At 39.1% G+C, this 288,358-nt stretch overlaps 3 protein-coding genes across 3 annotated transcripts; 1 reads left to right on the forward strand and 2 right to left on the reverse strand.

The window, feature by feature from the left end:
- Positions 1-2,010: 2,010 nt before the first annotated feature.
- ECHS1 (enoyl-CoA hydratase, short chain 1) lies at positions 2,011-3,822 on the reverse strand. Its single transcript, XM_081316729.1, has one exon. It carries the CDS (start codon positions 3,779-3,781, stop codon positions 2,906-2,908), a length of 876 nt encoding a protein of 291 aa, XP_081172855.1. The 5' UTR covers positions 3,782-3,822; the 3' UTR covers positions 2,011-2,905.
- An 889-nt stretch (positions 3,823-4,711) lies between these two features.
- FBXO38 (F-box protein 38) lies at positions 4,712-43,667 on the forward strand. The gene is made up of 22 exons (XM_081318596.1): positions 4,712-4,758; positions 6,527-6,705; positions 7,749-7,882; positions 9,113-9,276; positions 10,078-10,243; positions 10,722-10,859; positions 14,682-14,819; positions 15,527-15,620; positions 16,257-16,387; positions 17,833-18,003; positions 19,423-19,565; positions 21,619-21,838; positions 23,535-23,654; positions 25,170-25,343; positions 27,691-28,389; positions 31,720-31,820; positions 32,137-32,239; positions 32,858-33,024; positions 34,774-34,919; positions 36,086-36,189; positions 36,779-36,892; positions 38,127-43,667. The coding sequence occupies exons 2-22, from the start codon at positions 6,578-6,580 to the stop codon at positions 38,303-38,305; spliced, it is 3,534 nt and encodes a 1,177-aa protein (XP_081174722.1). The 5' UTR covers positions 4,712-4,758; positions 6,527-6,577; the 3' UTR covers positions 38,306-43,667.
- A 21,927-nt stretch (positions 43,668-65,594) lies between these two features.
- HTR4 (5-hydroxytryptamine receptor 4) lies at positions 65,595-206,281 on the reverse strand (the record flags this gene model as incomplete). Its single annotated transcript, XM_081319024.1, has 6 exons — positions 65,595-65,682; positions 176,558-177,126; positions 180,915-181,068; positions 200,962-201,162; positions 205,387-205,512; positions 206,259-206,281. 6 exons carry the CDS (start codon positions 206,279-206,281, stop codon positions 65,595-65,597), a joined length of 1,161 nt encoding a protein of 386 aa, XP_081175150.1.
- Between the last annotated feature and the right edge of the window lie 82,077 nt (positions 206,282-288,358).

Consider the following 288,358-nt stretch of genomic DNA (forward strand, 5'->3'; position numbering starts at 1 on the left):
AAACACATGGGTCTGGAGACCTATCATTCAAATTGCCCCAGCGTCACATATTGGTAGCTCACAAATTGTTTCTTCTTGGCAGTTGGCCTTGTGTCAAATATGTATTATACAGAGAGCCTTAACAATACTATTTTTCATTTGTAACCTTCTCAGGTTTTCCTAGATAATCCACGCACATAAGCAAGGACTAGAAGGGAATAGACCGAAGAAAAAAAATGATAGGCTTTTAAAACTTCATGCTTAGATGCTTATCAAGGATTCAGAGTTCTCCCATGCCACTGTCTGGGGATGTTGATATATATTATTAGGAGCAAATTGGAACACGTTGCCTTTTTTTTTTTTTACCAAACCTATGTCAGTGAATTTCAGGCTTTCTTTATACAAACACACACACATTTTTTTTTTAAAAGTGGTTCTATGGTTCTAATTTAAACCAATTTAAAAAGGGCAAAAATGTCAAAAGAAAATCATTTTTCCTCATATCAAAAACTAACATTGGAGTCAGACAGACTTCAGGTTGTAATGTTTTATAGTATGGAAGCAAAATGGCCTATTTAAGCTTAGACAACAGTCTGACTTCAGACTATGCATATGAATAATGGAAAGGTGTTATCAGTGGAGAACGTAACGATATTCTTATTATCTGTATAGATTCACATGAAAATAAACCGTCTATTATACTTGGTCCCAAGTTGATCAGGGCTTTCAGTGAAAGTTCATTATCTTGAGATAAATATACTATATTTTACTAATAACTCTGATTTCTGGGCACCTAACCAGTTTTCCTAACTTCCATTACAGCTCATCAACCATAGCTGAATAGTTTCACAAGTACAGGTAGTCCTCAACTTACAACAGTTCATTTAGTGATTGTTCGAAGTGACAATGGCAGTGAAAAAAGTGACTTATGACCATTTCTCACATTTACGACCATTGCAGAATTCCTATGGTCACGTGACCCAAATTTGGACACTTGGCAACTGACTCAGTCAGGATCCCAGGTTTATGTGATTGCTTTTTGTGACCTTCTGGCAAGCAGTCAATGGGGAAGCCAGATTCACTTAGCAACCGTGTTAGTGATTCACTTAACAACTCTGACAAGAAAGGTCATAAAATGGAGCAAATTTCACTTATCTCACTTAGAAACAGAAATTTTGGGCTCAATTATAAGTCAAGGACTACCTGTACATACAACAATGGGGTGAAACACTTAATAGAGCATTAAAGAACACCAAAAACAGTCAACCAGCTATCAATATCCCTTCTACAAGGGAATTCATACCATTGCTTCAGGAAATCCTGAGAAAAAGCCAGGTCTTCATGGCCTTCCAAATATTTGCAGGGTTGCATTTGGTCTAATTTCCAGGATTAAGTTGTTCAGAAAAAGTGCAGCAATACCCTGAGAAAGGAATTACACCAGAACAAGCCTTCCCTTCCAGCTCTCCCGGGACACTCCCCTTGAAATAATTGCTGCCAGATATCCAGATGTTGTCAGACTCAGGTTGAGATATATTAGGTTTTAAAGGTGACAACTGGCACCTTGAATTGTACCCAAAAGCTTACTAATAAATAATGCAGCTCTTGCAGTGGAGGTGTCATTTATACAAATCAGGTTGTACTACTGAGCTTGGTCTCTTTGTACCTGTTGTAGCTTTCAAGTGGTCTTCAGCGACAAGCCCATATAAAATGCATTGCAGTGAGTCCAACTGAGAGGTCACTGAGGCATAACTAACCATAACTGAGCAGGGCCGCCCAATCCAGAACCAGATTGCCTCATGGCTTTGTGAATTAAAATACATTACTCCATGTTGTAAGTTAGCAGATCATTCCTAAAATTATAGGGCAAAGAAGCAATGGCTGATGCTCTAGTCTATTGTTCTATTAGCTGTCTTGGGCAAAAGAGCAGCAGTAAAGTATAATGCTCACTATTGGAGTAAGCAATTCCCCTTTTACCTCAGTTACTTCTAAATGTATCTGAATAAAACTATTTGTTTAAAAAATCTGATGAAAGGCAGAGCGGGCAAGGGATACAATCTATTTTTAAATAATTTTATTAAGTGTTTATTGCAATTAAGAAAGCAATGGAATACATGAAATACTTTTTTGCATTTTTCATTAGCTTATAAGATAACCTTTACTGTCATTGTTTTCTGTGAATGCACTGGCACACATTAAAAATGAAATTCTGATGCCCACTCTCAAAATAAGCCAAAATGTTGAAAATCCACTCAAACTAACAGCACTATCCAGGACAGAATGCTTTAACCAAGTTTCCATTGCAATGATGACACAGCAGTTTCTTACTTGCTGGTTTGTTATTAACTCTAGCTTATGAAACTTATGAAGTGCTTCCATTGACCTGTGTTTGTTGCACCAGCATATTCTTGATTAGAACTGTGCTTATGGACTTTTTAACCACATGTAATCACACCAGATGTACCTTACTCTATAGCTTATACGGGACAGCAGTAGCTAAAAGCTCAGATTTATCACCAAGATAACAAAATTCAGCAGGCATACCAGTTTACAATTCTGGATAGATAAATCCATTTTCTAGTGCAACGACTATTCCTTTCACCTTGTATTTTTGCCCATTTACTGTGGACACAAAAGCTTCCATTTTTATGCAATCCAAGGCATTCTACAAAGCCCACTTTATTAAGGGAAATTGGGATAAATTTTATTTTCAATCACTACCTTTCCAAAGAAATTGATTTTTGCACACCATGGTGCCAATAATTAGAGCTGTGACCACTTTCTGGCAAGGGGATGGCTGTCATTTTAAGGTCCAGGGATTGCAAATCAAGGCCTCTTTTGGCAAAATGCACCTGTATATTGTCTTCTATAAATGTAACCACGTTCCTAGCCCACCACCGTCATTATGCCCCCCTCCCCAAAGGAGGAATTAAAGGTCTTTAAATTTGGCTTCTCTCTTCTCCACAAAGGCATCCATCCCTTCTTTCCGGTCCTCCGTGGCAAAAGTGCAGTGGAACAGCCTCTTTTCCAGCCGGTTGCCCTCGGCTAAGGTGAGCTCGAAGGAGGCGTTGACCGCTTCCTTGGCCATCGCGGCCACCAGCTTGGAGTGGCGGGCGATCTTCTCCCCGCAGCTGATGGCTTCGTCCAGCAGCTTTTCCACCGGGCAGACTTTACTAACCAGGCCGGCCAGCTTGGCTTCGTGGGCCGAGATCCGCTCTCCGGTCAGGATCATCTCCATGGCCAGCGACTTGCCCACCGCCCGGGTCAGCCGCTGCGTCCCGCCGGCGCCGGGGATGGTGCCCAGCAGGATCTCCGGCTGCCCGAACTGCGCCTTCTCGCCCGCGTAGATGATGTCGCACATCATGGCCAGCTCGCAGCCGCCGCCCAGCGCGTAGCCGTTGACGGCGGCGATGACCGGCTTTCGGATGCTGGCCAGGCGGTTCCAGTGGGCGAGGAAGTTGGAGCCGTAGCACTCCTGGAAAGTCCGGTGTTGCATCTCCTTGATGTCGGCGCCAGCGGCGAAGGCTTTCTCGTTGCCCGTCAGCACGATGGCGCGCACGGACGGGTCCTGCTCCAGAGCGTCCAGCGCTTGGCTCAGCTCCACCATCAGCTCATCGCAAAGCGCGTTCAGGGCCTTCGGGCGGTTCAACTGGATCACCGCCACTTTCTGACCGGCTCCCTTCTTCTCCACCAGCAGGTGCTGGAAGTGCGCTGCTGCCGACGCGCCCAGAAAGCGACGGGGCGGCCGAGCGGCCACAGTGGCCGCGGCCAAAGGCAGGCGGCGTAGGAAAAGCGCGGTGGCCATGCTGGCGAGAGCGGCAGGACGCGGGGGGTTCCAGTCCAAGAGGCCCGCGGAAGTACTTCCGGCTCCCGAGCGATGCCGTCCTCCATATGAGGGGGGGAGGTTCACAGGGCACTTGCCCCGCTTGCTCTTGATTGGATGTTCTTATGAAAACATCTTTGTTATTGGATGAAAGACGTTACACTGAACCACCGTTCATCTTAATAAAAAGGCAAAGCCAGCAAGACGCACAAACCTCTAGGTCCAATTCCCTCGGCAGGATTTTTTTTTAAAAAAATGTTCTGACAATTGTTTCCAAGCATTTAAGCCAAAGCCCCCTACCGAGGTCTAAAGGCTCAAGAGCTAAACGCTGTGTTAACTTCTTCTGATGCACTGCTAACAGTTTCAAGTAAAAGCAAAAACGATTTAAGATGCAAAGAGCTGCAATATCTAATGAGGGGGGAAAAACTGGAATTCTCCTTTAAGACTAGGACAGGAGTAGGCAACCTCGGCTCTTTTATGACTCATGGGACTTCAACTCCCAGAATTCCTGAGCCAGCCAAGCTGGCTCAGGAATTCTGGGAGTTGAAGTCCATGAGTCATAAAAGAGCCGAGGTTGCCTACCCCTGGACTAGGAGAACCAACAAACATGTGAAAGCTGGATTTGTCTTCGCTACAATGTTGTGTGTGGCCAGGTTGAAACTAGCGTAAATGAGAGAAGCCAGTTTAAAGAGCAAAGGCAGAAAAGGCGATGAAAACCTCCCAGCGGACGACTTTTATAAATCTCCTTTCCCTCCGGGCCTAAATCTGGTATAGCGTGCCGGAAGTGAGGGTTGTCGAGCCACTCGTCTCTCTCTCTCTCTCTCTCTCTGGTCTCTTTTGGGGAGGAGGGACAAAGTTTACGGAAGTTGTGAGGGACGGACAGGAAGCGGAAGTGTTGTGAGGCAATGGGGAGGCAGCGTCTCCTGAGCTGCTCGGATTAAGAGTCTCAATGAGGAAAGGTAGGCGGCCGGGGGAAGCAGGTTGGGAGTTGCTCGGCGCCGGTACTCTGAGGGAGGCCAGTTGACGGTTCGGCAGGCAAGGCTGTTTCTGCCGTTGCTTTCGAAGTGCTCTTACGGGAGACCTGTTTTAGGGGTCAGCGCTGATTTCCGACCTTCCCCCTTTCCGGGCAGGATGGTGATACACCCCAGAGATGGCAATCGACGGGAGCAGCCCCTCCGAGGATGGATAACGCTCTTAAATGACCAGCCAGGCCCTTTTACCCGTGTCTTGTTGGCCTGAGCACCTGCGGCCTACTTGTTATCGGCCTTGAGCAGCTGCCCTCCTAATTTGTTTAGGCTTACACAGCTGTGGCTGAAGGTGGGACTTCGTCTTGCTGCTGACTTCCCAGACTTGACAAGCAACTCTTTGGTGTTTCCCCCCCCCCCCCCACTCCTGTTGTCTTATTCTTGAGAAGAGAGATGAGAGGCGGGGTCGGGTCAGCTTTATTATGGTTTCCCTTGTTGCCTCCGGAACAGCAAATGACACGCTATTATTTTTTTTATTTCTTCCAATTAAGCTTCACAGAATATTGGAGCTTTCCAAAGGCTTGGGATGACCCACAATACTGGGGCACCCACGGTAGAGGAATTATACTTAGTACATGGATGATACCAGTTTTATAGAATTAGTGATAATGATTTCTCCCCCCCCCCCCTTGAATACAGTCAAAGATTGTCACAAAACAAGTATTCCTAATTACATGTGACCAAAATACTGGCTTCACAGTTACTGGCTTCACATAATAAGCTGGAATCCATCTGAGCATTATCTGCTTCGTTGTGTGAATTCAGCCAAAATGAAGGGGAAACTAATTAATTTCTTGAATTATGAATTTTAAAAAATATACCTGTGGTATATTCTGTAGTATAATTGTTGATTCCTTTGAATAATGCATTACTTTACTACGTTGAGTCTTTGTTAGACTGTGCGGTTCAAACACATGCAAAGTCTTGCATACGAACTTGATATGTGCTATTTAATTTTTAAATTATAGGCTACTTCATGAAAGGCATAGCATGTTATCTGAATTACATAGTGTACAGTTGTGGGAAGATTGTAAATAGAGAGACTTGCGGGAAATTATATATAGAAAGTCTAATTGGTGACAATTGTTACATAAAGTAGCCACTCACATTTCTAAAACAATTTTATGGATGTTCACTTAATTATCCTTTGCTAAATTCAGTGAGATTTATTTCTAAGACAGCAGAAGAGTTGGTATATAACTTTCTTATAAGAACAAATATATTTTGAAATTTGCTATTCAGTTTTAATCCTTTATTACTTAAGTTAGCAATTCCCTCTGAACTTGAGATAAGCCCCACTGGAATAAATTGTGATTATGACTGAATATGAATGCATGATATTATTTGTTAAGAACTCAAAGGGAGTCATGTAGGACTAAGCTAATAAAAAAAACTTTTCCTTTGTTTTTTTATAAATAGAACACTAATTGTAATTCTTCACTAACTAAAGATTTTTCACAAGAGATGTGACTTGGGTTTCATTTACAAGCTGGTTTATCCTAATCAGAAAGTGTCTTCCATTCTTATATCCAAATGGAAGATACTGTGCATAATGGAGAGTATAACACATCTTTCCAGAAGGTTGCTTTTATTTTTTGCATTGTGTTTAAGGTTTGTGCAGATATAAGTCTTACATGGACTTTATATATGTTAATCTGAGTTGCCATTCAGATTGTTCACTTATTTTAATTTTCTCCTTCAGTTTTACTGTTCTTAGAAGTGCAGTACCCTGTAATCTGCAAGTACAATCAAAATGGGGCCTAGACGGAAAAATGTGAAAGTGTATTCCACAAACCGGGAAAGCCCTGTATGCATTAAAGCTGCTGAGCTGAAAGACTACATGAACCAGCTTTCACATGAAGTGCTTTGCCATATCTTTAGGTAAGAAAATAGATTTTGTTTTGGTTTCAATATCTCCTATCATTCATTTTAATGGTCAGTGATAACAAGCATCTGCCTAATGTTGACATTTAACTGCTTCCATTTAGAGCAGGCATGTCCAACTCGCGACGTCATGTGATATCGCGTGACGTATTGCAACTTTTTCCACATTGCCGGCAATGGGGTGGGCGCGGTTTCAGCGTGACGCATCCAGCCCGTGGGCCGGCAGTTTGACATGTCTGATTTAGAGGTTTGGGTAACATGCACGCCAATACATCAATTATTAATTTGTGGAACACTTTGTGTTACAGAAAAAAAGTATAATCATCCACACATTGCCTAGTGCCACTTGTTTAGGAGGAAGTAACCATACTTGCCATATCCAAAGGCCCTCTGAAAAAGCCAGGTTTTAACCGCTTTCCAAAAGTAGAGCCTGCCCTTATCTTTGGGGTTGTGCTGTTCCAGACAAGGGGGGCTTTTGAATTGTATTAAAGGTTTCATTTTTTTAAAAAAAGACTCAGATTAACTCTTGGTGTAGTAATGATTTATCATTGCTGAATATCGTTGGCCTATATGAAATAAAAAAATTTGCACTACAGAGAGAAGGGTTGTTTTCTCTTTACTTTGGATGACTGTAAGATACAGGACTCATTTATCAAGTGTCCTCTATGGTAACTTACATTACTGTTTTTTTTCATTCCTGACAAATATGTGCCTTAGTTCCCAGCTATTCTAAAAATTCAGTCTGGAAATTTTGAAGTCCTGGTGCCATGATTGAATGGCAATTGTTATACGTGTGATGCTTTGTCTTTTTAAAATTTTAGCATGTGATTCTCCCAAAGGAACAATTGTTACTAGATGATTGGAAAAGAATTAAGTAAATCATGGCCTGTTTTATTACAGTTCCGTTTTCATTTACACTCGAATTTATTTCTTGCTCTAGTTGTTAATAGATGTTCTTTAGTATACAAATTGCTCTTTAGTATAATAGTAGAGGAAAGAAAGCATCCAACAATTAATCCCATTTTATTCCCATCTTGAAGGTATCTTCCCCTGCAGGATATCATGTGCATGGAATGCCTCTCCCGGAAGTTAAAGGAAGCTGTCATCTTGTACCTAAGAGTAGTTAAAGTTGTGGATCTCTGCGCAGGTCGCTGGTGGGAGTACATGCCCACCGGTAAGTGGCTGCTGTGAATCATGACAACTTTGACTACATTTTCTGCTTAGCTGTAGCATTTAAAATAACAGAGGACTTCCACAAATGTTATTTGTATATAGGAAAGCTTCCCAGAATAATAAAGAGATGGCAGGAGCTCTTTGTAACAAGCACATGTTTTAAGAGAAAGTAACTTTTGATTAGGCAGTCAGCTAGGCAGAAGTAATGGAATAGGGATCTTCTGAGTCAATTTAATCTTTCTCCTAAATCACTGGGGATTTATTCTAGAATGCTATGGAAAGTGTCTGAAATCGCCTAATATTTTGCAGGCATTCTAAATGGTCAGCAAAACTTGGGAGAAGTTACAGATTCAGAAAGAGCTTTTCTTCCTTTTGAAGGAAAATTTAAAATTGGGAGTACATGAATAACAACCTAATGTATTCAAGTTCAAATTAAACCTCATCTCACAAACACAAAAAATCCAAGATCTGAGATTAAAAAACTAGTCAAACTAGTCATGATCAATTATAACATAGATCTATGACACCACTTAACAAATTATACTTTGGGGAATTAAATATTTATTTGATTAAATATATATAACACCGTCCGCTAGTAACTATTATTTCAAATATGTTTTATCTTTTTTTTTTTAATCCCACTTATATCCCGCCCTTCTCCGAAGACTCAGGGCGGCTTACAATCTAAAGCACAAATCAATGTGCTTAGCAATAGCCTTCATTCTATGTATATGTCTGCTTATTAGGGCTTTCGCCCCCCCCCCCAAGTGGCATTATTACAAAGTCAGCTTATTGCCCCCAACAATCTGGGTCCTCATTTTACCTACCTCGGAAGGATGGAAGGCTGAGTCAACCTTGAGCCTGGTGGGACTCGAACCTGCACTAATTGCAGGCAGCTGGTGTTACATAAGGAGGCATTAGCCCACTGCTCCACCAAGGCTCTTCTTGCATATAGTTCGGTTTTTCCTCAGTAGTAGTAGTACCATCTTTCTGCAGTGTTGTCTTTGAATTCTAAAATTACAAAAGAAGATGCCAAAATAGAAATGGTGGTATATATATATATATATATATATATATATATATATATATATATATATATATATATATATATATATATATATATATATATATATATATATATATATATGATAAAATAAAGACGCGTTACTTGCCTTTGTGCATCTAGATAACCAATTTTTAATAAAAAGTACAATATGGATTGTTTGTGCAGGATTCACAGATTCCAGCTTCCTAACCTTGCTGAAGAAAATGCCAGATATTGAGCAGCTATATGGCCTTCATCCCAGGCACCTTGACAGACGTAGGGTTCGGGGTTATGAAGCCTTCAGCATTCCTGGGGTGCTAGAAGCTTTGCAGGCTTGCCCAAATCTCTTGGTATGTGTTCAAAACATAAATTTGCAATTTCTTTGGCAGCTGTCATGCTGGATAAGAATTAAAGGGACAAATTTAGAAAATGTTGGAGACAGTTTGGGAGGACAGATGGATTTGTATTTTATGGATCAAATTCAATTCCGTGCCCTTGAATCTGGGTTTCATTATCACATCTGAAACAACTGTAATTAAAAAAAAACAAACTCACATGGAGTTTTCTGTTTTAATTAAATCTGGAAGTTTGCCCTTAAAGCCCAATCTGTTACTATAAGAAGTGAACAGTCTATGAATGAAACATAGCATAGAAAGAACAGTGTATTACATAAAATCACATGATATACATACACTAATCACGTTTGCTTTGTATATAGTTTATTTGCAGAGTGAGGAAGAATAATTTGGGAGTTGCAAAAATTGGCAAGCTTAGTGTTGTAACTAGCTACAATGTATCAACATATGGTTTATCAAAATAGTCCTGAGGATACAGTTTTATATAACAGTCTGAAGAGTTGTTTTATGGATACTTAAATGTTGATAATTTTATTGGTTTCTTCGCTATGGGTTTTTAGAAAGGCAAGGTATAAATCTTAGCAAGGAGATTTAGATCTGCTATTTTTAATGCATATATGATATGCAACTAATGTACAATTAATAATTGTCAGTGAAGTTGGCTTAATATTAATACAGAATTGTATGTAAGTTGGCAACAATGTTCAGGTAATATTAATATAAATAAGATAAATATTGTTTTTGCTATGATGATGCTTGACTCTTTATTCTGGATTTTTTCCCCACACTACTTAGGGTGTTGAGACTTCCCATTTGGAACTAGTAGAAGCCATTTGGACATACATGCCCCAAGTTCACATCCTAGGGAAGTTTCGTAATCGTAATGGTGCCTTCCCAATTCCACCTGAAAATAAATTGAAAATACCAATAGGAGCTAAAATTCAAACTTTGCACTTAGTAGGTAAGAATTATGTATTTATGATATTAAAGCAGTTAAGCATTTTGAAAAGCTATGAAATCAGAACATATTGTGAATAGATTTGCTATTTTTGCAATAGTAGAATAGTTCCTATTTATATTAGTAGATGAAACAAATAGATTTTTTCAACATTGTAAAATTCATGCTATCAACACTGTATTACTGGATTAATACTACAGGTAGTCCACATCTTACAATAGTTCATTTAACAACAGTTTAAAATCTCTGATGACCTCAGAAAAAGTCACCTAATGACCATGGTAAAAATGGTCATAAAATTGGATCTGGTGAAATGATGACTCACTTAATGACTGCACCATTTAATGACTGAAGTTCCATTCCCAGTTGTCTTAAGTTGAGAACTACCTGTAGTCTGACAAATCAAACCATTTATATTTGCAGTGTTTCTCTGTGAAATGCCTGGTTTTGACTACAGCTTGCTGCTCTGTGTATTTTTTAGGAGTTAATGTCCCAGACATTCCTTGTATTCCAATGCTGAGGCATCTGTACCTGAAGTGGGTGAGACTCACCAAACCACAACCTTTTAAGGATTTCCTTTGCATCAGCTTACGCACTTTTGTCATGAGAAATTGTGCAGGTAAAAGAGCAGTCTTGCTGCTTCAAACATTATCTAGGTTAAAATGTGTTACAATACAATTTCCTAGACATTTCAAGCATTTGGAAAGAAGTGGTTTATTATCCAGATAGTAGTAATGTAATGTAATGTCAATGTCTGTTTGTGCTCCAAATCTGATTAATACTGATTCAGTTGTTAAAATTGCTGTTCCTTGTTCACAGTTTGAAAATTGAACTTTTTTTCTTTTTTTTCTTTTTTATTAAAGAGTTTTACAAAAAAAAAGATTTTACAATACATATCCCCAAAACCCACCCACCTCAAACCACCCCCCTTCCCCCCCACTTCCCAGAGCTAAATAAATACAGGGTTATAGATATAATAATCATATTCTAACTAAAAATTATCCATAATATAAAATTAACCAAATTCATAATGTGCTGTAACTCCCCTTTAACATAGATACATACACTAAAATACTAACAGTAAAATTAATAACAATATCCCTCTAAAATCTACTCATAAGCTAAATGGAACTTTTTAGTCCCATATTTATTCTGAATATAATCTATCCATCTCCTCCAAACTGAAATATATCTTTCTTGTGAATGATCCTTCAAATAAGCAGAAATCTTAGACATTTCTGCAAGATTCGATACTTTAAACACCCATTCTTCTATAGTAGGCAAACTATCCTTCTTCCAGTATTGTCCCACCAGTAACCGTGCTGCTGTTATCAAATTCAACATCAAATTGGTTTCTTTAACATCACAATCTACAACAATGCCCAATAAAAACAATTGCGGAGAGAACTTTATCTTTCTCTTAAAAATCTTTTGAATGTTCCACCAAATTTTAACCCAAAAAGCTTTTATATTTCTGCAAGTCCACCACAGATGAAAATAGGTGGCTTCTAAACTACCACATCTCCAGCATTTAGACTGTAAGTTAGGATACATGTTAGACAACTTTTTGGGATCGAGATGCCATCTATAAAACATTAAATAAAAATTTTCTCTTAAATTTTGAGCCTGAGTAAATTTAACATTTCTAACCCAAATTACCTCCCAAGTATCCAACGGAATTGGTTCCTGGATATTTTGTGCCAACTTTATCATACAATCTTTAACTAATTCCGTTTCCGAATCCAATTCAATTAAAACATATATCCTCTTTATATGTGCACAATTTAAATCTCTAATTTGTTTTACTAAATTTTCATCTGTAATTGTGATGCCAACCTTCTGATCCAACTTCCACCTAGCTTTCAATTGGGTATATTGAAACCAAGAGTAACTTATGTTTTCTTGTCTTAACTCATCTAATGATTTAAGTTGCCAATCGTTCCCTTCCAATCTAAGTAATTCCTTATAGGAAAACCTATCCAAACTCACTCCCATAGATACACCTTCTATCCCGTGTCCAGGAATTCCCCAAATCGGTATTTTATAATTTAACTTATAATAGTACTTTTTCCAGACACGCAACAAGGCACTTCTAAGAATATGAGATTTAAAAGCCCTGTCCACCTTTTTATCATAAAGCAAATATGCAGGCCATCCATATACCAAATCCCAACCCTCAAGGTGAAGTATTCTCTTATTAGTTAAATTAAGCCAATCGCTAACCCATGTCAAGACCACCGCATCATAATACAGTTTCAAATTCGGTGCCTTGAGTCCCCCTCTTTCCCTAGCATCTTGTAAAATCTTAAATTTAACTCTTGGTTTTTCCCCCGCCCAGATAAATTTATTAATACCCTTCTGCCATTCATCAAGGTTGGCATCCTTTTTCAATATAGGTATCATTTGAAACAAAAAGAGAAACTTCGGCAGAACATTCATTTTAACAGCTGCGATTCTTCCCAGTAAAGATAATTGTAATTTTTTTCAATTATTTAAATCCCTTTGTATCTTCAACCTTAATGTTTCATAGTTATTCTTATATGATTTTACATTTGAAGCTGCAATATACACTCCCAAATACTTAACCTTTTTTACTATTTCAAAACCTGTTAATTTAATTAACATTTCCCTTTCACTTATAGATATATTCTTAGATAATATCTTAGTCTTATTACTATTCACCTTAAACCCAGAAACCTTACCATACTGAGTTATAATTTCCATCAAATCTATAACCGATTGTATCGGTTGAGATACTGTCACAACCAAGTCATCAGCAAAAGCTCTCAATCTATAATTATTCTGTTTTATTTTAATTCCCTTTATAATAGAGGACTCTCGAATTTTAATTAATAAAATCATTAAAACAAACAATAATGGTGATAGGGGGCATCCCTGTCTTGTACCTTTTTCAATTTTAAAAGTCTCTGTTAATCCCCCATTAACTATAATTTGTGCATTTTGTTGTTGATATATAGCTTTAATAGCATGTAGAAAACCTTCTCCAAAATTCATCTCCTCAACGACTCTTAATAAAAATTGCCAATTCAATTGGTCAAAGGCTTTCTCTGCATCCAAAAATATCAATGCTGCGGAGACTTGGTTGTTCTTATCCAAATATTCAAGCAAATTTACAATTTGTCTTACATTATATTTCATATACCTTCCAGATATAAATCCCGATTGATCACTATGAATCATTTGTTTTAAAACTTGCATTAATCTATTAGCCAATACTTTAGCAAAAATCTTATAATCTGTATTCAAAAGCGATATAGGTCTATAATTTTTAGGTTGAGTAAGGTCTTGATCCTCCTTTGGAATCATTGATACAAAAGCTGTCCTCCAAGATGGAGGAACTGCTCCTCCAGTCTGAATTTCATTAAACAAGATCTTTAAAGGTTCAATCATTTCAACCAACAACATTTTATAATAAATTGCTGTTAATCCATCTGTTAATCCATCCTTGCCCACTTTCAACTGTTTAATAGCTAAAGAGATTTCCTCTGATGTTATTAAGCGATTCATCTCAAGTTGTTCTTTTGAAAGTCTCGGAAAATGAGCTTCCTGTAAATACTTATCTATATCTAAAGCTTGTATGTTTTCTCTAGAATATAATTTCGAATAGAAATCTAAAAAACTCCTCTTAATCAGCTTTTGATGATAGACTTCTTTTCCTTTATATTCTATTTTATCTATAGTACGTAATTTCTGTTTCTTCCTTAATTGGTAAGCCAACCACCTACCAGGCTTATTAGCGTTACAAAAAGTATTATGTCTAGCATAGCGCAAATTAGTTGCTACTTGGTCAGCCAATAGCATACTAAATTGTTCTTTCAATAAATGTATCGAGGTCCTTAAATTATTATCCAATGGATTCAAAATAAAGTCTTTCTCCTTAGATTTAATCTCTTCCTCAAGATCTATACGTTTTTGCATTTACTTACGCCTATAAGCATTATTCATATAAATCAAGACCCCTCTCATATAAGCTTTATTGGCGTCCCAAACCATTCCCATCGATGTACCTTTATGCATATTTATAACAAAAAATTCTTTCACATGTTCTCTACATTTCTGCAAGAACACCTCATTTGTAAATAAATTTTCATTCAGTCTCCAGGATCTGAACTACTTTTTTTCTGATAAGTTATTTTAGCTGCCTTCAACTGCAGGACACAAAATTTAATTATGTCATGTGGAGGTAAACAGGGAAATTGTATCCCATGTATCAGGAATAATCTGCCATGACTTTGCAGAATTACAGGAATGTAGAGATGTAGACAAAATATCTTTAAATCTATGCATTTTCTGCATAGAAAGTAACAGTTTTGTTATGTGAATGAAAATGTTTGAAATGTTATTAAAACAAAGTACATGCTAACATTTCTATGCTTTTATTTAGCTGACTGAATGTGAATTTCTTTTTTTTTTCCTGTAGGACCCACAAACTCATTGAAGTATGTTCCCCTGGTCACTGGTTTAGCTTCTGCTCGAAACTTAGAACATCTAGAATTGGTTCGAGTTCCTTTTCTTGGAGGTCTTATTCAGCATGTTGTAGAAGACAGTTGGAGATCTGGTATGGAAATTCTCTGGAATTAAGAACAATTCTTACTTTTCCATTATTTCTTCATCTTCTCCTTTATAGAAATGAATATTGCTAATATATTCAGAGATAAGAGTTGCTTTTAATATAAAAAAAGATACTGGGTGCATCTGAATATAAAGAATTCTTATATTTGAAATTTAAGAAGTGAGTGCTTCCCCTTGGGATGCTTAAGGGATAACATATTCTCTTGGTGAACATATATTTGCGTGGAGTTCAAATTTGGCTTCCGTTCCTGAACTTGCTAATTGATGAAATAGAGAAAGTTCGCTAACAATAAAGCAACATGTTTATGTTGTTGAATAGTGTAGCTGTGGCGACTGAGGTTAAGGGAGATCATAAAAAGGTTTTCTAAGTGTGCGTATTCTTTATTCTCCTTAGTCTAAGGGTATGATTTCACTTTGGACTAACCCCATGATCCTGGAGTATGAATCAAAATGTTAAATTTGGTTAATAGAAAAGAAGTTTCAAACTGGTATGCAGAGATTGCAGTGAAGGATGTGTGCTGTGATTGACATATGGGGGATTCTTATCTGTTAAGTAATAGTAGTCATACACTATGCTGAAATAGAAATAAAAAAAGGTTGGGTTTTCAATTTTGCTTCCAACGTTCCTTCTATGATTACTGTTCCTAAAACACAGTGGAAATTACTTTTTTGTTTTATTTTTTGGATTTTCAGGGGGCTTCAGAAATTTGCACACTATAGTTCTAGGAGCTTGTAAGAATGCTTTGGAAGTTGATCTTGGCTACCTCATCATAACTGCTGCACGAAGGTAATTGTCTGTCAGCGGTCTTTTGAATTAATCTGTCAGTAAATTTCCATTATCCGATCCGGGTTGGTCACTGGGACCAGAGGTTTATTAATCTTCTGAGCTTCTGGAACTCTTACTGGAGTTTATCCTCACTCAACCTCTCTACCAGGATGTGTGATTTGGGCTATTCTACCCATAGTATTTAAGAGGTGCCTAGTTGTGTGTGGCTTTATGGTTGTTGATTGGGATGTTGATGGTTGGCTATGAAGTCATGGGCTGTTGTTTCCTTGTGCTGCCAGGTCCTGGCTCTTAAGTATCTGATAGGCTGTAGTAAATCAGCACTCCTGTGGATTGACAAGAGGTTGTTTCCCAGGCTTCAATCATTACCATAATTACCATTCTGTTTACCATTACCATTTACTAATTACCATTCATGCAGTTTTGTTTATTCTTTCTTAAATGCTGTGTGTTGCTTTTTTTGCCATGGCTTGCTTTCTATTTACTTCATTCATGTAATAAATGTCATAATAGATGTTATCAAGAAATAATGTTGATGTAATAAAAATGTTCTGCTGTTGCTTTGCTTTGAACAAGGGTTCTAATATCAGTGGCCTCAGGTTAACATTTACTCCTACTTTGGTTTTCATTTTTTTTCAGATTGCATGAAGTACGAATTCAGCCTTCCTTAACCAAAGATGGAGTATTCTCTGCACTAAAAATGGCAGAATTGGAATTTCCCCAGTTTGAAACACTACATCTTGGATATGTTGATGAGTTTTTGTTACAGTGTACGAAATCCTTCAATCTTTCTGTTGGTTAACTATCAGCAGCTAGGGTAGATCTGGATTTTATTATTTGCCTAAAAGGAGTACACAGATGTTAAGATACCTTCTTGTGTAATCTAGAGGCAACCCTAAAGTCTTGGTTGCTCATCAAATGTGCTTGGGACTTAGAGAAGGAATCTTGATTATAATAGTATGCATACGTGGCCTGGACTGCATTTCATTTTTTGAGATGAGCTATGAAACTCTACATCAGGGGTGTCAAACTCGCAAGGGCGCGTGATGTGTTGCAACATTGCTAAGCACATTGGTTTGTGCTTAAATTGTAAGCCGCCCTGAGTCTTCGGAGAAGGGCGGGATATAAATGGGATTAAAATAAATAAAATAAACATATTGTGACTTTTTTTCCCATTGCTGGCAATGGGGTGGACGTGGTTTTGCCATGACATATCCGGCCCACGGGCCGGCAGTTTGACACCCCTGCTCTACATCATTGGGAATTTCTCTGGGGGAATTAAACCTTGGTCTGATGAGACCATAGAATGAGATAATGTGCATAGGTCTTGTTACAAAAAAAAATATATTGGAAGTTCTCATTTCCTGAAGAAGGATTAATCAAGCACGTGCAGAGGAAATAACCAAAGTGGGTCTTTTTAGTGATAACATATGGTAAAGCAGGCCTGCACAGTTTGCAAAGGACCAAGAACCAGACTGATACCTTAAAAATAATCATGGGTCACGAAGGAATAGCTAGCAGGCCAGTTAGCTCTTTGGCAGCTAACAGCATATTGGCAGCAGCAAAGCTGACAGTGCCTATGAAACCTAGAGGCGTTAATGTGCCTTTTGAGATGGACATGGATGTGAAAACTAGCTGGCAGCTGAAGATCTTTCCTACAGGCAGTAACATTTGGTGGCAGTCAGCTGGTTATTTTTCAAAAATGTGTGGCCTTGTGTGGCATGCAGGCTATACATTGTGCAGCCCCGTGGTAGAGTTTTACACCTAGCTTTATTCCTGAGTGTATGCCAGGAGAGTAAGGAAATAACAAATTTGCTAAAGATTTTTTTCACATAAACTTCATATCTGTAGCTGTAATGGGATATTGGTGTTTCATCTTAACTATATATCTCAACTTTGCAGCCCATTGTTCTGTCATATTCCTTAACCCTAATAGAATACTTATGCCAAACTGGATTGTTGTTGAGTTTCTTTTAAAAGAGAAAAAAAAAGCAGGGGCTAGGTAGAATTTAACCTTAGCACAGTTTGCTAAGTTAGCTCTTACAGATCAGTCCCTAAGTTTGTGACTATTAGAAAACATGTTTTTCCTTTGTTTTGCTATTCTTGCTTTCCAAGACCAAGAGGTGAATATTTAATATAACTGTGGCCAGTATTCAGACTGCATAGCAAAGTCGTGGGGAAAAAAAGGTGTTTTTTTTCTTCCCTCTGTGTCTAGGCAAAATGATCAATGCAGATCTGGTGAAGTATGGATTAGCTGATGTGGTTGAAAATCCAGGCATTATCACAGACATAGGAATGAAAGCAGTAAATGAAGTCTTCTCTTCAATTAAATATCTTGTCATATACAATTGTCCTCATTTACATAATCCAAGTAGCTGGATCACAGGTATTGTACTCACATCTGGTAAAGTCCCTCAATAAATTGCATATCCTCTCCTTAAATAAATGGATTATTTTGGGGAATTGTTTTTGTTGTACATATGACAATTTATGTCTATATGTTTTCATCATATCATCCTATATGACTGATCTAAGAATGCCATTTCATTTCAATTATCTACTTCTGAAAAGAAGTATTACTGTCTGTTTTTTACTGAGTGATGAATACTACTGGAACTTTAACATTATTATTCTATATTTCTTGTTCTTTTTTAGTAACACCTTTTACAATACAAACAACAAAAATGGAACAATGCAATATGATAAATTAAAAATTTAAACCATAAAATTACAACTATTAATTTAAGAGCAAATTGACCATATTTTTTCAGTGGAACCTTGGTCCCTAATGGTTGTAATGAATACTCACATGATTATTTTTATGAGGACTAGGGCATTGCCACTTTATATTGGATATATATTGTAGTCAGAGTAGTTCCACACAAGTCCTCATAATGGTTCCCTCTTCTAAACTAAATTATCTTGAGCTGAGTGTAGTCCTATTGTAATCATAAGAAAGGGATCTTCCATAGAACGTAAAGACTAAGTAAGTCTAGGTGTAAGTATTGAAAGAGGCAGCTCTTCAAATAACTTGGTTTTGATTTTTTAGGGGATTATAAACTAATAGTATATTGAATATAGCTTAACTGGTATTCAATGCATATGTAAACCATGAGGAGCGTTATTGAATGCTTTATTCCTAAATACTAGTTGTAGTTTCCAAAGCACTCAAGAATAGCCTCATATAAAATGTTTTAATAAATACGTCAGATCATTTTATGAAAGTCTATATAAACTTACCTGCACCATGAACCGCTGATTACAAAGTTAAGAGGGTGTTAAATGCATTCCTTGAACATTAAATGGATACCCACTCATGATTCAGTGAGTAATATCTACTCTATTCATGAACAGAGAAAACTTCTATTCATGAAATGAAAGCTGTGCTAATGAAAGAAATTATTTCATTGAAACCTATAGATTTTAAACTCGTCAGTCAAATAAAGAATCTTAATTTTTCAATGCTCCAACTTTAGGCTTCTGAAATATTAATTCCCAAGGTGCTTGTTTGTTATTTTTCTGTGTTTCACTTGTACTGTAACAAAAGCAATGTATTTTAAGTTTGAGAGGGGTGGGAATTTTTTTAGTCTTAATAGTACCGGTATTTGTTATTCTGTTTAACTAGCTACCTGTGAAAATAGAGGCTTTCAGCAAAATATTCATTAGAATAACTGTGAATCCACTTTTGGAATGGTAGAAATGAAGAAGGAAACCCAAATTGATATGGTGAAATAAGAGTAATTTTCAAACTTGGAAAGTGCATTTAGGAAAATATATTGTGATAAACCCATTGTTTTTTCTGTAGATCATTCAAGATGGACTCGGCTTTTTGATCTCACCCTGGTGAGATGCCATGCAATAAAACTAGACTCTTTTAGTCAGTTTATTGAATTACTACCAAGCCTGGAGTTTATCTCTCTGGACCAGATGTTTCGGGAACCACCCAAGGTGAGCATAAAAAATAACAATTGAGTCTGTGCACCAAATATTAAGCTTCTACTGAGTGCTTTTAAATAAATAAAATTTTATTTGGTTAATGTATGGAATTAAAATCCTATGCAGGCAGTCACCTGCTCACACAAAGAGTAAGTCTGAGTTGAAAGCATGAGCATTCCATAAACTTCATCATAATTTTCCTGTGTTTTGCTGTGTCCTGTTTTTTGATAGTTTTTCATGCAATTGTTGTTGTTGTTAGCTGCGAAGTCGTGTCCGACCCATCGCGACCCTATGGACAACATTCCTCCAGGCCTTCCTGTCCTCTACCATCTTCTGGAGTCCATTTAAGCTCACGCCTACTGCTTCAGTGACTCCATCCAGCCACCTCATTCTCTGTCGTCCCCTTCTTCTATTGCCCTCGATCTTTCCCAGCATTAGGCTCTTCTCCAGTGAGTCCTTCCTTCTCATTAGGTGGCCAAAGTACTTGAGTTTTAGCTTCAGGATCTGGCCTTCTAAAGAGCAGTCAGGGTTGATCTCCTCTAGGACTGACCGGTTTGATCGCCTTGCGGTCCAAGGGACTCGCAGGAGTCTTCTCCAGCACCACAGTTCAAAGGCCTCAATTCTTTGGCGCTCAGCCTTTCTTATGGTCCAACTTTCACTGCCATACGTTGCAACTGGGAAGACCATAGCCTTGACTATACGCACTTTCATGCAATAGAAGTGTGTAATTTGAAAGAAAATGTTCAAAGCAGCAAGGATGGTCAGAATCTGGGAAAAGGACTTGTGTGCACTCCATATCTCAAGTCAGATTAATTCTGCATAATGATAAGACATAAGTGTTGAAAACTAGTTCAGTATTGCAAGTTACAATAGAAGTATCAAGCAAGAGGCTTATAAAAATACAGGTTATCCTTGAGGTACGACAGATCATTTAATGACCGCTCAAAGTGACATCAAAACCCCCAAAAGCTATATATAACCCTATTTCAAAGTTAAGAATTCTACAGAATTAAGAATGACCAGGTGATTTCTGTAGAATACTTAACTTTGCAGAGACGTTGCACTGTACCCCCATTTATCTATTTTCCCTCCCACACTCAAACATCCCTGCCCTGCCAGGTCCCCAAAGGCATTTGGCCCATCAGATTCCAAACAGTCCTCTTCAAGGGTCCTCAGAATCCCTCCCCTTACCTTCTGAAGATCTGCAGAACTCAGGAGGCTGGGAACGAGCAGGCCACATGTTGTGTAACCTGAGCCAATACTGGACAAAGTAGCTTCACTGTCAGAGCCAGGTCAAGTTACAATACTCAGACTTTTCTGTCCAGCATGAGGAGGAAACGGTGCTTTGTGGAGTAACTCAGCAAAGAAGCTTCAAAGAAGCTGCTTTGGCACTTTTCCTAATGCTAAAAAGTATTAAGGGAAAGGTAAAGGTTCCCCCGCACATGCGTGCTAGTCGTTTCCAAATCTAGGGGCCGGTGCTCATCTCCATTTCAAAGCCGAAGAGCCAGAGCTTGTCCAAGGACGTCTCCGTGGTTATGTGGCCTGCATGACTAGACGCCAAAGGCGCACAGAACACTGTTACCTTCCCACCAGAGTGGTCCCATTTTTTCTCCTTGCATTTTTACGTGCTTTCGAACTGCTAGGTTGGCAGAAGCTGGGACGAGTAACAGGCGCTCACTCTGCTACGCGGCACTCAGGATTCGACCCGCCAAACTGCCGACCTTCAGATCGACAAGCTCAGCGTCCTAACCCACTGAGCCACCGCGTCCCTTTTTAAAAAAAGTATTACTTTCTGTCATATTTTAAGCCAATAATACAAAGATAAAAGAGCAGTGTTTATAAAGCTAAAAGCAGCAGTGTTTATACAGCCTATCGTGGGGTTTACTGCCATTTCAGAAGTCATTGGTCTTCTCTGGAAAAGAGCATTGAAGTGTCTATGTGGGGTCGGAAACGATCCCTTGGTGTTCAGATGTCACAGTTTCCTGTCATCTTATGATCTTTGATTAATACTGTCCTGGAAACTCTTTGTGAGTTGCCAGTCGGTAATTCCTTTAATGTATTTTAGGGCTGTGCTCGTGTAGGTCTGAGTGCAGGTACAGGAATTGGAGTTTCCTCTGCTTTGGTGAGCAACCAGAATTCCAACAATGACAATGACAACAATAATAACCACCAGAACAATAATGCCAATATTCACCATAATCACCATCAGCAACCAAATGATCAAAATGAAGAGAACGAATTGCGACAGGAGGAACAGATGGAGGAACAGCAGAATGCAGCAGATGGTAAGTTTTATTAATAGTTTTTAATAATGTGATTGTCTATATATAGTATATAGGCCACCAACAAGGAGAAAAGTATCATCCTCCCCTTCCAGACATGTTTCACATCTTACTTTTTTTTCACTTTTAACTTAATTCCTATCTTTATGCTCTAATTCTTTATGCTCTGCTTTTTTTTTTCTCCAGTCATGCCCAATTTTCAGAGATCGCCTAAAGTTTTCTTGGCAAGGTTTTGCCTCCTTCCTAGGTCAAGAGAAAGACTAGCCCAAGATTAGCCGGCTGGTTTTATTCTTAAGCAGGACTAGAACTCACGTCTCCCATTTTCTAGCCTGATGCCTTAACCACTGCATCAAGCTGGCTTTCATGCGTTACTTAACCTGTACAATATATCTGCGTTCATCCTTATGTGTGTTGTGTATGTAAAACCGAAAGCGTCCTAAAAACAATTTATAATTTGTTATACAAGTGTGCTTATTGAGCACCATTTGAGCCACCATTTACACAATATACATTTAGTTGGCATCTGTTGCTATCTGTTACTGTCAGTTGCCATTCTGAACTGGAACTGAAATGTTTGCAATTTTTTTCCAATATTTTCACTCCTTCAAGGCAGTGTTAACCTGCCATGTTTTCTTGGCAAGACTTTCAGAAGTGAATTGCCATTACCTTTTTCTTAGGAGAAAGTAACTGGCCCGAGATCACCCATGATCACGGTTTCCTAATTTATAGTGCTTTAACCATTGTACTAAACTGATGGTCCTTTTCTTATTCTAACATTTATAAAGTGATTGAAGAGAAAAATAACCGGGGGGGGGGGGGGGGAAGCATTTTCCAAACTTGAAGGAGTTCCTGCTTTCAACTAGTATGCTAAAAGATGCCAGTGAACAGATAGAAACCAATTCAAAGAAACCAGAACAAAGATGGAAAGAGTAAATTGCAATTCTGTACATTAGAGTTATCGGTATCCAGGATACCTTAGATTAGAATATTTTCCATACTCACAGGAATCTTTAATATTAGATGGTTAGAGCAGCACTCTAGTTATCACCAGGTTGATAATAGGCATGGATTTAGTTACAACAACAAGTTCAATGTTGGAATATTTGAAAGGGCAGACTGGGGACACATCATCCTGGAAGAGGTCTATTTGGGTGATTACTGAAGTTTGACACTGACTTGATGTCACATCATCAATCACACAGAATAATAACTATTAACATTCTCTATTGCATCTCTTAAATAGTGAAGAACATATCAGTTTGATCTATCACCCATAATGTTCTAAAATTATCCCTTTTGTGTTGCATCACTGTTTGTTCTTATTTTTGACAAGTATGATTTTTACCATTGAAATAACTCTCAATACAGACTTTATTTTTGCTTAGTAGGGGTAATATAACTTAATATTGCCTTTAGTTTACTGTAGAATTTGTAGAATTATAGAATTTTTTTAATCGTAAGCATTCTTATCTTTTAGTTTGAAAGCTATATTTTTTCTCTCAGTACAACATGGAAAGCCTCCATCAAAATTTAAAATTTAAAAGTGAACTATTAGTTATTTTTCCAGGCTAAGAGTGTTGCTATTCCCCTTGGAAGATTTCCTACAATCATAGTTCGGCTATACAAGGAACAGAATCTATCAACTCATGAAAAGAGGTGTTCTTGTTTTTATCTGGATCATTCTTACTTGTTTTTATAGCACTTAATGAGATAGAGGAGGTGGCACAAGAAGATGGAATGGCCTTGGTGGAGAGCCACAGTGAAGCAATTGCAACTAATCAAGCACTTCTTCCCATGGAAATTGATGAAGAACAAGCAGGTAAATTTCACGTCCACATACTTCCCTTATTGTTTCACTGTTGTTGTTGTTGTTAGTTGCGAAGTCGTGTCCGACCCATCGCGACCCTATGGACAATGTTCCTCCAGGCCTTCCTGTCCTCTATGGACAATGTTCCTCCAGGCCTTCCTGTCCTTCCTTGTTTCACTAGTTGCATGCAAATAAGTTTATTGCTGCTAAGGTTCACCAAGATAGTATTACTATCAGAATAAATTGTACAGTTTAAAGTGCCATAGTTTGAACTTAAACACTTGATATTGACATTAGTTGCTTTCAAATATTAAATCATTTTTTGTACAGAAATTTGATTTTTGTACAAAAAAATTATTTACAGTAATTTTTAGATTACTTTGGAAATAGATCGTTGAGTGAACTGATTGAGTAAGTGCCATCAAGTAATTTTCGACTCCTGATGATTACATAGATTTTCCTATATTGCTGATGTGAAGGTTGAGATACATTGCTAAAACATAAGTTTATTTATATTAAATTGCGTTATACATATATACTAAGTTAATAGTTCTAGCAAGATACAAACTTTGGATTTCAAGTTTGCACTGCTGCCTGGTATACCACATTAATCTTGTTCTGACTGCCAAAACACTTACTAGTTTACTATTCAGTTGAGATACAATTATGCATCTCTTTTTCTTTTCTTTTTTTTTTGGATTAGGGTTGTGCAGAGATCCTTTACAAATGTATTTCCTGGCCAAGAAAACATTGCTTACAACCAACAAGAAGGCTTTTAGTAACCTCTAGTTGTCATTGTGATATCTTATAGCTTTCATTTTACCCTCTTTTTTGGTATATTTATGTGACAGAATACATTTTCATCATTTTACAAATAGATAGCTGGATTAATCTAATTGCATTGTATGGTACTAATTGATTGTGGCAGGAAGGAACTAACAGAAGACTTGAACATCAAAAAACAAAACCTAATTTGCCTAATCATGTGAAGGACTCAGACTAGGTAGAGATTAGAGTCATATGTGCAATGCGATCTCTCTCTAGCCTCCACTTGGGTGGTCTGAAGGGTTACTACCCTTGTATGTGCCCTCTGAATATCAACAGGGCCTGAAGAAAGCAAGAAAGTAAATCACAACAATAGTTTTGTTTGCATTCATGTAAATATGTGCATAGTTCTCTTCAGACCTCCCACCTGAATGTTTGGAAGCAGTGGTGAATCTGCTTTTTTTTAAAGACCTCAATATGTCCAGATGAATGTCTAAAGGAGAGTTGGGAAGCATTCCAACTTGATACAAAACAGAGTACACACTGTGTTTTGTGTTTATTCCTCTCTATGATGTTTGAGGGGAACTTGAAGAAGAGAAAAACACACATATGAACTGCAGAAACTCCTTTGGGTAGGTATTCCAAACCACAATACAAATCCCAGCTAGTTTAGATAGTATACTAGAATTACAAGTTCAATCTTGGTGAGTCATGACTTAAGAAACCAGAATAATCGATTATTTATGTTTGCGTCTTTTTCAGGACCTAGTGGTCTGCAGCCTAGTGTAAACCTAGCACCTATTACAGTGCACGATTCAGACAGTGAAGATGAAGATGAAAACATCGCAAGATCCTGTATCACAAACAGCATTGCACAAAGTTACTCAGATGGAGAGGAAAGAGTTAGGGATCCAGTGGAAAACCAGGAACCCTTAGGTGCGAGTTTTAATTTTCTTGTGTATGTAGAATATGTTGTATTCTGTATTACAAAATGGATCTGTGTAGTGCTTCAAATTCTGTTGAGAAATTTTGCAATACCAAAGCATTTGGAAAACTAAATGCACCAGTATAGAATAGGTAGCACTTGGCTCAACAATAACTGTGAGAAGGAATTAGGAATCCTAGTGGACAATCACTTAGCTATGAAATAGCAGTGTGCTGCAGCTCCCAAAGAAAGCCAGTGCAGTCCTAGGCTGCATCAACAGAAGGATAGTACAAAGATCATGTGAAGTGTTAATACTGCTTTGTACTGCAATGGTAAGACCAGGCTTGGAATATTGCATCCAGTTTTGGTCACCACGATACAGAAAAGATGTTGAGATTCTAGAAAGAGTGCAAAGAAGAACAACAAAGATGTTTAGGGAACTGGAGACTAAAACATACAATGAACAGTTGTGAGAACTGGGTATGTCTAGTCTGATGAAGAGCAGGACTAGAGGTGACATGATAGCAGTCTTCCAATATCTGAGGTTTTGTGGTTTTTATCTATTTGTGTATTGTCCAAGTCACTTGGTGAGAAGGGCAGTTACTTATATTTGATTAATAATAAATATGATTGCTTTTCAAGTTCTATTTTAATAGATGTTCATACTTTTTGAAGAAGCAGGGTTTGAATACAGCTTTGATCACCTAGCATTGTTCAATAAAGATTCCTTTCAGAATTAATATCGGAGTAAAAATCTATGCACTAGTGAAACTCTTCTGTTCGATAGTTCTAACCATTATTTGGGCAAATCGTGCATTACAGGGCACCAATTTTTTGAATCAATGTTCCTCAAATGGGCTGATTTAAAAAAAAACAAACAAACCAGGGCCCATGTTTCAGTGTTGCTGTGCAGCCATACTACCATGGTCACATGATTATCTTTTCAACACTCCCTGCCAGTTTGTACAAGGAAAACCAATGGGGAAGCCAACGGGAAGTGGGGAATTGGTTTGGTTCCCACTGCTCTTTTGCCTGCCTGAGGTCATTCTGTTTCTCTGTTTAGGTGAGGAAATGTCTCTGAAACGATGACCCAGCAGATTATAGGTTGTCTATTTTGTTTTAAAAGGAGTTTAGAATTCAATCCAGTCAATGAATTGTATTTTGAGTTTAACCAGAGCTTGCAATTTTAATTAAATTAGGTAGGATATTAAGCCGAAGTTTGAGAGATCAAAGTTTGTACATAGGAAGACCCTGTCTTTTCAAGTGGCTGTTTTCTCCCTCCTCTTGGGTTTTAACGAGGTGACAGTGCGTGTTTCAGAAATTATACAGATTCATTTGCAATAATCTGAAGTAAGCTTTTACTGCAATTTGTAAAATGCTTGATATGTTCATATTTGTTTCAGAATGATAATCTGACAGATATACGATGCCTTGCAGAATTCTAATTATATTAATACCAAGTATATTTGTTCTCTTCACTTGTTTTGAAGTAACATATACGGCGCACTTAGCATTTTTGTTATATAAACTATAATAGTTATAGAAAAGGATGATGAAATAGGTAATCTTAGGTGTTTCTAGGCATTTCAAACCCTCACTATGTTTAGTAAATTTACAAATGGCTTAACATTTAAACTTTAGGTGTGTTTATGGGGGCGGGAGAGACTATTAATACTTCACTAATTTCAGGAAGTTTTTAAAACGAGTGGATGGATTTCCAGGGGCCCATGAGTTTGGATGGGGAAAAATATTACAGTGAGAGGTCCTTGGTGCTCTCAGAGCTTGGTTGTTTTCTTGCAGACTTTTCATTGCCCAAACTAGGGTAATAAAAACATCACTAGTGCTGATGATGATGTTATCCAGTTTGGATAATGAAATATCTGTAAGGCTCAAGGTATCAAAGCCTCCTCATTTCAACCCTGAGCCACAAAAATGACAACTTTACTTTTCTTACCTCTAACTGAAATGTAGCGTTTCCAACAGAATAATTTATGGCCTTTAAATTCCAAAAGCCATTTGTTAATTTCAATAAACCTCACTATCTATTAAAAAATTATTTGATTTTTTTTTATTTTTTTTTTATAACTATGGCAATCCCAGTTGCAATAGTTACACAGGACCCTTCTCCTGCCCTGACAAATTGCCTGCACTTCAGCTATCCCCATCTCTGCCCTTTTGACCACCCTCACTCTACCGCCTACCTCTGCTGTCCTCTGCCATCTACTTCCTGTCCCTACAATGCTTTTTATCCTGGGTTTTCTACTCTAGTGAGCTTAAGACCTACCTTTCTGTGTCCTGGTAATTGTGTGTGTTGCAGGCTTTGCCTTACTTTACTCTTCTGCTTTTCCGATATTGCAGCTGTGAGTGGTAAAGGCAAAGCTCCACTGCGGAAAAGATGCAGTGCCAGTCGGGTGAAGCTTTTTCTTTCTGAGGAGAGCAGCTGTGAAAAGGGCTGTCAAGTCACGAGTGAGCAGATTAAAGCAGATATGAAAGCAGCCAGTGATGTGACCACAGAAAAAAATAAAAACAAAGATTGTAACCCAAGCTGTGGTGGGGACACTGGAACTCCAGGAAGCTCGTCCGCTGCTGCTTCTCAAAGCCTGGAAGATGTCAGGAAAGCAGATAGCTCTAATGAGTCCCTTTCTCTAGCTGCAGAGGATTCTGGGAAATGTCTCTGTAGGAATGAAGATTCCGTTGAGCGGGATGATGAAGATAATTCTTTATGCTCCAGGTGTTCCTGCTATGTGCCTCAGAGCCAGCAAAAGAGAACTAACGGAGCTTTTGATGATGAATCTCCATCTACCAGTGGAGCCCGTGGTACAAATGGGCCATCTGTGGGAGGAGCAGAACTTTCTCTGAGAACTTTAGCAAACTGTGATTCCTCAGGGGAAGCCAGCAATGAGAGGACTAATGAGTGTGTCTGTGAGATTGCTAATGAGGAGGGCAGTACTTTACAGCAAGCAAGGTTTGAAATGGAATACAATGAAGATTATCCTCGTAGGCCTTTAACAAGAGCCAGAAGTAGACTTTCCCATGTGCCTTTGGTGTCTCAGCCAGGTAAGATTACATTATGTAGATGTCTTGTATGAATTGTCTTGCTTTGTCACCCTAGCTCCAAGGGAGAGTAGAATACAAAAGCAATATATTAGCAGAAATGCCTTCTTAAAATTATTAGCCCAATTCTTGTATTAACAGATCTGCATATGAATAGAAATGTAAGAATGATAGCTGCTTTGGGATGACATTTTTGAGTTGATTTCATATAGGAGTCCTATTATGGTATTGCATTGTATTTCTGTACTTGTTTTCATCGGTATACTTCTTTCAATGATATTCTCTAACCACTTTAATATGACTCCCACAGAACCTATACTGTATGTTTCCTAAGCATTTTAACAATGTTGAATACATTCCCAGTAAGGTGAACCACCCCTTTATGGATTACTGCCTTGTCGTGACGAAGGGGCTTGCATAACTCAATGAAGCTATGAGCTATGCCGTGCAGGGCCACCCAAGACGGAAAGGTCGTAGCAGAGAGTTCTCACAAAATGTGATACACTGGAGAAGGAATTGGCAACCCACTCCAGTATCTTTACCATGAAAACCCTATGGACAGTACCAAAAGGCAAAATGATATGACGCTGGAAGATGAGCCCCTCAGGTCGGAAGGCGTCCAATATGCTACTAGGGAAGAGCAGAGGGCTAGTACTAGTAGCGCCAGAAAGAATGAAGCGACTGGGCCAAAGCCGAAAGGACGCTCAGCTGTGGATGCATCTTTTGGTGAAAGGAAAGTCCGATGCTGTAAAGATTTTTTTCTCCATAGGAACCTGGAATGTAAGATCCATGAATCAAAGAAAGCTGGACGTGGTCAAACGAGATGACAAGACTGAACATCGACATCTTAGGAATCAGCAAACTAAAATGGACAGGAATGGGTGAATTTAATTCAGATGACCATCAGGTATACTACTGCGGGCAAGAATCCCTCAGTAGAAATGGAGTAGCCTTCATAGTCAATAAAAAAGTAGGAAAAGCAATACTGGGATACAACTCCCAAAATGACAGAATGATCTCGGTGCGAATCCAAGGCAAACCATTCAATATCACAGTAGTCCAAGTCTGTTCCCCAACTACCAGTGCTGAAGAGGATGAAATTGACCGGTTCTACAGCACCTTATAGAACTAACACCAAAAAATGATGTCCTTATCATCATGGGGGATTGGAATGCTAAAGTAGGAAGCCAAAAGATAACCAGAATTACAGGCAAGTTTGGCCTTGGAGTACAAAATGAAGCGGGCACAGGCTGATAGAATTTTGTCAAGAGAATACGATGGTTATAGCAAACACTCTGTTCCAACAACCCAAGAGACGGCTCTACACATGGACATCACCAGACGGCCAACACAGAAATCAGATTGACACTGCTCTGCAGCCAAAGATGGAGAAGCTCTATATAGTCAGTAAAAACAAGACCAGGAGCTGACTGTGGCTCAGATCATGAGCTTCTTGTGGCAAAATTTAGGCTTAAACTGAAAAAAGTAGGGGAAAGCACTAGGCCCCTCAGATATGAACTAAATCATATCCCTGATGAATACACAGTAGAGGTGACAAATAGATTTAAGGAATTAAGAGCCTTGATGGAGCAGTGGGCTAATGCCTCCTTAAGTAACACCAGCTGCCTGCAATTAGTGCAGGTTCGAGTCCCACCAGGCTCAAGGTTGACTCAGCCTTCCATCTTTCTGAGGTAGGTAAAATGAGGACCCAGATTGTTGGGGGCAATAAGCTGACTTTGTAATAATGCCGCTTGGGGGGGGGGGAAGCCCTAATAAGCAGGCATATACATAGAATGAAGGCTATTGCTAAGCACATTGATTTGTGCTTTAGATTGTAAGTCGCCCTGAGTCTTCGGAGAAGGGTGGGATATAAGTGGGATTTTAAAAAAAATATCTGATAGACATAGTGCCTGAAGAATTATGGACGGAGGTTTGCAACATTGTACAAGAGGTAACAACTAAAACGATCCCAAAGAAGAAGAAATGCAAGAAAGCAAAATGGCTGTTTGAGGAAGCTTTGCAAATAGCTGAGGAAAGAAGGGAAGCGAAAGGCAAGGGAAAAAGAGAAAGATACACCCAATTGAATGCAGAATTCCAGAGAATAACTAGAAGAGATAAGAATGCCTTCTTAAATGAACAATGCAAAGAAATAGAAGAAAACAATAGAATAGGGAGGACCAGAGATCTCTTCAAGAAAATTGGAGATATGAAGGGAACGTTTCATGCAAAAATGGGCATGATAAAGGACCAAAATGGCAGGGACCTAACAGAGGTAAAAGAGATTAAGAAGAGGTGGCAAAACTACACAGAAGAACTATATAAGAATGAGCTTAATGTGGTCACTGACCCCAAGCCAGACATCCTAGAATGTGAAGTGAAGTGGGCCTTAGGAAAGCTGAGCAACAACAAAGCTAGTGGAGGTGACAGTATTCCAGCTGAGCTATTCAAAATCTTAAAAGATGATGCAGTAAAAGTGCTACACTCAATTTGCCAGCAAATTTGGAAAACTCAACAGTGGCCACAGGATTGGAAAAGAGAGTTTACATTCCAATTCCAAAGAAAGGCAATGCCAAAGAATGTTCAAACTATTGCACCATTGCTCTCATTTCACATGCTAGTAAAGTTATGCTTAAAATCCTACAAGCTAGACTCCAGCAGTATGTGGATTGAGAACTACCAGAAGTACAGGTAGGATTTCGAAGAGGCAGAAGAACTAGAGATCAAATTGCCAACATACACTGGATCATGGAGAAAGCTAGGGAGTTCCAGAAAAACATCTACTTCTGCTTCATTGACTATGCTAAAGCCTTTGATTGTGTGGATCACAACAAATTGTGGCAAGTTCTTAAAGAATGGGAGTACCAGAACATCTTATTTGTCTCTTGAGAAACCTATATGCGGGCCAAGAAGCAACAGTGAGAACTGGACACGGAACCACTGATTGGTTCAAAATTGGGAAATGAGTCTGGCAAGGCTGTACACTGTCACCCTACCTATTTAACTTATATGCAGAGCAGATCATGAGAAAGGCAGGGCTAGATGAATCAAAAGTTGGAATTAAGATTGCCGGGAGAAATATCAAGTTAGGCTTATTTTCGGGGTAAGTCTTAATTTCGGGTAAACACGGTAGTTCTTAATATTTTTGTCACATTGGCCACTGCCCACCATTCTGAAATTGATTTTGGAATCTTAATTCTGTCTAGCAATTTTTAAGAAAAACTTCAAGATACATCAATATTGTAAGTATTTTAAAAGTGTCACAACTATATTTTATTTTATTTTATTTTATTTATTATTTTATTTTATTTTATTTTATTTATTTTGCCTTATTAGAAGCAGCCAAACCAAAGTCTCGACATTCAGTGAAGAGAAAACGGACAGCTGACAAGTCCACAAGCACCAGTGATCCTGTGATTGAGGATGACCACATCCAGGTGAGTATTTTGAATCAGAATTATGGACAATCAGTCACATTCAAGATAATTGAAACTTGTCTTTTGTAAAGATATTTTCTTGCTAAGTTGTTTGCATACAATTTACATTTCAGTATCAGCCAGAATAGCCAGTGTTTTCCAGTTAAGAACATTGCAGATGCCAGGAGAGAAGGAAAAATATTTTCTAAGAAAAGAGAATTTCAGTGCTGCCCACATTTTCTCACCCAAATTAGGTGTCCTGACAATAATTTTGACTAGTTAATTGGTTTGGCATGATCCATGTAGTAATTTTTAACTCTCTAAATAAATTCTCTAGGTTTTGACACTAAAATCAAAAAACCTTGTTGGAATCACATTGACTAACTGTGGCATAACAGACCTGGTGCTGAAAGACTGCCCTAAAATGATGTTCATTCATGGTATGTACGTTTTGTTTGTTGAAGCTTGAGAAATGTTGATGAAAATCTGGTTGAACTAATGGAATACTCTTCTTAACAAGCTGAACCATTAATCTCTTTTAAATAAATAAACTAAATATGGTTTCTCACTTCTACAAACGTGATCTATTGGAGGAAATAAAATCAGTAATAAAATATAGAATCATAACGTTAAAAGTGGTAGTTTAGGTCATCAAATTCACTCTCCTTGGTACAGGAGCCCAGGTTAATCCAGCTGCTTGAGTAAATCCCACAAAAGGGTTTTTGCTGCTTCTCTGGTTATTTGGCTCCACCATTATGGACTAAATGCAGTTAAAATGTCACTCATTACCTCTATTCCTAGTTAAATAAATAAAGAGGCTCATGGCATGTAAAGATTTAAAACATTCACACATTTGTCTTGTCCTCAATGACTTCTAGGTCGATGACTCCAAATTTTGCCTTTTCAAAACTGTTAACATCAGGCAAATTAAGCTAAACTTTCATAAAGATGACATTGACAACCTGAGATTAGTTTCTTCATTATGCCTCCCACAGCTGTAATATTAAATGACAAACTTTTTATGTATAATTATTTACTTGGTTGTTTTTCCCTTTTAGCCACCAGGTGTCGTGTCCTTAAGCACTTAAAAGTAGAGAACGCACCCATTGTCAATAGATTTGATTATGCTCAATGCAAGAAATTAAATATGGACCAGGTCCTAGATCAGATACTTCGGATGCCTCCAGAGAGAAACCGGATTATTTACCTTCGTCCAATGCAACAGGTATGTAGCTAGCTTTCACTTAAGCAAAAGAGTTTGTGTATTTTTCTGTACTCTGCTATTTTTATTTGTATTTTAGCATGAAGACTACTAGCACAAACTGACTTTAATGGCATATTTTAATTGGATTTTTATTCACTTTGAACTTCGTTGCACCCTTATCTCAGTACTTCCCAAACCTGGGTAAATTACCCAATTGGGTACAAGTGAGTTTTTTGCGGGTAATGACACACAAATCTATTGCTTATCACAACAGGGACATTTAAATTATGCCCTGTTTACTAAAATAGGGCATACTATAGACAGCGTCCTCTCGTATGGTATTGTGGTTTGGTATGCTGGTCTGACAGCCATGGACAGGAAAGTATTACAGAGGGTGGTGAGCACAGCACAAGACATTGTGGGCTGTTCCCTGACACCACTGGATGACATCGCCAGGGTTCACTGCCTTGGAAGAGTGAGGAAAATTCTCAGGGACGACTCACACCCTGGACGGTATCTCTTCACCCTCCTACCATCGGGTAGGAGATATAGGAATATAGCCAGCCGCACCAACAGGCTGAAAAATAGCTTTTATCCGTGGGCTGTTAGGCTTTTAAATGGGATATAATCTCTGTGAACTTATGCAGAATTGACTTGGGAGGCCAGTGTGTGGTGTAGTTGGTTCACATGGTGTGGTAGGATGGAGGGTTTGTTGTCACTGTGTGTTGGGGGGAGAGAGCACGGGGGGAGGCTCAGCTAATCTCAATGTACACATGTTGTACTTTGACAATAAAGGTTTATTATTATTATTTATTATTATAGATTTTTAAAAAATCTTCAAAAGCATTCTTATAATGGTAAAAATTATCTCTGGTAATTTATTGAAATAACATGGGGATGATTCAATGATATTTTTATAATACATGCAGTCCCCATGTTGCAGTCATTAATTCAGTGACTGTTCGAATTTACAACTGCTGAAGGAAGGATCTTCCGGCCAGTTCCTTGAAGTTCAGTAAGACTTTTTGATAAATGGTCTTGGAGAATGAAGGAAAAAAGGTTGGAAAGCACTATGGTGCATTCTTCATGTTCTTGGAATAAAACTGAGCATAAACATTTTATAAGCTCAGGAAAGTTTTCGGTAGTCTTATGTTCAAATAATAATAAATGAAGTGCAAAATAACAGTGTTGTTTGCACATAGAAATTATTTCCCATCCTAATGCAATATAAATGCAATATAAAATACACACAAGCTTCCTCCAGGTTTTCCTAGGAGGGCATTACAGTGAGATTAATTTCTTTATGATTTTTTTATTCTCCGGAAATTACTTCCTGTCAGTGTTGATGGAATAGTAAACTAGTTAGCAAAGTACTAAATGTGTTTTCTGGCTTTCAGTCAATGTGAAATTGACATGGCAACTCACAAAGTAGAAACCTACCCCTATGAAAGTTTACTACAAGTTCTAAAAATGTTATTAGTTACGTTACTGATACAAGATATGAATCAGTAGTGAAAAAAGACATGCAAAAATCAACTAAAACAGAATATTGGAATACAGTGAATGTATTTAATTTACCAAATAACTGAAAGAATGAAAGGGAAAAAAACTATAACTCTTTTTCTTTTAAAGCAATGACAAGTGATGTTAGAGTTTTGTTTAAAAATGGCAGATTCATAGTCTTAAATTCTCTAGGCCTGATGAGACTGTCTGCAGAAATGTATTTTGCTATTTTCTGTTGTTTCAAGCATGTTGTCCTCATTTTTACAGGTTGACACACTAACTCTTGAGCAAAAAATATTTAGTGGTCCTTACCCATATCATATCTGTGTCATTCATGAATTCAGTAACCCTCCAAATGTTCGCAATAAAGTCCGGATTCGCAGCTGGATGGACACAATAGCAAATATCAATCAGTAAGTCAGCTAGCCATGTGTTCTCTTATTGCCAAATGTTTGTGTTTCTGTTTGTATGTGTACACGCATATGCACTTCTGTCCCACTCAATTGTGATTCAGTTGAATGGGCCAGAAGACTTCCAGCTTTAAGATAATAGCATTAATTTTTCAATAAAACAGTTGGCCTAATTTGGCTTAGGAAGAAGAAGCCTGAAATATTAATATTAACTAATATTAAACAACTTTTGAAAGATTCTGATGTTTCGGAGTTTTAAGAAGAATAGTACTGGTAGTAGTAATTATTATTTAAACTTGTACAATGCTGCCCAACTTGCAGTGGCTTTGAGCACCTTACAACAATCAAAGAAATTATAATCAAATCAATAAAATATAAAAGTTAAATATGAAACATGGCATGCATGATGAAATGAAGGATCTCTTCCTGGCCAAAGGCCTGGGTGAAGAGTCAGTACATTCATTCATTCATACAGACATGTATAGTTTGTGTCTATTTGTGGATGAGTAGATATCTATATTAATAATTAGGCATCCTTCAACATTTATAATGATTTGTGTTTTCTTTCTTAGTGGCATGCTATAATTCTCTCAGACAGCAGACAGAATAGCCAATAGTCAGATTATGGGAAGTGTCCAGAATATATGGCAATATTGGTTGAACATGTCTAGGATATACAGTAGTGCTGAGGCCATTTCATAGCTTCCTTTGGATGAATCTTATTTTAATGATGTACCATTGTCTTCAGGTGTAAGGTACATTACAATTAAATTCCACCTTTAAAATTGGATTTAAATATCCTTTTTCCTAATTCTTTCAGCTTATATTTTACACATTGGAGTAAGGTTAAATGACATTCTAGCACAGCTATACTTCTTACTTTATTGCCTGTAACAGTAGTCCATAAATTGATTCCCTTTTATGTTCTGAAATTACCTTGAATATTTACTTAAGTAATAAGATTGGATCTAAATTGAAAAAGTAGATAGAATATATGGAACTTGAAGGCCAACAACTGCCAACCAATATGGGAGGCTGGGAATCATAAGAGTTAGATACAGCTACAGAGTGTCAGTTTGCCAACGATCTGTTTATAATTTCAATCTCTTAGGTTGCTTTTGATAAATATCCCATTTATTTTCATGTGTTTTCTTCATTTGGTCCTTCAGAGAGCTTATTAAATATGAATTCTTTCCTGAAGCCACACGAACGGAAGACGATCTAAAAAAATATACAAGATATCCCTGGGGGAGAGACATTTACACTCTAGAAGGTAAGTATTATAAAGACCTTGAAAGCAGCTATATAAATTTCTTAAGAAAAGAATCTCAAATTATAACCTGTATGTTAGACAACAAAAATTAGCTCATTCTGACTTTAGAATTATTTTTTAAAAAAGTATGAATTACATTTAAAATCTAAATTATATTTATATTTACATATAAATTATATTTAAAAAATAATTTATTTTTCATGATGAAAATGTGAACATATCTGCCAGAAGAAAAAAATCAGTTGACATATGGATAATACGCATATGATATTGGAAATGTTTTGATTTCCTTTGTTCACTACAGTTCAGCAAGGCAAAATCACAGCACAGGAGAGGAGCAATTTGCTCCCAATACCAGACTTCTCTGAGTTAAAAGTGACATGTGTACCACAACAACATATAATGTAAAGGACATATAAAATATATGTAGGCCATGTTTCACCTACAAATGTGTGGTGCAACTAGTGTATCTCCTCATCTTTCTGTGTATGTCTTGCAAATAACTAAATATCTGTATTATTTTATGAATGCTGCTTCATCAAAGATCTAAGACAATTCAGAGACTATTTTCTGGCTGTTCTAATTGTAGGTATTGTGGATGGAGCTCCCTATTCAATGATAACTGATTTTCCATGGTTGAGGTCCCTAAGGACAGCTGATCCTAATGGCTATGCAAGATATGATTTTGAAGATGATGAAAAGAGTAAGCAAACATTTAGTGCCCTGTGTTTACCAGGGAACCTGAAGCATTGTACAGTAAAGTAGTTTCATCTTAAACAAACATGTAATATATTTACAGTGTTACGGGGAATGTCTTTACCTGTGTATTTCTTACTGATGTATTTATGTAATTGTTTTAAATACTTCCATACTAGTAACACAGAGTTTGAAATGATCACTTAGGCTATTGAGTCCCTCTGTTTCAATATCTAGATCAAAGCATCCATATCCCCAGTAGATAATTGTCTAAACTTGGCTTGATCACAGCCAGTGAAAGTTTCTCATCACTTATCTGGTCAATGGCTTCATGGTGAATTGCACTTAGGGTGTTTCGCCTGTAATTTATATCCCATTATTCTACAACCTGACTTCTGGAATATTAGAGGATATTTGCCCTTCATTATCAATCAAGGCATGCTCATTTGTGAAGCAACTGACAGGAGATGTGTCCATGTTGTAGAGTGCCATACTTGCTTAGCTGTTCACTAGCTGACTTTAAAGCATCAGTTAAAGTAAATTTTGGAATAGCATTTCCAGTCTGCTGATAATAGTTATGTGCCTTGCCCTGCTTGGCTGTGGGGGTATCAGTTGACCTTCCTAAAGAAGTCATATCTGGCTGCAGCAAACTATGGCTTTAGATGGATTTGAGCAATTAGCTGGTGCAATGTGAAATCCAGAATATGAAGATTGTTAGTTTTAGATAAAGAACATAGCTTAGATTTGGTTTTGAATTCCACATAATACCCTAGTTCTTCTTCTTGTTGTTTTTTTAACATTCTTTACCAGTTATGGTAGTTTTAAGTTTTTTAATCTGTAGCAATATGTCAATTGTGGATTTTTCCCCCCATGGTTAATTGAGAAAGGTACTTAGAACACTAAAGTGTAGGAAGGCATTCTAGATGGTGTTTGTATCTTTTCAAATTTTATAGAGGTTTATATGGCATATTGGATTCAAATGCCATTGAAGTTCAAGCAAGAAAGGAAGATCTAATCAAGCTGGGCTTTAAAAGAACATTTATATAATCTCATAATTGCACCAGCTGGTTCAAATCATGATGTTATTAATTTTTCAGTGGCGTAGCCATTTTTCTTACGGTAGATTGCTAAATATGAATGTTTATGTCCGAGATAGCATTTATTCTGGATTTGTTTTAAATTGTCATTCCAGTGACAATTGCATTTGTTTCCATTCTCTTTTTCTTTGCCTCTAAAATTAGCTACTATTTATGCTCCCCGGAGAAAAGGACAACTGTCAGCAGATATCTGCATGGAAACCATAGGTGAAGAGATCTCTGAACTCCGTCAGATGAAGAAAGGGGTATTCCAGAGGGTGGTTGCTATCTTCATCCATTACTGTGATGTTAATGGGGAGCCAGTAGAAGACGATTACATCTGAATGCATCCAGCTGGAAGCTCTCTCAGGCCTTCCTGTGTTTTGACTGGCATTGCCAGCACAGAGACCAGATGGATTTCACCCACGGCTGTAGTGCACTGAGAAGTCTTCGCATTTGTCTGCTTCACAATTATTACCCCAACATCTGTTGGACCGCTGTGTAGTAAATGTATCAGAAGTTGCAGTGAATGCTGAGGACCCTGCATAAAAACCCTCATGAAGTTGACTTTATTTCATATGTTTATATTACGAGATTTAATTAAAATTTTATTTTAATGAAGGCGATTAATTACGGCAAGGCAAAAAAGTGGAATTTCTTAGCTCATATAATTCATAGCAGTATTTTTGTTGGTTTGCCAGAAGTAAAACCCTCCATATGTTGTGTTCAGAAGCCACAGGAGTCTTTTAATCTGTGCCTTCCCCTCCCCTCCTTACACACTTAAGAGTCGATTCTGAGTAAATCTGTTGAACAGCCTTTGAGTCTTGTGCGTTTTTCAAGGGGAAGTGAAGTTGGAAGACCTAAACCAGTGACAAATGGCGGAAGAGGAAAGAGCAGCCATGCAAGCGATTAGCAGAAAACTATCCCCCCCAAAAAAAAAAACCAAATTAAAACCAGTCTGAGTGTTCAAATGAAAGCACTAGTGGACTAGACGGTTCAAGGTAAATAAAAAGCAATAAATTAATAAATGAATTTCCTCTGTTGCAGTTTTCTTCTTCAGTACGTATAACTTTTAGGAAAGGTGCAACTACGTTCTTTTTTTTTTAACTAGTCCACTAGTTTTCTATGTGTGGCTGCTCATGTTACTTTTGCCTGAATTCTGTAATGCTACTTTTTACGTCTGTTTGATTGGATTTACCCAAAACACATTTCATGGGTCCACTTGGAACGATAATTCTGCATAGCTTTTTCAACATCTTCTGACGGGGACTGAAAAGTCTCAAAAAATAATATCTGTGTAATAGCTTGTATGCTTATAACTGGTATCATAGAAGTGAGCTAAACCAAATAATATTGCCAATAGTTATTGTCCTGTCAGAATACTTAATTCATCTGAAGTTTATAGTAATTTACTATATAATAAGTAGGTTAACATTTTGTTCCTATTATGTTGATGATGTGACATTTATTTCTATTATAAGAACAGTCAAAAGAGAAGAATTGCATTTCAGTTCCATTGTTTATTTGCTGTGTTGTGAACAGGGTGTTGTGAACCCTGAAAATGACAACATATTTCTTTCTTCTCTGGAAAGCCTTGAGATAGCTAAATTAGTTGCATAATTAGGCATTTCAAAAACAAGATTACCAGTTCTCTTAAGTAAATATTGACACTAAACATTACATAATCAAGGTTCAAATAAAACACCATTGCTTAATAGCAGTTCAATATGAATAGGTTTCCTGCTCAGCAAGTGGAAATGTATGGTGATTGGTGTCCAATCGTGTTTTTCTATTATGTATGTCTCTAGAGAGCTTATCTCTCTGCTTTTTCATGCTGGTCTGAAGCAATAATTATACTTTTTGCATTCATTAGTGACACTGAGAAGAGAGGTGTGTGAAAGGGAAGAACAAAAAGCATAATCAAGGATTTATTTTCTATATTAGTACAGAACTAAGCCCCGTGATAAAGTTGGCTTCATTTTATTTGTATTTTTTTAATTGTATAAACAATAGTAATTTGTATGTATATTTATCTGTGGTTGAGTTGCGTTTGATGTAAGTGTCAAGTGTTTGCACAAGAGCATATACATATATTGATGTCATCTGAATCCCTTCTATTTTGCTTTTTATAAGAGCAATTAAAAGAATTGAACTTTAACTTTTCAATGGTAACCTTTGAAAGACTGAAGTAACCATTTCAAACCATAAAATCAACTGTATTTCCTTTGCAAGCCTCTTGGACCTAAGTTCATGGTTGATATATTTATAATCTATTATTCCATTAGCAAGTGTTCATCTCTTGTGTTGATACGTTGACTTGAGCAATAGAACACAGGAAATGTCCTCAAGCCCAGCCAACCACGGATATTTTAGTAATCATGTTTATTTTTTGAAAAGGATAATTGTCACTTCTAAAGTCTTTTGCTTATCAGAACTCCTCAACCTTCAAATGTTCAGATGTTCCTCAAAAGTTCTACTGGCACACTTTTAATGATTATTTCTTCTTCCTCTTCCTCTGTATTTGTTTAAAATAAATAAGGCCAGAAGTGGAAGCAAACAGAGAAACGTTTCAGGCTATAAAGAACTTCTGGGCACCCAATAAAAATGTAGAATATTTTAAAAGAACATATAAAATTTGTTATAACCACCTTATGAAATGAACGATACTCTCAGTTGTCTAGTTCCAATTTAAGATGCCAACCCTCTCCCCAAAATTGCACCACAGCAGAAAAATGGATACACATACGGGTGATAAAGCTGTCAGAGGCTCTGCAATTCCGTTCATGCTTGCATTTCGTTTCAAATATAATTTCAACCAAGGAAGGTAAGGTTGCTTGAAAAGCGGTTGTGTCTTTTTCCTGAAGCCAGCTTTTACATTGTCAAACATCCCGAGTTAATTTGGAAAAGATGGGAACATTTCTAAGAGCAAGTGATGTAGCACAATTTTATTTTAAATGCTCCACTGTTTACCAAGAAAGAGCTAATAAAAATATACAGAATCAGATAATGTGGCATTTAGAGCTCCAAATGTTTTTAAAATTGCACCTGTTAATGATTTTCAGGAAAAGATGTTAAACAACTTCCTTAGTTTATTACCAAAACTGAAAGTCTTCATAGGTTGACAGTTGTTCCTTGATTCTATACACAATCTCTCCCAGTTAAAATGTTGCTTTGCCAGCGCTCAGGCAAGGAACCTGAAGGAACAGATGGAGCAGATACAATATTAGAAAGCAAATATTTGTTTAATTCCATGTAGCCACCTGTAAGAGGATATTCGTTAAGGCAGATGACAGCCTACTCCAAATCATATCTCCCATTTCATAGACAGGAACAGGGAACAGTTGACAAAGCAGTCACAGAAGACTATTAATACCCTAGAAGAACTTGGAGAATAGCCAACAAAATATGTCAAGATGAACTTTGCAAATGAGTTACGAAAAAAGATTTTTTTTAAAAAAAAATGTAACTTATGAACCATTTTCATCAGTAAAGTAGAGGAAAGTCTTGAAGCAATATGAAGATCAACAGATCTTGATTTCCTGGAATACAGTTGGAGGTACTGTAAAAGCAACATCTTTGGATTTTGAGATTATTAGCAACTGATTTTGTTAAACTTTTTGAAAATTTTGCGTCCCTCAACAATTACCAAGGGAAAAAAAGATAGCTGAGAAACATTAAGGATTGTGTATGGAATATGACATTGCTGTATTTTGATTCTGCTGTTACTGCTGGTGTTTTTAGTATTGACACTTTATCTGAATACTGAAGCTCTTTATATTTGCCTCAACAGAGATACCCTTCACTTGATACTTTAATATTTTTTTCAAATTTTGTTAATTCAAGAAAATGAATGGGAGGATTAAATATGATCATTCTTAAGTCTGTAGAAGAGAATCTTAAGGCTTTTTCATTACAATGGTAAAAATACAGACTAAAGTTAAAGAGAAGAAGCTGAAAAGGAAAGAGAACATAGGAAAAAGAAAAGAAATATATAAAGATGTGACTTCCAATCTTCATCACAAGTATAAACAAATTTAACAATTCCTTACCCCCTATAAGTTTAAATATATCTTCCTTCATTCCATATCCCATCTTTTATCTATAAGCAAGTTCATAACACATCCACTTTTCAATCCTGGAAACAGCTATAAAGATTTGAAAAAAAAACAACCTTTAACTTTGATCAAATAAACCAGCCTTATATTCCTTACTTCTAACAGTTTTAATCCTTCATTAGATTGAATACTGTTGTAGGATTTTATCTTGATTATTTTTCCCGCTGCACAGATTTCTTCAAGGCTTTAACAGGCTTTGGCTTTTTAATATAATTTTAATTAAAAGTTTTAGAGTATTAAAAACTCCCACTAACTACTAAAAAAGCAGAAAAGGCAAAAGGCAAAAGTGCAAAAAGAAAGAATAAAAAAATAGAAGCTTCTGATTACCTTTGCAACAAATATAGGTACAGTTATAAAGGTATCTCTTATTATGATTATTTAAAAACTTCACTCTTTTCTATTATCCAGATTTTAGTTTTAATCATCAAAAGTACAATTCATAAATGCATTTTGTTCCATTTTATGCAAAAGGTCTATAAAGGGCTTCAATCAACCATAAATGTATATATTGTTTTTTCCCCTCTAATCAAAGAAGTTAATTTAGCCATCTACACAAGTTACATCATCTTCACCAAAACAAGCCCCTTTTGTAGGCCTAATAAAACATTTTCCAGGCCATTGTCATGATTTACAATTTGTATTTTTCCTTTAATTTCCTCAGTTGGTTTCTTGTATATATCCAGCAAAGCATCCTTTTCGAAATCATTTTCACAGCCTTGCCATTTGTGGTTCCACATTCTGTACTTTAGCTATCTTACCTGATAAAAATTTGTTCCATAGCCATCGTTCCTTCATTAACATATTTTAGACATGACCAAGATCTTGAAGGGGCATATAAACATTTGGCTAAATGTGATGCCAGCTCTGTTGCTTTCATTCTATTTCCAAATACAATAATCTTATAAACCTTGGTGAAAAAGAAAAGGTACAGTAGAAGACCTAATTGATCAATACACAGCACTAGCTCAAATAGTCCAGCAAACTAGTTGGCTGCATTCTGTGGTTTGATGGCCCATTATTTTCAGAGAGAAAAATTGCATGCAAAAGTTTAAGATGCTCTAACCATATTAATATGCTTCAGTAAATCCTCTAGTGAACAAAAGCTGAAAAAGCCTCTACATGGTACAACATTATTTTGATGTATATTTTTTTTATTCCTCTGAAATTTTAAAAAAAGTGAATTGTGTCAGATATAGAGGTTTGGACACCCTTTCAGTCAGTGCTTTATAGCACTTCCTTTGGCAGAAATAACAGCTTCAAGATGTTTTCTGTGGTTTGCTAAGAGTCTTTTTATTCTACGTTTTGCAGCTGTTTTCCACTCTTTCTTAAAAACTTTTTTCTCATTTCTCATGCTTGAGCTCTGCCAACTACTCAAGACTTGGGACTGTGAAAATCAATAAATGTTTCATGATGTAGATCTGAGGAAAATTCTTCAAGCCTTTGCCTATTGGGGGATTATTGTTATAGGAAATCGGAATCTCACTGTATTTGTTTGAGCATTTCATTTTCTGTCTTTTTTATTGTCTTCCTGATTACATGTAATGTAAAACTGACAACTGGTCTTTGACCACAAATAAAATGTGTGTGTGTACTTGCCTTTGTATTATCATTTACCATATCACACTTGGCAAACTTTGATTTTTTTTCTGGGGGGGGAGGGATACATAAATTATAGTTTTCAACCCAAGATGAGTCTAATTTCTCGGTAGGAAAGGGCTGGGGGAGATAGTGGTATTTACACACAGGTACTCCTCTTATTTGCAACCACAATTGGGGTCAAAGTTTTATTCATAAGTCGCGTATATGAAGTGACTCAGTTTTACAATCAATTTAAAATGGGCATAAAGCAAGTCACTGTGGATATTAAACTAAACCAGCATATCAAACAACAGTGTTTTACAGGCCATAAGGTAACCTTTCTGAGGCTGTCATAACTATTGTAGTCATGATAGAGGTAGTCCATAACCTATGACCACAATTGAGCCCAAAGTTTATGTTGCTAAGTGAGACATTTGTTAAGTGAGTTTTGCCCCATTTTATGACTTTATTTTTGCCACATTTGTTAAGTGAATCACTGCAGTTGTTAAATTAGTAACACAGTTGGTCAAGTGAATCTGGTTTCCTCATTGACTTTTTTCCATGCCATTGTAACTTCGAACAGTCTCTAAGTGAAGTGTTGTAAGCTGAGGACTACCTGTAGTTTCCCAAACCTGAAACTAAGCTATAACAAAAACATCAGTAAGTTTTATTTTCATGTCATAATAATATATGCTAGACTTGTTTTGAGGAGATCAACCCTGACTGCTCTTTAGAAGGCCAGATCCTGAAGTTGAAACTCAAATACGGTACTTTGGCCACCTAATGAAAAGGAAGGACTCACTGGAGAAGAGCCTAATGCTGGGAAAGATTGAGGGCAATAGAAGAAGGGGACGACAGAGAATGAGGTGGCTGGATGGAGTCACTGAAGCAGTAGGTGTGAGCTTAAATGGACTCCAGAAGATGGTAGAGGACAGGAAGGCCTAGAGGAACATTGGCCATGGGGTCTTGATGGGTTGGACACGACTTCGCCACTAACGAGAACAACAACAACAGACTTGTTTTCCTACCAGAGTAGTAGGAACAGGGAAATTTGGGAACAGGGAAATCTGATCCTAAAGATGGGGTAGCAAAGCGACTTAATGGTATGAATGAACTAGTTTCAAGGGGAATTTTTATGAATTTTAACTTTTGTGTATCTTCTATGTTTCACATATTGTGTCCCAAAATGTTTCTAGATGCTACTTACTCATGGGTCTTCAAACTTGGCCCTTTTATGACTTGTGGACTTCAACTCCCAGAATTCCTCAGTCAGGCTGGCTGAAGAATTCTGGGAGTTGAAGTCCACAAGTCATAAAAGGGCCAAGTTTGAAGAGCCATGTTCTTATTCTTCAGGATTTGTGTGTGTATGGCTGTATAAAAACTCCCTTTTTACGTCTGTGTAATCCCTATTCAAGGTACAGTCGGGGCAACTGAATGCAGCTGAGTGTTTACTGACCAGATGCCCTTCCTGACACCTATGTGGACTTTGCAGCAGTTTTTTTTTCTTTGTGCCCTAGGAGAGAAACATCTGCCACTATCTAAGACTGAACTCTTAATCTTCTGAGTGGAAGGAGACCATCTTCACCATTAGGCCACCACACCATTCACTTGTCTATATGCAGCTGTGTGATTCCCTGAAACTGCTTACACATTTGTGATGCAATTTGTAGATTCAATCCAAATGTGCCTCTTGTACAGGCATCTTTCAGAATTTTTAATTGGATGTAGGAGCAATAAAGTAAAGAATTAAGCCAGCCAAGGTCAGTGCAAAACTAGTATATACAGTTTGCAATGGAACAGTGAGCAATGTCGAATCTTAATTTAGTATCCATGGTAGACAATTTCCCTGTGGGCATCCTGTTTCTGGTTTAAGTAGTTTTAATTTAAGCTTATTAATACAATAATAATTAAAACATGCCACATTGATAAGGTTGCTTTGAAACCAGACTCTTCATAAACTATACTGATTTAAACTGTCAGATATTAAGAGCTATTAATTGATACAGTTGTCATCTATCATAAAATGAATTTCTGACTGTGAGTTCTATTTCCTGATAAAAGGGCAGAGTATAAAATCAATATTGAAATAGACAATGGTATAAGATATTATGTTATTATCTGAAGATACTTTCTTGAGGATATGCTTGTAAATCTTTTTATTAACGATATTTTCATCTTTGTAGCTTTTTATATTTGCTGTAAGAACATAAATGTTAGCAGATATATGGTTACATTTTTAATAAATATAACAGATCAACTGCTCTTCCCCCTTACAGTCAATTCATCATCTGCTCTGGATTTATTTCTTTCCCTCTTGTCCTTCACCTGTCCAGCCGAGACGAGTTCAAATCACCAGGACCAGATGGATTACACGCCAAGGTTCTCAAGGAACTGTCACATGCAATCTCAGAACCACTGAACTATATTTTTCAAAGATCCTGGAGCACTGGGGAACTACCAGAGGACTGGAAGAGAGCTGATGTAGTTCCCATCTTCAAAAAAGGGGGAAAAATAGATCCAGGAAACTACAGACCTATCACCCTGACCTCAATACCTGGGAAGATTCTGGAAAAGATAATCAAACAACAAATCAGCGAATACCTAGATGCAAACAAAGTCATTACTAAAAGTCAACATGGGTTTGTCAAAAACAGATCATGCCAGACAAATCTTATTGCATTCTTTGACCAAGTGACAAAATTAGTGGACCAGAGGAATGCTGTGGATATAATTTACTCGGACTTCAGTAAGGCATTTGATAAAGTAGATCACAAACTACTACTTGATAAGATAGAAAAATGTGGGTTAGATAGCATCACCACCAGATGGATTTGTGGCTGGCTGACAGGCCATACTCAGCGTGTGGTCCTCAATGGAACTGCATCTACATGGAAGGAAGTGTGTAGTGGGGTGCCCCAGGGCTCTGTTCTGGCCCCAGTGCTCTTCAACATCTTCATCAATGATTTGGACAAGAGGATAGGTGGGGAACTCATCAAATCTGAAGACGGCACCAAGCTGGCAGAAATAGCCAACACTCCAGAAGACAGGCTTAAGATACAGGAGGATCTGGACAGACTTGAACACTGGGCACTATCTAACAAAATGAAATTCAATGGTGAAAAAAGTAAGGTTCCATTTAGACAAGAAAAACCAAATGTACAGTTATAGTATAGGGGGTACCTTGCTCAATAGTAGTAACTGTGAGAGGGATCTCGGAGTCCTAGTGGACAATCACTTCAATATGAGCCAGCAGTGTGCTGCAGCTGCCAAAAAGCCAACCAGTGCTAGGTTGCATTAACAGAGGGATAGAATCAACATCACGTGAAGTATTAATACCACTTTACAATGCCTTGGTAAGGCCACACTTGGAATACTGCATCCAGGTTTGGTCACCATGATGTAAAAAAGATGTTGACACTCTAAAAAGAGTACAGAGAAGAGCAACAAAGATGATTGGGGGACTGGAGGCTAAAACATATAGGGAACGGTTGCTGGAATTGGGTATGTGTAGTTTAATGAAGAGAAGGGCGACGGGGGACATGATAGCAGTGTTCCAATATGTCAGGAGCTGCCACAAAGAAGAGGGAGTCAAGCTATTCTCCAAAGCACGTGAAAGCAGGACAAGAAGCAACAGATGGAAACTAGTCAAGGAGAAAAACAACCTAGAACTAAGGAGAAACTTCCTGACAGTTAGAACAATTAACCAGTGGAACAACCTGCCTCCAGAAGTGGTGAATGCTCCAACATAGGAAGTTTTTAAGAAGAGACTGGACAGCCATTTGTCTGAAATGGTATAGGGCTTCCTGCCTGAGCAGGGGGTTGGACTAGATGACCTCCAAGGTCCCTTCCAACTTTATTATTATTATATTTTATTTTAATCCCATTATTATTATTATTATTATTATTATTATTATTATTATTATTATTATTATTATTATTATTATTATTATTATTATTATTATTATTATTATTATTTGCTAAACCTGTAATACTACTCTCACTTGTTTCCCTGTAAATCTTATTAAAATGAATTGACCTATGTAAGAATCAATTATCAATTTTATATATGCATTAAGTCTTTATGGCTATGAAAGTCAAATATTGGAGATGTTCCTCAGAATAAATATTCAGTACTACACATAGCTACTTTTGTAGTTAAGTAAGTCAAATTGCTTTTACAGTATAAACTGAATCATAATCGGAAGGGCTGCTTTGGTCACTGAGTTCTAATTCTAATTCTAATTCAAGAATCCAGATTAACTCCTAAATTAGATCACTGTCTAGTTTCTGCTTGATCTGTTTCAAATCTTTTTCTAACATTTAGAAATTTAAAATTTTCTGACATCTGAATATGCTTTCTGTAACTTACTATTACATATCCTACTATGTAAGATGATGAAGGACAGATCTTAATCACACTTTCTGTGTGATATCCACAAATATCGTATTTTCCGGCGTATAAGACGACTTTTTAACCCATGAAAATCTTCTCAAAAGTTGGGGGGTCGTCTTATATGCCCAGTCGTCTTATACGCTGGAAAATAGTACATAAATCAATCAAGCGCCCCCATTCTTGCAAAGCAACTTCAAGCCTCCTTAGTCCAGTCCCCCCCTCCAACGTGACTCTCCCTTCCCACCCCCAAGAGCCTCTAAGCCCCTTCCCCTTCCCCTTGCAAACACCCCTCCCCCTTGCCCAAGCGGCATGGCCGCCCCAAGCCCGGCTCTCCAGCGCGTCTTCTGGGGCCACCTGGCCGACCACCTCCTGGGCAGGGCTTGGCTCCAGACGCGGCGGCTGCTCCATCTGCAAATGTGCTCTCAAAGCCAGATTGTGCTGAGCTGTGCAGGCTGCCGAAAGGCAGGGATTCGGAGTTCCTGCGGTGGTTGCAGCTTCTGGCGTGCCATTTGCAGAGTCTGGCCTGGAAGAGTGCGTCGTGTGAACGCAGCTGTTGCATTTATTCCAAAGGGTGGGTGGAAGGAAAAGCCCCTTTGTGCTTCAAAAGGGAGGCTTTGCACCATCTGCATCAGACGGGGCTGAATCGGGCTTGTGTTGGACACTTGGCAACTGGCATGTAAGTATTTTCCGGCGTATAAGATGAAAAATCTTGAAAATCTTCTCAAAGGTCGGGGGTCGCCTTATACGCCCAGTCGTCTTATACGCCAGAAAATACGGTATTTAAAGTGCTATTGTATTCCCTGTTCAGTCTTCCCAAGGCTTGAATAGTTTCTGGAGCCTGATTATTCTTGTTACCATTCTATAAAACTTTCAATTTTGCCTGAAATCCTCTTAAAGAGTAGGTCCAGAGGGGGACATAATATTTGTGGTGAAATCTGAGCAATACAGAATAAAGTGGGGAAGTTAAATTCCATGATATAAAATCAATATTTTTGCAAATGGATCCTACTTTTAGTTATGTGACACTGCTGATTCATACTCATATTTACATCCATAAGATGTTCCTAAAACAATTTGATTAATTAATATACATTATAATAATCTTTCATATATGTATGTTCTCCATTCTATATCTATGCATGTGATATTTTCCCTCAATGATAAAATTTGCATTTCTTTCTAATTTTAATTTGATTTTAATATCTTCAGAACATTTTTAACATAACCAGATAATTAAGAATTTTATCTCCTTAGTACAGGATATAAGCTAGCCCACCAAATTTATTGATCATGCCTCTTCCTATGTATCTAGTCAAGCTCTAATCACATCAAATTAAACCTTCCTCTTATTAAACCATGGCCTTTTATGCTCTCCTTGAAAACAATTGGTAAAATTGTCTAGGTTACACCTTATTAAGCATGACAAAAAAGACTGATTCAAGCTGGAGTCTTCTCCATCCTGATGTTAATGGTCTGAGATGGGCTGCAATCTCTTGATGTCATGCAACCAACCTAGACTTTATTTCAGGTATTCTTGTGTTCAGGATATTCCACATCTCATGGAAGCTTTTTTTCCCCATTCTAAGTAATGAACTCTATAAATCATTCCAATATTTTGAAATATTATCAATCACACAAGTTTATTATTAAAGTGATTAAGATCCTCAGTGGGTGCTTGAGACAGATAGATACTTTGTTCTTTGCTTTTCACGTATTAAATTCCCCCTTCCAAGAACTAAGGAATCATGTCCAGAAACAGTTCAGCCACTAGATGGAGATGTTTTACAGATCTCAAAGGTCTAAAAATAAAGTCTCTTACCTGCGCAACACAGTCCTGCGCAACACAGTCCTGCGCAAAACTCTTTTTTTTTTTGCTTGTATAATATAAAATATTTGTTAAAGTATTGTTTTATCACCTATCTGCTAAAAATGACTCCTAAGGTGCTACTTATTTAAGTGATGCTTATTAGATTCTATAAATTACTCACCGGCAATTTTGGCAACTTATAAAAATAAAAAATATTGTTGGAGCTTACATGCTAATCATTTAGCAGTTGTCTATCATTGGAGCCAAATCTGTAAAACATTACAGCGAAAATTTGTATGAATAGATCATTTGGGGTGAATGCTGAAGTATAACATCATGGAAATTTATGCTATTTGAATGAAGGCACCATTATACAATTCAGGCAAATTACATCATTTCCTGCCATTAATGCCATTTACATAATAAAGACAAAAATGACACAATGGCTTAAAATTAAGATAAATTAACATACATTTTAATGCCTCATGTGGACTTCTTCCCACTCAAAGACTTGTCCATTATTTCAAGGGATGTCCAGATGGAAATTTGAAATTCATTGCAGCCAATGAACTGCAATGGGGTTCTGTTAAATCAAGGTTTCATTGTATTGCCAGTCAGATAATTTAGTGTGTGTGTGAGTGTGCGTGTGCATGTGCGTGCACACGCACACATGCATGTGGTTCTAAAAATATTTATGTATCCACTCTTTTATGCTTGCTTATAAGAGATATTTGCCAAAACATTTAGATATTTTGTGATGCATTACCTCAACAATAATCTCAGATTCTTCTGTTCTCCATTTATCAGATCTCAGTTCTTTTTCTTCCTGAACTCTTTCACTGCCATTCTATGAAGAAATTGGAATGAGAAGATTGTTATGTATTGGGCTTAATTGTGACACCACGTGGTAAGCTGGAGCTAGCTAACGGCTCCCAGCAACTCAGACTCTCCGTCTCCAGGGCTGCTATTGGCTGCCCCTAGGTGTCAATGGGTTGCTTTAAACCTATTAGCTGCCACCTAGGGGCCAGGCTATAAATTGCTGCAGGCTGCAGCTCAGTTCCTCAGTTCAGATCCTGCAAGCAAATAAACATGACCATTACTGAACTCACTTGCCTCGTCTTCCTTCCTGCGCAACGAACTCACTACACAACAAAGATAATGAAACAGGCTCTGTTCAGGGCAGCTCCTTCAGTAAGCAGCACTCACCTCAGAAATCCTCTTCCCTCTAGACATCTCAGTGCAGAAAATTGTCAGATTCTCAATGTTTTCCTGAGATATTAAGAGCGCCCCTATCCTTCAAATTTCAGTAAGCAGTGTTATGACTAAAAGGATATGGAGCCTCAGAAAATGCAATCTGCAGGGCAGCTTTTCCTCAATTGGGGCCCCTCAAGATGAGGGCTGAATAAGGGAGGAATTGAAGAAGAGGTTACCCTGATAAGAAATGGGTTAGATGCAGCAGAATTTAAGAGAAAGAATCATAAAAAGAGAAGTCCTGATGAGGAAAGTGCAGCTGAGTCTTCAAAAGACATAACAAGTAATAGAAGTAGGAAAAATTAATAAAGGATTTCAAATGTTTTATATTAAAGAGGTAGAAACACCTCTGTATGTTTTCTACAATATCTCCAATATTCAAGGGAAGAAGATAATAGTTGACCTCTGAAGTTTCTCAACAGGAACAGGTCTGCTACAGATTTAGTCGGAAGAAGTTACTGTAGATATTCTGCTTGCCGGATATACTGTGAAAGAAATGCTTCCCCAAGGTATGGCGCAACATAAAATAGATTCATTCTTTTAGGAGTCCTAATGGTTGAGCCAACCTATGGGGGGGATGATCATTATATAAACATTGATGTATAACGACATCAGCTATCTCCATAGCTGTTAATATTATTTGTCATGACATTCTCTGGGCTATCTGGCAGGGCTGAATGTGGTGGACACATTCCTCTTGGAATAATGTCCAGAAGGTAGTGATATGGGGATAATTGGTCAACATAACTGGCTGTTGACCTCACCTATCCCACAGTTGCGTTTTGTCCCCATGCTACCCCAGTCTGTGATGATCATTTGAAATTTTAGAGTGGGATTATGCCATCTACTTCCACCACTGTTTTCCATCCAATTCCATGGAAGTCACCAATAATCTTGATGCCTTCTAGTCTTTCTAACGAGGGAAGCTGAAATGAAATCCAGACAAGCCAGTGATGCTGGTAGTAAATAGAAAAGTGATCTTTGGGATTGAGGTGATGCTTATCCTGGATAGGTTGTACTCCTTTGGAAATGGAAGATTCAGAGTTTGGAAGTCTCTTTAACCCAAGCTGTCCCTGGATTATATAAATGGTTACTAGGGAGCTTCTGCATCTATGGTTAGTGCACTAATTTGAACCCTTACTCTGGATTTGCTGCCAGTCTGGACAAGATGGCAGACAAGTTGAAAATGTCTATAGATGGCATTATAAAGAGAAAATACTAATCTACACCGTGGAAAGAGAAACGAGAACAGCTACCTAAAAATAAAACCCAGATGTCAGTAATCATGAAAAATTGAGCAAATTCCCATTTCCCTTGAAATTGAAATTCCCTTGGTTTTAGATGTGATCAATTTATTACTTGCAGTGAAAAGTTTTAATTTTATAAAGTTGCAAGATACTATTATTGTTTTATATAAAACAATATAAAACAGAAATAAAAATACCACTTGCTTGCAGTAATCAAAGTAAGTGGTACTTTTATTTCTCTTCTATTCCTAACCTCAAAGAAATAATTTGCTATATTTACAGGAAGGGATCCACACAAACTCATTTATCATCCTAGAGCTTACAGCACAGCAGCCTTTGATAACTCCTGATCTATGGATCTTCATTATTTCACTGTTTTATATGGAAGGTTATAGATCTGGAAAGAGTAAACAAGATATTTAAAGGTGCAGTCAACATGATGAGATCATCCGTCTCTCATCCATCTTTTCCATTTTTGAAAGCAGAAAGCTAGGCTGTTGAGAAGATGGCTTCTTATTACACCAGTATGGATCCTTCGCCTTCTCTTACAACACTGGAGGGCAGGAATTGTACTGTTATTATCTCAAAGGTCCAGAAGTTAGCGAGGAATTGATTTTAGATGAATCCCATCCACAGAAACTAATTGTTTAAGCCTTAAGCAGGGGTTCTGCTATGGCCTTTCTTTGAAGATCTTTGAAAATATGAAATAAAAGTAAACAGATAAATAGAACAAACATTTCCATTATTTGTCCAAACTTTTATCTCCCTCAACTTTTCCAAAGATAGTGAAAAGCCCTTAGCTATAAACTAGGTTGCTTTTTTCCTTGAAAGACACTCACCATATTCCATTTAGTGGTAGAGAATGGTGTTGAAATAATTGTGTCTCTTGCATCAAATCAGAAGATTTATTATTTATTATGAGGAAGTCTAGAAAGGCAGGTTTTACCCAACTATTTGTTACAGAAGACTTGCTTGTGTTACTATCAGAGAAATAAAAATTTTCCTTTTATGGACATTTTCACTAAAATTAAACAATATTTTAAACTAATTGAGAAGAATATACAGTAGTATTATAACACTGAGAGAGAAACTTTATGCTTTTGTTTTGCTTTTTTTGTTTTACTTTTATCCCAAGTGTGATTTGAAACAATTTCTAAAAATATTTTCATATGTCTGGGTGCAAAAGATGCTGTAGCATATTTCATCTTGAGTATTGGACCCCAAGGAATTCTTAATAAGTGGATATCAGTATTTGGGGGGAACTAGTAGATGAGATGTACCTTGAGTAGCACTGAGGACCCATCCATGGAATAACACTTTTAATCAGAAGAAAAGTAAATAATTTGGCTGTATGTCTTGCTTACGGCTCTCATGAGGTATTTAATGAGTATTATGCTGCAGTCAGAATCTGTAAATGGAACTAGGACAAGGATAATCAGCTTGGAGTGCAACTAGAAAATTGTCTGGCAATTTGGTTTTAAAAATGTAATGATTTTTTTTCACAATAATTTGAAACAAAGGATTGTCTCTTTCTCTCTTTTGTGTGGGTGGATGCACACTTGCACAATTTTGAAAATGTTTCCCCCCCCTCATACAATTAAACCTGTAAAAAAAATTCTACTGCACTTTGCTTGCAAATTAATAGGGGCAGTTAGATGGATCATTTTATAAACTAAATGGGTAATTTTATAAGCCTGGCTTCCTAGTTATGTCTGATCTAGTGTATGAGCAATATTGTGAACAAAAAAATGACTCATGTAGCTCTACTTTTCAGACCAAGAATACTAAAAAGACAAAGTGGGTAGGAATTGCTAAGGTAGGATTGATAGTAAAAATAACAACATCAGTCAGTATTTTCCAATATTAATGATGCTTCATATATGTTATATGAGCAGAATAATTCAGTTTGGGTACAGACAATACTTAAAGATGGTGTTTTACATACAGAAGCAATTCCTGGAATTTTCAGTTCAAGAGACAGAAAGCCTGCCGTTGCTTAAGATGTTTGAAAATGCTACCTCAAAGTAGCCATATACAATGAAGTAATACTGTCATTAAGGGCTGGTGCCATGTAAAGGGTAAGGTCAGGATTATTTCTAATTCTCTTTTAGATATGGAAGCTGGCTGGCAAGTTGAAAAACATCTGTCTACCAACTTGCACTGGAGCAGTGTGGTCGATTGTGATCAATAATCCTCAATGAAGAGGGCTCCATCTTGCAGTTTGTTTCATACTGATCATTATCATGATCATTGGATACATATATGAAATAAGTTCTTTTTTAATCATAAAGTCCATGGACATTTGTTTATATTAAACTGAGAGGGCTATACTCTAAAATCTTGGATATAGTAAAACTGTCCACAGTTGTGCTTTATCATGAGCTAATGCTTTTCAAACAGTTCAAGTAGCTATGTTCAGTGGAAGTCAGTTGCTTCGAAGTCTGCCCAGTGTACAGTGTTTCTACATGCACAGACACTTCACTGGTGATTCTACAGGAAACATGGTTCATGCTTACAGTCAGGTTCAGAAAATGTAGGTAAATGTTTCAAATTATGCAGCTACTTTAAAACCTTGGGGAATGAGTTTGGATCAGACCAAAGCAGCCTGGATTTGCTTTGCAAAACTTTGAACACCCTAATAAATACCAGTTCCAAAGAACATCCGAATTCCAGGTATACTTCCACAAAACTGGCTTTAAAGTACAAGTGTACCTAAGTTACAACAGAGACAGTATGTGAAACAGCAGGGAGAATAGATTTCAAAGATATATTTTCATAAAATGTTTCTTCAGGGCAACTGACTCTTTTAAAATAATATTTATCTCTTCAAGATGCTTGAGTATGTGTACTTATTTCCAAATTTTTAATAAAAAAACAATCAATTGCCTACAGAATAATTCTAGCTTTAACAATAATTTGTTGTATATGAATTCCTAAATAAACTCCAGCCTAAATATATCCAGGTGCAAGGGGCAAAACTCTGAATCTAAGTACTCCTTCCCAATATTATGATTCTGGGTTATTGATATTGCACCAATCACAAAGCTGATGGACAGAATTGTGCAAGGTTGGAAAAAGACATAGCATAAAGACTAATAAAGAGATTTGTGGCAGGTGTTCTCCTCTAAGTTGGGTTCTTGACAAGGAAAAACTGGATTACAATGGGAAAATAGGTTTCCTACACTGAGGCAGTGTTTGATGGCATGTGTGTATTTATAAAGAGGCTACACAATGTTTGTTTGTTTTTATTAAGTGCTACCTTTGGTCAGAAAAGAAAACCACATGTTGGTCTGCTTTTCGGTTGGGAACTAAGATGGTTGCTGAAGAACTGGTTTGTCTATTTTTAGCATGAGAATATGCTCTAGATAAAATACAGGATGAGTAATCACTACACATACATATAAATTTATGTGTGACTCTCTAGGTATATTAAGGCAATAGTATTGCAGGTAAGACAACTTAACAGAATATGTTGCATTATGCACTGGACAGGGTAAGTGAACTATAAAATTACATTTCAGGAATTTGTTTCAAAGTCTGAATGTAGAGAAAGAGCAGTGGCCCAGTTAACCAATAAGAAAAATGAAAGAATAAATTAATAATGTTGATAAATGGATGTCTAGTTATTAAGGTGCAATTCAGAAATATAATCATTTCATTAAAGGTTGTTTAATATTAATCAGATTGTAGAAAAGAGAAGCTAAGAACAGTGATCAAAAGCATTTGTCAGATGTTGGATTCCTTTGTCAATACTGAATTTCCCAGTGCTGAAATTATTGTGAGATATACATTGAATTCCTTTCCTGACTGGGTGGGAAAGGCCAATGTAATGGAGTGGGGGGTTCCATGGTTACGGAAAGTATAGTCACCATGAGAAGGGCAACCGTGCATTTGATGGGACAAGATAGTCTTGCTCTGAACATTCCTGTGCTGTTTTGTTCATGGAGAGTTTGAGACTTTAGGTAGGAGATGTGATATGCTTAGATGTATGCACTTTGTCCAAGCTGTACTACACCTTTGAAAGATCTCATAGTGCATTTTGCTGCAAAACAATTTTAAGTATTGGCTTCTGATTTTTGATCTGTTTGCTGAATTTTTCTTTAGTATTTCAGGTGTAAAAGTTGTTGTTTTTCTGACCAAGAGTATGCATGTGACTCGTGAGTACTTTTTTGTTCTTTGCACTACTGAGTACTGGATGTTGTTTAGTTTTAGAGTGTAAATCCAGCAAGGATTTTAATTCTCTTATCATGGTTCTGATAGATGAAACCCATCAAAAGAACTTCCAGGCAAAATACTTCCTTAAAGAACATTTTATTTGGGAAACAAAGTATTGGCACTACATAGTTGAACCCAAAAACTAAATTCCCCTCCCCCAGATACAAAGTAACAAAGTACAATTCCCACCCCCAATAAACTGTCATAAATCACATTCCACAATTAGTTAAAAGCGTGGGCTTTCTCCCCAGCCCACCAAAAACACAGCAGTGTTATTGTTATGGCTAGTTGAGTTTTCATTCCAACATCTCCCCCCCACTGCACCTGATTTCTAAAAGCAAGAAAAAGCATAGTAAAGGAGAAGAGAAAATGGCTGCATTTCATCAGTTGTCAAAGCAGGAACATCCAATGTTAGCAATGACATTCGGCCCCCTTACAAAAAGGACAAATCCTGCAATTCAAACAAAATTATAGGCTCCTTGGTTTTGTTTCTCATAGAATTTACTAATGAGCCTGTCGGCTTTTACAGCACTAGATTTTACCCATGTGGCTTCAGACAATGGATATCCTTTCCACTGCACTAAGTACTGTAACTTTCCCTTAAAAAGCCTAGAATCAAGAATATGCTTCAATTCATTATGAGTCTGTCCACCTACCATGAGAGGGCCAGGTGCCTTCTTAGGGGGAGGTCATAAGGTAGAACCCCAAAAAGGTTTCAATAGGCTACAGGGTGGACTTTCCCTAAGAGTCTGGGAAGCTTCATCTCCATCATGACTGGGTAATTATTTTTACGATGGGGAAGGGACGTAGGTCAAACATTTGGGAAGCAGAAAGTCCCTGAGGATATCGGGTATTGGGTTGAACTCTTTTACCATCGCATCTTTAAAGGTGTAAAACCAGTGCTGCTATGAACTGAATTATTGTAAGCCAGCTCTGAAAAAAGAAGGAAGTCAATCCAGTTCATTTGCTGATAATCCACATAGCATCTGAGATACTGCTCCACCACTGAGTTCGCTTTTTCAGCCACCCTATTTGTAGACGGGTGAAAAGCCAATGACAGTCCTTGTGACGAGCCAATTAACTTGAGGAAACCCCTCCAGAACTTAGCCGTAAACTGCACCCCTCGGTCTGAGATTATTTGCTGTGGCATACTGTGCAGGCTGTAAATATGCTTCAGAAACATCTTGGTTAGTCTTTGGATAGACGGGGATCCTTTGCAGGCGATGAAATGAGCTTGCTTTGAAAATAGATCTGTCACAGTCCAAATCACCATATTCCCCCTACTTTCAGGTAACTCCATTATAAAATCCATAACAATTTCTTCCCATGGCTGGGAAGGGTCCGCAACCAGTTGTATTAGGCCAGGGGTTTTCCCCAGAATTCTTTTCATGGTGGCACATACAGCACAGCTCTTAATGTAGTTCTCTACATCTCACTTCAAACCCAGCCACCAAAATTGTCGACGAACCAGATGCAGTGTTTTTAAATATCCCAAGTGTCCAACTTGTTTCACATCGTGACTGTGCTGGTGAGCATTAAGGCAGAGGATTTCAGGCAAATACAACTTCCCCCCTTTGTAAGCCAAAACATCCCTGCACGTCAAGGTTTGATTTTCTTTGAACCATTGCTCATTGAGGAGTTCCTGTTTTAATTTCAAAGCCCCGGGGTCATTGGGGTTTGGGACTTTCAAAGAGGGGGCTCTTCATGGCATTAGTTGAGAAGCGGGTTGTGGTGTAGATATAATTGCTTCATTAACCTCTTCACACTGGCTCTTGTGTTGAGGTAATCTGGACAAAGCATCGGCTGAAAGGTTTTTTTCCCCCAGTATGTACTTCAGGGTGAAGTTAAATTGGTTAAAGTATTGCACCCACCATACTTGCTTCGGTGACAACTTGCAGGGAGTTTTCAGGACCTCTTAGGTTTTTGTGATCAGTCCATACCTCAAAAGGCACCTTGCTCCCTTCTAGGTAGTGCCACCAGTTTAATAAAGGTAAAGGTAAAGTTTCCCCCGCACATGCGTGCTAGTCGTTTCCGACTCTAGGGGCCGGTGCTCATCTCTGTTTCAAAGCCGAAGAGCCAGCGCTTGTCCGAGGACGTCTCCATGGTCATGTGGCCGGCATGACTAGACGCCAAAGGCGCACGGAACGCTGTTATCTTCCCACCGTAGTGGTCCCTATTTTTCTACTTGCATTTTTATGTGCTTTAGAACTGCTAGGTTGGCAGAAGCTGGGACGAGTAACAGGCGCTCACTCTGTTACACGGCACTCGGGATTCGACCCGCCAAACTGCCGACCTTCTGATCGACAAGCTCAGCGTCCTAACCCACTGAGCCACTGTGTCCCTTACCAGTTTAATAGAGCCCAACAAATTACAAAGGCTTCCTTCTCCCACACTGCCCATCTTCTCTAATAGTCAGTGAACTTTTTTCAGGTGTAGGCACAGGCCTGCAGGACCCCCCATGGTTCTTTTGCAACAGTACAGCTCTGACAGCCAGGTCGCTGGCATCAGCTTGAATTACAAAGGGTTTCCCCAGACAAGGATACTTTAGAACTGGATCAACCATGAATAATCTTTTGAAATTCTCAAAAGCAGTTTGACAGTTCATAGTCCATGTAAGTGTCTGGCCCGGTCATGGCTTTCCCCCATCTTTGCCTGTTTTCAACAAATCCATGAGGGGTAAAGCAATTTTGGCAAACGAGGAGATAAATTATTGGTAAAAGTTGGTGAACCCCAGAAAGCTCTGAAACTGTTTGCGAGTCTTTGGGGTTGCCATTCCATTACAGCTTTCACTTTAGCAGGGTCCATTTCAATGCCCTTACTGGAAATTCTGTAGCCTAGGTAATCCAGTTGGGTCTGATGGATGAAACCCATCAAAAGAACTTCCAGGCAAAATTCTTCCTTAAATAACATTTTATTCAGGAAACAAAGCATCGGCACTACATTGTTGAACCCAAAAACTAAATTCCCTTCCCCTGGATATAAAGTAACAAAGTACAATTCCCACCCCCAATAAACTGTCATTCCCCAATTAGTTCAAAGTGCGGGCTTTCTCCCCAGCTCCTCAGCCTGCCAAAACATTATCAGCTTGTCCTTGGGTTCCTACAGCAGTGTTATTATTATGGCTAGCTGAACTTTCATTCCAACCCAGCCCCCTTCTGCACCTGATTTCTAAAAGCGAGAAAAAGCATAGTAAAGGAGAAGAGAAAATGGCTGCATTTTCATCAGTTGTCAGAGCAGGAATATCCAATGTTAGCAGTGTTGACATCTCTTTTCTTTCCTCCTTGTACAAATTATAATTCTTTTGTTTGATTTATGGCAGTCAGCTGGGGGGGAGCACTTCGAACATTGGTATATAGGGAAAGCAGATAATGTTCCCAAATATAAGATTAGATTTAAGAGTAGATATTCTACATTTTTTTCTGAAGAAAAAGCAAAGTTCTCAGGTTCCCCCAGCGATTTTAAAACTGGCTTGGATATTCTTCCTGGATTGATGTTTCTCAGTCAGTAGATTCTGTGCAATGTAAAAAGGGTGCGTAAAGATTAATAGAGTAAAGACAGCATGAATACCTACAGGCTATTTTCTTTTAGTGGTGAACAATTGCTTAGCGTTACCCAATTCCTCCAAAATTTGAATTCACCAAATCTATCTTCAAATAGGTTTCTTGTTTTAAAAAAGCAACAATATTTCTTCATCTGTAGCAAATCATGCCCACAATGCATGCAAAGAAGAAAAGAAAGAAGGCAGGGAACTGAATAATGCCTAAGTGTCTGGGATGAGGAGGACAGGAGCTCACTGTGTACATGACAAGAATTGTGGCTGCTCATAGGTCCCAATTATATGATAGTGGGAGACCACTTTATTCACCTGAATTGATGAGTAGAAGAAAATGGCTTTGGATCAACAAACACACTGCTGATTTTTTGCATCACTAAAAGCTATTTTCCTACCAGCTTTCTTATGTAAAGGAAGCTGGTAATTTCATCCCATCCTGACAGAATACAAAAGTCTAGTTCCGCTGACTTTACTCATCTGCTTTAAGTCGAGGATGAACTAACTTCCTTCAGATGGAGTGTATTGGTCTTGCTGTCAACTTGACTATTAATAATGCCCCTTCCCTCTCCTTCAGACATTCTGATCCACAGTACTAAAAATCATGTCAGAATGGTCAAAAGAAGATGCCCACAACTTCCTAGGGCTTCTAGCTTTCCTGCTTAGTAATTTCCCATTTAATAGGAAAATAATTCATAGTTAAAAAGTTATAACTCCATGAATCTTTTTCCCTTAAACAATACTACTCCTCCATATATATATATGCTATTGGTTTTTTAAAGATATATATTTGCTATTGGTTTTTCATTTCATTTCAACCAAATGGAGTTGAAGGTCTTTCTTTCCTAGGGACCTAGATAGGGCAGGTCTGACAAAGCCATTGACATTTGGCCAGAGTTAACTTTCTCATTGAGGGCAAGAGAAGAAAGGGACGACAGAGAATGAGGTGGCTGGATGGAGTCACTGAAGCAGTAGGCGTGAACTTAAATGGACTCCAGAAGATGGTAGAGGACAGGAAGGCCTGGAGGAACGTTGTCCATGGGGTCGCGCTTTCTCATTGTAACAACACTATTAAAGAAAAATCATATTACGGTAGATGGAATAGTTCCATATACATTTCCTGTTACAGTTAAGTCCTTTGTGGGGGTTTTTGTTGCTGTCTTGAGTTTGGCTGTTTCCTTGCAGATGTTTCATTAGTTAAGAACTTTTGGGATTCTTCTTTAGGTTTTTTTTTGCCTACAGCCTTTAAGCTTCTCCTATACGTCTGTTTTCTTCCTGCAAACAACTTGCAGTTTCCCCCAGTCTTAAATAGTCTTACTTTATGGTTTGCCATTTATTAGACTGGCATGCAGATGTTTGTGACTTGTTGCAGCCGCTGAATCCCTCAAATAAACTGTGTAGCTTTACAATTCTGGCATTTAAGCTGCACACCTCTTTATTGCCATCCAGCTCCTTGCAGGCTTGATCAGCTTTAACTTCTTCTCGTAATTTTTTTAGTAATTTCCAGGGTTTTTTTTTAAAAAAAATTCTCTGTAAAATACATTTATTAAGTTTCCTTTATTGCATCTTTGAAAAGCAAACAACTAACAGAGACAGGAGATATCGATTGTTGTGCACGTAGAAGTTATTTCCATAAAATAGAATCTCTCCATTTCAGAACATATTTTGCATGAGCTGCAATGTAGAAAAATATGATTGTGGTCCATAGTGCAGCTTCACTCTACTGTTGGGGCAAGCCTGTTGCTCCATGTAATGTGTGGAGATAATAAAAAGAAATAAAAACATCCAGCAGAGTTCTATTTGGGAAAAGTGACCAGCACACCAACAACCAAACATGGATTTATTCAAAAGGAAAGCAGACCCTCTAAAGGGGTAAGGTAAAGGAATTTGCACAGAATCAATCTAAGGCAACTTGCACAAGAACTGTTCAGAATCTAAATACTATTCCTGCTTTATTTATCAAACCTAATTTTCAACTTATTGGCATGATATAAATTCAAATGAAAACATAAAAAAGCGATAAAGAATGGAAACTTTGTGTATTGTCCAATGTTATCCAATGTTAGGAATGGTCATTCAAGAACATCTAGAAGCCCTAGGTTCCCTAAAATACTCTATGATGTATTTATAATTCTGAAATAGTTGTCCTTCCAGTCACAACAACTATTTTATGTGTGTGCAGGGCTGTATAAGAGGGCCTTCTACACATCTTATTGTAGTTAATTCCCTTCAGGAACTGCAGAGTGATTGGACCCCTCCCAAGTTATTTAAATGATTTCTTAGTACATGTAACTTTCCTATGGGTGAGTATATCCATGCCATGTGTCTTGGAGAACATCTGAAAAAGAGGGGAGAAATATTTGGAAGAAACTGAGAATGGTTGGATGCAAGGATGCTATTGGTTCTTCACTTAAATGGGCTTCATGCAGGTCAGCAGAACTCAGCCCCATCACATGAGCAGAGCTGCTTATGGAGTGGAGGGAAGAAAATTAATAGAATTCCCAAAACCTAAGATGATGATAACTTTATTGTCACTTTGAATGTACACCAATCGGCAAGCATCAAAATGAAAGACATACGTATAATGAATAGATGTGGTAGTAGCATAGTCCGTTAGAAAGTCTATGAGCCCTCCCATGGAGAGCAAAAAGAACAGAACAGCAGCTGGTTCTTCCCCAGTTTCCTGATTGCTGGAGAGTAGGGATACAGGATGCATGAACTGACCAACCCATTGGCCTATCCTAACTCAAATCTACACTAAAACTCATAAATATTGCATTTGGTACCCTCTACATAGATTGCTCCGTAATTTAAAGCTTCTCTTTAAGAAATACATTGCGGATGTTAGCATAGCCCAGAAAACTAAGCGCAGTTGGATCTGGGAAGTTTCAAAAAGATCCCTCCAAAATAGTAATAGGAAATCACTGACTGTTGTCAAGAAAACCACCCAACTAGAACAACTTTTCATTTTGTCTGCCCATTAAAAGTGAAATCAAGGCTTTTTTTTTGCAGGACAGAAGTGTTCACCCTTGGAAATTAACAGCTATAGAGGGCCTACAGAGCAGAGTATATGTATTCCTGTTCAATTGTGGGATATATTTTGTACAATTGGAAAGAATGAACACATCAAAACAGGAATGGCACAACAAAACTGCAGTCTGTTACACGCTCAACTTGGACAAAATCTCACTGATGTTAGTGAGATGCTAAGCAGATGTGAAAAGGGATTACATTGTCAACGATTGAAATTAAGGTCAGTTGCACTTACCCCAGAGACAGATGGCTAGCATAAAAACTTGAATTCCCTTGCAATCAGATCACCTACCAAGATCAGGCCAATAACACTGTTTTTGAATTGCATTTGCTCTGTCCCTTTAAAAAGGTACTTTCTTCTTTTTACTCTGCGTAATTGTCACATAACCACAGAATAATAAAATAGCAAGCACAAATAAAAACTAACAAAGTGTTAGCTTGTACACTTAGAAGCCTTTAATGGGCAAATAGTTATTCATTTAAAAAATAATAAATAATGCAGAATTATCTCCTGTATATTAAAAAAAAATGTCTGTACATAATTACACAATGTAACAAAGTACCTATCCATTTTCTTGAACAGTTCTCATCTTTGGGTTAGATTTTCAGTCAAGGACAGGACAAATAAGAACAATGCAATGATGCAGACTCAATTTCCAAAAGGTGCTTCAGTGTTTGCAACTGTGCAAGTATAGCACCTGTTGGGAATCAGTTCTGAAAGGTTGCACAGCCCTACTACAAATTTATACTTGATCTGTTTCTTTCCAAGAACATGAAAATCAACCTTCCAGCATCCTTTGGGTCTTCAGCCATGCCTGTCAATATAACATGAAAAAAGGGAAATTTTAATAGAGAGTAACATCTGCATGCAGGACGTAGCAGAAAGAACTGTTGACAAGTGACATTCTTCTTTCATCCTTTGAAACAGACAGTCATGTTGAGAAATAGCTCTGCAAAGTGCAAGAAGAGAAAAACAACAAGTAAAGGGACGAGGCATCTGAAAGCTTAGATTCCCAGCAACCAGGCCCCAACATCTCCACATTTAATGTCCTCCTGCATGTCAAGCAAAGGAGCTGTAGGTTGAGCTGTTGATTCAGAGGGGCAACACTGCAGCTTTACTGTTCCAGGCAGGTGATGTGGGACCACATCAAGTGTCTCAAGATGCCGGTGTGCTTCTACTTAGCTCTATAAAGTACCTGCTGTTGATCTTCAACCTGTTCCAACTTCAGAGCTCACATAACATACTGATCCAGAAAACACAGTTTACCAACCTTAATGGCTGGGTTTGACACCCTAAATCACAGGTCCACAAGTCACTTCACTATGTAGAATGTTGTGGGAGCTCAATCTCCTGCAGACTAAACTTTTCCTTGCTATCCTGCCCTTCATTAGTCACTATTCCTACTGCCATTACTATTTCAGCAAGTTGCTAAAGCTTATGTTATTTGTTCCTGGAAATGGCTTCCTACTGGTTTATCTTATGACCCTGATTCTTTGGGACTCTGATCATAGTAAATCCTGACCAACTCAGACACTTGAGTTCCTTTTATGTTTATTGTTCACCATCCCAGAATGAATGTCCCAATTTGTGACAAATTGGGATGAGAAATAAATGACCTAAGGAACACATCATTTTTCTAATACATTATCTAACTATAGAGGTGATTTGAATGTGCCTAAGTAAGCATGCCCCAAATGCCAATTCTTTGGCTGTTACAGGTGAGCTATATGTTTCCTCAATTGTTCAAGACCCCAAGCAACTTTTCCTTCAAATCAGTAAGATCAGGGGATGAAAATTTAATGAGAATGTCAGAAGATTAAAGCTAATGGGCTCTGACTGATGAAGAAATGACTCTTCTCAACTGACTACTTTGCTTACAGTAGATCATTTTGATGGGGGTTGCAGGACATTGTATCACATTAATTTCACCTTCAAGAATATTTATGTTCTTTGGCATCTACAGACAGCCTAGAAAAAACAACACAGAGAAATGCTTCCTTTTTGTGGTTCCATCACCAGCAAAGCTCATTATTAAAAATAATTGAGAAACAACCTCTCAGTTTTTGGTAAAGCAGAAATATAATTGCATTTTAGCACTTTCAGGTCAAACTTCAATGTCTGGGAAAAGACGTATATTGTTAGCACATAAGAAAAAGATGTGTGTATGACACATCACTTAGAACAAACACAAAGACAATCAAGCAGGTTGCTTATCGTTTGTTCATCACATGCAAAGCTTTATGACTTCCAAGCATCAACCAGAAGCAACAGTAACTGTGTACCACTCCATCTCGCTCTACATTTTTGTTAAGCACACTTGAGCTGATGGTGCCAATGTCAAGCCAATACACGACAGCATTTATGGCAATGCAGACAATATCAATATCTGGCATTTAAGTTCCTGATGCATGAACCTCTTGTGTCTTTCAGCACAGACCACTTGTTAGAAGCAGGACTCTTGGGATTCCAGATCATTGTGGATTGGAAGCTTGTCAGGTTCCAGGTGATGACCGTTGTGCAAGACTGTGTACCTATAAAAGGGGGGGGGGAGGAAATGACATTAGAAACCAATGAAAGAAATGCCCCGAGTGTCTCTCTGTGAAGTTCTAGGCTGCATTTTCTTCATGAAGATCCTCTATGCTTCACTTTCCAAGAATCTGAAAATCCAAATTTAAAATTAAATAGGTGGCTCCTCTTCTCAGGAGCCGCTATCATGCAGTCCTTGGAGTACGCTTTTAATGAGACTATGAGCTGAAATACCAAGAATATTTTTTAAAAAAATCACAGAGACACTGTCATCTAATTTCCTTCTTTACTAATGTTACCAAATATACATCTTGGGATTTCTTTGACAAAACCTTGTAGCACTAGGTTCCCTTGTGCTTTTTTTCCCCCCAGAACAAATTATCTAGAATTTCGTCTCCTTTTTCTGAGAATTGCAGCTTATCACAAATATACATAGGAGGACCTAATACATAATAATCAGTGATGTTGGAATATCTATCCAAGGGTTTTTTTCCCCCTACAGGCTATGGATGAAAATGGACAACTCTGTAATTCAGGAAAGCAAATTTAAGATGAAATATGTACTGATCATTTAGGTGTTTCTCACTGTAATCTCAGATGCCGCCTTTTCTTTCAGCACTTTCCACAGCATGTAAAAATATCAAGGTACACGGTATTGTTCACGGTATATCAAGAAGGTAACCCTTTGTGATCCAGAAATATTTGTGACAACTACTTATGAATACAATAGTTGACAAATCAAAAGGCCTTTGATTTGTAAGTGATCCTGATTTTTTTCTTCTTCTACTATTCAGAAAAGTTATGGGTGGGAAAGGGCATGGGGTGGTTAACATTAAAAATGAATTCTTCAGTTTGGAGGAGGATTATAAGGGCATTCTAGGACTTTGAGAAAGCAGAAGGAGAAGTTCAAAAATGGCAGATGAGGACCAGATGGACTTTTCAGTTTTATCTCTTAGATAGATCAGTCCATCTATTAGGAAGATTGTGAGAAAGAAGATCCTATGTGTTATGTATGGGGTCTAAGCAGCAGCTCTGCAAATACCACCAGGTGGTGCTGTACCGTAACCGGATTGGGTGGTTAGCTTTTGGCGGGAGATTTAGATGAACGGATTGGGCAAGAGCATACCTGGCAAGATATAAGGGGTAAAGGGGTAAAGGTAACCCCCTTTTTCCAGTACAGTGCTAATCACAATAAAGAGCTGTTTGCTGTACTCATCTGTCTGGAGTCTCCATGCGGTCCTGAACCCACTACACAATAGTGGCAACGAAGGTGGGATGCTGCTTCACTCAGAGCTGAAATCACTAGCTGAATCACTAGCTTAAGTCACTTGGGATGGTGGAAAGAGGTATCTTTCCCAAAAAATCCCTTACATTGAAGCAGTATCCACAGGACTGGACACAGCATGGCTAAGCTCGGTCAGATCCATGAATTCAATGTCAGCTGTCCGGAACGTTGGGAGTCACATTTGGGCCAGGTCGAAGGATACCTGCTGGTCAATCGGATCACCGAAGACTGCTTGAAAGCGGCGGCTCTGCTGTGCATCAGCGGGCCTGCTGTTTACGATGTAGCTGTCAGGTTGTGCTCACCGACAGCTATCGGAAACGTTTCCTACGGCAACCTCAAGGACAAACTAAACAGGCATTTCATGCCACGGAGGTCCAAAATGTCCTGGAGGTTCCAGTTTGTCCAGCGGATCCAGCTACCGGGCGAGTCAATGGCCGACTTCATCGTCGCCGTGCGACAGGCCGCCAGTGTCTGTAAGTTTCCCAACTTAGAAGACAGGCTGCGCGACCAGATCGTTTTCAGATCAGACCAGATCGTTTGCGACAGAAATTGCTTGCGAAGCCTACCATGAGCCTGAAAGGTTCTGGACAAGATATTGGCCTACGAGGTGGCCAGTGGCTCAGGCCAGACCACTCACCGACCCAGCAGCAGCTCTTGAGGATCAGTCCACCATGAGAACGCTGCGTATGGTGGAGCAGACGAAGATGAAGCAGCTGAAATTGACGTGGTATACCAGAGGCCGGATCATCGACCAATACAACAGCGCACAGACCAGGGGGGTCATCGGCGGTCAACGGCATTGCAAAGATACACCGGAGGGGCTGGCGCCAAAACTACCTTCGGAGGCAGAGCAACCATTCCCAAGTGTGCCGGCTGTGGAGGAAACCATGCGAAAGCGGCCTGCAGATTCTGCTCGGCAAAGTGCCAGGTCTGTGGAAAAACAGGCCACATCACAGTGGTCTGTTGGAGTCGTTCCCAGGACAAGGATGCGTCACCAAAAGGTACCAGAAAACCCCAAGTCACCACCTCGAATTCCTTCGTGAGTCTGAGAGCCGTATTCCACACTGGGGTCCATCGGCTGCTCACCCCAAAAATTAAATTAGAGGTTCACTTGCAAGGCGTGCTTTGCAAGATGGAGCTTGACTCCGGGTCCGCCATCTCTATAATTTCTTACGAGACGTTTAAACTAGTGTGTGGCCGGAGAAAGCAGTGGGCACAATTAAGGCCTACCAATCTAAAATTAACTGATTTTCAAAATGCACCCGTTAAAATTAAGGGGGAGGCTACCCTGTCGGTGGGGTTCAGGGAGTTCCGTGGGCACTTGGATGTCCTAGTAGTTGAGGGCCGGAGGATTAGCCTAGTGGGGCTGGACTGGTTTGAGGCTCTGGGCATAGGGATCTCATGGATCCATAGCACCCAGGCCAAGAGCCTCGAATCTGTCTGCAAAACGTTTGCAGACGTCTTTGATGGCAAGTTAGGAAGGTACACGCCCCCCCCATTAAATTCAAACTAAATCCCAACTTCATGCCTGTTAGAATTAAACCCCGGCGAGTCCCCTTCGGTCTCAAACACAAAATTGAGAACGAATTAGATAGGCTAGTGGAGCAAGGGGTGTTAGAGCCAGTAGAAGGGGGAGAGTGGGACACCCCTATAGTTACCCCGCTAAAGGCTAACGGGGAGGTGAGAATCTGTGCCGACTATAAGTGCTCGGTGAACCGGGCCCTTAATCCGCACGCTTACCAAGTCCTGACGGTCAGCCACATTCTTGCGTCTCTCGAGGGCGGTGCCATTTTTGCAAAGCTGGATCTCGTGCAGGCGTACCAGTAGCTCCCAGTTACCAGGGAGATGGCAGACGCTCAAACCATAGTAATGCAAAGAGGAGCTTTCAGAGTTAACTGTTTACAGTTCGGTGTCTCTGTAGCTCCAGGAATTTTCCAAGAGGTGAAAAAACACTGAAGGGCATTCCAGGAGTTTGCCCTTACTTTGATGATGTTCTCATTGCTGGAAGCTCTGAGGAGGTACTGGCTGAGAGACTACAGGCTGTGTTAAGCAGGTTCTGCTCTGCAGGCCTCAAACTCAAAAAAGACAAGTGTAGCATTGGGGTGGCATCCACAGAATTCCTGAGGTTCAGGATTGATGCCAACGGAATCCACCCTGCAGAGTCCAAGGTAAGGGCAATCAAATTGGCCCCCATCTCCAAAAACAAAGGGGAACTGCAAGCATTCCTGGGGCTCCTAAATTTCTACCTCTCTTTCCTTCCACACAAAGCATCCATAGCGGAGCCGCTGCACAGGCTCCTAGACAAGCAAGCTGCATGGAACTGGACCAAGGTCCATGACAGGAGTTTTAGAAACCTAAGGGAATTACTGCCTAGTGATTCCACTGTCACCCACTTCATAGAGTCAAAGCCCATTTGCATTGCATGCGATGCATCTCCCTATGGAGTGGGCGCAGTACTGAGCCACCTAGAAGAGAACGGGGAACAGGTGCCAATTGCATACTACTCCCATACATTGTCAGGGGCAGAAAGGAATTACGCCCAGATTGACAAGGAAGCCCTGGCCATAGTGGCAGGGGTCAAAAAATTCCATGACTACCTGTATGGCAGGGAATTCACGATATTCATGGATCATAAGCCTTTATTGGGGCTGTTCAAACAGACACCACAAATTCTGTCGCCTAGAATGCTCAGGTGGTCCATATTCCTATCTGCATACACTTACAAGCTGATTCACAAACCAGGTAAAGATTTGGGCCATGCAGACGGGTTAAGCAGGTTACCCCTAGCAAACTCAGGACCTGATCCAGGGACTGCAGCCAAAATACTAACCATCCAGGACCTACCTGAGTGCCCCCTACAGGCAAAAGACATAGCTGCTGAAACAACAGCAGACAGAATCCTTAGCAGAGTTCAGTCGTGGGTAGTCACAGGGTGGCAAGAAAAGAGTCCAGGCCCGGAATTCCAGGCTTACTTCAATAGAAGATATGAACTGTCTGCTCACAAGGGATGCCTCTTGTGGGGGAGTAGGGTCATTTTTCCTGACACACTGAGGAACAGAGTCATTAAGTCACTACACGAAGGACACCTGGGAATAGTCCAGATGAAGGTTTTAGCTAGGAATTACCTGTGGTGGCCAGGCCTAGACAAGGCCATAGAGGAACAGGTAAATAGCTGCTACAACTGCCAAAGGTCCAGACCAGAGATGCGCCATGCACCTGTCCACAAATGGGAAACAACACACACACACTGGTCCAGAGTCCACATTGATTACGCTGGTCCTTTCCAGGGACAGCTGTTCCTAGTGGTGGTAGACAGCCATTCCAAATGGCTAGAGGTGATACCAGTCAATAGCATGACCACGGCCAAAACTATCCAAGTGCTCAGGGGGCTCTTTGCCACGCATGGCCTCCCTGACGTATTGGTCTCAGACAACGGGCCTCAATTCACTTCTGCTGAATTCCAGGCATTCACCAGGGCCAACTTGATTAGGCATGTCACAGCCGCGCCTTTCCACCTGTCGACAAACAGATTAGCAGAACGCATGGTACAAACGACCAAGGACGCATTGAGGCGCATCATCAGTGGCAACTGGCATCAAAGGTTGGCACAATTCCTGTTAGCACAACACAACACACCTTGCACAGCCACGGGGAAGAGCCCTGTGGAACTTTGTTGGGGCAGGCGCCTCATCACCAAATTCGACAGGCTACACCCTGACAGAGTGGCTACAGAGACGGAGCAACCCAAGCCCTCTAGAGAACTTCACTCCAATGACCTGGTTTGGGCAAGGAACTATGGGCCGGGACATGCATGGATTCCGGGGCTGGTGGTTGACAGAACTGGGCCCTTGTCCTACATTGTAGGGGTGGAGGGGGACTGTCAGATCAGACGACACATAGACCAAATCAGGAAGCGGGTTCCTGAAAGGTCACAGATCGACCAACCCCAACAACCGACAACCACAGGACTGGAGGAGAGCCAGTCCGTACAACAACAGGCCCAGGACCATCACGACAGCATGTTTGCAAGGGCTGACCCTGGGGAGGGTCAACCAGGAACACTGAGCCAGGACACAACCACTGACTCGACTGTCCCGGATGAATGGCAAACTCCGAGACGGTCATCCAGGGCTCACAGGCCACCAGCCCATCTTGCAGACTATGTACAATCTTGAGGGGGGACAGGGCCTAGAGTCAAGTCATGGTTTGCCATTAACAATTGTAACTGCAGGAAAATATTATGTGTGATGTTTTGTATGAAATATGTTGTTTGTTCTTTTAAGGGGGAAGGGGTGTTATGTTTGGGGTCTAAGCAACAGCTCTGCAAATACCACCAGGTGGCGCTGTACCGTAACCGGATTGGTTGGTTAGCTTTTGGCGGGAGATTTAGATGAACGGATTGGGCAAGAGCATACCTGGCAAGGTATATATGTAAGGGGTACAGGTAACCCCCTTTGTCCAGTACAGTGCTAACCACAATAAAGAGCTGTTTGCTGTACTCATCTGTCTGGAGTCTCCATTCGGTCCTGAACCCACTACACAATACTATGCAAATTAGTTTTTGTTTTTTTCTGAGAGTTATGCATTCTTTAAAAAGTGACTTCATGGACATGTGGTTTGCCTTCTACTGGGAGCTCCAGGATTACTTGATGCTTTCCTATTTAAGTACTAAGTGCACCTGATTTTCCTTTTTCGAAATTAGTCCAGATCAGTTAGAAGCTGCCACCTGCTGAGCCTGTAGCTTCTTGTAATTCTTACTTCAAAGAATGTCTCTGAAGTCTCCATGGGCCTCCCCATTAAAATGTCTTTAATATATGGTGAAAAAACCCAACAACCAAGTTAGGAAAGTAGTAAACAAGAATAAGCCACTTGAAAGTAAAAAGCAAATGTGATAAAAATCTTTATTTTCCTTATTTAGTCACAGGGCACTTCCAGCAAGCAGCGTGTATTAAAAGGTCTTATGATGCAGTAATCTATAAAGCTAAGTATCAACTTTCTCCCCAGGAATTTCCTCTAAGAAGAAACATACAGTATTAGACTATAATGTTGCCTCAATGCCAGAATGCTACTAGCTTCAAGATGTTCACAGCCACCGTTCTGCAGCCAATGGTGTGTGTGTCTATTTTCCATTAGATGAAATTTTCTGACTCCACTCTCAGTTTAACCGTTTCTAGCAAATCAGAATGCAGGCATCAGTTGCAATGGGCTTCCAAGCTTCTGATATTATTTACTGAGGAATGATTTTCACTCTCTTTCCTACATTATATGAGGAATATGTCATGGGTGGTAGCCATTCTGAAAGGTTGCTTAAGTGCAGCTGTGGCACCACGATGTCATTTGTGCATCTGTTCAAATTTTTCTACCCTGCTATGCTTTTACGTTGCCATGGAAATGGCGTCATGGCATTTTGAGGCATATATACACATCACTTTACAATCACTCTTCGCCTGTTCCTATACAGTTGACTCTCAGAAGAGTTTGTTTTCACTGGACACAAAACAAATGATAGACCCAAGGTTTGTGGGGGAAAGAAAGCTGCTAGCACTTCTTGTGTTTTTGTGAAATAAATCATTGTGCTGTCCGATTTTTCTTTTTTCTTTCTCATTAGGCAGATTTTACTGCACTTTCTAAAAACTGTAACACAAAGGTGAGCAAAAAAAGATACATTTCTAGAAGCCTACTCATTAGCTCAGAGGTTTTTTTTTACAGAAACACATTTAATAACAAAGGCCCATAAAATAATGTACTCATGCCCCAGTCTGCCTACTGGAAATTAAGTTGGAGAAAAACATTTGGCTGTTCTCTACCTGCCTGAAGCCCCTTTGAAGTAAGTGAAGGCAGAGGCCAGAATTTCAGGCTTGCCCTTAGTTCATCTCCATCTCATTTTTTTTCCAGCCCCATGGCCTGTGGTGTGGTGTGGTGTTGAAATTCCTGATAGAGTTTGTAGCAGCTGTGATAATTCTATGAACTCCAAGTTGCAAAGTTCTCCTGGCCAATTTTTCCCTACTTTTATTTTCATCTAGGAAAAAGGATTGTAAGGTCTGGACCAGAACAATAACTCCCATGGCTGCTGGAAATTTCAGTGCTGTCCTATTATTTTTGAAGCCGAACTTCCTACCCATCCCAGCCTAGCTTTAGTCCCAATCCTAATACAGGTAGTCATTGACCTATGACCACAAACTGAGCCCAAAATTTCTGTTGTTAAGTGAACTTTGCCCCATTTTATGACTTTCCTTGTCACAGTTGTTAAGTGAATGCATGACCCTGCGGCACTGCAACGGTCATAAGTATGAGTCAGCTGTTAACCATCTAAATTTTGATCATGTGAGTATGGGGATGCTGCAATGGTTGTAAATGTGAAAAACCATCATAAATCATTTTTTTCAGTGCTGTTGTAACATCGAACCGTCACTAAATGGACTGTTGTAAGTCAAGGACTACCTGTACATCCCTCACTCCCAGATGGACCTAAAATACTGTAAGTTTTATCAGCCCTGATTTTAATTAAGGTTGCCATAGATCAGAGGTAGGCAACCTTGGCTCTTTTATGACTTGTGGACTTCAACTCCCAGAATTCCTGAGCCAGTGAGTCATAAAAGAGCCAAGGTTGCCTACCTCTGCCATAGATGATGGGGGTGGGGGTGGTCATATATTTCAAGAAGAGGTGTAGCACCATCCCTGTGCCACGTTTTCTGCAACAGGTTCATCATCTCTTGTAAAGCAGGAGCTCAGCTCTGGATTCCTCTCATACTTTATTATGAATCCTAATTTCTCTTGTAGAAAAGGGGGCACCATTAGGGTTCTAGACATGCCTGTCTTTTCACCGTATAACTCGGTGCAACAACTAAGATGGAAATGCTACACAGATTTCCTTCTCTAATTTTGGTTAATAAATGAAAGGCAGCATCTGATGGATGCAGTTATTCCAAGCTAACCAATAAAAATATTGCTAAACAACAGACAACTCAGTCCAACTCAGTACTCCTCAATCCAATCCGACTTCTCCCCCTTCCCCCCACAGTCTGGATGGCTTCCAATGCATCCCAGATGTTAAAAAAAACTATTAAACATACCAGTGACTTTCATCTAACTTTTAGGAATAAGATAAATGTCAATAAACATTTATTAACAGGTGATCTGTTCATTTTCCATCTGGGTTAGGGATAGAAATGGCTTTAGAATCATTGTGGCAGTCAACACTGAAAGTTAGAGAAAGTGAGAGCAAGATTAATTCTTAATTATATGTATGATGCATATTCATTCAACTAAAACAACATTAAGACTAAAAACAACCATACACATTGTGGTATTAAGTAACACTTCATTGTGGATCATTGTTCTGCAGAATATCTGTCTCTCGATGTCATTTTACTTCAATAAAAAAACAGAGTACATAATCCTCCATTTAATAGATAAGGGTTGTATTGGGAACCCTGACTTGGTTATAGATGTCTTGCTTTGAAATAAATCTTCCTCCATCTGCTCAGCTCTTTAATTACAACACAAATAAGATAATTCACAATAACATCATAAAGACATAAAGCACAAAGATTAAGATGACTCTGTTAGTTATTACAGACTGTGAAGCATCTGCTCTCTCATTTTTAGAGCACAGGTGGGAATCCTGTTTGTGTGTGTGTGTGTGTGTGTGTGTGTGTGTGTGTTCTGTGTGTATATCTTCTTAGGTCAAGAGGAATTACAACCAGTCAGTTCTTACGTGTGATCTGGTTAAGTGTAGTTAAATACAACACAATTGAAGCTACACTATAAACATATCTGGAAAAATATCTATGTTAAATCTCCTTATCAAAAACAACAACTAATTTTGTGGCACCTTAAGTATAATTATGGCTTACTAGAAAATGTAAACTTATATTAGTTATTGAACAATAGATGCATTTAGATTATCTATGAACTTTAATGCGGGGGCAGGAAATCTCCACCTTTTTTTTTTGCAGCCTCCAAATACTGCACTCTACTGTTCCATGTTGTGGCTCTTTACTATTCCTATTTTTAAAAAATAAGATGTATTTCAGTAATATTTTCAACCCATCTGAAATATAGATAAGCCTGCCATTATGGTCATAAGTCATGACAGTTGTCGTCATGTGACCAGACCCGATTTTATGACCTTTTTTGCAGTGGTTGTTAAGCAAACACCATGATCATTAAGCAAACCTGTTGTTCATTATAGGCCTTTTTGCTGAAAGTGAAGTAGATGGCAGTTTTTGGCAAAAACATAAATCACAGTCATGTGGTTGAGGGACGCAGCAAACAGCACAGCTTGGCCAGCTGAAGGAAGATGAGATATTTTCTCCCCTCTCCCATTGTTGCCATCTATATTTCACTCAAGAGAATTAGAAGAACTCTGCTAAACAAGAAGGATGCATGTGGAAAAAGAGGAATCAGTTAAATAGCAAGGATGTAACTTATTTGCCTTGCTTGGAGTCCTACCTATCATACATGTACATCTTCTGGCTGGAGATTTGACAAGGTAAACATGAAGTCAGTCATGACTTCAAAATAGTCCACATAATTCTCTTGGCCAAAATAAGGAAGCAATATGCTGTTGCATTTTTTGCAGGATTCCTTTTTAAAATATACCCCAGTTTTAGTCAACAGCCTTGGGGTTTCCTGCCTGACTTCCATCTATGTATCAACTAAGCCCATCTCTTTTATTTCCTAGTAATTTTATTTAGAACTATAAATAAAGGGAATGAAAGTCAATACAAGCTACAAGAAAGAAAAGGAAAAGAAAAGAAAAGAAAAGAAAAGAGAAAGAAAGAAAGAAAGAAAGAAAGAAAGAAAGAAAGAAAGAAAGAAAGAAAGAAAGAAAGAAAGAAAGAAAGAAAGAAAGAAAGAAGGAAAGAAAGGTGTAAAAGATAATAAGGGAAAAAAGGGGAAAGAGAAAGAAAAAGAACTTCACCTCAGCAGGTAAAATCAATTTTATTAGTTTATCATCATCTCTTAATAAAACATAATCTCTCTGCTCCTCATAATTCATCTTTTAGACAAGTAAAACAAAGTCCAAATGGTACGTCAATCAATCTTTGTCAGCAACAGTCCTGCAAGATCAACCAGATGTAACTATTTTCTTCTTTTAACCTTGGTCGAACAAGGCAATCATATAAATCTTCCCTGATATTTAAAATTATTCTTTTAACCCATTCAAAAAAATTGTCAGAAGTAGTTTGCTGCTCATCTGTGTCTGAAAGTAACAATCCTCCAGAATATTAACGTTCTTTTGTATTAATGAATAAAATGTATCCTTTTGTCATTTCTGAAAGAGTCCTTCCAAATTTTAGCAGAGCTCTTTTGTATATCCAGAAGAAAGAAAAAAATCCAAATCAATTTCCTGGTTTAATATCTATTCATACTCTTTTAGGGAATGAATCATCCATCAGATCCATTTGTATTACATTACAATCCCGCTTCCAATTAATTTCATAGGCATCCATTGCAGCTCTTCTTGTTTTACACTTCATTAGTACGGGTTCTGTCAATTTTATTAAGCATTTGACCCATTCTGCCCAAACACTTAGCTAAAAGCTATTCAAAAGTTTGCACTGAGGATTTATGACCCATTTTCTTTTTCCTTTGGCTCTAGAGGTTCAGCCTTTAAGGTCACCTTATTTTAAAAAGAAAAAAAAGCAATCTCCACTTTCCCATGAGAAAACAGCTTCCCAAATAATGCAAAACTATAATTACAAATCCCTCTGGCCCCTTAATCAATTGTTAACGTTCCAAAATCTATATACTGTACTAAGTACCCTTTTGCTGCATAGTCCTAAAATAATATATTTAAAACTTTTAAAATCAAATTTGTACCATCATTTTTAAGGAGGCGAAAACTCACCAGATGACTACAATAAAACCTTATCAGTCCAAAGGATCTTAACCTCTCAGGTATGCAAAAATAATTTAAAAATCCAAAAATGTGATTTATATATAAGACTTGGTAGATTCTGATGTCCATGAAGGCTCTTTGCAAGTGTGACCTTGATGTAATCCTAACTCTTAGCTACTCCATAAAAATAGCAGTTTTTGTAGTCTACTCATGAAGACCAGCTATACGGAGTCATAAGAATGACTTAATCTTTCTCACATTTATTCAGGCTGGCTTGGATCCAGCATCCAGCAACAATTTGCTTCTCAAAATCTGTCTTTCTAGGCAACAAAAGCCAGCAAGGCATCAGCTTACCATGGCACTTAGAAAAAAGTGAGCCAACTCTAGAGATCACCTAAGGCCAGTTAGGTGCTCTACCTATTATAATGTCAGTCATATAAAAATCAAATTTCTATAAGAAATACTGTACCATTGAAGGATTTACTTCCTTGAACAGCTGGAAGGCCACAGGCAAAAGCACAGGAGTGTTAGTGGTTTCACAGGAAGAAAGTAGCCAATTGTTCAGCTTCATTCATTCATCCATACATTCATCATTCTTTTAAAGGTTGGATAAATAAGCCTCTGGGAGGCAAATTACTCCCATTTCTAATCTAAAAATCCGTTAGGTACTCAACCACGCACCCCAAGATGCCTGAATTTCAACAACATAATTTGGGGCAATATGGATGAATGTGTGTGGGTCTGAATGTAGAAATAGAAACAGTGCATCTCCTAGTCATTTCCTACTCCCATTTCTATTCTTTTGTAAAGAAAAAAAAATCTCCCATCCAAAATTTGAAGAGTTAGGAGCTGAATTCTATGCGTCACCCATATGTTACTGACATATGTTACTTGACATCAGAATTAAGGCCACTGATTAAGTAAAGAATTTCCAAGCAAAGATATCCAACTAACTATATGATCCTCTGAAAGCATCTACTCCCACTTAAAAAAGTGTTTTTGACATTTTAATAATTACCTATATTTTGATTTTTTTAAAACCACAAATGAGTTTCAGTTTGATTTTAAAAATACATTCATGTGTTTAAGGAAGTCCAATGACTAGGATGAGAAGATTTAACATTGTCTGACAGTGAGTCAAGATAATGAAAATATTTGCAGTACTTATCTATAGAAAATTGTCTGAGTCAAAACTACCATTTCTTAATGGGTTCCACATTATTCTTCTCCATTCCCTGTGTGGATAAGAAATGTTTCATATCTTTAAAGCTTACTGTACTTACATTTAGACATGAATTTTATTCCCCACAATCTGATAAATATTCATTTTATATTTTCAGAATTATTCATACTAATAGTTAGAGAATCATTCATGTCTGAAACAGAGCATGCACTGATCTTGTAAAATTAAACTTCACCCATAAGTGTTTGCTTTGCCATGACAACACTGAAGAAAGTCAAAGTCTAAGTTTATATTTTCATTCTACACACACACACACACACACACATTTTTCCAAGCTCTTTTGGACCAGAGAATGCTGAAACTACATTTCTCTACTATTCCTAGTAGAGTAGATCTTTGAGTATATAGCCCTGATGTAGATAGCAAAGAAGTCTAAGAACAATATCCAAAAGTTATGTTAGTCACAATTTAATCCCAAAGAAACACGTGACTATATAAATTTGGTAAATACTGTAAATAAAATGAACCTTATTTTTTCAATACTTCTGAAATATTGAAGATGTAAACTCATATTTTCAATCTCTGCCATGAAGTTGAACCATTTTCTTCTAATCTATGCTGGAAGTGCTCCTAGCCAATATACAGTATGGAAATATGAGTCCAGTTATAAAGCAATGCCAACAATTGGCTATGCAATTGATACCATGATGGAGATAACATGAAGATCCTTGACAGGCTGGGAATATTTTCAGCTTAAAAATAGTGGTGTTATGAAAATATAAGTTTGGAAGGATGGTGGCAGTTAATCATTGTACATAAGTATTCAATGAAGCAGAGCACAAGTCTGAGAAAATGTTTTTTGGTTCTCAAACAAGAGGTTTCTATGGAAATCTATTTTCTAACCTTAAAATCAGTTCCACAATTTCCTGGTTATGCTAACAATGTTTATATCAAGAAACAAATGCTGTTATTTTCCTTCTCTCTAGAGTTTCAACTGAGTCACAAGCTTTGCCTCATAAATTACAATGGTACCATTGGTACTCATTGTTAATTGGTTCCAAGAGGTGTGATGAGTACCAAAAATGATAATTACTGTACCAAACAAATTTTTCCTATAAGAAAAAAATATAATGAGTCACACGGCAACTGACACCAACAGTCCTGGCTTTCGCATTGAGTACCAAACAAATGACAACTATCAGGACAAATTTTTCACATCAAAACTCATCGAGTACCAAATGTGATGAGTTTCAAAGCAGTTGAGTACCAGGGTTGTTGTTGTTAGTTGCGAAGTCGTGTCCGACCCATCGCGACCCTATGGACAATGTTCCTCCAGGCCTTCCTGTCCTCTACCAGAGTACCAGGGTACCACTGTATAATAGAGATCAATCTCTATTACTTTGGGTTAGTCTAAAATAATGAAATATTCCTATGGTGTCTAGATTATTATTATTATTTGCCAGTGCCTAAACTGCCATATAATCTGAGGTTATATATTACAGGCAGTCCTTATTTAGCAACCACAACTGCAACTAAGAATTTGACCATTAAGTGAAGTGTTCGCTACGTGTAACCATGACTGTGCTTATGATCTTACTTCAGCTTTCTTTTATAGACCTGTGAAAGTCATAAATTCAGGGAGTTTTTGCAAAGTTACTTTTCCATCACCGAAGTAATTGCAAACAGTCACTAAAAAAGTCAGTTGCTAAATGAGGACTACCCATATAATAAAAACATTCTATCAGAAGAGACCTCTTATCTACAGTATCCATACTTGTTCATCTATTTTGTTTATGAGAAGTGAGTTTTTAAAGTCAGCCCAATTCTTTGAACCTTGTCCCTCATAAACATGGTTCAAACATAATACAGCTTAATTGCCACATCCTGTTTTGATGATTACAAATACTTGGTGAGTTTGCACACTGTTCTATCTACTTGAATTCCAGTTTTTTCCCCCCTGTTCATATTTGAAGAGAAATCTAGACCTGTAAATATGTCTTTTATCTCAGGCCACTTTCTGAAATCAGATGGACTGCAATTGCAGTTAGCTGAGCAGGCAAACTTTACTATTAAGCAGAACGAGGTAAGAGTGTCAAATGGAAAATATGGTAAGATAGTAGCTAAGCAGTGAAGCAAGAGTTTTATGTCCCTTAGCCTGCTTTGCAGGGAAAAAACAACAACACATTGGCTTACTGCACAAGAGAGAACATTCTCCCTGTGCTAATGTGGAAGAAATTATATATTACCTATCTAATTGGTATTTGTACAAAGAATAGCAAAATCTTGGACTCAGGTAGCAAAGTGTCTTAGCACCTATGTTAATTTAAAAAAAAATGGTAGAAAGGATCAAAAATGAGATTTTAGAAGCAATGGACAAGTCACAAACACTCTTAATGGCCAAATCCTGCCTGTGACATCTGAAGTACACAGCTGTATTTTTAGCAGCTTTCCTCTTACAGAACTTTTCCACGTTCATTATTTCAGCCAAAAAATGACTTTGTGAGAAGGGAAAGACATAGCTTTGCATATGACATAAAATACTAGGCTACTGATAAGCAGAAATGTATGTGCAGTGAAGCATGATGGTTTACTTATTTATTTATTTATTTATTTTATTTTAATTCCATTTATATCCCGCCCTTCTCCGAAGACTCAGGGCGGCTTACAAGCTTAGCAGTAGCCTTCATTCTATGTATATGCCTGCTTATTAGGGCTTTCACACACACATGGAAAACCCTCAAATTGTGTCTGTCGTATGGGAGCAGAGAGACGTATTGTGAAGCACAGAATCAAGAATCAAAAGCATCTGATGCTCTTTTATATTTCATATACAATATTTCATATGGCAGCTTGACAGATTATTAACAAAATTAAATCCAACTCTTTCTTAATACTAAAATCAGCCAACATTCACAAAATTAAATGTAACATAAGTAACAAATCCTATAGGCAATCAAACGCAAATTTCAAATCCGTTAGTGGTAGGAAGAGAATGCTATCAGAGCAGTGATGTTGTGAAAGAAAGCTATTTTCATAGTGCACTATAGATCTCAGTTTCTGCATCATCTAATGCAGTCATTTAAATCCTGCTTTTCAGGAGGTCAGAGATTACCTAACAGTTTATCTTGCATTATTAAATCTGAGAAACAGAAATAGCTGTAGAATTACGGCTGTTACTCTAATGTGTTGAGTTATTCCTGGATTTAACAATACAAGACAAGGATTTTTTTTCCATATTTTAGAAATGAGACAATCCTAACAGAGTTCTAAATTGTTGCAACAATGGCTTAGGCATCAAAATTCACTTGTTTTCCCCCCCCCAAAACTCAAAGATGGGTTTCAAATCTGCTGCATAATACAATTGTTATCCTGAATACATAGCACAGCTTTTTAAAAGGGTTTTAATTTCTTTTTTTAGAATTTTTCTTACAGAGCCCACAGCTTCCTGCAGAGTATGAATCATAACTGAAAAAATTCTCCTTGGAAAACAGCAACACGACTTGTGTAGCGGGTTCTTTGGCGCAGGAATGAAGTCGAGGTAAATGAGTACAGGAAAACTCATGGTTTATTTCGTGCAGAATCAGAACTGGGCAAAGGCTGCAACTAGCTGCAATATATAGTCTAGCCCCTAGGCGGCAGCCAATAGGTTTGAAGCAACCATTGCCACCTAGGGATAGCCAATAGCAGCACTGGAGACTTGTAGTCTGGGTTGCTGGAGAGCCGTTAGCTGCTCCAGCAACCCACGTGGTATTACTAATGAGCCCAGTACATAACAATGACCAAGCTCTGATAACTGTATTTCTAATAGCTATTATTTGAAGCTTATACATTTTTTCATCTTAAGTAAGCAAGCAGAGGTCTCCAATTGTTTTGCACAAAACCCTTGAAAAATACAGCCATTTTAATCAATAATTGCCCAAACAATATGCACAATTCTCTGAGTCTCCATGCTTCAATGGTGCATATGTTTTAGAGTGTCAACCTATCAAATGACTTAAAATACACACACATACACACATGCATGATAAAGTGCTAAATAAAAAGGGCAGGCAATACATTAATCAGCCACCATAACAAATTTGCTTGTGTGCTACGCTTGGGTTTTCAAAATGAGAAGAGAATAATCTTGTGGGGGGGGTTTTGGTTTTTGATTTTTGAGCAGCAGATACAGATAGTCCTAGACTTTTAATAGTTCATTTAGTGACCAAAGTTAAAATGGCACTGAAACATCACAGTTACGACTTTTGAAGTATCCCCATAATCATGTGTTCAAAATTTAGAAGCTTGGCAACTGGTTCATACTTATGACCGTTGCTGTGTCCCAGGGTCCTATGATCACCTTTTGTGATCTTCTGACAAGCAAAGCCAATGGGGAAGCTAGATTCATTTAACAACTATGTTACTAACTTAAAAACGTACAGGGATTCACTTAACAACTATGTCAAGAAAGGTCGTAAAATAGGGCAAAATTCACTTAACAACTGCTATCGCTTAGGGCTCAGTTGTGGTGGTAAGTCAAGGACTACCTGTAGTTGTTTATGCTTACCATAAGACCAATCCATAGATCAGTTGCAAAGATCAAAACTATTGCATGTTAGATGTCCATCCTTTTGTAACCCAACTTTCAGTCCATACATTACAATGCCTCTCAGCTATTTATTTGTCTCAATTTTATGGGGAAGGGATTTCCCAGTTATCTGATACTTTTCATATGAGGTACCCATCAAGTATTTTTCACCTTTAAGTGAATTCACTTCCAATATTTCCAAATTAGGAGAGGAGAATTCTGAGGTTAACATGGGATAAATTGGATCAGTGGATGGTTGTCTTGAATGCTGAGAAAGTTTTTTTTATATCAACGTTTTGGGACATGGATGAAGTTACATTTGGTTTTTCTTTTGGTTATCACAAACTGAATTATTTTTCTACATGCCTATTAGGACGGTTTACTGACTGCAGTAAAGATAAACATTTGAGATAGTTTTTGTTTGCAGTTCTGATCACTGAGTGTAATAGAAAATATTCATTCAGTGTGCTGCAGCTTCCAAAAAAGCCAACACAGTGCTAGGCTGCATTAACAGAGGGATAGAATCAACATCACGTGAAGTATTAATACCATTTTACAATGCCTTGGTAAGGCCACACTTGGAATACTGCATCCAGTTTTTGTCACCATGATGTAAAAAAGATGCTGAGACTCTAGAAAGAGTACAACAAAGATGATTAGAGGACTGGAGGCTAAAACATATAAGGAACGGTTGCTGGAATTGGGAGTTTAATGAAGAGAAGGGTGAGGAGTGACATGATAGTAGTGTTCCAATATCTCAGGGGCTGCCACAAAGAAGAGGGAGTCAAGCTATTTTCCAAAGCACCTGAATGCAGGACAAGAAGCAACGGATGGAAACTAGTCGAGGAGAGAAGCAACCTAGAACTAAGGAGAAACTTCCTGATAGTTAGAACAATTAACCAGTGGAACAACCTGCCTCCAGAAGCGGTAAATGCTCCAACACTGGAAGTTTTTAAGAAGAGACTGGACAGACATTTGTCTGAAATGGTATAGGGTTTCCTGCCTGAGCAGGGGGTTGGACTAGATGACCTCCAAGATCCCTTCCAACTTTATCATCATCATCATCATCACCATCATTGTTAATTAATTTGTTCATTCATTCATTTGTTGATGCAGCTCATCTCAGGGCTAGTTCACATTTCTTAGAATGGTTATAATACAGTTTGTGTACTTTTGTAAATAGAGACGAATAGAACTTTCTCAATGGATGCTAATGACCCAGCTGTTGCCGTTTTCCTACATATATACTTGGCTAAAAACCGTGTGTGTGTGTGTGTGTGTGTGTGTGTGTGTGTGTGTGTAGAGCTAAACTAAATTAAGGTAATTATCTAAGCTGTTCACTAGAGAATAAAAAGATTGCCTTTTCAAGTGAACTATTCCACAAAAACAGATGGCCAGGAATTCTTCTCTTTATTGCATTTATGTTTTCTTAAGTTTTGTTGTGTCTTATATTTATTTTTTACTAATATAAGAGTGCCTTTAAGTCATAGATTTCAAACACTTCAGACTAACAAAAATCCCCTCTTACTGAACGCATTATAAATTTAGCTTTTCTTAAAAAAAATTGCCCCGTTTCCATAGTTGCATTCCAAATCAACATATTCCACAAGTGCCTCACTTGAAAGGAGATACAATGCTAATTCTCTGTCCCTTACTATCAGCACAGTATGACGTATGCATCTGGCACCATTTCCTATAGAATAACGATTAGACATTTATGTCAACAACTCTTTGTGCTCTAAGCATGAGGCTACTGAACGTGGATAGCTATAGAAGTTGGGACATCTGCAAGGGGGACTCAAGCGGCGTCAAAGGGATGGATGTGAACAGGTGAGCAGAGCCCTGTCTTTTTTTGTAAATGCATGTGATGCATATTCAGAAAGGGCGTGGCTTCACTTTCTCAATTCTGCTTTCCATTTTGATGCTACTAAGCCTTTATCCCAGTTTTTAAGATTAGTTCCCCAACTATTTCTCTGGAATTCATGGATTTTATTTAATCAGTAGGAAGAGATTGTAGCTATAGTCCTGCATGTCTTTGCACTTTGTCTGGGATACTAATTGCAGTCCTTTTTGAGGTAGGAGGTCTTTTTGAGAGTTACTCATGTACCCACCACCCTAAAGGTTGGATATATGCAACACGCTGCATTTGGAAGAAGATCTAGAATAAGGGTACTGGACCGCAGCCCCTTTGGAACTGGGCCACACAAGCGGTGGGCAAGCATGTAAGCTCACACAGGTCCACTTGCCTGAGCGACATGTGTCTGCCATTTGTGCAAAAGGAGCTGCTCATGTAAGTGCACGCACCCGCTACTTGCACGGAACCATGGAACCGCTGATGCTGCTGGGCTGCAAAGATGGAAAGGCTGCGGACAGTTGATCTAGATAGAACTTTTGGCTTGTTTGGGTTGCTATGAGTGAAGAGGAATTGTCCAAAGAAAACCTACATATTCATTGTTTCCTACAGGACCATCTTTTTTATATATACATTCTTCCTGACTTGAGCAAGAAGCTCAGAAGGGAATGGTATGGCTATTTTTTTTACCCTTGCAGGTAGTCAGTAAGCAAATATAACAACAATTCTGTTTATAAATCCATTGGAAAGTGTTACAATAATGAAATTAATAGGAAACAGACAGGACTTTTTGGATATGCCAAAATGTTATTATTCTATTGTCCTAGCTAATAAATAATTTGTTCCTGACATTCTTTTGTTGTTTCATGACAGTGCGCTTTCATTTAAATGCTTTGCTAAAATCAATCTGAACTGAACTTTTCAAACTATACACACAAGACTTATTGGAATATGTGAGCAGTCAGCAAATATATATGACCTTTAAATTAATATTTTGGTTTCTGCTGATCAGACAGAAATCCATCTTCCTCCCTCCCTCCCTCCCTTCTTTCCTTCACTTTGGACTTAGGACACAAAACAAAAATACATATACACAAAACCCAAATATTAAGTATGTTTAATACATGTACCTCTGAGGGAAAATAGAAATCTATATTATAAGGGCTGCAACACCAAGAAAATCTCAGGAAGTGGTAGACTTTCCTTCATTGAAAGGGATGGGGTGGGAGTTTAAACACAGGTTGGGTAGTTATTTGTTGGAGATACTATAGTTGTGGATTCCTGTCCTGGTCAGAAGCTTGGAGTAGATAATCTTAAAAGTCCTTTCCAAATCTTATATTCTATTTTTTTTTTAAAAAGTATTCTTAAATCAATTTACCAAATTCTGTTCCATTAAGTAAAGTTTTTAATTTAACATGCATTCTTTTAAATAATAGTAATGTTTATGAAATATTACTATTATTTAACAAACAATTGAACAAACTTCCCATCTGCACTGTTCCATATAATTACATCCTAATGCATTTGAAGAAAGAAAATCTGTCACTATTCAATACAATCAGTCTGCTTGATTCTAGGCCTTATTAGCTTATAATAAAGCTTTAGACAAACTAAAAAAGAATTTGTAGTCTATCAATCATTCTGTGGTTGAAAAAAACTCTATACCTGTAGTAAAAGTAAGAACATTTGCCAACAGCTTGACTTGTCCAAGGTAAGTTTCGTTGCACATAGAGCGCAGATTCTAGAATGGATGATTTGAATGAGCAAGATCTGACTCTTCCAAGCTGCTATTCCTGCAGAGGCTATGCCTCTAAAAGCTCTCTGGTGGAATCTGTGGCTGAAAAGGCATATCTTGCCCTGAGCATTTTTCCTCACACTATAACTGCTAAATGAGACAACACTTATTAGCAGAAAAACAGGACAGCAAGGTCCTTAGCAGAGCACCTCAAATTGGATCGATTGGGTTGTACTGCTATCAAAGGCAGGATTTAGGATATAGAGCAAAGATTGTCACTAAAACAAGAGCTACAGTATCTTTATGGAACATCACTCTTTGCCGCTTGAAAGTATTGGCCTCTTTCTTTATCCTGGAAATTAAACTATGGGCCAAGAGATTAAAAAGAAGAAAAGAAAACAGGTCATTTTGTTTTGCTATAGAAAGGAATAAATAAGGAAATGTATTTGGGATTTTTAGTTTTCATCCATATGCAGTTCTTTATGCATATGAGGGGATTTACTACCAATTTTAAGTACCATCTCATCTGAAATTCCATTATGCTGCTGACAAGCATTGGTTACAAATATAAAGAACTATAGAGGACTGTATTTTTCCATGAAACACACACACACACACACACACACACAAATCTACAATTGAGGGTTTGCTTCTCTAGATGATCTTTAAATTAAAAAATCCTAGAATAGTACTACTTAGTTATCAACCTGTTTTCTTACTGCTAAGTACTAAAAGCCTTCAATTTTGTGTGCAGGCTGTCCATGCTAGAACTTTAAATACATTCACTCATCTGAGTTTCCTATAATACAGTATCTTCAAATGAACCACTTCAAATTCCCAGTGAACCACTTCAAATTCCAGGTTTGACAGAATGGGCTTCACTGTTTTCTCATATTAAACTATTTCTTTAAATGCAAATGCCTGTTCTGTTTCTAGCAAACATGCCAAAGAAAATTCTAATTTATGTTGAGATCACCACTAAAAGAATTTTGGTTGCCCTGCTATGTCTCTCATGGGAGCTATTAGCATCTTAATTTGATTTGTGCCATGATTAAATTCCAGCTTCCAAAATGTACAAGAGCAATTGAAACTTTATTATCACCAAGGCTGTTCTGCTGCCAAATGGTTTTGAGTTACATACTTGTCCTTATTTCTATAGATATCCCTAGAGTGTCTTTTTTCTGAGTCAGAATGCTTAACTTTATGAGACAATTTAGCAATTATATATAATCATAAAATCTCACTTGTATCACTGGACTGAGTTGCCATAATAGTAAGAAAGATTTGAAAGAACCTGACTGCATGCTTCTCACTTGAGGCCCTTAAAGGATCTTCCAAATCCTTGTTTAAAATAATGTACATAGTCTTGTCTGAGATGTATATACTCAAAAGATCTGGTCCTTCTTAGCTCCTGTAATTGAAAACAGGCAAAGAAGTCACTGAGCCTCAAACTCTTTTTTTGTGGTCCTTGAAACAACCTTCATCCACAGTTGCTGAAAAGAGTTGACAAGGATTCCTGCTATGCTGTGCACAGAAACATTCAGAATCACTACTGGTTGTCCTAAAATAGGATTAACATTATTTCATAAAATAAAAAGGGAAAGGAGGGAAAAATATCCAAACTCCTCTTTGAATCATATCGGGAAACTAAAGGATTCCAAATTACAGCCCGGCAGACCTTTGACAGTTGACAGCTGTCAAATGGCTGCCAGAAGCATCTACGCATGCGCGCCGCCCCGCCGGCCGCCATTCCCGATGACAGCTGTCAAAAGAGCTGCCGGGACCAAACACGCACGCGCCGGATTTGACAGTTCCCGGAACTGTCAAATCCGCAGTCCACAATCTGGTCCTCGAACTGAGCTAAGCGCTCAGCTGAGAGGAATTCCCCGGCAGCCGTCGAGCTGTCAAAAATGCCGCTCGTCGATTGGCTGTTCTCCGAGCGGCGGGAAAAATACTGTTACCTGATTGGTTATGATGTTTGACAGTTCTCTATATAAGCCTGGATTGTTTGACAATCAGCTGCCAGGAGCTGAACCGAATAAACTTCTGAAACCTTGCCGATGGTCTCGCTTGTGTCTTTGTAAAGACAATTCACTCTTAAATCAAAGACCTCTCACATCTTGGTCTTTCCCATTTGGTATCATCCTATACACTAGTATACCAACTTGGCAGTCCCAATACAGTAATAAAAATAAAGGCTGGCTATCAAACAAATGAAACTAACTATGATGTCTTAGGTTTGAATTTCTTAATTATTTTCAAAATGTCAGAACACTAAACCATATTCCTTTTTAAGGAGGAATACGTATAACACTCTGTTTTTAAAAAAGAGGAATGGAATAGTGAAATAAATAAACAAAGGCTTTGACTTATGACCAGGATAGGGACCAAAATTTCTGTTGCTAAGCAGGGCAGTTGTTAAATGAGTTATGCCTGATTTTATGACTTTTCTGCCACAGTTCTTAAGAGAATCACTGCAGTTAAATGAATCACACAATTGTTAAGCAAATCCAATTTCCCCCACTGACTTTGCTTGTCAGAAGCTGGCTGGGAAAATTGCAAATAGTGATCACACTGCAAGGGTCATAAATTCATGTCAGTTGCCAAACACCCAAATTTTGATCATAAGACCATGGGGATGCTGTGCCAGTTGTAAGTATTGCACAGACTGATCATAAGTGACATTTTTCAATAGTTCAAATGGTCACTAAACAAATGGTTGGTTCGGTGGTTGGTTGTATGTTGAGCAATAGTTTTTAAATCCTCTTACTTAATTTGTGATTTAGGAGCTTGGATATTGCATCGTATTTCATCAATGTCTGAAAGAAGAAGGTGTAATATTTTCCCTGTTTCAAAACTTGATTTTGATTGTGTTGACTGCCGAAAAAAGAAACTCTTACAAAGTTTGTTCAGCCAGTGTGATCTTCAATGACTTTTCACTAACAGTTCCTTCTCTGTGAACTTTCTTCCAAAATCTTCTACTAGTTTTTTCCCCTCTCAAATCATTTCAATGTCATATGAGAGGAAATAAATGCCCATGGATATGGTATTTATTTATTGGATAAATAGTATGAATGAATCCTTATGGAATACTTTCACGTTATTTGAGAAGTGCTGCCTTTGTCTAGGACATAATTTAAGAAACTCTGCCTTAGGTTGGGTAATTTTAATGTTAATTAAAACATTACTATGCAGCTAATACTAACTTTAATGCCTGCAAGAAATCATGAAGTGGCACTTTACAAGGTTCAAAGGAGAGCAGAAAAGTCATTACTTAAACTGTGAATTAAAATGGAGATGATATTCTATGATAGTATATTGGCTTATACATTTCTTCCTTCCTGGCTAATCCATCTATTTTATGCCTCTGATTTTAGGTTGTCAGCTCCTTAGGGGAATACATTGTTGTGGATATGTATACACATGTATGTGCATGAAAAAAGTGGGAATTCTGAAATTGCAACATTTTGAATAATAGCCTAAATACTCTGACTTTTGAACTGACATTATATCTGCTCTTCCAAATAGTTTCTCTTCTAGGACAGAATAAGATTATATGCTTCTCTTTTTCTCAGACTCAGTCACAAAAGAGGTTGTAAGATCTTTTCTATCACCATCATAATCCATTCAGAGTTGCAAGAAATGGTCTAGGTCAGGGCTTTTCAATCTTTTCAGCCATTGTACCAGTTTTAGGATATGGCAACATCCGAGTATCACTAGTTGCCTAGCAAGGTGTCAAAAACTTGATGACAAAAAGAAAGAAAGAAAGAAAGAAAGAAAGAAAGAAAGAAAGAAAGAAAGAAAGAAAGAAAGAAAGAAGTAAGTGATGAAGTACAGGTAGTCCTCAACTTACAACAGTTCACTTAGTGACTGTTCGAAGTTACAATGGCACTGGAAAAGTGCCCCCCAAGCCACAGCCGAGCAAGACACCTGCCTGCCCGCCCGGCGGCACTCTTCCTCCTGTCCAAGGTATTATTGTGAGCATTTCTGTTGAGGATTGGCAGCAGGGGTGGGGTGGGGCGGAGTTTGGTTTTTATCCCCCCCCCTGTCTGCTGGGTAGTTGGTCACTTCACATGACCCTGGGACACTGTGACCGTCATAAATATGAATCAGTTGCCAAGCATCTGAATGTAAATCACAAGACCCTGGGGATGCTGCAACATTCCAGCTGATCGGTGCTTCTTCTGGGCTCACAAGTGCCAGGATCAGCACCAAGCTCCAGCTGGAGCCTGGCACTTCCACTGAGCCCTGACAGCCCCAAAGAAGCGCTGATCCTGGCACTTCCACTGAGCTCTGACAGCCCTACAGCTCCAGCCATCTCTCGCTCAGGCTTGTGCGGTGCTGCCATTCCCCTCCCCGGCTACCACTTTTCTAGGATGGTTGCATACCACCTGCCAGGTGCCAATGTACCACTGGTACAACCCGTACCACTGGTTGAAAAGCCTGATCTAGGTAGAGCAATAAGAAAAAAGTGTGCCTATGGATAACATTACACCCTAAGTTGCACAGGTAGTCCTTGACTTACAACCACAATTGACCCCAAACTTTATGTTGTTAAGTAAGACATTTGTTAAGTGAATTATTCCACATTTTACGACCTTTCTTGCCACAGTTGTTAAGTGAATCACTGCAGTTAAGTTATTGACATGGCTGTTAAGTGAAAGTGGCTTTTCCATTGATTTTGCTTGTCAGAAGGTCGCAAAAGGTAATCACATGACCCTGGGACACTGCAACCCGTCATAAATATGAGTCAGTTGCCAAGTGTCTGAATTTTGATCACGTGACCATGGGAATGCTACAATGGTTGTAAGTGTGAAAAATGGTCCTAAGTCATTTTTTCAATGCCATTGTAATTCTGAATGGTCATTAAATGTACTGTTATAAGTCAAGGACTACATCTATTTCTAGTCTCTCAATGTTTAAAATGTTTTGTATTTCCTCCATCCCTGTTTGTTTGTTTGTTTATTTATTTATATTTTGGTTCTTTTCTGGTATTTTGAACACTAACTGAAATATATTATGGCAAAACAGTTATTCAAACTAATATATTTATTACAGAAGGGTAGAAAATAAAACAAATGAAGTAAAAGTGTATAGCAAAATTAGTTCTCAAACTGTTCTTTGCTCTGTAAGGATAAAATCTCTATTTTTGGTTTCAAGCTGTTGAAATATAATGGCATTTTTCCAGAGTGACACTGTAATTGACACTTTAAATACCAGAACAATATTAGTATTATCATTCACAATACTTCGTTCCCCATCCAGTTTATTCTAGAGCAAGCAGAAAACAGCCAGATAGAATCACTCAAAATCAGAAGACAGTTGACTTTCTTTATCCTAATTTGCTATCGAAGTAGCCCAAATGCCTAGTTTGATGCTTACCAGGTACCCCGCTTCGGCTAACATGGTTTGTTTACATCATAGTTGTGTGTGTTTATTTATATAGGGAAGACATGCATAGAGTAGCCACTAGGCCACTCAAGTATGAACTAAATCATATCCCTGAGGAATATACAGTAGAGGTGACAAATAGATTTAAGGAATTAGATATGATAGACAGAGTGCCTGAAGAACTATGGATGGAGGTTCACAACATTGTACAAGAGGTAGAAACTAAAACCATCCCAAAGAAAAAGAAATGTAAGAAAGCAAAATGGCTGCTGTCTGAGGAAGCTTTGCAAATAGCTGAGGAAAGGAGGGAAGCGAAAGGCAAGGGAGAAAAAGAAAGATACGCCCAATTGAATGCAGAATTCCAGAGAAGAGATAAGAATGCCTTCTTAAATGAACAGTGCAAAGAAATAGGAAAAAAACAATAGAATAGGGAGGAACAGAGGTCTCTTCAGAAAAATTGGAGAGATGAAGGGAATGTTTCATGCAAAAATGGGCATGATAAAGGAACAAAATGGCAGGGACCTAACAGAGGCAGAAGAGATTAAGAAGAGGTGGCAAAATTACACAGAAGAACTATTCAAGAATGAGCTTAACGTCCCTGATAACCATGATGAAGTGGTCACTGACCTTGAGCCAGACATCCTAGAATGTGAAGTGAAGTGAGCCTGAGGAAAGCTGAGCAATAACAAAGCTAGATGAATCAAAAGTTGGAATTAAGATTGCTGGGAGAAATATCAACAAACTAAGATATGCAGATGATATCACTCTAATGGCAGAAAGTGAAGAGGAACTAAAGAGCCTCTTGTTGCGGGTGAAGGAGAGTGCAAAACTTGGGTTGAAACTTAACATTATGAAAACCAGGATCATGGTGTCTGGCCCTCTCAATTCCTGGCAAATAGATGGGGAAGAAATGGAGGTACTGACAGATTTTATTTTCCTGGACTCCAAGGTCACCGTAAATGGGGACTGCAGCCAAGAAATTAAAAGACGCTTGCTCCTGGGGAGGAAAGCCATGGCAAATCTAGACAGCAGACTAAAAATCAGAGACATCACCCTGCCAACAAAAGTGCATATAGTCAAGGCTATGGTCTTCCCAGTTGCAATGTATGGCAGTGAAAGTTGGACCATAAGAAAGCCTGAGTGCCAAAGAATTGAGGCCTTTGAACTATGGTACTGGAGAAAACTCCTGCGAGTCCCTTGGACTGCAAGACAATCAAACTGGTCAGTCCTTGAGGAGATCAATCCTGACTACTCTTTAGAAGGCCAAATCCTGAAGTTGAAACTCAAATACTTTGGCCACCTAATGAGAAGGAAGGACTCACTGGAGAAGAGTCTAATGCTGGGAAAGATTGAGGGCAAGAGAAGGAGGGGATGACAGAGAATGAGGTGGCTGGATGGATTCACTGAAGCAGTAGGCATGAGCTTAAAGGGACTCCAGAAAATGGTAGAGGACAGGAAGGCCTGGAGGAATGTTGTCCATGGGGTCGTGATGGGTCAGACACGACTTCGCAACTAAGAACAACAAACTAGGCATCCATATATCAACATTATTAATTTATGCTTTTATTTTTCTTATTGATTAACTGGGCCACTGCTCTTTCTCTACATTCAGAGTTTGCAACTAACAACAACAACAACATGCATAGAAAGTGAAATTTCAGTTTAGTGGACTTAATTGAAGTTGATTTGGGATGCAGTGGATAAAATTTATCATTTAATCCCATTAGCATCATGATATAACTGCAGAAATGATATATTCTTTAATTGAGTGGGTATAACAGACACTCCCTGTTGATACATTATATGGAGGTTTCACCTTATATGGAATAAGCTTGCATGTGTGACACAAATACCAACTTCTATCACCATCCTTATTTCCAAGAATAACTTTTGGCTACATAAGGATTGCATATGTTTTCTTAGAAAATAAAAAATTATGGGTAGATACAGGCCTACAGTGATTCCCACCTCCGAAGAAACAGGAAGAGTGCCAGAAGCAACATGTCAAAGATTACCTAGTGTTGCAAAGATTATGTATTCTGCAAATCAGAGTTCCCAATAAGAATACATTTATGGCATGCAATAAAACCCCCAAATATTTTACTGCTGATATCAGCCATAATAGAAGTAAAAATGCTTTCCAAATGACTACTGTAAATCTATTATCACTAAATTAGTTTATTAGTAAAGTCTGGTGTACTTACTCATGGGTATGATGTGCACTTTGGCGTAAAATTGCAATGTATTTCTTTGCTGTCTGTGTATCCAAAGTCAAGGCATTAAGTATTGGCTTGTTTAATACAATTTACTGAGTAAATCTATGGTTGGCTGAATTTGCACCACATGCCAAGCCCACTGCAGCTAAACCTTAGCATGAGGCAAACCTTTTTCCAATTTTAAGTGTTGAAAGAATGGATTTGAATGAACCAAGTATAGATAAATCCACATAACCATATATAAACACCAGTACAATGCTTTTCCTTCAATTTGAGGCAGAGTTTCTGTTTGGCAGAATAATATGCTCAGGAAAGCTTGTACAACAAATTAAAAAACAATGTTTTGGACTTAAATGACTGTAACATTTCATTTAACATGGTGCAATGTTTGCCAGTGTGACAGGCATTCCAACTTGCCTACACTTAATACTTCCTGCTTCAGAAAGCAAAAATGGTTGCCAAGTTTCAGCAGTCAAGGCTTTCAGAATAAATATCTCTCAGGCACAACATTTACTACCAACAAAGCATTTTCTGTGAAGTTCATGATTAAACAGAGCAGTCAAAGACTTATAACAATTAGCACATTAGAACAGCTTCTCATAGAAAATTATCTTTCATGCCCACTAAAGTGCATTAGACACCACTTGTGTTAAAGTATTTTCTTTAACAGAGAGAGTCTGGAGGGATCTAAGGAGATAGCAGTTGGAATCGGAAGCCTAGAATCTTAATACTAACATGAATGCATTTACTTTTTAGGAACCTGTTCTAGAATGGGTATTGTAACATTTGGATAGTTTCTTGCCTTTAAAGCAGCTGATAAAGAAGTCCAAAAATCTACTGTCTTAAAAGATAAGAGAGCACTTCCTTCCTCCAAAATGGCCTGTATAAAATCAATGCTTAGAGTTCAAGAAGATATAGCCCATAGTCTGCTTTCATGCAGGGTGACAAGGAGCAAGAGATCATCCACTGCATCCATCTTTTTCTTCCTTTCAAAGTTACAGCAAGCAATTTTCTCTTTTAAGATTAAGATAAAAAAGCTATAGTATAATAGAAGCAGCAAGAGAGAAATGGCTTTCATTCTATCCAGTGGTAATAAGACACAGGGAGAGACATTATTTAAGAATAAACCAACTCTTTATGGAAAAAGAATACCCAGATAATTTTTGGCTCGAGATAATTAGCATAATCCTCATGTTTATTTTCTATAAATTTCATTTTTCAGAAGATCGTGGAGGACGAAGGTTGGGGGTTGAGCACAAACAAAGATAACGAAGATTCAAATATGCCTCCAGCTAAAGGAATTGTATTTGTTGTCTTCCATTTATTTCAGTGGAAGAAAAATAGAAAATTATGATGGATTTTATCCTTTGCCTTAAATGTCTAAGATCTTATGCCAGTCAATAATCAGCATAATTAGCATAATTACAAGGAGTATATATTGGAGGTGGTGACCCTTTGAGAGCTGTATGCAACGAAATTTCATTTTGATGTATGCCGATTGGTGTACATTCAAAGTGACAATAAAGTTATCATCATCATCATAATCCTCACGTTTATTTTCCATAAATTTCATTTTTGATTTGATTTGCATGATATTTGAGAAGTCCCAAGTATTAATATCTTTCTGCACAAATCTTTTCATTTAGCTAACCTTCAATATCATAGCTACTTACTATACCATAATAATGTCTTGTTTATGCCACAAAGAAGAGGGAGCACTGAAGGGAGGACAAGAAGCAATGGATGGAAATTAATCAAGGAGAGACATAACCTAGAAATAAGTAGAAATTTCCTGACAATTAGAACAATTAATCAGTGGAACAACCTGCCTCCGGAAGTTGTGAATGCTCCAACACTAGGTGTTTTTAAGAAGAGATTGGACAACCATTTGTCTGAAATGGTATAGGGATTCCTGCCTGAGCAGGGGGATGGACTAGAAGACCTCCAAGGTCCCTTCCCACTCTGTTATTCTGTTATTTATTCATCCCTTTTAATGGGAAATAAAATCATTATCAGTGTGGAACAATTCCTTTTCATCATCTTGAAATAATCTTGCACAGGACATCAGTATATTCTATGGGTAAATACCACAGGAATTTGGCAATCCTTTGGCAGCTGAGATTAATATTATGATCATAGGATAGGATCTTATTGATACCATAAGAATAAGAATTTAATTATAACAAATTATTTTTGTTTCAGTATTGCATATTTAATGGGCATACAATCCATGCTGAACTTACAATATGTGAACAAAAACACATTCACAGCTAAATTAGTCTTCTTACTGCTGAATAATTCTGCTCTTAATTGTTTTAGAATTGAAGTACAACATGAATTTTTCTTCTAAGTTAATTTTCTCCAATATCAGATTTTAGCATCCATCATTCACTAGATTTCCTACTAAGAAACTTGATAAATTGTACATTTTGAATTTCAGAAAGTCTGCTCAATAAATTAATTTCTACAATAATTTTTCAAATTTTAATCTTAGCTTTCAGTAATGTGTGCTACTGCACAAATTGTTCCAGCATGTATTTGCATGAATCCATTTGCCGTAGGCAAATTTTAAAGCTAATGTATCTTAGAGCCAATGTTCAGAGTTCTGCTTTGTTCATTCCCATTCTTTGCTATAAATCACTTTCCCTAATTAGTTCTAATTGAGTATTTCACAAAATCTCTTTATCTCAGTCATTTCTTCATTTTATTGTAGAAACACTTCGTTCTATCTTTAGGCATTACACTTTACAAATATTTCAATTCATCCAGTAACAAAGGAGTTAATTGGTTCTCAGGATATAGAGAGAAATAAGGTAAGAGCTAATGTGTTCATCTTTGCAGCCTTAAATAACTGACATTTATATTTCCATAGTTACTTTTCTTCATAGAGAAGATATTTCATATATATAGGTAGATGACAAAAGAGACTGCATAAATCTTACAGATTGCATTTATGCTGCAAGCATTTAATGAAACACATTTGAGAACTTGAAATTATTTTGGTATTTGTTTAGTAGCATATTGTTTATCAATCTAAACGCACGAACCAATTTTCTTTCTGCAGAAAACCAACATGCATCTCTCACAGATCAAAAACAAATGAACTGGAGGACCAAAGCAATTCATGTGTATGTATAAATCCAGGTCTGTTAAACAATTAGTAACCATTAGTGGAGAGAACTGATCTTGTCTTCTACATAATTTCATATACCCTACCTATAAGGCAAAACATTTTCCAGGCTTCTGAACAATTTGACTGAATTTATGCAAATAAAGCCATTGTGTAGCTTGATTCATCTATCGCTGCTTAAGGAAGCAGCTATCTGTCTCCTCAAGAAGTCATTGCTCAATTCATTTTCAACCTTCCCTTTCTAAGGACGCTTGCTAAGAAGGTAGATGCAACTTCAGAGGAATCTGGAGGAAGGATATTATGGGCATGTCTTTAATATGTATTTCAGACCTGGGTACAGTACTCAGATAGTATTGAATGTTGATAATCCATGCAGGGTGAAGAAAGGAGGTTTGTCCCTGGCTTTTCTTACTTTCTTAGCTGCTTTTGGGACCATTAATGATGGTATCCTTCTGGACTGGCATAGGTAATTGGGAGGTGGAGGTATGGTGTTGTGCTGGCTCTCCTTGTTCCTTATGCTCAATTCTCTCCCCATTCCTGTTTAACCTCTTGATGAACCTGTTGGATAAGATCACTTGTCAGCATGGGTAGTTATCATTTACAGCTTTGGCTAGGAGGACCTTTGCCCTAATCCATTTTATGCAGCAATTGGATCGATTTCTGGATCAGGAAAGCCTATTCACAATCACATATGTCTTGGTCATCTTGCACCTGGACTACTGAAGTGCATTCGGTATGGGACTGTCCTTGAAGACCATTCAGAAGCTGCAACTGATCCAAAATGCTGTGGTGTCAATAGTTATGACACCATTAGCGGTGTTACCCCTATGTAACACTGCTAAAACATGAACTGTGCAGCTTGCCATTGGACTTCCACGTGCAATTTAGGGTTCTTGATGATTGGCTACCAAAGTTTTAGATTGTAAATCAATTCACTACAAATACTGTATGTATAAATATTTTCATCTTGATAATTAAAATAGTTTAGCTTTATTATCCTTCCAAAACCTTCATAGAACTTTGCAGAAAGTAACAGATCTGATTATTATAAAATCCATCAGAAAGAGACAGTTTCAGAAAAACGTTTAACTACTTCTCAGTTTCAGAACTGGATTTGCTTTTTCAACAGCAGCAGCTACTGCTGATCAATATTAAATCAGAAACTTGAACATTGTTTCAAGACAATGCTCAGGTTTAATAGAACAAGTCAGTACTCCAATGATCAGATAGATTGCTTTTTGACTGCACAAGGACAGATTATTTAAACAGAAATTGCAGAAGAATAAAGATATAAAAACAAAGAAGATAAACAACTCCTAATAAAACATAAGTCAAAACATTATTTTAAAAAATGGTAATGCATTCTCCCCATTTATTTCATTTATTTTTCCAGCTGTTAAATAGTATCTAAATATTTACACCATACTTTGAATATAAAGCGCTGGAGATTATTGATATATCTGTTTAAGTAATACCATCTGTTTTTAATTGGCCTTTTAATTGGATTCTTTTCATAAAACCCATATTCCAAATCTCTGAATTGCTGTGTAATGTGTTATATATAAGAAAGCATTCTTGCTTGAACTTACACAAGCTTGTATTATCAATATATACTGACAGCTTTGCCCTTGTTGCATTTGTTCCAATTCTGGTCTTCCCGTCTTGTTGTTTTTTTTGGCAAAGTTCCCCTTTTTCAATAGATATATCATATTTTGAAGACAGAAATGACAGTGTTAAAACCATTTCCAAGCATTAGAGAAAAAGATGGGGTTATAAAACAAACAATAAGTAAAAGACCTGACGGCCATTTGCCAACCTCATTATTGCAGTTCTTGCTTGCTCAACAAAACAACAAATAAAATCTAGGATATTTAGACTCAAAAAGAATTCTTGAGAAAATCACTGACTAAAGAAGAATATTTAGATGACAGGAGATGTTTACTGTATGTTTATTTCTTTGATGCATAATATGGTAAGAAGAAAAGCTTAGATCACTAAGGGATGTATCTACATTAGAGAATACAGTACAGGTATTCCTCGATTTAGCCCAAATTTATGTTGCTAGGGGTGAGAAATTTGTTAAGCGAGTTTTGCCCCATTTTATGACTTTTCTTGCCACATTTGTTAAGCGAATCACTGGAGTTGTTAGGTTAGTAACAGAGCTGTTAAATGAATCTGGCTTCCCCATTGACTTTGCTTGTCTGAAGGTTGCAAAAGGTGATCACATGACCCCGGGACACTGCAACCGTCATAAATGTGCATCAGTTGTCAAGCATCTGAATGTAAATCATGTGACCACGGGGACGCTGCAACAGTCAAAAGTGTGAAAAATGTTCCTAAGTCACCTTTCTCAGTGCCTTTGTAACTTCAAATAGTCACTAAGCAAAGTACTGTAAGTCAAGGACTCCCTGTATGAAATTCTTTTTACCTACTAAAGGTTTCCTTATGACTGGGCCACACTGCCCAACCAACAGCAGAAGCGCAACCTTAAATAACGATATGCTTATTATTAAGTTTTGTGAATCACAATCTACTTCTTCAGAAATGTATGCAATCATTTACTGGTTTTTAAGATGCTACAAGAATCTCTGCATATTTACTCCAGAACATCAGTAGGGTTATTCCACTACTAAAATGAAAGAAATGACGCAATATTTTCTGCTCCAACTGGTGCGGATTCTAGAAACTCTCCAAAGCATACTGCACCTTCCCTCCTCATTTGCCTTTTTAGACCTTTTATAAAACTACCGTTGCTGGAACTGAATCTGGTACCATTTGCATGTAGAATCTGTACTCTCCCACTAGGAAAAGGATTTTCTCCACTGCATTACAGGCATGAATGAATGTGCTTGTCTGTGCATACAGCAGTCTACTAGGTTATGCCTAAACTACTTATGGAGGTGTGTCTATGAATTAGCATGTTATTATTTTTATTTCCTGCTGTTATTTACAGATAACTCAAGGTAGTGAATGCACACAGTACACACAGTACTCCTTCCTATTTTTCTCACAACGACTCTGTGCAGTGTTAGGGCTGAGAGTTTGTGACTGGCTCAAAGTCACGCAGCTGGTTTTCATGGGCAAGGCAGGACTTGAACTCATGGTCTTCCACTTTCTAGCCTGCTGCCTTAACCGTTAGATTAAAGTGGTTCTCTCATGTTCTTTCACTCTGCCATTTCATTTCATACTGTAGAGCTAAAGTAGCCACTAGATTGACTAACGGTGATCAGATCATTTTCAAGCCCTGAAGCCTCACTTGAAAATTTCTATCCTACTTTTTCCAATGTTAAGTTAATATAATTCCTTTACCTCCCCAAATTTCTACTTTAGAGGTATATTAAAACTTTGAACAACTTTGGGCTTTATCAAATAACACTCCTTGAAAGCAGGCTTCCCAGGCTAAACTTTTAAAAAATTGAATTTTTATTTTGAAATATATTTTATGACATGATAGTGCTTCAAGGTATTTACTTTCAATGTAATGAGCTTTTTTTTTAACCTGTTGAAAGTTTTCATTTGTTCTGCCCAGTCTCTGGAGTCAGGAGAGCTCTTTAGTTTTCAATGTTTTTTTCTGTGTTTGCAGCACAGAGTACGGGTATTGTTATTTACTAGGGAGAGCCGACTGAACAATAGATTTGGCCCATTGCTTTATTGAAAAGAATTATCTCACACATTTGCACAGACACATACAAAAAAAAATGAGATAGATTACCCCATGGACACTGTAGTTTCTACAAATTACCTCCTGCTATTTTCTTCTTGCTGCTGTTCTTTTCATGGATCAGAACGTATGTATCTGTCTGATAAACTCAGTGTAACAGCCTCGCAGTTTGTTTAAACAAATGAAAACATCCCTTGGCGTGTCCCTTCTGAAGTTTAATGGCGTATTCAGTCCCACTTCAGGATTCCACATTATTTAGGAAGACAATCCAGTTGACCCAAGGCCCTTATACACTTAAATGCTGTTTTTTCAGTACATACGGCAGTACCATTCAAAGAGCTATGACAATGATACTGTTTATAGCTCTGAAAATGGCGCTGCCATCTGCACCATGATTCACCAGGAAGGCAGAGCTCAAGCAGATGGGCAATCCTTTAGTCTGCTGCTCGAGCATGTTAATTGTTTAGCTACTGATATAAACACACTAGCCTCCCCTTGAGCAGGCCGGAAATAAAACAAAAACAAACGAGCCCAGCATTGCGAGGATTGCAGAAATTGACATGTTTCCAACTCTGTGAGAAAGTTGATTGTCCAAATTCCAGTGACTGGAGAAATTTCCATTCTGCAGAATCACAAAGCTAAACAATTTCTTATCTATTTCACCGCTGTTAGTCTGTATGAAGCTTCTGATGGAGAAACAGTTCTCAAGTGCACTTCAGTGAAAAAGATATATTGACTTGTCTGCTGTTCTCTTGGGAAGCATGGTTTACTTCTTTATCATTTCAGTGTTTCAGTAAGTACAAAATATTCCTTTTGCATAAGAATGGATGGATTCTATCCTGCTCCCGCTTTTCCACATTTCTCTACAGAAATCACCAGGAGTTTATTTTTATTTATTTATGATAAGAGCGAACAAGATGCTGAAAAGATCAGACCCAGAAAGGCCAGTAGGGAAATAAAAATACCCTCCCACTCCCCTGACTTTGTCCCTGAACACCAGAACCAGAAACTCATCTACTTAGTTGACTCTCAATCCATATTTAGCCAGGAGGCAAGGAGAAAGGAATATGCAGTTGTATTAGGCAGTATCTGATGCAGAATGATCTATTCAGATTAGGCGGTATCTGATGCAGAATGATCTATTCAGGAATTGGTTGGTGCATTCAGTAACCTGGTTTGGAATCAACAGTCAGAAATGCTATGAATATTGGGAAAGTCTTTTATTTAAGTATCTTCATGAATGCTGTATGATGTTGAAACCTCTTTGGAAATATCAACTTTTGTCTGGAACTAGAAGCATATATTTATCTTGTCACTGAACCTTGGTCGCTGGTAAGTCTTCCACGTAATTTGAATTTTAACTGGAGTAAAACTATGGCCTTAATCTACGAAGATGCATTCCCCCCCACCCGCTCACTAACAATTTTGAACAATTTGATACTAGGATCCAGCTTCAGAAGCAAGGGCGCAAGGGTAAATATTACAACTATTTATAGGTCACAAGATTCATTTTTTTTTAGTATTCAGAAAATGTCCCAGTTCATGACTATGTCTGATTTGAAAATTTTGAAATTCTACTTGTATCGGAATCTCTGTATTTTCCATTTTCTATCAATACACATCAATACTAGATGTATGTCAGGCCCAAGGCCAGAGATGAGGACAGCAAGAAACCTTCCAAAAGGACGGAAGAAAGGCCCCCTGGTAAACACAGACAGCCCAAGTCATCATCAGCCGGGGGAAAAGTGGGGAGCCTTGGCTCCGCCAAACAGCTGATTGTCAACAGCATGCTGAAACTGGGTGAGCCTGTTTTTTTACTCCTTTTCCTTATGGACTTAGAAATGCTGATCCCCTGATTGGGAAGAAGCTACAAAGCAAAGACCCCAGAAGGACTAGGGGAGAAGAGAGTTAAAAGCGGCGAGTAATTACAGGAGGGGAAAGGATTTTAAAGAATATAAAAGAATTCTTAAAAATGGAATTTAGATTGACTTAAAGAAAGACTCCCTAACCTACAGGACGTGGAAAAAAAATTAGATTTAATTTCGAGAGTAAATAACCTACAAAGAACTTTAAAGGAAAACTTTGTAACAATCTTTTAAAATCAGATATAGACAATACAGGGTATGAGGACATCTAGTGGTGAAAGGAGATACTACAGTAATGCCAAATGATTAAAAAAAAAAGTGTTTGACCTTCAAACAACATCTGGTATAAACAAAGTGCCTTTATGTGATCTTGCATGAAAAAAGACTCTCTACAATTATATCTATTGACTCTGTATATATCCAAAACAGGAATTACTTGGAGACAGCGGGCATTTTACATCTGTGATTTGACTGGAGGATTTGAATTCAGCCTAAAGTAGTTGGCTCGATTTTATGGTTGGACTGTAGCCTAAGATAGTTGGCTTTTTTTACTTTTTTCTATCTTGTTCTCTCTCCTTGAGAATTTGGATTTAGCGTAAAACAGTTGGCTTTTTTCATGGTTTGGATTTTAGCCTAAGATAGTTGGCTTGAAAAATGAGTGCATCAAATCTCACCAGACTTATGAAAAAAACATCCTCTGCACCCTCTGTTGAAACATCTAGCCCAACAAGCCAGGGATCTATTGAAACAATGTTGCAGCATGAGAAAATAAGCACTGCTCAAAATGATATGCAAACTACATTAAAAATATTTCAAGAATCAATACAAAGAAATGGAAAAATGGAAGTACTAATACAAGAAAATAAAAAAATTAGAACAAGCAAATCAAAACCTAGAAGAAACAGTGGTGGTTTTAGAAATGGAGAAAGCAGAACACTATTTAAGATTTCAAAATATTCCTGAAGACACAGAAGAAAATATAGCAGTTGTGATTGTTGATCTCCTGGCAGAGGCTTTGAAAGCAAACCAAGCAGAAATGCAAATGGAGATAGATGAAATATTTTGAATGAATTCAAGCTATGCAAGGAAATATAAACTACCCAGAGAAGCTCATGTAAGATTCATAAAGAAAACTGTTGTGGACCTGATGGAGATAATAATGCAACATGGGAAGGTTTCTGGATTTAAGGTTAATGTACAAAAAACAAAAATTTTGGCCAAAAACATGACAACACCGCAAAAGGCCCTTTTAGAAGGATTAACTGGATTTGAGATTGTTAAAAGGGTCAAATATTTGGGGGTGTATTTGTCACCCTCTAATGCAAAGTTATATAAAAATAATTATGAAAAGTTATGGGGAAAAATTCAAAAAGAATTGGAGAGTTGGGAAAAATTGCAATTGTCTTTACTGGGAAGAATTGCAGCAGTGAAAATGAATGTCCTGCCTAAATTTTTATTTTTATTCCAAATGATACCGATTCTTAAAAAAGACTCTAATTTGGAAGAATGGCAACGGGGTATCAATAAATTTGTGTGGGCAGGGAAAAGGCCACGAGTTAAACTTAAGATTATGCAGGACACTCGTGAAAGAGGTGGTCTTAAAATGCCTAATCTTAAATTATATTATGAAGCTGCTGCGTTGTCAGGAATAAGTGATTGGATTAATTTGACACAAGGGAGATTATTAAATCTTGAGGGCCACGACTTGTTATTTGGCTGGCATGCATATTTGTTGTATGATAAGAAGGTAGATAATGTGTTTAAAGTGCATATTTTAAGACAGGCATTGTTGAGAGTTTGGAAGAAGTATAGACATAAGTTAGACTACAAGATGCCATTGTGGGCAATCCCGAAACATGCAATAGAAAACATAAATGTTGGCTTCAAACATGATGTGACTACGTATAAGGAGATCTTAAACTTGGAAAGGAACGTCTGGTGTTTGAAGCCGTACAATTTCTTGCGAGATGAGAAGATCATTCAAACTTGGTTTCAATATACTCAATTACGTGCCAGGTGGAAAGAAGATCAGAAAATTGGTTTCTCAATGACTGATGAAAATTTGATAAAGCAAATTAGAAATCAGGGCCCAGCACATATTAAACGGATTTATCTTGCATTGATAGATATTGACTCAGAAACAGAACTTGTTAAAGATTGTATGATAAAATGGGCCCAGAATATCCAAGAAGTTATTACAATGGACACGTGGGAAAAGATCTGGGTGAGGAACGTAAAATTTACGCAAGCCCAAAACCTAAGAGAGAACTTTTATAAAATGTTTTATAGATGGCATTTAGATCCTAAAAAGCTTGCAAGTATGTATCCGAATTATCAACCTAAATGCTGGAGGTGTGGTGGCGAAGATGCAACGTATTTTCATATATGGTGGACCTGCAAAAAGGTTAAGGCTTTTTGGATAAAAATTTGGTGGAATATGCAGAAGATCTTCAAGCAAAGGATAAAGTTTTGTCCGCAATTGTTTTTATTGGGCATAATTACAGATGCTACTGTTGTGGACATTAAGTTGATGTTGAACTTAATCACAGCAGCAAGACTCTTAATAGGTCAATATTGGAAAAAGGAGGAACTGCCGACTATAGAAGAATGGACTCTAAAAGTTTCGGACCTGGCGGAAATGGCAAAGATTTCGGCTTACTTGAAAGATCATTCGCAAGAACGTTATATTATGGAGTGGAAAAAGTGGATTGATTATATCCAGAACAAATATGGGACTAAAAAGTTTCATTTAGCATTTGAATAAGTTTTCCTTTTTTTTCTTTTTATATGTAATATTAGTATTGCTTGTAGTCATTTCATATGAGCTAGAGTGCGATAGAATTAGTAGTTTATTGTTGTTAGCATATGGATGTTTATGATTGTTCTTTGTTTTTATACCTTGTATTTAGCTCTGGGAAGTCGGGGGGGAGGGAGGGGGAATGGGGGGAGGGATAGGGAGGGTTAGGTAGGGGTGGGTGGAGGGAGGGGGGATTGTTAAAGATAAAATGTACTGTAAAACTTTTCAATAAAAAAAAGATTCATAAAGAAAACAACAAGAGATGAAATACTGAGAAAAGTTAGAGATGAGCCATTACAATATAAGAATAAAAAAAGTGGTATTAAAGCAGATCCCTAAGAGAGTAAGAGACACCTGAAGACAATACCACTTCTTAACTACAAACCTAATTGCAAAAGGTATAAACTTCAGATGGTTAATGCCAGAAGGGATCTTAATCAACTGGAATAATACAAGATACTGACTGGACTCAGTTAGGAAGGTGCAAGACTTTGATGAAAGAAATCAAGCATTCTTAAATGAAGGAGTACAATATCAACAAGAGGAGAGAAAAGATCAGAAACAAACAGAAGAAGCAACTGAGGAAGCAATTATACAAACAGTAGAACAGAAAGAGAAACTTGATCAAGAGAGTGAAGGAATTGCCAGAGAACAGAGGATTACGAGATCGACAAGACCTAAATATAAATAATTGAAATGGAGAAAGATAACAGAATTTTCTCAGTGAATATAAATAGACTGAATTCGCCATGAAAAAGAAATATTTTTTTAGAAAACTACAGAAATTAAATATACGTAGATATAATTTGTTTCCAAGAGACACATATAAAAACACAATATTATAAGCTGTTGGAATACCCAAAAATTGGGAAACTTTACTATTCATCAGCCAGCAGAAAAAAAGAGGTGTAGTTGTATATATTAAAGAGACAATAGACTCTAAAATGATTTATTTAGATGTGGAAGGAAGAATTGTGATGGTAGAAATATTTCTTCATCAAAAATAAACATTGTTGGTAAAAATAATATGCACCAAATAATAAACAGGAAGAATTTTATCAAAATCTCCATAGAAAAATAGCAGAAATGGAGTATCAAAATACTTGCTTAGTAGGAGACTTCAATGCAATAGTGGATGAGACATTAGACTATAAAAGTAGCAAAACAGGAAAAAGTGGAAAGAAAAAAATTACCTAAGACTTTTTTTAACATGATAGAAGAAACTGGAGTACAAGATGTTTGGAGGGAAATCAATCCAGGAAAATTACAAAATACATTTTATTCAAACACTCATAAATCCTGGTCCAGAATTGACATGATTTGGATGACATCTGAACTGAGGAAAAGTATGCAGGAGACTGAGACAGAACCAGGCACATAGACAGATCACAACCCCTTAAAAGTGACATGGAGAGGAATGTAAAAAAAATCAAGATGGACTTTGAATCAGTCTATATTAAAAGAAAGAGAATTTATAGAACTAGCAAAAAAGAAATGGAGTTTTTATTCAAAGAAAATAAAAAAGAAGATACAACATTATAAAACATATGGGATACAGCCAAAGCTATATACTTTAGAGGTATAGCAAAGGCAAAAAAATAAAATAAAATAAAACAGGCAAAAAAATAAAATAAAATAAAACAGAAAAGACAACAATATATATTATTAAGAGAAAAAAATTGAAAAATTAGAATTCGAACTGCAAATGAATCCGCAAAAGAAGATTCTGAAAAGAGAATCTGTTGAAAGACGTTTGCAATGAACTTCTGTTGGAGGCTAAGCTCCCAAATACATGGATAGAAGCAAATATTACTTTAATACCAAAAGAAGATTCAGACTTGACACAGATAAAAAATTACAGACCAATATCATTATTAAATGTGGATTATTATTTTTTTACTTCAATAATAGCAGAGAGACTGAAAAGATTCTTAACTGAATTTATACATTCAAACCAAAATGGTTTGTTTTTTTTACCAAAGAGACAAATTAAAAATAATTTACGAGTGATAATGGATGTATTGGAATATTATGAATTACATCCAGGGAAACAATTGACACTAATATTTTTAGATATCCCAAAGGCATTTGATAATGTTTCCTGGCAATTTATGATTCAGCAATGAAAAATAATGGACTTTGGACAAAACTTTATAAATATGATTAAAAACAATATACAATAAACAAACAGCGAAAGTGATTGTGAATGGAGATTATACAGAGAACTTTGAGATAAGAAAAGGTACAAGGCAAGGATGTCCATTATCTCCATTGTTATTTATTCTGACCTTGGAAGTTCTAAATAGAAATATTAGACAAAATAAGGAAATTAAAGAACTAGAAATAAAAGATGAAACATACAAATTACAAACATTTGCTGATGATTTGGTATTTATTTTAGAAGAACGTTTGGAGATAATTCCTAAACTACTGGGAAAGATAGAACAGTATGGAGAAATAGCAGGACTGAAAATAAACAGAAAAACTAAAGTAATAGCCAAAAATCTTTCAGATAAACAAAAAAACAATTGTCAGAAAAAATAGAATTACAAATAGTATAAAAGGTCAAATATCTGGGAATATACTTAACAGCAAGATGTTCAATGATAAAAGAAGATAACTATACAAAACTATGGAATCAAATAAGAGTGGATTTGGAAAAATGGAAAAACTTGCAATTGTCAGTATTAGGAAGAATTGCTACAGTGGAAATGAATATATTACCGAAAATCTTATTTTTGTTTCAAACAATACCTGCAAAACTGGAGAAAAAATGCTTTGAAGATTTAAATTCATTAATTTTGAAATTTATTTGGCAAGGAAAGAAAGCTAAAATGAAGACAAAAATGTTACAAGATGCCAAGGAAAATGGAGGTTTTGCTTTACGAGAGTGGGTTTTATATTATCAAGCATCTGTATTAACATGGGTAAAAGAATGGATAATTCTTTGAAACAAAAGGTTGTTATACCTGAAGGGGCATGATTTACAATTAGAGTGGCACGCTTTCTTATGGTACGGAAAAAATAAAATTCATAAATACTTCCAAAATCACTATATAAGAAATGCATTATTAACAACATGGGAAAAAATAAAATGTAAAATATATCTGAAAATTCCAGGTCGGTTGTCAACAGTGGAAGCATTTGTACACCCAAATTTAGTTGACTTTGAAAAAGTCTGGACATATAGAGATATTCTAAACTCTGAAGGGAATTTAAAATCTAAACAAGAAATGGAAAATCAGGGTATCAATTTATCATGGTAGGCACATTTACAAATGCAAACTAGATATGACAAAGATGTTAAACTATATGGATTTTATAAGGAGCAATCTTTGTTTGATAAGATATTGTTAACTTCTGATGAGAAACTAATTAAGAAAATTTATAATTTTTTATTAACTTTGAAAATGAAAAGTGAACAAGTTAAAGAAACAATGATAAGATGGGCAAAAAAATTGGATATAATATAGAATTAGAAAAATGGCAAAATTTATGGGAAAGAAATTATAAACTGACCATGTCAACTTCCTATAAAGAAAATTGATATAAAATGTTTTGTACGTGGCACTTGCCACCAGCAAGACTAGCAAAAATGTTTAAAAACATGTCAGATAGATGTTGGAAATGCAAACATAAGTCAGACACTTATTATCATGTTTGGTGGACATGTGCCAAAGCAAAGAGTTACTGGGAAAAGATACATGCCTGGCTAGAAAAGATGTTGGAAGAACACGTAAAATTTAAACCTGAACTTTTAAAATTAGGTATAATGCCAGAAAAGACTGCTAAACAAAGCGTATATTTGTAACACTATGCATGTTACAACAGTGGCAGGAATTATATTTGCACGATATTGGAAGAATGATGGAATACCATCAGATGAAGAAATAATCAAAAAAATATTAGAATGCGCAAAGATGGATAGAGTGACTCTGAGACTGAAAGAAAACGAAGAAACAGAATATTATCAAACTTGGGACTTATTTTATCAATGGGTAGAGGAAAGAATAAAGGATTAGGAACTAAATATGTATTAGCGTATGTAAACTCAGACAGCACGTTTGTTGAATAAATACTATTGAATGTATGGGGGAAAAATCAATAAAAACCATTTTTTTAAAAAAAAGATTGCTCTTACAGAAATTCTATTGAGTGGGGAAAATGGAAATTATTCTAACAAAAAACTCAGTGTTTTTATAAGGCATTTCTTCTTCTTTTCAATTTAATTCAAAACTGAACTGCTTTAAAAGGCAGTGTATAAATTGAAGAAATACTTAATAATTTCTTGACAAAGACCTCAGGTCAACAGGACAAACTTCTCAATTATACCTGTGCATTCTGATTTTCACCAATTTAACTCTCATTACCTAAAATTCCCAATTATTTATAATCTATTTAATCTAAGCAGTTTGGAACTTGCATTCAATAAAACATCCATTAACTCAATATAATGTCAATAATACATGTATGACTCAGGTTAGTAAATCCTCAAGTTTTGGGAGCAGCAACTCCAAGAAGCCAAAATTAGTTTCTGGCTTCCTGACACCTTGGCTTTTCAAACTCCTACCCAATTCCAGGAATTCAAAGGAAGTGCTTTTGGTCCCTAAAGATAATCCAGTATCTCAGAAGTATTCTCACATGAACAAGTATTCATCCTCTGATTGGCACCCCACTAAAGAAGGAAATGATTAGAGATACAGTTCTATATTAAAAGATATGAAGGTAATGACTTTCTAAAACAAGGGTCTTCAAACTTGGCCCTTTTATGACTTGTGCACTTCAACTCCCAGAATTCCTCAGCCAGTGTGCCTGGCTGAAGAATTCTGGGAGTTGAAGTCCACAAGTCATAAAAAGGCCAAGTTTGAAGACCCCTGTTCTAAAAGGTATCTCCTAGCCAGATTTATTTGCTGCCAGCTATTTCAGAAGTGGGCTAGAGTAATTTATACTTATCTGTACCTAAATCTCTCTCCATGGTCCTGAATATCAATTTCTCAGTATCTATAACAACTATCCAGATTCCTTGTTCTGAATGTCTTGGGTTTCTGTGATCAGCTGACTGCTACATTGTTACATATGCTCCTAGGTTTAGCTAATGGTCACTCACTCACAGCCCTGGAAAATAGCCACACAGAATGTCTATGGAGATTCTCAATCGGCCATGGTTGTCCCAAAGGTGCTTTTCATAAACAGTATATGCTCTTTCTCACACCCACATGCACACTCTCACCAACATTTACTCACTTTCTTGTTAACAAGGCTGGCAGGCAATAGCCAGAGGAATGGAAGCTGCCAAGTCTGTATTCAAAGATGACTCCAAGAGTAGGCAGACTTCAGGACCTCTTTTATTCCCCAAAGCCCTTGCATTGTTATTCCCAAGGCTGGTAGCTGTTGGTGGGAGGTTTTCCATGTGCTCATGCCCAATTTCCTTTGTCTGGTTAAGAGGATATTTTTCCCCCTTTGTTTCTTTAACAATTTATTCCTTCTTAACTACTTTCCCTAAGGGATCTTTTCTTGGCTTTTGTCCACCCTACTTATGTGCTTGCTACATGTTTAGGTATAATCTCACAGCACCACTTCCTTTGATTGAAACATCACTGACCAGGGACTGAGATGATGGAAGTAAATATCAAACAGCACAACTTTGTGCTGAATGAGTGGATTCCCATTCATGCAACTTAATTTTCCTGTATCTCCTACTCCTGAGAGCCACCATTCTCAAACTGTCCAGAAAAGATTGATGATATGCAGTAAGAGAAGAATTAAATTGTCTCATAGATGGAAACTATGCTTCAGGAGGAAACTATGGATGGATAGCCATATAGCGCAATAACAGATAACCTGCTAAATGTTTCTTAATAAATGCTTAAGATTCCTATTACATCTTTCCAATAAATTCTGCTGATGCATTCAACTGTTGGAATAGCAACAAAATATTAAATACAGCTAAAGTCTATAGCAAGTTTCTGCTTTATAAATTAAAACTTAAACTTATTCTCTCCATATTTCTTTTTTCCATTAATAAAGTTTTCACAGGGATTCTGTCCTTTGGCTCATAACAATAATATATTAAAATCATTCTATCTGTTTATCAGCCTTGAATGAGCTTGATGATCCCTCATTTATGTACTTGGCAGTTTCCCACAATCACAATTCCCTTTACCCCTACCCATCCATGTTTCCCTTGCAGACTGTCAGCATTAATCATTTCATCATAATTAGTACTGCTAATTCCCTTTTAAGATGAATCACTCTGTTCTTAAATTGCCTTAGCAACGTGAATGTATTTCTGCTGGAGTCTAATCAACACTCTGCCTTTGAAGTCTAAAAAAATATGATCTGGTGTTCTTAACATTAAGAATCTGTTAATGACAAATTGTAGTATGTGTTTTTGATTCCAATCCATCATCCCACAAAGATGTTTTAACATGGAAATAATAATATGATGACTAGGCCACCAACATCTGTTCAATAAAAAAGGTAAAGTTTCCCCCGCACATGCGTGCTAGTCGTTTCCGACTCTAGGGGCCGGTGCTCATCTCCGTTTCAAAGCCGAAGAGCCAGCGCTTGTCCGAGGACATCTCCGTGGTCATGTGGCCGGCATGACTAGACGCCAAAGGCGCACGAAACGCTGTTACCTTCCCACCGTAGTGGTCCCTATTTTTCTACTTGCATTTTTACGTGCTTTCGAACTGCTAGGTTGGCAGAAGCTGGGACGAGTAACAGGCGCTCACTCTGTTACGCAGCACTCGGGATTCGACCCGCCAAACTGCCGACCTTCTGATCGACAAGCTCAGCGTCCTAACCCACTGAGCCACCGCGTCCCTGTATCTGTTCAATACAGAGAAGCAAATGGAATTTGTTCTAATTCTCTAGATTTCTTTTTAATGTGAATAAACGCCCTGAGTCTTCGGAGAAGGGTGGGATATAAATGGAATTAAAATAAAACAAATAAAATAAACATGATTCTTTGTTGAAATGGGATTATGCCTACAAAACAGGAATTTTGTAGAAGTTCTCAAAGAATTTTCCTGGAAATAGTAGAAACAAGATTAACTTAGTCCACATTTTTGCAATGAAACCATGCATGATCAAGATGAAAAACACTCCAAGGCGCACCAAAAAGTGTAATCTCTCAGAGTCTTACTCTCCTAGATACAATTCATGATTAACATATCTAAGTTATTAACTGAATCAAGCATCACTCTGCAAAATTAACTTCTGTATCTCTAGAGTTAAAGAGAGAAATGTTTCTGGATTTACAACAGGTAAGAGCCACCTTGTTCATAAATACATAATCCTTTGTACCAATCCTGGTGTCAAAATTGCTGACGTATGACCAGGGATTTTGGCATCTGTTCTATTAAAGATTTTACCTACATGTTTACCATTTTTCTTTCCTTTGTTTTTTTACTGGTTGAAGAAAATAAATATTAATAACTATACCATGGCAAAATCTAAATTGGAGACTTATAGCACAGTAATGAATTTCAACTCCACCAATGAAACACAAATATATATATATACTGCTTCCCTTAGCCACATCCCTTCCTATATCTAGTAGCTTTCAGAGATGATATTGTATAATTGTTGAGTTTTCTGTCCTCAACAGCCTTTATCTTCTATTAAAAAAATGATGTTATACTTAGGAATCTAATCCATGAAAGATCTAACCCTGCATTTAGAAATACCAATCAGTGTTCTAGGGGGAAAAACATGCAATTCCTAAAAATGTTTTGACTGTGAATTAACAGGCATTTTTAGATAACAGATAAGAAATCCTTAGACATGATTTCCAGACTTGGCATTATCTGTTTTACTATTACTGCAATCTCCTGAATCTCCAGATTTGTACTTGACAGAGAGGAATGTTCTCCACAGGGCTTAGTTCATGTTTCCCCCTGATTATGGCTAAAATTCTGGTTAGTAAAAGTGCTCTTACAAGTCTTTTGAATCCATTTTTTTTCTTTTATCAGTATATTCTGCAGTCTCCTTTTGCATGTGGCATTCTCTTTCCATCCAAATCTTTCTCTTTTTTTAACTGCTGCTTCTTTGGGGATGAGCATACTCTTGCTCTTCTCATTGCTGATATGCTTAAGCACGTAATAGAGGGGTTCTGATTAACTCATAAAAAGGGGGACAATTGTTGGCTGTTTGATTACTTTACATTTACTTTATCCTTCTGTAGCAAAGTATCATTCAAAAGTTCATCTTCTCAGAGTTTTTTGGGTTTTTTTTAGGCATAAATAATCAGATTGGCCCAGATTCAGTAAAGACACAAAAGCAATGAAAACTTGAAAGTTGGCTGGCTTTTTTGTTTTATGCTTTGTATATCCTTTCAATGGATGGGCGACATTATTTTACAAGAACAAGAAAATATTTCCCCCCCCCCGCCAAAGAAAAGTAACTGTAAATTACAAATGCCTTCAACTATTTCAGAAGCTAACATTTTACAATATTCTTTCTTAAATCATCTACTTTTTCTAGGCCCTATAACTACACTAGTTTTGCCAAACTCTGTATTTTTTGTATTAAAACTTATGCATCCCTATGCTATATAGAGCATACTCCTTTCAGCAATTCAATCTGTCTTTAGTTATTTATTTCAGTTTCCATTTCTGTTTGCTCCTTGTTTGCTCCTGCCGTGGCTTGACTCTTCTCTTCTGAAATGCTGCAGCCAAGGGAAATGGCTAGAAGAATATTTCCCTCAACAACAACAAAAAAATCATACCCATTTTCTCAGCTGCTGCCTCCTTTCTTGCTGCCTCTTTCTCAGACTGGCTGCCTTTAGTTTGACTCTTCGCTTTTCCCCTTGGGCTTTGGCTCTGCCACGTCCATCTATACAAGAATGAGCTTAACGTCCCTGATAATCACAATGAGGTGGTCACTGACCTCGAGCCAGACATCCTAGAATGTGAAGTGAAGTGGGCCTTAGAAAAGCTGAGCAACAACAAAGCTAGTGGAGGTGACAGTATTCCAGCTGAGCTATTCAAAATCTTAAAAGACAGTGCAGTAAAAGTGCTACACTCAATTTGCCAGCAAATTTGGAAAACTCAACAGTGGCCACAGGATTGGAAAAGATCAGTTTACATTCCAATTCCAAAGAAAGGCAGTGCCAAAGAATGTTCAAACTATCGCACCATTGCACTCATTTCTCATGCTAGTAAAGTCATGCTTAAAATCCTACAAGCTAGACTTCAGCAGTATGTGGATCGAGAACTACCAGAAGTACAGGCAGGATTTCGAAGAGGCAGAGGAACTAGAGATCAAATTGCCAACATACGCTGGATCATGGAGAAAGCTAGGGAGTTCCAGAAAAACATCTACTTCTGCTTCATTGACTATGCTAAAGCCTTTGATTGTGTGGATCATAACAAACTGTGGCAAGTTCTTAAAGAGATGGGAGTACCAGACCATCTTATTTGTCTCTTGAGAAACCTATATGCGGGTCAAGAAGCAACAGTGAGAACTGGACACGGAACCACTGATTGGTTCAAAATTGGGAAAGGAGTCCGGCAAGGCTGTATACTGTCGCCCTGCCTATTTAACTTATATGCAGAGCACATCATGAGAAAGGCAGGGCTAGATGAATCAAAAGTTGGAATTAAGATTGCCGGAAGAAATATCAACAACCTAAGATACGCAGATGATACCACTCTAATGGCAGAAAGTGAAGAAGAACTAAAGAGCCTCTTGTTGCAGGTGAAGAAGGAGAGTGCAAAACTTGGGTTGAAACTTAACATTAAGAAAACCAAGATCATGGCATCTGGCCCTCTCAATTCCTGGCAAATAGATGGGGAAGAAATGGAAGTAGTGACAGATTTTATTTTCCTGGGCTCCAAGATCACTGCAGATGGGGACTGTAGCCAAGAAATTAAAAGACGCTTGCTCCTGGGGAGGAAAGCCATGGCAAATCTAGACAGCTCACTAAAAAGCAGAGACATCACCCTGTCAACAAAAGTGCGTATAGTCAAGGCTATGGTCTTCCCAGTTGCAATGTATGGCAGTGAAAGTTGGACCATAAGAAAGGCTGAGCGCCAAAGAATTGAGGCCTTTGAACTATGGTGCTGGAGAAGACTCCTGCGAGTCCCTTGGACTGCAAGGCGATCAAACCGGTCAGTCCTAGAGGAGATCAATCCTGACTGCTCTTTAGAAGGCCAGATCCTGAAGCTAAAACTCAAATACTTTGGCCACCTAATGAGAAGGAAGGACTCACTGGAGAAGAGCCTAATGCTGGGAAAGATCGAGGGCAATAGAAGAAGGGGACGACAGAGAATGAGGTGGCTGGATGGAGTCACTGAAGCAGTAGGCGTGAGCTTAAATGGACTCCAGAAGATGGTAGAGGACAGGAAGGCCTGGAGGAATGTTGTCCATAGGGTCGCGATGGGTCGGACACGACTTCGCAGCTAACAACAACAAGTCCATCTATTCTTCATGCAAAGCTCCCAGGCAGGCATCTTGTCTCTCCTCTTCTTCCCCGTTTGATTGGCAGTTGTGTTAACCTGATGCTGGAGGAGGGCTAAGAAGGGAGGGAAGGAAGGCACACACTGATGCCTCTAATCCAGAGGTCCCCAACTGTTTGGGTACCAGGGACTGGTTTTGTGAAGAAAGGTTTTTGCATGAACCGGAGAGTGTGTGGGTTTTTTGTGCTGCCTGCATCCCATGGAGGGGGCTTTGCTTGTTTGTGCAGACCAGTTGCTGGAATGCTGCAGCCCAGTAATGGCCCGGTAATGGAGGCAGTCTGTCCTTCTAAATCTCAGGTTTTTTTTGTAATGAGTATATACTGTATCTTGCCTGGGTTCATTAATATTTGCTGGAATTCTAGGTTGGAGAAACTTCCTAACAGTGAGGACAATTAACCAGTGGAACAGCTTGCCTTCAAAAGTGATGGGTGCTTCATCACTGGAAGTTTTTAAGAATGGACTGGATAGTCACTTGTCTGAAATGATATAAGGCAGGGCTTTTCAACCGGTGGTACTTTGGCACCTGGCAGGTGGAATGCAACCGTCCTAGAGAAGTGGTAGTGGGGAGGGGAGAAATGAGCTGAAGCAGTGGTAGCACCACACAAGCCTTGAGGGAGAGATAATGAGCTGCAGGGCTGTTGGGGTTTGGCAGAGGCCCCAGGATTTGTGCAAGCAGCTACAAGCTGATCGGCACTTCTGCAGAGCTGTTGGGGCTCAGTGCCGGGCTCCAGCTGATTGGCGCTTCTGAAAGCAGTGCATAGCCGGAGGTGCATGAAAAAGGAAGGAGGGAGAGGAAAGGATATAAAAAGAGGAGGTTTTGGTGGGAAAGGGCCACCGAAGGGCTGCCCCCACCCCCTGGGTATACATACAGGAGGTGGTGGCGAGTGCCCAGTGTCCCTGCTGATCACTCAGAAACAGAAGAGGCCGGCCCAGGCCGACCAGGTGCTGATTTACAACCTTGTAGGTCTATCATCAAAGCCAGAATGCACTCAGCCTTAGATCCATGGGGGCAGCCCTGGAACCAGTGATAGGCTACTTCACTGCTTCAGCCCAGCCCCACCCCCTGGGCGCACACATAGGAGGGGGTGGTGAGCACGGGGACTTGGCGTCCCTGGGAGCTGCATTCTGAGCGTTTCGCAGGTATATTTTTTTAAGTTGCCCGAGGCTCTGGGGAGGAGGCTGCCCATTTTTACCCCTCCCCTCCGCCACTGCCTCTGTGCCTGAAGGACCTCTGCATGGCTTTCAACTCACCTCTCCCAGACCCATGCATGTGTGTATGTGTGTCTGTGCACACACGGGGGAGGGCCTCACTCCTTGCAGGCCCACGCTGTGACATTGGGGAGGAAAAGAACAGGAGAGTTAAGAGAAGCTGCGATGGGAAAGCTTGCAACCTTCCCCAAGGCTGGTGGCGGGAGCTGAGGGAGGCGTGATGCGATCAGCGGCACATTGAGAAAAAGAAACAAGTACTCCAAAAAACCAGCTTTCATTAGTTTGCAGCCTGCCATTGTTGAAGGTCTGTTGAGAGCACGGGGGTGCAAGGGGTGAGAGACCCCCCCCGCCCACCCGCATACACACACACACAAACAGGTGTGCAGGTCTGGGAAAGGTGAGCTAAGAGCCACACAGAGGTAACAACAGAGGGAGGGGTCAAAATGGGAAGTCTCTGCCCACCGCTGCCTGCCTGTTTAACCTCTGCCCGGAATCTCTGGCAACTTTAAAAAAAGCAGGGAAGGAAGGAAGGAAGGAAGGAAGGAAGGAAGGAAGGAAGGAAGGAAGGAAGGAAGGAAGGAAGGAAGGAAGGAAGGAAGGAGAGGCAACTTGATTGGAAATGCCCCAGTTCAAAGAAGAAAGCAATTTTGTGTTCTGTTTTGTCACAGGCAGGACTTTGTTGGCAATTCAAGTTAACATTGGTATTCTTGAATTGTGAGTTCTTAGGAAAGTATCCCCTCCTTGTGTGTTGCTAACAGCCAGTTCCAGTGGGGAAAACAAGACAAAGCAGAGTGGGGAAAAATATTTTCATTTGCTATATTTCCAGTTTGAATTAGACCAAGGAAGTGTTCCTACTAGAGAGCCCTTTTAAGGATTATATATTTATAGAAAAGCAACTAAGGTACCTCCGTTCCTCAATGACAAAGCTGTTGCACATAAAAAACGAAGGAGCTCTGATCAACTATCACAGCCACAATTCTGACAGTTTTGCTGTACTGTTGTCTGTAGATGCCTCCACCAAATGCAAGCATGGGATAAACTGAGCCTGGTTTGTTCTCAATCTTTTAAGTGGCCACAAACTACTAGCCAAAGTGGCATTTGTTCCCAAGGCAAGTTGGCATTGAGAAATGTTTCTCCTTTTGCATTTGAGCATCCAAGAAGGGACAGGAAAGGACAAAGAGAAAGAGGAAAGACAAAGAAAAAAAAGGAAAGAGGAGTAGAGAGCAAGAAAGAAAAAAGAAGGAAAGAGGGGGCATGAGATTACAGGAACCTGGGCTCAGGTTGGTCTATATCAACGCCAGGTCCGTGGTGAACAAGGCTCCCCTCATACAGGATCTTACTGAGGAGGAGAACGCGGACCTGGCTTGCATCACGGAGACCTGGTTGGGCCAAGAGGGGGGTGTCCCTCTCTCAGAATTATGCCCACCAGGTTTCTGGGTGCTTCACCAGCCGCGGGCCCAGGGCAGGGGCAGGGGGGTGGCGGTTATTATTAGGGAGAGTCTTTCTCCGTGAGTGGCCACTGTCCCTCAGATAGGCAGGTGTGAGTCTCTCCTTTTGAAGTGGGGTCCAGGAGTTCAGTTGGGCCTATTGATTACGTACATGTCTCCCAGCTGTGTGTCATCAGTCCTGCCTAAGCTTATCGATGTCTTGTCCAGGTTGGCGATTCAGTTCCCCAGGCTTATAGTTCTAGGGCAGGGGTGTCAAACTCAATTTCATTGAGGGCCACATCAGCATTGCGGTTGCCCTCAGGGGGCCGGGTGGGTGTGGCCTGGGTGGGCGTGGCCAACTCTACATTGTTGGCATCAAGGGTGCCTATGGGGGCCTGGGCAGGAGTGGGAGAGATCTGAGGGTCTCTGGCAGAAGGAGATGGGACCGGGGCAAGTGCCAAGGCAGTGGGGGCCGTTCCCTCACTGTTTCCAGGGTGGCTTCGCGGGCCACATGAAACCACTTCGCGGGCCGGATCCGGCCCCCGGGCCTTGTTTTTGACATGTCTTTTCTAGGGGATTTCAATCTGCCTTCCATGGGTGAGGCGTCTGAGTTGGCACGGGAGTTCATGGCTTCCATGACGGCCATGGACCTGACTCAAATAATTCAGGACCCGACCCATAATGGAGGGCACACACTCGACCTGTTTTTTTTAATCTCTGGGCAGTGGATTAATGATCTGGGTAGGGGGGATTTAATCATCCAACCCCTGTCATGGTCCAATCATTTTCTTCTCCGGCTAGACTTTCAGTATGCCACCCCCCGCCGCTGGGAGGCGGAACTGACCAGGTGGTTCTGCCCCAGGCACCTGATGGACCCTGAAAGGTTCCATATGGAGCTTGGGACATTTCCTGCCTCCCTTGCCCACGAATCTGCCGAGGCCCTAGTAGAAGCCTGGGACAGGGCGGCTGCTGGGGCCTTGGATCAAGTTGTGCCTTTGAGGCCTCTGACCCGGTGCAGACCCCGGGTGGCCCCCTGGTTTACTGATGAGCTCTGGGAGATGAAGCACTGGAAAAGATGTCTAGAGAGCTGTTGGAGGTCCAGCGGATCTGAATCTGATCGAACACAGCTAAGAACCTATCTTAAGTCTTACCTAGTGGCGATGGAAGCGGCAAAGCATGTTTACTTTTCTGCTCTCATTGCATCCCCAGATAACCGCCCAGCCGCCCTGTTTAGAGTGACCCGCTCCCTGTTTAATCAGGGACTGAGGGATGACCCCTTGCAGGGTAGGGCTGAGGAATTTGTACAGTATCTGCAGGACAAAATCGCTTAGATCCGGACTAGCTTGGACTCCGACTGGGTGGAATCCGGCAGAGTGGAGAGGGCAGGTCTTGATCATACCATTTGGGGTGAGTTTGACCCTGTGACTCTGGATGATGTGGACAGGATCAATGCATAGACTGAGCACTACAACTTGTTTATTGGACCCATGTCCCTCCTGGCTGGTTTCGGCTACCTGGGAGGTGACAGAGGGCTGGCTCCAGGCAGTTGTTAATGCTTCTTTGATGGAGGGTGTCTTCCCCTCCGCCTTAAAAGAGGCGGTGGTGAGGCCCCTCCTCAAGAAGCCTGCTCTGGACCTGGCCTCGTTGAATAACTAACGTCCTGTCTCCAACCTTCGCTACAAAGCGAAGGTTGTTGAGAGTGTTGTGGTGCATCAGCTCCCGCAATTCCTGGATGAAGCAGACTATCTGGACCCATACCAGTCTGGTTTCAGACCCGGCTACAGCACGGAAACGGCATTGGTCGCACTGGTGGATGATCTCTGGCGGGCCCGGGAGAGGGGCTGTTCCTCTGTCCTGGTCCTACTTGACCTCTCAGCGGCTTTTGATACCATCAACCACGGTATCCTGCTGTGATGGCTCGAGGGGTTAGGAGTGGGAGGCACTGTTTTACAGTGGTTCTCCTCCTACCTCTTGGGCCGCTCACAGTTTGTATTGGTAGGGGGACAGAGATCTATCCCGAGGCCCCTCACTTGTGGGGTGCCTCAGGGGTCGGTTCTCTCCCCCCTCCTGTTTAACATCTATATGAAGCCGCTGGGTGAGATCATCCATGGCTTTGGGGTGAGGTATCACCAATATGCAGATGATACCCAGTTGTTCATCTCCACCCCGAGCCAACCCAGTGATGCCCTTGACGTGATGTCCCAGTGCCTGGAGGCGGTGCAGGTCTGGATGGGAAGGAACAGGCTCAGGCTTAACCCCTCCAAGACTGTGTGGGTGTGGATACCGGCATCTCGTATTGTCCAACAAGTTCCATCTCTTTTGATGGGGGGAGGTATTGCCCCCCTCAGAAAGGGCTCGCAACTTGGGTGTCCTCCTGGATTCACGGCTTAATTTAGAAGCTCATCTAATGGCCGTGACCAGGGGGGCCTTCGCACAGGTTTGCCTAGTGCGCCAGTTGTGCCCCTTTTTGGACCGAGATGCCCTATGCACGGTTACCCACACCCTCGTCACTTCTTGCCTGGATTACTGCAATGCTCTTTACATGGGGCTGCCCTTGAAGAGCACCCGGAGGCTTCAACTGGTGCAAAATGCGGCCGCGTGGGTGCTTATGGGAGTATCTCGGTACTCCCATGTTACACCACTCCTGCGCAAGCTGCATTGGCTTCTGGTTACCCTCTGAGTGCGATTCAAGGTGCTGGTAATAACCTTTAAAGCCTTGCATGGCTTAGGCCTGGGATACTTGTGAAACCACCTGCTGCCATTGTCAACCTCCCATCGCCCAGTTCGCTCACACAGTCGGCCTTCTCAGAGTTCCGTCGGCCAGGCAATGCCGGCTGGTGACCCCCAGGGCGAGAGCCTTCTCTGTGGGCACACCGACCCTCTGGAATGAGTTGCCTCCAGAGATGCGGATGGCCCCTGACCTTTGGTTCTTCCGCCGTGACCTGAAGACGTGGTTGTTCCAACAAGGCTTTTACTGGGTTAAATTGTTTTGTAATTTTGTATTTATTGTTTAATTCTCTTTTAAATTTTTTACTCTTGTTTTTTTTTTAATTTTTATTGTTGTGAGCTGCCCTGAGTCCTCAGGGAGAAGGGCGGCATATAAATTTAATAAAATGAAAATGAAAAAAAATGAAAGAAAGAAAGGAGAAGGAAGAAGGAAGGAAAAAAGAAAAGGGAAGACAGAAGGAAAAGAAGTAAGGGAGGAAGAAAGAAAGAAAGGGAAGGAGGAAGGGAGGGAGGAAGGAAGGAAGGAAGAAAGGAGGGAGGGAGGGAGGGAGGGAGGGAGGGAGGGAGGAAGGAAGGAAGGAAGGAAGGAAGGAAGGAAGGAAGGAAGGAAGGAAGGAAGGAAGGAAGGAAGGAGATTATAATCAGAGGAAGGGAGGCTCTGAGGGAAGTCCTGCCTTAACACTTGGTCACCAGAAGTCCTGCTGCCCTTTCACCATCCCCTTGCCCCCTCCTCCTGGCCTATCCTGGTGGTCTCCCATCCTATCACGAAGGTCGCTTTGGTTACAAAGTCTCCTCACATGGAGAGGTAGTGGGGCTCCGTCTGACCCATGCATTTTGTCCTCCTGCACCCACCATGAGCAACCTGGCCAAGGAGAGTCAGCACAGCAGCAGCAGCCACCTCGAGTGCCATCAAGTTAGTGTCAACTCTCAGTGACCAATAATATATTTCTCCGAGATTTTATTTATTTTGTTTTATTTCTCTAGCCACCCATCTCAACAAAGGATTCTGGGCAGCTATACAAATCAAATCAAGTCAAATCAAATCAATTAATAATTTGATTCCTATAGCTGTCCATCTCAACAAGTGGCTCTGAGCATTTATATAAATCAAATCAATAAATAAAATCATTGAAAATATCTATTCTCACCTGACCTTAATGGTGCATTTGTTGTTACGAAATCCATTCATATTGCTGCTGATTGTCTTCTCTTTCTATTTCTTTACACGTTCCTCAGCATTGTGGATTTCTCAAGGGTACTGGGTTTTTGCATAATGGGTCTAAACTATGGTAATTTGAGCCGGTCATTTGTGCCTTGACTAGTAACTCCGGATTGATTTGTTTTATGCTCTATTTGTTTTTTTTCCATTGCACTTCATGGTATTATCAAAAATCTTTTCCAAGATAAAATTTAAAAAGCTCCAATACATTTTGTATTCTGCTTTTCAAAGTTCAACTTTTGCATCCGTTGAACATCATACTGAAAACCACAGTCTCATGATTTTACTCTTTTGCAGGTCCAGACATGTCACAACATTTGAAAATCTTTTCTAAGGTCTTCAGTATCATCCCAGGAAGTGCTAATCTATCGCATATTTCTTGACTTATAATTCCTTTAAGGCAGAAGCTATCCACCACTTCTATATCTTCATTTCCAATTCTAAGACTGGCGGCTGTGCCTGCTGTCATTACATTTCCTGTGCAAAGAAAGTGAATGAAATGCTGATTGTTGTGTATTTTAGATATGGTACTCGCTGAATTTATTGAGATGAGATGAGATGAGATGAGATGAGATGAGATGAGATGAGATGAGATGAGATAAGATTTATTGTCATTTTTACTGTGGGAACACTGGCACACATTAAAAATGAAATTCTGTTGCTTGCTCTCAAAAGAAAATATCTATATCCTATCTTTATCATTCTAAATATTTGAATCGCTTTATTAATTTATGTTGCTCACAATTTTCTTTGCTGGGATCAATTTTCATTTGTTTTAATGCTTCAGATCAATTTGGAGAACTAAGGCTGGCCCTAAGTTTCTCTTTCTTTTACATATTATATATAGCTATTGGCAGGGCTTTTTTTCTCATAGACCGCCCAGAATGGAGTTCCGGCACCTTTTTTGGATAGAACCTTGTAGGGTAGGCAAGGTGGGTTGTATGACATGTGTGAGTTCCGGCACCTTTTTCTTTTACAAAAAAAGCACTGGCTATTGGGATCTATACATTAGCACTCCTAACTCTATGTATGGGGAATAGTACAGAACATTAAACAATTCAAAATGAAAAGAAGTAAAAATATCTGTCGTATTTTCCATATTGTAAAAGCTAAAGTGAAATAGGCATATGTTCTGTTAAGAACTGATTTGACATACCTTGAATCCATTCAATGACAGCACTCTGACCATTTGATAATGGATATACAGAAGGAAAAAAACAGTTCTAAATTTTATTCTGTTTTATTCTTCTAACCTGCTTTCCATTATAGAAGTTCCAAAGTGCGGTACAATAAATGCTCTCTAATAATCCATGTCTAATTAACAACTGCTGAAGTGATACTTCATTCCATAATCTTCCAGATTGAGCCATTTAATGGCTCCATGTTCCAGTTTTCTGAGTAATTTAAAAAAAATCTAAAGACTTTTTAATCATATTCTTCATCAACTGTATTAGATTCTCTCTCAGCAATTCTTTTACATTGTCTCTCTTTTTAGCTTGTTTTTCTTAATTCACTAAAATTAGGATAGAGGTGAAGTTGACTTCTCTTTTTAAAGCATTTCTCCCACCCCATATTTTTATTTTGAAATCATTCTGATATCAAGGTATTCCTACAAATCAAACATAATATTCAAAATACTAAGTGGAGGAAATTAATTTCATAATAGGGAATGCCATATATGAACAATATTATTTGATTAACTGTTTTCTGTTATCTTCAATAAAGTTGACGTTTTTCAGATATCTCTTTTTTAATTTAAGGGCTCTTGTTGTATCAGGTATATTTCAAAAATTTTCTCAAGTGCAAAAAGACCATATAAAATAAGTTTCAGTAAAAATTATGGACAACTTGGAGAGGCAGGTAACTGGATGGGTTTTATATTACAAAAAGCACTTAGTTGCATCACTGTACGAAACTCCCTTGAGTGTCATTCTTGGACAGGTAAACAAACAAACATATACATCCATCAACCTATCCAGCCAGATAATCAATGTTACGCTCTTTGCTTTGCTGCAACCCTGATAAAATTTATCATCTTTATTCTACTGAGCAGACAACTGGACAAACAAAATTATAAAAAATACCTTTCTTTCCTTCTTTTTTCTGATGTAATAAAACTCTTTTTGTGCATGACTGGTGCCCCTACCACATCACAATATTTTATTCTTATCACTCTACTTGGTGATAAAATCCAGAAATATAAAATATTACACACACACACACACACACACACACGTTTTGTCTTTTGGATTTGCTAGAAACTGACTCATATTATAATTTGCAATAAATTCTACATAATTTCCTGTATTATTTTGTCAAAGAGAGCCACTGAAAGATAAGTTCTGGCATGGTGGGACAAATAACAAAGCACATTTATGAAGGCACAGCATTTTATTTCCCCAGTGGCCAACCAGCTGTCTTTGGGAAGCCACAAGCAGACTATGTGAACAACATTATTTTCTCATTTATGTCCTCCAGTAACCTATTTTGCTGCTGATATTGGATGGCCTATAAAGTCAACACAATCAGTAGCCATATTAAAATTAAGTTCCAATCTAATGTCTTTTTAAAGCCAACTACCCTGGTGATGTATATTGTAAGATTTTCTTCCAGGAGAATTGCTCTAACTTCATTATTTGGATTGATATTTTTTTTTGGGGGGGGGGGGTTCAGCTGAACATGTTCCATTGCATCGATCAAGATTGTATAGTACATTGGTAGGAAAGCATTACATATCAATAGCTTCAATTTTTGTTCTATTCCTAATAATCCTATGACAGAATTTGCCTTCTTCACAGCAGATGAATTCTGGATGGATGCTTTCATTGAATTATCCAAGACCATAATCCCTAAGATCTCTTTTCTAGATAATCACTGTTAACTCAGGAATTTATTTTTTATTTTTGGCTGTCATTATATAGTTGCTTACACTGAGGTTCATTTATTACGTTGATGCCATTTTCCTAGTCTGATACGCCATTATATTTTCCTAGCATTCTTTTAGGGCCACCTGGAAATATTCTATTTCATTAAGATGCCCTAGATATGACTCATCTATTTCTTGATTCAGTGAGACAGCTATTTCCTATCTCATTCTCCATAATCTTCCTGGTGAGATCATCAGAGGAACATAGGGGAGCAGGAGGCCTATAAGCCAAATTCTCCAGCATCTTTTCCAACTCAGTGCCAGATGTGATCCATGAAAGGATGGAAAAAGCTATGGAAGCTTATTAAAAATGATAAGTACACAAACATGCACATACATGTACAGGAGTGTGTAATCCTATGTAATAAAATAAAAGACTTACAGAATATATTCAGGGTTAGACAGGAACTGGTCTATTGCAGAACAGCAGTAGGAACTTGGAGATAGTGGAACAGCCACTTTTAGTGCAGGAAGGAGGGACAGACAGACACAGTGGGACGAGGGAGGAAAGGAAAGAAAAACACAAAACATGGTTAATGAGAGATATAGCTACAAACGATCAGATAATTAAACTCCTAGCAAAGTTTGTGCAAATAACATGGAGGGATATTGGCAGCCACCAGAAGGATGCATCAACCAGCTCCTGGAAGAAAGTATAAATGATGGTCCTTAGTATTTTATCTTGTTTATTACTCTGACAGTGGCAACTAATTCAGTAGGAGAGGCTCTGTCTTCAAGATTGTGGAAAAAGAAACACAAGCTTGCTTTTTCTGGTCATTTACCAAGGCCAGATGTCTCATTTTGGTTGACATCATGGGAATGTCTAAGTTTTACTTAAGAATCCTTTCCTATTAACTTATATTCTGTGATCTCATTATTCTCAGCGGGGAATAAAATGTGTGTTCCTTTATTGCTTCTTTTATATGGGGCTACATTTAAGAGTGTAGATATTTGCATGTTTACTGGTCTACCTAGCTCAGTTTCAAAACTTCTTTCCTCTGGATTACAATGAAGTGGGACTTTTGTATACAAAGCATGTGCACTACAGATAATAATAGCAGATTAGTCCTTTCATTCACAAGTTTAGTGCCCATAGACAAAAATCTCCATAGAACAAAATGTGAGCTTTCTCTTATTTCATCTCCTTATTTGATAAGGGCATACAAATACTAAACAAAGTCACATACTGCATGCCAATCTTATGTCTAACTCTTTCCACTAGAAGTTCCAGATAGATTAACTCAAATTAAGATAAAATCACTTCCTTTACAGATAAGCCTATTACCAAGATCCTTCTGAGAATGCCAGATGAACCTTCTTCTGTATTGCCATAATGTCTTGGATTTCTGCATTTAATGTGGCATGGTTTCCATATAGCTTTAATATTATTTTCAATGTATTATTTTACTCCTAGAGAAAGAATGAGACAAACTTAAAAGTACTACCTTTAAGCCATCTGTTTAAAATAAATTTATTTTTTTCAGTTTAAAATAAACTTTAGGAAAGTAAGAAAGAAGGCTATAACTGATCTATTTGTTCTTTCCCAATATATTATAGTTCACTACCTTCAATAGTCTAAAGTGAGAGATTTGTAATCATGCAGTGTCTGTTACAGATACTTTGTGCTTGGTTCCCATAGAATTCTTTAATTATGAATAATATATGGTTCAATCTTTCTGGTAGTATTATAACGTCAATCCTTTAGAGTAGCACAGGTGCTTCCAAGTGGGGAAGCCTGAAAAATGATTCATTCCCCCTCTTTCTTTTCAATCTTGCAACTGGGAATGGGTGGATTAGAAAAAGGGATTTGCCAACGAGAAACCCACAACTTATTTATTTATTTATTTATTTTATTTTAATCCCATTTATATCCCGCCCTTCTCCGAAGACTCAGGGCGGCTTACAATTTAAGCACAAACCAATGTGCTTCACAGACACACTGCTGTGAGCAAGGACACAATTCGCAATTTACATTTCTCCATAGCCTAAGAGGTTACCATGCAGTTATCAGACTGAATCAGAAGCATGAATATAGATAGGTAAAAATTAAAGCAAAATTAGAAGTAAATGTGTTCCCATTCCTTATGCAATTTCACTGCGATATATGGTTTCAGGCAAATAGGTAAAACAAATATCACAGCCTGTTTGGGCCTCAGAAACAAAAGTATATGCACTGTAGAGCAGGGGGTCCCAAACCCCAGGGCCATAGCCCAGTATCGGGCCTTGTGCCATTTGAAATCGGGCTGCGGAAGTAGCGGGTGAATGTGTGCATGCATACATCCCCACTAGCATGAACAGGCATCCTCACTTGCATGAGAAGTGGGGTGCATGTGCCCGTGCGCTCACCCACTGCTTACATGGAACCATCCATCCCGCCAAAAAACTGGGCTGCAAAACCGGAAAGGTTGGGAAACTCTGCTGTAGCTCATAGTTGGGTATTTTCCAAGTAGCACCAAAAAAATTAAATTAGCAGTTATTGAGAAAAGTATCAGAAATTCACTTGCCAAGTAAGAAAACACCATCAAATTAATGCCAGAACTTTAAAAATTAAACTGAAGGTAGCACCTGAAAGATTGGCAAGAAGATTTTGGCTGGCAGGAACAAAATACCAATAAAGATTTTCAGATGCCAAATGGTGTTTTCTTTGAGACTAACCTGCTTATCTACCTGTTTGCTTGCTAACCAGTCATTATGAACATTTAAATAAGCCATTTGTCACAAGATGCACAACAGTCAGAAAGGGAGAGCTAAGATGAAGAAGGAGGCCCCCAGATGAACAACAGAAAATAAGAGGTAGAAGCAATCTTGGAGAACATCTATTTCAATAGTGTAGTGCAAAATCTACTACCAAAGTATTCCTGACAGATAGTCATTCAGATTCTATTTAATTTCTCTCACAGAGTCCCAAAGGGGCTTTTTCAAAGGGCACCTAGACTTCTTTTGTTTTTTTCTTGAAGACATTTCACTTCTCATCCAAAAAGCTTCTTCAGCCCTGACCTTTTGAAAAAGCACTTTGGGACAATTATGACCTGGATGATTGAGAATCTCCATAGACATACTTCTATCACAGAGCCTAAAACACAGCCCTGTACTATGTTACTCAATACCAGAGTAACCAAAGCCATTGCTGTATACAGTATTTATGGAGTAACTTTTAGCTTACTGAGTACCGTTCATCAAATGGTAATACTGTCCAGGCCAGGGATCTGCTGGCTGAGGAATTCTGGGAGCTGAAGTCCACAAGACTTAAAGTTGTCAAGGCTGCAGACCCCTGGTCTAGGCTACATTTTGTCATCTTTTCTATTAGTGTCTAATGGGAGCTGTATCAAATGCTGTGCTGAAATAAAAGTTCACAGTGTTTTTTGTACTGTATCCTTACTGTCAACTAAACTAGTCACTAAGTTCAAAAGGGACAGCAAATCGGTATGTCATGATTTATTCTTTTAAACCTGTGGCTGCTTCTTCAAGAAATGCATCATTGACTAAGTCCTCACAAACTGATTAATCTTCTATCCCATAGTTTTGCCTAGAATAGATATTATGATGATTGGTTTGAAGTTCCTTCTTTTCCATCTTTTTGGAAGGTGCAAACAACATTTGCCCTCTTCCAATCCTCTGGCACTAAGCTGATCATGAGGGCCATGTGAAAGATCTCTGAGACTACACCTCCAAACTTCTTCGAGCCTCTTCAGTGTAACTGGTCTGTCTCAGGTGATTCAAACTTGTTCACCAGTAGTCTGGTGCTCCATAACTATCTTTCTATTGACTTGCTAATCCTTCCTTGTATCAATTCTTCTGTTATGACTCACCTCCCATCATAATTTCTGTTATTTTAATTGTTCAGAAATCCAGTATATAAGAGACAGCATTGTTTTATTAAAATAACACACAAAAGCAAGTATGCATGGATATAAAGTCACAATACTTTTGGAGTTTAATGATTAGGTCTGTAGCAGCCCCCAGTCTGCAGACTTGTACCAGGTTGTGTGGCCAGTTAGCAATTGGGCCACACAGCTGGAGCCATGTGTTGAGTCTGCAGGGGTCTGGGTTGGGGCAGGATAGTGGCAGGGCAGGGCAGGGCAGTGTCTTGTTCAGTGCAAAGGTTCTCCAGCAGCTGCGCTTGCAACTGGCTTGCAACATCTGAGCTCCGCGTCCTTCGTCCTCTTCCTCCTCCTGCTTCTTGTGCTACCTCTTCTTCTGACTCCTCCACCTCTTCCTGCTTCCTCTCCCTCCTGCTACTTTTAATTCCTCCTCCTCTTCTTCCTCACTTTCCTCCTCTCCCCCTCCTGGCACCCCAACTAGGCTCATGCTCCCTTCACACAAGTCTCCAAGTTTGCAAGACAAGTGTGTGCCAGCCCAGCTTGCAACCGGGGACTTCCCCAAAATCTCGTCGGAGGGGATCCCCCCCAACATATGTCTTTGTGAGGGTGCTTTCTCAGGATGCAAATAGGGACAAACACCACCACCACCCCGGGCTTGTCCATTGAAAAAATTTCTTCCAGGAAACCAGTCCCTGGTGCCAAAATGTTTGGGGACCTCTGGTCTACAGGACTAGAAACAGGATTCCTGAAACTGGGGAGGCAGCAGTGTACTATCCTTTAATCCAGTGAAAACAGAGAATGCAAAGTATAGATTTAATGACTTTCCACTTTCCAATCTAATTCTGGCAAGGAGAAGTCTACAGAAATCAGCAGGCTCTGTACTGCTTGTAATTGCTACAGTTGACACTTTGGGAAAGTTTTGAATGTATTCAGTGGAATTTTATTACAACCCCCTGCATATCTTCACAGTTAATGGGAAATCTACAGATGGGCCAGTCGGCAGGTATATTGGTGGCAGGTTTTGAATTTGTCCTCAACCGTACCATACTTTTAGCCTTCAAGCTGAATAACAGTTAAACAGAAGACAACAAAAGCCTCAGGCATTTAGGCTGCTGAGCAAAAGCCAAAAAACTTGTCTTCCCTTGTTTCCTTGCTTCTCTGCATGTTTGCTTCAACTAAATTAAATCTTCCACATCCACAAAAGAAAGTGGATAATAAAGAAGGAGAAAATTTGCACGAGCAAGCATGTCACCTTAGTAGTTTTTGCTGTTATCCCACCTCTGTAGATCTCATGAGATATTTCAACTTGAATCTCACTGTCTTAAAGCTCTATGTACATTATTTTCCTTGAGTAGCTGTAGTGAAGTTTTCATCAAATCTAATCACAACTTTCTCTTCTTTCACAGATGAATTTGGTCCCTAAGCAACCAAAAAACTTACCATCATATCAGACTGGCTAGCAACAACAACAAAAGGAATCCCACGTAGATTCATTCTATTTACAACAGTGTTCTTTCTCATTGGCTGCAAGGACAAGCAATGCCAAGAATGGTTATAGATATTGTGCACAAAAATTTGGCCTGGGGATTAATATTGCCAAATGATCTCTTAGATTACACTATTTTGAATAAATTGTTAGTTATAGTTTACCTGTCAAAGGGCTGTGCAAAAGTGGATCAAATGAAAACCATTATGACTAAGCTAATGAAAGGAGAAAGCAGAACATTCTCCAATGCAAAGAGGCTTTGAGATAAAAAAAACAAGGCATACATATATCAATCTTATTCTGTGATACGGTACTCTTATGCTCAGATTAAAGATAATCTTTTCAGTAGGTGATTTCTGGAAGTACCCAAAAGACATTCTCCTGTGCTAGTGGATTGTTTAGGAGAACTTTGTATTCACTTAACTAGGTTTCCTTCCTTCCTTCCTTCCTTCCTTCCTTCCTTCCTTCCTTCCTTCCTTCCTTCCTTCCTTTCCTTTCCTTTCCTTTCCTTTCCTTTCCTTTCCTTTCCTTCTTCAACTCACTATTGACTCCTGGACTGGTCCTTCCATTTGTTTTGGTAAGGGTTTTTGTAAGTGTTTTTCAGCTGCCTGATTCACATGGCTGATAGAGAATGACTTGCCTAAGATCACCCAGATGGCTTTGTTGCCAAAGGTGGATTAGAACTCATGATTTTCCAGTGGTAGCTTGACACCTTACGTATTACACCACACAGGCTCACCACTTCATGTGGTAAGCAAATACTATTTAGCAAAAAGGAACACACCGTGAAGAGAAATGCCACATAAATCTCTTTTTGGAAGTTACTATAATTTCATAGGAAGAGAAAATATGGATTAAACACATTTACACTTTTACAATAGAAACATCAGCAGTTAGATGCTAATTTATGAGAATAAAAGGAGACACAGAAACAAATGGAGAGTCAAGAAATGGCAAGAGATAGTAAAAACTAATTTAAATTGTTTACATTTCTGTCTAAAAGAGGACCCAGTAAGGGCAAAAGAAACTTGCAAGGACTCAGCAAAAAATCTGGTTGCATAGCAAGACCAATGTATAGGCAGTTTCTTTACAAAATATATTCGCTTTTATGAAACCTAAATAAATACTATATAGAAGCACCAACGAATTTTTCCATTTCCCATTTTTTCTGCTTTTATTATCTTTGTCTCTATGTCTTATTGTTGTTACAATTGAAATTAACTTAAATAGTATTCTTGCTAGTTGTGAAAATAATTTCTGGGACAGGGGTTTTTTGAACTGCTAAAATACATCTCTGATATTTATTTCATATTCTTAGTGTCATGCTTTAAGCATTTCACACTTTATTTTATCTAACTGCAGACCAGATGTCACCCTAATATTATAGATAGGTCTGCTATATATTCCAGGTATAGAAATAAACTACTTTAGCTGTGGTAGCTCAATAGCCTGTGACCATCTAAAATTAACAATGGAGGTCTGAATTTACACAGGCATGATATTACATTCTGAAACAAAAATTTTTCACAGCAAATAAAATCATTCCATTTAAATATGCTTTGCAGTTTACATCTACTTGTAAATGAGATTTGCCTTCAATAAATACTTTGCCTCAAACCAGAATGAATTTTTTATGATAATCTTATATTGTGTTAATATTCTTAACTTTTCATGATAAACTTATATTGCATTAATATTCTTAGCCAAACAATTAACAATGTGATTTTAATTAATAAGTTTATGACCTTGTGAACTCTAAAGCTTCCTCCTTCCATTATGTATGCAAGATGGACAGTGATTAATATTTATATGTTACTTATATGTAAGGATGTAGGTCTATACATGTGTTGTATATAGTATGTTTAAATGTGTGTTATGTATGTGTACACTTTGAGAGCAAGCAACTAAATTTCATTTTTAATTTGTGCCATTGTTCCCACAGTAAAAAATGACAAAGATTATCTATCTATCTATCTATCTATCTATCTATCTATCTATCTATCTATCTATCTATCTATCTATCTATCTATCATCTATCTATCATTTCTTTTGATAAACTGCTGTTGAAGAAAAACATGCATTGGCTGATTACATAAAAGACAGTCAAGAAGAAACATGAATACAAATTAAGAACTTACTGTATATCAAAGTAATGCAATAAAAACAAGAACAGAAAAGCATTATATGGTCAGTTTTAAAAAAATTGAGGGGAAAAGTGGATAAAGGCAGGCATTTTAATTATATTTACAATTTTTAATTTATTTTTAATTTTTAATTTTAATTTATTGCACAGATGATTTTAATTTTATTTTTATCTTAATTTCTGTACTTATTATATGTTATTGTTGTTAGCCGCCCTGAGTCCTTCGGGAGATAGGGCGGGATATAAATCCCATTAATAAATAAAATAAATAAATAAATAAATAAATAAAGATAAAACCTGGTAATGGCTTACAACTGGAACATTAATAAAGGAAACTGAGGTCTTGATTTTGGCTGCTCAAGAGCAAGTTATTTGAAGTTACTAATCAAGGGCAGAACTGAAAAACTGTCATATGATTCAAAGTTCAGATTGTGTCTAGAAGCAGAACAAACAATAGATCATATGCTCAACTCATGAAAGAAGATTGCACAAACTAATTATAAACAACAGTATAATACAGTTGCCAAAATGATTCACTGGAACAGCTGATCAAATTATGATATGCAAGGAATGAAAAATTGTTAGGAACACAGAGTTGAAAAAAGTAGTTAAAAATGAGCCAGTTAAAACATTGTGGAATTTCTGAATACAATCTGATAAAGTCTTGAGTATAACACAGCAGAATTACTTGTGGTTGAAAAGAAGAAAGTATGGTTCATTGCTGTGGAAATATCAAGGGATAATAGAAAAGAATTTGAAAAGTTCATTAAATAAATTGAAATTGAAAGGTTATGGCATAAACTGCACATAGGGGTCCCAGTAGTTATGGTACACTGGGTGCAAAACCAAAATAATATAAGACAGCACTTAGAGAATCTTAGACAAAATAAAGGTAAAGGTAAAGGTTCCCCCGCACATGCGTGCTAGTCATTTCCGACTCTAGGGGCCGGTGCTCATCTCCGTTTCAAAGCCAAAGAGCCAGCGCTTGTCCGAGGACGTCTCCGTGGTCATGTGGCCGGCATGACTAGACACCAAAGGTGCACGGAATGCTGTTACCTTCCCACCGCAGTGGTCCCTATTTTTCTACTTGCATTTTTACGTGCTTTCGAACTGCTAGGTTGGCAGAAGCTGGGACGAGTAACAGGCGCTCACTCTGCTACGCAGAACTCGGGATTCGACCCGTCAAACTGCCGACCTTCTGATCGACAAGCTCAGCGTCCTAGTCCACACTGCTTGGATCTGTACATAATATGCTGATGTTAATACTATGTTGATACATTACAGTATCCTAGTTTCTTGGGAAGAACCTTATGCGTATGAGGGGCAACACCAGCTAAAGAACAAGCAGCTATGATTTCACATTTTTGTGTCTATAATAAAAATAATCAGTATATGATTAATTGTTTATATGCTTCTTTGCACAATATGAACTTTGAATCATTTGATGACTTTTTTCAATTCTGGTCTTGATTGCCTTACTTTGAATAGCTTTCTCTTGAGCAGCCAAAATCAAGCCCTCAGTTTCTTTTTCACAATGCTTTACAAACTGGAATATTACGACATTAAAAGAATTACCCTGAAATCTGACTGGCTGACTTAGGGCAGTCAGTATCTCTTAGCACAACAAAGTCATAGGATTGTTGCTATGAAGAAGAGTGGGAAGAGCATGAGCTACAGTATGTATGCCACCGTGAGAAAGGTAAAATATAAAGCTGCTGGATGAATGAATAGAATAAATTTCATCTGAACTTAATTCACATGGGTTTTGTGGAAATAAAATGAGAAAAGCTGTTTTGCTCCAATATCCTTGATCTCATTGTTCTTTGTACTGACCACAGAAATAGTCTCATTCATTGTAAATGCATCAGTCCAACCGAGTCTATAAACTGCCAAAGCGATTTCTCAGGGTGGTGCATACATTATAGCTGAGATGAAGGAGGGGGAATTGAAGCAAATTGGAGTACATCTGTAATCTGTTTTCTTTTCAGAAAAGTGATCCCCCTCTTAGAGGTACCGAGAGAAGAAAACTCTATTTGAAAGGACATTTGTAACATCCTGACAGAGTGGAATAATCACGGATGAGTCCTTTGTGTGAAACTGCAGACCCATCTCTTTCTGAAAGTAGCAGCTTTGTGAAAGGTATTGCTACCTTAGTTATGGCTTTGGTCTTGTATATTGTCAAAAACATCCTTGTAACAGAAAAGACTCAGAAGTGGCTGCAAACGTAACAGAGACACAGATATTAAGAAAGAGATTTTGAATAAATTGCTATAGTTGTTCTCTGCAAGAAGGGAATGAGAAATCCCCTATAAGGATTTCTTCAGTTAAACCGGCTATTCAGTGAGTTGGCAGTATAATAGGGATCATGTCTTTTTCTAGAGTACTTGGCTGTATGAAGATCCACAGAGACAGAAAATGAGGTTTGTTACAGGCAGTTTTCCTCTGCACAGAAGAGATAAGAAGACTGTCCGCACCACCACTGAATCTGCACAGTTGTCACCGGAGTCTCATAATGTCCAAACAAAGCTAGAATTTGTTGTGTTGATTCAATTCAAGATGGGCTTGCTGCTAAAACCTTCCACATTCCACATGATTAAAATCATATTTAGATTCATAAATGTCCAAATAATAAAGTACAAAATTTCCATAACTTCTAATGAATATACAACCAGCAAGTATAGTGACTCTAAGCTTATTTACATATCTCTGTGGTTCCCCCCCCAAAAAAAAATCTATATATACAACCAGTAAATATAGAGGTTAAAACTTTAATATTAAAGTTAGAGTCTTTTTCTGGGTATACTAGAAGGCCCATATTAAAGATAAAATGATTAAGCATGCAGAAAGACAGTCCTGGACAGGTGGACACAAAAGACTAGTGTGACTTTTGCAAATGTAACTCACTCTGCTTTACAGCTCCTTTGAAGTGGTAGCAAATGTGCGCACAGGGGTGATCCAGTAAACCCTTTTTAAGTGCACTGTTAACATAACGTCTGGTCAGTCCACGAATTCCCAGAATATAAATGTGTGTATCTATACACACATTCTTTATGTAATTATGTGTAATTATGTACAATAATTACATAAAGGTTTTAAAATTAACCAGCTAAAAATTCACAGTATTATTCTTGTTATCCTGGTAGTAAGGCAAGGAGCAAACGATTTGTACCAAATAACTATTCTTTCCAAATGCATTTCTGATTTCATGCACATCCCTACTACTCATAGCCTAGTCCTTATGTTTGAAATTTCTGTTCTGCTTCTGCCAAATGTGACTAAACTTCATTCAGAATATAGTTGGCCTATCAGATACTAGGATTCAATGTATTCTATTGCTATCAAAACAACTCAAGCAATAAAAAAGTATTTTAAAGGTCATATGATTATCAATGACTGCAATAATTATGTTATCATATGGTATATACTTGTATAGACACTAAATATTTAGTTATTGCTCTATTTTGCATTCTGTGACTGCATATCACATTTGCAGGAAGAAAGATCTGGATGATTTCTCTTTGCCAGTTCCAGTGGATTATGGACTGTGATGCAAATATCTGAGCTGGACTGCCTTGCATTATACAAGGACAATGCTCTTTCAGGTTGAACATTCTGGATGAAAATCATGCCAAACATTCTGATAAAAGATCAGTGAACTACCGTCCGAAGTTTCTTCCTTATTCAAAAGAAATCTACTATCAAAAATGTCTAAAGCTATCTGAAAATAAATCTAATGATAAATCTCTAGCTATGATAATACCAGATGCTGAGAAAAATATACCATTGCCACCTTCCAATTAAGCAGCTTGGCGATAAGAACAGGTTGATTAGGATGTCTGTTCCACTCAAAAAAGAATAGCAGGAACAGATGGGAAGGGTGAGCAGACTTTTAATGTTCAACATGAACAAATATTGAGTCTGCATATTATAAAGAGAGATTCCCCTATGAAGCCAACAAACATGGGCAAATACAGGAAAAAGCAATATCCAAGTATCTGCAATCAAACTCTTAGCGTCTCTGAAATCAAGTCTGAGTTTACTTTTGAGCTTTCAGTTTCATCCCCAGATCCTCCTAATTTTAAACTTACACGGTGCACACCTTTTGGCAAAAACTGCTAAGATACTGAGATGGGCATACAGAATTTCAACATCAGTATAAGCTACTCAAATAAAAATAAAGCAAAGAGGTCACTAGGGTTGGTACTATTACAGGCATTCGCTCACAGATTAGAATCCCAGGATGATAGACAACATCTTGCAAGCCCCCTTGCTAATGACAATCTTTTTTCCACTTCACTAACACCAAATAGCAATAGCACTTAGACTTATATACCACTTCACAGTGCTTTACAGCCCTCTCTAAGTGGTTTACTGAGTCAGCCTATTGCCCCATTTTACCGACCTTGGAAGGATGGAAAGCTGAGTTAACCTCGAGCTACTCAGAACTGAACTCCTGGAGTGAGCAGTGAGTTAGCCTGCAGTACTGTATTCTAACCACTGCGCCACTACGGTTCATAAGCACCAAGCACCAAAGAATCAAATGTAATGTCTGATAAGAAGGTAAGGTCATGATGGAAGCATTTCAGGCTTTCAGTATCTTACTTTTTTTTAAATCCCATTTATATCCCGCCCTTCTCCGAAGACTCAGGGCAGCTTACAATCTAAAGCACAAATCAATGTGCTTAGCAATAGCCTTCATTCTATGTATATGCCTGCTTATTAGGGCTTTCGGGGCCCCCAAGCGGCAATTATTACAAAGTCAGCTTATTGCCCCCAACAATCTGGGTCCTCATTTTACCTACCTCGGAACAGTGGCGTAGCGTGGGGGGTGCAGGGGGGGCCGGCCGCACCGGGCGCAACATCTGGGGGGGCGCCCATTAAGCTCGCCGGAGGGGGACGATTCCGCTTCGCCGAGGGTCGGAGGAGCGAGTGAGTGAGCGAGCGAGCGAGCGGGCGGAGCGTAGAAAGCAACCGCATTCGCTGCGCCCAGCCAGAGCGGGATCCCGTCCTCTCGTGGCTGCGGATCGCCTCCTTTCTTGGGTGGGGGTGGGGAGGCTTGGCGGTGTCTTGCCTCCCTCTCTTTCTCCCGCCGCGGCTCTCCTCCGCTTGGCTCTCAACCTGCAAGCCCGGCCCCCCCGACCCAGCTCCCGCCCCCGTTTCCTCCTTTCCCGGAGGTAAAGGTAACAACTGCAGCTGCCGCACCTGCGGCTGCTTGCTGCTGCTGCTCCTCCTCCTCCTCCTCCTGCCGTATTGACTCTCTGCGGCCACTCGGTTCCCCCTGCAGGAGGCGATCGGGACCGCCCCCCCGACACACATCGCCAGCAGCGAGAGTTTCCAGCCAGGCCGGCGAATCTTTGGGGCGAGGTGCCAAAGAGAAGGAGGCGGCTTGGCTTGGATAAACAGCGTCTGGGCAGAAAATAGGTCGGGCGCCGCAGCAAGTATGAATTCCTGGGGTACAGCCTAAGCAGGCAAAGCTGCAGGGTGGGTTGGTTGGCTTTTCCGGCTTTGGAATAACCTTGGGAAGCTGAGGCATTGTAAGTTGGAAGTCATTGTTTGTCGCCTAACATGTTGGGTCAACCCCACGCCACATGCTAAGCCATAAACCGTGGTTGGTATCCAGGGTTTAGGACAAGATGGAGAAAACTAGCCAATTGTGGGATCATAAATCTTGATGAAGCCCATCATCGCTCCATGTGATGTATGCACTCAATCTACAAACGTACGGTAGTCCAAGCCTATTCACATCTGTTGTAAGGTCATTCTCTTGTGGGGTTTATCCTGACGTCCACTAAGAGTGGAACAAACATGCCCCATTAACCATTTTCAACGCCATGTCCTCTCTTTGTCTCATCCTAAATCACAGCTGAGGCACCTTAAAGTTGCCTTGTTTCAGTTTTAAACTAGCATTTTCCCTCTTCTCCAGAGACCCTTTTTTGCCTTGAACCTAACTCAGGGGTAGGCAACCTTGGCTCTTTTATGACTCATGGACTTCAACTCCCAGAATTCCTGAGCTAGTGGAAGAGACTCGAATGCTAAAATCCACAGGTTAGGGGGCGCAAATTACTTGCCTTGCCCCGGGTGCTGACAACCCACGCTACGCCACTGCCTCGGAAGGATGGAAGGCTGAGTCAACCTTGAACCTGGTGGGACTCGAACCTGCACTAATTGCAGGAAGCTGGTGTTACTTAAGGAGGCATTAGCCCACTGCTCCACCAAGGCTCATGTGACACTTCAATCAATAAAGTCTAAGGAGAAAAAGAATATAGAGGAGAGTCCACATCCTGTTTTATGGGATTCTTTATGCATGACAGCAAAGCAGAAGAGATTAGAAACTGCCAAATGTGGATCCAGCCAGGCCCCTGGGAACAAGCTCCGCTGCCAGTGTTTTATCTGTGAAGGAGGCATTAATGGAACACCTGGATATTTGCTACCAATGGGCTCCAGCAACCCATAAGGAAATTATACTCCTGTTTCATGCTAATGCTTCCAAAGTGAAGAATTAATTCATTATGCAAGCTGGCTGGGCAAAGCACATTGAAATAGGAAACAATCATGCATATGAAGTGGCAAAGAGATTTAAGTTGCTGAAACACTATTTAAATTACTTTAAAAGCATACTCAAATCAGAAATGCCACTGTAGAGGACATACAACAAGGAAATTGTAGACATTCAGTGCAGCTACAGCAGGACAGAAGCTGTCCTTTATTATCAGAGATACCAAGCTCATGAATGTGTCAATGGACAACACAAACAAGGCTTCGTCTGTTTCTCCATCCTCCCCCCTCCTTAATGGGTTGTAGATGTAACAGAACCACCGTAGTTGCAGACAGGTATTTACATCGACGAGGAACTGTGCTGCTTCATCTTTCAGCACATTCTGGGCACTGAAAAGGCCTGGAATGGATTTCTATGCTATAATCCAATAACCCAACCAATGATTGCCAGGGCTGTGCATGCTTAAGAAATGCTATGGAAGAAGCAACCTAGAACCAAGAAGATATTTCCTGAGTGTTAGAGCAATTAACTGGTGGAACAGCTTGCCTCCAGAAGTTGTGAATGCTCCAACACTTGAAGTTTTTAAGAACAGATTGGACAACCATTTGTCTGAAATGGTATATGGTTTCCTGCCTGTACAGGGGGTTAGACTAGAAGGCTTCAGGATCTCTTCCAACTCTTGTTATTCTATTCTATTCTATTCTATTCTATTCTATTCTATTCTATTCTATTCTATTCTATTCCATTCCATTCCATTCCATTCCATTCCATTCCATTCCATTCCATTCCATTCCATTTCTGTGGGATCTTACAAAAATGCAAACTCCAGCTCACTTTACTATTCATTAAAGTACCTCAATCGTCCATGTGAATTTGGGGAAAAAAATGATACGGATGATTTAGGGGCCCTTTCTTAAAGAACCAGTGCCCTTTTTTTCAGGTTCATAGGAGTGCATCTTGTAGATTGGGCTACTCTGATGAAGAAACAGCTATTGCACATCAACTAGGTCTACGGATTTCTTCCTAATCATTTTCAAAGAATGTGTTAGATTGTCATTCCAAAACAACTGTCAGAATCCATTTATATCACATTTCATAATTGTATAGGTAGAACAACGTGCTATTTCTGGGGATTCTGCCATCTCTCCGAGGGGGGGGGAGAGGATGGTTACTAAAGTGATTTTCAAACAACAGGGGATGTTTTAACTGGGGAAGGGAGGGGGACAGACAGGTCTGGATTGTATCTTCATTTACAACTGAAAAGGAAAGCAATAACCATAAAACCAAGGAGAGTTCCCTTTCCCATGGAAGGACCTGACACCTAGCAACTGACGACAGCCTGACCAAATGGATGAGGGGAGGGGCTGAAATGGGAATGGTTTATAGAGGATTGAAATGTAACTTTTGTCAGATTCCGTCTTGTATTCCCACAATCGATTCCATCCTAGTAAACATTTTCCTTTTGGACTAAACTTGCATCCAAGAGTTCTTATTTCCTAAGATGTGGATTGAGGTGGGTCCTGACAGTAGACGGAATCTGCTTTAAGAGTCAACCTGGAAGGGAAAACCTTACCGGGGGACTTTGCAACAAATACAATGTCTGGCGACGAAGCAAGAGAGGAGGGAAGCCCCATGGAGGGGGAGTCTTCCCCCCAAATGGAATCCCAGAGACAATGGGAAGCTGAAGCAGCATATTCCCCCGGGGAAGAAGCGGTGGAGCAGTACGACCGAAAACCCCGGTGGTCGATGGGCGTTGGAAGGAAAAGTGAGTGGGAAAAGGCTTCGGGAGAAATGACCCTGAGGCGTAGTAACCACCAACCAGAATGGAGGCAAGAGATGGAGAGTTCCCTGCACGCCAGCGAGGAGGAGCGGATCCTGGAAAAGGCCATTGATCTGATGAAAGCAACCCTGAGTTCACTGAGGGAGGAGAGAGCTGAAAATCGCAACCGAGGCAGCGCCTGGGGACGCAACTGGAAAGGTAACGGAGTGGATCCAACACCTGAAACCCCGGGCCCATCCAATGGAACAGGAATTGCTGCCTCAGCAGTACCCCCCCCCCCAGAACCACAGATGGGGACCAGGATGAGGAGCGATACCGGCCACGGCGCAGACAACGCTCCAGCCAAAGACTCCCGCCCCTGGAAGTCAAATTCAAGGGGGAGCCATCACGACTGGGATTTTTCCTAACCCAAGTCCTCAGCTACATGGAAGAGTACGGACGGGACATCCCCAGTGACAAAACACGCATCCGAATTGTGCAATCTGCCCTGGACGGGACGGCTGCAGACTGGGTGGTGAACTTGCATGACTCCAACGCCCCAGAACTCAACGACTTCAACCGATTCATGTCATCTTTGAGGCGACGGTTCGAGGATCCTTTGGCTGACTGTAAGGCCCGGGAGAGAATCAAAACGGTGAGGCAGGGCAGGCGAGCAGTGGCTGATTATACCCAAGAATTCCGAGCCATTGCCAGCAAGCTGAACTGGCCAGAAGACATCCTCCTTAGCCACTTCAAAGACGGTCTGAACTACGACCTGTATGATGCTTGCCTGCCTCGAGGAGACCCACCCCACCTCGACGACTGGTACATCCTGGCGGAGGAAGTGGAAATAGACCTACTGAAGAGACACCGCAGAGGAAAACCATGGGGCCGCCTGCCACCCGAGCAAACACGCGAGGGGGAAAAAACCACCAACCACAGCCAAAAAATCAACAAGTTGCTTCAACTGCGGGAGAGAGGGCCACCGTGCTGCAGAATGTCGTTCAAAAGCCCCCCCACGAAAACCAGAGGCATCATCCTCCAAGAAGCCGGGGAAGCCCCAAGGCAACACAAAAGAATCTTCCATGAAGGGGACAGAGGCTGTAGAGTCCACAATTCCTGCCAGGAACTGGGACTGGACTCCGGCCTGCACCGCAGGGACGGTGGACAACTCGGAAGACAGCTCAGAGGGAGAACCATTGGTAAGTGGACCCCTTCCACCCATACTTAAGACAGTGACTATATTAGCTTCCCCCTAAGCCTGAAGCAGCCAAAATAAAAGCTCTGATAGACTCTGGGTGCATCCGCTGCCTTATCAGCCCAACGCTGGTGGAGAGATTGAGCATCCCAGTGAGGAGGCTAAAACAACCAATCTCTTTTAGTCAATTAGATGGGACAATAGCAGGGGGAGGACCAGACACCCTAGCCACTTTACCAATCCACCTATCACTGGGGCCCCATGAGGAGGACATAACGTTTATAGTGGCCCCAGGCATGGAATGCCCAATGATCCTAGGACTGGAATGGCTGAAGAAATGGAACCCCGGGATAAACTGGAGGACAGCAGAACTCAATTTCCCAAAGGGGGGGGCAGAAGAACTTAGACTCCAAAAGCACCCCCCCAACCCAGAGGGAGGAGACAGCAGCAGTGGGGAAAGAGAAGGGATTACCAGAGATACCGGAGGAATACAGGGACCTGGCTGAGGTTTTCAGTGAGGAAAGAGCAGATGAGCTTCCCCCCCACCGCCCCACAGACTGCACCATAGAATTCAAACCTGGGGCAAAACTCCCAAAACCCAGGATGTATGCCATGAGCCCAAGGGAAATGGCAGAAATGGAGAGATACATAAAGAAAAACTTAGAAAGAGGATTTATTGAGCCTGCCAAACCCAAAGTGGCCGCCCCGGTTCTGTTCAGGGACAAGAAGGATGGGTCCTTTCGTTTGGTTGTGGACTATAGAAATTTGAACACAATTAGTGAATGTAATCTGTACCCCCTTCCCCTAATGAAGGATATGTTATCCCACCTATCGAAAGGAAAGATTTTTACCAAACTAGACCTGAGGGAAGCATACTACCGTATTAGGATTAAGGAAGGAGACGAATGGAAGACTGCATTCAACTGCCCAATGGGGTGCTATCAATTCAAAGTATTGCCATTCGGACTGCAAGGGGCCCCCACAGTCTTTATGCAATTAATTAATGACGTGCTGAGAGAGCACCTATATAAGGGGGTCCTGGTTTACCTCGATGACATCCTTATCTTCACAGAAACCAAAGAGGAACATATCAAACTAGTCAGAGCAGTCCTGAAGAAGTTGCGAGCTGCCCACTTATATGCTAAATTATCGAAGTGTGAATTCCATCAGGAAAAAATTGACTACCTGGGATATCGCATATCTCCAGAGGGCATCGAAATGGACCCTGAGAAGGTCAGGGCAGTACTAGAGTGGGCACCCCCCCGCACACGGAAGCAATTGCAAAGTTTCCTGGGGTTTGCAAACTTCTACCGCCAATTCATCCCCGCATTTGGCCAAATAGCCATGCCCCTCACAAATTTGTTGAAAACGAAGGGGGGGTCACCCGTGAAACCCAGCCAGCCTCCGAAATGGTCAATGGAATGTCAAGCAGCATTTGAGAGGCTAAAGAGACTTTTTTCTGCTGAACCTGTCCTAAAACACCCAGATCCCGACAAACCTTTTGTAATACAGGCAGATGCGAGTGATGTAGCGGTAGGACCCGTACTATTACAAGAAAATGATGGGGGGACATTGCAACCATGCGCATACACATCCAGAAAACTCACAGAAACAGAACAACGCTGGCCAATATGGGAAAAAGAGGCATTCTCGTTGAGGTGGCATTACTAACATGGCGCCAATTTTTAGAAGGAAATAAAATACCTTTCCAGGTCTGGACAGACCACAAAAATTTGGAAGCACTAAAAATGCCCAGGAAGCTCACTCCTAAGCAAGCCCGCTGGTCCCAACATTTTCACCGATTCAATTTCACTCTCAAACACTTACCGGGGGGAAAGAACTTCCTGGCAGATGCATTATCCCGCATGCCCCAATATAACAGCACAAGAGTTACTGACTTTAAACCACTTGTACCGGAACAACAACTGGCAGCACCAGTCACCACCAGGGCACAAGAAAAAATGAAGCCGAAGGTAGATAGCCAAACTGGAATAGAATTCAGGAAATCTTTGGAAAGTGATGAATGGTTCCAGAAAAATAAACATGTGTGCACAATTAAAGATGGACTGCCGTGGGTGGGGGAGAAGCTATATATACCTGCCACACAGAGAATCAATTTCATGCAACTGTGCCATGATACAAAATCAGCAGGACACTTTGGCTTTGTAAAAACCTTACACTTAACTAAAAGGCAATTTTGGTGGCCATCTATGAAAAAGGACATAGAAAGCTATGTGGGTAGCTGTCAAATTTGCGCGATGGCCAAAAGACTGCAAGGGAAACCGCCAGGTCTGTTACAACCGGTGGCAAACCCCTCAGCCCCATGGAAAGAAATAGCCATGGATTTTATCGTAGAACTGCCAGAAAGTAATGGAAACACCGTAGTCTGGACTGTCACAGATCTGTTCTCTAAGCAAGTACATTTCATACCTTGCCAAAAAATCCCGACTGCAAAAGCATTAGCAAAACTTTTTGTACAGCATATTTACAGATTGCACGGGGTACCACAACGCATCATATCTGACAGAGGGGTGCAATTTACGTCAGTATTTTGGAAAGAATTTTTATCCCTCTTAGGAACCACCCAAGGACTGTCATCTAGTCACCATCCTCAGACAGACAGAGCTTCTGAAAGACTTAATAATATACTTGAACAATATCTGAGATGCTATATTAATTTTCAGCAGTCCGACTGGACGGACCTACTGCCTTTTGCAGAAGTAGCATATAATAATGCAGTCCACTCAAGCACAGGTTACACTCCTTTTCAAGTAGCTACAGGCCAGAGTTTCAACCCAATACCAGAACTAACCCCAAAAGAACCGGTTATCCCTGATCTGAAGGAATGGATTGCTCAATTACAAAATACATGGCCAATCGTTAGGAAAGCGTTGGAAGATGCCAGAAAAGCATACAAGACACAGGCAGACAAAAAAAGAACCGATCCCACACCATTTAGGGTAGGAGAGATGGTATATTTATCCACAAAATACCTGAAATCACTCCAACCCTGTAAAAAACTAGGACCAAAATATATTGGACCCTTTCCAATTAAAAGAATCATAAACCCAGTAACAGTTGAATTAGAACTACCCAAAAATTTTAGACGAATACACCCAACCTTCCACTGCAGTCTATTAAAGAGAGAACAACAATCACCACTACGAGAAAAAATCCCACCACCACCACCCCCCATCATGGTGGAAGGAGAACAACATTTTGAAGTGAAAGAAATCTTAGATTCCAGAAAACACCATGGAACGATACAATATTTAGTGGCATGGAAACACCTCCCCTCCTCTGAAAATGAGTGGGTTAACAAACTCCATGTTAAAGCACCTAAGTTGCTTAAGAGGTTTCATACAGAATATCCAAACAAACCAGGCTAACATTTATATGTTTTCTTTCCCCACAGATGGACTCATCTTTTTTCTGAGAGCCGAATGTCAGAATCCATTTATATCACATTTCATAATTGTATAGGTAGAACAACGTGCTATTTCTGGGGATTCTGCCATCTCTCCGAGGGGGGGGGGAGAGGATGGTTACTAAAGCGATTTTCAAACAACAGGGGATGTTTTAACTGGGGAAGGGAGGGGGACAGACAGGTCTGGATTGTATCTTCATTTACAACTGAAAAGGAAAGCAATAACCATAAAACCAAGGAGAGTTCCCTTTCCCATGGAAGGACCTGACACCTAGCAACTGACGACAGCCTGACCAAATGGATGAGGGGAGGGGCTGAAATGGGAATGGTTTATAGAGGATTGAAATGTAACTTTTGTCAGATTCTGTCTTGTATTCCCACAATCGATTCCATCCTAGTAAACATTTTCCTTTTGGACTAAACTTGCATCCAAGAGTTCTTATTTCCTAAGATGTGGATTGAGGTGGGTCCTGACAACAACACTGATTTTTATCCATTGTTAATGAATATGCATATGGAGGTCATACATTACTGAATAAGATAAGATAGATTGAAAATAATTATTCATATGACTTTCAGGAAGTGAATGAAAGAGCAGAAAACTGTAAAACTATTAGATTGTCTCTGAAATACCCATATGAATTATTACTGAAAACAATTTATAGATTGGCGAACAACCCAATGAAAAGGTGATAGACGTAATGTTGTGTCCTATGCATATCACCTAGAATCAATTGCTTCAGCTATTTTTATTACAGTCAGTAATTTTATCATATCATGTATCTGGATTTTATTTTTCAGAAGTTAGTTGTCTGAAACTAATATTTGTTTTCTCTTTTTGCATTCATTGTTGTTAAAATTCTTTGTTGTAGAAATAATGAAGACAGGATACAAATTAAAACAGCAAAGTTTTCAATTTCTAATTAAAGTAAGTTGAAAATTGATAGTCTCTGACTTTTGGTCCTTGTTGGAGGTCTTTTGTTGAAAAGCCAGAGAAATATGTGAAATGCAGCAATTTACCAATCTGTCCCCAGCATTTATTATTTATTCATTAGCTTATTTGTTTTGAAGATTTGTATGCCAATCTTTAAATTCAAGTTTGTCCAGGTTTTCTCATCTTCAGTTTGTGAGCCACTATAATAGCGTTGATGGGGTCATTTTTGAATTGGATATGTATTTTGCTTTGCAAAGATAGCAATTGAAACAGAAAACAAGACAGTGGAAGTTTTCATGCTTTTTTTACTATTTACAGTGAAACTATTTACACATTTTCATACAGAGAAAGTCCAATTAAATCCACCAATCTATCTTGGTGGCCCATAGTCTCTTTTCCTGTGTTTTTTTTATATTTTTTTTATTGATTTGCCAATGTTACAATTGTATCTTTGAAAAGGAATGTGGTGTCTGGGTTACAATAGTTCCATTTCATACAGACACGTTATTACAAATCTCCAATTTGTTGTAGCCAATATTTCCTCTCTTTTTTCCTTTAATACATATTGTCTCTTCTCTAAATTAACTAAACTTATCTAAATTAATTCTTATTTTATCTATCAGTTATTTAGTGGTTTCCTTGCATTTGTCAACACTTTTATATATTTTATTTATTTTAACATTCCATCTTTAAAGCATCAATCACTTTATACCATATTTTCCGGTGTATAAGACGACCCGGCGTATAAGACGACCCCCTACTTTTTCTGTTAAATTATAGGGTTTGGGCTAATAACTCAATATTTCACTTCCTGGCACACAATCTGCATATTAACAACTTGTTTAGTGTTAGTACCCTTTTTTTATAAGTGCCACGATGTTGCTAAAATAAAAGAGGTAAACTTCGTGACCTTCCTTTCTCTTCTCCTTTATATCTGCTCTCTCATGCTTAGTCTTGTAATTTTATTCTTATCACTACATCATAGTATATTAGTTATGTTATATCACTCTTAACATAAATACGTCTTAGTCAATTTCATTTAAATGGCTTAATATTTCAATTTAACTGTTGATATTCACACATCTAAGTTTTCTAAGTTTTTAAATTAGCCAGTATTTTTATCTGCACATCAAAACCGTCTCTCATAATCCAAGTACAATCCTGTCTATTTAGATATTTTCCATTTCAGGCCTCTTAAATCTTCAGTCTTATTCTGGATGTTTTCCTTTGCCATGTCATTTTGCGTTTCTTTGCTTCAGAGTCATCCAAGAGTTCTTGTATTGTTGTAACATATTGAAGTGACCCTCCAATCTCCATTTCTGAAGGATTGAGGGGTCTGATAAGAGGTACCAAATCTTCTCATTATTTTCTCCTCTTGGCGTAATTGTCCTGGACTGTCTATTTTTTCTTCCATTTGTTTCTCATTTTGATCTTCAAATTCCTTCTGCTTTACGTAATAAATTTTTTCCTCCATCCACTTTGTCAGGTTTTTCTCTGAGTTTTCTCTTGTCTATGCTTGTTGAGTAGTTAAATCTTCTGTCAGAGTATTTGATTGTTCAATTTCTTCTCTTATGTTCTGTCCCAATAGATTATTAGTTATAGTCACAATTTGAGTTTGCTTATCCAAGACACTTTCTAGTTTCTTTCCAAAAGCTCTTATTTCATCACCGGCTGTAGAAAGGAACTGATAAGTTTGGCAGGTTATTTTCATCATAGCATAGATTTGTTTTTGTATTTCTTCCATTGTGGACTATCACATCTGGTGTTCAAGGTTAGTCTTATCTTGTTTTCTAAAGTGTCAGCCAAGTCTCTCTCTCTCTCTCTCTCTCTCTCTCTTTTTTTTAGGGTGTCAGATTGCAATTTCAGGTTTAGCCACAAGGTGTCCCCCAAGTGCTTAGAAAATTCTTTTCTTTTCTTTTAGGGAACAGCCTGTTAATCTCTTTTCAATTGTTTCTTCTGTTTTAGAAGAACAAGCCAAATTTTCAAATAAGGATAGGAAGTAAGGAGTAAATAGTCAAAAGCTTTTAGTCCACAAGTTTTTTTTAAAGGAATAAAGTTCTAGTTGAGGTCCAATTTGTTTTTTCAATGTTTCTTTTTAAATCACCCCTGGAGGTTCAATCGCCGCTGTTTCTGAAGGGAGGGTTGAAATCCCCCCCCCTCTCTACAGGGGAGAAAGTACTTAGCAGCTTATTTAGGTGGAAAGAAGAAGATTGGAGTATAAGATACAGTAGGTTGGTCTTACTCAGTCTCTTCCATGCTGCTTTAATGTTCCCTGGTGGTAAGTGTGACTTCAGCTGTCTGCAGCCTAGTGACCCGCCATATTGCTATGGCGGGTCTTTTGTCTGCCAGTTTGAAGGGAATACAGGCACTAACGGGAAATTTGCAGTTCCCCTGCGTTTCTGCAAAAGCCCCTTCTTTCTGGTCACCCCTCCAGGGCGACTCTTTGGCCCTTTTAGGACCCCCCAGCGATGCAAAACTGGACATGGAAGATGAGAGCCATCGTCCAAACATCCATAATGGCCGCGTCGGCAAACTGGAAGTCTTTCCTGTGATTTACTTCCTGCCTTTTCCTTCAGTTTTGGCCCTGCTCATGGATCAATGTTTCAGCACTTAGTTAACAAAATAAATTGGCTGCATTGGTGCATCAATAGAAACCCAGCTTTCAAGATGTTTTGATTATAAATATATTCATTTCCAAAGTCAGATCAAATGACAAAAAGTAGGGTTTATCTCAAATCTTCTAACAAAAGGTTTTATTTTCAGTGTTATCACTTTCTTTCAGAGTCAATATTTACAAAAACACATTAATCTTACTTGTGCTGCTTTAGAATCTAATTTTTGTTTCCTAGGTTTCCTTTGCCTTTCTGCAATGGTAAAAGATAAATATCTGTACTTAATTTACTACTGCTACAATAGACTGTTTCTATTCACATCATTTGGTGTTTCACCTCCCCCCCCCTTTTTTCCCCAGTGAGACTTCCAAACACTAATTTATAGCAGTCCTCTTTGCAGCACAGGGCAGCCAGACCTAACTGTGAAGGTTAGAACTCTGTGACTGAAGTTCAGTTAATGATTATCCGCAGTTCAGGAGCTGGGCCCCAAGCGCATAGGGAATTGTCAGATAAAAATGACAGAGTTTCCATTGGGTACTATGAACAACAATGCAGGCAATAAAGGGATTGTAGATCACAAATGCTGAAGAAAGTGTCTCTCTACAGACCTTACATTCCTAAACCGAGGTCTTTCTATAGACCAGGAACATATTTGTTTTGTTTAGATTAAATACTGCATTAAATAATAACATTGATAAATAGATAGATAGATAGATAATAGATAGATAAATAGACAGACAGACAGACAGAGACAGATATATTATGCCTGCCTAATATAAGCTAGGGCTTATTTTCGGGGTAGGTCTTACTTTCAGGAAAACAATGTAGGTAGGTAGATAGATAGATAGATAGATAGATAGATAGATAGATAGATAGATAGATAGATAGATAGATAGATAGAGTAATGCATATATGTATGTGTGTTTATGTGTGTGTGTGTGTGTTTTGAGAATTTATTTTAAATGTGTGTTTTTACACAGAAAAAATGGCAAGATTATCTAATATATCTTATCTTATTACTTATTTGAAATTGAAACAGCTTCTTTGATGTTGGATAATACATAGCAAAAGAATAAAAGAATGCAATTATTATAGCAGGGTTTTGCTTTTTTTTTTTGCAATTGCTCCATATAAGAATGATTACAAATTCAACTAAAATCAGTTAAAGTGTCCTCTATTGCTAAACCTCAATAATTGCAACAATCAATTGAAAATATTTGAAGAACAGTTAAGATCTTAAATCTAAACTGAAAAATTCTGCATAAAAAGAAATCATTATTAAAATTTAAAAAATCTATTTTAAGAAAAGTAAATAGTGATGGAAATTGAGAGGACAAAATACAGTATCTCAAGATAAATAGCTGAAATCCTAATCAAAGTTTAAAAACTGTACTTTCTTGTGATTATCTTTGGGGTTTGATATAATTGCCACAGTGTCACTGCATGCAACTACTGATTTAAAATAAAAATGCAAGTCATTAGGCTTGTTTGTATATGATTCAACTTTACTACAGTCATAAGATGCAGAAATCTCACCAGCTTTTCTGAGATACATCTGATTATCTCCCAGTAATTTCCCTTCCCTCACCTGCAGACATTACCATCTTCTTTGCACTACAAACTTTCTTCATCTGATTGGTGGATTAAAACAGTAGTGTGAGGTACCTGGGCTAATGAACCAACAGCAGTTTGATACTGTTGCTGCTGCTTAATGAACTGGCAAGGTCTATGCCATCTACTGACCAAGCAGACAAACTGGCTGTACTCCTGCTGCTTTCATAGTGTGGTGCAGGTTAACTAACAGATTTGACAGAGCCTGAGAAATGCCTGGTTTGAAAAACGGAAACTGAAAAACTTGGACGACCTGATAGTAAGAACATTTCTAAAAATACTAGGTACGCCTATCAGACAGAAAAACAGCAGGCAATGTGAAAGAGACAAGGATCACTGCTAAGGGAGCTGGGGAGTTTCTCTACCTGCCTTTCATGTCCCAGCATTTGATTTTTCCATACTCCTTTATATACTGCTCAAAAAAATAAAGGGAACAGAAAATAAGACATCCTACTATTAAATACAGTACATTGTGTTGTTTAAGTGTTCCCTTTATTTTTTTTGAGCAGTATATTTCTCTGTTCTGAAGGCTTCCTGAATTTTGTCTCAATCTTCAGGCATGAGGGAGTTTGGGGGGTTTTTTCCCCCCAAGAATTGCTGGCTGTTTATCCAGAAGTGACACCGAGAACATACATTTACAAGAATACTACCGATGTATTTCTGGAATTCTCTGCTATCATACTATAGGCATTTTCCCACCAAATAAAGAAAACGGTAAGTTTAATCACATTTCAAATGAGAGAACTTTCCAAAGAAGTAGCAGAACACTGGGGGTTATCTGTTTCTGATTTATTCAGCAACTAAGTTGGTATAAGAGGTATCACTGAATACTCTGCATTTATGCAATCTAGAATAATGCCATCTTTTTTATTTATTTTTTTATTTTAATTCCATTTATATCCCGCCCTTCTCCAAAGACTCAGGGCGGCTTACAAGCTTAGCAGTAAGTTACTAATAAAAATACCATCATTTCCAAAATATTCCTTGATTTGGGAAGTTAACAATTCTCAATGTTTTCTTGCCTTTTAAAGTTGAAGGCACTGGTTTGAACTTGCTAATAATATTCACAACAATTCCTTGATTATCTTACAAAAAATGATAATTTCAAATGTGCTTTGAAACATAAAGTCCAATCCCATTACATACAATAATGCTCATTACTTGTAGATGAGCATGAACCTTTCTTCTGTTGCAGACAGGTAATACGCAAAATCCAGCAAAATGCCAAAAATTCCTGAATTTTGCACCAACCAAATCCCTTTTACAAATTTATACATACATACATACATACATACATACATACATATATATGTATGTATGATACCAGACCCAAACTCATGATAACATCACATGACATCACCACCACACAACCATTCAAAAAGCAAATCCGAACCCACAATGATAACGAGGCACAACCACAAAACAGAAACCTAACTACAGCTGCAACATCAGCCACTTTAAACCCCTCCAAACCACACAATAAGCAAACTGACACCCACTATAAAAACATGGCACCACCACAAACACGAAGCCGAACAAAAACAGCACAACTCACCAGCTCAGGTCTGGAGCTGGCAGCTGAGACCAGCCCATCCACTCAGAACACACCCCCACCCAATCAGAACACACCCACCATTCAAAACACACTCCCACCCAATCAGAACACACTTGGTCCCCCACCCAATCAGAGCACACCTCCACCCACAGAACACACCCCCTCTGGCAGTTTAAAAAAGAGGAACAAACAGCCACATGCTTCTCCCAGAAGAAGGAAGCAGAAGCCACCAGCCTGATGATGACGGATGGGATTCCGTCGAAACGTCGCACCTACACCTTTAGTTCTACGCGGGAGGAAACCCGAATGACCGAAGATCCATATATATATATATATATATATATATATATATATATATATATATATATATATATATACGCAAGGATGTTCATTAAAAACACCTATGTTTTTGTTTACTATCATGGCATTTCAATAAAATTTTTAAAGTAGAAGCTAATAAAGGTTAATAAGTTGGCCTTTTTATAAATAGACTTAGATATTATGGTAATTATGTAAAAACCCGTGGTCCTAGAGGAGAAAAGTTCTTCTACTCCTTTATATAACATTTATTTAAAGTTGGGCTGTCAGAAAACTGAAAGTCCAATTTGCACAGCCAAATGAACATGTGAGAAAATAAAGTTACCCAGAATTAAAATAAAATGTGCTAGAAACTGTTAGGATGAGATATACCATTGTTGTGCCTTCACAAAACAGATTCCATCGTACAATTTTGAGTACATCACATCAATGCACAAGCCTTTTTAATCCATTACTAGTATACTGTACTCCAAATGTGAGCTATTGCAACACAGATTTGTTATACCCGTAGATGTATCTGAAAAGATTTGTTTAAGTCAGACATGGGAGAAAATTAATTATTGAAATAAAGAGCACTAGTTGCAGATATAACTGAAGTGGCTGTAGGTGGATTTAGTAATTTTCAGATTTTTTTAAAGTCAATAAAACTTGTGAAAGTTTCTACCATCATTTTCAAGTTAAAAGCTTTTTACAAAAAGAGATTAAAGAAAAACAGCCTTAAGAAATAATGCCCAGTGACATTTTCATGAAATGTTACAAAAAGAAAAAAAAACTCTTCTAATATAAATATCACAATTAAACTAAATACCATTGTTCTGATAACGTGTAATATCTATCAAAGTAGAATACATGAATATGATTAAACCCTTGAAACCTCAAACCTTTTCATCCTTTTTTTTTTAAAAAAACCCTTTAATAGGCTCAAATTATGAAAATTAGCCAAATTTAACATTAAATGTATGACCCTATTCCTTACAAAGGTATAAATTTAATTATCTCAAGTGAAATCCAGAATTAACATTAAATATGATTGGATGGGCTTGTCCTTATTCCATTTTTGTTGTATTTTTAGCTGATATAATTGGAATATTAATATGACTCTGAATCAATCATTGTAAGAAGACTTTATGTTCTTCTAAACAATATGCCTAGTAGCTGGAAATGATCAAAAGAATAAGAATTGTGGATTTTTCAGGGTTAGGATTTTAGCAATATCCATAATTTATTTTATGACACTAGAAGAATAAACTTGCATTTGATCTGCAGCAATGAATCAGTGATACATATTTTTATCAACCACTGAATTTGTGTTGTTGTTTTTTTTAGAAGAGAAGACTTCTCGATTACCCATCTATTTGTTTTTATCTGTCAGAAATAAATGCTTCCTGCTCCAGGGTTTATTTGTGCATGAGAATAAAAGAAAAAGAATAATGCACTCAATGGCATATTCCACAGTTAGCTACAGGGGAACTTCTGAGTTTGTTCACTTTCTATCAAACAGCTGTTCTTTTTATACCTACCATAAACTAGGAAAACAGCTGCTTAAAAGCTGGCATGCCAGGTGAGAGATAAGAAAGCTAGCCTACTACAGATAACCTCATTTGAAAAATTCAGACACCTTCCTAAATAGCTATAAACACATATGGACATTGTGATTAATAGCTAGAGAATCAGCTCTGAGGCTAGGCAGATTGGACAGCCAAGAAAATGAACAATAATCAAGGAGTACAAAAGCTATCTTTACCTGAGCTAGGAACTGGGGAAAAATGATCTTCTCCAATAAAGCATTTTCCTCCTTAAAAGTTTAAGAGCAATTTGCCTGAAAATATAATGAATGGTTTATTCCATCTTTAGACAGTTTCCTTCTCCAGATGTCTGTTTAACATCTAAAGGGAAAAATATAAATCAGAGAAGAAACATAGAGAAGGTGCATATTACTTTGAAATAAAACCCTTAAAAATCTTTTAATTAAATAGAGGACAATATGCTATATTTGACAGATAATTTTGCATTAATCAAGCTATGCACTTGCATGCCAGTCCCAAGCCTAGATAAATGGGGAGGCTACTAGTGGCCTACTTGTAAAAATCTTGCCAAGAAAATGGAAGCCCTCTCAAATGAATATAGTCTGTGCTCTTCGGGCAGAAATTAGGTGTCCAGTTCAACCATTCTGTTCCTATTGAGCGGCTACGCTATCAGCCCCCTTTACCACAAAGATCTTGCAAGAGAAGGGCCATACGGACAACCGTGGGATCTGGCAGGGTGAGAGCTGTGAACCACAAACCAAAAGCTTTCACTGTGTCCCTGCATAAGAGATACAGTCCCTTGCTGACCTTAATAGGGATACTAAGGTGGCAAGTCAACCTGGTTTGCATCCATCAAAGAAGAGGACTGAGTTACTTGGCATTAAATTCATGGATTTTCTGGAGAAACATTTAAACTAAACAATGGGAACAGAGAGTTAATTGATACAGAACATTTCTGTCCCCAGCAATCTAAAACTTAAAGGGTTATCAGTGCTTGTAACATAGATGTTTGTGCGGGTAAGAATATCAACCTTGCTGTCAAGAACAATCAAGATGTTAATAGTGTGTGCCAAACCATGTGCAATAAAGAAAAAGGTGGTAAGGAAATAGGATAACTCAAGCACAAAACAAGTGATGTAGAAAGTAAAGACATGGGCAGCTAAAAAGGACAAATGTCTATACACCAATGCATAGGGTATGAGGAATAAATACGGTGAATTAGAAATTCAAGTAAATGAAGGCAGATATGATATTGTTGCCATTATGTAGGATGAAACCCACAAATAGAATATACAGATAGAGGGATTTAAATTATTTAAAAGAAACAGACCAAATAAAAGAGGAGATGGAGTTGCACTATATAAAAAAATAACTATATATTTACAGAAATAGAGCACAACAATGATGGAAATTGTCTTGAATGCATTTGGATCAATATAAAAGGGGGGGGAATGATGTTGCCATAGGTGAATACTATAGCCCACCCAACCAGTTAACTAAGTTATGTAGGAAGCACATCACAATAGTAACGGGGGACTTTAACTACTCTGACATCAACTGGGAGACAAACTCTGTACCAAGTGGAAGTTCAAACAGGTTCCTCACAAACCTAGTAGACAACTTTGTCTCCCAAAAAGTAGACAAGGGCAACTAGGGGATCAGCCATATTGAACTTAATTCTCACTAACAGAGATGAAATGATAGAAGGTGTTGAAGCTACAGGAACCTTGGGGGGGGGGGGAGTGATCATGCAATATTGGAATTCAACATTATGGAAGCACAAGCAATAGAACAAAGCCAAACTAGAGTCTTGGACTTTAAGAGAGCTAATTTCAATAAACTTAGAGAGACCTTGGGAAGAATTCCATGGATAAGAATCCTCAAAGGGAAAACAATTCAAGAAGCTGGGGAAACTTTGAAAAGTGAGATTATAAAAGCTCAGTCTAGCACAATACCAACGAAGAAGAAACCAGTATGGCTGCATAAAGAACTCTCTAATAAATTAAAAGATAAAAAAGACAAGTATAAAAAGTGGAAAGAGGGGCACATAACTAAGGCAGAATATCAGCAAATAGCCTGAACCTGCAAAGATGAAGTGAGAAAAGCTAAGGTTCAAAATGAATTAAGGCTTGAAACAAAAGGACAAAATATCAAAAAAAAGCTTCTTTCAACATGTAAAAAACAAGAAAAAAGTCAAGGAAACAATTGGTCCATTAACAGGACAAAGTAGCAAGAAGGTGACAAGCAACAGGGAAAAAGCAGAACTGCTTAACTTGTTTTTTGCATCTCTCTTTACACAAAAGGGAAAAAAAACAATCCAACCTATCAAAAACAGTACTGTAAAAAACAGATTAGGAATACAAGTTAAAACAGGCAAAAAATGGTGAGAGCACCTATCCACCCTAGATGAATTGAAATCACCAGGACCAAATGAATTATACCCAAGGTTATGAAGGAACTGGCAGATGTGATCTCAAAACACTGAACTATATCTTTCAAAGATCCTGGAGCACCAGGGAACTACCAGAGGATTGGAAAAGAGATGATGTAGTTACCATCTTCAAAAAAGGGAAAAAAATAGATCCAGGAAACTACAGACTATCAGCCTGACCATAATACCAGGGAAGATTATGGAAAATATAATCAAATAATGACTCAGGAACACCTAGAGTCATAACTAAAAGCCAACATGGGTTTGTCAAAAACAGATCATGCCATTGCATTCTTTGACAAAGTGATAAAATTAGTAGACCAACAAAATACTGTGGATATAATTTACTTGGACTTCAGTAAGGCATTTGATAAAAGTAGATCACAACCTACTACTTGATAAGATAGAAAAATGTGGATTAGACAGCATCACCACCAGATGGATTCATAGCTGGCTGACTGGCCACACTCAACATATAGTCCTCAATGGAACTGAATGTAAATGGAGGGAAGTATGCAGTGGAGTACCCCAGGGCTCTGTTTTAACCCCAGTACTCTTCAACATCTTCATCAATGATTTGGATGAGGGGATAGATGGGGAACTCTTCAAATTTGCAGACGACACCAAGCTGGCAGTAATAGCCAACATTTCAGAAGATAGGCTTAAGATACAGAAGGATCTTGACAGAGTTGAACATTGGATGCTATCTAACGAAATGAAATTCAGTGGTGAAAAAAGTAAGGTTCTACATTTAGGCAAGAAAAACCAAATGCACAGGCATAATATAGGTGGTACCTGGCTCAGGTAGTAACTGTGAGAAGGATCGTGGACTCCTAGTGGACAATCACTTACATATGAGCCAGCAGTGTGCTGCAGCTGCCAAAAAAGCCAACACAGTGCTAGGCTGCATTAACAGAGGGATAGAATCAAGAACATGTAAAGAGTTAATACCACTTTATAATGTCTTGGAAAGACCAACTTGGAATACTGCATCCAGTTTTAGTCACCACAATGTAAAAAAGATGTTGAGTCTCTAGAAAGAGTGCAGAGAAGAGCAACAAAAATGATTAGGATAGTGGAAGCCAAAACATATAAAGAATGGTTGCTGGAATTGGGTATATCTAGTTTAATGAAGAGTGTGCTGGACCAGTATATATTCAGCTGGTCCATTATTATAGCTAACTTAACAACTGTGTTAGAGTATTTAGCATTTACAGGGTTAATACTGTATCCTTCACAAATTGTATGTAAGAACATGTAGCATTTACAGGGTTATTGCTGTTTCCTTAAGAGATGGCTTCTGAGAAATGTAGTCTAGTTATTAGTAAGTCCTATAGCTTATCTAGCCAGTGGGAGGAGCTTAAAAGTTTATTGCAGGACATCCTGGCTTTGTGCCAGATTGTAAAAGCCTTTGTCTAATGCAGCATCATGCACACATTGATTAGCAGCTGTAACCACGCATAGATGAGATAGGGAATTACCCCTTTTTACCTATGAAAATGGACAGATATGAATATGACCGGACGAATCTACTGCAAAGTAAGTCTCTGCTTAGAGTTCCTGGACAATAAATATTTGTTTAAAACTATTCCGTTGAGTTATACTGCCTGGATTCTGGAGCTACCAAGCATTTTAGTTCTGGGGGCCAGAACAAAGAGAAGGACTAGGGGTGACATGATAGCAGTGTTCCAATACATATAATACAGAGATAATTGCTTGCCTATATATGTTACTACTCTCTTATTCTTGTATCATGTTATGTTTCTTGGGCTTTTAATCATGCTACTGTAAGAGTGAAATAAAGTAGTGCCTGCCCTAGGACTGTGCAATACTTTGGGTCTGATTGGGAAGACATGCTTTGGAATGAATGGGAAAATCAACACAACTGTTGTATTGAACACATTAAGGAAATGGTTCCTTTTCCTAGAATTATGCAGCTGCTGAAGGGCTACTTGCACTGCAGCTGTGTGAACTTGGAAATACACATGACTGCTTAATGAGTTACAAACAAGTACTAGGTTCATACTCACATATATATTTAAAGTACTTCTTCATCAACAAAACAAAATTCCATCAAATTGCACATTCCTAAAAAACAATACACCCTGATGCATCTTTCATCAGTTCCTGTCCAGATTTAGGATTCAGAATGGCAAACAGCTACATTATAAATATTGTTTGGTATATATCAGTGTTAGTCATCAATGGGCAGCAGATCATTTTAGTAATTGTTTATTATTGTGCCCTATCACAAATTTGGGTGGGAGAGTGAGATTGATTAGTCTATCCTGGTCATAGGAATATCTGCCCATATATTAGTCCTACATAAAGCAGCAAATTTCATTCTACACTCACTACAAATGGTATATACATCGAGTTATACTAGAGTTTTAGACTTTGGAATCCTGAAATGTTCAGATGGTTTCAACAATAGCTTTCTTATCTAAAGAGACTGTGCCTGTTATGACATGTCCAAACATTTTGCCAAATTAGAAGTACTCTGAGTGAAAAGACTTTACTGGTGTAATATGGGGATGGTAGTGGAGGAAAGAAGCAGGAAGGAATTATTCACAAACCTGATGCAGTATTCAATACTATCTGAAAATGTATTTTGAAGGCCAAGTGACTTTCAGCTTGTTATGCAGGAGACAAAGCTAATACAAAGGAAAATCATGGCAGTCAAGAAAATTACAGCTGTGACTCACATAGCTTTTTAAAGATAATTTCAAAAACAATGGAGGCCTCAGATTAACACTGAATGGTCTTTATTTTCCTCTCTAACCACTGTCTGTTCTTGCTTTATGTAGGGGAACATCATTTAATCATGTTGTATTGTAACTAGTGCTTTGTTTCCCATAGTGTGCTAGACTTTGTATTGGCTAGATTAGATCATTTGCAATAGTAGAAAGACTGTTTACATTGTCTAAAGCCTCTGAATACTTAAATTAATCCAGCAATTTGTCAAAAGAAAATCCATCCAAATGCAAAGGTAATTTATAATTGCTTCCTCCAAGCTGTTGCCCAGTACAAGTGCTGTCTTACAATCCCCCTTTCTTAGTCAACTTATGAAAGCCTCTTGGAAGTGGAAAATATTAACAATACAAAAAACAGCTGGATTTCATGGAAGTTTAGTAACAGTAACTCTATCAGTAGATGCAGAACGCTATCGATAAAACTACAATCTCCTGAGTGCTAGAGAGAGTAGCAGGTTTTAGCTGCAATCATGATAAGCCAATAGACAACTGCTTTTAGTAATTCAGAGGAAGGTATATGCTCCTCTGGACGGAGGCCTGGGACACCTATCTATCCTCTGAACAGATCCTCCTCATGGACTATTATCTATGGACTGCCTGCGATCCGGACTGCTTTTTATGCCTTCCTTTAAATATTCTTCCACGGACTTGTTCGCCCTCAGGGGTGCTCCTCCTTCCTGGGTGCGACCCGCCTCTCTAGCCGATTATAACCTCAAGGAAGGGCCCATTTATTGGGACCCTGAGAGTTGGCTGGGCACGGGTAGGGGCCTTCGACGTAGACCTAACAAGAGGCCCCTGATTATTTTTCTTTCTAAATTTTTTAGGGGGTTAGGGAGGCGGGAGGGTTCTTTCGGTTGTTTGGATGAGGGGGGCGATCCAACAACCTCTGTTCTGGCTAGTGCCGATGCAGATCGCAGGGGGGAGGAGCGGGGGTCGGTTACCTCCGGGGCTCCAGGGCTGGTCGTGGGGCTACCTATTCCCACGACATCAGGGAATGGCAGCAGATGTAGGAGCAGAGGGCCGTATCGATCTCAGGGAAGGCCTCTCCGCTGCTTACAAGCGGTGGGGCACTCCGACCCTCTGGCTCTCCCCCAAGGTCCCGGGAGTGATGGTGTGCAGCCTCCCGAGCTCCGGCTGGTGTATTTGAATGCCAGGTCTGTCTTTAATAAGGCTCCTCTCATCCGTGACTTGGTCGAGGGTGAGCAGGCGGACCTGGCTTGCATCACGGAGACTTGGTTGGGCCCAGAGGGCGGGATTCCTCTGGTTGACCTTTGCCCACCAGGTTTCCGGGTGCTGCACCGGCCTCGGGCTCAGGGTAGGGGTGGGGGTGTGGCTGTTGTTATGAGGGAGACCTTATGTCCGCGGGAGGCCACCGTTCCCCAGATAGTCGGGTGTGAGTCTCTCTTTTTGAGATGCGGCCCTGGTGCGCAGTTGGGCTTGCTGCTGGTGTACCTTTCGCCTAGTCACGCAGCAGCAGCCCTGCCTGAGCTGCTCGATGTCCTCTCTGGGCTGGTGATTGAGTTCCCGAAACTTATAGTTTTGGGGGACTTCAATCTACCATCGCTGGGAGGATCATCTGAGTTGGCTCGGGAGTTCATGGCTTCCATGACGGCCATGGACCTGACGCAAGTAATTTTGGGACCGACTCATGAGGGAGGCCACACCCTTGACTTAGTTTTCTTATCTGGACGGTGGTTAGATGATCTTGGTGGGGGCTCTCCAATTATTATGCCCCTGTCATGGACCGATCATCATCTCCTGCGCCTGGTCTTCCATTTTGCCACCCCCCGCCGTGGGTGTATGGAACCAATTAAATGGTACCGCCCCAGACGCTTAATGGATCCCCAGAGGTTCCAGGCGGCGCTGGGGTCCCCACCTGCCTCCCTTGCTCACAGCTCGGCAGATGCCTTAGTGGAAGCCTGGGAAAGGACGGCCACTGAGGCTCTTGACCGAGTTGTACCCCTGCGGCCCCTGACCCGGTGCAGATCCCGTCGAGCTCCATGGTTTTCTGCGGAGCTCCGGGAGATGAAGCGTCGGAGACGGGGCCTAGAGAGCGGTTGGAGATCCAGCCGATCCGAATCCGACCGATTGCGACTAAGAGCCCACATTAGGTCTTATCTCGCTGCGATAAGGGAGGCGAGGTCTAACCACTTCGCCACCCTTATCGCGTCCGCAGATAATCGCCCGGCCGCCCTGTTCAGGGTGACTCGCTCCCTCCTAAATCAGGAGGTGAGGGAGGATCCCTTGCAAGGTCGTGCCGAGGAGTTTAACCAGCATCTGTCGGACAAAATCGCTCGGATTCGGACCGGTCTGGACTCTGACTGGGCAGAGTCTGGCGCTCAGGACACGGGCGGTCTTGTCGATACCACCTGGGATGAGTTTGATTCTGTGACTCCGGAGGAAGTAGACAGGATCATGGGGAGGCTGAGCACCACCACATGTTTACTGGACCCGTGCCCTTCCTGGCTGGTCTATGCAGCCCGGGAGAGGACACGCAGCTGGTTCCAGGCAGTTATATCGGCTTCTTTGGGTGAGGGTAGCTTCCCCGCCGTCTTGAAAGAGGCGGTGGTGAGGCCTCTCCTCAAGAAGGCTGCCTTGGACCCAGCTGTATTGAACAACTTTCGTCCTGTCTCCAACCTTCGCTTTCTTGCGAAGGTTGTTGAGAGTGTGGTGGCGCATCAGCTCCCTCTGGTCCTGGATGAAGCGGATTATCTAGACCCGTACCAATCGGGTTTCAGGCCCGGGCACAGCACGGAGACGGCATTGGTCGCGCTGGTGAATGATCTCTGGAGGGCTCGGGACAGGGGATATTCCTCTGTTCTAGTCCTATTAGACCTCTCGGCGGCTTTCGATACCATCGACCATGGTATCTTGCTGCGGCGTCTCAGGGGACTGGGAGTGGGAGGCACAGTCTTACAGTGGTTCTCCTCCTATCTCCAGGGACGTTCGCAGTCGGTGTTGGCAGGAGGGCAGAGGTCGACCGCGAGGTCTCTCGTTTGTGGAGTTCCTCAGGGGTCGGTCCTCTCGCCTCTCCTGTTCAACATCTACATGAAACCGCTGGGTGAGATCATTCGTGGTTTTGGAGTTGGGTATCATCAGTACGCGGATGATACCCAACTTTTCCTTTCGACCCCAAACCACCCCAGTGATGCCCTCAACGTGATGTCCCGTTGCCTGGAGGCGGTTCGGGTCTGGATGGGGAGGAACAGACTTCAACTCAACCCCGACAAGACTGAGTGGCTTTGCATATCTTCATCCCGGGTCTATTCGGACATTCCACCTCTTGCTATGGGGGGTGAACTATTACCCCCCGTAGATAGGGCTCGCAACTTGGGAGTCCTCCTAGATTCACGGCTCAGCCTGGAAGACCATATAGGAGCTGTGACTAGGGGGGCTTTCGCCCAGGTTCGCCTGGTGCGCCAGTTGCGGCCCTATCTTAGCCGGGATGATTTATGCACGGTCACTCATGCGCTCGTGGCCTCTCGTCTGGACTACTGCAACGCTCTCTACATGGGGCTGCCCTTGAGGACCACCCGGAAGCTCCAACTGGTACAGAATGCAGCCGCGAGAGTTGTGTTGGGAGTCTCCCGATACTCCCACGTTACACCTTTGCTCCGTGAGCTGCATTGGTTGCCAGTTGCCTTCCGGGTGAGATTCAAGGTACTGGTAATGGTGTTCAAAGCCCTTCATGGCATGGGGCCGGAGTACCTTAGGGAACATCTGCTGCCGGCATCAAGCTCCCTGCGCCCTGTGCGTTCCCACAGAGAGGGCCTCCTCAGGGTGCCACCGATCAGAGAATGTCGATTGGTGGCGCCCAGGGGGAGATCCTTCTCTGTGGGCGCTCCGGAGCTGTGGAATCAGTTGCCGGTAGAGCTCCGGATGGCGCCCGATCTTCGCTCCTTTCGTCGCGATCTCAAGACGTTTTTGTTTGTACAAGCCGGCCTAGCCTGATGGGGATTGGTGGGGTTTTTATTTTTTTTTTGTATTCTTAATTTTATTTTTGGGGTTTTATTATTGTATTAATTGTTTTAACTTGGGCAATTATTTACTCTCTTTTTAATGTTTGTACTTTGTATTTGACTTTTGCCCTGTGAACCGCCCTGAGTCCTCAGGGAGAAGGGCGGTATATAAATATTATTAAATTAAATTAAATTAAATTAAATCCTCTATTTGCACATAAAGCAACCCAGAAACATGGCAATAAAGTTGTATTAGATTAAACACACAGATATTGTGGAGAGTTCCTTTATTTCATGCCATTCACCCAAAATCAATTACACTTAAATCCCTTTACTAGGTATAAGCATTTCTTTGGTGAATCCTTACCTTAAAATCACTGCATTTTAAGTAAGTTCATTCCATTTTCATAGAATGTGAGGATTTGAAAGGACCTTGTGAACATGTTACCCAACCCTTTGTAGCAAAGGAATCTACTGTTACAATATCCTCACAGCCATGTTTAAATATCTTTCAAAATATTTTATTTTTTAAACAGGGAATTCTTCATGATGCCAATAAAAATTTGACTTCCAACAATTTAATATCACTATTTCTTCTTTTGTTTTCTGGAAAAGGTCTAACCAATCTTCTACATATTCAGTTCTGATTCATTAAAACACCCAGTTCCTTTTTGCTTATAATGTTGCCCAGTATGATCTCTCCCATCCAAAATTCGTGCATTTGATTTTTCCTACACAAATTCCATGTTGAAATTTATCTTGTTAGCCCATTATTGTAACCCCATTATTTCAGTTTATCAAGACACACAAACACTGACTCCCAAGACTGTCCTTACTTGAGTTGCATTTAACTTACAATGCATGAAATAGCCATATCCAAGATAACAGAAACAGGAAAAGGTAAACTACAGGTAGTCCTTCATTTACAATCACAATTGAGCCCAAAATTTCTGTTAAGTGAGACACTTGTTAAGTGAGTTTTGCTCCAATTTACAACCTTACTTGCCCCAGATGTTAAGTAAATCACTGCAGTTGGTAAGTTAGTAATCCAGCTGTTAAGTGAATCTGGCTTCTCCATTGACCTTGGGACACAACGGTCATAAATATGAACCAGCTGCCAGCATCTGAATTTTGATCATGTGATCATGGGGAAGCTGAAAAAGTCATAACTATGAAAAACGGTCAAAAGTAACTTTTTTCAGTGTTATTGTAACTTTGAACGGACACTAAACAAACTGTTGTAAGTTGAGGACTACAACCTTTATTACCATTATTCGTACAGAAGGCATCACCTGCCATATTTTAAGGGCGAATGCAGCAGTTACTTTGAACCTTACCCCCCCCCACTCCTGAAAAATCAAAATGACAAAATGCTTTCAAATAATAATAGGTACTACAGTGGAAATTAAATTCAGATCACCTTGGAATCCTCTACTGACATGTTATGAAGCTTCCTATGTTAAGAATATCCTTATGGACAAAAACCACAGGGGCAACTTAAATAAGCAGGCAAAACCATAGCAGATCTGGTTGCACCCTCTCTGTTGTCTCTCTTATGGCCTTCATAATGTATATAGCTCAATGCTGAAGTTTAAAGTGTTTTGAAACAAAGAGCAAGAAAAATTCCATTGATTAAGATAGATGATCAAACATAGAAAGTGGGTGTTCTTTACAAATTTGTAAGTAAAAGAAACATGCAGCAGGAAAGACTTTAAATACATAGTCACATGTTTCCTCTTAATGACAAATTTGTAATAAGAACTGGCTATTTTCAGATTTCTGAAGCAGAAAACCACCTTTGTCTCTTAGATGTGCAGGTACACAAAGACACAAACAGTAGAGTAGCACTGACAAGAACTGCATCTTACTGATACAGTCATACTGTACAAAATTTACAAAACAAACCATTCACAAAATAGCATCTTAAAGGCTCTCAAAATGCAACATCTGTACATAAATTTATCCCAAGATCCATTGGCCACGTTGACTAGGCTGCCTGGGGCTGTAGTTCAACAATACCTGAGGTACCACTTCTATCATTTTCTTTTCTCAGTAAAGTATTTTCTATTCCATTCATTAGTGCTTTCTGACAAGAATACAAATCTCTGAAGACAATCTTTCAATTACAACTCACTAATTCTATTCAGGTTATTTTTAAAACAATATTTTCACAATGTACTTAATTAATCCTTATGTGGGCAAGGAAGTGATGTCATTAAACATCCAACAGTCATTTGCATCAAATCTCAGATATCTATTTTGACATGTTTTATCAATGTCTTCTGCATCGGTATTTCTTTATCAATGGAATACAATTATCAATGGAACTTCATTGTTAATTATATTTTTAATTTGATATTTGAAACCAGAGAGGGAACAAGTAAACAAATAGCCCAGTGATCACTGGTTTTGACTGTAGAAAGAGTTGCAACAATCCAATCCTCCCTTATGTATGTTGGCCCAAGGGACCATGGACTTTAACTATCCCTCTACAAGCATGAATGTTTGTTGGCTTCTCTATTAGCAGGAAAGTTTTGCAATAATTTTTGTCAAAGGCAGCTCAGGACCAGCAATTATGTACAGATAGGAGAAAATTCTTGCTGTGCTGGAAAGACATGACTCTTTGAAAACTTCTACAGGTAGGATTTTAATCTGAACCATAGATCTGTTGTGTGATTTATTGATTAAGACTTCAGGCTAAAACTAGAAAACTGAGTTCTAGTCCTAGGCATGAAAGACAGTTTGGTGATTCTGGGCCAGTCACTCTCTCTCAACCCAAATGATCTCACAGAGTTATGGTTGTGGGGAAAACAGCAGGAAGAAGGAGTATTATGTATATTCACTGTCTTATTTATAAAAATAATAAAGGTGGGATAAAAGTAAATGAAATAAATAAATCAATTGCATGAAAAATTAGCTTTCTTTTGAGGCAGGCTTCTATAAATCCCCAAATTCTGATCTTGAGCTTAGAGAGGTTTTCTACAACTTTGAGGAGCACTTACATAGTCATATGTCTCAATATTGTAGTTTGAGGTAACCATTTGAATGTTGAATTCTACTAGATTATACTTGTTACATGCAACTCTTAGAATGGCATATTTCTCCCAAATCCAAAAATTCTACAAAATCCAGTTCAGTATACCATAAAACCTCAACCGTGAATCCTTTTAATTTATATCTGATAGTGCATCTTTTTCAATTCATATACTTGTGCCTAACAGCAATAAAAGCTCTCCTGCTTCATCATATTCATGCTTCATTAAATAAACTTGCTGCTTTAATGCTGGAAAGAACTGAAATCTAAACCTATCATTAGTATTTGTAAGCTGGAGAAGTAAATCCAAATGTCAAAGCTTCCATTTGAATTCTACTTTGACTAGAGTACATTCAAGCATGTCATTTGACATACAGTGCTGCTTTTGGTTTAACAACGCACTACTTATAGCTACTAAATACACAAAGCTTATAAATAGGATCAAATGCGTTTTTTTAATTCTACAAAAAACGTTTTAATTCTACAAAACATTTAATTCTACAAAAATACTCCCCCATGATTTTTTTTTAGCTCTGAAAACTCTGATAATATAATGAGAGTGTACAACCAGTTCTGTATTCTCATATAAAACTCAAAATTGCAGTTTGTGAAAGTCTGCCTATCTTGTGTTATTAGCACAACTGCAAGAAACTGCACAGCTAATACTGGTTTGCTAGTGTTGGTTAAGTAGTGTTGTCTCAAAGATTGCTAATGGCTGGGGACAAACCTGGAATGATTAGAGTAGTCCCTTTACAAATAACTTCTAGGGGAAATTTATTGTTATTTGTTATCAAAATTGTTAGCACGATAGGCACAATCTGTTATAAAATGCTCATTTACTAGAATGCAAGTTAAGTCTCACAGGATGTTTTTTACTATATTATTGGGGCTGTTGTGAGGCATAAAAGCTATCCTAAAAATAAATATTAGGGTGTACAAGGCTTTGGTTTCTATAGGGAGGGAGGGAGGGAGGAAAGTTGATGGATATAAAGAGAAGTGGTAATGGATATTATTATATCTATGATTTCACAATTCTTTCAGCTGGAGACAATAGGCCTGACAATTGTTACATGTAGACTAAATGATGTATAAAGTAATTGAGAAGACCTGAATTTCAAAACTTTTTGAAAGCTTTCCTTGGAACAGAATTCAAGTTGCTTATGTTGATCAGTAATGGAACACATTAGAATACTGTTTTTACCTGAAAAGAAAAAAAAACCCCACAACTCTTAATTTAAAATTAATCTTGGATAGTAAGATTAAGAAATAAAAAAATAAATATTAAAAATAGAACAAATTAAAATGTCCCTCCATTTTCACTTGAGGAAAAAAAGCTTGTTTCCCTTCAAACAGTAGTTTGTACCAATTTTACTTCTGGACTCAGTTCAAATGGCTAATATTGTCCTTTTATGTTTTAAATCGTATGGAGCAATTTATCAAGGACTGATTATGCTTTGGTCATTTCCTTAGCATCACACTGAAAGGACCTATTTGTAATATTAGTTATGCTAGTAGTTATGATAAAAAAAGTTTTTTAAAAAACTAGGGGCCCCAAAGGTGCTTTTTCAGGAGGCAACTGGACTTTCTTGTTTTTCTCTGAAGACGTTTCGTTTCTCATCCAAGAAGCTTCTTCAGCTCTGACCAGATGGTGGGGAATGGAAGGATTTATATTCCTTGCAGACAGCTGGTCATTTGCATTCTTTTAGAGAGTCATTGAGGCCACTTGGAGGTTTAGCTGTGTCCTCAGGGTCACCTGAGTGGTACAATTGTGTGTGGAGCCTTCTTGGCTGCAGGATGTTTTCTGCCCTGTGTCCCTTCACCGTTGAAGACAGGCACAGGCTGTTGGGGATGCATCTGTGTTGTCTGCATCTCAAACTGAAGCGCAAATGGTTCCTGTAGTCCTGAAAAAGCACCTTTGGGACAACCATGACTTGGAATGAAAGAGAGCCTCAATAGACATTAAATTAGGGGGATCACCTGCTGCCGGCGTCAACTTCCCTCCGCCCTGTGCGTTCCCACAGAGAGGGCCTCCTCAGGGTGCCACCGGTCAGAGAATGTCGGCTGGTGGCCCTCAGGGGGAGGGCCTTCTCTGTGGGTGCCCCGGCTTTATGGAATCAGCTGCCGGTTGAGCTCCGGATGGCACCTGACCTTCGCTCCTTCCGACGCGGTCTGAAGACCTATCTATTTGAACAAGCCAGCCTGGCCTGATGGGGGATGTGTTGGGGTTTTTATTGTGGATTTTTTATTACCATCTATTGTTTTAGCTCGGGCTCCTATTTAATTCTTTTTTAATTTTTGTATTCTGTATTTTTATATGTGCCCTGTTCATCGCCCTGAGTCCTTCGGGAGAAGGGCAGTATACAAATATAATAAATACTAATACTAATATATTTATAGCTTCCTTCTGAAATTAAAGCTCCTCTTTGTTTTGAATTGGCCTCCAAAAATATCCGTCATGTTTAAAAAAGATCTCCCTGAATTTAAAGTATTTCTCTGATTTTAGAAATGACATGATTTTTATTATTCTGACTGAAGCTTTGTGCTATCTATTTGACCAGTGTCACATATTGGTTCTAAATTCAGAATATTATTTGTAATCTAACTTGAGAAAACTTCATTCATCTTTTTTTCTGGAGCATATTGGGGCTTTAGTTGTTGTATCATGTCTCAGACAAATCTCGAAACAGCCACACTTTAACAGAATTGTGGAGACTTTTATATATTAGTATACATACACCAACTACTTCCATTTAACTCATTCTGTAGTGAGAAAGCCATCTGAGACAGAAACTGAAAGTTTGTCATTAAATTAAATGTGTACTTATATTTCTAAAATATTATTTCCACACAAGGTAGGAAACATGATATGTGGTTCTGGTTTTCTAAAAGATGGATGACCTTGCTTCTGACAACACCCAAAGGACATCACTGGTGAATTTCCTCTGGAATTATGATTTGTGATTACATATTGTCTAATTTCTGACATAAATGCATTTTTCTGACTTCTTTAGAACATTTAAGACAATGTGCTTACAAACTTGCAGTTTTTACTGAATTAGTTTCAGAGCAATATACAAAGCAGTGTTCAGTAACCTCCTTAATTCAGAATCAATGTAAATATTACATTACCTTTGAATCTGCCCAGTTCTTCTTTTTTTCTTGTAAAAGTTTGTGTTTTTTTTTAAAAAAATAAAGGTATTTTCCAATACTGTACTACATACATCTGCATTTGATTGCATTCATTTGGCACTTTTATTTAGAAACAAATTTAGTTTCTTTGTGAATCCATTTCAAAATCTTTTGTCTTCCCATACTTGGATCCATTAATTCTAGCAACACAATCAAAACTATTAAATGGGGTTGTGTCTAGAAGAAAAATAAACACAAATCCATAACTTCAGCAGGATGCATAAATGTATGAGTAAATGCATGCATGGATATAGATATAAATGCAGGGAAATAGAAAAATTTATTCAGAACATAAACATTAGGACAAGAGTTACAGAAGATAAATGAAAAATATTCTTAAATGCTTGCCTGAACATACCTTATATAACATCAAAATAGAGGTTATCATCAAAGTCACCCTCAATTTGCTGATGAGCCTCATACTGTATATACATCAAAAAACTCACTATTCTTTTTTCTTGATAAGCCATAAATTCAAGAATGTCAGGAAATATTCCCCTAAGACAGGGGTAGGCAACCTCGACTCTTTTATGACTTATGGACTTCAACTCCCAGAATTCCTGAGTCAGCTATGCTGACTCAGGAATTCTGGGAGTTGAAGTCCATAAGTCATAAAAGAGCCGAGGTTGCCTACCCCTGCCCTAAGATAACTAATTTTCACCCATAGGGAAAATAAATAGCAAATATAGAGTTTGTGTTATATTTACAAGGCAACATACATAGCATTTGTTTTTCCCCCCATTTTTTTTTTAAAATAACAAACGTGTGAGGTACTTTGGGCTGATAGACTGGCTCAAAATCAGGCATGAAGTAGATTTGAATTCAGTCTCCTGACTCCTAATCCAACACCTTAACCACTTAACTACACTGAATCTATATAGAATAAAACTTCCACGTCTGTTTCTTTGTTTATAATCTTCAGTTGGGAAAAACATTAAATAATAGGGCAACAGTTTTTGAATCAACATACAAGTAGTCCTTAACTTACAACCACAATTGAGCCCAAACTTTCTGTTCCTAAGTGAGATAGTTGTTAAGTGCAGTTTGCCCATTTTATGACCTTCCTTGCCACCGTTGTTAAGTGAATTACTGGCGTTGGTTAAGTTAGTAATGTTAAATGAATCTGGCTTCTCTGTTGAATTTGTCTGTCAGAAGGTTGCAAAAGGTGATCACATGACATAAGGACACTGCGACCCTCATAAATATGAGTCACTTGCCAAATATCTGAATTTTGATCACGTGACCATGGGGATGCTGCAATGGTCCTAAGTGTGAACAAGGGGTATAAGTCACTTTTTTCAATGCTGTTGTAACTTTGAACAGTCACTAAATGAACTGTTGTAAGTCAAGGACTACCTTTACTTCAAATGAGCTAACTTACAGAAGGCATAAATTTGGCAAAGTTGTGGCTGCTTTAGTGCTGTCATGCTGTCTCCTCACCATAGTCAGGCATGGTCATGTGATTGTCATTTCCAATGCTCCCTGCCAACTTCCCACGAAGAAAGTCAGTGGGGAAGCTGGCAGGAAGCCGGAAGTCCTAGGCAGGCAAGGCAGGTAAGTGTGTGCTGCCTGGTGGGGGAGATTGCACAAGGGTTTGGGGGGAGTGCATAAGAAGCATGTGCAGGTCGAGGAGGATGTGTGAGAGGTGACAAATGGTAAAAGAAGATTTATGGGCATGCGTGGAGCAAGGGTGTAGGGAAGGGCACGTAAGGCACCACATGGTGGTGTGAGGGGTATGCAAGATGATGTGCAATGTGTGTCTGGGAGGTTAATAGGGATGCAGCATGGTTCAGGAAGAATGCATGGAGATACCCAAGCATTAGGTAATATCACTAAAATGATAACTCAGTCTAGTTTCCTTATATTCTCTCTCTTACCAAATCCACGTGTTCTTTTGGATCTCATGCATGTTGGAAAGTTTGGTATTATGAGGTGCAGCAAATGTCCAACCCTTCAACAAAGAAACAAGAGTAGCTATGGATTGTTTCCCAGGATCCCAGGAATCCTAACTTTCATTGTATCCAAATTGTGGTATTAATTTTCTTTCCAGAAGTTCCAGTTCCATAGATCACTGGAGACAGAATGTTACTGCAAAATTCTTTCCATATGACAGATCATACTTAGGAAACTGGATTTCTTGGGAAGCCCCAAGTGGCTGGTCAATCAATGAAGCACACTTGTTGCTTTCTTTTACATCAGAGATGATCACAGCTGGAGAGCCACATCTTTCCCAGGATATATTGAGAAAGTTTTTTCCAGCTCTGAGCAATAACTGTGAAGCTACTAACTTGCAAAACTCCACCATTCAAACCCAGGTATAGATATAGGTATAAAAGTAAGTCTCTTCAGGTGGGTGGAAGGCTCTCTGATGTTCCTCCTCCTTATATCATCAGTTGGTATATATATATATAAACAAGCAGCTAACATAATGTAAGCCCACCTCTAAAATGAGCACAATGAGCCACCAATCAAAATCAGGATGAGTCTCCATCCTTAATTCTCAGGTAAAGTTTTTAGTCACACAGGAAGCTAACAAAATAGCTTCCTCATCAGTTTAGGAAGCTGAGGAAACAAAACCTAATTGCAGCTTGATGAACCCGGTGCACAGCACGCATTTCTGTGTAGTCATATTCGATCGATCATTAAGGGTATCCAGCTGGGAGAGGATGGAAAGAAGTGAGTTGGCATGATAATGGAGCAAATTTTCACGGCTAAATAGAGTCTGGAAAACATTGAGGCATTAACATTTATTTAATATGAACCAGCAAAAGAAAAATAAACTACATGGTCCCTTCAAACATTTATGCATTATCCATCACAGAAACTAAGTAAAAATTAAAGGTCATAAGTCCATATTTTCTTTACAAAACCCCCAGCAATCTCAGTCAATTGATGAATGGTATATGTCTACACATTTCCATAAATTAAATAAGAATTAGGTGACTCAGAATGAAAAATCCTCAAGGTTTTTTTTTCCCCCAAAGTGGGCAATTTTCCCTCTGTGTACAACAATTTACCGTTATTCTGAGGCAGAAGAAAAGCTGTTAAGCTTTAAAATGTATTTATAGTATTTATTTATTTTTTAAAAAATCCACTTTAAATATACAATTACGATTATTATTTAGATTATTTATATAGCTGCCTTTTCAAAATGAGTTAGGGTAAAATTAACACACACTCACACACACACACACACACACACACACACACACACAGTTTGGTCTGGTGGTTAAAGCTCAAGGCTAAAAAGTGAAAAACTTACTTCAGCTATGAAAGCCAGCTGAGTGACTTTGGTCCAGTCCCTTTCTCTCTGCCCAACCCGCCTCAGAGGGTTTTGTGAGGAAAATAGGAAGATGAAGGAATGTTGGATATGCCTTGAGTAATTTATATAAATTATATAAAGGTGGGATAAAAATAAATAAAAATCCCCTCCTCTGGACAAGAAACAAAAGGTAATAGAAACCACAGAACATACCCTTCTCATTTGAATATGATAGATACGATTTGGGGTTTTTTTCATGTTTTTCATCCCATGCAAGCTGCAAAAATATTACCAAGATACCAAATAATTGCCTATTCCTGACTAGGTAAAACGTATCACAACACATATCACAACTTCCACGTTTTTAAAATGACCCTGTTTCTACCTTCAAGCATGAAACTCCTGAAGTTAATTTTCTAAAGATGAAACAACTTCCTATCACAAGTAGGAGGGGTAAATAATAAATCCTGTCTGCCAATAAGTAAGTGCTTCTCCCCCATGACCAATGGTGGGATTCAAATATGTGAACAACAGGTTCTCTGTGTGGATGCTGCTTCTGGAAGTCCGTTCTGGGCCTGGGCAACAAAAGAAAATAGCTACCAGTTTTGCCGAAGTGCTGCAAAGCAGCTGAAACTCACCACTGCCCATGACTCATATTAATTGCTTGACTGTATATATGATCCTGGGCAATATTAAGTATTTTCATTTATAGAGAAAAAGATTTTGGGACTAAAGGCCCCACCAACAGTCTGCTGCCATATGAATCTATAGATAGATAGATTCATATGGATAGATGGATAGATTCATATCCATCTGTTGAGTTTTTCTGAGACTCTGCTTTGCAGGCGCTTCCATGAGTTATGCAGGACAAGAAATCAGTGCCATCTGATTTGTAAATCAGTTTCCCAAATTCCATCTTTCCATATCCATGTGCTCAGAAATTGACATGTTTGGAAATGTGGTGATGTGGTTTGTAGTTCCAAAACTACTCAGGAAATGTAGTAGGGGTTAAAAGTAAGCACAGCACAAATAATGCATTGCATAATAGAAATGTATTTGCACACGTATAGGACAGAAAACTTTATAGATATGTTTTAGAAGAAGCATAGAGAAGGTTTTGTGTAGTGTTTGCTGAATTTGTAAATCAATGTGGAAATAAAATACAATTATAATCAGGAAAATAAGAAACTGAGCAAAAACAAAACTGACAAACGTGCCCTAAAATGCAAATTTATTTTTCTTACTTAAAGATATTAATGTAGCAATTAGTATTTTTCCCCTCTTTTAGCTTTCAATCAAGAGTATTTTTTCAAACCTTTCAGAGATAATAACTTTTTGCTGTTGTTTTTTTTAAAGAAAACCATATACTACCCCTTTTAAAAGCAACTGGTTTTTGATGTTTGAGAGCAATTTTGAATACCAGGTGGTGAAATGTGGGATGTAAATAATTCAAATAAACAAATAAGGTTCAGGGTTATTTAACATACGTTCATTATGTCGTTGAAAGTACTTGTATGACCTGAAATTTCTCACATTTCCTAGACATATCATTTGAGTCTCTCTCTCTCTCTCCCCCACCTCCCTCCCTCCCTCCCTCTCCCCGTCCCCCTCCTTCTCCCAAATGTTGAGTTCCACACAAGGGGTTTATGCTACTTGTCGCGGAACAATTAACAGTCCGACCAGAGGTGGATGGACCGTGGTTCATTTGCATGGTCAATATCAAAGAAAAGAAATCCAAGGCATATTCTATAGTAAAACTTTTAATGAGAAAACAAAAGACCTAGACCAGGGATCTTCAAAGTTGGCCCTTTTATGACTTGTGGACTTCAACTCCCAGAATTCCTCAGCCAGCATGCCTGGCTGAGGAATTCTGGGAGTTGAAGTCCACAAGTCATAAAAGGGCCAAGTTTGAAGACCCCTGACCTAGACTGACCACATTCTTTCATCAGGCAGAAGGGAGAAAGTAAAACAGAAACTGAACTTTTTCAGGCCTGCGCACAAAACAGTTTAAAACCAAAACATTGGCTGGACATAGCTGGGGTCACTATGGTTACAAGATAAGATAAGGTGCAGAGCAGAAAGAGATGTACACTTAGGAATGAGCGAAGGCGGCAAAACTAAAAAACACGCAGTGACACTACTCCCAAATCAGATCACCACACATGCCATCCCATGCCACTGCCTCTGTTCAGCAGCTGAATGGACAAAGTTCCAGCTCAATTGTGATGCAAAAAGAACCATTCTCAGCTGGAAATGCAGAATTTTGTACAGTTTTCAGGCAGGCACTCTACAGGATGGTTGCCTGCAAACTGGGAGAAGGAGGGAGAAGTTTTGCTTCAGCCTTCCTGAACATCACTGCCCACCGGGTCCTCTAACAGAAAGGTTGCCTTGACAGCTTTGCAAATCCCACTCCATGTAACAGGCAGAGCAGCAAAGATGAATAATTTTAAGATGCTGTCAGTTTCCCACTTCTCTTAAGGAAGGGGCAGGCAATGCAAAGGAACAGGCTGCTTATTCTTCCCCCCCCCTGTCTTTTTTCCCTTTCTATTTCTTTTTCTTTTATAGAATAACATTAAAAGAATTTTTGTTATTGCAGAACTTTTTACCAGATGAGATTTGTGATTTGATTTTCATTCCTTAAGCAGGGTTTTTCTTTTCTAAAAAAGAAAGCAATTCCTCAAAGACTAGGGAATGAAAATTGCAGCAGCAAGAAAGTGCCCACTATTTACCTATTAATGTATTTTTCTTTTAATAGCAAGACTGTCCATCCATCGGCAAGAAAAAAATAACCTGATGCTGTCCTAGGAAACTTCAAAATAATTGTCATTATGGCCAAATACCTACTTGTTTTTAAGAAAACATTCCATTACACAGAGATTAGATCAGGGGTGTCAAACTCAATTTCATTGAGGGCCGCATCAGCATTGCGGTTGCCCTCAGGGGGCTGGGTGGGTGTGGCCTGGGTGGGCGTGGCCTACTGGGTGGGTGTGGCTAGAGTGCATACAGCCTACTGGGTGGGCGTGGCCAGCTCTACATCGTTCGCCTCAAGGGTGCCTATGGGGGCCTGGGCAGGAGTGGGACAGATCTGAGGGTCTCTGGCAGAAGGAGGGTCTCTGGGCCAGGGCCAAGGCAGTGGGGGCCGTTCCCTCACTGTTTCCAGGATGGCTTCGCGGGCCGCATGAAACCACTTCATGGGCCGGATCTGGCCCCCGGGCCTTGTGTTTGACATGTCTGGATTAGATTATGCAGAAATGAGAAGCTTATTAGAATTTAGGAAATGTTTTATCTGCCTCTTAGCTGAGATCTGGAGGAGATATCTTGAAGGTACTGAAACGGCCAGAGATTTGCTACGCAAACTTGCAGGAATGTGTGTTGTGTACCTGTATATAAGTAACCCATTGGCTTTCATTCCTTGTTTAGTTATGGATGATGCTGAACCTTTTAAACTTTTAGCACCTGTTTAAGATGTCTCTCTTCTCACTGAGCCACATTCTTATTTAACACAATATAATTTTGTTCACACAAACACACCAATTCTTTGTACTTTTACCTTAACACAGAAATGAAATATTGCATCCTTAATAGTCTCTCTGAAAATATAAATTTAAGAATAACAATTTTTTTTAAAAAAGGACATGAAATTCTACTCTCCTATAAAAGTTTCACAAAACTTCTCTCCCTTCACCTGAAAATGTATGTACAAGCATTTAGAAAATTACAAATATACCACTAATTCTCTGAAAAGTAAAAATCTTAGCTTTCCTTTATGAATTCATAAGACTCACAGCTAAAACATAATTAGGAAAAGTATTTTCTCAAACATGTATTCTTTAAGCTTCCATCAAAGTAGATAGACTTGAACTCACCTCAGTACATGAGTTGATCCATTGATGGTAGTGGTAGAACAAGGTACCGTTTGTTCCAGGATGGAAGGTCTTCGATATCGTTCATCACCACAACACAAGATGATGAGGAAGGCACGTCTGAAAGACTTGTTCAAGAATGCATAAAGGAAGGGATTCAGTCCTGAATTGATGTATCCCAGCCACAAGAAAGCAGTCCATATCTGATCAGGAACTGCATAATGTATGAAAGGGTCTATTATGTTTGTGATAAAGAAAGGTGCCCAGCACAAGCAGAAACAACCCATGATGATACAGAGGGTCTTTGCAGCTTTAGTCTCAGTCTTCATACGGTGTGTGCTATGCTGGTCCGGGTGTTGGAGTTGCCCATCAGTTGGTGCCCCTGCACGCTGTAAGATTCGTATCTGGTGAGCATGCTCCCTGGCTGTAATGTATATTCGGTAGTAGGCTAGAACCATTAGCAGAAACGGAATGTAGAAGGCTACGACTGAGCAGGTGATGGCATACGGCTTGTTGACCATGAATATGCAGTAAGTGGAGTTGGATGCATTGTTGAATTGCCTTTTCTCTACCTGAAGAGGTGAACCCCCCCAAAAAAACCCCACAGAAATGTTAGAAGCCTACAAAAATATCCCTGATAATAAAATGTTCTTTCTTAGCTTCATTTGCCCATGCGTACAAATGAGGTTAGCATCACAGATCTTTCTTCAGCAATCTCTAATAGAAATTTTGTCTCACAAATTAGCCCATTCTTTTCTTTCATAATTATGATTTGTCCTATTCATGGCATTTACCCACTGCTGTTAACTCTCTTGAATGTTTCCTCTATTTTCAGCAACGTTTGAACTACGGCAGAAAGAAAATCTAGTACAAAAATATTAAAATGGGGGAACAAATAAAATGCAATTAATAATAATAATAATTTATTAAAATTTATGGCACCAGATTTTGAGCAAGTCTGCGTGGTTATTTTTTGAGTGTGTAAAAATCTGTTCTATTGTCCAGTATATCAGTTTTGGTGAAAGGAAAGGATAGAAGAGAAATAAAATTAAACGTTATAAGATTTTAAAGAAAATATTGCATTTTATTGTAGTGAATGCCACTAATGTAAAATGACAATGTAAAAATCCAGATCTGGAAACTATGGTTTCAAAATAGCTAGAGGGTATTTTGGAGGTAGCATGCTGGATAAGACTATTCTACACATTAAATTAGTGATAACTATTGCAGTACAATTGATATGAAAGATTAGCATTGTTTCATTCAGTTACTGTATGCTGGAGCAGAATTTTAGGAGTTGTGATTTCAATACATTTGCAGGGAGGGCGTGGGGAAACCAGTTCAGAACTTTTCTCCATCTGCTTATGGTTCCCTGAAACAGATAGGGTGATTTTTTTTAAAAAAATCTCAAAAACTATAGAATCTGCATGATTACTATGAAGTCTAAGAATTAAACAAAAATTTCATCAGTTCCATATCTCATGAAAAGAGCTAATATTGCCTCTCATGTGTTATTGACACTTTGTTGTGGATTAGAATCCTTCATCTGGAGGACGATTATCATGAAAGCTGGAATACTGTCAATGTCAGGCAATAACTTCAGGGGAAAAAAACCTTTCAGAAAAGAAGTCAAAGTAGAGTAGGGAGAGGATTAATGAAGCAAATGTTTTATTTGAACAATGGATCTGCTAAAATGTTCTGGGAAGCAGTCTAATGCTGTGTGTGTAGTCAATCATCCTGTATGCCTAATAGAGGACAAGAGATATCCAGAATATACAGTATGTAAGAATTAATGTTTCTTCCATGGACTATATGCTGTGTGACTCAGCATTCAAAGCACTGTTCATTTAACTATTGTTTTCTTTTAAGTCTAATAGTAAAAAATGGTTGTTTATCATGCAAAAGGTCCATATGGGAGCAATAAATATAAACATTGTATTTTCTTTTATCAAAGAAGTCAGTTTTAGCCATCTTTTTCCATCACCTTCACTAACCATTCCTCCATTGTAAGTAGTGCCAAATCTTTTCATCTTTTTGTATATAATAATGTTACTACAGTTATCATGTACAAAAACAAAGATCCAGGATTTTTTCCTCCAAAGGGCGTACTATCAATATAGAAAGGTAGATAAGGTGGACACGTTGCCTATCCTTGACCTGAAAGGATTGTGCTTTAAGGAAATCCTCTTGCAGAAAGCATCTTTAGATCTACCTCTGTTCAAATAGACATTTATATTATATAACTAATATCTCCCCCAATAGAATTAAGTACAAAATGAATACAACAGGAACATATTCAGTTAAAGAAGTCCAGGCTTTCCTATTGTTCCACCTGAGTCTTGGAGGGAAGCTTGAGAAAGAAATTACTTTACAATTTAACTATTATTTTGGGGTGCTTTTGACCTCAGAGTTATAGGATACTACTCTATAACTTTTGTGGCCAAAAAGAATACCAGAGCTTATAACAACAGATCTAAAGGCAGCAAAATGTCTCTGAGGTCTTGAATGTTCCAGCCTTGTTTTAACTCTTTTACTGTTAATCAAACATTTCAAAATGAATAAACACACAGTACTGGTATGGACTAAATGTACTTTAACTTTACAGACATTTTCAGTTCTAGAATTCAGTGAGCAAACTTTCCATTGTCATTTAAATCATTTCACAAATAAGGAATCAAGTTTATAGCAATCATCCAAATTACAGTGAGCCACAAATAGCAGAGAACAGCAAGTTGAAGAATGTGTCCATTGGTTAAAGCTGTTAAAAAAATGCAAGCAGTGTACATTTTGGATGGTACATTTACTCAGCTCTACGATATATAAAAAAAATTAGCTACCCAAAAGTGATGGTATAAGTTATCTGGAAACATTTTGAAATATTCAGACTGGATGATCACAGTACCATTTATTATTTTTTAGATTATTTACGAAATGTGTAGGCTGTCCTAATGCTATCATTCTGAGTAGTTTATGCAGTAAAAATACAATAAAAACACTATAATAATCAAAAGTTCAAAAAAACTCTAATTGTTTAGAAAAGTCAGAATGTCACATGACATCCATCACCTGTTCTAACCAGAGCCTGTGCTAGTTTTAATGTAAACAGTTACAAACATGGATTAAATGGAGATACGTTTAAAAAGTTTGAATGCTTCCCCTCCCCCCTGAGGTAAAGGTAAAAGGTAAAGGTTCCCCCGCACATGCATGCTAGTCATTTCCAACTCTAGGGGCCGGTGCTCATCTCCGTTTCAAAGCCGAAGAGCCAGCACTTGTCCGAGGACGTCTCCGTGGTCACGTGGCCGGCATGACTAGATGCCAAAGGCACACGGAATGCTGTTACCTTCCCACCGTAGTGGTCCCTATTTTTCTACTTGCATTTTTACTTGCTTTGGAACTGCTAGGTTGGCAGAAGCTGGGACGAGTAACAGGCACTCACTCTGTTACGTGGCACTCGGGATTTGACCCGCCAAACTGCCGACCTTCTGATCGACAAGCTCAGCGTCCTAACCCACTGAGCCACTGCGTCCCTTTCCCCTGAGGTTACTTTAGCACAAATCTTACTGGGATATACATTAACTAAATTAAAGTCATCTACAGAACTAATCAATATTAACATGTCTTGCTTCAAGAATATTCTTATTGTTCTTTTTTGCATTTTTCTTCAATTATACAATTTTAAATTGTGCATAATACTGAGAGCCTAGAGAAGTTTTTCATAAGTGGGACTTTGTGTGGAATCCAAGACTTCCACAAGAAGTCACTATGAGAAAACATCACTGAAAAAAATATCTTTGTTTAGTGCACAAGGCCAGTGCTCAGAGCGATGGGGATTTTTGCACACCATGACTCGACTGCTGGCCTGCTGCTTTATATTATGGTAGCAATTGCAAAAGGAGGGCTGTGTAGGTTCGAAGTGATTTGTATTGTGAAATTATAATATTGGTTGCCATTTTTATAGAACCTGAACATTATTTCAAGGGTTCCTCCATGGGAAAAAGGCTGAGAAAGGCTGGCCTAGAATGGGAAATATATACATTTATAATTTATATAATTTATATTTAAATCAATAAAAAGCCACACACAACAGCCACACACAACAGGCCCAAAGTGCACACTCTGCTAGAGAGAGGTTCCTGAGGATGGTTTTCAGCAAAAGCTTGGAAGACTAAAATTTCTGGTTCTGGTGACTGACCCAGATTGGATCCTGCAACATTATCCTGGAACACAGATGTTCGCCTTCAGACATAAATCAATAATAATGATATACAATCATTCAAGATTAAACAGGGCTGTAGGCAAAATAAGTCTTCTGATTTTGACCTGGAATAGGTTTCACATCAGGCAACTGAGATCTACTCACCAACTCCATGATGCCAATGCTATTCCAGCCTTGCATTATAGGAAGAAAAGAAATAAACATTGGGATTACCCAGCAGCCACTCAGCAAGAGAGCAATGCGTAATGGAGTCATCTTATTCCTGTAAACCAATGGCTGGCAGCAGATGGCATAGTACCTGGAATGGCAAAAAGAGAAAGCTAGCATACATAAAGAGCAAAGGCAAGATCAATATGGCTTACATTCCCAAAGACGCTTTTTCAAAAGGCAACTGGACTTTGTCTTTCCTTGAAGACGTTTCGCTTCTCATCCAAGGAGCTTCTTCAGTTCTGACTAAGACCATGACCTGGATGGCTGAGAATCTAAACAGACATTGCTTACATTCACATCCCACCTCCTTTAGAACGTTGCCTTCTTTTATCCAAGGACATGAAGGTGAAATAGTTTTAAATTTAAAGCACACAAGATTTACAAAGGAGAAGATTTGCCCCACGTCTGAATCAAATGTGATTTTCCTTATTGTCTCAGTTTCTTTTCACGTACAGCGTAGCTTTTATTTTTGCTCTTAGATACTTTCACAGTGATTTTTTCAACAATAGGGAAATAAATGTTACCTTTATGCACTTCTAAATTTCCTTCCATATTTGGCAGGGAAAAAAAGTGGATGAAAGTTACTGCAGTATTTTCTATTCAGAACAAAATCTTCACGAAACTCTCCCTTCTCAAAACCTCTCAATCTCAAATTAGTTTGTTATTGTTCTTTCAAAGAAGTATGTTCTTTTTACTTTGGATGCTTTCAGTGATAATATGAAACAAACTGTGAAGGGTTGTATATGTCCAGGGCTGCAGGCTGGGGCTTTGCAAGATTAAGGTATTCATGCTTAGTAACAAGATGATTGCCTCTTTGTGAAACTCCTGCCCAAGGAATGAACATTTGGCTCCCCCTCCAGCTAAAGAGCACTAAAACCTGTTATTCTGTTTTCTTACAATGTTTAATTAACAGTGTCTGGCTTTTTAAACTGCTACTGATTGTTTTATATTTTTATTTTCCCCTATGAAATGTTGCACTGAACTGATGTGGCTTTATGCTGCTCTATAGATTCATATAAACCAACACACACAAGCAGCCTTGAAAGAATCTTTCTTCCCTGAAATAAAACACCACAAGATCAAATAAAGAGCCCAGGAGAGATATAGCAATCTGTGTCTGTCTTCTATTTATCTAAGCTCATTTTTATAGCCCTTAAGGGTTTTTCTTCCTCATTTTTGTGGACTGTTATCCCCACCTTCTTTGTTTGTTGGTTTATTATTTAGCTAACAGTAAGATGTCTAAAATACCCTGTGCTGTACAAGCAAAACTTGGTATTTGGGAGCTTAATGGAGCCTTCCTTCCTTCCTTCCTTCCTTCCTTCCTTCCTTCCTTCCTTCCTTCCCTCCCTCCCTCCCTCCCTCCCTCCCTTCCTTGTTCAACCTCGTCTCTCCACTCTGCTTTTTTATCTAACCCAGACTGAAAGGTTAGGGAACTAAATGCCCCTAAAAGTCTCAAGAAAAGCAAATGTGAGGAAAGTGAGAAAAATTCACATAACAGAAATGAATTTTAAGTACTTCTATTTTATAGATTTTTCTCTCTTCCAATTCTGTGGACACCATCTCTTGTTATTTCCATCATGCAAACAACCTTGCAAGAAGCAGCATCTAACTCACCTCCAGAGTGTGGCAGACACTCTGCGATAGCATTAAAAGTGTAAATATTTGGTGAATAGGGAGGCAACTGTCATTATTTTAACCACAGGAAAGCATTATTGAGGAACACCCTAATGATTCTTGTCTCGGAAAGAGTTTTCCCCCTCCTGCTGATGTTTATGCTAAATGAGTCGAAAGGTCTGCCCAGGTGGTCATATACTGGCAAGAATGAAAAGCATCATACTATTATCAACATTAAGGATAGCTTAGCACTTAACTTATTGATAGAGCAAAGAGAAGGACAGAAAAAAGTTGCTTTCCACATGGGGAGCCTACTCAAAGGTAAAGCCCTCACTACAGATGAATATTTAAAAGCAGTCTCTGCATATCATTAGAAGGAATGATGAAATTATTAAAATACCAAAAAAAATGTGCTAATTTGTTTAACGTGCCAGGGCTTGAGTCCCCAACAGGAAGCCTGGAAGTGCCTGCTGGCAGTTCTCTTGAGGCCCCCAGGGCTTTTGCCTACTTGACCTTTCATGTCTTTGAGACAGAGACCCAGAGAGAGAATGACATGGTACAAAGCAACACAGGAGCTTCCAGCATCATTTCAACTAATGGTCCCCAAATGGACTTCATCAACTAGCAGCATTCCCAGGAAATGGGGTGTGTGCATGAAACTATAGCATGGTTGCAGCATTGCATCACACGTTCTACTACCTGTGTTGCAATGTTGCCCACAATTCTAAAGAAATTGTGCCATGACACTGTGACATCCTGATTAAAACAGCAAAAGCCATTTCCAAAAGAAGCTGGGTATCATATCCTAGGTGTTTCTCCCTTAAAGTATTAATTTTCCCAGCTTACAGTAAAGGTACGAACATCTTAAATGAGACGAGCGGGAGGACATTAGAAATATTCCTTTTCTTTTTGAGATTTCCAGCCATTTTTATTAGAATTTCTCTATCTTTATGCAAGCACGTGTGTTTGATGTACAAAAATCAAAAGTGGTAACCTGAAGCTCATTAGCAATGTCTCCGCATTATTAACGAAAAAATAGAGGAGACGGATCATAAAAATGTGCCGATATATGGAGAGATTTTGTTATCGCATCATGAACAAAAGATGTAAAGATTCTGAAGATAGTGCCAAAAGCCATTCTGAATATGGAACTCACAATAATTTGTTTGCTTTTCGACAAGATTATGGAAGGTAGTAGTAGATGATGTATCCATACGAACTGAGGCAATAGATGACACACACGATGTCTCTGCACACACAAATACAAACACTTCACTCTGTCAAAGTGTTTAGAATCCAAAGCTTTGTGTCTGATAGCATAGGAGCATACCCAGCTGCACGTCTTAGGAGCATACTAAACTGGCCTCTTTGAGAGGAAAGGAAAAGCACAGGATTCACAGCATTCCGATCCAAAAAGGATTCCCTCACTTAAAGTGTCACATTAAACAAGTTACAGTACACTAAGACAGTTCAAGAGAGACATCTTGGGCCACTTAATCTGACAACGACAAGCCTTCATCTCAAAAGAAATCTTATGTTTTTGTTCTGTACAGTCTTATGGCTTGGTGGGCCACAGTCCTGTAGGCTTCTTCGCTTCTGTGGTATGCTGCTCAGAGGAATGGAGCTGGTGAGGGACTGCTCCTGTTGAAGATGTCAAATCATTAATCCTTTCACATTTAAAGAGTCCCTTACAGGATAGCACCTGATAATGGCTTTGGGGACTGAAGTAGCCGAAGGACCACTCGGGACGACAGGCTAGTAACAACCGGTTTATTAAGAGCAAGACAACATAGAATAACTTGTCCGGCTTTTATAGCCGGCAGCTGGTCGCGAGGACCAATCAAAAGTGTTTATTTTGGCGCCGTGTCAGACAGGGACCAATCAGCGTCGTCTTCTTCTGACAGCTCCGGCTTCCGCGTGGTGGGGTGTTTTGACAGCCGCGAGCTGTCAGTGGTTGCGCCTGCGCTGTGCGGTGGACGCTTTGACAGCTCAGGCTTCCTCACGGTCCGGAGTTTGACAGCCGCGAGCTGTCAATGGTGGCGCCTGCGCTGTGCGGGGAACTTTGACAGCTGTCAAAGTTCCCGCGTGTTTTTCTGTCAGGAGGCTTTTCGTTTATACTCTTTGACGCTGCAGTATTATCGACTGTTAACATATATGCCTATCTATAATGGCTTTTTACATATATAACACACCCCTTACCCCTCCCCTGGTTCGTTTCTTTCCTCTTGACTGTTTGAACCTGCCCACTGATAGTCTTTTAGGTAGGTGGGTGGTCTTCGATTTCTGGTTGAGCGGCGAAGGGGCGGAGGGTGGTCTGGTTCTGGTCCTTCGTCTTGGTGTTCATCTTCCTGGTTTGGGATAGGCGGCATTTCCGGTGGGGGTTGTATGTCGGCACTGGTTGGTTGCTCAGAAATGTGTGGTGGTTGTCTGGGTCTGAGCTGATCAATATGGCGGCGTATGTTGCCCTGTGCTTGCGTAGCTATAAGGTATGAGATGGGCCCTGTTTGTTTTATTACTGTCCCTTGGACCCACTTGTTTTTATCTGTGTATGATCGTGCCCAAATCAATTGACCTGGGTTGAGTGTGCGGGCGGGGTGGGGGTGCTGTTTTTCTTCTGGATATGTATCGGGGTGCAGTCTGTCCAGACGTGTTATTAGCCTCCTCCCCCATCTTAATTCCGCCGGTGATTTGCCGGTCGTAGAGCAAGGTGTTGTGTGTTGTGCTAAGAGGAACTGGCTGAGGCGCCTCTGCCAGTTTCCATTAACGAATTTTCTTAATGCTTCTTTTGTGGATCGTACCATAATTTCAGCCATTCCGTTCGACGATGGGTGGAACGGCGCCGACGTGACCAGCCTAATACAATTCTTCATAGCGAAGATCTGAAATTCACGAGAGGTGAATTGAGGTCCGTTGTCAGAAACTATGGTGTCAGGTAGGCCGTGTGTAGCGAATATTTTCCGCAAAGCTTGAATAGTGGCTTGGGACGTTGTTTTTCTAAGGGGTGTGACTTCCAGCCATTTAGAGTGGCTGTCTACTACAATTAAGAAACTTTGGCCCTGGATGGGTCCTGCAAAATCTATATGTATACGTGACCAAGGGTTCCTTGTAGTCTCCCATTTATGGACCGGTGCCTGGGGTGGGTCATTCCTGGTCCCTTGACAGGTATAACACCCACCCACATACTTTTCTATTTGTTTATCTATGCCTGGCCACCACACATAACTTCTAGCCATCGCCTTCATTTTTACAATTCCAGGGTGTCCTTCGTGTAAAATTTGTAATGTTTGGTCAATGTTTTTCTCTGGTATGATGACCCTATTTCCCCACAGCAGGCAACCTCTATGTGTTGAGATCTCATTTTTCCTGTTATAATAAGGCTGGAATTGAGGTTGTGGATTTTGAGCTGGCCATCCTGTTGTGGCCCATTTGAGGATTCTGGCAAGTATTTTATCTTTGGCTGAATTATTAGCTATAATGTTTGCAGTCAGGGGGCATTCTGGAAGTTGGGAGATTGCTAAAATCTGGCTGGCTGGGGCTGGGTCTGAGTCCCTGGTTTGTATGGGCAGTCTGCTGAGGCAGTCAGCATGTCCCAATTCTTTACCTGGTTTATGTATTAGTTGATAGGAATAGGCTGCTAAGAATGTTGACCATCTTAAAATCCTCGGAGAGAGAATTTGTGGAGTAGTTTTGTTCCAAGTGAATATGCCTAGGAGGGGTTTGTGATCCGTAAATATAGTAAATGGTCTCCCATACAGGTAATCATGAAATTTTTTGACCCCTGCTACTATTGCTAGGGCTTCCCTGTCAATTTGTGCATAGTTTCTTTCAGCTTTGGTCAGAGTGCGTGAATAGAAGGCTATGGGTCTGTGTGTACCGTCCTTAAATATGTGACTTAAGACAGCCCCGATTCCATAGGGAGAGGCATCGCAAGCGATGCATATTGGGGTGTCTTCTCTGAAAAGGGTGATAGTTGAACTGTGACAGATAATCTTTTTTAACGATTGGAAGCTATTCTCATGTTCTTTGGTCCAGGACCAAGTTGTACCCTTGTCTAGGAGTCTATGCAGAGGCTCTGCAATAGTGGCTTTATGGGGAATGAAGGCGTGGTAAAAGTTTAACAGTCCTAAAAAGGATTGAAGCTCTTGTTTATTCCTAGGGCTGGGTGCGGTCTGAATAGCCTGAAGTTTTTCTGAGGTGGGGTGAATGCCCTGGCTATCTAATTTGTACCCTAGGAATTCAGTGGATGTGACTCCAATAGAGCACTTTTCCCGCTTAAGTTTGAGGCCGGCTTCTCTGAGCCGGCTCAGCACAGCTGACAGCCTGTCAGCTAAGTTCGCTTCGTTTTCTCCGGCGATGAGGACATCGTCGAAATAGGGGCAGACCCCGGGTATTCCTTTCAGGGTCTTCTCCATGATACCCTGAAATATACCCGGGGCCGCCGATATGCCAAATTGGAGCCTCTTTACTTTAAAGGCACCGCGGTGGGTGACAATAGTCTGGGCCTCCGCAGTGTCCTCGGTGACAGGCAGTTGCAAATACGCCTGTGTGAGATCGAGCTTGGCGAAAAGGGCGCCAGAGCGGATGGAAGCAAATACGTCCCTTACCGCTGGCACCGGGTAGGCATGGGGGCTGAGGGCTAGGTTGACTGTCGCCTTATAATCAGCGCACACTCTCACTTCACCATTAGGTTTGATTGGGGTGACAATAGGGGTCTCCCAGGTTCCCCCTTCTGTTGGCTCAAGCACCCCTAGTCCTACGAGGCGATCAAGTTCGTTTTCGATTTTTTCTTTAAGGGCAAAAGGTACCCTCCTGGCTCTTATCCTAATTGGTTGGATTGCAGGGTTTAGCTGTAAGGAGATGGGGGGACCCGTATATCTTCCTAGAGTGCCATCGAAAACGTCGGCGTACTTATCGCAAACGGCTTCTAGGCTGGGTGTTTGAATGGTGTTAACCCCCGTTAAGGCGATGCCAAGTGGGCTGAACCAGTTTAGTCCTATCAAGTTGGTACGGTTCCCTGGTGTAACTAAAACCTCCAGGGGACCCTTGAACCCCTTGTACTGCACTACGACCTTAGCTTTCCCTTCCAACGGAATGGGGGTTTTCTGGAAGTCAGCTAGGTGTACCTGAGTTTGTTTCAGGGGAATTTGCCCTCGGCCTTTCTGACAGATCTCCCGATAGGTTGTCAGCGAAATTAAGGAGACTGCTGACCCTGAATCTACTTCCATATGGCAGGGCACCCCCTGAATTCTGACCCAGATCTTAACCTTGGAGCTTATGCTGTTTACCCTGTCAATTGTCTCTACCAGGGGGCCTGGGTGGGGTTCTCTGCTGGCCTGGGCAGCCGGCCTACCTGGGGGGTTTGCCTCCACCTCATTGATGTTGTCCCGGCCCTTGCTGCGGCACACCGGCTTGATGTGGCCAGTCTTCCCGCAATTGTGGCATTTCGCGTTCCTAAAGCGGCAGCTTCCTCGGGCATGGTTGCCCCCGCAGCTGGCACAGGCGGCTCGTTGCTCGTAACGCGGTGGTGGCGGTGGAGGGTTCCTGGACCCCCGGCGGTCCGACGTTTTGCTCCTTCTCGGCTGCCGGTGCTCCATTCTGCGCTGTAGGGCTTCTCCATCGGTGAAATCTACCGACTCTCCGCTGTCGCTGAAGGCTGCGCTTTCCTGGTAGACGGTCGCGGGGGTCTCGGGGGTCGTGTTAGTCGACTTCTTCTTGTGGCTGTGTTCGTATGCCATGATCTCCCTGGTCAGCTCAGCCAGGTTCATGTCGGGTTTGGACGTCAGTTTCTTCTGTAGCTTCTCGTCCCTCAGACCGATCACCACCTGGTCTCTGATGCGGTCTTCCAGGTCGGGGAAGCAGCAGTTCCTTGCGGCGTGTCTGACCCCGGCGATGAACTCGTTGGCGGGCTCGTCCTGCCGTTGTTTCTTTTGTGCGAATTGCACCCGCCAGTACAGTTCTGATCGAGCCGGCATGTAGTATTTGTTCAGCTGGTCCACCAAGTCCGCGTAGGAGACTTCAGTGATGGGCACTGGGCTGAACAACCCGACGGCTGCATCGTACACCGGGGGCCCGCTGATGTACAGCAGAGCGGCGGCCTTTGCTCGGTCGTCAGTGATTTTACTGACGAGGAGGAATCCCTCGACTTGGCCGAGGTGTGATTGCCATCTCTCGGGATGGCGGGTATCAAACTCCCTCACACGGCCGAAGTTTGCCATGTCGTCCGGTCCTGGGTTGCTCCGATGGAAGTTAAAACTTCCGTGACAGCTCTTGCCGGGAACTTCCTTCCTCGGCCGTGACTTCAGCTCCGGAGCGATCCCACCCTCGTCGCCAGTGAAGTAGCCGAAGGACCACTCGGGACGACAGGCTAGTAACAACCGGTTTATTAAGAGCAAGACAACATAGAATAACTTGTCCGGCTTTTATAGCCGGCAGCTGGTCGCGAGGACCAATCAAAAGTGTTTATTTTGGCGCCGTGTCAGACAGGGACCAATCAGCGTCGTCTTCTTCTGACAGCTCCGGCTTCCGCGTGGTGGGGTGTTTTGACAGCCGCGAGCTGTCAGTGGTTGCGCCTGCGCTGTGCGGTGGACGCTTTGACAGCTCAGGCTTCCTCACGGTCCGGAGTTTGACAGCCGCGAGCTGTCAATGGTGGCGCCTGCGCTGTGCGGGGAACTTTGACAGCTGTCAAAGTTCCCGCGTGTTTTTCTGTCAGGAGGCTTTTCGTTTATACTCTTTGACGCTGCAGTATTATCGACTGTTAACATATATGCCTATCTATAATGGCTTTTTACATATATAACACAGGGACAATTTTGCATTAAATATTTACAAGTCTGCAGAGTGCTTTCCTTCTGTTGGCAAGACAGAGAGAAAACATGATTAGGTTGGCAGAGAAATGAGCAGGAAATCCCCTGGCTTTGAATTCACTGAAACTGAAGTAGCAAAATGATATGGAAACCATTGGGAAATGTTGCTAGTTTAACCAGTGAGAGGACAATTCAGTCAGACTGTACTGTTTCATAGGTTTATGAATTTTTGGTTATCTGCAGCTGACAGTATCATGTAAGGCTATGTTAATTAATAAAAGGAAGGGCTATTGCTATAAAGGTATCATCTTGGAATTTCATATTTGTTGGAGGTTCCCACTTTAATAGGTATAGTCTCCATAAATTAACACACATATAATCATAAATATCCTCCTCTACATGTTTAGTAACAATAAAATTCTAGTATATTGAGTACAGTTGTAATACTATTTTATTCAGGCAACGTATATTTCTTATCATCACAATAAGAATCCATGAAACACAGAGCTTACTGAAAGGAATTATTTTAATGCCAGCACTAAATTATACCTTGGTATTTTGCTACAATTAACCTGTAACTGAAATTGCCAAGTTTTAAAAGCAATTTGTGACATAAATTTAAGGTGTATAATTCTCAGAAAGAATAAAAGAGAGGTAATTCTATTGCCACTATAAGCTGCATTGTGTCTTCAGATCTACCTATCTATATACTACTAAAACACTCATTGTGTTTATCTATTTGTACTTGCAAGTTAGCCCAAACAGCTATACTTCAACAATTTTTAAATCAAGATACCTAAAATCTGCTAACTTAAAGAACATGTAAAAACTCCAGGACTCATTATTTATTCCTCTATAATTGAAATTTCCATGATGTTTAGATCATGTTTAATCACAAAGTTGTGGCAGCTGCAATGTCCCTACAATGTCCCTACAATTGTGTGATCATGATTGTATGATTAATACAAAGTTGGACAACCAGGACACCAGAAGAGATATCTAAAACACAACAACCCACCGAGCCCGAAAAACAGGAACAGACAACAAACAATCATGCAATAACTCCTGAAGATCGGAGGTGCATAGAGCGAGGGAAGAGAAGACAACGTCACGCGCACGCACAAACAGATGGAGAGCACCCAGAAGACAGGAGCTTAACAGTAATGGATGGACGGACAGGCACAATAAACAGACAAAAGTGACCATCCCAAGGCAAGGAAAATAACCAGCGAATGTGTGACCCATCGAAAGAAATACAGCAAACAGAAGATAACGCGACTCATACAAAAAAGAAGATACCGATCATGGAACAACTAGCCGAGAAGACAAGGAATGATCTGAAGACAACCCCAATTGAACAGATATGGGTGAACCAAGGAAAGAGAGTGCCGCAACACACATACACACCAACACACAAAGAACATCCAAATACAGCAAGATCAACTAAATCAGATAGCAGAAAGCAAGGGCGGCATATAAATAAACAAAGAACACTGGGGTGGCTAGTCCAGGGATCAGATAAAGATCAGTGGATAAGCATTGAAAGAAAGATATACATGCAAGTGAATCGGGGCGGGGAGCTGTTTGCAGAAATCACGGAAGGGAGTCAAGAGGGAAACCCAGTCATAGCACAGAATAGCCAATCACAAGCAAGGAGGGTAGAGAAGGAGGACACAGAGAACAAGGAAATACAAATAGCAACAGCTATGACATTGGATGAGGAACAACAAAAGAAAACAAGATCAGTTAAGGTAGTCAAACCAAAACAGATAGGGAGGAGAAAGATTTTTTAAAAAAGGGACAGTAAGACCAGATTGCAAGAAAAGCCATGTGAGACAGTCAGAACAATCACGATTGGCTAGAGCAAGGTCCATCACGTGGCCAATAAGCAGAGTGTGGAACCAAACAGGCTTACCAACGGTTTTTCAAACCTTCAATGCTTTCTCTGATGACGCTGGCAGAGGACCAGCAAAAGCTTAGATTAGGTAGATATGCTTTAAACGGTTACTTTTTATTGCTTATTATGATCTTTTATCAATAAACGACTGTTTTTTATCCATCCCGGTGTTCGAAGATTTTATACTTTAAGTAAATATGCCTGGGATTCGTATTTTTAAAATTATTAAGAACATAAAGTTCTAAGAAAAAACATTCTTATGTTTAGATTTCCTCTGAAGAATTCCACTTGTTGAACTTCAGAATATGTGGGATATATGCACTCTTCCTAGAAAGCAATCCATTATCCCCTCTAAAAGATCTTTGATAAAGATTATACAACTAAAATGCATAGACTTGCATTAGCTTGCACACATAAGCTTCTGCCTCTATGATTTATCTATAGAAGGATAAATCATCATCTTCAAATGTCAAACACCCAGATACCAGGAATTTTTGTTAAAACTATTGACCATTATGGATTATTAACAGCAGTTCATTTAACCAAAGGAATTAGGAAGCTATAAGACTGTAAAATATTGGGTTGTGGAATTCAAAGGGAAACACTGGGAACAGAGCTCCGTTGGTTCTGAGAATTATAGACTCTGGTGGAAGAATAATAAAGCTGGCTTCTGATACATAAGACTGAAATAAACCAGACTGAAGAACATATGTGTATTTTAGAATAGTAATTTCCAGCCTGCTTTATCAAAAACATCCCAGTCCTAAATATTGTGGTAATAATTTCCACATATTGAATTAAGAACTAGGAATTAGCAGTAAACTGGCCAAGTTTGCTGATGCCCTCAGAGACATGCAAAGCAAAGCAAATTTGTTAAGCTCTCTAAAATGGGTAAATATATAATAAAATATGCAGCATGGTCAAACTTACTCAAAAACATTTCTAGCTTGCCATATAAATAGATGTCATCTGAGCTGGTGATAACTGATTAGGAAATAGAATTTGACAATATAATGCATAACAACTTACTTGGCAAAGCTGGATCTAAACCAAGCTACTAGCACTGCTCCCAAGTGTCCTAGAATAGCTGGCATGGTCATAGTTGAGAACATCATTATTTATCATGAAAATCCTGCCTCAGGAAGGTATGTTTTTAGCAAAGAGGAGATTTATAGTAGGCCAAGCGAGAAAGCATCCTCCAGTAGGCTGGGCGCAAGTTTTGTGTGAAATGTAGAGCAGCTGGTTTCAGATCTCTGGCAGGAGCTGGGAGATAATATATTAGGGCTGGTTGGCTAAATGAAACAGCAATGTTGGGGTGCTCCTTCTCCAAGGGGAAAACCAGCCAAATGGAATAAGAAGTACACATACGGTGCCTGCCAGCTGCTGCCACACATACCCTAGCTACATTACCCACCTTGGAATTTAAAGGTGGGAAGTTTAAGAGTTGATTGAATGAATGTGAGAAAACTCTGAATTTTCTTGATGACTTTCAGAGTTACTCTCCTACTATAGCAAAACAGAATACTTGAGGGTTCCAAAGAATCCATATTGGTGTTTTTTTGTGATTGGTTAGACCATGTGGTTATATGTACATGGTGTAAAGATTGTAAAAGGTGATCCACTTCTCCCATTTTGTACCAGATTGGGTACTATGCTTATTATTGAATTTGGCACAGTATATATAAAGTTCTTCTCTATTCCATACCTGTAAGAATGTGACCTATCAGATGGAGTATTACATGATTAAACACCTGTTTGAATATGGTTAAAGGAATAGTTAAATTTTGGGTATGAATGGGTTCAATGGCAAATGTGATTTACAGGTATATGTAGTATAGTATTTTTTTATGATATGGGAAATGTAAAAATAATGGGAAGACCTAGATGAATAAAATGTTTTGGATACTCAAATGTAATCAACTTGGAGAAAATTATATTTAATAAGAAATGTTTTGAATACTGAGGGGAAACTAAGCTTAAACAAGAATAGGCAAAAGCCAAATTTAAGAGAGATGATTTGAACTACTAGATGGAGTACTATATGACTAAATACCTATTTGAATATGGATAAAAGAATAGTTAACAAATATACAAAGTGTTTTGGATATCTAAATGTAATCAATTTTGAGAAAATTATAATCGATAAGAAATGTTTCATATATTGAGGGGAAACTAAGCCTAAATAAGAAGTGTGAAAACAGGACATAGCAATTTACATAAGATGATTTTTTGCAAAAGTAATTGCAAAATAGCATGTCTAGAAAATATGCTACATACTGTGTTATTGTTATCTATACAAACACTAGAAAAATGCTTATACTTAACTTTGTATGTATTGAAAGTACCAAGAACTATATCTGCTTAATGTTGGCAAAAGGAGAAATTTATTAGAAGAGAAAATCAAGGAAAGATATTTCTAGTTAATATATTGATTATAAAATGAGACAAATTAACTATTACTGATGGTTGTTAAATTTGTGAACCCAGACAACATGTTGTTTACTAAGCATTAAAGATTATTATTGTAAAAAACCAATTGTTGTTGTTGTTAGCTATGAAATCGTGTCTGACCCATCACGACCCCATGGACAACGTTCCTCCAGGCCTTCCTGTCCTCTACCATCTTCTGGAGTCCATTTAGGCTCACACCTACTGCTTCAGTGACTCCATCCAGCCACCTCATTCTCTGTCGTCCCTTTCTTCTATTGCCCTCAATCTTTCCCAGCATTAGGCTCTTCTCCACCGAGTCCTTCCTTCTCATAAGGTGGCCAAAGTATTTGAGTTTCAACTTCAGGATCTGGCCTTCTAAAGAGCAGTCAGGGTTGATCTCCTCTAGGACTGACCGGTTTGATTGTCTTGCAGTCCAAGGGACTCTCAGGAGTCTTCTCCAGCACCATAGTTCAAAGGCCTCAATTCTTTGGCGCTCAGCTTTTCTTATGGTCCAACTTTCACTGCCATACATTGCAACTGGGAAGACCATAGCCTTGACTATACGCACTTTTGTTGACAGGGTGATGTCTCTGCTTTTTAGTGTGCTGTCTAGATTTCCCATGGCTTTCCTCCCGAGGAGCAAGCGTCTTTTAATTTCTTGGTTACAGTCCCCATCTGCAGTGATCTTGGAGCCCAGGAAAATAAAATCTGTCACTACCTCCATTTCTTCCGCATCTATTTGCCAGGAATTGAGAGGGCCGGATGCCATGATCTTGGTTTTCTTAATGTTAAGTTTCAACCCAAGTTTTGCACTCTCCTTCTTCACCTGCAACAAGAGGCTCTTTAGTTCTTCTTCACTTTCTGCCATTAGAGTGGTATCATCTGCATATCTTAGGTTGTTGATATTTCTCCCGGCAATCTTACTTCCAGCTTTTGATTCATCTAGCCCTGCCTTTCTCATGATCTGCTCTGCATATAAGTTAAATAGGCAGGGTGACAGTATACAGCCTTGCCAGACTCGTTTCCCAATTTTGAACCAATCAGTGGTTCTGTGTCCAGTTCTCACTGTTGCTTCTTGACCCACATATAGTTTTCTCAAGAGACAAATAAAATGGTCTGGTACTCCCATCTCTTTAAGAACTTGCCAGTTTGTTTTGATCCACACAATCAAAGGCTTTAGCATAGTCAATGAAGCAGAAGTAGATGTTTTTCTGGAACTCCCTAGCTTTCTCCACAATCCAGCGTATGTTGGCAATTTGATCTCTCGAGCATGAAAAACTGTTTCTGAGCTTAGGCATTATCTCCCTTGCCTTTCCAAAATTCTAAATGTATTGTTGACATAAACAGGGATTAAATGAACAAGCAAGATGGGGTGGGAGGAAAGCAAAAAGGCATTTATATTTCACAAAGAGTCTTCTCAGTCTGTAGAAGGTATCTAGTGCAGTGCCATCATCTTTCCGATCACAAGCATGTGATGCAGGATGGAAAATAGCTGGAAAAATTTGTTTAGAGATGCCCCCAAACTTTTAATCTGAGAATTCAACTACATAGTACTAGTCACAAAACACCTCCCAGACTGAATTGTCCCAAGTGAGCCATCTTTGCCTTAGTCTTTATTAATCAACAAACTGATGAAACTAAGAAAGGCTACATTTTACATTATACAATGGGATTCTCACAAAAGAATGATAGATGTTCCAAACACAGAATAGACAAGACTCCAAAGAAAATAAAATTAGTAAACAACACTTCCCCTTCATGGATTACTGCCTTGTCGTGGCGAAGGGGCTTGCATAATTCAATGAAGCTATGAGTTATGCCGTGCAGGGCCACCCAAGACGGACAGGTCATAGCAGAGAGTTCTGACAAAACGTGATCCACTGGAGAAGGAAATGGCAACCCACTCCAGTATCTTTGCCATGAAAACCCCATGGACAGTACCAAAAGGAAAAAAAGATATGACGCTGGAAGATGAGCCCCTCAGGTCGGAAGGCAAATGACAGAATGATCTCACTTCGAATCCAAGGCAAACCATTCAATATCACAGTAGTCCAAGTCTATGCCCCAACCACCGGTGCTGAAGAGGATGAAATTGACCGGTTCTATGAAGCCCTACAGCACCTTATAGAACTAACACCAAAAAATGATGTCCTTATCATCATGGGGGATTGGAATGCTAGAGTAGGAAGCCAAGAGATAACCGGAATGACAGACAAGTTGGAGTACAAAATGAAGCAGGGCACAGGGAAAGTATCACCACCAGATGGATATCTAACTGGCTGACAAACCATACTCAACAAGTAGTCCTTAATGGTACTACATCTATAGGGAGGGAAGTAAGCAGTGAGGTATTACAAGGTTTCATCTTAGGCCCAATATTCTCCAATATCTTCAGAAATGACCTAGATAAGGGAATAGAAGGGGAACTTATCAAATTTGCAAATGATACTAAGCTGGCAGGAACACTCTAGATCAGAGTTCCCCAACCTTTTGGGCACCAGGGACCAGTTCCATGGAAAAAGCTTTTTCTGCAGATTGGAGAGTGTGTGGTTTTATGTGCTGCCTACATCCCATGGACGGGGCTTTGCGTGTTTGCACGGACCAGTTGCTGGCATGCTGCGGCCCGGTACTGGTCCACAGACTGAGGGTTGGGTATCCCTGCCGTAGATGATAGGCTCAAGATCCAGAGGGATCTTGACAGACTTGAACACTGGGCCCTATGTAACAAAATGCAACTCAGTGTAGAGAAAAATAAAGTCTTACACTTAGGCAAGAAAAACCAAAAGTACACATACAGAATAGGTGAAACATGGCTTAATAGCAGTAACTGTGAGAGGGATTTTGGAGTCCTAGTAGATAATCAATTAAATATGAGCCAGCAGTGTGAGCAGCAGCCAAATGTGACAATGTGATCAAGATCACGAGGTACTAATAGCACTCTATAAGCCTTAGTAAGACCACAGCTAGAATACTGCATCCAGTTTTGGTCACAACACTATAAAAAAGATGTTGAGACTGTAGAAAGAGTGCAGAGAAGAGCAACAAATATGATTAGGGACCTGGAGGCTAAAACATGAGGAACAGTTACAAGAAGTGGGCATGGCTAGTCTAGTGAAGAGAAGGAACAGGGATGACATGATATCAGTGTTCCAATATTTGAGGGACTGTCCCAGAGAGGAGGGGGACAATCTATTTTCCAAAGCAGCCAAAGGCCAGACAAAGAAAAATGGATGGAAGCTGATCAAGGAGAGTCAACCTAGAAATAAGGAGAAATTTTCTGACAGTGAGAACAATCAACCAATGGAAAAGCTTGTCTTCAGAAGTTGTGGATGCTTCATCATTGGACTTCAAGAAGAGACTTGTCAGAAATGGTAAAGTATCTCCTGCTTGAGCAGGGGATTGGACTAGATGACCTACAAGATCCCTTCCAACTGTGTTATTCTGTATAAACAATAGGCAACTTGGTTAAAAATGTCATTATGGTATATATTCCCAGTTTAATATATTGAAAGGTTTGGGGCATCCATGACCAGTAAATCTTACTAGCACCAATCCACATGGGCAGAAAGTACAAGAAAAGGCTGGGTGCAGAGATGTTGACTCATCACATCATTCCTTCATTTATTTTTCTATAAAATAGATTCCAGGAAGCTTAAAATCGGCCATTAGGTTTCTTCCACTGGCTGAGAACAGACGGTTCTGCCTGTTAAAGAAACCAGCAGGTCAGTTGCGGTCAATAGATGCAGGGGAACCCAGATGGCCAGCACTGATGAAATGAAGTTCTCTCTAATTTATGAGGTAAGTCATTAATAAGTTAATCACATAGCTTAATGAAGTAATGACTCTAGCTCTGGTTCTCATGAGGCAGTTATTCCACATGGACAAATGGTATTTAATATGCAAAGAATCCTTCCTGTGTTTTATATACTGAAATGTAATCATGTACATAATGTATATTGCTATCAGTGTGTCAATAGAAAAGAGTATTTACTGAATTAATAAAGGTGTTATCATATTAAATCACATCTCAAATACTGAAAGAAAATAGGTAGATAAATGAGAAGAATACACTTATTTTATATGCTTGTGTATTATATTTGTAGAATAATATTATTCCTGTCCTATTGTAATTGGAGGACAGAGTGCAGCAGTATATATATATATATCAGAAGGGTATGGCTGACTGATGAGAACAAATAAGTTTGAAATGATCATATCTGTCTCCCTTTATTCTTTGTTAGCAAGCAAAAAAAAAATTACACAAATATGAGCTGCCACTGCTGTGGCTACTGCCTGTAGATGGCCTTGGGCTAGGCCGAAACAGGAAATAAGATTTGTCCCGTGTCTGGGACTAAGCAAGTGTATTCTGAATGCTTTACAAACATTTAATACATATCTTCCTTGCTTCTCAGCTAACAGAGAGAGAGAGAGAGCCTGTGGCCTAGGGGTTAAAACAACTGCTTAAGACGCAGTTGGCCCAGGTTCGAATCTCAGAAGGGTATGGCTGACAGATGAGAACAAAAACAAATAAGTGCATTCTAAATACTTAACAAACATTTAACACACACACACACACACACACACACACACATATATATATATATATATATATATATATATATATATAATGCTGAATAAAAGAATTTTATTGTAACTTCTATTTTTGTATCCTAGAAATTCTAGCATCATGCATAGAAGTATCATAAAGAATATCAGCTGCTGCCATGTACTAAATTGTCATTTATTGCTGTCACAGCTGCTTCCTGTCATTATTGAACAAACTGGCACAATTCCAAAGATCAGTTCATACTTTTTTTTATTTTTCAGGCCAACGGATCTCAAAAATTTCACCAGAGACAGCACTTTGTTTCAAAGAAACAGAATATGGGAGTGCAGATGTATCCCTCTCCATCACTACTTTTCATTCTGCAAATCTTCCTCCTCCACTACTGATTCAGGGAAATGTTATATAGTGGACCTGGAACAGGATCATTAAAGAGTCTTCCTTGGAAGAAAGTTTAGAAGTTTTCCCCAGCGGAGAAAAAAAAATCAGATTCAGATGGAGAACTGAAAAATGAGGAAATATCACATACAGAAAAAAACTACATTCTTGCTCTTTTAACTCTGTGGTACTTTTAAATAAAACTTAAATAAATTATTTTTTTTAATAAAATGTGTTAGTTAGAAAAACTGCTATCAAACTCCTCCTAACTTGCTGGCAAAAACTAACATGTCTCTCCTCCTATTATATCTTCAATGTACATGGATCTCTTGTGACTTCTTTAACAAGGTTACTTTGCCAAAAATGGAAGGATTTTACAAACACAAGATATTTGCCTCTCTAGGAACCATTGAATGGCAAATCTATCAGTGGAATAGTTCTGTAACGGTAAGAAAAATATAGATATAGCTAATATATCCCCACCATCAAAATCTGTTTTAGTAATATTTTAGCCATAGTGGAATATTAGAAATAGTTTCTTATGCTGAATTTCAGCATTCCTTTAGAGAATAATTTCAAAAAATAGAAGAAATTAGCTGAAAAGCCGATGCCTTTTAACTAAGTGTCAAGATAGCAGAGAGCACCAAACCCATAATAGAAAGCCCTTGACATATATAAGCAGATAAATCCCACAGAAGCAGCAGACATTCTCGAGAATCCAGCCACAGTTCTGGAGGAATAAATCACTGTTTTTGGCAAACTGGTACTGTGAATTTCAATTACATCTCAGTGCTTAAGATGGGTTTGACAATTAGCTACAATGGCTTGTCAGCTCCTGCTAAGACACAAGCAGCACAGCCTTTTTCCGCAGACTCCTTTCACAAGTAACATTTGCCTAGGGCAACGAGGCAGGAGTAAAAGAGAGAAAGAAGGGCAGGAGATCTGGAAGGACATTTTCACACTTAGTCTTAAAATTGCTCACCAGCTTCTAATTTTACTTTGGAGAATGGGGTGGTTACTACCATGACAAGCCTTCAGGCATGCCATGCTGTATCCGCTCCCAGGTGAAGTATCTAACCCACATTTTCTGGCATAATAAAATCAGAGAAGCATAAAGTTGGAAGGCGCCATTTAGATTCCAGAGCCTAACACCAACTGAATAATGGATCACTTTTCCATTGTTAATCAAAATTCAGCACTTGCCCTTAGGATGAAAGCCTGCATGTCTTCCTTTTCGTAAAAAATGATTTGTCGGTATTCAAGGCTATTGTACTTATCCCTTTTCCATTTAGCAGCCTTTGATGTGTTAGTCCTTGGAGAAAGAAACCCACTCTTGGATGAACGGCTATTCCTTCTAGGTCTGCTTTCTATGATATAGGATAACAAGCCTTGTGGGGAACTGATAGGCTTGTCTGGTATTCTTGAAGAAAGAATGACAAATAACTTCCCTTCTTGAAGGTGCTACTATCCCCATATTATCCTCTCATTTGGAACTCTTTTGTTTATTGTAGTAACATGACTAAGTGCAATATTGGAAGAATATGAATAGGCAGTATAAATGTTTTGAAGGTCATCTGAAGTTTGCTTTTATTGCAGCCAATGGTCACTCTTGTGTGACAATAATACATGAAACAACATAAAAAGCACAATCCCTTTCTGCGGTCATAAAACCCTAAAATTAAGGCAATATTTTTCTGCATTAAGCAATGACAGCTCTAAGGAGGAGAGCTACAGTTCATGAAAGTTTTTGTCTTAAATAACATTTGTAGGTTGGAAAAGGTGCTACCTGTCAGGGGCCATTAAGAGCAAAGTTAGTACCTTGTGATATTACAATACACTAGCTTGTGATGTTACTTGTAATAAACGAGAGCAAACATTTTGGCCTTTTTTATGTTTTGGACCTCGGGAGGTTTTAAGACACCCCCCCAAAAAAATAAGCATGCACATAAAACCCAAGTATAATAAACACAAAGTTTTTGGAGGGTTGGGGATTTTAAAGGTACGCCAGGCATTTTGAGCTTCTGTAATGATTAATACTCTCAAATTTTCCCTAAAATTAAAAAAAAAGAAAAGAAAATTCCCCCCAGCCAATTGTTGGGTGTCCAGCTTATATATTTCACTCCTTATGCAGAATTAACACCTAGTAATGAAGACAAGCAGAGCTGATTTTTAGTATAGAGTAAGCATTGCATATAGAACAGTTCTCTACGGCCTTCTTTTAAATTTGCATTTCGCTGAAAAGTATGGATTGTAAGAAACAAGCGCAAAATAAAATACACATTTCTTTGCTCCTACCTGTCTAATGAAATACAGCACAGATGAAGAATTGATGCAGTAGTGAGGAGGACATCAAGAGAAGTGCGAACCAAACAGAACATCCTTCCATAAATCCAGTTATCCTGAACCAGCTCAATTGCTCCAAATGGCATCACCAAAACAGATACTAGCAAGTCAGCAAAGGCGAGAGAGACTATGAAATAATTGGTCTTGATTCTCCTGTAAAATGAAATATACAAGCATTGATCCTCAAGTATTAGGCAATTTAAAATTTAAAACTGAATTTAAAACTGTTTAATCATTTACTGTATTATTTCTGTATTAATCAAATGCATGTTTCGTTTAATATTTGTTCATAAAAGTTGCTCCAAAAAGAATTCATTCTCCTGAACATGAAAATTATCTAATTTGTTGATATAAAGATTACCCTAATTATCCATACAGAACTGATTTATATTTTAGTACTTTTTCAATTTTAACATGCTCATTTCAAACCCTTTTTCCACTTTAAAATAATTTTCATTAGCAACCCTGGTCAGAAAACATATTGCATAAAACTATAATTTATTCATCAAAATGATGCATTTTAATTAACAACATTCTAATAGTAACTTGATTTCATACATTTCGAAGCATCTTATTGTATTGTTTAAAAGCATTTATGAATATGGCATTTTCTAAAAAGGTGGTATAAAACTGTTTTCTGGTCCTGAATGTGATCATTACTTATGCATGAGAAAAATTTTATTTTAGTATTTGCCAAGCATTGTAGACAATATAGACTTTGGTATAGTGGTTAAGGCACCAAGTTAGAAACCAGGAGACTGTGAGTTCTAGTCCCACCTTGGGCACAAAGCTAGCAGGATGATCTTAGGTTGGCCACTGGCTCTCAACTGTAGGAAGAAAGCAATAGCAAAACACTTCTGAAAAGCCTTGCCAAGAAAATTGCAGGGACTTGTTCAGCCAGTCTCCAAGAATTGGACGCGATTGAACCGAAGAAATAAAAACAATCAATATATTGCATATTCATTAGAATTTAGAATTAGTATTTAAATCGTAGTAACTATTTCAATATAAAGTTTCCAGACTCGGAAGCTTTCGTTAGAATCAAAAGATATGTAGACTGATGCCAGGAAGAGTTGTCTCAACAAAGAATCTTGTTTGTAGATTTCTCTGCAACTGTCACAACTATGAATTGAGAACCTTGCCATTCACGTATTTCTGCTTTTGAAATATGTGATAAGGCTTTCCTTGTATATCAGTACACAATGGACTACTCATCTCATTACTATAATGTTAACTGCTACCTTGAAGGCTTGGAGCACTAGACTATACTGCACACACAAAAAAGAAAAGAAAATCTAGCACATTTTTGTTCCTCCACAGCAGCAGCTATGTACTTCTGTTCTTGAAGCACTATAATATTTGCTTTGGATGTAACTGTCCTAGAATAAAAAAATTATTAAATTGGCAATCTAATTTAATAAAAATACTAGACATAAATAAACATACCTGTTTTGAGATTATTAATTTGGCAATCTAATTAAATAAAAATACTTGACATAAATAAACATATCTGTTTGGAGTTAATTTGCTTGTGTCTCTCTATGTCTAAGTCACAGTACATCATATTGTATGTCCATCATAAAAAATGCCAGGTTGGATGAATCACAAGCCAGAATTAAGATTGCTGGGAGAACCTCAACAACCTCAGATATGCAGAAAATACCACTTTAGTAGCAGAAAGTGAAGAGGAACTGATGAGGGGAAAGAGAAGAATGCAAAAGTTGGCTTGAAACTCAACATTAAAAAAACTAAGATCATGGCATCTGGTCTCATCACTTCCTAGGAAATATAAAGGGAAGAAATGGAAGCAGTGACAAATTTTATTTTCTTGGGCTCCAAGATTATCTGCAGATGGTAACTGCAGCCATGAAATTAAAAGAAGTGTGTTCCTTGCGATAAAAGCTATGGCAAACCTAGACAATGTATTAAAAAGCAGAGACATCACCTTGCTGACAAAGGTCCATATAGTTAAAGCTATGGTTTTCCCAGTAGTAATGTATAACTGAGAAGGTTGGACCATAAGAAACTGAAGAATTGATGCTTGCAAACTGTGGTGCTGGAGAAGACTCTTGAGACTCCCTTGGACTGCAAGGAGATCAAATCAGTCAACCTTAAAGGAAATCAATCCTGACTATTCTTTGGAAGGACAGATACTGAAGCTGAAGCTCAAATACTTTGGCCACCAAATTAGAAGAAAGGACTCACTAGAAAAGACCCAAGATGTTGGGAAAGACTGAAGGAAAAAGGAGAAGGGGACAGCAGAGGATGAGATGGTTAAGTAATGTCATCAACACAATGAATATGATTTGGGCAAATTCTAGGAGACAGTGTAGGACAGAGAGACCTGGCGTGCTATAGTCCATGGGGTCATGAAGTCAGACACGACTTAGGGAAAGAACAAAAACTGTGTGTGTAAAGAATAAAAAGACATACCCTCTTTCAATCCTTACTTGCTTGAAGAAATATAATCATTTCACATATTTTCTTTATTGCTGATTGATATTTCTTTTCTTTCATATTTTAAAATGTTCTTAAACACTGGTTACATATTAAATAGCTTTAATAAAACAACAATGTTCTTCAAATAGTTGTAATCAAAAACAGCAAGCAAAGCATATAAATTGCACAATTTATTCAAGTGAAACGACTTTTTTTGCTATGAAGATTTGTATGGCGGAACAGAAGCAAAATAAAAATAAAAACTGAACACGTATTAGTGATAAGTAATGGTATAATTATCTATTATAATGCTTTAATTAACTAAGCTTGAAAACAAGATTTTTAAAAAATGAAAATCTAATGCTTAAAAAAAACAATAGTTGGATTTCAGGTTTTTGTTCTTTCCATTAAATTAAGAAATCTTTCTACTAGGTTAATAAAGGTTAATTAAATCTGAAATATATATATTACCTGGAAGGCATCTATAGGACACTAGTTTCTAAATTATTTTTAAATAAAAGTCTCTAAAACATAATCAAATTAAAAGGGGTATGGCACCTAATGGTTACCAAGGCAATTGTGGCTCAGAACAGTGATTTCAAAGACTCAGGAATTACATTTTTTCAGTTGTTTTATTTTTCTTGTTTTTAAATGCCTAATTGTATTTAGTACATCAAACTTTTCTTTGAATAATGTGTCCACATCTTTAAAACCTTCATTGTTCTCTCTTAAGTCTGTATAGTCTGGAAAAATTTATGTAGACAGCAGAGGTCAAAGTGAAAACTATAATCCGTAGTTCTCAACCTTTTCTTCACCACCACCACCCATTTTAAATACCTTTCGTGGCCAAAGACTATGGCCATGGATCCCCCGCCAAGATTTAAGATTTAAACCATAACATTTCTTCAAGCCTTCACAGACATCCTGTGGACCACAGGTTGAGAACCACTGCTCTAATCCTAATAAGATTATGGAATCTTTACTAAAAGGTTTCACTTAAGAACATCGTACAGCACATTCAATCAAATCAAATCAATTCTTCAAAAGGAGATCAGCATATACCTTCAGTGATTAAAATCTTTCAGCTAAGATCCAAGTCCAGCTACTTTTTGGAGTCATTTGGGCCCCTACAGCTCATTCCTTCTTTAGGAAAGAATTCAATTTAAATTTTTGAGACCAATTTCTTCAATCACATTATTGCATTTCAAAGTTGGTCCTTCCCCATAAAACTGGGCTGCTTCTGCCTGGATTTTCATTTTCTATTGGCTTAAGCTCTCTTTTTTCCCCCAGCTGGCTTGGCCCCTTTAATTATGATTGACAGTTTCCTGGTGCAAGAATAAATGCCAAGATACAACTCTATGGCTTTTCATGGCCTGTTATCACTTTGATGGGCTATGAATGCACAGAATGCACAGAAGCTGGTCTCAAGCAGCAGACCATAGATTAATAACTTCAATCAAACTTTCCACTTTTACAAAAAAGCTTTCTTGAGCCATTCTGCACGTCTTCTCCAACCAGCTAACTGCCCACATAATGATCCAAAATTCGGAAGTTCTTTATCCTTCCAACAGCCATTACTGAAGGAAGATACCAAAAGAACCCCTTTGAACAGAGACTATGCCTTGTTCTACAATGACAAAAAGTGTAACAAAAAATGATCCTCAGAAAGTTTAAAATGGCTTAACAGTCTAGTTAACTTTGAAATAATAGGATTTTTACTAAAGTGTTTTTAAAATAATTACATAGAGTAATAAGTTCATGAGAATTGTTTAGGCTTCTAATAGAAAGATAATCAGTGGACTCTGCAAAATAAAGAGATAAAAGGAAACCATGTAACCATAGAATTACAGAACATCAGAAGGGATTGAAGACTTAAGGGCTAGAGAAAGCTGAAAAGAAAGTAGAAAACACTTGATGCTAACATATGCAAGGACTCACCTCAGTTGCCTATCCCTGCATACAGCAATCATCACCAGCAGATTCCCCAGGATAGCCATAAGAATAACTGCTGAAATAAAAGTGAGCAGTGTAATCTTCTCTGCCACGCCAAATCCTTCAGTTGAGCTGTAAAAAAAAAGATACAGATGTAAACCTTCAAGAATATAAATAGGCAGTGCCATATTGGTTTGGTTATTCAGAGTCTCTGTACCTAATTGCGCTTCTTCATCTGCAAAAACTACACCAACTTCCAACAACTAATGGTTGTAAATAAACATAATTTACAGAGAAACTGGTCTACTTCCAGGGTTAAAAGTAAGAAAAACAAACACTACATCCCCAACCCCACACTTATTCTATAGTTCAAAACCTCAGGACCAATTTTTAAGTCATTTTTTGTAATTAATTTGTCAATCTATATTAAAAAATGGTATTCAATTAATTAATTGTTAATAATTAATTAGTTAAATTTATATACCTTGGTTTTATTAAAACAAGTTGTTCAGATATACACTTTTCTGACCAAAAATATAGAACTGTCGATACCTATCTGATTATGTTATCTGGGCTGGAAAATTACTGTAAGATAATTTCCTGCTTAGTTCCCAGTCAATCCCTACATCAATCAGAACAAGCACACTCACCACAAATAAAATTTCACTTTTTATTCATCCATTTCTTGTGGTGCTGGGACAATTAGTTGAAGCTAATAATAGGAGATTATACAAAGAAAACAAGTTGTAGCCTAGTAAAGGCCATGACCAACATGTTGGATAGGATTCCAAACCAAATCCCTCAAATCAAATGTTTTAACAAATCAATACTTTGCATGAATTCTCTTCAAAAGGAAGCCATATGCAAAGAGATATTACAGCAAACCAGTTGTGATTACCATGCCTACACAAGCATTTTCCAGGAATAAGCACTAGCCTATGATGGGAATATTGGTCTCAGGCAAACTCTGGAAATTCATGTTAATGATTACATTACAACAACTACAAATTTGCATGTAAGAAAAGTGCTATCCCATCCCATACAGGTTGAACTCCTCATTCTGCTCAACTGATCCCCTGAACCTCTGTTTTTGTTTGTTTGTTTGTATTTTGGATTAAGCTTCAATATTCTTTCCCAAGATCTCCACAGCTTTCTGGGAATATGACTGAAAAATGAGAATCCCTGTAGCTGTATATTTAGGTGTTGCAGCCATGTTGTGATACTGGGATGTGAACATTCTGTTGAAGTCAGGAACATAGAAACCTTTGAAGCAAGCAATTCAACTTGACAGTCTTGGATCCTTTATAGCCAAGGCAGAATGTAGTTCAAACTACACTTGTCTTTTCCATCATATCAACAGTCTTTAAATAATAAACCTTTATTGTCAAAGTACAACATGTGTACATTGAGATTAGCTGAGCCTCCCCCCGTGCTCTCTCCCCCCAACACACAGTGACAACAAACCCTCCATCCTACCACACCATGTGAACCAACTACACCACACACCGGCCTCCATAAGATTATGTCCCATTTAAAAGCCTAACAGCCCATGGATAAAAGCTATTTTTCAGCCTGTTGGTATGGCTGGCTATATTCCGATGGTAGGAGAGTAAAGAGATACCGTCCACCTTATCCCGGTCAGTGGGGAAATCAGCTGCTCTCACGCTGATAAAGAGCTGGCATTGTCCCAGGAAAGCAGGAAACAGTTCTGGAGTGCCTGTAAATTTATCCGGCATTGCAACTTGGCATTTTCTCCTGGGTGGGGGTAATGGTGGGGGTGCAGCATGAACCTGAGCTTGCCGTTGAGCCACCTGAGCTGCCAGCAAAGTGAGTTGCTGGGTGAGCTGGGCATTCTCAGCACGTAGCTGCTCCATAATATTAGTAAGGGGTGGGAGGCTGAAAGCAAACTGTTCTGTACCAGCCTGCTACCGGCCCTGCAGAAAAGGCAACCCCTTTATAAACGGCAAGAGGCTGGAATGACGTCTGCCAAATTTATTACTACAAAAAACAAACAAGACACGAACCAAGATACAGGAGCTTTGAAACACTATCTGAGCGGTTGCTTTCAGCAAACCAGCCCTCCCCACACATTCCCTTTATAAAGAGTTCAGGGCGTGGCCTCTCTCTGCCTCCTTCCGAGAAGCCCCACAGCCTTCCTCTGTTTACTCCTACTTGACTGCCTCCTGCGTCGGGCGTCCTTGAACAGGGCCAGCTGTGGGTCATCTTCATCCACACTGTCAGGCTCACACAGCTGGGTCTCCATGGTGACCAAGTGGGAGGGGCCTGCCTGAGGGCTATCATCAGCAAGATCTTCAACCCCCTCAGCAAGGTCTTCAACACCCCCTCCTCCTCTGAGTCGTCCGACCCAACTGCCGAACCCACAGGCTGACCCTGAATCACAACACAGACCAGCATACCAAACCACAATACCATACGAGAGGACGCTCTCTATAGTAGACCGGTAAAAGAAGGTCATTAGCTGTTGTTCTACCCTGTTCTTCCTGAAGTCTGGGAAAGTAGGTGCAATTCCTAATTGTATTAATTATTGAACCTTTAAGTAAGAAGAAACTGGAACATATTAAACCATAATTGAGTGTGCATTAATGAATTATTATAGACAATGTTGAATAAAATAAAAATGTTAATTATGGCCTGCTATAATTCTGAAAAGAACAATTATATTTGTATCACAAAATATCTATAATTAATATCTGAATTCAATCATTATTAAGTGATCATATTCTTTGGGCTGGAATAACATTCACCTTTTCTTCATAGAATATTGGGTTCTTCTAACTGTTCTGTCATCCATTCATAAGTTGATAATGATAAATTTACACAGTAGCAATTCATTAAACCCTATTTTGATAATCTATATTTGGCTGCAAAAATGTAAAGGTTTTTTCATTGTTAATGTCAAAGGAATTTAAATAGTTCACTTTGCAATGTGGTACATTATTTCTACTATTTCCTTTCTAACACAAAATTGCATAAGGTGAATTTACATATATTTTCAGCAGCATACTCATACTGGTTAACTAAAGAAAATTAGTTAGAAAGAAAATTATTGTCCACAGTTCTACTTTAAATCACTTTCCTAAGAGTTTAAATGCAAAGCAAAATCCTACGCTATATATAAGCACAAGTGTAGCATATTGAAAATACTTTCTGCATCACATGAGAAAAGCTCATCTTCCTTCCCCTGTCCTGACCACTTTCTACAGGGGGACGATTGAGAGCATCCTGTCGTACAGCATCACAGTCTGGTTTGGAAGCATCACTGCTTCAGACAGGAAGGCGGTGCAGAGAGTGGTGAGGATGGCCAAAAAGATCATTGGCAGTTCCCTCCCTCCCATCCAGGACATAGCACAGAAGTATTGTTTGAACAGGGTCTGTAAGATTATCTGGGACACTACACATCCTCTTCATGACCTGTTTTCCTTGTTACCTTCTGGAAGGAGGCTTCGTGGTATCCGTAGCAGAACATGCAAATTCAACCACAGTTTCATTCCATACATCAATAACCTTGTGAACTCTCAGGCTTCAAGTTGGACAGTATTTAATATTTTATTGTTATGTATATGTAGGGGTGTGGGTATATACATATGTTGTTTATAGTATGTTTTAGGTTTGTGTCATGTATGTGTTTCACTTGAGAGCAAGTAACTAAATTTCATTTTTGATGTGTGCCGTTGTGCCCACAGTAAAAAAAAATGACAATAAAGATTATCTTATCTTATAAATTAAACACATTAGGTTATGCATGTAACAATTTTAATTGCACATAATTTACAAACAAGTGAAACAATGAAAATAGTGGGCATATGTCATGATCATCCAACCACTGTCCAGACAGGAACACCAGGTCAAGAGTGTGACCCCCCTCATGAGTCGGGCCCTCAATAACCTGGGTCAGGCCCATGGCTGTCATGGAAGCCATGAACTCCCGAGCTAACTCCGACGACCCTCCCAGTGATGGCAGGTTGAAGTCACCCAGGACTACAAGTCTGGGGAACTCCACCGCCAACCCTGAGAGGGTGTCGAGCAGCTCGGGCAGGGCTGTTGCCACACAGCTGGGCGCCAGGTATGTAAGCAACAAGCCCAACTGAACCCGAGGACCACACCTCAAGAGGAGGGTCTCACTCCCGGCCATCTGGACAATGGTGGCCTCCCGGGGACACAATGTCTCCCGAATAACCACTGCCACCCCGCCACCCCTGCCCTGAGCCCGTGGCTGGTGCAGCACCCGGAAACCCGGCGGGCATAACTCGGTGAGAGGCACCCCTCCCTCCGAGCCCAGCCAAGTTTCCGTGATGCACGCTAGATCCGCACATTCCTCCTCGATCCGATCACGGATGAGGGGAGCTTTATTAACTACGGATCTAGCGTTAAAATAGACCAGCCTGAGCTCAGGGGCCTGATCACCCTCATCCCCGGGTAAGAGGGTGCTAACCGGAGGGTCGGAGCGCGCCACCGCTCGAAGATAGCGGGGGCGCGATCCCAGATGTTGATATGACCCTCCGCGCAAACACCTGCTGCCATACCCTATCGCCGTGGGGATTCGATGCCCCACCCCCACATTCCCAGCGCCAGCAGCCACCTCCCCCAACCCCGTCCCACCAGGACCTCTAACAGGACTAGACTGAGTGCCGGTTACAAGTTCCCTCCCCACCCCCCCTCCCTCCCCCTCCCTAACCTCTTAAAATAACCGGCTAAAAATCTGATCAGGGGCCTCTTAGCGCGTCTTAACTCGAGGCCCCTATCCAAGCCCAACCACCTCTCGGAGTCCCAAGACTTGGGCCCGTCATTAAGGGGAGTATGAAAACAGGCGACAGGTCGCGCCCATGAGGCAGGAACCACCCTAAGGGCATACAAGTCCGCTTCGGAATAACGATGGATCATATAGCACTCAATTAGTCTCTTGGGGCCGATGTTGAAAATATGGCCAAAGGATTGTTCGTTGATGGTACAAAGATGGAAAAAGAACAGGTCCAGTGGGCATATCTCTCAATCTGCAAAGCCATCTCAGCTCTCCCCGAGATGGAATTCCAAGGGACAACCTCAGCCGTCCTCTTACTCCGGCTGAGGAGTCTAACTGGAGCAGAGAGAGAAAAGGGGAGTCCTAAGCCAGGCCCACCCCAACTGGTCTCCCACACCAGTGAGGTGGTCGCTGACCAGTCCAAAACCGTCCTCCCACCACGGTTCGGTCCCGTCCACACTGGATTATCCATAGGGGGATCTTAGTTCCCATCAGGTATGGAGCTAGCCGTAATGCCTGCCTGTCAACAAAAGAAGTAAGGAACAGGCAGGCCAGGCCTCTGTCAATCCTCACAACGCCAGCCCGCACCGCCAGTCTGGGGGGGGGAGAATATGATTCCGGTTGCCCTCCGAGTGAAATTCAAGGTGCTGGTTATCACCTATAAAGCCCTACATGGCCTGGGTCCGGGATATCTGAGGGAACACCTGCTGCCGGCATCAAATGCCCTTCGCCCAGTGCGCTCCCACAGGGAGGGTCTGCTCAGGGTCCCGCCGGTAAGAGACTGCCGGCGGGTGACACCCAGGGATAGGGCCTTCTCGGTGGGAGCGCCTGCCCTCTGGAACCAGCTGCCGGTGGAGCTGAGAACTGCCCCCGACCTCCGATCATTCCGCCGGGGCCTGAAGACCTGGCTCTTCGAGCTCTCGGGCCCAGACTGAGGAGAAATTTTAATTTGGGGTTCTTTTTAATCGACTACAGGGTCAATTTAATATCTTTTAATTTGGTTCTTAATTTTTGTATTTTGGATTTTTAATTCCCTGTAAACCGCCCTGAGTCCTCAGGGAATAGGGCGGTATATAAATATAACTAACTAACTAACTAACTAACTAACTAACTAACTAACTAACTAACTAACTAAATAAATAAATAAATAAATAAATGATGGCATCATGGAAACTGCTTTATTTTCTTACTTGAGCAGTTTGTGATATGTTCCAGAGTCAGCCCTGGTCATGTCTTTGCTGTGATAATTGAGCTCTTCCCCCTCCCTGTACCAATAAAAAAATCAAATTGATTTCTAGCCACTCCATCTGGTAATGTCCATGTATATAGATGCTGTTTGCTTCTTGGAAGACTTTATTACCTATTTATATATGTATTGGATTTGGGGACTATTTGACTCTGAGATGATTCAGAATGGTCTGCATTCAAGGACAGGAGACAATAAAACAGAAAAAAAGCATATACAGCCAGAAAAAAACACAGTTTACCAAGAAACCAGTAACTATCACGGGATTAACTGCTACCCTAATCTTAGGCCTGGGAGGAAAGCCAGATCTTCAAAATGTTCTGAAATAACTGAAAGGGTGGATCTTAGGGGGATATTGTTCCAGGGAGCAGGCACTGCAAAATCAATGGATTGACAGAAACTGATAAGTCATTCTCATTTCTGTTTCTTAGGTTATATAGCTGAACTATGTTTTCTTTCTTTTTATGACAATTTTTGCCATTTCAATATCCAGCTCCAAGCAACATAACTTGTTTGAATGTTCTGTTGAGTTCAGACTGAACTAGACCATAAAACCCATTAACCTGGTGAGCATAAACATGGATGAATATCACACTAAAGGGGTTGTCCACAAAATCTAATTGATATTATTTGGGCAGTGACATTCTTTTTTGTAGACTTCCTGACTATGTAAACAACACCATTCATTCTTTGTTCTTTATGTCCTAAGTAATAAACAATATGATCTTTTGATTGAAAAATCTGATGTTGCAATCCAATCCATTTCAATTTTCTGATGCATAAAATGTCAATATGTAGTTGATACATTTCATTCTACATTGTCTTGTGATTTCCTTTGCTCATGCTTCTTACATTCCATGGTCCCGCTGTAATTCTATCTTGGCAGCTTCAGGTTTTCATCATTTGACATTGTATCATCAATCATGGTATAAGTTTTTTTTCCATGTGGTCTTCTTGGTAGCATGTAGAAATGGTTTACCATTATTTTCTCCCATATATCATAAAATGATCCTTTTTCATGGATAATCAGCATGATAATTATGATAATCCAGCATCTTCCTATGTTGTTGCTGCCAACATAAGTGCCTGCTTGATTTAGCTGGGTAGTTGGTACAATTTTCATATCTTGGATGACTCTGCCGGGGGTATGTACACTTGGCATTCTTCACTAATCTCCACAGATGTAAACTCCCTTGTCCATGATGAAGCTGCATAGCAAAACTTTGGAGGATTTTTAAAATTATTATTATTCTACTACTAATTTTCAGAATAAAATGGTTTTTTTATCATTTCTTCAGGGCTCTGGTCCACTTTAATAGCCCATCATCATTTACTAGCTTCCATTCATAAGTCTCTTCTGTTAAAAGATGGAATGCATGGAGAGTCTTCCAATACTTGAAGGGCTGCCACAAGGAAGAATGGGCCAACCTACTTACCAAAGCACCTGGAGGCAGCACAAGAAACAATGGATGGAAAATAACCAGGGAGAGAAGCAACACTGAACTAAGGAGAAAATTCCTAACTGTGAGAACAATCAATCAATGGAACAAATTTCCTTTGTGGGTGCCCCATCACTGGAGGCTTTTAAGAGGAGACTGGTCAGCCATTTATCAGAAATAATATAGGTCTCCTGTGAGAGCAGGGGTTGGACTCGATGACCTCCAAAATCCCTTCCAGCTCTGTTACTATCACTGCCTTACAATTAAGTCATACCCAACCTTATCATGACTAGTCCCACTACCATTGTATTCAGCATAACAATTAAATTTCCTGAACTTATGGAGGAATTCCGCATTATGTGTAAGTGGCACTCCCAATTCTGTGCTGAGTCTCTATAATCAGAAAAGGCTTTCCAGTTCAGATGTTATACATGGCAGAACTACAGAGCACAATGGCTTTAAAGACAGGGATTCATGTATGGCTCCTTTCCATATAGTTACTTTACCCATGCAAGTAGCATATCAATACTGCTTATGGAACTTTTTGGATCAACAAGTTCAACAAGAGCTAAACTCAAAGTACTTAAAAGAGATTTTCAGAGAAAATGCAAGCATTTTCTTTCTTTCAATTGTAATCAAGTGAAGTTTTGTGGAATATTATCTACCACTGATAGTATTTTACTTTTCAGAAATAGTTGAAGAGTTTTAACACTCTAATATAACAGGGGCTATTTAGCAAAAAGATTGCCATCTTCATTTGGTGCACATAGAATTAGATTGTGAGGACTCAAAGACCATCCGGAATCTCACTCGTAGGCCTTTCTGTTAACAACTTAGTCTACTGTCCTACATCTATAGAATCTATAGAATAAATTATGATAAAGTAACATGAATATTTTATCCAAGAGAAATCTCAGCTTTCACAGGTAAGACAGTATTACAACTTCAAATAAAATGACAAATGGCTGCATCCAGGGAAATAGTACACTTAATTAGGCAGTTCTGTCCCACCGAGCATACTTTAACTCAACTAAAAATGTAATTATGGCTTCAGCAAGTAATACACCAGAGATTATCAGGCTGTCTGCTACAGTCTAAATGGTTTCTAGTCTTTGCTGTAATTACTTTCAATGCCTGCCCCAGACTTTGGGTCACTGCATCTTGGTCAGTTCATAAAACAAGTTGGTTTGATTTTGCAGTGATCAAAATATCTTGAGCTGCGTATAACTAAGTAGTCAGAGTTTGGCTCTCCAATCCTCTCTTTTCCTGTTTTTACATCAGTGGTTTTCATAACAACACTCAGGGCTGTTTTTCTCATAGAATGCTCAGAATGGTGTTCCGGCACCATTTTTTTGCAAAAAAAAAAGCTCCCTCTATTGGCTTTAGGAGTAGGCAATCTTGGCTCTTTTTTATGACATGTAGACTTCAACTCCCAGAAATCCTGAGCCAGCCACACTGAGGGGAAAGAGAGAGGTTTCCAAGCTGAGCCACGTTGGCACAGGAATTCTGGGAGTTGAAGTCCTTGAGTCATAAAAGAGCCAAGGTTGCCTACCCTGCACTAGAGGAGGACATTAAAATTATTTACAAGGTTACTTCTTTAAGAACTAAAAACAGCTAATTCAAAAAAGCCAACAGGAAAGAACCTCACATTTTTCATTTCCTTCTGTCTTTTGGAAGGTAAAGTTAGATAACAAAATAATCTATTTCCTATGTTAACATCTCTGCAATGAAATTATTATTATTATTATTATTATTATTATTATTATTATTATTATTATTATTATTATTATTATTATTATTATTATTATTATTATTATTTGGACCCATACCAATCGGGCTTCAGGCCCGGGTACAGCAAGGAGACGGCATTGGTCGCGCTGGTGAATGATCTCTGGCGGGCTCGGGAGAGGGGTTGTTCCTCTGTCCTAGTCCTATTAGACCTCTCAGCGGCTTTCGATACCATCGACCATGGTATCTTACTGCGGCATCTCAGAGGGTTGGGAGTGGGAGGCACCATTTTACAGTGGTTCTCCTCCTACCTCCTGGGACGTTCGCAGTCGGTGTTGGCAGGAGGGCAAAGGTCGACCTCAAGGCCTCTCGTTTGTGGAGATCCTCAGGGGTTGGTCCTCTCGCCTCTCCTGTTCAACATCTATATGAAGCCACTGGGTGAGATCATTCGTGGTTTTGGGGTTGGGTATCATTAATATGCTGATGATACCCAGCTTTTCATCTCTACCCCAAACCACCCCAGTGATGCCCTCGATGTGATGTCCCATTGCCTGGAGGCGGTTCGGGTCTAGATGGGGAGGAACAGGCTTCGGCTCAATCCCGACAAGACTGAGTGGTTGTACGTGCCGGCATCTCAGGAAATTCAGATTATTCCATCTCTAATCATGGGGGGTGAGATATTACCCCCCCGTAGATAGGGCTCGCAACTTGGGTGTCCTCCTAGATTCACAGCTTTCCTTGGAAGATCATATAGGAGCTGTGACTAGGGGGGCCTTCGCCCAGGTTCGCCTGGTGCGCCAGTTGCGGCCCTATCTGGACTGGAGTGCCTTGCGTACGGTCACTCATGCGCTCGTGACCTCTCGTTTAGACTACTGCAATGCTCTCTACATGGGGCTGCCCTTGAGGACTACGCGGAGCCTTCAGCTGGTGCAGAATGCGGCCGCGCGAGTGGTGGTGGGGGCTTCCTGATACTCCCATGTAACACCTCTACTCCGTGAGCTGCATTGGCTTTCGGTTGCCCTCTGGGTGAGATTCAAGGTGCTGGTAATGACCTATAAAGCCCTAAATGGCATGGGTCCAGACTACCTACGGGAGCACCTGCTGCCGGCATCAACTTCCCTTCGTCCAGTGCGCTCCCACAGAGAGGGCCTCCTCAGGGTGCCGTCGGTCAAAGAGTGTTGACTGGCGGCCCCCAGGGGTAGGGCGTTCTCTGTGGGTGCGCCAGACCATTGGAACCGTTTACCGGTTGAGCTCCGGATGGCTCCTGACCTTCGCTCCTTCCGCCATGACCTAAAAACTTACTTATTTGAACAAGCCGGCCTGGTCTGATGGGTGTGGGGTATTTTAATATTAATTTTATTAATTTTTATTGTAATTTGGGCTACATTATTTAATTCTTTCTTAACTTTTGTACATTGTATTTTTTATTGTATTGCCCTGTACACTACCCTGAGTCCTTCGGGAGAAGGGCGGCATAGAAATTAAATTATTATTATTATTATTATTATTATTATTATTATTATTATTATTATTATTATTATTATTATTATTATTATTATTATTATTATTATTATTATGAAGAAGAAGAAGAAGAAGAAGAAGAAGAAGAAGAAGAAGAAGAAGAAGAAGAAGAAGAAGAAGAAGAAGAAGAAGAAGAAGAAGAAGAAGAAGAAGAAGAAGTAGTTGGAAGGGACCTTAGAGCTCATCTAGTCCAACCCTCTGCTCAGGCAGGAAACCCTATACCATTTCAGACAAATGGCTGTCCAGTCTCTTCTGAAAAACCTCCAGTGTTGGAGCATTCACCACTTCTGGAGGCAGGTTGTCCAACTGGTGAATTGTTCTAACTGTCAGGAAGTTTCTCCTTAGTTATGGGTTGCTTCTCTCCTTGACTAGTTTCCATCCGTTGCTTCTTGTCCTGCTTTCATGTGCTTTGGAGAATAGCTTGACTCCCTCTTCTTTGTGGCAGCCCCTGAGATATTGGAACACTGCTATCAGGTCACCCCTCACTCTTCTCTTCGTTAAACTACACATACCCAATTCCAGCAACCGTTCCCTATATGTTTTAGCCTCCAGTCCCCCAATCATCTTTGTTGCTCTTCTCTGTACCCTTCCTAGAGTCTCAACATCTTTTTTACATCGTGGTGACCAAAACTGGATGCAGTATTCCAGGTGTGGCCTTACCAAGGCATTGTAAAGTGGTATTAGTACTTCACGTGATCTTGATTCTATCCCTCTGTTAATGCAGCCTAGCACTGTGTTGGCTTTTTTGGCAGCTGCAGTACACTGCTGGCTCATATTGAAGTGATTGTCCACTAGGACTCTGAGATCCCTCTCACAGTTGCTACTATTGAGCAAGGTACCCCCTATACTATAACTGTACATTTGGTTTTTCTTGCCTAAATGTAGAACCTTACTTTTTTTACCATTGAATTTCATTTTGTTAGATAGTGCCCAGTATTCAAGTCTGTCCAGATCCTCCTGTATCTTAAGCCTGTCTTCTGGAGTGTTGGCTATTCCTGCCAACTTGGTGCCATCTTCAAATTTGATGAGTTCCCCATCTATCCCCTCATCCAAATCGTTGATGAAGATGTTGAAGAGCACTAGGCCCAGAACAGAGCCCTGGGGCAACCCACTACACACTTCCTTCCATGTAGATGCAGTTCCATTGAGGACCACAGGCTGAGTACGGTCTGTCAGCCAGATATGAATCAATCTGGTGGTGATGCTATCTAACCCACATTTTTCTATCTTATCAAGTAGTAGGTTGTGATCTACTTTATCAAATGCCTTACTGAAGTCCAAGTAAATTATATCTACAGCATTCCTCTGGTCCACTAATTTTGTCACTTGGTCAAAGAATGCAATAAGATTTGTCTGGCATGATCTCTTTTTGACAAACCCATGTTGACTTTTAGTGATGACTTTGTTCGCATCAAGGTGTTCACTGATTTGTTGTTTGATTATCTTTTCCAGAATCTTCCCAGGTGTTGAGGTCAGGCTGATAGGTCTGTAGTTTCCTGGATCTATTTTTTCCCCTTTTTTTGAAGATGGGAACTACATCAGCTCTCTTCCAGTCTTCTGGTAGTTCCCCAGTGCTCCAGGATCTTTGAAAGATATAGTTCAGTGATTCTGAGATCACGTCTGTCAGTTCCTTGAGAACCTTGGGGTGTAATCCATCTGGTCCTGGTGATTTGAACTCGTCTAGGCTGGACAGGTGCTCACTTACCATTTTCTTGCCTATCTTAACTTGTGTTTCTATTCTGTTTTTTATGGCACTATTTTTGTTAGGTTGGACTGTTTTTTCCCTTTGTGTAAAGACAGATGCAAAAAATGAGTTAAATAGTTCTGCTTTCTCCCTGTTGCTTGTCACCTTCTTGCCATTTTCCCCCACTAATGGACCAATCATTTCCTTAACTTTTTTCTTGTTTTTTTAATATGTTGAAAGAAGCTTTTTTTTTGTTAGTTTTGACTTTGGTCGCAAGCCTTAGTTCATTTTGAGCTTTAGTTTCCCTCAATTCATCTTTGCAGGCACAGGCTATTTGCTGATATTCTGTCTTAGTTATGTGCCCCTCTTTCCACTTCTTATACTTGTCCTTTTTTATCTTTCAATTTATCAGACAGTTCTTTATGCAGCCATGCTGGTTTCTTTTGAGAGCTGTTATTTTTCTTCTTTGTTGGTATTGTGCTAGACTGGGGGGAGGGGCTGTTCGAAAGAGGGTGGCAACAAAAAAAGAGGAATGTCTCCAAAGTCCTTGCAGATGATACCTTTTAAGGAAGAAGCAGAATACCTTTTAAGGAAGAACCTGGAGCATATCTTTCCTATTTGACCTGATATGGTGGGCATATGCCCTCAGAGACAGGCATTCTCATAGATAACCTGGTGCCATGCCATTTAGTTGATAACCAGCACTCTGAATTACACCAGGAAGAAAACCAGGAATCTGTGCAGTTTGTGCAGCAGTTGTTATGTATGGGGGTGTAAGCCATCTTGGCAAAGAAATAAAGCTACAGCATTTTCATACATTGGTGCATATCAATATTATTTTTCTCAATGATTTCTGTCAGTTATGAAAAAAAATACAAGACTTAAACTCAAAGCATTTCAAATATTAGTGGCCGAAGTTGTAGTTTCACTTGGGGTCTTTTATTCTGAAAGGAGGCTAGAACGATTATAAGCTCTTGGTTCCAAGTCTGATCCCAGGCATACTCTGGAAGTATACCATGGTCAGGGAGAACCATCAAGAGATTCACATGAACACATGCCCCCTCTGCCCCCCCCCTCTGTGTGTGTGTGTGTGTGTGTGTGTGTATGTATGTGTGTATATATATATATATATATATATATATATATATATATATATATATATATATATATATATATATATATATATATATATGGATCTTTGGTCATTCGGGTTTTTTCCCGCGTAGAATTGAAGGTGTAGGAGCAACGTTTCGACGGAATCCCATCCGTCATCCTCAGGCTGGTGGCTTCAGCTTCCTTCTTCTGGGAGAAGCTGAAGCCACCAGCCTGAGGATGACGGATGGGATTCCGTCGAAACGTTGCTCCTACACCTTCAACTCTACGCGGGGGAAAAACCCGAATGACGAGAGAGAGAGAGAGAGAGAGAGAGAGAGAGAGAGAGAGAGAGAGAGAGAGAGAGAGAGAAGGAAATACTGAAAGCAGAAAACAAACCAGAGTTTGAAAAAGAAAATGTAATTAGTATTTGTACTTTTTATGGAAAACATTTTATTTCAAAAACAGAAGGATATACAAAGCTTTGCTTTAGATTACAATCTAAATATACTTCCGGAAAGGTCTGTATTACAGGGCAATGTTATTTCACACCAAACAGAGGGGTTTTTTATCACTTAATTGCTTGCCTGGAGCATTGTGGGAAAGTCAGTTATTATTAGAGCTACAACATGGTTCTCATTAATCTTCTTCCGATACCAAAAATTAAGCAACTGAACAAATGTTAACAACCAAATGGATAAAATGATTATTTTATCTGGACCTCCTCTCTCTCCACCCTCCTCTCATAATATGTCAGTGAAGTTATTATAATTTGCACGATATGTCAGTGAAATTATTATAATTTATTGTTTAAAATAAATAATTAACACTATTTCAGCTATTTGACATGCAGTATTTTTTGGGATTTAAGGATTTGTAATGGAATTATTGCTTCGATGCAAAGGGTTTTTCCCCCCCTTAAAAGTAGCTTTTTTTCCATTGGAGGGGGTTATCTTACCTTTCACTATGAGAACAGAAAAAGCTGTTAAAAACAAAGGAATGAACAAAAAGAGCAAAAGGCTTCAGACAGCATTGCTGAAAAGTGTGGGTGTATTTGAAGATCCATTAAAAAATTGCTGCTGTGTGAGAGACACTGAATTTAACTGTGTGTGTAACAACTTCCTTATTGATTTCTCTTTCCCTTCTTCTCCCACAAATCATGCTGCCTTCTTCTCCCCCTTCTCAGTGCAGCTAATCATTCCTTTTATCCCATCTTCATTCTGTGGATGTTTGTGTGAATGTTGTTGTTTGTGCATATACTTGTGCACACATTCATACTTCTATGAATGAGAATGGCTTGTATAACTGAGAAAGACCCAGATGAAGATCGAATATTTTTTATAATTCATGTTTTACGTAGGACAAAAGACAGCTAGATTAAGATCAAATATTTAGTTGTCAGTTTAGGGTTACAATTTTTTCTAATTATTTTCATAGTTAAAAAAGAGGTTAATTCTAGAAATGAGGTTAATTGTATAAGGTTATGTGAATGGCACACTGCACAAAATGTCTTTTTACTACCTTCTCACAGTGAAATTATCAGTGGCTCATTGAATTAGTTTTTCTTTGGATGCTTTCATCAGAATCAAGTGGGCCCGAAGCTGTGTTTCAAAATCAAAAGTCTTTTAGCAATTGTGGTACAAAACTGAGAGTCTCCAATTTCAATCAAACGTTTATTTATACGCTTTCTGGCCACTCTTCCTCTTCTACACAAATGGCACCAAGAATGACATTGCCACAGACTTTAGCTGGGGAACACCTGTTCTGTTTTCCTTCCATGTATGCTACACCAGGGGTCTTCAAACTCGGCCCTTTTATGACTCATGGACTTCAACTCCCAGAATTCCTCAGCCAGCGTGCCTGGCTGAGGAATTCTGGGAGTTGAAGTCCATGAGTCATAAAAGGGCCGAGTTTGAAGACCCTTGTGCTACACGGACAGAAAAGTTTGGAATCATAGTGTCAACAGAGCCAAAAAAGGAACTGTCAAGAAAATCTAAACAACCTATGGCAATCCATGGCTCCCCAAATTAATGCTTGAATTCCTCAGTAGATATCATTTGTCTTCTGTTACTGCCTTCTCCAGCTAGAGATTTTATAACCATCAATAATATTTGTTGCTTTGATGTTATTGTCTGGAACAAAAATAGTGTATTTTTGTAAATCACACATTTTAATCAAAGTATTAAATCAACTTCTGAAAATGAGGCAGAGAGTGAGGTAGGGAGAAACAAGAGCATGGGACTGCAAGGGAATTTGTAAACCAGCTATTCTTGGAGCCTATAACATTGTGGATGCAACAGTCCATGGATATCTCTTTTACTGTCATCAGTGTTTGTGTTCCAGTTGATTCTATTATTTTTAGATTCTTTTAACTAAACATCATAAAATGGAAGTTATGTAAAGCTGTGAAGCAAAATGTCAGCTTCCAACATTATTCCTACACTGTATGCAAAAATACTTCAGGGCTTTGTACTTTTACCTATTTTACCATAATGGGTAGAAATGATTTGGTGCTGTAGCTCAGTACTTCATTTCAAAATTTCCTTCTCTGCCCAGAACTTAAACAAAGTGATATGGCAGGATTTAAGTGGTGAAGAACTTGCTTAAATAAATCCAATGAGAGACAGCACATCAAGTCCCAAGTCTATTCCATTGTTTAACATTCTTATTGTTAGAAAGTTTTCCTTCCTTTCATTTTTTTAATACCCTTATAAAATGTGGCACCTCTAATTGAACAGAACATTTCCAACAAGATCTGGCCATAACAGACTGGAGTATAATTATTGTTATGACTATTCATGATTGAAGTACTATTTTTCTGTGAACATTCTTGCTATACCCAGTCTGAATTGAAGAAGTTTCTTGGATGAGAAGCAAAGCATCTTCAAGGAAAAACAAAGTCCAGTTGCCTTTTGAAAAAAGCACCTTTGGGACCACCGTAACTTGGATGACAGAATCTCCATAGACGTTCTTGCTATGCTTTTTCACCTTCCACAAATGAAGTTCTCATTAGAAGTTAGATCCACCCATGGAGATTGTAAGTAGAGCCAACAAATTTAATACTCTTCCCCACACGTTCTCTAACTAATTAAACATGTAGTTAGGTATGAAAGAAGTTCCAAAGGAAATTTAGAGAAACACTGCATGCATTGGACTGATATGGAGCAAATTCGTGTATCTTCGCATATTTTCCCCAAGAAGCAACTAGAAAGGTGAGTATATCTAAATTGTGTGTGAATTCGGCAGCTATATAATCTTTTAATAAATAAAATAAATAAACACTAACATTCAACAAGGAATTGCTTCATCAGCCACCTAGACTCTATAACAAACACTAATAAAAACTTTAAAATAACATATGCTTTATTGAAAATCTTGTTATGATAATGTATTCACATTGCACTTGTGTTGGAAGGTCTGAGGCGCTTCCAGGTTGAAAGGTTTAGCTGGTGACATCATCGTTGCCTGGGGGATGCCCAGTTGGGTGCTCCTTTCATGTCCCCACTGCAGCAAAGTTTGGGACAGCACCCCACCCCATGGCAGCACTCAGGTTGGGTTTAATGCAATAAACTAGTTGTATATAATAGTAATAGACATTCATTTAATTTAATCAAGATTATGTACTGGTTTCCCTATTGGATGGTAGGACAACATTTTTCTCATAATAACATATGCCTCTTTCTCTCATATGAAAAATCTTTCCTTGGTTAACCTCAACAACAATTTAAACCTCCACATTTTTAGCGCATTCCTTACTTTGTTAGCATTTGAATGAAACATGATAGTCAAGCTTCTTCTAATATGCATCCTGTAATAATTATATTATTTCTGTCTATACTAAAAGGAATTTTGCCTTCCCTTCTTGTATATTAAATTTGTCTGACATTTCTTTGACACTTCAGTAATAACAACAGAAAGCTTTCTTTGTGTTTGCTCCTGTATATGAGAAACAACACTCAGTAAGGAGTTGTTTCAGCAGCCACCCAGACTCTATATCAAGCACAACAACAACAACAAAAGTGAATCTAAGCCATATTTTAGGATAGATCCAACACTGGAGTATAATATAAACCTTTGACTAGGAAATCAACAACCTGCCTTTAAAAATGACTACGTGATCGTAGCCATTCCTTTTCCTTCAGTCAAACTCAGTTTCCGGGCTACTGTGACAATGAAAGAATATACAAATATATAAAGGACATTGCAATATATAGCCTATTGTATTTAATTGGCTTGTAACGTAGAGTTCCAGAAGTGTGTGTATGATTATTTAAGGAATTGTGAGTTTTTGAAGAAACATTTCCCTGTATATAAAACCACATTCATTCAATTATGCAATATGTATATAACTCTGTCAACAAAGAATGTATTTCAGATGGCTAGGAATGCTAAGTGACAGTGGCACAATATTATCGAACTGGTAGCTCTGCTTATTGTTGAATTTCCATGTCAGTTTCTAAGGTAACAGTTCATAGCACTATATTTATCAGGATGTCTTCCCAAACACCTCCACCAACACTTAATTAATCAAACTGTACAACAGTTTGTCTCTAGTGATTGCAATAGCAAACTTATGTACAACTATTAAGAGAAAGACACCAGTAAAAGCCAATTATTTGAAGAGTTCTGCTTCATATTATAATAGTTTTGATTTTTTTTTACTTTTATGAAAAAAATAACCTAGCAATCATAAACCAGAAAGTACTAACAAATAATTGACAACATTCCAAGGAAATATCCTGAAGCAGAGAGATTTTGTAGATTCATTTTTATGCCCATATAATAAACCTAGAGAGACAGAGAAGCAATGGATGGAAACTAGTCAAGGAGAGAAGCAACCTAGAACCAAGGAGAAACTTCCTGACAGTTAGAACAATTAACCAGTGGAACAACCTGCCTCCAGAAGTGGTGAATGCTCCAACACTGGAAGTTTTTAAGAAGAGACTGGACAGCCATTTGTCTGAAATGGTATAGGGTTTCCTGCCTGAGCAGGGGGTTGGATTAAATGACCTCCAAGGTCCCTTCCAACTTCTTTCTTCTTCTTCTTCTTCTTCTTCTTCTTCTTCTTCTTCTTCTTCTTCTTATTATTATTATTATTATTATTATTATTATTATTATTATTATTATTATTATTATTATTTTGTTGTAGTGGTTCAAGCATCATGCTAGAAAATAAGAGACAATAAGTTTTAGTCCCACCTTAGGTGCAAAACCAGCTGGGTAATCTTTTTCTCTGACCTGGGAAGAAGGCAATGGCAAACCACTTCTGAAAAACCTTGCCAAGAAAACTGCTGGGACTTGTCTAGGTAGTTTCCAAGAATCGGACGCAATTAAACAGAAGAAAAAAAATAAGCCTAGCTTGAGGTGAATATACACAAGTGTACTGTATAAAGATTAATGAGAAACTAAATTGTACATTAAAATTATTGACTTTAATGTTTATTAAAATGCAACTGTTCTGTTAAATATTATTTTTCATATAAGACTCAGATTTCATGCAATCTAGATTCTTGAAAGCCAAAATAAGATTTTTTTAAAAAAAAGTAAACATTACCCAAGTCAGGGGTCCTCAACCCCTGATCCATGGACCGGCACTGGGCTGTCACATGCCAGAAAATGGTCCATGTAAACAAGCAAAGCCCCATCCATGGGATGCAAGCAGTACATGAAACCATGCCCCCTCCAGTCTGCAGAAAAACCTCTCTCCACGAACTGGTCCCTGATGCTCAAAAAGTTGGAGACCTCTGACCTAAGTGAAGATTGAAGACCACAGAAACAAAAGAGAACTTAAGACAACATAAGGAGATGGTGTATAATAAACAACCCAGAGCAGTATTGTGCCATTGCAATACAATATCTCTTTTTATATGCACCATGATGTCACACACACACACACACACACACACACACACATACAAAAGAGCTGGCACTTAGAGCTAATACTCCAATGGCTAGCTTTACAAAATAAGGAAATTAATTGTACTGTTTTGGGAGTGGCCTTGGAAGACAGAAAGAAAAGCTGCAGCCTAGCAGAGGTTAGATAAGAGGCAGCTTATCTACTTTCAGAATCGCAAGATTGCTGTCAGTTCTCCAAAGTAGTCCAGGCCAAAAAGCACACCCTGGTGTATTAGCTACAAGTCTGAAAATATATATCTCCCCTCTCACTTTTACAGAAAGGGTCCCTTCTGAGACATTTGCCATGCCACCCATTCCTTCTGCAAGTTCAGCTGCTTCTTATCTGACCTTTGCCTAGCCTGTGGCTCTTCCTGCTGCCTCTCAAGGTCATTCCTTATATATTAACATTGACTGAATGACTGATTGATTTTATGTCATATCAGCAACCACCTTTGACCGTTTTTTCTCCAAAATGATATATCTTAAGCATGGTCCTTCAGGTTTTCCAAGGATGCACCTATTGCTATAGGAATAGGGTCCATCCACCTGGCTGAAGGTTGTCCTCTTCTGTTTCCTTCCACATTTCCTACCATTATAGGCTTCTCAAGAAAGCAAAATCTTTGCATAATGTGTCCAAAACTAGGTAGTTTCAGCTTGCTGATTTAAGTCTTGAATGAGAACTCTGTATATAATCCATTTGCCTGATTTTTTTTATTTTTTATTTTTTGCTATCTATGGTTTTCTCCAGAATCCTAGACAACCAATGCTCAAAAGTAGCAACATTTTTCTATCCTGCTTCTTCAAAGTCTAAATTTCACTTTCATGGAATTTCACAGGGGGAAAAAAAGCCTGCATGATTCTAAGCTTAATAGGAATATGGATGGGTTGCAGCATCTGAATATCTTTTTCAAAGAAGAAGGAAATACTGTCTGAATGACAAAATTCCTTCCTTTTCTTAACATTTCCTAATTAGAAAAGTTCTACACTGGTCTTTTACATAATTGTTCAGAACAACCGTTGTGTAATTCATATGATTAACCTGAAAGCCAAGCAGAGTCACACTATCTTAAACTTGTGGCTTACATTTTAAACACCCATAAAATCATCATGACGTGGGAGACAGAATTATATGATGACACTCTTTTCTAATGGAAATATTATAAATTGAATGTGGGAACTTAACAAAAAGATACTGAAATCAGCATGTTATCACACTCTTGCCAAATCTTCCATTAGCAATAGTTAGAAGTGAGAACTGCTTTTGTTCCCCATAATTCAAATATGACAGTCCATCCATAAAATATTAAACTGGGTGCCAGATTCTTTGTTTGTCCCACATCCAGGTTGTGAATGAGAAAACTACACAGAACAGATTTCTTACAAGGCAAGTTGACACACAGACAACCTGACTGTTATTCGTTCTAACGATTGCTTTTGCATATGATTTGTTCTGAACTTTACACAGCTGCCATCGAAAAAATTCTGTTTCTTTGGAAATCATAAAGACTTCTGTTGTGGTCTGATGCCATCCTAAAATTGGACATGGATGACTTAAGAGAAAACAAAATCTCTTTTCTCTTTTCTTTAGAGCAAACAAGTGCAGATCACCTGTAGCAGAATTCATTTAGCTCAGCTTTGTACCTGACAGCCAATTTGTTATACTAAAATATATAAAGTAGATGAATAGATTAAGTTTAAGAATTTCTGTCCTGCATGGAAAGCAAACTACATGTCTGGGGTCTTTTCAAGAAGGACAAAGAGGTCAGAGCAGGGAGAAGAAATAAATACGGATGACATACCTCTGTGTTGTGATTCAGGGTCAGCCTGTGGGTTCGGCAGTTGGGTCGGACGACTCAGAGGAGGAGGGGGGTGTTGAAGACCTTGCTGAGGGGGTTGAAGATCTTGCTGATGATAGCCCTCAGGCAGGCCCCTCCCACTTGGTCACCATGGAGACCCAGCTGTGTGAGCCTGACAGTGTGGATGAAGATGACCCACAGCTGGCCCTGTTCAAGGACGCCCGACGCAGGAGGCAGTCAAGTAGGAGTAAACAGAGGAAGGCTGTGGGGCTTCTCGGAAGGAGGCAGAGAGAGGCCACGCCCTGAACTCTTTATAAAGGGAATGTTTGGGGAGGGCTGGTTGCTGAAAGCAACCGCTCAGATAGAGTTTCAAAGCTCCAGTATCTTGGTGTCTTGTTTGTTTTTGTAATAAATTTGGCAGACGTATTCCAGCCTCTTGCCGTCTGTAAAGGGGTTGCCTTTTCTGCAAGGCCGGTAGCAGGCTGGTACAGAACACTCTGAGAGCTTTCTCTTAGTGTTAAGAAATACAGTTCATTGGCTTGGGACTGCTCATGTTTAAACGGTTGCCACTGTTTCAGAATTTGGATGTCTCTTTGAATTCCTGAACTCCAATTCTTTAAGAAAAGCCACTAAATCATCAATTAAAAAAAGAAAAGCAGTTCGCTGTGCAAAATTTTGTCCTAAGGTGCTCTTGATCTGTAATTTTTCAAACCCACAGGGGACGCCCATAATGTTGCATATAGCCTTTGAAGATTTCAGTGTTATCAGTCTGCTGTCCTTCCTGTAAGCCTATGTGGTCCCCAGTCACAATGCAATTATGGTAAAACAAGCAACACTGCATCAGAGTGACAAGCAGGGGGACATGATTTACAAAAACAGTGACATTTAATGCTTCATAAATTGTGTACCCTCTCCCTGAACATAAGATAGAGGATAAGAGTCAGATGTGGATGTATATATGTGGTCGGGTTCTTGCTTAGGGAACAATTGCTACAACTGACTCAGATTCCATATCTGGGGGCATTCCAATTACAACTCAGCTTTTGAAATATTCCAGCAGATCAATCAGGATAAAAAACTGTAAAAGCCCAGTGACCATTTGGTGTCAGCCCTTCAGGGTAGTCTAGAGAAGAAATCAAAAACATGAGTACTAACACTACCTTTATTGTAAGGTCACAATAACAGAATCTTGGAAATCCAAACTTTTCCTCTCCCCTGCCTTTACTTTCCAGAGGAATATGGAAAGATATTTTCTCTATCTCCATGCCTTCTGTGGACTGAGATATATTTTGTCAAGACTGTTGTCTACGCTGCAGTTCTTCCTCCTGTTTCCTAAGGTTATTCTCACAGCCTACTTACATTTTAGTAAGTCATGTTTAATCCTATCTTCCTATTACTGAGGTACAATACGTCAAATGCTACATTTAAATAAGGATTCAAGAAACTGAACACCCTATTTCTAACAGTTAATCACAGTTGAGAACTGCACTTGCTTCAAGATATAGTTTTCTGTTCTTGTTTGGCTAATTTTCAGAAATATCCTGCTTCTGGTTTTAAAATGCCAGCAAGCCATGAAACCAATCTGCCACTGTTAGACCTGACTTCCATCAATTTGTTCAGCTCTTTTAAAAGTCTATACAACATGCAGTACAATAACACATATATTACTGTCATCATATAACAGAGTTATAGTTTACATAAAGATAGCTGGCAGTTTAATTGAAAGGGCCTCCAAGGACACTAGGCCTTGACTGCCAACCACATTACCTTAGAGATGACTGGGGAGGTTATAATGTTTTCCAGACAAATCCTTGCCTTAGAAAGCAATTAGAGATCTGCAAGCAGACATGCCTGCAATCATCCAGTACTTGACCTTTTTTCCCCCAGACATGCTGCAAAGACATGCTGCACATCTACTATCACTCAGTACTCAATTCCCCACCCCCCAGATAAATGGGGAAATGTTTAATCTACATATTGGACAGGTCATGGAAACAAAAGGGAAATAAACCATTTAAAACAGCAATATTCCAAACAGTCCCTCTTTTCTGTCTTTAGAGTCAGTTTGGTTTAGTGGTTAGGCTAGAAACTGGGAGATTGAGAATTCTAGTCCTGCCTTATGCACAAATCCAGCTGGGTAGTCTTGGGCCAGCTGCTCTCTCTCAGCCATAGGAAGCTGGTAGTGGCCACTACTTAGGTAGTTTTCTGAAAAATCTACCCAACAAAACTGCAGGGGCTAGTGCAGGTAGCTAGCAGATTTATGAGATAAAACACTGGGGGGGAAAACGTAATATTTTACACCAATGCCATATATAAGTACTAGCAGGGTAGACAGATTTTCAATCCTTTCCCTATAATTCCTTAATCAAAAATGTCTGCTTCTTTCCTGCTTTCCTACTTTCTTTGCACACTTAACTGAATTTGCAGAAAGTATGCTACCATTATTATTGATATTTCTTGATCCACTATTGATTGCCATGTCTGCAAAATTGTTAATCTAGGAGAATTTTTGTGCTCCATTATCTTCTTTGAATACCACGATTCAGAATAATTCAGTGTTATCCATAAAACTGGCTAAGAATGATAATACACACAAAATGTTTTGTTTATCTAGTAAAGTAACCTAATACTGGTTAACAAGGCAGATTTATTTCAAGAATAAATGAAAAATAAACCAAAAGGCAAAAGAATGAACATACTGTATTCCATTCTAAGTTGGCTTGAAATTAAACATTAAGAAAACCAAGATCATGGCATCCGGCCTTCTCAATTCCTGGCAAATAGATGTGGAAGAAATGGAGGTAGTGACAGATTTTATTTTCCTGGGCTCCAAGATCACCGAAGATGGGGACTGCAGCCAAGAAATTAAAAGACGTTTGCTTCTCGGGAGGAAAGCCATGGCAAATCTAGACAGCACATTAAGAAGCAGAGACATCACCTTGCCAACAAAAGTGTGTATAGTCAAGGCTATGGTCTTCCCAGTTGCAATGTATGGCAATGAAAGTTGGACCATAAGAAAGGCTGAGCGCCAAAGAATTGAGGACTTTGAACTATGGTGCTGGAGAAGACTCCTGCGAGTCCCTTGGACTGCAAAGCAATCAAACTGGTAAGTCTTAGAGGAGATCAACCCTGACTGCTCTTTAGAAGGCCAGATCCTGAAGTTGAAACTCAAATACTTTGGGCACCTAATGAGAAGGAAGGACTCACTGGAGAAGAGCCTAACGCTGGGAAAGGTTGAGGGCAAGAGAAGAAGGGGACGACAGAGAATGAGGTGGATGGATGGAGTCACTGAAGCAGTAGACGTGAGCTTAAATGGACTCCATAGGATGGTAGAGGACAGGAAGACCTGGAGGAATGTTGTCCATGGCATCGCGATGGGTCGGACACGACTTCGCAACTAACAACAACAAATAAAACTACCTCAGTTTAGAAAAGGGCATAGCTGGTGGACCAGACAAACCTGCTAAGTTCATTACTATAAGAAATGAAGCAGCTATTATGAAAATGAAAGGGCGGAAAGGAATAAAATAGTTAATCAGTCACTAATTAAACTTGTATATAATAGACGTCTTACTAACCAGATAAAGGAAAGGCATTAACAGCTAAAGATTGAATCAGTTTGTTGCTCCAAAATAAAAATAAATCTCCAACATCATTCCTTAGAGGGCCTCAAAAATTTAGTTATAATTGAACATGGCTGCTTTTCATCAAAAGAAAATGTATAAACAATATTACCCTTTATTTTTTGTCCTTTGAAGATACATCTCAACAGAATGTCTTTTGTTCTGCAGAAATCTCTGTGTTTCCCATTAGACACAATCTTTTTGTCTACTTCTTATATTACCTATGACTTTACTGAAAATTATATTGATGTATATAAAAAAGGACACAGATTTGTAATGTATACTGCTTTTATGTGAATGTTGCCAGGCAACAAGTGGCCCATACTAATTTTCACGATGGACAAGTCTTTGAATTTAGCGAGGGAAATAATAGCTTAAGCAAACAGATGGGATTGTACAGCTAGGAGGAATCTGAACGAAGTTTTTCAAGCATTTCTTACAGGTTGGTTTTCTTTGGTATGAGTGGAATTCATGACAATAATGTTGCATCAAATGTGAAATATATGTAACATTGGCTAAAAACGGACAAAATATGACAGCAGGAAGATAAAAGGAAGAAATAGAAAATTATGGATCAACCTATAGATACAGCAGGTGGCAGGACTTAGTTGATCTTGACAGCTCTTGAAAAACCTAAGTATTTATTTTAATTTGATATTATATATATAATATTTAGAAACTGCCCGTATCCCTCACAGAGTAACAATCAAAATAGGATTGGATCTGGCTAATAATACTAATATAGTATTATTTCTTTGAGAACAGTAGAATGTAAACATTATGACCTATATATGCCCAATGTTCTTTATGTTCTTTATTTTTCAGTCAATTCATATTGTTGAGTTTTCATGGCTCTACGTTACCTACATTACATTATAATGCACGAACATAGGTTCTTTTCCTTGAACATAATTGACTTTGCAAAAGATAGCTTTGTAAGGAAACTGACACCTGCACATTTCAAAAGCAAACAAAATGTCTGAAGAAATATAATCTAATCTTCGAAGTAGCTCTTTGTTTCCAAAGTTTTGCCTTTAATTACTCTGAGTTCTGTATTGGTTTAGGAATGTGCAATAATTCCTACTAAAGTCAATTCATTAAGCCAGTTTGATCCTCCCTCCTTAAAAGCAACTTTACCTTTTTGAAATGTGAGCATATGTGGAAGTAGCCCATAAGTTTCTGATGGTGTGGGGGGAAAAATCCCTCTCATTTACTCATATTTATTTTATCCATATTATAATAGATTTTGACCATTTTTGAAAGTATCACTGTATTCACTCTTTTTAAGCCATGACTTCATGATCTCACAAATTGGATTTTTTGGAGAAATTTATACTATGCACCATCCTTCCTCCAACATTTTCTTCTACTACCTAGTGTGCCTTCTTTCCCAAAACATTAGTGTTAAAAGAGTTTCCTCCATGACAACTCCCATTGGCAGAAGAACTTCTATTCAGAATATTTGTCCAATCTTTTTATGCCTCCTTGTCTGATTGTCTCTGATTATTTATATTTAACTTAAGACATTTGTGAAATAATCCAGATAAAATGTTTTGAACATTATACCCGTTATATAAAATATTACTATAATATTTGGCAATGTATTATCTCCTATTTTACTACATGGAACTTAAAGTGGCAAACAGCAGACATTAAGTAGTCCCTACAATCAACCATATTATGTTCTGCATCACATGTCCCTGAGCTTTCCCAACCACTCTTAAAAAGAATCATAAATACCTAAAGTTCAAATTATTTTCTAAATTCTGTTGTTCCCAACAGCAAAGATCATGACATCAAATAATATTTGCATCTCATTTTCTTACATTGCTAGAAACCCTTTCTGATGGGGGGATAATTTATGTAAGTATACTGGATCCTGCCATCAAAACTGTCATTCATTTCTCTACGTGCACTACATAGAAGCTGGTGTTTAATTACTCTTCTGTAAACCAGATGCAGGCTGTTGGTTATTAAAATGCTGTAGGAGCACACAAATGTGATCAATACAAAAGCATATTAAACTGTATTTTAACTGTTCATATATCAAGTGGACTCATTTACTTTCTTTTGTCCCTGTTAATGTCATAATAATTGCTGTTAAACATAAAGTAGCCAAAAAGAAAGACAAGGCTATATTGTAAAGAACTGTGGATCCACATTTTTGTGAACAAGTTTAACAAAGAAATTAATTTCCCAAATGTTTAAACTGCACCACAGGTGACTACTATTTAGTCCTAAGACTAAATTCAGAAAATATTAGCACTCCATTGTTAGGATTCATATTACTGCCTTCCCATAATATTTGACAATTTTTTGTTCTTGATGATTGTTAATAGGACCACAAATTTATATAACATCTGACTGATTCTTAATAGAACAGAAGTCAATAGAGACTTCATTGAGTTCATCAGGAACCCTTTGTAGAGTTCATCAAGAACACAAGACACATACAGGTCGCCACTCCTATTTTTCCTCACAACACCACTGTGAGGTAAGTAAGGTGAGAGATTGAAACTAGACCACAGTCAATCCCTGAGCTTTTGTGGCTGAGGTAGATTAGGACTTCATGTCCTTAATGTCACTGAACTTGGAAGTTGATAATCACATATTTCATATGTAGCCTATTTCCACATGGAATAGAATGTGGGGAGCAGAGTGGACAGTTCATCTTCAGGCTCTAACATGTTTTTAGAGTCATCTATATTTTTAAAAATCATGCAAAATAACAAGAAGTGTATTAGTCTAGCCTATTGTTTCTTACTCAGAATCTAATTTTTGTTTAAAATAACATTAAAACATTCACTCTTGTTCACTGTTGGATGTAGTATATTTCTACAATCTCAACAGCTATTGTTTGATTTGGATCTAACATGTCTCAGTTTATAAAATAGACATGCATATACACTATACCAGGGCTTTTCAACCTTTTCACCCATTGTACCACTTTTAGGATATGGCAACATCCGAGTGCCACCAGTCGCCTAGCAAGGTGTCAAAAACTTGATGACCGAAAAAAGAGGAAAAAAGTGATGAAGTAAACGTAGTCCTCGACTTACAATAGTTTGCTTAGTGACTGTTCGAAGTTACAATGGCACTGAAAAAAGTGCCCCCCAAGCCACAGCCGAGCAAGACACCTGCCTGCCCACCCAGCGGCGCTCTTCCTCCTGTCTGAGGTTTTCATTGTTGTGAGCATTTCTGTTGAGGATTGGCAGCGGGGGTGGGGTGCGGGGTGTTTGGTTTTTATTCTCCCTGTCTGCTGGTTTTGGTCCCTTCACATGACCCTGGGACACTGTGACCATCATAAATATGAATCAGTTGCCAAGCATCTGAATGTAAATCACAAGACCCTGGAGATGCTGCAACATTCCAGCTGACTGGCGCTTCTTCTGGGCTCAGCAGAAGTGCCAGGATCAGTGCCAAGCTCCACCTGGAAAGCAGCACTGATCCTGGCGCTTCGACTGAGACCTGACAGCCCTGCAGCCCCAGCCGTCTCTCGGTCAGGCTTGTGTGGTGCTGCCACCAGTTCAGCTCATTCCCCTCCCCTGCTACCACTTTTCTAGGATGGTCGCGTACCACCTGCCAGGTGCCAATGTACCAAAGGTGGTACCCATATCACTGGTTGAAAAGCCCTGCACTATACCCATGGAGAACCTCCTTCTCTGATGAACTATCACTTATATGTAGTCCTAAATCTTATCTTTGGATCAGATACACCTAGCTTTCTGGCAATTCCAGGCTAGAAGTATTGCATTTTAGAACATGTAATTAAATTCTAGATTTGCCCTGATTAACACCACCAGCTGTATTTACTCATTGAGACTAAACCAATTAATTGCAGTTAGAAGAGCTGGTTATGAAAAAGTCTGTAGGAGTAAAAGTGTCTTGAAAGCTTGAGATGAGCCCCTAAGCCTGGGGTAGGCAACCTCGGCTCTTTTATGACTCATGGACTTCAAATCCCAGAATTCCTGAGCCAGCCATGCTGGCTCAGGAATTCTGGGAGTTGAAGTCCATGAGTCATAAAAGAGCCAAGGTTGCATAACCCTGCCCTAAGCTAAACTTACTGGTGATTGGAATAAAAAATAGATATAATCATCTTTCTCACATGAAAACAGTAATAGGATGGGAAGCAATGAATTACACTAGTACTTGGGTCTCAAATGCAAGTTGTCTTGATTTGAAGGTGTAAAAACCAAAAACCGGTGAAGACTTTTTGCTGCCATCTGCTGTTAGGAATGCATAGCTCTAACCAACCTGTTTGTTGTTTTCCCAGTTGTCAAGACATGACTGCAGCGTTTCATTTATGCCTCAGATACATACCGTTATTTAAAAATAAAAAGACTGATATCCAAATATCCATATTAAAGTAGAAGCAGAGTAAATGAATACATGTGCGGACACACAAATCTTCCCATATATAAATATATATGACATTTATCTTTTGGATTTTTGTAATATTTTTAGGACCATTTTGCTTTGCTTTTTCTTTAAAGGCATATATTTGTTTTACATTAAATATGACATATCTCTGAACAAGAAACTATGCCTACTGTCAACGAAGGTTCTTATGATGTAGCTTTTGAGCGAACTAGATTTTATTCTTACCTTTGCAGTGTGGATATTTAATGAGTTCCACATTAGAAATAGCAGTGGGCACTTCATAATCTTAAGGTTCTATCAAGTGGTCTTTCACCCCACCCCCACCCCTATAAAATTGTTAGTTAAGTCAGTAGCAAAGAGCTGGTATATATTCTAGAACAGGGGTCTTCAAACTTGGCTCTTGTATGACTTGTGGACTTCAACTCCCAGAATTCTGGCTGAGGAATTCTGGGAGTTGAAGTCCACAAGTCATACAAGGGCCAAGTTTGAAGACCCCTGTTCTAGACTGATAGGACTAATTATCAAAACCAATGACAAAACATACATGATAGAAATATCTTTTCCACTCTGTCATTTTACTTCAATTGCTAACTAAAAGGCTAAAAATGGTAATTAATATTATTCTTACATAATTCCTTCATCTATTTCAACTGAAAGTATATACAAAATAGCCTTCTTAAACTAGATACTACTTTTTCTGCATAAAAGCAAAAGGGATCATTTTGTAGCATTTCCATTTCAAAACATTTTGTTCAATATATTTTGTTTTAAAAGTATACCCAGAGATAAAAAATAAATTGGGACTGAGCGTTTGATTTATTAGTCTCTGTTTTGCTGAAGTGTTAACTAAATACTATAATATTTTGCACTGCCATAATCCAGCAAAAGTTATTTTTTATTAATCAAGAACTCACCACTTCAGTATTTTTTTTTCTGCCATATGTGAATTGCCCAACATTTTCAGCTTGATCCCACCAACTTCCCATCTTGATAAAGTTATCAATTTTCCACACTTAATAAGAAAGTCAGAGTTATTCAGGCTGGGCTCATTTTTCCTTTCTAGTTCATTTCCTTATCTTTTCTATTATCTCATAAAAGGTAATATCAGTGCTTCTCAGAATAGCAATAACCTCTAAGTCTTTAAGTTCATAGTTCTATTGACTATTCCGGTATTTCCAATTTCAGCAGCCTTAAGATATGCAAACTTTGACTCCCAGATCTCCTCACCAAGCCTGACCTATGCCAGCTAGGGAATTCTGGGAGTCAAAATCCATAAATCTTAACGTATCTGAGATTAGAAAAAACTGACCTCTTCTGCAAATGGATTTTCAACTTCAGAAGCAAACTGATAAAACTGAAGAAGCAAACACACTAAAATACTGCACTGATAAACTGTAGAATAAGTGCAGGAAACATATCTTGTGTTTTAGTCAGATACTATGATGAAAATGTCCAATGTTTTTCTTTACTTTGCAGGCACAGAATTTCTAAAGTTAAGACAGAGTCATCTTTGCTTGGCATGTGCCCTGTGACTGAACTTGGGCTTCTTAAAGTGTGCTCTTGAATAGCCTTATGCAACAAGCATTAAAAGATATTTCCCAATTTCCTGGCCTATTCTACCCTGAGCTTCATCACAGGGAAACAGAAGAAGATGCAGGATGCATTGAGCACATTTTACTACCATAACTTGTTGGGGTTTTTTTTAATTTCCTTTAGAAAAAACCAAAACAAGACTGTACAGTATTTCTTACCTCACATCCATCACAGGCAACAGGCATGAAAAACTGGGACCTCAGCATCCACAGAAGAAGTGTAGTCCTAAGAAAGAGGGTTATTATTAAAGAGTTGGCATTTCATATACATTTATCTAGCATCTCTTTTTCAAGCAGATCCTGTTTTAAAATGGGAAGGAAAATAATGAAAATCTATTTCAGCATTTCTTTACTAAGATCAAGTCAAATAGCCTACACTGTTTTAGTCTATAGTTCCAGATTCCTCAATATTTATCAAATGATCCATAGGTTGTCATAAAAACTCAACAATACTGTTGAATTCAATAACTACTAAAAATAGAATTACAAGATGATTCAGTGCTAGGCTTGGTGAAGGTATAGGTTAGCACACAGAGCCTACTGGCCTAAATAATGTGGCTAGTAATAATTCAAAGGGCAAAACATGAAACTATGTAAGATTATGCTGCTTTCTTTTACCTATCCATGTCCAAAAACTACATAAATAAATGTTTTTCCCCTCTGTGTTTGACTTTGCATTAAGGCAAAAAAAAAAAAGACATTTCTTTCCATTTTTTTTCCATGCTCATTTCCCCACAAATCACCTGCTTTTTTTTAGAGTTATTCACATGTTGGCTATATTTAGTTTAATAGCCTATTAAAGACAAAATTGTTAGTTTTATAAGCAGGGACATATTGAAGAAACAATCCCCACCAAACTCTTTGTAGTATAGAAATAATAATCTTAGCAGGTATCTGGCTGAATATCTGACTGATTTTGTCTGGGCTCAGAAGTTAAAAAGGATCAAGCCTGGTCAGTATATGGATAGGAGACTACCAAGAAACCTCAAGGCTATATTGGGAAGATAGAAAAACATTCTGAAAGAAGGTAGGAAAAAAAGTAGAAATTCATTTGCATTTTGCTGCCAAGAAAACATCGAGGTGTTCGTGATGTTATAGGTAAATTCAAAATAAGCAATGGAGTCTAACTATTGAATGTAGAATTGATCCTCTCAGAATTCCCTCTGGAAGTCTCATGAATTGCATATGACCTTTAATCAAAAATACTGTACCAGTCTACCAAGCTATGAAATATTGACTTTAGAAATCCACAACAAGCTTTTCTGGGCCAATGAACTTTTGTTTCATATATTTTGAACTGATAATTTTTTACCTAAGGGAAAACTTCAAATGTTACCTATCACAGACTTGACTAAAGATATTTCTTAATTTTTGCTTTATTTTAATTGAATGTTATATTTTAAGCCCTCATCTAAATTTTAAGGAGAAGTAACTTGCTCTATAAATATGAGACCTACCAAGGAGAAAACAAAATGAGCTGCTTTTTGAGGGCTGTTTACATACTCTTTCTAGAAAGTGTTTTCTAGCCTTTGTTAAGCTAGATAGCATACCATGACTTCATTGGCACCAACAACTAGGAAGGAAGAAAAGTTAATTGATGATTTAGATGGCATTTTGCACAAGAACATTTATTCATGTCTATTGGACCACATCTAACTGGAACATTTATTTGTGCTTATTGTAACTTAGTTACAAAAATACCATTACTGCTTAATGGTATTGCCTGAATACATTGGCTTCCACAATCTTGTTTGTACAAGATAAAATTAAATCGGGGGGAAAAAATATTGTGGTCTGTGATGTCAGATTAAGTAGAAAGGATAACTCTTTCCCATGTTCTGACATATTCCAATTTGTTTCAGAATGGACAAATGCTGATTGTTTAATACTTGCATCTCCTGAATCTGGGTACACTATTAGAATATCAACACATACGTGAAGAATAGCCTTATTTGTGCAGTTGACAGCTAATGATTCACTTAACAGAAAACTGTTGGTGATATTAGAATCCAACAGTCCTATATTAACATGTTTTAGAATCAGTGTATAAACCTCAGTAATATCTATGTTGCTGGAGGACCAGGTTAGCCGTGAAAACATCTTTATAATTCAATGTTTTTACAAGTAATTTTTAATGAGAGTGGGAGGCATGATTAGAATCCTGTCATGGGATATGGGGATTTGATGATGGTGATGGTGGTGGTGGTGGTGATCTTGTTTTCCTTTTTTTCTGCTCCTTCTTCTCTTTCTTTTTCAATTATTTTTTTATTTACCGTATATACTTGAGTATAAGCCGACTCGAGTATAAGCCGAGACCCCCAATTTCACCCCCAAAAACTGGGAAAAGTTGTTGACTCGAGTATAAGCCGATCCGCCGTTCTGCAAGCCTCCGCCACCAGCGGAGGCTGGATCCGCGCTCTGCAAGCCTCTGCCGCCAGCAGAGGCTCGATCCGCCATTTTGCAAGCCTGAATACACAGGAATACCCTGTGTGGCCGCGGCTCTCGGGGAAGCCCTGGCTGTCCGCTTCCTCGCTCCACGCTGCCAGTCGCCCCCCCTTCCCTCAGGAGACGCGAAGCAAGTGACCGCCCGGAGCTTACCGAGGACTTGCGCGCGGCCGAGGCTTCGGTGCTTCCAGGATCGCGCGCACCTCTCCCAAGCCGCCGCCGTCCGGAGACCTGCCGAAGTTTGGGGAGGTGCGCGCGCACCTCCCCAAACCTCCCCAGGTCTCCGTTCCTCCGCGCAGACCTGCCGACGTTTGGGGAGGTTTGGGCGCCTCCCCAAACCTCCCCAGGTCTCCGTTCCTCCTGCCGACGTTTGGGGAGGTTTGGGCGCCTCCCCAAACCTCCCCAGGTCTCCGTTCCTCCGCGCAGACCTGCCGACGTTTGGGGAGGTTTGGGCGCCTCCCCAAACCTCCCCAAACCTCCCCAGGTCTCTGTTCCTCCGCACAGACCTGCCGACGTTTGGGGAGGTTTGGGCGCCTCCCCAAACCTCCCCAGGTCTCCATTCCTCCTGCCGACGTTTGGGGAGGTTTGGGCACCTCCCCAAACCTCCCCAGGTCTCCGTTCCTCCGCACAGACCTGCCGACGTTTGGGGAGGTTTGGGCGCCTCCCCAAAAGTCCCCAGGTCTCCGTTCCTCCTGCCGACGTTTGGGGAGGTTTGGGCACCTCCCCAAACCTCCCCAGGTCTCCGTTCCTCCGCACAGACCTGCCGACGTTTGGGGAGGTTTGGGCGCCTCGCCAAACCTCCCCAGGTCTCCGTTCCTCCTGCCGACGTTTGGGGAGGTTTGGGCACCTCCCCAAACCTCCCCAGGTCTCCGTTCCTCCGCACAGACCTGCCGACGTTTGGGGAGGTTTGGGCGCCTCCCCAAACCTCCCCAAACGTCGGCAGGTCTCCGTTCCTCCTGCCGACGTTTGGGGAGGTTTGGGCGCCTCCCCAAACCTCCCCAGGTCTCCGTTCCTCCGCGCAGACCTGCCGACGTTTGGGGAGGTTTGGGCGCCTCCCCAAACCTCCCCAGGTCTCCGTTCCTCCGCGCAGACCTGCCGACGTTTGGGGAGGTTTGGGCGCCTCCCCAAACCTCCCCAGGTCTCCGTTCCTCCGCGTAGACCTGCCGACGTTTGGGGAGGTTTGGGCGCCTCCCCAAACCTCCCCAAACGTCGGCAGGTCTCCGTTCCTCCTGCCGACGTTTGGGGAGGTTTGGGCGCCTCCCCAAACCTCCCCAGGTCTCCGTTCCTCCGCGCAGACCTGCCGACGTTTGGGAAGGTTTGGGCGCCTCCCCAAACGTCGGCAGGTCTGCGCGACGTTTGGGGAGGTTTGGGGAGGTGCCCAAACCTTCCCAAACGTCGGCAGGTCTGCGCGGAGGAACGGAGACCTGGGGAGGTTTGGGGAGGCGCCCAAACCTCCCCAAACGTCGGCAGGAGGAACGGAGACCTGGGGAGGTTTGGGGAGGTGCCCAAACCTTCCCAAACGTCGGCAGGTCTGCGCGGAGGAACGGAGACCTGGGGAGGTTTGGGGAGGCGCCCAAACCTCCCCAAACGTCGGCAGGAGGAACGGAGACCTGGGGAGGTTTGGGGAGGTGCCCAAACCTCCCCAAATGTCGGCAGGAGGAACGGAGACCTGGGGAGGTTTGGGGAGGCGCCCAAACCTCCCCAAACGTCGGCAGGTCTGCGCGGAGGAACGGAGACCTGGGGAGGTTTGGGGAGGCGCCCAAACCTCCCCAAACGTCGGCAGGAGGAACGGAGACCTGCCGACGTTTGGGGAGGTTTGGGGAGGCGCCCAAACCTCCCCAAACGTCGGCAGGTCTGCGCGGAGGAACGGAGACCTGGGGAGGTTTGGGGAGGCGCCCAAACCTCCCCAAACGTCGGCAGGAGGAACGGAGACCTGCCAACGTTTGGGGAGGCGCCCAAACCTCCCCAAACGTCGGCAGGTCTGCGCGGAGGAACGGAGACCTGGGGAGGTTTGGGGAGGTGCCCAAACCTCCCCAAACGTCGGCAGGAGGAACGGAGACCTGCCAACGTTTGGGGAGGTTTGGGGAGGCGCCCAAACCTCCCCAAACGTCGGCAGGTCTCCGTTCCTCCGCGCCCTGCCTGCCTGCTTCTTTCCGCTGCGGAAAGAAGCAGGCAGGCAGGGCGCGGAGGAACGGAGACCTGCCGTTTGGGGAGGTTTGGGGAGGTGCGCGCGCACCTCCCCAAACCTCCCCAAACTTCGGCAGGTCTCAGACGGCGGTGGCTTGGGAGAGGTGCGCGCGATCCCGGAAGCACCAAAGCCTCGGCCGCGCACAAGTCCTCGGTAAGTTTTTTTGTTGACTGGAGTATAAGCCGAAGTGGAATTTTTCAGCCCAAAAAGTGGGCTGAAAAATTCGGCTTATACTCAAGTATATATGGTATTTATTTATTTTAATTCCATTTATATCCCGCCCTTCTCCGAAGACTCAGGGCGGCTTACAAGCTTAGCAGTAGCCTTCATTCTATGTATATGCCTGCTTATTAGGGCTTTCACACACACCCCAAGCAGCATTATTACAAAGTCAGCTTAATTGCCCCCAACAATCTGGAATTATGGAAATATTGCTAGATTCAGCAATGCAGACTGAAACTTGGGGATATGTATTCATTTATTTTAAGTAGTCCAGCAGTAGCATGCTGAAGCTTCCATCACGACCCATTATAAATGCATTTCTAAGCCATATAAATATGTAAGCTATAAAAATATTATGAAGCGCTGATAATAAGCTTATATTTCACTGAAACATTTCTCTCTTATAACAGACGGGCTCACACTTAACAGAAGTTTTCTCTGACATAAAAGAGAAAAGCAAAAAAATTATGTTCCCTTATAATATAGAAATATTTTTAGGTTTTATAGATCTTACTGCTTAAATTGCTTTTTAAAAAAGATGGGACAAGGGTTGTCAAAGGCAATTGCTTTCTGTGCAGCCTGCCTAATTCTTTGGCACTGTGCTAGCTTGCTGCTGCTAGCTAACATAACCTGAAAGCTTCACTGCTGCCACTACTATCTACGTAGAAGTGACCAGACCTCACCAATGTATCCCTCTTGGTGTTCCACTGAAACCAATGAAAAGGTCATTCTTCCAAGAAGGACACAACTTGCCCACAAACTATTCCACTTGTCATAAAAACTGGGTGATCAGAGACTGCAAAGCTACATTATTTCAAAAGGACAAATCAGTAAGTATTATACCACGACTGACCTTCCAGAAATGTGAGGGGGCAAGAATATTTTAAATATAGTTTGTGAAGCTCTTTATTTGAAAAGAATTTCTCCTGCATCAACTCTTTCAACTCTTTGTTGAAAGCTGCTGTACTGTCCTTTCCTCAAATGTGCTATATTTATCTTTCAACATATTTAGAGAAAATATATCTGAAGAATCACTTATCCTGATATGAATCTACATGGACACCATCAGTACAGTTGACCTTCTCAAAAAAAGTTTTCATTTCCGAGAATATGTTTATCAGGAAGATGGAAAAAAGCTATTCCTTGGGTTCTTCCCCTGTTTTGAAGTGCATTTTCTCAGGAGCTGTACTCAGCCCCCACTTGTCCGCTTCTAGGAAAAGGATGAATAGCTTCCTCTTTCACCAGGCCTTTTTACTTTGAGCTAGCTGACACTGAGTTTAAACTATGTGTGTGTATTTAAGTGTTTTTTTCTTTTTAAAAAATTCTTATTCCCATCTTGAGGACTCTATAGGCAGAAAGTTAAGTAGAAGAAAGAAGAAGCAGCAGCATTCCCAATCTGTTGACATTTGAATTGTAGCATTGTATTTCAAATTGACTAAATTTTCATTTTTTTCTGTTAAAAAATATTTATTGGGATTTATTTATATTGGCCGCCCAGCTCCAGTGGACTGAATTATTTAACAATGATATAGTGTGTAGAGACCTTCAATTTTGTAGCGTCTATAATATCAGGACTTAAAATAGACACCTAATATCAAAAACTAATCAAAAAAGCACAACAAATAATGTTTTCCCTCACCAACTCAGAAAGCTCAGACTGCCCAAGGAGCTGCTGATACAGTTCTACAAAGGAATCATTGAGTCTGTCATTTGCACCTCTATAACTGTCTGGTTTGGCAGAGCAACCATACAAGACAGACAGACTTCAACACTTCCATTGAGGACCTGTGTACTGCATGAGCTAGAAAGAGGGCTGTGGAACTATCTACAGACCCCTCACATCCTAGACATAAACTGTTTCAACTTCTTCCCTCAAAACGATGCTATAGGATATTGCATGCAAAACAACCAGACACAAAAACAGTTTCCGCCCCACCCCATGCTATCACTCTGCTAATCAACTAATTCCCACAACACTGTCTTATGCCCTGGGATGTTAAATCACCTAGTACGGCTGTATTACTATTACTATTATCTTTCTCATCTTTCCTATTACCTATTTCCTTAGCTTCTTATGACTATAACTTTGTTATTTGTATCTCATGATTTATGTTGATTGCTCTTATTTAGTATCCTATTATGATTTTTATTGATTGATTATTTAGTATTCTATGGCTATCATTGAGTGTTGTATCTTATGTCATGATGATTGTATTTTATGATTATGATCATGATTTATCACTTGTTGATTTCATGTACTCTGAGAGCTTATGCACCAGAGTCAAATTCCTTGTGTGTCCAATCATAGTTGGCCAATAAAGAATTCTATTCTATTCTATTATTCTATTCTATTCTATTCTATTCTATTCTATTCTATTCTATTCTATTCTATTCTATTCTATTCTATTCTATTCTATTCTATTCTATTCTATTCTATTCTCAATGCTCTTAATAAATAAAAGCCTATATTGTTATTTAAAACAAAGATATACTTTTTAAAAAAATATTATCTATGAATAAGCAGGGCTAAATCGTCAGTACTTGATCCAGAAACTTCAGCTACCACATATGGGGAAGTAAGGATGAGTAGAGGTCTTAATTACACATACATTACACAGAGCTGAAGCAATTGTCCAGGCTACCTTTTAGCTTCAGTGCCAGGTTCAAAATTGTTTTGATATATAAATACTTTGACAAGTCAAAGTAGGTCTTACTGTGGTGGCGAAATGGCTATTAGTGACAATCAGACAGACTTTTGCTGGAAAAGTGATTATTTTGGGAGCAGTCTATATATATACATTGACATTTCAAGAAGTGCTACAAGTGATATGTATTAGATGCTTATTAGAGACTATATATTCCTGAAGATCATAATTACTGAATGTTTATCCTAACTCAGTATTACTTTAAGATGTCTTTGGGAAGGAAATATGTATAAAAGGTGACTAAAGAATCAGAGTAATAACTATAAATATAACTGACTGCTGAAGCAAAACAGACAATTAATTGGAAGCATCTAAATAATTTGGTAGGTAGACTTTGAAATCTTTTGAGCCATTCTCCTTGGTTCAATTAATGTAAACATGCAGTACTGACAGATGTAGCAGTCTCAGCCATCTCTACAGAGTATCTTTTTGTGGTAGGTGAGGAGGCAGCTACTAAAGCCAGGTGCAAAATCTAGATATACTATATGTATTCTAATAATAACAACACACTCATTCCAAATCTGTGCTGGCAAAAACAGTTATTTGCTGAAGTCTTCCCTTGAATCTAGCAACTAAGAATTGTGTAGAATGTGAAGAAACAATCTAACCCTAGAAATATGTTCAAGAAATAACTCTGACAAGTTTATACTTGCAATCAGTGAGAATGTGTTGCCTTCTAATGAAAAGATTTTCCATCTACCATTGGTAGACTCATCTTTCCTTGCCTTGTAAGCAACATTATTGTGGAATATCTGTAGTTCCTAGGCAATTTAATCGGCTGTTTTCAGTTTTATCATCTGAAGCAGAGTGGGTTGAGAAATTTCCATCCAAAGAAATAAAACCTCCTAAAGGTAATGATTGGAAGAGCCAATTAATAGCTGTGTTAGCTCTCTCAGTTTATATTTCAGTTTCAAAAATGTACAGTATAGTCAGCAATGTCAGCAGGGCAGAACTAGAAATGGAAGCATTAATAGTTAGAGTTACAACAGAGATATACTTAAGAGATCTGAGAACATAAAGCGGATGGATCATTTCTTCCAGATCTGATTTAATGCTGTTTAGATTTCCTATTTCCATTGTTCCCATATCCTCTTATCAGAGACAATCTTAAAATATAGCATGTCTTCTTTTGTTAAAATGTTGTAAACAATCCAGGTAGTGTTCCACACTGTTTTATGGAAAAGCAAATATGGCTGTGACAACAGCCATCTGGAAATAAACTGATGTTTAAACCTATGGTATGAATTAGTATCCCAAAGAACCAGAAGTATGCCATAGCAAAACTATTTTGAATGGTGTTTATATTACATCACACAAAAATATTAATATCAATATATTAGGCATTAATTTCAAGGAGCTCTGTCCTGTAAATGTATCTATCAAAAATGTGGACATTCCATTTTCAAACATAACATGAATCCTGTTGGCAAGTGGTTAAAGTGCAGTATTGCAGGCAAACTCTGCCCACAGCCTGGAGTTCGATCCTAGCAGCCTCAAGATTGACTCCGACTTCTATCCTTCCAAGATTTGTATATTGTTGGGGACAATATACAAATAATGCTTTTACCCTGTAAACCACCCAGAGAATGCTGTAAAGTGTTACAGGATGATACATAAGTCTAAGTTCTATTGCTATTGCTATTGCTATAACATAAAAACTATTTCTCACTTTACAGAATATTCAGGATCTATGTTGGAATTAGGAACACATTTCACTTTCAAATGAAATCCTTCTTTGTGGAAGACATTCTAGAAAACTAGTGCTGTGAAATTCTTAAAACTTTCAGATAAATAGTGGACAGCTTCACTTTAGTGAAAAACGTCTTCATGCAAAAACATCTCACAATAATGTGGGTCTCTGTGAAAAAAAAATGCTTTACTATTCCTATAATCCTATCCTCCTTTTTATCCTATAGTAGAAATACAGAAAAGAACTTTAGTAGCTCTGTTGGCAGAGAGAGAGAAAGAGAGAGAGACAGAGAGATTTTGATTGAATTCATAGAATGGCAATTGATTCATTGTCCTGCAGTTAATAGAACATTTCAGTTCAAATGCTGAACTGAACCAGCAATCATACTGGTTGCTGGGTAGCAACAATGGGAAACTATTATTGCTTTAAATGTTTCCTGGTTGCCTAAAAGCATTGGCTGATGATTATGGAAGCAAAATGCTACACTGAATAGATATTTGCTGCATTCCAAATTTTCTTCCTGATTTTAAGAAAAGGTTGAAAGAGGGCAGGAGGGAAGAGAAAAACAGGCTGACTATAGATAGCCAATACATCAATTCAAACAAGCTCTTATATCAAGAATTAGAGGAAAGATATATCCCTGACTTGAAAAGATGGAAAGTATCGATTTGGAAATATTGTCCGTACAAACAGATTGTTGGCCTATTTTTTATTTGAGCTAAGCAAATTTGCAAATGCATCTTCAAGTGCTCATCTTAACTTGCCATCTAACATGCACAAGCATTCAGTGGGATACGGGGGTGAACTCCATAGAAATGAATAAACTCCATTAAACTTGAATTAATACACCATTCAATAGGGCTGCTGTTAGTTTATCTTACAATTTTGTTTAATATAAGGAGTCATAATAAGAGTTTGTTAGTGAATAGATTTCCCTGAGTTTCAGGAGTAACCTGCCCAAACCTGCAACACAAAGATTTACAGCAAGTGTACCTCAACAGATTGAGAGTTAAGAGGATAAAAAAGGCATAGTGAGACCCATATGTCTTAGCATAGTTATAGCTCCTACAGTGTATAGAAAAGAATAGAATTCTTGTGTGGACATACAAGGAATTTGTCTCTGGTGCATATAAACAACAAAGTGATAGGTCATATATCATAGATCATAATTACAATTAATCATAATATATAAGTGATAAATCATAGATACCAATAGGAGAAGGTAGTAGGAAAGATGAGAAGATGAGAAGGATAATATCAATACATTCTTACTACATGGGTAAATATCTTTAGGCCTAAAGATATTAGGTGTTCAGCAGAGTGATGGCATGGGGGGGAAAACTATCTTTGTATTTAATTGTTTTGGCATACAATGCTAACGGCATCCAGAGAGGAAAAGTTGAAACAGTTTATGTCCAGGATGTGAGAGGTCTATAGATATTTTCTCAATCCTCTTTCTGGTTTGTGCAGTGTACACATCATCAGTGGAAGGCAGGCTGGTTGCAATTGTTTTTTTCTGCAGTCCTAACTATCCGTTGAAGTCTGTACCTGTCCTGCTTAGTTGCTGTGTGAAACCAGAGAGTTATTGAGGTATAAATCAAAGACTTAATAATTCCTCTACAGAACTCTATCAGCAAATCCTTGGGAAATCTGAGCTTTCTGAATTGATGCAGGAATAACAACCTTTGTTGTGCTTTTTTAATAATGATTATGTTAGGTGTCCATTTCAAGCCCTTGGAGATAATACAACCTAGAAACCTGAAGGTATCTACTGTTGATACTGTGTAGCCTAAAATTGCAAGAGGTGGTAGAACAGAAGAAATTCTTCTAAAATCTACTATCATCTCTACAGTTTTAAGATTGTTCAGCTCGATTGTTCTGGCTGCACCACAGAGCTAGTTGATCTACCTCCTGTCTATATGCAAACTCATTGTCTCCAATGAGATCAATGACTGTTGTATCATCTGAAAACTTCAGTACTTTAACAGAGGGATCCTTTGAGATGCAGTCATTAGTATTTAGAGAAAAGAGAGAGAGCACACAGTCCTGGGGGGTTCCTATGCTAATTGAACGGGTATTCAATGTAATTTTAGCCTAGCTTTGTCTACTGCTTCCTACAGTGATTCCACAAAAATAAGACCCAACTAGAAAATAAACCCTAGCATGATTTTCCAGGATGATCGTAATATAAACCCTACCCCCACAATAAGCCCCAGTTAAGATCGTTAGCCAGACGGACGTATTTAGTACCATATTTCCCTGAAAATAAGACCTAATTGGAAAATAAGCCCTAATGTGTCTTTTGGAGCAAAAATTAATATAAAACCCGGTCTTATTTTTGGGGAAACACAGTATCTCTTAGAAAGCTTATAATCCATCTGCAAGTATGATGAGGCACAGCTAGTAAAGGAACACTTTAATTAGTTTGACTGAAGTAACTTATCGGCATATATATTAAGCATCAGGCTTCCCAAAGGTTCACACTAAAAGTTCATCCCACAAAGTTGTCTGGTGATCTTATATAGTATAAATTTTGGTATGAAACTAAAAGTAACTCAATTAAAATGTTTCTATTCAGAGATATTAAGAAATAAACATCCCTCATTTTTTCTACTGCATAAACCCTATTTTTAAAAATAAATACAGCATTAATAAATTCTTTTCTAGTCATAAAACAACTGGACCCCAACCTCAACCTCAACAATCTTAAAATTGTTTAGATTCATTAAATTTTGCATTTAAAAAAAATTGTATTGCCATTGTTTTCAATACTACAGAACAGAACAGAATAACAGAGTTGGAAGGGATCTTGGAGGTCTTCTAGTCCAATCCCCTGCTCAGGGAGGTGATCCTATAGCATTCCAGACAAGTAGCTGTCCAGTCTCTTCCTAAAAGCCTTTAGCGATGGAGCACCTACAATTTCTAGTTCCACTGTTTAATTGTTCTCACTGTTAGGAAATTCCTCCTTAGCTCTACGTTGCTTCTCTACTTGATTAGAACACAGACTAACATAATTGTGACAGGCCCAATTTTAACTTCTTGAAGATTAATTATTCAAGAAAAAATGTGGCAGGCAATGTCAGGTAAAAAAAAGCTGAAGTAAAACTTGAGGGAGTCAACCTAAATTTAATGTGGCACATTAGAACACAGGACCTGCCACACATAAAGTGGCGTCTGTTTGACTCCCCAGGCCAACGTGACAGTCAGAACTACCGCTCTATTATTAATTTAAGGGTCAAAGAGATTCTTAGAATTTTAGCTCTGAAAAAGAAGCTGGAAGGAAAATTCCATCACTAGCAGAGCTTCCCAGAGCTTTATGCAGCTGAAGGATGCCTCCCACACACACCATCTGCACTCACATCAAAGATATCAGGTATTCTTCTCTGCAACATCTTGTTCCTCTTGCATGCACACACCTTTTCCCTCCTTCTCTTATTATATATTCTGATGTATGTCTTAATTAGCCTCAAAAGTACATAATGGAACATGCATTGATGGATAGAAATGAAAAGAAACTAGGAGAAAGAATAAGCACAAAAATGAGAAGAGAGAAAAAGGTTTTCTATATGTCCTTTATGAGCATGTGCTTACGTGAGAAGGGTGGGAGGGGGATTCTACAACTCCATGCCGAACCCTTTTTAGCACAAATTAATTTGCTAGTCAGGAAGTTAATCATTCTTTAATAATATTTCAGTTGGATTATTCTCTTGAGTTATATTGGGTGTGTCTCTGAATATGCTCCCATCATTCTAGTAAAAATAGGGCTCAATTATGGTCATAAGACAAGGACTACCTGTATACCAGTGGTTCCCTTTCTGTGCTAGTTGTTAGCTGCGAAGTCGTGTCCGACCCATCGCGACCCTATGGACAACATTCCTCCAGGCCTTCCTGTCCTCTACCATCTTCTGGAGTCCATTTAAGCTCACGCCTACTGCTTCAGTGACTCCATCCAGCCACCTCATTCTCTGTCGTCCCCTTCTTCTATTGCCCTCGATCTTTCCCAGCATTAGGCTCTTCTCCAGTGAGTCCTTCCTTCTCATTAGGTGGCCAAAGTACTTGAGTTTTAGCTTCAGGATCTGGCCTTCTAAAGAGCAGTCAGGATTGATCTCCTCTAGGACTGACCGGTTTGATCGCCTTGCGGTCCAAGGGACTCGCAGGAGTCTTCTCCAGCACCACAGTTCAAAGGCCTCAATTCTTTGGCGCTCAGCCTTTCTTATGGTCCAACTTTCACTGCCATACGTTGCAACTGGGAAGACCATAGCCTTGACTATACGCACTTTTGTTGACAGGGTGATGTCTCTGCTTTTTAGTGTGCTGTCTAGATTTGCCATGGCTTTCCTCCCCAGGAGCAAGCGTCTTTTAATTTCTTGGCTACAGTCCCCATCTGCAGTGATCTTGGAGCCCAGGAAAATAAAATCTGTCACTACCTCCATTTCTTCCCCATCTATTTGCCAGGAATTGAGAGGGCCAGATGCCATGATCTTGGTTTTCTTAATGTTAAGTTTCAACCCAAGTTTTGCACTCTCCTTCTTCACCTGCAACAAGAGGCTCTTTAGTTCTTCTTCACTTTCTGCCATTAGAGTGGTATCATCTGCGTATCTTAGGTTGTTGATATTTCTTCCAGCAATCTTAATTCCAACTTTTGATTCATCTAGCCCTGCCTTTCTCATGATGTGCTCTGCATATAAGTTAAATAGGCAGGGAGACAGTATACAGCCTTGCCGGACTCCTTTCCCAATTTTGAACCAATCAGTGGTTCCGTGTCCAGTTCTCACTGTTGCTTCTTGACCCGCATATAGGTTTCTCAAGAGACAAATAAGATGGTCTGGTACTCCCATCTCTTCTGTGCTAGAGTAAGTATCTATTCATTTCTGAACTAAAGGGCAAGTTCTGAAACAGTTCAACACTGGTCACATAAAGAATTGCTTTCTTCCATAGTTACAGTCTTGGCTCACATATCAAGTAAATCTGTCTCAGGAAGTCTTGCCAACAACAGGTGGGACCTGCCTGATACATATATTATATTCTTTGGGACACAACGTGAAGGCTTTTTTTTAGTTTCCATAGATTTTGTTATATGTATTGCTGGCTCTTCATGTTTTGCAGTTGCTGATTTTATTTTAATAATGCATTAAAATTATGATTTTATTTTATTAATTTAGTTTATATTTGCCCATGTATTATTAGTAGGCCACAGTATATATATTTTTCAAAAAATAGTTTAAATACTATGTTATTTCCAATTTCAAACATGTTAAGCATTCCATTAATTGTGTATTAACATTTCTTCACATTTGATATGGTCAATATACATATTAAAATGTATGGGCTGATTTTTAATCCAGTTGCCACCCCAAAAAAGCAGCATGAAAAATCATATTTAAAAAAAATTAAAAAGGACTACATTGTTCAACATAAATGGAAAGTTCGTGATGAATCATGGAGAAGAATTTCACTGCATGAATTACATGCTCACAATCATTCTTTAAATAAGGAGGCCCTGAATTCTTTTTTAAAGCTTTGGATTTGGTAAAGGCAAAGCTGAAGGGCTGAGTTTAATTCCAGTTTGATCTCATTGGTACACTCCTGTAGCTTTCTCAGTGATAAAATGGTGGTTCCCCCAAAGCATTCTTCTGTTTAGTTTTTTGGCTTCCTAATCAAGCCTACAGTCTTCTAAGTCTAGGGATTTCCTGGTAGTTTTCAATCCCATGTCAAATTTCCAACGTATGGGCTTTTCAAGTGACTCTGAGGCATTGTTTATCTTAAAAGTCCTTTATTAGCCTAATACAGCGGCAAATGCTTGCTCAAAGGAAGCTGGAATCTGAAATCTCCGCCCCTTGCATAATATATTAAAACACAATTCTCCACCTTTCTAATTTTGTCATTAATCATATTCTCCAATTAATTTAAAGAATCAGTTTCCCTTCCTTAGCGCCAAGGTCTTATCTTCTTTAGTTAGAATGGCCTTGAAAGTACAATCCTACTTGTCCCCCCTCCCAACCTTAAATTCAATCTCTTAAAGCAATACACACATGAAATGGCTGCTCTTTCATCTCTTGTCAAGCAATAACATTCAATGTTAGCAGCATTGACATCCCAGTCCTAAACAACCAAACACTGTTTAGCCTTCTCTCAATTGGTTAGTGTGATGACTGGCACTTTAAATAGTATTTAGAACAATATAAGAAAATTGATGTACATCAACTAATAACAAAACATGGTAAAAATAACACACTGCTGAGATAAAGGTCTGCACAACACTAGTTTACAGATAATTCAATTTTCTTTCTTTTTATCTTCCCTGTCTCTCTGTGTGAATGCCAACAGACACAACTTGCAAATGACAGAATGTGTGATCTTTCATAGACTTCTTTCTCTCAATGAAGAAATTTAATAGCCAAAATATATCTTGATGACAGACAAGAGCACAACTAAACAGCAGACTAAAAAGTTCTGAGACTGACACTTGATCATTGTTTTCTACTTTTTTTTGCAAAGCAGAAAATTATCCTGAAAATGGTATTCAAATTGATATGACTGTTGTTACATGGTTTCTGGCCTATTGCACACATTATATTAAGACTTAATGTGAATTTGGTACATGTTGTTTGAATCAGTCTTATAATCTGTGGGTTATAGATCATGGATTATCTTGTGAATTGAGCCAGTTGTGATTTATAAGAAGATGGCTTGCACCCATCTGCTGATGATTGTTGTATTATAATCAATAGAAAATATATGAACCCACCACTTGGTTATTCTGGTCTGCAAAAGTACATGATGTCATTATATGATTAGCTGGGATTATAATCAAAATTTACTAATTTATTTACAAAATGCCTGGACATACACACAAATTATAAAGTTAGTTAAAACCATATTATAAAATAAAATGACTGTACAACAAAAAAGTAGCCCCAGTGCTCAGAATCATATTATAACTAAACATTAAAATTCTAAATTAAAGTTCTGTAGAATAGTTTTGTTTTTACTACTTTCCTGAAAACTGCCATCCTATTACCCAGGGATAGATAGAACAGAAACAGAAACACATTGCCTCCTGATCCTCTTATCCCAAATGTCACATGGAGAGGGTAGCTTAATATTCCAGTTTCTAGATAGATCAGTTCTATTTGAAGCTGGTGATAATCAGTACCTTCAATTTATCTACTAACAATTAATGCAGCATCCATAACACTGCTACTATGTGATTATGGCATCTTTTACCTCACAAGTAGGTGGTCTACTGTACTACTTCAGTCTTCAATTGCTTCAGGTCTTTAGTCTTCAAAGCATGTGGTACACATTGCAGCAATTTAACCTAGAACTCATAAGAGCATAGATATAGAATGCCACTTGAGGCATGAATTCTATCAATTATTTAACTTTCATAGAATTTAACCAGTTTAACCAATTTAAAATGGAACACTTTTCTTCATCTGGCTTAATTTTTCTGCTATAAATTTCTAAGTAAAGCACTTAACTCTCCAATTTAAAAAATTAACTGGACTTTAAAGGTATATCATTTTGGATATATATTTCCCCTATATTATATTGTTTAGACAAGAGTGACGCTATTTCAGTTCAATTCTGGCACAAGTCATACACTGTTTAACTTTCATGACCTTTCAAGTAATATGTAATTATCAGAGGAACTAAAAATAGACAGGCTACACATTTAGGATTCCAGAATCTTATCATCCCTCTTGGCTATAACTGTCAGATCCAGTTCAAGCAGTCTGAACAGATTTTACTCCCAATCCACTTTAAAAAAAAATACCAAAGAGTTATAGAAAAATCACAGTATTTTTGCTATTTTTAAAGAAATACACAAAATGTTTCTAAGCCCTCTTTCATAGACATATACAGCTGATTTACCCTTAACTAAAAAAAATGAAACGTTGGATATTTGAGTGTGCTTAATTATTGTCTTCTATGCATATAGAAGGTTAGTGGAAAAAATATGAACTTTGTGGCAATTAATTCACTGTTTGTGAAAATCCCATCAGAAGTGTCACTGAAAATGTTCAGTCAAGAGTTATATCTATACTTCTGAATTATATCCATTCCTGCTTTAAACCAACTAGCTGATGACTACATCTTTCTTTCTCTTTCAGAAAAATCCAGGTCTTACCTGAATCTTTGCCAGAATCTCCTGGATTAGTCAATATATTGAAACAAATGGCAGATTCATATCAAAACCTTAGTTTCAAGTTCCCAAAGAATTCCACCATAAGGTATTATTTCCCATAAAAATATTTGACCATTTTTTAAAGAAATTGGATTGCTCAGAGTGGTAAGTAATCACTCTCTGTGCTAGTGGCTGTGATTTATTCTGATTTAATCAAGACAAGTCCTCATTAAAAGTCCATGGAAGTGTTTTATGTCATGAAGATTATATAGGGGGGAAGCAGAATAAAATAATGCATGCATGAAGTAGCCAGGATTATCCCTTCAGCAATCCATTGGGATTTATTTATTTAATTAATTCATATGCCATTTTTCTTTCAGTCCAGAATGGTGTACACATTCTCTCCCCTTTATTTCTTCACAAATATTATTCTACATGGTAGGATGAACTAGGGACACTGGCCCAAAATCACAAATTGGCTACATACTCATATTATTGCATTTCCATTAGAAAAATGGAAAATATGAGAAAGAAAATTCAGAATTGTCTTGCCTTTACTTTCTTTTGAGGGAAGGGGAAATTACTTCCCTTATATCATAGCCAAATCAATTAACAAGAATTTTAGTACTTCTTTTCTCTGATCTACTTCAAAGGACTGACAATTTCTGAAAACTATACCTGGACACTTAACAAGACATCCTCTATGACTCTCCCCAACAATTACATTATAAGGGAAGTCTGCTTAATGAACAATGATGATGTTCTTGTTTCAGAGCCCGCCAAAGATAAACTAGCTCAATGCTATTTTTTTTAACCATGATGATGAAACATTTAGATTGCTGGGGACTATTCGCCCAATCTCTTGATTTGGTGACTTGTCAACTTCCATGCATAACTGGTGACTCTGAAATGCAGGTTCAAATGGAAATGAGAAATATTTCATAAATCAAAAGAATTAGAGTTTAACAAAACAATCCATGCTTTTCTCATAAGAGATCCCAATGGAAGAGAAAATATATTAAGAACTCTAATTTCTTAAACCCCATTATGGTCTGCTTTTGGCCCTTGGTAAGACACAGGAGACAGGAATTGTGTCACTGAAAGCCCATGTTTGGGTTTCCAGCAGTCTAAGCTTTTTTATTTTGAGCATGAGAAATCTCTTGGGCTGAACAAACAGTCTGCTTAAGAAATGAGTCTTCCTTCTTATAAAATAGTTCGAGATTGGAAGATATGAAGAGAAATGTATGCACATGTATATTTTTTACCTTTTTTATTTGATCTATTTATTTAGTAGATTTATGTGCTGCCCATATCATCTAGATGCAACCCTCATCTTGAAGCAGATCCCAGGTTTTTGCATCAGATGTCTTTTATGTATGACCTCCATCCCTCAATCTGAAGTCTATTGAATATATGCAAAGATGAAAGGAATAATTTGCCTCATACAAGTCCTCTCTTTGCAATAAAAGTTCTAATAAAATTTCACATTCCAATTATACCACTCTCAAGTGAGACCAATGAAGACATTTCCACAGCATGTCACCCAATGGTACACAATTAGGTATGCCAAAATATTATTATTATTATTATTATTATTATTATTATTATTATTATTATTATTATTATTATTATTATTATTATTATTTTGATTTATATACTGCCCTATTCCTGTAGGACTCAGGGTGGTTTACAGGGCAGTTAAAATCATACCATACAAAAATTAGAAGACTTAAAACAGTTAATTAAAACAATAATTGAATTTAGAGCCCAAAATTTTTAAAAATGGTCAAATCCATGTAATTTTGCCTTTGTTAAGAATGTAACTTCAGATTGTGAGGAGGATGTAGTTAGAAATGTTCCTAAAAGGGAAGACAAGCAGCAGCCAATACTTATCATGGCAAGGAAGAACCTAAGGGGGGAAAAACAGGAATTGGCAGGGAATTAGATTTTTACCAAGAAAAGTAGACTAAGAACAGTAAGTGGTTTACCTAAATTTATTATTGTAAAGAAACAATTGCAGAATAATAGAACAACAGAGTTGGGAGGGATCTTGGAGGTCTTTTAGTCCAACCCCTTGCTCAGGCAGGAAACCCTCCACTATTTCAGACAAATGGTTGTCCAATCTCTTCCTAAAAACTTCTAGTGTTTGAGTATTCAAAACTTCTGAAGGCAAGTCATTTCCACTGATCAATTGTTCTAATTGTTAAGGAATTTTTCCTTAGTTCTGGATTTGTTCTCTACTCAATTAGTTTTCATCCATTGCTTCTCCCTTCAGGTGCTTTGGAGAATAGATTGACCTCCTCTTCTTTGTGGCAGAACCTTAGATATTCAGCAACCATATCCTTAATAGTTTTACCCAGCTACTAGTATGAAGCCACTTTAGAAGTGAGAAGTCTGAGTTAACTTGCCTACTGGGAATCTTTTGGAAATTGCAGATGAGCAGAATTTCCATCTGAAATCTAAAGTTTGGAGGTAGAGCATGGCAATATTTTCCCTTTTCTGTCCCCACGTCCTAAAACCTAAATATGTAACTTTAGAAAGCTTCTTCATTTTAACAAAAAAAATGGAAAAATATTGTTTTCTTTATGATATAAATTTTGATATCCAAAGCAGAAGTGCTTTATCATTTTTTAAAAATACATGTGCACAAAAGGTAGCATATACTGTTCAATCATAAAATATATTTTTTATTTTATTCATAAATTGCATAAATTGTTGTTGTTGTTGTTAGTTGCAAAGCTGTGCCTGACCCATCGCGACCCCATGGACAATGTTCTTCCAGACCTTCCTGTGCTCTACCACCTTCTGGAGTCCATTTAAACTCACGCCTACTACTTCAGTGACTCCATCCAGCCACCTCATTCTCTGTCGTCCCCTTCTTCTCTTGCCCTCAATCTTTCCTAGCATTAGGCTCTTCTCCAGTGAGTCCTTCCTTCTCATTAGGAGGCCAAAGAGCAGCCAGGGTTGATCTCCTCTAGGACTGACCGGTTTGATCGCCTTGCAGTCCAAGGGACTCGCAGGAGTCTTCTCCAGTACCACAGTTCAAAGGCCTCAATTCTTTGGCTCTCAGCCTTTCTTATGATCCAACTTTCACACCCATATATTGCAACTGGGAAGACCATAGCCTTGACTATACGCACTTTTGTTTGCAGGGTGATGTCTCTGCTTTTTAGTGTGCTGTCTAGATTTGCCATGGCTTTCCTCCTTAGGAGCAAGCGTCTTTTAATTTCTTGGCTGCAGTCCCCATCTGCAGTGATCTTGGAGCCCAGGAAAATAAAATCTGTCACTACCTCCATTTCTTCCCCAACTATTTGCCAGGAATTGAGAGGGCCAGAAGCCATGATCTTGATTTTCTTAATGTTTAGTTTCAAGCCAACTTTTGCACTCTCCTTCTTCACCTGCAACAAGAGGCTCTTTAGTTCCTCTTCACTTTCTGCCATTAGAGTGGTATCATCTGCATATCTTAGGTTGTTGATATTTCTCCCGGCAATCTTAATTCCAACTTTTGATTCATCTAGCCCTGCCTTTCTCATGATCTGCTCTGCATATAAGTAAAATAGGCAGGGCGACAGTATACAGCCTTGCCAGACTCCTTTCCAAATTTTGAACCAATCAGTGGTTCTGTGTCCAGTTCTCACTGTTGCTTCTTGACCCGCATATAGGTTTCTCAAGAGACAAATAAGATGGTCTGGTACTCCCATCTCGTTAAGAACTTGCCACAGTTTGTTGTGATCCACACAATCAAATGTTTAGCATAGTCAATGAAGCAGAAGTCGATGTTTTTCTGGAACTCCCTAGCTTTCTCCACGATCCAGCGTATGTTGGCAATTTGATCTCTAGTTCCTCTGCCTCTTCAAAATCCTGCCTGTACTTCTGGTAGTTCTTGATCCACACACTGATGGAGTCTAGCTTGTAGGATTTTAAGCATAACTTTAGTAGCATATGAAATGAGTGCAATGGTGCAATAGTTTGAACATTCTTTGGCACTGCCTTTCTTTGGAATTGGAATGTAAACTGATCTTTTCCAATCCTGTGGCCACTGTTGAGTTTTCCAGATTTGCTGGCAAATTGAGTGTAGCAATTTTACTGCATCGTCTTTTAAGATTTTGAATAGCTCAGCTGGAATACTGTCACCTCCACTAGCCTTGTTGTTGGTCAGATTTCCTAAGGCCCACTTCACTTCACATTCTAGGATGTCTGGCTCGAGGTCAGTGACCACCTCATCGTGGTTATCTGGGACGTTAAGCTCATTCTTGTATAGTTTTTCTGTGTAATTTTGCCACCTCTTCTTAATCTCTTCTCCCTCTGTTAGGTCCCTCTCATTTTGGTCCTTTATCATGCCCATTTTTGCATGAAATGTTCCCTTCATCTCTCCAATTTTCTTGAAAAGATCTCTGGTCCTCCCTATTTTATTGTTTTCTTCTATTTCTTTGCACTGTTCATTTAAGAGGGCATTCTTATCTCTTCTAGCTATTCTCTGGAATTCTGCATTCAATTGGGTGTATCTTTCTTTTTCTCCCTTGCCTTTCATTTCCCTCCTTTCTTCAGCTATTTGCAAAGCTTCCTCAGACAGCCATTTTGCTTTCTTGCATTTTTTTTTCCTTTGGGATGGTTTTAGTTGTTACCTCTTGTCCAATGTTGCGAACCTCTGTCCATAGTTGTTCAAGCACTCTGTCTATCAGATCTAACTCCTTAAATCTATTTGTCACCTCTACTGTATATTCATCAAGGATATGATTTAGTTCATACTAGAGTGGCCTAGTGCTTTTCCCTACTTTCTTCAGTTTAAGCCTAAACTTTGCAATGAGAAGCTCATGGTCTGAGCCACAGTCAGCTCCTGGTCTTATTTTTACTGACTGTATAGAGCTTCTCCATCTTTGGCTGCAGAGCATATAGTCAATCTGATTTCTGTGTTGACCGTCTGGTGATTTCCATGTGTAGAGCCGTCTCCTGGGTTGTTGGAAAAGAGTGTTTGCTATGACCATCGTATTCTCTTGACAAAATTCTATCAGCCTGTGCCCTGCTTCATTTTGTACTCCAAGGCCAAACTTGCCTGTTATTCCGGTTATCTTTTGGCTCCCGGTGGTTGGGGCATAGACTTGGACTACTGTGATATTGAATGGTTTGCCTTGGATTCGAACTGAGATCATTCTGTCATTTGGGGGATTGTTTTTTTTATTCCCATTTATATCCTGCCCTTCTCCAAAGACTCAGGGCGGCTTACAATCTAAAGCACAAATCAATGTGCTTAGCAATAGCCTTCATTCTATGTATATGCCTGCTTATTAAGGCTTTCGCCCCCCTCCCCAAGCAGCATTATTACAAAGTCAGCTTATTGCCCCCAACAATCTGGGTCCTCATTTTACCTACCTCGGAAGGATGGAAGGCTGAATCAACCTTGAGCCTGGTGGGACTCGAACCTGCACTAATTGCAGGCAGCTGGTGTTACTTAAGGAGGTTACTTAAGGTGGAGCCCACTGCTCCACCAAGGCTCTTTTATCCCAGTATTGCTTTTCCTACTCTTTTATTGACTATAAAGGCTATTCCATTTCTTCTGAGGGATTCTTGCCCCCAGTAGTATACCTGATGGTCATCTGAATTAAATTCACCCATTCCTGATTCCTAAGGTGTCGATGTTTAGTCTTGTCTTCTCTTGTTTGACCACGTCCAGCTTTCCTTGATTCATGGATCTTACATTCCAGGTTCCTATGGAGAAAAAATCTTTACAGCATCGGACTTTCCTTTCACCACCAGATACATCCACAGCTGAGCGTCCTTTCAGCTTTGGCCCAGTCGCTTCATTCTTTCTGGCGCTACTAGTACTAGCCCTCTGCTCTTCCCCAGTAGCATATTGGACGCCTTCCGACCTGAGGGGCTCATCATCCAGCGTCATATCATTTTGCCTTTTGGTACTGTCCATGGGGTTTTCATGGCAATGATACTGGAGTAGGTTGCCATTTCCTTCTCCAGTGGATCACGTTTTGTCAGAACTCTCTGCTATGACCTTTCCATCTTGGGTGGCCCTGCACAGCATAGCTCATAGCTTCACTGAATTACGCAATGCCCTTCGCAACGATGGCAGTAATCCATGAAGGGGTTGCATAAATTGCTCTAAAATAAATAATCTACACTTCTCACACTGCTTACCATTTGCACAAAAAATACCTACTTTCTCCCCTTATCCTCAGAATTTTTAGTTTCCTAATCCATGGTAGCAAAGATCAAGTACAGCCAAACCTTTAAAAGCAAAACTGAACAAAACTTTGCATTATACAGGAAGTCCTCAACTTACAACAGTTCATTTAGTTCAAAATTACAACTGCACTGAAAAAAGTGAGTTATGACCGCTTTTCACACTTATGACGATTACAGCATCCCCATGGTCATGTGATCAAAATTCTAACACTTGGTAACTGGCTCATATTTAACTCAGTTGAAGGGTCCCAGAGTCATGTTATCACTTTTTACAACCTTCTAACAAGCAAAGTCAATGGGGAAGCCAAATTCAGTTAACAACTGTGTCACTAATTTAACAACCACAGTGATTCACTTAACATCTGTGGCAAGAAAGGTCATAAAATGGAGCAAAATTCACTTAACAAATATTTCACTTAACATCAGGCATTTGGGGCTTAGTTGTGATCATAAGTTGAGGACTTACCTGTATTATAAGGCTGGAGTGAAAAATCTACTGTCATGCTGTAAAAAACAGTAAACTACCGTAAAGTAAAATAAAGGATCAAAAATTACCCTGATAATTTCATTTTTAAGCAATAGAAAATTGGCTGGTGGTAACCATTTTGCTGATTTTATGAAACTGATAATGGCTTTATCATGTATTTTAATTTAAAAAATCCAAACAATATGATCATTTTAATTGTTTTAAATGGATTTGGATAAATATTTAAAAGAATCCAGCACCTAATTTTCTGTGGGAGATAATTACTTTTCATTTCTGCAAAAAGTGGTTAATTTAGTTTCTATTATTCCATTTAATTGCAAAGAAAAAGTTTGATTATGCTGAGCATGATGTCCAATCCCTTTGTTTTTCAGTGGTCAAACTGACAAGAGACTGCTGTCCCCTGGTCCTTGAGAGGAATAGTCATCTGAAGCAGAAAAGAGCAATCTCCCATCATTTTCTTGTCAGGAGAGGTTCCAAAGAACCAGAATTCACTGGTTCTTTGGTTTTACAGCAGTCATTGCTTCTACTCTCTGCAATAACATATTTAGTTCACCATGCTAAATCTTTATAGAGAGCTCTTCTTCACTTTTAGAAATATTTATCTCTCTTTTTCTTGGATCTAAACAAATGCCATGCATCTGAACATGGATTCAGTATCAACAGCAATGGTTTGCAGGACATGACAGAGAAAAGCAGAAAGGATAATCTGAGCAATCTTTAGCCCAGAAAGATAGAAACAAAGCAGTTCTTCATTAAAGTACCACCATGATTTAAACAGTATTTAAGTAGATGTTCAAGCAAATGAAGTGACTGCATCTCATGAGTGAGGAAGACCAAAGAATGCTCTGTGCAACTGAATCCCTCCTACAACCCATTTTAAAAAGAGCTCCCACAATTTGAGAAAAAGTGATATTGTGAGGCACTTTTACTGTTAGGCAATAGATGCTGAGTAGATATTCAAAAGGTATAAAATCCCTTTTAAATACCTATTACTAAATTATTCAATATGTTCTATTATAAAAAAATATATCACAAAGCAGCTTCTAAGTACTGTTGCTTTCTTGGTTCTTCACTAACTGGATCTGTAATTCATTAAAAGTATGCTCACCTTAAAAATAACTTTGCCCATACTAAGCACATTCCAGACAGATGATTGTGGAGACATTTTAAACAAAGCCAAGCCAGCTATTTATAAATTGTTCAACTACAGCCAACTAAGTACCGAACATCAGGTCAAAGCAGGAAATGCTAGCCAAATATGATTTAAAAAATAAAAAATTAAATTAAACAAAAATGGGGCAGTGGATGAAAAATCTATGACCAGATTTTGAATCCCTTCAATAAAAAAACATTTGTCAGCCATGTTATCACTTTTATTTATTATCTGCTGTATGTTACTTTTATCAGCTGGACAGCTAAATTGGACCTGCTGAAAATCAACTCCAATAGCATTGAAGATAGTATTTTAGATCATAATTTGCTTCCTCCTCAGTTTTAATAATCCTGACAAGATGAAATAAATCATTTTGGTTTTTTAAAAAAAGTCTATTTTCATTCAGATATTCCCCCTTGAAATTGAAATGTGGTACCTCATGTACTTTATATTTCATTCAATCATTAAAAGACAAAAACCCTAAATAGCTTGTAAACCCTTTTTCGGAATGTGATTCATTGTATATTTACAGCCCATATATGGAAGAAATTGAAAACTATGGATCTGTATTTGTTTCATTTTGCAAATATGCTATATAATTCTTCCATTGGATCCAAACCGCTGTCATCTAACAAAAACCCATCAGCTTCAAAACAGCAAATGTAGTCTTGTTCTGAAAGTATGAAAATGCCAACCATTTCCTCGTCTATAGCACCTGCAGTTATGATGATATTAGCTGGCTTTGTTGTATCTTTTTGTATCTTTATTTTAGCATCCCAGTCTTTCTGAAAAAAGTTCCCAGCCAATAAAATTAAACCATTTATTTTTATCGGGAAACTGTTTGCCTCCTCAGCTCACAGCTCGGCAGATGCCTTAGTGGAAGCCTGGGAAAGGACGGCCACGGAGGCACTTGACCGAGTTGTACCCTTGCGGCCCCTGACCCGGCGCAGATCCCAATGGGCTCCATGGTTCTCCGCGGAGCTCCGGGAGATGAAGCGTCGGAGACGGGGCCTAGAGAGCGTTTGGAGGTCCACCCGATCTGAATCCGACCGATTGCGACTAAGAACCCATATTAGGTCTTATCTCGCAGCGATGAGGGTAGCGAGATCTAACTACTTCGCTGCCCTCATCGCGTCCGCAGATAATCGCCCGGCCGCCCTGTTTAAGGTGACCCGCTCCCTCCTTAATCAGGAGGTTAGTGGGGAACCCTTGCAGGGGCGGGCCGAGGAATTTAGTCAACATCTGTCAGACAAAATCGCTCGGATTCGGACCGGTTTGGACTCCGACTGGGCAGTATCGGACGATCAGGACACGAGCGGTCTTGTCAATGTCACCTGGGAGGAGTTCGATCCTGTGACTCCGGAGGAAGTGGACAGGATCATGGGGAGGCTGAGCTCCACCACATGTTTATTGGACCCGTGCCCTTCCTGGCTGGTTTATGCAGCCCGGGAGGGGACACGAGGCTGGTTCCAGGCGGTTATATCTGCTTCTTTGAGTGAGGGTAGTTTTCCCGCCGCCTTGAAAGAGGCGGTGGTGAGACCTCTCCTCAAGAAGCCTGCCTTGGACCCGGCTGTTTTGAATAACTTTCGTCCGGTCTCCAACCTTCGCTTTCTTGCGAAGGTTGTTGAGAGTGTGGTGGCGCATCAGCTCCCTCTGGTCCTGGATGAAGCGGATTATCTAGACCCATACCAATCGGGCTTCAGACCCGGGTACAGCACGGAGACGGCATTGGTCGCGCTGGTGAATGATCTCTGGAGGGCTCGGGACAGAGGATACTCCTCTGTTCTAGTCCTATTAGACCTCTCAGCGGCTTTCGATACCATCGACCATGGTATCTTGCTGCGGCGTCTCAGGGGATTGGGAGTGGGAGGCACGGTTTTTCAGTGGTTCTCCTCCTATCTCCTGGGACGCTCGCAGTCGGTGTTGGCAGGGGGGCAGAGGTCGACCGCGAGGCCTCTCGCTTGTGGAGTCCCTCAGGGGTCGGTCCTCTCGCCCCTTCTGTTCAACATCTACATGAAACCGCTGGGTGAGATCATTCGTGGTTTTGGAGTTGGGTATCATCAGTATGCTGATGATACCCAACTTTTCATTTCGACCCCAAACCACCCCAGTGATGCCCTCGACGTGATGTCCCGGTGCCTGGAGGCGGTCCGGGTCTGGATGGGGAGGAACAGGCTTCGTCTCAACCCTGACAAGACGGAGTGGCTGTGCGTACCGGCATCTTGGGATATTCAGGATATCCCACCCCTCATTATGGGGGGTGAGTCTTTACCTCCTGTAGATAGGGCTCGCAACTTGGGAGTCCTCCTAGACTCACAACTCTCCTTAGAAGATCATATTGTAGCTGTGACTAGGGGGGCGTTCGCCCAGGTTCGCCTGGTGCGCCAGTTGCGGCCCTAACTAGACCGTCTTGATTACTGCAACGCTCTCTACATGGGGCTACCCTTGAAGACCACTCGGAGGCTCCAACTGGTACAGAATGCAGCCGCGAGAGTTGTATTGGGAGTCTCCCGATACTCCCGTGTTACACCTTTGCTCCGCGAGCTGCATTGGTTACCAGTTGTCTTCCGGGTGAGGTTCAAGGTGTTGGTAATGACCTACAAAGCCCTCCATGGCATGGGTCCAGAATACCTTGGGGAGCACCTGCAGCCGGCGTCAACTTCCCTCCGCCCAGTACGCTCCCACAGAGAGGGCCTCCTCAGGGTGCCGCCGGTCAAAGAATGCCGACTGGTGGCCCCCAGGGGGAGAGCGTTCTCTGTGGGTGCACCGGATTTATGGAACCATCTTCCGGTTGAGCTCCGGATGGCGCCCGATCTCCGCTCCTTCCGGCGCGACCTTAAAACCTATCTCTTTAAACAAGCTGGCCTGGCCTGATGGGACGGGGTGGGATTTTTATTAATGACTTCAATTTTAAATTTGTATTATCTTTGGGCATTGTTTAATTATGTTTTAATAATTTAATTTTAATTTTTGTATCTAATTTTTATGTATTGCCCTGTTCACCGCCCTGAGTCTCTTGAGAGAAGGGCGGTATATAAATTAAATAAATAAATAAATAAATAAATTATTTGCTCTTTGTCACCAAAGTGGGTGCATCCCGTATGATGGTAGCATCATTTCCTGTTGCTGGTAAAGTGGCTGGCTTTTAACAAGCCCCACTAATGGTAGCACCTTAAGGGATTGCTTCACCACAGTGAAAATAACAAGGTAGTAATTCAACAGAACTGAACAGTGGAAGTATAGCATTAAAAAGAGAAAGTATCTGCATGAGAATGGATACATCTAAAGTATTTGGAATATTTATTTCATTGGATTTGTATGCAGTCTGGTTCTAAGGTGATTGAGTCTTGGTGGTTCAAAATCTAACACAAATGGCAATACAAAAAATGTTCACAGTAACATCCATTTGGACAATACAATTTAAAGCCAAAGATCCATCTAACGAGGGTACCACTTCCACCATATTCCAAGGCCTGGTAGAATAGGAAGGTTTTCAAAGTCTTCTGGAAAACCATAAGGGGGGGGGAGCCACATAAATCTCTGGAAGGGAGAATCTCATTCCAGAGGGCAGTCACCAGTAGAGAGTAGATATGCTTCCTGAAAGATGGCACTCTTTAATCAAAAGGACCCACAGCACCCCAGCTCTTACTAGACAGCCAGAAATCGTACCTGGACCTCCAAAGATTGGAGAATAGTTAATTCTAAACATCCTGGTCAGATGCTAAGCCAAATTATATCTGTGCTGTGGGACAAGGTGTTGATCAAGTAAAACTTTCACTTTAACCTGATGTTCCTTATCCAGCATTATTCCCCAAATGTTTAAAGCTCATCTATTCTTCAAGGGTGATATAGATGATGACCAGGTTGAGCCCAAGTGAATGCATCATAAATCATGAGCCCCTGCGCACCCACAATAGATTTATGCCCAGACTCTCTTATGTCCCACTCATTTCCCTTAGCAGCCATTTGGTCAGATTCTTGTAGAGAGCTAAAAGCTTGCAATAAATTTTTATGCTCATTTGAACTGCCTGAATCTCCTGATTTCCCAGGCGCTTGACAGGTGTCCTATAAGCCATCTTACCAACCCTCAACCCTTTTGCCCAGAAGATTCCACAAGGCCTTAAGAAACCACCAATTCAGAGTTTGCCTTTGTTTGTTTATTTACTACATTTCTGAACTACACATCTCCCTCAAAGAGACACAAATATAAAAACAGTATATAAAAATTAAAATGTTAGAATTAAAATTTTGAAATTAAAATTTTGAGAAGAACACAAGAACAGTTAAACCCCGTCAACATTGATTAAAAAAGGGAGAGAGGATCGCAGAGCACCAACCAGCCCCAGGGCCAGATAATCCTTTGGACTCCCCATGCAAGACCACAGAGCCATGTTTTAACTCCTTTTCACAAGGGCAGGAAAGTGCCTCACCTCTGGGAGGAAAATGTTCTATAGGTCAGGGACAACGGCAGAGAAAACACTCACGAATGAAGGCAAAGTTCTTTAACTGACAGGGTCTGTAATGTCCCTTCCCTGCCTGAGCAGGTGGGATGGGCAGGTTCCAAAGGTAACCTGGCCCCATGCCTTCCAAGCCACAGACATCTTCTCCCTTGAGGGAAGCCTAGCAGACCTCTTTGTCCTGTGGAAAGTGCTCTGGATGGGGTTTGTTGTTGTTGTTTTTAAAAAAAGTTGGTTTTGGTTTTGGGAATTGAGTTCTTAGAGCTCAAATCTGCACCATTACCCCTGATGGATATGCACACAGAAATAAGAACGTTTGTGACTCTTTATACCAACAACATACGGCATTGTACCAAGTTTTCCTTTCAAAGTGCTCAAAACTTCTTAAAAGCATTTATCAAAGTTAAGGTACTTGTATTTTTTTTAAAATAAAAATGTTATTGCTACAGGGCTACAGGGAATAAATTTAGGCTGATTTTAGTGGAGGGTGAATTCAAGGGAACAAAAATACTGTATCATACCACCAAAAATCAAATGGACATATATCCACATGGTCATGATACCAGGGAGATTTATAAATTGGAGGTAGGGGGCAAACATGGCTATAATTTACCCATCCCTTGGCTAAGTCCTTAAGCAGGAAATGAAGAAGTGGTCAAAGGATGAAAGTTTATTCTGTTGCTAGTTGCCACAGTATTTACAAATGCTAACAGCCTCAATTTCTACAAAACACAATCTCAACTTGGTATAAATATATTTTTTGTGGTATATGCCTTTATAAATAAGGGATTTTGAAATAGAAAGTGTAGTCTTACTAAAATTCTATTAGCTAGTAAAAGTTGTAATACTTTTTCATGGTCTTTAAAAGGGAAGAAAACATCAGATTTTTAACCACACAAAACTGCAAATCAAGGAGTTCTCATGTTATCAGTTTGGAAATGCATGTAAAACACACACAAACATTAGTAAGCAAAATTTAGGATTTTTTCCCCTCTTATTATATTGTAACTAGTTTAACACAACGAGGTTCCATACCTCTCAATAGGAATCAATTAATCAAGCTATTACAATTTTTGTAATGAATAAACTGCCTGCATAAAATAGAGAAAACAAATCACCATTTCATTCCATCAAAATACACTTGGCTTGTTTTGTTCCTGAAAACCACACTCTGTTTGCCCATGGACTTCATACTTTGTCTTAAGAAGTAGCCAACTGCAAATCAGCTCTCTAATCACAAGATTGTTGCAAAATTACTGTTTATTTAACCTCACAGTTGCTTTCTCATTATAAGAAAACAAAACCATTCACTTCTTTCCCTGCAACATTTTCCAGCTCTAATTGACTAATCACCCAGCTTGTCAATGGTGTATAATCTTGCACTGTAATAGGAACTGGGTCCAGATTTTTACACTTTTAAAGCACAGCTATAACAGGACAATTCCATGTGATAAATATAAACCAAAATACCCAACTACTAAAAAGTATTTGTGTTTATAATTGTGTATTTTCTAATCACGCTCTTGCTAGACCAGGGGTCAGCAACCTGAAACAGTGAAAGAGCCACTCGGAACCAGTTCCCTCACAAAAGGAAAAACTGGGAGCCGCAAAAAATGTGTGTGCATGCGCGTACATGCGCGCATGCGCAGAACAGGGTTTGACTGAAGAGTGGAGCCAAGGCGAGATATGCATCTACCGTGCATATTTGAATTGATTGGTTGAACTTTTTTACTCCCACTTTTTTTGGGGGGGACTGCACATGGCAGAGGACTGGGAGCCGCAGGAGACGGCTGAAAGAGCCGCATGCGGCTCCGGAGGCGCGGGTTGCAGACCTGTGTGCTAGACCATGAAGCTACAACACAGGCATGAATCAATATATTTTATAATACATATCTATAAAATCATAAAACAAATACAAGGACATCTTGGTGGGGGAATGTTTTTTCAGACAAGGCACTGAAACACATTAAGGGAAGTGAACACCAGGCATAAAGATTTCTCAATTCAAGTAAGTTTGATGTGATCCTCACATTTATAACAGTTTAATCAAATTATCACATGCTTATTCTCAATTAGGTAGCTCTAGATAAATCTCCACTGGTTTGGTTTGGTTTTGGGGGTTTTTTGTGGCCAGGCCCTTATAATTATTTGTAAACAACAATAAATCAAACAAAGGATTGGCAGATGTTTAGTGCTTTTGGAAGTTTAGTTTGAATCATCACCCTCAAACAGTGTCTTAGAGACCATGGTTATAGATCAGAATTATTTCTTCTGACATACATGCCCACAAACGTCTCCAGTAGAATTAAAAATGAGATTTCTCTTGAAAACAAACAACCTTTCCCTGGGAACACATCCAAGAGGAAGCAAAAAAGGGCAGAGCAAAAAAGGGAAGAGTATATCAGGAACATCACACAATAAACACAAGTACAAATGAGGGAGCTTGAGATAAAAGAAGTCTGATTGCTGGAGGTTTAGTAGTTTGTTGACTCATTGGTTCTTTGTTTTGTAAAAAGATATAAACTTCAAACTCTAATATACTCTTTAAATAAGGGTAGGAAACCCATGTATAATATTAGTAGATCTGACTGTTAATGTTTTTTTTTAAATCTCCAGCTCTAAGCAACAGTGGTTTCAGTGAAGTTTTACATCTCTACATTAATTGTCATTCTACACTCCACAAATTGCAGTTCTATTGTTGGCCTTGAATTACAAAAACTGTAATAACAATTATCAACTGACTCAAGGAAATTTCTTATAGTTCCAGCAGTGTGGTCAAAGCGATCACTTGTTAATCTGTTTAAAGGATTTCACTCTACCATCAGTCCAGTAAAACATGTTCCTACATGATACATATGCACCTCAAATGTACGTATTCAGCATTGCTAGTATCTGTAAAATGAACACAAGTTGGAGTGTGTGTTTTTGAGTCAGGTGTTAGTGAACACTTTCTCAATACGTTGCATAGCTCCCTTCTCAGTTTGGCGTACAAGAATTTGACTTTCCAGTAAAAGCTCTATCTTTGGCAGATTTCAAATTCCAAGGATTAGCAGACAGAACTAGAAAATTAAAGGCCTTTCTTTCTGGGATACAAACTATAAATTAAATCCTCAATCTAATCCAATGTTTGACCGTCTAGCAACAACAATCTACTAGTCCATTTTGAGACTAACCTTATGTTCCCACTCATGGCTGCAATGTCTAATATAATTTCATGCCTATCTCCCATCTACTATTTATTTATTTATTTATTTATTTATTTATTTATTTATTTATTTATTTATTTATTTATTTATTTATTTATTTATTTATTTTTGGGACTTATATGCCACCCTATCTCCCAAAGGACTCAGGGCGGCTTACAACAATAAAAAACAACAATACAAAAATTAAAAAATGAATTAAATAACAGCCCCCAAATAAATTAACTACAGTTAAAAATTAAAACATATTTAAAAACCCATTTACTATTAGCAGACAGTATAATCCTGGCATTGTAAAATATAAAACAAATTAAGCTGCCTCTATTGAAATGCTCAGTACCCATGCAGTAATGCAGGCAATACAATCTTGATATGAAGGAATTAAAAAAAATCTAATTATTCTAATAAAGCTTGGTGCAGAATAAAAGGCACCAGGAAATAAATCAGGAGACTATGAGTTCTAGTCCTACCTTATATGCAGAACTAGCTGGGTGACTTGGGCCAGTCACTCTCTCTTTCTTAAGCCCTAGGAAAGAGGCGATGGCCAACAACTTCTAAAATATTTCTAAAAAAACTGAAGGGACTTGTTCACACACACACACACACACACACACACACACACAAAATAAAACATCTAAACATTAAACCATTAAAATATACTTTTTAATATAACATGTAATACAATGATATGATAAATCCAGGCATCAATAGTAGTATCCAGTACAAAATTCAAACTACTATTAAGACTCTTAGAGATTCTGGCAGGACAAGACTAAGCCTTAAGAACAAATGCATACTATACAAATCCAGAAATAGAAGACAGCAACGGACAGCAAAGAAGCTGAAGAAACAGTGGATCATCAGGTTAGCTGATTCAAGAAAATTGCACAGACCACAAACAACAGCATGACAAAGTATCAACAGTGCACTGGATGACCTGCAAGAAATATCACATTCCCACAAGCAAGAACTGATGGGATAATAAAATAGAGATAGCAGTAGAAAATGAAGCTGAAGTCCTCTGGAACTTTAGAATTCAGAAAGTAACCAAACAAATGCTGATAAGAAAGTCTGGATAGTGGACATGGCAGTAACAGGACACAGCAGAATAGAAGAAAAAAGAACTCGAGAAGATAACAAAATACAAAGACCTGGAAACAAAAATAGAATCAGGAGGCCTTGCTGCCCTCTGAGCTTGCTTGTTTTCTTGCAGACATTTTATTACCCAACTAGGTAGCATCATCAGTGCTAGTATGGAATGTGGTTTGCTGTCTGTTTATATTCTGTTGGCTTGCCCTGTCAGTGTTGGTGGGGGGCGGTCTTAGAGAGTCTTTGGTTGGGCTGTTTACTGTTGGCTTCTTTGGCAGTTTCTTGATTGGGGTATTGTTTACTTGATGGTTGGTCAGAAGTTAACATTGGAGTTAATCTATGCTGATCTGGGTGCTGATTGCTGGTGGAGAGGTGCTGGAGTCTTTTTGTTCCCTTTTTGGCTGTTTGATTGTCTCTTTTGCATAATCTATACATATTGTTAATGTCTGTGTATCTATTTGTCTGTAAAATCATTACACAGCTTCCCTTGCAGCAGGTTGGGTTACTGGGTTATAATAGCCCAACCTCCCACAAGAGAAATTGTGTAAGGACTTTATTTAAATGAGCCCAAACACACTGCACCAACCCAGAACAGCAGAAAAAGGAAATGGAGCATCTATACAACACATTCCAACAAAATGGATACCTATGCAACTTTATCACACAACCCAATACAGCACAACCTACATAAACCCTAAAAAGAATTAAGGTAAAGGTAAAGTTTCCCCTGCACATGCGCGCTATTCGTTTCCGACTCTAGGGGCCGGTGCTCATCTCCGTTTCAAAGCCGAAGAACCAGCGTTTGTCTGAGGATGTCTCCATGGTCATGTGGCCAGCATGACTAGACGCCAAAGGCGCACGGAACACTGTTACCTTCCCACCGTAGTCGTCCTTATTTTTCTACTTGCATTTTTATGTGCTTTCGAACTGCTGACCTTCTGATTGAAAGAATTACACTGCCATATATCAAGAATATCTCAGAAACTGCAAATAGACTACTACAACCACATGGAATCAGCATAGTGCACAAGCCAACTAAAGCCCTTGAAAACATCCTAAGCAAACCAAAAGACCCAGCAGCCCCAGTAGAAAAACCAGGAGTCATCTACAACATACAATTTAAGAACTGCAACAACCACTATGTAGGATAAACAGGCAGAAGACTGGCAGAAGGCATCCATGAACACCAACTAGCAGTCAGAAGACATGATAAAAATTCTTTAATTTCATAGACAGATTTAAAGATAGTTTCAAATGGGAAGATGTGACAACACTAGACCAGGCCAAGTCCAAAAATGTCAGGGAATTTCTAGAAGCCCGACACTCTGACAAATTGTCCATTGATAGACACATAGATATTAACAACATCTGTAGACTATGCAAAGGGGACAATCAAACAGCCAAAAAGGGAACAAAAAGACCCAAGAACCTCTTCACCCGCAACCAGCACACAGAACAGCATAGATTAACTCCAAGGTTAACATCAGACCAACCATTAAGTAAACAGTACCCCATTCAAGAAACTGCCAAAGACCCAACAGTAAACAACCCAACCAAATAATCCCTAAGACCGCTCGCACTCACACAGACAGGCAAGACACCAGAATATAAACTGACAGCAACAGCACTCCTTACTAGCACTGATGGTGTTACCTAGTTTGGATAATGAAACGTCTGCAAGAAAACAAGCAAGCTCAGAGAGTACCAAGGACCCCTAAGCTACAAATATTCTTCTTTATTGGTACAGAAATAGAATGACTGTGGCAAAAGAAACCAAAGAAACACCATCAAACATCAACATTTGCCTCTCCCAGGTAGACTCAATTGGTGGATAAAAACACCAAATGCAATTTGAAAATCTGACTGATTATGTGACAAACTATAATAATAATTTGCAAGAGCTAGCTTTATGTAGTGGTGAAGGTACTAGCCTAGAAACCAGGTGACTGTAAATTCTAGTTTGGTCTTAGTCATGAAATGGATGGATGACTTTGGGCCACTCACTCTCTCTCAGCTCAACCACCTCACAGAATTGTAAGGAAAATAGGAGGAGGGAATATTAAGTATGTTCACTGCCTTGAGATACTTATTAACTCAGATAAAATCTAATAAATAAATAAATAAAATGTGTAGTACATGTATTGGCATGTAGCACACGCAGTTCAAGCATGACAGGAGCAAGGATTATGCCAAGGGGGTACTTGGGAAATGTCATAACATGGATTTCTGCAAAGTGGAGTTAGAATGAGGTAGAAGGATGAGAAGTTCAACTTTCCTTTATAGTCTTACATGCAATGATACTACATCATTTATTTGATGAACAGAAAGAATTAGCTGCTATAAGACATTATGATTGAATTGAAGAAAATGCATTATAGGCTGTCAGCCCAGAATCATGATTAGCCTCATGTATTTACTCCACCGAAAACCAGGTCAACCCGACAAACAGATCAATAAAATTAATTGAGTCCTCTCGTAAGAGGTTCATTACAAAATGCAAACTAGATTCACTGCTTTAATTTCACATTATGGCAGCAGGACAGAAAAACATTGGTCTTCTTGTCTCTTTTAACTGTTGTCATGTAACATTTGAGAGGCACCAATCCCCAAGTGCCAGAAATGGCACAGAGCAATTCAGACCTCCTAATTTGAATGTGAAATGAAGTTAGATGCCCACTGAAGTTCAGTTCCTTGAAGAAAAGACTGTTTCCACCTAGTGAAAATGAGGGAGCTCAGAAGGTGAAAAATATCAAGTAATCAAACCAGATCCCAACCCAACCCAAATTATGTAAGTTATTTTAGAGGCATTGCTAAGCAGTTTCCAAAACTATCCATATGGTGTAGTAACAACAACTTGCACCTAAACATTGGCAAGACGAAAGAGATGGTGTTAGACGTCCGGAGAAAAAAGGAGGAACCTGCCCCACTTTACATCGGGGAGGACTGTGTAGAGAGAGTTTCCTCCTTTAAATTTCTGGGAGTCTACCTCTGTGAAGATCTGACCTGGAAAGTTAACACAACCCAGGTGGCTAGAAAGGCCCAACAGAGGCTTCACTTTCTTAGGGTCTTGCAGAAGAACAGGGTAGAACAACGGCTAATGACCCTCTTTTACCGGTCTACTATAGAGAGCATCCACTAGTATGGTATTGTGGTTTGGTATGCTGGTCTGACAGCCGCGGACAGGAAAGTATTACAGAGGGTAGTGAGCACAGCACAAGACATTGTGGGCTGTTCCCTGACACCACTGGATGACATCGCCAGGGCTCGCTGCCTTGGAAGAGTGAGGAAGATTCTCAAGGATGACTCACACCCTGGACGGTATCTCTTTACTCTCGTACCATCCGGCAGGAGATATAGGAATATAGCCAGCCATACCAACAGGCTGAAAAATAGCTTTTATCTGTGGGCTGTTAGGCTTTTAAATGGGACATAATCTTATGCAGAATTGACTTGGGAGGCCGGTGTGTGGTTTAGTTGGTTCACATGGTGTGGTAGGATGGTGGGTTTGTTGTCACTGTGTGTTGGGGGGAGAGAGCACGGGGGAAGGCTCAGCTAATCTCAATGTACACATGTTGTACTTTGACAATAAAGGTTTATTATTTATTATTTATTATAACAAAGGCTATAAATACGGTAGCTGCTTCATAGGGTATAAGTCTCTTAACCAGGGTGAACACCACGTTGAGTATCAAGTCTTAGCTCTTCAGATAAGAAATCACTTTTAAAATTTTAAATTTCTCTTTGAGATTTCAAATATAATTGTCAGGTTCCCAAAGAAATGTATTTTAACCCTATGCCTATTTTGCTTTGGAGAATAGCTTGACTCCCTCTTCTTTGTCGCAGCCCCTGAGATATTGGAACACTGCTATCATGTCACCCCTAGCCCATTTTAAAAATGCAAACACTTTTTAAATATTTGCTCATCTATACTTCATTTATTTTCATTACTGTTTTTTTTCTTTTTAACTATTTGTTCATATAAAAAACTTAAATAAAAAAGTATGAAACCGTATTGTGCTGATTCTCATTGAGTAAACATGTTAAAACATTTTAAGGAACATGGTTTCCTAATGTCCCAGTAACAAATTTATAAAGAACCCCTCTAGCAATCAATCTTTTTACATATATAGATAAGTAATTGGGTCATGTTTTATTCAATAAATATTATTCTTTTAAAAAATTGCTTTTTAAAAACTGCTCTTTTTTAGAAATGACCATAATTCAGCTACATAAAATTCTTGTACAAAAATAAAAATTCTGATGAAAAGGTAAATGAAAGACTATTTCAGCCCTTTCCCTCTCACACATTCACAGCTCAGTCCCAATTCTATCAAGAGAGCATTCTAAGAATACAATTCAAATATACTCAATTTAATCCTCAAAAAAAAGTTTTTAATATAAAGTGATTCAGTGCCTGTTCCATGCATTTTTTTCAAAAAATCAAAAGTAGGCTTAAATATATGATAAAATTTAAAATTTGACTGACAAGAAAATTAGGGACTTACATCTTCAAGCAAAGTTTTTTCAATAGCAGAGAATACCTATAGCCGAGGGCTTAACTATGGAGTTCTTATGGAGTTCTCTATGTTTGGTTATTTGCCAGCAGACATTTTATTACCCAGCCCATTGAAGATGTTACTGAGTTAAGAAATGATATAATATTTAACCAGGTTAAATATTAAATTAAATTTAAGCTTTGAATACCGTTCACATTCAGATACAGTACATGTTTGATCCTTATATCCAAATTTGTAGTAGAGTGTAAATCGGATTGGATGGATAGACTCTAAAACCACTCTCAAAGAAAAGGAAGAAGAGTTTAAGGAAGAAAAAATGAAACTTCTGGGAGAAAAAGCATAATGCTGAAATATGATTAATACTTTGCTACCTTATCTCTCATTTTATTTTCTAAAAATTGTTGTTAATCCGTCTCTGTCTAACAGATGATTTAATAAACACGGCCTAAAGCAGGCTACTGTCTTAAATTCCAATTGGGCAAGGTTAACACAGAAAGTATTATACAGCAAAGTCAAAATGGAATTTGAAATAGAAATTGATAAAAGATAAATTTGTTGGCAGTGATTCTCTGTCTTGCTCTCCTATGAAGTGTGGGCTCTCTGCAACTCCATGATATTCCAAAATATTTTTTTCTCAATATTGCAGTCTTATACCAACTATCCTTCTTCATAGCTTTTTTGTGGATGTCCTAGATCAGTGGTGGCGAACCTATGGAACGGGTGCCAGAGGCAGCACTCAGAGCCCTCTTTGTGGGCACACATGCCATGCCCCAGAGATGGCAGCCATCCCTCTTCAACCAGCCATCTGAGGGCCCACATGGCCAGATGCATCCTGGCACAGCTGGCTTCCCTCCCCCACGGTCCCATCCCTCCTGGCCTCACATGCTCTCCTTTTCCCAGGCAGGACCCACTGCATCACCTCCTCAGCTGTCGGCCAGCTGTCCAGCTCAGAGTGCACTGGTCGAGGAGCCGGCAGGCTGTGGCTGCTGATGGATACCATCGGCCCCCATACGCTTGCTGGCCTCTATGTGTGGGTACCGATTGTGTCAGGCAGCAGCTGCCCCTGCCACACCTTGCCCCATGGCAATGGCATCCCCGCCCTGCCTCACCTTGCCTCAACCCGCAGGACGAGCCTCCTGCCACCACCCCACTTGCCAGAGACCCCCTGGATCTCTCCCAACTCTGCCCGGCCCCCTCAAGCATCCTTCCCCATGAGCAACATCAAGGTGACCACGCCCACCTTGGCCACACCCACCCAGTCTGCCAGGACCACCACAGCCACACCCACCCAGTGGGCCATGCCCACACGGCACCCAGCAATAAATAAGTGGGTTTTGGGTTGCAGTTTAGGCACTCAGTCTCTAAAAGGTTTGCCATCACTGTACTAGATATTCACAGTGCAACTGGACAGCACCACTCAACTGGACAGCACCACTTTAAGAAGAATAAAGTTTATTTGGATCAATAAAGTTTAAAGTAAAAAAAAATCTTAAATAAATCTGACCTTGAAAAGTGTTTGAGAATAGCAAAAGCATAATTCTATAATTCAAGGTTAAACTACAAAAAGACATTCCAAATGGCAGCCTGCTCCCAAGATCTCACCATATCTGACCATAACAGTCTTCAGGTTTCATCCGCTCCACTAAATCCCCAGATCCGTCCCACCCACCCACTCTCTCTTGTCCATCCACTTTATACTCACAATCCTTACCAAACTCACCAAAAATTCACAACCCAATTTGCATACTCACATTCACCTTAGATAGCCAACTGACCCCATGTTGATGTATACCTGCAGATACAAAACACAAGGAAGGCCCAGGTACCAGTCCCTAAGTCCTAGAGAAGAAGCCCTGTATCCAGTCCTAATCCAGAAGACAATCTCATAAAGCTCAGTGGGAGTAGTAGTGATCCTCTGGTACCAAAGAAGCACCCATCCCAACACTATCACCCTCAGTCTGACTCTTTAGGCGAGATCTCTTTCCTAAGCAAAAGCAACTGAGGGACTCATAACATCAGAAATATCAGCCCGTACAAAAGGTTTCCTCCTCAGGCTGATGTATGGTATATCTAACAGAGTATTCTATATCATTAGCAAATGCAGCTTTTTAATTTGTTTATTTAATTCAGCTTAAATACTACCAGACTCTGATTGACTCTGGTCATCTTAGATTAGAACATAAATCCGTGTTCTGCTTACCTTTATATTACCCTTTATAGTTTTTCTATGAGAAATCTTTTAATCTTCTTTGCTACCAATGCTTTACATTTAATTACTTAAAGCTGGAAAAGTATTTTTACTTTTTTTCTTTACTTTAGTAATGTTTTATTATTTATTAGATTTTTTTTAACCCTGCTTTTATTTTTTTTATAAATAACTGAAGCTGGCAAACATGTATAATATTCCTTCCCCCTCATATTTTCCATATATATATATATATATATATATATGTATGTATGTATGTATGTATGTATGTATATATATATATATATAAATTTTTATTTTGTTTATTTTGGCTTTCCAAAACAAGAAAAATATTAGTAACAATGCTAAATTAATGTGAGCAAATAAGCAAACTGTGCAATACAAACAGACAAGCCATTATGACTGAGTTTCTTGCCAAAAGCAGTCTTACAATGGTTTTCCTCTTTTGTAAAATTAATTGGTCTAGCAGTGTGACTTTTCATATCTCCGGTAAATCCCCTCACATTGAATGAGACACAGTTTCAGTAAATGCATATAGATGGCAACCCAAGCAATGTTTTCCTTCATATTTTTGGAGTGCTTATTTTAGGCATTTACATATTGGCAATGCCTTATGTGTTTCCCATTATACCAGCCGAACAGCGAACTGAATGAACAAATGTTTAAGGAAAGTGGCTTAACACATTCAGGGCCTTGGCAACAATGAAGAAAAGCAATAAACACAGAAATGCTTCTCTGAAGCTGAAAACTCAAATGATGGGCAACTCAAGGAACTGTATCACTCCAGAACAGTATGTGTCACAACTGTGAAAACTAAGCAATAGAGGATGGTGTTTTAGAAGCAAGCAGCAAAGGAAAGCAAAAAAAAAAAGGAAAAATGCTTCTCAGCTAACTTCATGAATAGAAAATGATTTTGTACCCTCAGTGAAGTCACGCCCTGTCTAAGTGACAGATTGTCCTTGCTAATTCTAGGCCATGTTTGATTCAAATGGCCCAAGGGTTACCTCAGTCTTTCATCGCCACTTCTCTCTGTAAAAATCTGTAAACTAACACTGTGACTTTCTACTAATTTGTCTTATTTAGAGTGCAGGTAGAGTTTATATCAGATGATAAATCGATGTTATATTCACTTGCTGTGGTGAGGAAGAGCAAAAATACAGGGGGAACAACTATCACCTTCATTGCTCCAGCATATTTTAAAGATATGATCAACACTCGAAGGGCCTCATATGATATACCAAAGCATGTAAGCCGCCCTGAGTCTTCGGAGAAGGGCGGGATATAAATGGAATTAAAAAAAATAAAAAAATTATCCTCCAAAGTATAGATTTCAGGTGTTCTGTACCAGCCTGCTACCGGCCTTGCAGAAAGGCAACCCCTGTACAAACGGCAGAGGCTGGAAAACGTCTGAGGCTGGAAAACGTCTGCCAAGTTTAATTCACAAACAAACAACAGAACATGAAACAAGATATCGGAACTTTGATCCTCAAACGGAGCGGTTGCTTTCAGCAACCAGCCCTTCCCCAAACACTCCCTTTATTAGAGTTCAGGGCGTGGCCTCCCTGTGCCTCCTTCCGAGGAGTCCCACAGCCTTTCTCTGCTTGCTCCTGCTTGACTGCCTCCTGCGTCGGGCGTCCTTGAACAGGGCCAGCTGTGGGTCATCATCATCCGCACTGTCGGGCTCGCGCAGCTGAGAAGAGGGGCCTGGCTGGGGGCTCTGCGAAGCCTCCAAGCCATCATCAGCAAGTTCGTCTTCAACACCCTCCTCCTCCCCCTCGTCTGAGTCATCTGAGTCATCCGATCCGGCTGCCGGACCCACAGGCTGACCCTGAATCACAACATCAGGTAACCAGTCTGTAGTGGTTGGCTAATACATAGATGTACTTTTAGTGAAAAAATAATGACCGATGGCAGATACAATAGCACTCTACAAATACCTGAAATATCATGAAGATGTTCAAGGTCTATTCTGTCTCATTCCCGAGTAAAGAATATGGATTCAAGTCACAGGAAGGCAGAGCCTGATTCTGTATTAGAAAAATGTTCCTTATATAGGAATCTTCTTAATCTTTTTAATAGCAAGTGCAGTTCAGCAATGAAAACAAGTCATAGAACTGGTAGCCTTCCTTCACTGGATGTATTACATGGAGAGTAAACTGCTACACTGGCCTAAAATGGCTGACTGATCTTTTAAGTAATTATATAACAGACTTACCTGCCTCAATGACAGGGCAACATACTATGATCCTTTACAAAATATGCTAAAGTTATGGTTAAACTGTATATACTTTGAAAATAGCAATAGCGCATAAGACTTATATACCACTTCACAGTGCTTTACAGCCCTCTCTAAGTGGTTTACAGAGTCAGCCTATTGCCCCCAACAATCTGGTTCATCATTTAACTGACCTTGGAAGATTGGAAGGCTGAGTCAACCATGAGCCAGTGAGAATCGAACTGCCAAACTGCTGGCAGTCAGCAGAAATAGCCTGCAGTACTGCATTCTAATCACTGCGCCACCATGATTCTGAACATATGTTTACAGAACATATGGGAGTATAATACCTCTTTGAATCAGTGAGGTCTTTTTTCAGACATTTCCACAAGCTTCAAAAAAGATACTGTACAGTTGCTGTCATTTACTTCGGCTCATATGGAAATCTAAAAACAGAGATACTACAAAACAATGCTGTATTTGTCCTCTCACATATCCCAAAGTACGTCTTACAAATAGTTTTTGAAGCACGCACATCCCAAATAACCCTGGTCAATTTTCTCAGTTATAAGGAACGTTTATCCTTTTGCCTATTCCAGGAACTCCATTTCCTTAATGCAACCCTGAAAAACCTGATTACTTCTTAATCATCTCAGGGGTAGGCAACCTTGGCTCTTTCATGTCTCATGGACTTCAAGTCCCAGAATTCCTGAGCCAGAGTTGAAGTCCACGAGTCATAAAAGAGCCAAGGTTGCCTACCCCTGATCTAGGTTGTGATTGTCTCAAAGGTGCTTTTCAGAAGGCAACTAGACTTTCTTGGGGTTTTTTCCCCATGAAAACATTTCACTTCTCATCCAAGAAAAAGCTTCTGGGATGAGAAGTGAAACATTTTCACAGAGAACACCCTTCCTCCCACCCAAAAAACCCTCCAATTGCCTTTTGAAAAGCACCTTTGGGATGACTACATCTTGCACCATTGTCTTTCTAATACTGCTTCCCAGGACTTTTCTTCCTGATAAAAAGGAATCAATCAATCTTTTATTATGGTGACAGACCAGAATAAGATAAAAATGAATAATAATTAAATGCAATTCACAAGAAAATCATTCGTCCCAGGAAACATGCCCAGGAAACAATCTATAAAAAGAAAGAGAACAAGAAAGTTTTTTTCTTTAAAAAAAAAAGGAGTGAACATTTTTCATATTCTCTAGAAAGGCATTTTTTAGAATCTTGAGAGCAAGAGATCTTTTTTATCCACAGCCAGATATTTAATATGAATGCATTAGAACAAAATAAAATATTCTCCCAAGAGTAGCTGGGAACATCCTGGGTGAAGGATGTGCCTCAGAACTGTCACTATAAGCAACTGCTGCTGGCAGAAAACCTTCAGATTACCGCCTGGAATATGTCCTAACAATGTTCCCTAATTAATTCAGTAGAATTTTATTCAGAAATATCCTGTACAGAATGCTCTTATAATTGAGGATTGACAATCGTGGAACAGGGTGTTTGTAGTTTTTCTTTTTGGAATTCCTTGGGATCTTTCTTCTTCTTCTAATTTTAGCTAAGCATGTTCCATTGTACCAAACTCCAGTGTTTCACTGTGGAGCGTTCCTAATTTTAAACTCCTTCACCTTCCTAATTATCACCACTGCCACCATCATCAATGTCAGCCCTGAGGATTATGAAAATACTATATAGCTTGCAGCAAAATGAAATTAAATGGCCCTAATAAAAACTAAAAGTTGGATGATAATGCAAAGCAGTTAAAAAGCAGAGACCCCCTCAAAATTACTTGCATGTCTTAGAACAATGTAGGCAACTGTTCAGAAAATTTCTTTAAAATCTACCAACCTCCACATGTGGGGTTTGTAACCTATAGTGTCCTTCATTTATTTTTTAAGTCTTGTCTTGGTCTATTTTCAGTATCGTAAGAAGGAAACATTATTATATCAGCCTAGACACAGTTCTGGAAGAAGAAGAGATGACAAAAAGAGAGCCAAGAGCAGCAGTTCTATCTTGGATTTGCAGTGCTTTTCACAGTTCAGATCAGCCTATGGCCCTGATGTAGGAATCACTGAAGAACAGAGGTAGGAATTTTTTTTTCTTTAGAGAGGGGAACTAAGGCTATGCTTGGTCTCTGAATGATGCAGTGGAAGTTCCACACTGCCAAAAAAATATACCGGATATGACCTTAGTTCAAGAGCATTTAAATCAGATGTCAACCAAACACATTTAAAATATGAAATGTGGCAAATGCATAAATGTTGCAAATGCAGCCAAAGTGCATCAGAGAATTCCAAGTAAAGGGAAGGCACAGAAATGTTTGTATGGTCTGCATTTTCCTGGTTTTGCCATATGTAAAACTTTATAGACTAACAGAGCTAATGAGAGTAGGAATTGAAATATATATTACTGGAAAAGCAGTAACTGTGCTTTGATTATGAAATCTTTATTTCATAAAATCTCTATTTTCAAAAGGAATGGGCTGTGAAAACAGAACTTGGATGCATTTTATGAATATTATATAAGCCATGTCAAAAATGCCTTCAGGCTGATGTACCTGTTATTTTTACCTTGTATTCTATCAAGAAACTGCCACTTACTTTAGGCACTTCGTATGATGATGTGATCATTTCAGATGTTCGTTTTTTGGGATTGCTAAGGATGGTCTGATAATACATCAGTCCTCCTTTCCTAAAACAGAAACAACAAAGATGTGAAACATAAATTAGAAAAGAAGGAAAGTGGGTTCATTAATAAGAAAGCTCTATATCATTACAATGGCGAGGGGCAGAAATTTCACTTCCTACTTAACAATGTAAATTATTGGATGAATATGGGTTAGTCACAATCTTTCAGGGCAGAATATGAGATCAATGGTAGAAGATGGGATTTTTGTCCTGAATGTTTACAATAAACATAATAAATAGCTAATAAATATAAAATTGAATGCTATTCATTGTCAGCAAATCAAGGCAGGCCAGACTAGGAAGTCAAAGCAACAGAACCTTGCAAGTTTGAATTCTTACTCTCACTCCCTTTTTCTTTGTGTAAATTAGGGAAAAACTTGTCTGAGGTATTTACATATGTTACAGTTCTGTCCCTGACTCAGATTTCTTTATCTGACCATTCCTTTGGCAAGAAGGCCACTCATGAAAGTGAAACTGTAAACCTTAAACAGCAACAACTTCTTAAAAAGCTTTAAAAAGCTTTAAAAAAAGGACAGGTCTTGGAGTCACCTAGTGTATGTCTAAATAACTTTTCCCAAGGCTCTTCAAAGTGTGTGTCACTTTCTTATACTTTACTGGAATTTACTAGAAGGATGAATTGAAAGTAGTAATTAATATTTATGCAGTGTTACTGTATATAAAAAAAGAAATATTCACAAAGGAGCAAGGAAAAAGACTTTCAAGCAATAAAGTCAATGTTTATGGAGTTGTTCTCTTCATAACATGATATTCCAGCTAGTAGGCTAAGAGGATTTCATTACACAAATATATATCTATAGCAAATTGTTTGTTAACAGGAGAAAAAAAATAAATTCAAACCACTGTGAGTTTGTAAAAAATATTAGTGATACATCATTGTATCTACTGGCTTTTCCCCCTATTGGAGACAATTGAAATATTTAATTGAACTGAATAACAATTATTATTTTACATAATTTTAACAGGTAGGTATAGTTCAATTAAGGGGCATGATGGTTCAGTGGGTTAGGACACTGAGCTTGTCGATCAGAAGATCGGCAGTTTGGCGGGTCGAATCCCGAGTGCCGCATAACAGAGTGAGCACCTGTTACTCATCCCAGCTTCTGCCAACCTAGCAGTTCGAAAGCACGTAAAAATGCAAGTAGAAAAATAGGGACCACTACAGTGGGAAAGTAACAGCGTTCCATGTGCCTTTGGCGTCTAGTCATGCCAGCCACATGCTCACGGAGACGTCCTCGGACAAGCGCTGGCTCTTCGGCTTTGAAACGGAGATGAGCACCAGCCCCTAGAGTTGGAAAAGACTAGCAGGCATGTGCAGGGGAACCTTTACCTTTACCTTTTATAGTTCAATTAATAGACCTCCCACAGCTATACTATCTGTTAACTCAGTTGTTTTAACACAGGCCATAACACCTAACTACACTGATCATTAATAATTAACAACAACAGAGAGAATGATCAACTTAAAGCAGTTAAAGCTGGGATGAACTCTATGGCGATTTCAACAAACATGCACTAATTGACAAAGAAAATAACTGTATTTATTTTATCTGCTTCAAATAATATGGCTACTGTATACTTTGAATTGCAAAAGTGGGACACAAAAGTGATACATTATGTATAATTTGTTCCTATCTGCCTCCCACCACCCACCCTCAGTAAAAGAGAAAAAGACAAAAGGATAGGTTTTTAAGAACAACAACTTTATTTAAGCTTAAAGTGGACAAATAGCCTTAATATCAATAGTTACACCCCCCCCCTTAATTGTGTAATTAAATGAATTGCAATGAGTTCATTTCTTCTGTTCCCCCCTCTTTCCCCCACAATCCACCTCTCTTTGGGGCAAACTCCCCAGGTTTCTCTCAAGACAGCCAAAACCTTTAAGTCTCCACCACTTTTATTTCTTAAAGTCTTCTTCAGGGTGATCAAGTGAAACTTTAAATCTTCCCACTCCACCTTATTTAAGTTTGCAAGCCTGAATTGAGTAAATCTCAAGAAGCCTGTCTCCATCTTAAAAACATTATTCAGATATTTACAAAATAAACATACTGTCAAGTGCAGGAAAATCAGAATGTTCAGGCAGTTCAAAAGAATAGAAAGGCTTATTGTAAGCTTATGCTCTCTGCAAGAATCAAAGCAAATAGGTGGTAGATAAAAGTCAATAGAATTCAAAGTGGGCTGGACTTAGATCTCTTGTTGTTGGGAAGGGACTCAAGACTGATGACACATTTGACCCCTCAGCCTGGACATTTCCTATACATAGTATTTTTCCAAATAAGCACTGCATCTTCTAACTACTCTTAAATTAATTGGACAGTACTGTGAGTTTAGTATTTTCAACTTAACTAATAGTTCTTTTTTTATTTGGAAGTACATGGATATGGGATTATGTCATTTTTCTTGCTGCTGTCATAATGTGTAACTATTTGGATTTAATTTCTAAATATAATCAAATTGAGTTCTGGAACCACTTTACATTCAGTTGCTTTCCTAACATTAAATTCTAAAACTTATCTATGGGTAAAAATTCCAAGTGGGGGTGGGAGTTTAAAAAACAGGAATTGGCTTTTATGGAAGGCATTTTTGACATATTTTGGGAATGGTTTATGTTTTGGGTAATTTGATTGTGATATCCTTGGACTAAAGATGTGCAGGTAGATTTCTTTATAAATAAAGTGTTTAAAAAATAAAATCAGTCCACGTTTATAGCAGTTTCTGTATTTATTATGGTAATAGCAAAAATATAATTGCTATACTAAACCAAACAAGTACAATAACATAACAAAGAATGGGGGGAAATTAATGAATCAGCAATATATCTATAGTTATATCTATACATGGATCCAGATATAAATATAAAAATGGCACAAAGGTTTCATCTTTAAGGCCTATCAAACTCATGATGCCATGACAGAGGAGGGAAAATGTCCGAGAAATAGTTCAAATTACTTAGGAAGATATAGGTGTTTAATATGTTGACGTTCTGATGGATAAATAAAATATTAAAATGCTATTCATGTGAGATCACTTTGCAAAGTTAAAGTCAAACCAAATGCTTACTGAAGTTGGCAAACACAAGATTCATATCCTAGCTGAGCTGGACTTTATTTTTTTTTTTAAGTTCACATTGATTTTTTTTTCCTAATTAAGTTCTGTTTCTGTTTTCAAGTTCAACTAGTTTTCATATAGTCCTTGTAATCTTTGACTTTCAGCTTGGTTGTTTTTATGTATTTAATTTGATTTATACTACATTTTGTAACTTTCTAGATACAAATAATTATCAAAAAAACTATTAATTTTGTGGTTCAATTATTTGCATATTAAAAACACCAAATCTCAATAAACTCTAAATGAATATGATTAACATGACTTGTTTAATACCAGAAAGCCCTGGAATGATAGCATCACATTCAAACCTGAAAATCAAAGAACTATCTACTCTCAAATTTTTAAATCAGCTTTATGGAAGAAGAACAGTGACATTTGATTACTATTTTATTTCTAATTTCATTGTTTGTCTGGGACATGGCTCACATTTCCAAAGACAAACAAACTCACTTGGGATTCCAGGAACAAAAGTTTTATTGAAATAAAGCTTTTGCAAAGGCTGGTGGTCTTAAACTCACGCAGGAGATTAAGCCACATACACAAATTTTAAAATCACATATTTATACCCTCTCACAAAGCTGGTTTCCCACCACCACTATTGCACTCAAAAGCCCACCTGCTCATTCCCCAAGCGCCTAAACAGAATACATTTCAGTTCATCCCCTCCCAGGAAAAAGCTCTTATATTTCATATACCAGTTAACCATGACTTTTTGCTTACATTAGCCCTATCTTTATTTTTATATTTCCTCCTGCTTGCAGTTACATCTAGCTTCCTACAGAACCTACATATTTCAAAGTAATTATCCTGCATTTGTCAAAGGCCCTGCTTCTAAAAAGCTTGTTACTCCATTTTGCCATTGTTAAGCTTACTTCTTAAGTTTCAACTGATCTTATTAGGATTAAATGTCTTCATATGATACTGCCAATGTGTTACCTCTGTCTGTATATCTTTAAAATAGATGGATTTGTACAGTCCACCTTTCAAAGGATATCATTAAACAATTTCTGATATTATTTTATCTCTTACAGTGTTGATACTTTAATAAATTGAAAAGAAACAAATGAATTAATAGAGTGAATACTGAAATAATACAGATATGCCTAATTCCAATATTGATTTAAATGTGTGTGTGTGTGTGTGTATTTCTAATAGTTCACAATTCCTTTCAAGATTAGCTAAGCATATTCATCAGTTACTGATGTCTGCAACTTCATCCTGTAACAGATTTATAAACCTATTTGGTTTTTTTAAGAAAATAGTTGAGTTTCTGCATTACAAAACTATCTTGGAGCTGGTGACACCTCCATTAAATATGCAATTTAAAATCTGCCATCTGTCTATCACTTATATTTACATAAGAAATTCAACCTTTTGAGAGAACATAAGCTATCCACAACAGTTCCTTTCCTTCAGCCTGCCTCCTCTCCAGTTGTTGTTCACAGATCAGATGAATTATTCCATTGATCAAAATAACAAATTCCTTGAAGTGCAGTTCATTTCCTCTTTCTTACTACTAATTCCGTCATTATCTTCACATTAAAAAATCATTAGGGAATAACATAAGTACAAAGAAGAAAGACAGATCCACTAGTCTATTATTCTGGCAACTTTCTGTCATCGTGACAAGTCTGGAAATGCAGAAACAGAAGGATCAGGGTTCTTAACTGTGAACTAACAAATGGCAAATTCAATTGCACTGCCAGCATCTCCAACTTTCCATCATCAACCAAGTGTATAAGTCAAACATCTTCCTCCATGGAGATAAGAGGGCTCACTGCATAAAACACAGAAGCTGAGAATGACTCATGTACTATTCATCTAACTGGCAAATTTACTAAATAAGGCATAAAGAGTCAAGAGCAATACTTATTGCTAGACTTCAGCATAGCTTTGTTAGGATTACAAAAATCTTGATGAGTCTATACAGTATCAACATTCTCTTTGCTGCCACTTGATGGTTACCTGGATTTTTAGCCCAAAATCCAACAGCAGCCATCTCGTTCATTTTACCTTAAAAGGAATGATGAGCACTACCAAAATCTGCTTACATAGCTACCACTATGTTCTAATTTAAAATCAAATTGTGAGTTAATTAGATACATTGCCATATTTTTCATTGGGAAGGGAGAGGAAATTCTGATAGGACTCTCAGTTTCCAAAGTAGCTTCACTCAGTATGAACCATGGTTTATAAAGAACAGTGGCAAGATTCACACAGTTCACTACTTCATAATCAAACACATAATACCAATGTTTCTTATCCTTGCAATCTACATCCTGGGTATCCAATAAAGGGTGTATTTATTGAATGTAATTACTAGGGAGAAAAAAATCACTGAGATACAGTACCACTATCATCCTTGCAGTGCGGAAGCATAACCCTAAAATTTAAAAATGAAGATGAGCGAGCTTTGCCAGGTTTTCATTGACGAATATAAATCACCAGGAACCAACAGTTTACATCCCAGAGTTCTGAAAGAGCTGGCAGATGTTATCTCAGAACCATTACATCACATCTTTCAAAAATCCTGGAGCACCAGGGAAGTATCTGAGGATTAGAAAAGGGCTGATGTGGTTCCCATCTTCAAGAAAGGGAAAAAAACAGACCCAGGAAACTACAGACCAATCAGTTTAACATCAATACCTGGTAAGATCCTAGAAAACATAATCAAAAAACAGATTTGCGAACAACTAGAAGCAAACAAAGTCATAACCAGTAGCCAGCATGGGGTTGTTAAAAACAGATCATGCCAAACCAATCTTATTTCATTCTTCTACAAAGTGACTAAACTAATAGACCAGCGAAATACTGTGGATGTAGTATACTTAGACTTCAGTAAGGCATTTGATAAAGTAGACCACAATCTACACCTTGCTAAGCTAGAAAAAGGTGGAATAGACAACATCACCACCAGATGGATATGTAAGTGGCTGGCAAACCAAACTCAACGAGTAGTCCTCAATGGCACTACATCCACTGATGTAAGCAGTGGAGTACCACAAGGTTCTGTCCTAGGCCCAGTACTCTTCAATATCATTGAAGGGGAACTCATCAAATTTGCAGATGACATCAAACTGACAAGAGTCGCCAACACCCTAGAAGACAAAGTCACGATCCAAAAAGATCTAGATAAACTTGAGCAATGGGCCCTATCCAACAAAATGAGTTTCAATGTGGAGAAAAGCAAAGTTTTACATTTAGCCAGGAAAAATCAAATGTACAAGTACAGATTGGGTGAGACCTGGCTTAAAAACAGTAACTATGAAAGGCACCTTGGAGTACTAGTGGATGATCACTTGACTATGAGCCAGCAGTGTGTAGCAGCAACCAAAAAAGCTAATACAATCCTGGGTTGTATAAACAGAGGCATAGAATCAAGATCACGCCAAGTATTAGTATCGTTTTATAAAACCCTAGTAAGACCACGCCTGGAATACTGCAGCCAATTTTGGTCACCATTTCACAAAAAAGATGTTGAGAGTTTGGAAAAAATTCAAA

Source organism: Vipera berus, assembly GCF_964194415.1.
Source record: "Vipera berus genome assembly, chromosome: 2".
NCBI classification, from domain to species: domain Eukaryota; kingdom Metazoa; phylum Chordata; class Lepidosauria; order Squamata; family Viperidae; genus Vipera; species Vipera berus.

Bases quoted from the DNA above. Each gene is read 5' to 3' on its own strand.
- ECHS1 (XM_081316729.1), bottom strand. From the start codon at position 3,781: ATGGCCACCGCGCTTTTCCTACGCCGCCTGCCTTTGGCCGCGGCCACT.
- FBXO38 (XM_081318596.1), top strand. From the start codon at position 6,578: ATGGGGCCTAGACGGAAAAATGTGAAAGTGTATTCCACAAACCGGGAA. The intron at 16,388-17,832 runs GTACGAAATCCT...CTCTGTGTCTAG, and splicing joins TGATGAGTTTTTGTTACAGT to GCAAAATGATCAATGCAGAT. The intron at 19,566-21,618 runs GTGAGCATAAAA...AATGTATTTTAG, and splicing joins TGTTTCGGGAACCACCCAAG to GGCTGTGCTCGTGTAGGTCT.